The 260,000-nt window shown below is 39.0% G+C and overlaps 1 protein-coding gene, 1 long non-coding RNA gene and 1 pseudogene across 2 annotated transcripts; all 3 read right to left on the minus strand.

The window, feature by feature from the left end:
• Positions 1-54,201: 54,201 nt before the first annotated feature.
• LOC136119523 (small nucleolar RNA SNORA62/SNORA6 family) lies at positions 54,202-54,327 on the minus strand (annotated as a pseudogene).
• Positions 54,328-91,082: 36,755 nt separating this feature from the next.
• Positions 91,083-104,772, minus strand: LOC136119332 (uncharacterized). The gene is made up of 5 exons (XR_010655466.1): positions 104,496-104,772; positions 103,253-103,369; positions 94,348-94,463; positions 92,134-94,234; positions 91,083-91,799 (listed from the first exon to the last, which is right to left on the minus strand). It is a non-coding gene; the product is annotated as an uncharacterized lncRNA (long non-coding RNA).
• A 17,622-nt stretch (positions 104,773-122,394) lies between these two features.
• SYT16 (synaptotagmin 16) lies at positions 122,395-236,829 on the minus strand. Its single transcript, XM_065871570.1, has 6 exons — positions 236,310-236,829; positions 157,687-157,899; positions 152,181-152,437; positions 146,177-146,617; positions 143,091-143,280; positions 122,395-122,708 (listed from the first exon to the last, which is right to left on the minus strand). The coding sequence occupies exons 1-6, from the start codon at positions 236,827-236,829 to the stop codon at positions 122,395-122,397; spliced, it is 1,935 nt and encodes a 644-aa protein (XP_065727642.1).
• Positions 236,830-260,000: the final 23,171 nt, after the last annotated feature.

The following is a 260,000-nucleotide window of genomic DNA, read 5'->3' on the forward strand; positions in this document are numbered from 1 at the left end:
GATCTTTCAGCAGAAACTCTGCAAGCCAGAAGGGACTGGTAGGACATATTTAAAGTGATGAAGGAGAGAAATCTACAACCAAGATTACACTACCCAGCAAGGATTTCATTCAGATTTGATGGAGAAATTAAAACCTTTATAGAGAAGCAAAAGCTGAGAGAGTTCAGCACCACCAAACCAGCTTTACAACAAATGCTAAAGGAACTTCTGTAGGCAAGAAACACAAAAGAAGGAAAAGACCCACAATAACACACCCAAAACAATTAAGAAAATGGGAATAGATGCACACGTATCGATAATTACCTTTATGTAAATGGATTAAATGCTCCCACCAAAAGACACAGTATGGCTGAATGGATACAAAAACAAGACCCATATATATGCTGTCTACAAGAGACCCACTTCAGACCTAGAGACACATACAGACTGAAAGTGAGGGAATGGAAAAAGATATTCCATGCAAATGGAAACCAAAATAAAGTTGGAGTAGCAATTCTCATATCAGACAAAATAGGCTTTAAAATAAAGACTATTAGAAGAATCAAAGAAGGACACTACATAATGATCAATGGATCAATCCAAGAAGAAGATATAACAATTGTAAATATTTATGCACCCAACATAGGAGCACCTCAATACATAAGGCAAATACTATCAGCCATAAAAGGGGAGATCAACAGTAACACATTCATAGTAGGGGACTTTAACACCCCAGTTTCACCAATGGACAGATCATCAAAAATGAAAATAAATAAGGAAACACAAGCTTTAAATGATACATTAAACAAGATGGACTTAATTGATATTTATATGACATTCCATCCCAAAACAACAGAATACACATTTTTATCAAGTGCTCATGGAACACTCTCCAGGATACATCATATATTGGGTCACAAACCAAGCTTGGTAAATTTAAGAAAATTGAAATTGTATCAAGTATCTTTTCCGTCCACAACTCTATGAGACTAGATATCAATTACAGGAAAAGATCTGTAAAAATTACAAACACATGGAGGCTAAACGATGCACTACTTAATAACGAAGTGGTCATGGAAGAAATCAAAGAGGAAATTAAAAAATACCTAGAAACAAATGAAAATGGAGACACAATGACCGAAAACCTATGTGATGCAGCAAAAGCAGTTCTAAGAGGGAAGTTTATAACAATACAATCCTACCTTAAGAAACAGGAAACATCTCGAATAAACAACCTAACCTTGCACCTAAAGCAATTAGAGAAAGAAGAACAAAAAAACCCCAAGTTAGCAGAAGGAAAGAAATCAAAAAACAGATCAGAAATAAATGAAAAAGAAATGAAGGAAACAATAGCAAAGATCAATAAAACTAAAAGCTGGTTCTTTGAGAAGATAAACAAAATTGATAAACCATTAGCCAGACTCATCAAGAAAAGAAAGTAGAAGATTCAAATCAATAGAATTAGAAATGTAAAAGGAGAAGTAACAATTGACACTGCAGAAATACAAAAGATCATTAGAGATTACTACAAGCAACTCTATGCCAATAAAATGGACAACCTGGAAGAAATGGACAAATTCTTCAAAATGCACAAACTACCAGGACAGAATCAGGAAGAAATAGAAAATATGAACAAACCAATCACAAGCACTGAAATTGAAACTGTGATTAAAAATTTTCCAACAAACAAAAGCCCAGGACCAGACGGCTTCACAGGCAAATTCTATCAAACATTTAGAGAAGACTTAACACCTATCCTTCTCAAAACTCTTCCAAAATATAGCAGAGGGAGGAACATTCCAAAGTCATTCTACGAGCACACCATCACCCTGATACGAAAACCAGAAAAAGATGTCACAATGAAAGAAAACTACAGGCCAGTATCACGGATGAACATAGATGCAAAAATCCTCAACAAAATACTAGCAAACAGAATCCAACAGCATGTTAAGAGGATCATACACCGTGATCAGGTGGGGTTTATTCCAGGACTGCAAGCATTCTTCAATATACGCAAATCAATCAACGTGATACACCATATTAACAAACTGAAGGAGAAAAACAATATGATCATCTCAATAGATGCAGAGAAAGCTTTCAACAAAATTCAACACCCATTTATGATATAAATCCTCCAGAAAGTAGGCCTAGAGGGAATTTTCCTCAACATAATAAAGGGCATATATGACAAACCCACAGCCAACATCGTCATCAATGGTGAAAAACTGAAAGCATTTTCACTACAATCAGGAACAAGACAAGGTTGCCCACTCTCACCACTCTTATTCAACATAGTTTTGGAAGTTTTAGCCACAGCAATCAGAGAAGAAAAGAAAATAAAAGGAATCCAAATCGGAAAAGAAGAAATAAAGCTGTCACTGTTTGCAGATGACATGATACTATACATAGAGAATCTTAAACATGCTACTAGAAAACTACTACAGCTAATCAATGAATTCGATAAAGTAGCAGGATACAAAATTAATGCACAGAAATCTCTGGCATTCCTTTACATTAATGATGAAAAATATGAAACTGAAATCAAGAAAACACTTTCATTTACCATTACAACAAAAAGAATTAAATATCTAGGAATAAACCTACCTAAGGAGACAAAAGACCTGTATTCAGAAAATTATAAGACACTGATGAAAGAAATAAATATGATACAAATAGATGGAGAGGTATACCATGTTCTTGGATAGGAAGAATCAACATTGTGAAAATGACTCTACTACCCAAAGCAATCTACAGATTCAATGCAATCCCTATCAAACCACCACTGACATTTTTCACAGAACTAGAACAAAAAATTTCACAACCTGTATGGAAACACAAAAGACCCCAAATAGCCAAAGCAATCTTGAGAACGAAAAACGGAGCTGGAGGAATCAGGCTCCCTGACTTGAGACTATACTACAAAGGTACAGTAATCAAGACAGTGTGGTACTGGCACAAAAACAGAAATATAGATCAATGGAACAGGATAGAAAGCCCAGAGATAAACCCACACACATATGGTCACCTTATCTTTGATAAAGGAGGCGGGAATGTACAGTGGAGAAAGGACAGCCTCTTCAATAAATGGTGCTAGGAAAACTGGACAGGTACATGTAAAAGTATGAGATTAGAACACTCCCTAACACCATACACTAAAAGAAGCTGTAAATGGATTAAAGACCCAAATGTAAGGCCGGAAACTATCAAACTCTTAGAAGAAAACACACACAGAACACTCTATGACATAAATCACAGCAAGATCCTTTTTGACCTACCTCCTAGAGAAATGGCAATAAAAATAAACAAATGGGACCTAATGAAACTTCAAAGTTTTTGCACAGCAAAGGAAACCATAACCAAGACTGAAAGGCAACCCTCAGAATGGGAGAAAATATTTGCAAATGAAGCAACTGACAAAGGATTAATCTTCAAAATTTATAAGCAGCTCATGTGGCTCAATAACAAAAAAAAAAAAAAAAAATCCAAAAACGGGCAGAAGACCTAAATTGACATTTCTCCAAAGAAGATATACAGAGTGCCAACAAACACATGAAAGAATGCTCAGCATCATTAATCATTAGAGAAATGCAAATGAAAAGTACAATGAGATATCATCTCACACCAGTCAGAATGGCCATCATCAAAAAAATCTAGAAACAATAAATGCTGGAGAGGGTGTGGAGAAAAGGGAACACTCTTGCACTGCTGGTGGGAATGTGAATTGGTACAGCCACTATGGAGAACAGTATGGAGGTTCCTTAAAAAACTATAAATAGAATGACCATATGACCCAGCAATCCCACTACTGGGCATATACCCTGAGAAAACCATAATTCAAAAGGAGTCATGTACCAAAATGTTCACTACAGCTCTACTTACAATAGCCAGGACATGGAAACAACCTAAGTGTCCATCATCGGATGAATGGATAAAGAAGATGTGGCACGTACATACAATGGAATATTACTCAGTCATAAAAAGAAACGAAATTGAGTTATTTGTAGTGAGGTGGATGGACCTAGAGTGTCATACAGAGTGAAGTAAGTCAGAAAGAGAAAGATAAATACCGTATGCTAACACATATATATGGAATCTAAAAAAAAAATGTCATGAAGAACCTAGGGGTAAGATGGGAATAAAGACACAGACCTACTAGAGAATGGACTTGACAATATGGCAAGGGGGGAGGGTAAGCTGTGACAAAGTGAGAGAGTGGCATGGACATATATACACTACCAAACGTAAAATAGATAGCTAGTGGGAAGCAGCCGCATAGCACAGGGAGATCAGCTCGGTGCTCTGTGACCACCTGGATGGGTGGGATAGGGAGGGTGGGAGGGAGGGAGATGCAAGAGGGAAGAGATATGGGAACATATGTATATGTATAACTGATTCACTTTGTTATAAAGCAGAAACTAACACACCATTGTAAAGCAATTATACTCCAATAAAGATGTAAAAAAAAAAAGAAGAGATTAGGGCTTCCCTGGTGGCGCAGTGGTTGGGAGTCTGCCTGCCGATGCGGGTGACGTGGGTTCATGTCCCGGTCCGGGGGGATCCCACATGCCACGGAGTGAGTAGCCCATGAGCCATGGCCGCTGGGCCTGTGCGTCCGGAGCCTGTGCTCCGCAGCAGGAGAGGCCACAGCAGTGAGAGGCCCGTGTACTGCCAAAAAAAAAAAAATTTAATAAAGCTTTTATAGATTAAAATAAACCAATGGGACCTAATGAAACATAAAATCTTTTGCACAGCAAAGGAAACCATGAAGAAAATGAAAAGACAACCCTCAGAATGGGAGAAAATATTTGCAAATGAAGCAACTGACAAAGGATTAATCTCCAAAATTTATAAGCAGCTCATGCAGCTCAATATCAAAAAATAAACCCAATCCAAAAATAGGCAGATTACCTAAATAGACATTTCTCCAAAGAAGATATACAGATTGTCAACAAATATTTGAAAGAATGCTTAACATCATTAATCATTTGAGAAATGCAAATCAAAACTACAATGAGGTATCACCTCACACCGGTCAGAACGGCCACCATCAAAAAATCTACAAGCAATAAATGCTGGAGAGGGTATGGAGAAAAGGGAACCCTCATACACTGTTGGTGGGAATATCAATTGATACAGGCACTATGGAGAACAGTATAGAGGTTCCTTTAAAAACTAAAATTAGAACCACCATACGTCCCAGCAATCTCACTACTGGGCATATACCCTGAGAAAACCATCATTCAAAAAGAGTCATGTACCGCAATGTTCATTGCAGCTCTATTTACAATAGCCAGGACATGGAAGCAACCTAAGTGTCCATCAACAGATGAATGGATAAAGATGTGGCCTATATATACAATGAAATATTATTCAGCCATAAAAAGAAATGAAATTGAGTTATTTGTAGTCAGGTGGATGTACCTAGAGTCTGTCATACAGAGTGAAGTAAGTCAGAAAGAGAAAAACACACACTGTATGCTAACACATATGTATGGAATCTAAAAAACAAAGCGTAAAATGGTCATGAAGAACCTAGGGGCAAGACGGGAATAAAGACGCAGACCTACTAGAGAATGGACTTGAAATACGGGGAGGGGGAAGGGTAAGCTGGGACAAAGTGAGAGAGTGGACATATATACACTACCAAATGTAAAATAGCTAGTGGGAAGAAACCGCATAGCACAGGGAGATAAGCTCGGTGCTTTCTGACCATCTAGAGGGGTGGGATAGGGAGTGTGGGAGTGAGGAAGAAGCAAGAGGGAAGAGATATGGGTATATGTGTATATGTATAACTGATTCACTTTGTTATAAAGCAGAAACTAACACACCATTGTAAAGCAATTATACTCCAATAAAGGTGTTAAAAAATAAACAAATAAATAAAATTTTAAAATGAGAGGAATCCAGGGTTTAGACATTTAAGTATGGCAGGTAAAGAAACAGAGGGTGGTCTGTCAATGGGAGTCAAGCAGCAGGAGGGGCACAATGAGCAGGCCCTGAGCTTCCCAGGGTAGGGAAGTCTCCAAGGATGGAGACCAGACTGACATGAATGAGAACTCAGAATGGCTCATAAGTGTAAACTCTGGGTTTGCTCCTGAGGGCCTATGTATTTTTTTTTTCCTGGAATAAGGATGCTAAAATGAATAATGGCAGATTTTTCACAGGAACACTGTGTCACTTAGGCAGCTTATCTTGAAATTAATCTGGCAAGCCCGTAGTATTAGTATTTATAAAACCCTAGTCCCCGGGGACTGGGTAACAGAAACTGGAGGCATGTTTGTGGTAACTGATTGTTTTTCCCTCTGTGCACAAACTCATCCCACCAAGCATCACAATCATTCCAAATCACCCAGGTGTTATGGGAGAAATGCTGCTCAGTATACAGATTTCCTGCTAGAATTCTCTCAGAGAAAGAAAGAGACTTTGAGAGACAATTGCTTACTGCAATGTTCAGTTAGCTAGGATCCAAAGTCCAAGCTTACTTCCAGGGAGACCCAACCCTGAGTCAACCAAATATTATTAAAAATGTGATAGAAGGTTCTATGAGTGAGAGTTAATAATAGCATGTTCCATTTCTGCCTCACTCCAAAATTCACCTGTGAAGCCATTAGCTGCACAGCCCACCACTCACCTCCTTTTTTAAATTAAGTATTTGTGTAGAAGCATTAACTACCTATCAATTTTACATCAGAAAACTGAACAGAGTAAAGGTTTGAAGAACCTTACTCGTGTGCAGCCAAATGAAGAGACTCAAGGGAGGAAGCTTACCAGTTAGTCACTGCTCAGCTCAAGGTAATAACAAAAATTGTAAACTTCAATATAATGCCTGAATGCCATATTAGGAGCTGAAATGAGAATCTGACCACTATTGGAGATTTTGGTTCTATAGCTAAGCACAAAACAGCCAACTGCTGGAAAGCTGTCCTCTAGTGATAGAATGACTACCAATAATGCTCATGTATAAAGTACAGACCAACATGGAGCAGGACAAATTAACATGGTCCATCCAAATATTTTATCAGTAATAGGAGACCCTGTAGGGTAAGCTGCTTTCCAGCCTGAGCCCAGCTGACAAGTGTCATCCTGAATGTGAATATAACTACTCCAGACTCCTCTAAGTCACCATAGGAGAAAACCTAGATGACCTTGGGTAGGGCAATGAATTTTAGATATAACACCAAGACACAATCCATAAAATAAATAACTAAAAAAATTATTTCATTCAAATTAAAAACTTTTGTCCTGTAAATGAAAATGAGAAAACAGAATGAAAACACAAGCCATAGAGTGGAAAAAAATATTTGCAAAAGATTCATCTGATAAAGAATGGCTATCCAAAATATACTAAGAACTCTAAAAATTCAAGAATAAGAAAAACAATCCACTTTTTAAAAATGAGCCAAAGACCTAACAGACGCCTCATCAGAGAAGATATTCAGATGGTAAATAAGCATATGGGGAGATACTCTACATCATCTATCACCAGGGAAGTGCAAATTAAAACAATGAGATACCACTACATACCTATTAGAATGGCCAAAATCCAGGCACTAACACCACCAAAAGCTGACAAGAATGTGGATAAAAGGAACTATCACACATTACTGGTGGGAATACAAAACGATACTGCTACTTTAGAAGACGGTTGGTGTCTTACAAAATTAACATACTCTTATGACACAATCCAGCAATCACTTGCCTTAGAACTTACCCAATGGAGCTGAAACTTCTGTCCACACAAAAACTTGCACAAGGATGTTTATAGCAATTTTATTCATAACTGCCAAAACTTGGAAGCAACCAAAATGTCCTTCAGTAGGTAAGCTGAAAAATAATCTGTGGTACATCTGTGCTGGAATATTACGCAGTACTAAAAAGAAATGAGCTATCAAGCCATGAATAGATATGAAAGAAACTCAAATGCAAATTACTAAGTGAAAGAAGCCAATCTGAAAAGCCTATACACTGTATGATACCAAGTACAGTTGACCCTTGAACGTGGAGGTTAGGGGCACCAACCCTCCATGCAGTTGAAAATCCACATGTAACTGTAGTCAGTCCACAGTATCCATGGTTCCTCCACCATATCCATAGATTCAGCCAACTTTGGATCATGTAGTACTGTGGTATTTACTATTGAAAGAAATCTACATATAAGTGGACCCATGCAGTGCAAACTTGTGTTGTTCAAGGGTCAAATGACATTCTGGAAAAGGCAAATCTATGAAGATAGTAAAAAAAAACAAAAAAGGAAATTAGTGATTGTCAGGGGTTTGGGTGTGGGGAGGGATGAACAGGTTGAGCACAGTGGATCTTTAGGACAGTGAAAATACTTTATATTATACCATAGCAATGGATTATGTTACATAAATTTGTTGAAATCCATAGAATGTACACATTAGGAGTGAACCCTAAAGGAAACTATGGATTTTGGGAATTATGATTCCCAATTATGATGTGTCAATGTAGGCTCATCAATTGTAACAAATGTGTCACTTTGGTAAGTGATGCTGATAATGGAGGAAGATATGCATTTGTGGGAGCCGAGGATATATAGGAAATCTCTGTACTTTCCTCTCCATTTTGTGGTTAACCTAAACTTCTCTGAAAAAAACAAAGTCTTTAAAAGAAAAAAATAGTAGCAGGTAGATTGGAACAGAACACCAAAATTTAAAGCACTAATGAAGTGACAGTGAGTTTACTAATTTTCCCCCCAGGATGCCTCAGTCTGGATTTAAAGCAGCCCAAATCCCAAAAGTGACCATGGGCACAGATAGAAACAGCTCCTGAGGAAGCCCTCTAGTTCTGTCTACAAGAATGGGAAAGGGGCTTCCTAATTCTCAGAGGGAGTGTAAGAGATATCTGGGGTGTTCCTTCCTTCATCTTCTTACCCGCCAGTGCCAGGACAGTCCCATGTGGGTAGCAGCATTGACAGTGGCAGAAACAGAGGCAAGCAGGTGCCTAAAATGCAGGGGAATATTCCAGTTTGATCCGAGGATCTGTGGCCCCAAGAGTGTGTAGTAAATCCCTATTGTCTCTTTTTCTTTCTCCATTTTCCCAAGGGAAGTATGTGGTAGACCATGGTAAATAAAGGCCCAGCTTTCTGTCCAGGAAACTCAAAGGATTGTGACAGGCAGAAAGTACCAGAGAGATCATGGAGAGGGAAGAGATCGGAACAATGACCCCATAAAATTATCTGTTAATTTTCTGCACACTCCTGAGAAGTACATGTGTGGATCTGATCCTTTAAAGCTCACCAAAGACTTTAAGAAGTGAACTAAGTGATAAACCACCTCCTGAGTCTAAGACTGGTCACTGGGTGGCACCCACATGGGACAGATCAGAATAACATGGCAAAGAATTTGAAAACAAAACTTCCATTGAAATCACAAGCTACAGAAGATTTGTCTGAAATCAACTGGGTGGTGAAACAAAAATAAACATTTTCCATGGGACTTAAATAAGACCCAGAGTCTCATCACAGAATACCCAAAATGGCCTGGATACAATCCAAACTTATTTGGCAGATGGAGAACCAGGAAAACCTCAACTCACATGGGAAAAGAAAATCCACAAATACCCAGTGAGATGACAAAGGTGTTGTAAGTGTCCAACTGACTGTAACACAGCAATTATAAAAAATATTCTCCAAAATAAGGGCAAAACTCTTAAGATGGATGGAAATATAGAGAGTCTTAGCAAAGAAATAAAATGTATAAATAAGAACCAAATGGAAATTTGAAAATTGAAAACAATACAATAGTAAAAATTTTTAAGGCACTGGATGGTTTTAATAGCAGGATGATGATAAATAGAGGAAAGAGTCCATGAACTTGATGACAGGACAATAGAATCTATCCTATCTGAAAAGCATAAAAAAGATTGAAAATAATTAACAAGGTTTAAGTGATCTGGGAGACAATACCAAAAGGATTAACACTCAGCAAACCCCCAAAAAGATACCCAAAGAAATCTCCACCCAGACACATAATAAACTGCTGAAAACTAAAGACAAAGAAAAATAGTGAAAGTCAAGGAAAATGATACATTACCTGTAGAGAAACAATGAATTAAATGGCTGATATTTCTCACCAAAAATAATGGAGGTCAGAAAGAAGTAGAACATTGTTATAGTGCTTAAAGAAAATAAATGTCAACCCAGAATTATATATCCAGCAAAAGTATCCTTCAGAAATTAAGGTGAAATAAAGAGCTCCTCCAATGGAGGAACATGAAGTAATTGGTTGCCAGCAGATCTATTCCAATAGAACTGTTAAAGGAAATTCCTCAAACACAAGTGAAATGATAGGAGGAAGAAAAGTGGAGCCTAAGAAATGAAAAGGAGCAACAGAAGTCGTAAATATAATAGACTATTCTCTTCTTGAAGTCTGTAAAATATGTTTGATGGTTGAACGGAAAAATTAAAACACTGTCCTGCGTTGTCATTGTTTATAGATATAACTCATTAAAAAAACTATTGATATGACATAAAGTGGGAAGGTTAAATAGCTCTAAATGATGATGGCAAGCTTTTTACATTCTACTTGAAGTGGTAAAATATTAATTCTAAGTATATCATGTAAAGTCAAGTATCTATCTGTAGATCAAATTGTATGTGTTATCTAAAACACAACAGAAAAATTAAAATGAAATGATAAAACAACGTTCAATTAATCCAAAATAAAGCAGAAAAGGGGACTGGGAACAAAAAACAGAATAGAAAAAAACATCAAATACTAGACCTAAATCCAAACATGCCAAGAATTATATTAAACATAAATTAGCTAAACACACCAGTTGAAAGGCAGAGACAGCCAGAACATTTTTTAAAAATACAACTACATACTGTCTACAAGAAACACACTTTAAATATAATGATAAAGACGAAAAGGATGGAAAAACATATAAAAAGTAAGCACTAATCAAAAGAAAATTGGAGTAGTTATTTTAATAACGGACAAAACAGATTTCAGAGACCAGGGATTAAAAAGAGATATCACATGATAAAGGGTCACTTCACCAGGAAGATATAAGAGTCCAAAATGGGCATGTACCTAACAACAAGACTGCAAAACACATGAATTAGAAATTGACAGAAACTGAAAGAGACAAATCCATAATTATAGCTGGAGATTACAACCTCCCTGTCTCAGTAATAGACAGAATTAGTAGATAGAAAATCAGCAAGGTTACTTAAGAACCGAACACCACCAACAGCCAAGTGAATTTAATTGACATGTGCAAAACACTCCCCCAACAAGAGAAAAATATACATTTTTTAAAGTGCACTTAGACAATTACCAATATTAGGAATAAAAGAAAATATCATTACAGATTCCATAGACATAAAAGGATAATAAGGGAGTATACAATTTACAATTCTTTAAGAACAAGAGACTATCAGCCAGAAACTCACTTAAAATTAAATATAATCTGAAAAGTCCTACAACTATTAAAGAAATTCAATACATAATTTAAAAGCTCCCAAAAGAGTAATCTCCAGGACGATATTATTTTAATGGAGAATTCTGCCTGACATTTAAGGAAGAATTAACACCAATTCTATACAAACTCTTCCAGAAAATACTGAGTCAGCCAAAAAGTTCATTTGGTTTTTTCTGTAATATCTTACAGAAAAACCTGAACGAACTTTTTGGCCAACCCAATATAAGAAGAGGCAATACTTCCCAACTCCTATTATGAGGCCAGATATCCCTAATACAAAAACCAGACAAAAGCAGTATGAGCAAACTATAGACCAATATCCCTCATAAACATAGATGTAAAAGTCCTCCAAAAAATAGCAAATCTAGCAATATATAAAGAAAATACATTATGACCAATTGTGGTTTATTCTGGAATACACAGCCGATTCAATATATAAGTCAGTCAATAGAATCCATTACATTAAAATCTAGAGAAGAAAACCCAGATAATCCCATTAATTGATACAGAAAAAGCATTTGACAAAATTCAATGTCTACTTATGCTAAAAAAAAAAAAGAAGAAAGAAAACAGAAAAGAAAAGCTCAGCAAAAAAAAGGGCATCTATAAAAACCTATAGCTAACATTATGCTTAAGGGTGAAAAAACAAATGTTTTCCCCCTGATATCAACAACAGGACAATAATGTCAATTCTCACAACTTCTATTCAACACTCAAGATTCTAGCCAAAGGAAAAAGATGTAGAAGGGCAGAAGGGATCATCCAGATTGAAAAGAAAGAAATAAAGCTCTCCCCATTCATAGATGATATGATTGTCTGTGTATAAAACAAGAAAGAAAGAAAAGAAAAGAAAAAAATGAAGGTGGGAGGGAGGAAAGGAGGGAGAGAGGAAGGAAGGAAGGAAACAAAGGAAATGAAGAAAGAAGGGAGGGAGGGAGAGAAGAAAAAGAAAGAACTACAACTAATAAATGTGTTTGTGTTTAGCAAGGTCACAAAGTCAACACAAAATATCAGCCAAATTTCTATATACTAGTATACTAGCTGTGCTAAGCAGAATAAAGGTCTTCAAAAGATGTCCATGGCATAATCTTTGGAACCTGCAAATGTTATTTTACACAGAAAAAAAGACATTACAGATGTGATTAAGGTTAAAGATTTTGAGATAGGGAGGTTATCCTGGATTATCCAGGTGGACCCAATATAATCACATGAGCACTTAAAGTTGGAGAACATTTTCCAGCTAAGGTCAGAAAGAGATGAAAGGAAAGATGCAAGGTCAGAAGACTTGACCTGTCATTGCTGGTTTTGAAGATGGAGGAAGGGGGGCATGACCAAGGAATGTGGTTGACCTCTAGAATCTGGAGAAGGCAAAGATTGTTTTCTAGGGCCTTCAATAAGAAATGCAGCCCTCCTGATACCTTGGATTTTAGTCCAATGAGACCTGTGTTGGACTTCTGACCTATAGCATTGTAAGATAATAAATTTTCATCATTTAAAGCCATTAAGTGCATGGTAATTTGACAATTAATATACTAACCATGAATACCTGGAAAGAGATGAAAAATAATCCTACTTACAATAGCTCCAAAAATATGTCATACCTTGGAATAAATCTAACAAAACATGGACAGGATCTATGTGCTAAAAGCTATAGGGACATCCCTTGTGGCACAGTGGTTAGGAATCCGTCTGCCAATGCAGGGGACTCGGGTTTGATCCCTGGCCTGGGAAGACGCCACATGCTGTGGTGCAACTAAGCCCATGCACCACAACTACTGAGCCTGTGTGCCACAACTACTGAAGCCCACGCACCTAGAGCCCATGCTCCACAGCAAGAAAAGCCACCACAATGAGAAGCCCGTACACTGCAACGACGAGTGGCTCCCACTTGCACAACTAGAGAAAGCCCACATGCAGCAACAAAGACCCAAAACAACCAAAAATAAATAAATTTTTAATTTAAAAAATTAAAAATAAAAACTATAAAACACTGATGAAAAATTCAAAGACCTAAGTAGAGAAACACATTTTGTTCATAGACTGGAAGGCTCATCATAGCAAAGATCTCAATTTTCTCTCCCCATATTGATCTATAGATTTAATGTAATTCCAATAAAATCCCTAGCAGAAATTTTGGTAGAATTAGCCAAGCTGATTTAAAAATTTATATGGAAAGGAAAGGGAAGCAGAATAGCCACAACAATTTTGAAAAGAAAGAATAAAGTTGGAGGAATCACACTACCCATTATTGAGTATGAAATAAAGCTATAGTAATTAAGACAGTGTGATACTGGTGAAAGGACAGACAGATCAATGGTATAGACTAGAGTCTGGAAGTAAACTCCCAGAAAAATAGCCAATTGATTTTTAATAGGTGCAAAGGAAATTCAATGGAGAAAGGATAGTCTTTTCGAACAATCGGTTGATAATCCATGCATAAAAAATAAAATGAATTTTGACCTAAATATTACCCCTTGAACAAAAATTAAGTCAAAATGATCAGAGATGTAAATATAAAACTCACAACTCTAAAACTTTTAGAAGAAAATATGGGGAAAATCTTCATGACCTGAGTTAGGAAAAGAGATTACAGACATGACACCAAAAAGTACAATCAGAGAAGAAAAAAATTGATATATTAGACTTCTTCAAATTTAAAGTTTTTTGTTCTTAAAATGACAGTAAAGAAAGTAAAAAGACAAGACACAGACCAGTGAAATTTTTTGGAAATTACATATACAACAAAGGCTCTGTAACTTTATATATATATATATATATAACCTCTCAAAGCTCAATGGTAAGAAAACAAACAACCCAATTTAAAAATAGACAAAAGACTTCACAAAAGATCACATACAGAAGGCAAATAAACCCATAAAAGGATGTTTAATATTACTAGCCATTAGCCAGGGAATTCTGGGAAATCAAATTAAAACCAGGATGAGATACCACTCTATACTAATTAGAATGGCTAAAATGGAAAATACTAACAACACCAGGTGCTGACAAGAATACAGAGCAACTGGAACCCTCATGCATTGCCTGAGAAAATGCAGAATATTACAAGCTGGACAACAGTTTGGTAGTTTCTTATAAACATACATGTACATATGACCCAGCAGTTCACTCTTAGGTATTTACCCTAGAGAAATCAAAACTTAACGTTGACACCAAAACCTACATGTGAGTGTTTATAACAATTCTGTTCACCGTCACCAAAAAATAAACAAATGTCTTTCAACACTTGAATGGATAAACACACTGTATTATGCCCATACAATGCAATACTACTCAGCAAGAAAAAAAAATGAACTATTGATACACGCAATGATACAGATGAATCTTAAAGGCATTAGGCTGAATGAAAAAAGCCAGTTTCTAAAAGTTGCATATTGTATAATTCTAGGTATATAACATTCTGGAAAAAGAACAACTTTATATAGAGAGAACAGATTACTGGTTGCCAGGGGCTATAGGTGAGAGGGGAACTTGACTACAAAGGAGCAGCATGAGAGAGTTTTGGAGATGGAACTTTTCTGAATCATGATTGTAGTGACAGTTATTTAAATCTATATATGCATTAAAATTCATAGAACTGTACACCCCAAGTCAATTTTACTGCATGTTAACTTAAAAAATAAAATTTAAAAAATAAAGACTGTTCTTCAAGGAACTGAGAGTCTAATGGAGTGAGGAAGACAATAAATCACACACACAAACACACACACACACACACACACAGTCTGATGGCAGAGACTCAACACCCCTCAACCTCTGGAGTGGGGAGCATGTCTTGCTTATCTTTGTATTACCCATCTCAGGCTCTGACATTGTTCTCAGTAAATATTAATGGGACTGAATAACTCATAAATGCTGCATGTGGCAGCCAGGTTCACTGGCACAGAATCTACTCCATGGTGCCTTATCAGTAGTGGACAGTCAGTGTTAAGAAAGAGAAAGTAAAATCTGTATCTCCCTTCATGCAATCAAAGATCACTGTGAGGGCTTCCCTGGTGATGCAGTGGCTGAGAGTCTGCCTGCCAATGCAGGGGACACGGGTTTGTGCCCTGGTCCAGGAGGATCCCATATGCCGCGGAGCCGCTGGGCCCGTGAGCCATGGCCGCTGAGCCTGCGCATCCGGAGCCTGTGCTCTGCAACGGGAGAGGCCACAACAGTGAGAGGCCTGCATACCACAAAAAAAAAAAAAAAAAATCACTGTGAATGTGACATAGTCCCAAACAAGAGTACACCATGTCCACTGAGGGATGAGATAGGAGTGAACAAGAGATTGCACTTTGTGAATCCTCAAAACCTACATATTGGATGAATTCAGGATCTCCCACCAATACTAGCTAAGGAAGAGAAGTGGCCCACTGGCCCTGTAGTATAATCTTGTCTCTGAACACAGTCCATTCTTTCAAAAGCAAGAATGGTTCCAAGATCTCAAGAATACACTTCAACTATAATGCTTTCAGTTTGATTACTAAAGACGCTACTTCCCTTTCTAATAGCAATTTGCTAGAATAATTTAGCTTTCTGAATTCTTCAGTTTTGTTGTCAGAAACACAGTGGAATAAAACACAAAGTTTTGCTCCGTGGGAAAACAAAACTCTAGTGACCTTATTTTGCAGCTGTGTGCTGGTGAGACCTGGAACATAGAGGTTACAAAAAAGAAAATGAATAAGGCAAATACCCTGCCTTAAGGGCTTAGCAAGAGACAAAAAAATACTCTAGACAGCGTATAATTAGATGACTGAGAGAGGTATGAATTGCTACAGAAGAGGTACATCCGGAGGAGATGGGTGGGGTAAGGTGGGAATCCGAAAAGCTTTATTGAAGATAATCTCTTTTAGTCTTTCTTTTGTTCTAACAATTGCCACTTGCATAGTATAGTATTATAGAAGTCTTTCCTACACATAGCAGATGAGGACTTACAGTGTCCATTCGAAAGGCATTTTCATCTTCCAGAAGATAACACTGCTTACGGTTTGTTCAACTACTTTTTTTCCAGGGGTAGCAAAAACAACTTTCCTTTCCAGACAGTGATATCTCTTAGAAGAAAGATGGATGTTTGGGATTAAAGCTGGTGGTAAAGTCATCTCAGGCTAAGCACTTCTAACACAGTTTTAAGACATTGTGTGAATCAGAGAAAAGACAGGTGACTACCCACTGTCTGAATTATTGCTAACTCTGTTTTTTTCTATCTCCTAAATTCAGTCACACTATTTTCCTTACACAAATGCATAGAGAAGCTATTTTTTATCACAGCCTAAGAAAGGTCATTTCAAATTGAAGTTTTCATTTTGTAATGACAACAATTAAAAAGAAAATCACATGCTATGATAAATGCTACCCCCAAATCCCCAGGAGGAATTCTGCAATTTCCTCTTTGTATCAGCCACCGGCACAGGAAATTTTGGAGACTGTCCTGGTGCTGAGTTCTTTTGAGATCTGACACCATTGCTTTTTCTACTTTTCTCCAAATATATATTCTTACATATGAATTTGATAACTTCTTATAACTGACTATCCCCATATCAAAGTTATTAACTCAATTGTTCTTCATCACTTGCATCTTTTATTTAATAGTTAAAATCACAGCCACATTGGGTTGCACTCCCACTAAGTACCAGGCATTGGGTTATAATCCCTGCAACAGCCCTTCCAGGTAATTATAATTTTTCCCATTTTACAAATAAGGAAAAAAAGCCCCAAAGAGATGAAGTCACCTGCCCAAGTTAGTATACAGTAGAGCTCAGGTAGGAACTCATGTTTATCTGACCTCAAAGGTACTGTTGATGAAAAATTAATCAGTCGATCTAAGAATTGGAAATTTTTATTTGAGCCAAATTTGAGGCTTATAACCCGGGAAAAGGATCTCAGAAAGCTCTGAGAACTGTTCTGCCCACTAGAAGTCAAGACACACTTTATGTAAGTTTTTTGAGACAGAGGGCTGTACATTACATGACATATTATTGACAGGTTACTTAATCCAGATTTAAGCAATATAGTGGTGGGTCATGTGACTCTTTACAAAATCAAGAAAGAACGTTATCATTTAAGGAGTTGTCTTGTTAATGCTAGGAGAATGTTGCTGTTTATGGTTAAGCAGATACTCCTGCTGATGGGGGAGGTTGGGTCAATGCATAAGGCGGACACACAATGCACAGTCGGGGGAGAGGAAGCCAAAGGGCAGAGAAGAATTTTTATGTTTACGTTTTTTTCTTGTCTTGCCATGAATATGAATTTTATTTCACAGTACTTACTAAACGTCATATGTGAATGAAATTTTCTTATTGTCTAATAATTTTGCTAAAGACCCAATAATGAAAGTAATAGTCAGTAAGGACATTCTAAAGAACAGCAGCTAAACACATTTTTGCAGAACTAATAAATGTCTGCTGAGAGCATCCCCTCATTACCCACCTCCAACTGATAGAAGGATAAATACTAGAAAGGAAAATTACTGTGCAGGTACCACCAGAGGTAGAAGTGGAAACAGGGCAAGGGACAGGGACACAGGTAATGTCAGCCAGAATATGTATCACCCATGTCAGAGAGCTCTGGTGTAGGGGCCCCAATTATGCAGCTGACAAAGAAGTAGCATTTGGACACATACCATAGAGGGCTTCATTTAGCCAGTATTTATCAAGCAAGAACCTTAATGATAGTACTAGATAAGAAAAAAAGATTTTGGAGCTTCCCTGGTGGCACAGTGGTTGAGAATCCACCTGCCAATGCAGGGGACACAGGTTCGAGACCTGGTCCAGGAAGATCCCACATGCCACAGAGCAACTAAGCCTGCACCACAACTACTGAGCCTGCACTCTAGAGTCCACGAGCCACAACTACTGAAGTCCGCGCACCTAGAGCCTGTGCTCTGCAGCAAGAGAAGCCACCATAGTGAGAAGCCTGCGCACCACAAAAAAGAGTAGCCCCTGCTCGCAGCAACTAGAGAAAAAGGCCACACGCAGCAATGAAGACCCAATGCAGCCAAAAATAAATAAATTAATTAAAAAAGAAAAAAAGATTTTGCCTCTTTCATCTAATCTCTTCTCCCCTCCAAATACTGAAATGGAGGTAGAGGAAATAGAGAAATTGAAGGCTATGACAATGTCATTTCCCCTCTGTAGGTCCCAGCTGTGTGTGTGGCCCAAGACTGGAAGGGAGCAAAAAAGCTAGGAATCATATGTGATTCTCAAGTTTTTATTTAGACTTGGTAAGAATTTTAATCATTGAAATCAAGTCATAGAGGCCAAAAGGAGACCATTCTTTAAATTAAAAGGGTCAAAACTACAGGATTTCCCCCAAGATATCAGAAAAGAGAGGCTACAGAGCATGTTAAAAGACAGGGGTTGGGTGGGGCGAAGTCAGGATATATCCAATTTGCCAGCCCCCCAAAAGAAGTACACTTAAAATATGAAGCAATATTTGAGAAAATGATACTGCTTAGGGCTGAAGAAAACCATCTAAAGTAGTAGTAAGTTTTAAAAAAAAGATCCAAAGTAATGTAATAAGGGTTTTATTTTTTTTTAAGATACATGAGAAACAATAGTGCTTATTTGTGGACAGTGGCTTGTGATCAGTGAGGGAGAATTACTTTCCATTTTATACTCTTGAACACTGTTCGAATTTTCACCATGTGTATATGTTACATTTATAGTTAAAATGTCAATTAAAAGCAATGATTCCAATATACAACCAAGATGGCGGAGTAGAGGGACGTGCTCTCACTCCTTCTTGTGAGAACACCAGAATCACAACTAACTGCTGAACAATCATCAATAGGAAGACACTGGAACTCACCAAAAAAGATACTCCACAACCAAAGACAAAGGAAAAGCCACAATGAGACGGTAGGAAGGGCGCAATCACAATAATATCAAATCCCAAAACTGCTGGGTGAGTGACTCACAAACTGGAGAACAACTATATCACAGAAGTCCACCCACTGGACTGAAGGTTCTGAGTCCCACGTCAGGCTCCCCAACCTGGGGGTCCGTCAAGGGGATGAGGAATTCCTAGAGTATCAGATTTTGAAGGCTAGTGGGATTTGATTGTAGGACTCTGACAGGACTAGGGGAAACAGAGACTCCACTCTTGGAGGGCACACACAAAGTAGTGTGTGCATCAGGACCCAAGGGAAGGAGCAGTGACCCCTGGGGAGACTGAACCAGACCTACCTGCTAGTGTTGGATGGTCTCCTGCAGAGGCGGAGGTGTGGGGACAAGGACACTGGCAGAAGTTCTGAGAAGTACTCCTTGGTGTGAGCCCTTCCAGAGTCAGCCATTAGCCCCACCAAAGAGCCAGGTAGGCTCTAGTGTTGAGGTGCCTCAGGCCAAACAACTAGCAGGGAGGAAACCCAGCCCCACCCATCAGCAGACAAGCAGATTAAAGTTTTACTGAGATCTGCCCACCAGAGCAACAGCCAGCTCTACCCACCACCAGTCCCTCCCATCAGGAAACTTGCTCAAGTCTCTTAGATGGCCTCATCCACCAGAGAGCAGACAGCAGAAGCAAGAAGACCCACAATCCTGCAGCCTGAGGAACAAAAAGCACATTCACAGAAAAATAGACAAGATGAAAAGGCAGAGGGCTGTGTACCAGATGAAGGAACAAGATAAAACCCCAGAAAAACAACTAAATGAAGTGGAGATAGGTAAACTTCCAGAAAAAGAATTCAGAATAATGATAGTGAAGATGATCCAGGAGCTAGGAAAAGAATGGAGGCAAAGATTGAGAAGACGCAAGAAATGTTTAACAAAGCCCTAGAAGAATTAAAGCAAAAACAAACAGAGACAAGCAGTACAACAACGGAAATTAAAACTACACTAGAAGAAATCAATAGCAGAATAACTGAGGCAGAAGAACGGATAAGTGACCTGGAAGACAGAATGGTGGAATTCACTGCTGCAGAACAGAATAAAGAAAAAAGAATGAAAAGAAATGAAGACAGCCTAAGAGACCTCTGGGAAAACATTAAACGCAACAACATTCGCATTATAGGGGTCCCAGAAGGAGAAGAGAGAAAAGACCCAAGAAAATATTTGAAGAGATTATAGTCGAAAACTTCCCTAACATGGGAAAGGAAATAGCCACCAAAGTTCAGGAAGCAAGAGAGTCCCATACAGGATAAAGCCAAGGAGAAACACACTGAGACATATAGTAACCAAATTGGCAAAAATTAAAGACAGAAAAATTATTGAAAGCAGCAAGGGAAAACTGACATGTAACATACAAGGGAACTCACGTAAGGTTAACAGCTGATTTCTCAGCAGAAACACTACAAGCCAGAAGGGAGTGGCATGATATACTTAAAGTGATGAAAGGGAAGAACCTACAACCAAGATTACTCTACCCAGCAAGGATCTGATTCAGATTGATGGAGAAAACAAAAGCTTTACAGGCAAGCAAAAGCTAAGAGGATTTAGCACCACCAAACCAGCTCTACAACTAATGCTAAAGGAACTTCTCTAAGTGGGAAACACAAGAGAAGAAAAGGACATACAAAAACAAACCCAAAACAATTAGGAAAATGGTAATAAGAACATACATATCGATAATTACCTTAATCATGAATGGATTAAATGCTCCAACCAAAAGAAACAGGCTTGCTGAATGGATACAAAAACAAGACCCATCTATATGCTGTCTACAAGAGACCCACTTCAGACCTAGAGACACATACAGACTGAAAGTGAGGGGATGGAAAAAGATATTCCATGCAAATGGTAATCAAAAGAAAGCTAGAGTAGCAATACTCATACCAGATAAAATAGACTTTAAAATAAAGAATGTTACAAGAGACAAGGAAGGACACTACATAATGATCAAGGGATTAATCCAAGAAGAAGATACAACAATTGTAAATATTTATGCACCCAACATAGGGGCACCTCAACACATAAGGCAACTCCTAACAGCTATAAAAGAGGAAATCGACAGTAACACAATAATAGTGGGGGATTTTAACACCTCATTTACACCAATAGACAGATCTTCCAAACAGAAAATTAATAAGGAAACACAAGATTTAATGACACAATAGACCACATATATTTAATTGATATTTATAGGACATTCCATCCAAAAAGAGCAGATTACACTTTCTTCTCAATTGTGCATGGAACATTCTGCAGGATAGATCACATCTTGGGTCACAAATCAAGCCTCAGTAAAGTTAAGAAAACTGAAATATCAAGCATCTTTTCTGACCACAACACTATGAGATTACAAATCAATTATGGGAAAAAAAACGTAAGAAACACAAACACATGGAGGCTAAACAATACGTTACTAAATAACCAAGAGATCACTGAAGAAATCAAAGAGGAAATCAAAAAATACCTTGAGACAAATGACAATGAAAACACGACAATCCAAAACCTATGGGATGCGGCAAAAGCAGTTCTAAGAGGGAAGTTTATAGCTATACAAGCCTACCTCAAGAAACAAGAAAAATCTCAAATAAAAAATCTAACCATACACCTAAAGTAACTACAGAAAGAAGAATAAAGAAAACCCAAAGTTAGCAAATGGAAAGAAATCACAAAGATCAGAGCAGAAATAAATGAAATAGGAACAAAGAAAACAATAGCAAAGATCAATAAAACTAAAAGCTGGTTCTTTGAGATGATCAACAAAATTGATAAACCATTAGCCAGACTGATCAAGAAAAAGGACAGGACTCAAATCAATAAAATTAGAAATGAAAAAGGAGAAGTCACAACAGACACCGCAGAAATACAAAGCATCCTAAGAGACTACTACCAGCAACTCCATGCCAATAAAATGGACAAACTGGAAGAAATGGACAAATTCTTAGAAAAGTATAACCTTCCAAGACTGAACCAGGAAGAAATAGAAAATATGAACAGACCAATCACAAGTAATGAAATTGAAACTGTCAATAAAAATCTTCCAACAACAAAAGTCCAGGACCAGATGGCCTCACAGGTGAATTCTGTCAAACATTTAGAGAAGAGCTAACACCCATCCTTCTCAAACTCTTCCAAAAAATTGCAGGGGAAGGAACACTCCCAAACTCATTCTATGAGGCCACCATCACCCTGATACCAAGACCAGACAAAGATACTACAAAAAAAGAAAATTACAGACCAATATCACTGATGAATATAGATGCAAAAATCCTCAACAAAATACTAGCAACCAGAATCCAATGACACATTAAAAGGATCATACACCATGATCAACTGGGATTTATCCCAGGGATGCAAGGATTCTTCAATATACACAAATCAATCAATGTGATACACCATATCAACATATTGAAGAATAAAAACCATATGATCATCTCAATAGATGCAGAAAAAGCTTTTGACAAAAGTCAACACCGATTTATGATAAAAACTCTCCAGAAAGTGGGCACAGAGGGAATCTACCTCAACATAATAAAGGCCATATGTGACAAACCCACAGGAAACATCAGTCTCAATGGTGAAAAACTGAAAGCATTTCCTCTAAGATCAGGAATGAGACAAGGATGTCCACTCTCACCAGTATTATGCAACATAGTTTTGGAAGTCCTAGCCACGGCAGTCAGAGAGGAAAAAGGAATACAAATTGGAAAAGAAGAAGTAAAACTGTCACTGTAGATGACATGATACCATACATAGAAAATCCTAAAGAGGCCACCAGAAAACTACTAGAGCTAATCAATGAATTTGGGTAAAGTTGCAGGATACAAAATTAATGCACAGAAATCTCTTGCATTCCTACACAGTAATGATGAAAAATCTGAAAGAGAAATTAAGGAAACACTCCCATTTACCATTGGAACAAAAAGAATAAAATACCTAGGAATAAACCTACTTAGCGAGACAAAAGACCTGTATGCAGAAAACTATAAGACACTGATGAAAGAAATTAAAGATGATACCAACAGATGGAGGAAAATACCATGTTCTTGGATTGGAAGAATACTGTGAAAATGACTATACTACCCAAAGCAATCTACAGATTCAATCCAATCCCTATCAAATTACCAAGGGCATTTTTTACGGAACTAGAACAAAAAATCTTAAAATTTGTATAGAGTCACAAAAGACCCTGAATAGCCAAAACAGTCTTGAGGGGAAAAAAACGGAGCTGGAGTAATCAGGCTTCCAGATTTCAGACTATACTACAAAGCTACAGTAATCAAGACAATATGGTACTGGCACAAAAATAGAAACATAAATCAACAGAACAAGATAGAGAGCCCAGAGATAAACCCACGCACCTATGGTCAACTAACCTATGACAAAGAAGGCAACGATATACACACAATGGTGAAAAGACAGTCTCTTCAATAATTGGTGCTGGGAAAACTGGACAGCTACATGTAAAAGAACGAAATTAGAACACTCCCTAACACCATACACAAAAATAAACTCAAAATGGATTCGAGACCTAAATGTAAGACTAGACACTATAAAACTCTTAGAGGAAAACACAGGAAGAACACTCTGACATAAATCACAGCAAGATATTTTTGATCCACCTCCTAGAGTAATGGAAATAAAAACAAAAATAAACAAATGGGACCTAATGAAACTTCAAAGCTTTTGCACAGCAAAGGAAACCATAAACAAGACGAAAAGACAATCCTCAGAATGGGAGGAAATATGTGCAAAGGAATCAACGGAGAAAAGATTAATGCACAAAATTTACAAGCAGCTCATGCAGCTCAATATCAAAAAACAAACAACCCAATCCAAAAATGGGCAGAAGACCTTAATAGACATTTCTCCAAAGAAGACATACAGATGGCCAAGAAGCACATGAAAAGCTGCTCAACATCACTAATTATTAGAGAAATGCAAACCAAAACTACAGTGAGGTATCACCTCACAGCAGTTAGAATGGGCATCATCAGAAAATCTACAACAACAAATGCTGGAGATGGTGTGGAGAAAAGGGAACCCTCTTGCACTGTTGGTGGGAATGTAAATTGATACACCCACTATGGAGAACAGTATGGAGGTTCCTTAAAACCTCAAAATAGAATTACCATATGATCCAGCAATCCCACTACTGGGCATATATCCAGAGAAAACCATAATTCAAAAAGACACATGCACCCCACTGTTCATTGCAGCACTATTTACAATAGCCAGGTCATGGAAGTAACCTAAGTGCCCATCGACAGACGAATGGATAAAAAAGATGTGTTACCTATATACAATGGACTATTACTCAGCCATAAAAAGAACAAAATTGGCTCATTTGTTGAGATGTGGATGGATCTAGAGACTGTCATACAGAGTGTAGTCAGTCAGAAACAGAAAAACAAGTATCGTATATTAATGCATGTATGTGGAACCTAGAAAAATGGTACACATGAACTGGTTTGCAGGGCAGAAATTGAGATACAGATGTAGAGAACAAATGTATGGACACCAAAGGGGGAAAATGGCGGGGTGGGGGTGGTGTGCTGAATTGGGTGATTGGGATTGACATGTATACACTGATGTGTATAAAATTGATGACATTATAATAAGAAGCTGCTGTATTAAAAAAAGAAAAAAATAAGCAATGATTCCCTATGTTTCTAGATATAATAGGAAGCCATCTTTTGGAAAATAAAAAAAAATATTTCAGATAAGTCCCCAGTTACTTTACATACTTCTGAAGAATCAGGACAAATATAATTGATACTGTTTTCACAAAGCAATTGCATATTCTTCTTTTCATCCATCAGTAAGTAGTTAAGTGGAAAGAAACCAGCATGGTCTGTTTATGACAATTCTCCTCTGCTCTGGATTGTGTCTGATATTTTTAACTCTACAATTTAGGCAGGGTTCTGAAGCAGCCAGAACTGTGGGCTTTTAGCCTTGTGCTATGCCATGCTTGAGATGAGGGCTGCAGGAAGCAAATTGATTGGTAAGTGTGCAGAAAGATCCCATTTGCTGACAAGGGAGTTCCAGAGTAATGCCAACACTGTCACTGAAACTTACAACACAGATCCTCAAACTTCAATTATTACTCATTTTCTCCACCTTCTTATCACTTGTGTTTGTCAGCCGTTCAGTGACAATGAAAGAAAGGTTTTCCATCTCCAGGTATTATGCTGGTTGGCCAGATTAACCTCTGGAAAGATTTAATTATCTTTGAGAAGGCAGTCCCTCTGACAACATCCCTTTATCCATCTTGTCCAAACTGGTATTTGCTTCAGTGATTCTCATCCTGAGATTTAACTCCCCTGTCACCTCACACTGTGAGTGGGTGTCATCAAACACCAGAGGCTGAGCCTCTTTTCAAGAAACATTAATTCTGTGGCTGCCTATTTCCAGCTGTATCTTGATACACAGAAATGTGCTTGAGGTTGTCCATCAGGATAAGCATTAAAATTAGGTCACAGGAAAAACAGGTTACAAAACGGTCTGTTTGGTATGATCCCCTCAAATGGAGTATACGTGTGCATAGCAATGTAGTCTAGAGAAATGCAGGGTACTACCAGTGATTATCTCTGTATGGTGGGATTACTGGTTATCTTTATTTGCTTTATGCTGATGTGCTTTCTGATTTTTCCGCCTACACCTATTTCCCCTTTAATCACACAAAATAAGAAAGCTATTTTAAATATTTAAATGTTACTTCAGAGTTGGGGAATTTTAGAAAGATGATTGGGTGTGTCCCCTAACTTGAAAAAGAGCTCTAAAACGGCCATATTTTGGAAGTGGCAGATACTCTACTTTTTTCCAATTCTGATTCATTTGATTGTTGGAGCTGTTTATTTGAAATAAGCTCACTTCGTAGCTTTCAGATTGAATTTCCAAGCAGAAGGGAATGGGAGACTGTGTGGCATCAATAACTGAACAGCAGTGACAACTAGGCTGGATGTCAGTTCTCTGTAGACAAACTGTTCATGTACTTGTGGCCGTGTGTGCATGGGCATGTGTGTGTTCGTGCACATGCGTGTATGCATGTGTAAAACCTTCTCTAAAAGGTCCAGTGGGCAAGGGTTACAATCAAAGCAAGTCAACTTCCCTGGGAGCCCTCAGCTGAAGACAGTAACAAACGCAAGACAGGGGTTTCTCCAGTACTCTCCCAACTGCCTTTTTGCATCCTACTACGTCTGCTGGTGGTAGACCATTAGGTGAGCCTAAAGCTTTCAAAGCAGGAATCCCTTCTCAGCATGTTGGTGGCCTGTGAAGCTGCCCAGAAGCACAGGAGTGGGAGAAATAATCACAGCTGTCTCTGGTTGATCCTCTAATGCTGGCATTTGGGGCCTCTGGGGTGTCCTTCTGTAGCCAACATGAAAAAGATTACTGCTCCTCTGAAAGGTAGCAGTTTATGTTTAGGGTTTATGGAGATCCAAGCAATAGTAAGCCTTCTCCTTGCCTGAGTTTAAGATCTACAGTGACTTAGAAGCTGAAAAGATGAAAATTAAAATGTCAGCTTTATTTTTGATAAAACTATTGGAGAACATTCTCTAGGTGCGGCAATATTGAGCTGACACTGAACCCCAAAATTAGACAGCTCTGTCCTAGGCAGTCAGACATAGGCAGTTCTGAAATCGCAGGCCTGTGTGTTGGAGGCACCCCAATAAATCTGTAGCATGGAGGAGCACCTTAGATTGCTTGCGTGCCACCTGCAGGGCAATCCCTGCTAGAGATCAAAAGAGGGAGAGACGGCAACTTGAAGACACATAGCTCCCTTTCTCAGCTTACCCAACTGATAATAGAAGCATGTGAAAGCAGGTAGAGAGGCCAGGAGTGGATAGAAAATCCTCTTGATGGAAGCAGAGTAGGGGGAATAAGCTGCTTGCCCACTGTGTTGGGTCTTACCTGCATTCTAGTCCTACCTCTGTAAATTTGGCAAAGAGGGGACCACTTACTGAGGAAACTGGATCTAGTTTCCTCATCTTTACGATGGCGTGTTGGTCCAAATTAGTGATAACCCAATAAAGCTGATCTGTTCTAATCATCAGGGAAGGCTTTTGCCCACATTCAAACGGCTTGAGGACCACAGAATTCAATCACCTCTGGTCTCTTCCAGGCCTGAAACTTTTCTATGTTTGTCACTTACCCCAAGTTATCACCACTCACTACATATGTTAAGCAACCTTGAAGTTAAAACAAAAAGTACGTGAATAGGATGAAAAATGGGCCAAAACATTTTAGAGCAATTTAGTGTCATTATTAATCCAAGAAAAGAATCTGAAAAGCTAAATGCTAAATAATTTGTAAAAGTTGATTAATTAAACATTCAAGTAAGAGCAACATTAAGCCGTGATTTATAATTCTCTTCTCTATGAAAACACAGTGGACTAGAAGATAGCTTAGCAATTTTATTCATATCATGCAATTTGCTCATATCTATTACTCTAATGGATTATTCATTTTGAAACTTGAGTCACCTGGGACAGAATATAAATAAACAAGACCCAGATGAGCTGCCAAATTTGGAGCCCAAGTCTGGATGTGAGCCAAGCAGAGGTAGTGGTTAAGCGTGGATATTACCTACCGTAAGGCTTGAATCTGCCAAAAGAATGTATTCTTATTACTATGGTCTGAATGTGCGTATCCCCCTGAAAATTCATATGCTGGAATCTTAACGCCCAGTGTGACAGCGTTAGGAGGTGGGGACATGGGGAGGTGATTAGGCTGTAAGGGTGGACCCCTCATGAATGTGATCATGGCTTTATAAAAGTGGCTCCATCGAGATCCCTAGACCCCTCCACCATGTGAGGATACAATGAGAGATCTGCAGCTCAGAAGAGGGCCTCCACCCGACCGTGCTGGCACCTTGATCTCAAACTTTCAGCCTCCAGTACTGTAAGGAAAAAATGTTGTTTATAAGCTACCTAGTCTGTGGTATTTTGTTTTAGCAGCCCAAACTGACTTAGATACTCGTTAACACAGATACAGCATGGCCTTCAACCAAAGGGGAAATTTATTTCTTCTTAATCTGCTTTGTTTGCCCGTATTGAAATGATCCCATAGGATAACCAGAGAAAAACTGAAGCATTAAGTCACAAACTGGCCAAACAGCCATGACTTAGGAAAAAAATAGGCAGGCTTAATCCTTCATTCCCTCATTTATCCAACAAGAATTATTTAAGTACCTACTATATGCCAGGCACTCACTGTGTTAAGAATTAGGGGTTATGGTAATAAATAAGATGGAGTTTTTATTTTGGATTTTCTCCCCAAACTGACTTAAACAAAGCAGGACCATGGTAAAGAAGGCATGATGGAGTAGAGTATTCCAAACAGAATAATTTGGTCGACTACTGATTCCTGACAAATTCTCCCAGGCCACAGCAAAATGAAAAAGAATCAGATGTATGTGAATGTGGTGTGGAGAGTTGGGTAAGGTGGCCTCCTTGGAAGAATTATTCTTTATTCTAATCTTAGTTCATCCAACATTTTTGGTGTTAAAAAAGGTTTTTATGAAGTGTAGTATTAGTAAATGGTTGGTTTTCCTTTCGATGTCGTCATTTTGCAAACTAAAAGGCTAGAAATCCTATGTCAGTCCCCAAATTGTTTTGGAAATTTTACTTGCCCTTGATTACTAAAGGTTTGGGAATTCTACGCTAAAAAGAATGAGGAAGATGTACAGGCTGAGTTGGCAGATGTAATACACCTTGGAAGAAAAGGAGAGTTGTTAAATCTCAAATTAGTAGAGGTTGAAACAGTAGGAAAAGCAGGTTGACATGCAGTAAGGGCAAAATTGCTGAGTCAGCTCTTCCTACTCTGTTGGTTGATTCCCAAGTCCAGGTTAAGACTTGATTGTATCACAGCTAGTTGACATATAGGACATATTTTTCTTCAGGAGCTCAGAATACTCTAATCAGTAGTGGTCAGTTCTTACTGTCCAGTCTCCACATACATTTGAAAAAAGACTACGGAAAAAAAGAAGCTGGCAAAGTTCTCAATAGAACATAAATAAAGCTTTCTCTGAACAGAATAAACCCCACTTTCACTATTCCTGAATAAGGCAAAATAAAATAAATTATAAGAAGCTAGATATGGACTATAAACAGCAGGAGTCTAGAGATCCTGTTTGGAAGGTCCATATGACTTTGGGGGGATTTCATACAATGTACCCTGGAGAGGTAAGCTGTTTCCTGGACTACATGCAGCCCTGGCCCTGATAATCTTCTCTATTGAATCTGAGAGGAGGGTGGGAGGAAGAGAGAAGACTAGCAGTAAGTTTGAGGCAGCTGAGGAAACCAATAGCAGTACAGCACTGATGAGTCACAGAGGTCTCACACCAAAGACCTTATATGCTTAATATCCTCTCCCCAAACACTCACTTTATGACCCTATGTTCAAGTTCATAATTAATTCCTATTTTTCAGGAGCAGCTCTGTCATTTTTTGTTTAGTCCCTTTCCTTCCTTCCCCACCTCAAAGTATACTAGTTGCCATGGGAACCATGATGCTAATTCTAGGGGTGGAGCCCAGAGAGATGGACAAACAGAAGAAGAAAGATTCAGTGTCAGGGTTTGAAATACAGACCCCGAGTTGGAAAATTGCACAAGTTGAATAAACCACATGTGACTTCAACCTCACAAGTACATCCTGCTTGGACCAGTTCACTCTTGAGCCAATTAATAAAATTCTAACAGAAAAATCAAGCATGCACAGCGGTTTCTGTGCTATTCTTCACTGGAGCTTCCATATAAACCAAACCATCAAGGAAAGTGCTTCCCATATAAGCATCTGACTGAGGATTTATGTTTCCATATCTCTCAGGTGACAGCCAGAACCAAGCTCTTACAAACCACCATCATCTTTTCTCTGTGTACCAATATTATACATTACCTTCTCCTAAATGTTATTAGAGCCCTCAAGTCTTTCAAACTTTCTCACTCCCCAAGAGAAGACTTCTCCAAAGAACTTATCAAAACCAGTGAGGTCTGGAGTACTTAGGTCACTGTCCTCCCAGTGGTAGACCACTGTCATATCTCTCTCTCCAAACTTTCTCCTGGCCATGAGCACCAGAACACCACCACTATTCCAACCCAGACATTTTATTCCTGGCCCTTTCATCCAATGGGCACTGAATGTATTAATACAACAAACCTGATGTTCAGAAGTTCCTTTACAACCCAGGGTATTCTGAGAGTAATAAAACTTGTGTTCACCCCAATTCATTTAGTTCCTCTTTTACATTTTGGGTTTTTACACTGGAAAGAACAGTATTTAGCCATCTAGTAAATCTGTGACTTGGTCTTCAAGTAGTGTTCTCCATATCCTATGGAGCTGGATTCTGAAAGGGCTGAATCTGAACCTTGAGATTATAGGGTCCAGTTAAAATGTTCCAGTTACTTCCCATCGGTAAGTAGGTAGGAAAGCATCAACCTTATCAATGTGTACCAGCTCCCTCATTAGAGGGAGCTGAAGGGCATTCAGTAAAGATGTGTCAAAAGTTAAGGGAACAAGCAGGGGACAGCACCTAGAACTAGCAACAGTGAGGAGTCCTTTAGATATGAAGCAGCCATTGGAACATAGCAATAAACTATAGGAGAAGAGCTACTTGAGAGGAGACGTGGCATTTAGTAGAGGAAGGCAGCCCCTTCCTGAGCACAGTCCAGCTGAAAGGGAGGGGAATAGGGTCTGGGGAAGTTGGGGAGGAGGTACAAATACTGTAATCTCTCTCTCATCCTGCTGCCTTCTGACTGTCTCCTTGTCTTTCCCTTGGCTGAACCTAACCAGAAGAGAGAAGACATGGGAGCTAGGAGATCCATGGAGGTCAGCCTTCTGGGGCAAAAATTGGGTGGAGAAGGATTAAGGGAAATCTGGAGGGGCAAACAAAGCTTTCGGCATGCAATACATTCTGTGTGTAGACCTGCAAAAGAGACAGTGCCCATCAAGGGATGGGAAGCTCCTTGCATATAATTATACAAGTCTTGGGAGTTTGAAGCATCTACTTTGTTGTGGAAAGAGAAAATATACACAAACCAACTAGAAGACACTAATGAGCATACTATGGACCTACCACCAAGACAGGTGACTCCAACGTACATCTAGGAAACTAAATGTCATGCCACATCTTGGAGGAGTGAGTTTTCCTAAGTCTTTCCTTTTCACAGATAAGAACTCCGATTCTGGGAGAAATCATCATCATCACAATTGTAATAGCTAACATTCAATGGCACGCCATGTGCTGGACTCCAAAGCGTATAACCCAAAGTAATGCATTTAATTCTAACCACTCAGTAATGAACATTATCATCCCCATTTTCTGATGAAGGAAAGTTCAATGACTGAGAAATAGAGAAGTTACGTATCAAGTCAATGGCGATACCAGGATCTGAACCCAGGCAGCCTGACTCCAGAGCCTACACTCTTAAACCCTACACTTAACTGCCTCCCAATTTATTTTCAATACACTTACACTACTAGCCATTATTTTCATGTTACTGGCATCTAAAATCATACCCAAACAGGTGTGAAAGTAACTACACAGAGTTACAGAATTTCAGGGCAGAAATCGTAACAACTCACTTATTAGGAGGGAAATACACACAGATGGATACATGGTATAATTTACCTGAGGTGAGAATGCTTTGTAGTGCCAATGCCAATATTAGAACTCATCTTCCGATCGCTCATCCACGGCTCTTTCAACTTCATCATGGCTTCCGCTGTTTGCAAAGAAATTGTACCAGGCTCTACAAAGGACCAAATAAAGTCAGGCAAGAACCTGCCTTCCAGAAGTGACCAGAGTGAACTGAGCAGAGAAAAGATAGATGTTGCCACTAGAATCTAAGTGGTCTTGCTGACAATTATGATTCTCTATAAAATGATAGAGTTCAAAGGAGCAACTGTTTTCCAGAGGAGCATCTGGTAGGGTTCGGTAGAGGAGATGACCTCTAGACTTTCAGAATAGCTAATAAATAAGGAATAATTTCTAGCCCATGGATTTGTCCAGGGCCACCACACACCCAATTGAGAGGCAAAATTGCTGCTCTCTAGAAACCTGGAAAACTTGAAGTTTGTGCGTTTGTAGATACTAACACACCAAGAATGCCTCACCTTCATCTTACCATTCAAGATTTTTCACCCCAATCACCCACATGGGTACCATCATCCAGGAGTTCTTCCCTTAAGAATTAGCAGTGGAATAGAAATCAGGGTTTGAAATAATGGAATGAATTAGGACCATCACTGAGAAGAGCAATTGCAGAATGCTGGTGGGTGCATTTCTCATTCCTGGAGTCAGATTGTGGGTTTTGGTGCTCAGTGGAATAGGGAAATGTGCTAACTCTATAACTTAACAGACTTTGAGAGAGGGCAGAGGTAGCTTCTTCACCTGGAAGAATGTGCTCCAGCGTTTGTGATTCACACAAAGGCCCCAAGTGGAATGCAAAGCCCACTTTGTTCTTGCTCTATAGGGCAGGCGAGCCAGGTAAAGGGTGTTCAAGTTGTAAGCATTCCTACTTTTTCTCCTATTGTCTCTAGACAGTAAGCACACTCACCACTCCTGTTACCTTCTCTCACTGTCTCCAAAATCCTCTTTTGAAATTTAAACGAGTTACTTGGAAGATAAATGAGTCCCCCATGAACACTTCTTTTTCTTGGTGGGGGTGGGGGGGCGCACATTGCAACATGGGGGAACTCAGTTCCCCCACCAGGGATGAAACCCGCGTCCCCTGCATTGGGAGTGCGGAGTCTTAACCATTGGACCACCAGGGAAGTCCCCAACCCTTCTTTCTAAGATTGTTTCCACATCTACAAATTCCGGACCACTGCAGCCTGAACTCTTCCAAACTCCACTGACCCTCCCCTTCCCTTCCCATGCCATCTGCTCCATGGTATTTGGATGGCTCTCACTCCACATACAACTATTCCATAAGCCTCATGGGGGCACGTACAGGACATTCTTTTCCAGTATATCCCATAATGCATCCTCATAGCCAGTGCAGATTAAAGGTCTATTAATTTAATACGATTTAATTGCATGGCTGGGAAAAGAGAACAGAGGACTCATAAAAGGCCTGCCAATGTTGTTTTGTTTTGTTTTTCCTGTGAAACTCCTGGTTTAGTAACTCCCACTTTGTTCTGAAGAAAAAACACTTGGCTGTCTCCAGAGGTACTCCGTGTTGAGTGAACCAGTTTTCTGCTCAGGTGTAACAAATCTCATTGTTTCTGCACTTTCCCTGAAGAGCTAGGGCAAACCCTGTTTCTAATTGCTGTGAAGATTCCTTCAGACAGAGGGCGCTCTTCCTGGAACTAATACTCACTGATCTCATCTAACCTACTTGGCAGCCCATCCAGCAGGCTCTGACACACTTTCCATGTGCCCAGTGACTTAGTGACCTCTGCAGGTATCCAACACCAAAATTTGTACCAGGTCCCAGTTTCCTCAGACACTTTCACCCTCACAACTCCATTCAGGCTCATAGAAACTACCAGCTCACCTGCAGAGCAATGATTTAAGCACAGTTTGGGGTGACCTCCTTTAGGGCTCAAACGTACACACATTAATGAGAATACCTAATGGTAATGGAATATTGCTAGGTTGTCAAGGTTTTATCCAAGGTCTCAGCCTCTGGGTAGACATGGAGGAGAATTTTTATCATTAACACTTGGAAGAATTAGATCCTCCACTAAGAGCATGAAAAAACAAAAATCCAAGAGCTTATAGCATACAGCCAATGACAGGAAGCAGACAGAATAGTACCAGATTCAGAGGATGGAGGGGGAGGAGAATTTTTATCATTAACACTTGGAAGAATTAGATCCTCCACTAAGAGCATGAAAAAACAAAAATCCAAGAGCTTATAGCATACAGCCAATGACAGGAAGCAGACAGAATAGTACCAGATTCAGAGGATGGAGGGGGCTCAATGCTGGCCTTTGGAGGATAGGTAGAATTCTGTGCTCAGAAGGGAAAGCAAGAAGCCAGTCAAAGTGAATAGGATGGCCAGGAAATAACAGAATGAGGATCAGATAAAATATGCCTTGTAGCTGGAGAAAAAGTAGGAGACGTGGCTGAAAATGCAGGTTAGGCCCAGATTATGGAGCACATTGAGAATCAGGCTGCAAAGTTTGAAATTTAATGACACAGAGCTCTCAAAAACTTAGCTATCAACAGTAGAACGGACTTCCAATGCAATGTCCCTACATCGTTACAGGTATGTCAGCTAACACTAGATCTGTTAGAGGCGAGCAATTGGAGTTTTTCTGCCCTGTGTTACGGAACGCAGGACTGGATGATCCAACAGAGACAGTGATACAGAGGAGTTTAGAATGTGGATGGAGTCAAAGACCTGGACCTGAGAGGAGCTGCCTCTTACCGCTTTTGTCACCTTGTGATTATCATCACGAGCCTCATTTCATCAACTGTAAAATAAGCAGAATATGACCTGCCTCACAGGGTGACTGGACATTCAAATTACATGCAATGTGGGAATCTACTTTGTAAAAGTATAATACATTATAGTTAGTTTTAATGAATGTTAACCAACTCCATTCCGACTTTCAATTTCTTGGTTATATCCTGGAAGTGTTATGGTCCAGAAAAGTGTGTCATGCTGAAAATTGTGTTGTAATAAAAATGGAATATTTATAAGTCAAATAGGTTTGGAAAGAAGAGAAAGTAGAGATGGGGAGAGATTTCTTAATAGCCTAGGATGCAGTCATGGGGTGGGGAAAGCCTGAACTAAGATGGGAGCAGTGGAGAAGAGAGGGTGTGGGATAGTAATTTAAAAAAAACTGTGATGGAAGAATTTTTAAGAAGAATGTTTAGGAATTAAATGTGACTCTGAATTACAGGAGAAAGAGCTTATTTGAAACATCTCAGATCCAGTACATCCAGAATAAGAGAAAAATCGTCTAGCGCTTCCGTATACAATACAGTAGCCACTGGCCACATGTGGCTGTTGAGCATTTGAAATGCAGCTCATCCAAACTGAAGCGTCCTGTAAGTGTAAATGACACACCAGATTTCAAAGATCTAATGTGAAAAAAAGAATGTCAAGTATCTCAGTAATTCTTATATTGCTTACATGTTGAAATGACATTATTTGGGGTACGTTGAGTTAAATGAAAATATTTTTAAGTTAATTTCACCTGTCTCACTTTAATTTTTTCAGTAGCCACATTAAAAAGTAAGATAACGATGTGGCTTGTATTATATTTCTACTGAACTGCGCTGGTCCCACGTATAATTCTCAGTAGAAACTCACTGGAGCTTTTCCCATCTCGACATTTCAGAGTTCTCTCCCGGGCTACTTGAATCAGCAGAACCTGGGAGAGACTTTTTTTTTTTTTAAGAAGCTCCCAATGATCACGAGGACCACATAATTTCTGCTTTAGAACATTCAACGTGTGTTAAGCTTTATTTTAGTTTATATAATCGTCACCGGAGGAGCTCTTTAAGAGACAGATTCTAGCCCCAGATATGTTGATGAGTTAGATCTAGACTTCTGGTTTGAAGTCCCGAGGAACCTGCATTCATCATGTGAGCCAACTACCACGTTTGGAGAAATGCCACTCTTGGGAGGAAAGTGCTGTGTTACCAAATAGGCAGATTAGGAATAACTACCCAGCAGTGTACCAGCAGAACGGGGGCAAAAGTGGGGCGGGGAGGATGAGGATAAAAATCAAAGATGTATTTTTGACATTCAAAAAAATTATCAAAATAGTCTGATAGGAAATCTTTTTTTTTTTTTTTTTTTCCGGTACACAGGCCTCTCACTGCTGTGGCCTCTCCCGTTGCAGAGCACAGGCTCCGGCCACGCGGGCTCAGCGGCCACGGCTCACAGGCCCAGCCGCTCCGAGGCATGTGGGACCCTCCCGGACCAGGGCACGAACCCGTGTCCCCTGCATCAGCAGGCAGACTCTCAACCACTGCGCCACCAGGGAAGCCCTGATAGGAAATCTTAACTGTTTGTCTTGCTTAACTTTCTTGCATTTTGGTTTAGAATTTTCCTCCATCATTACAAATTACACGACAGGGGTGGGTACTATCATCTTTTCAGAGCTTGGGGACTCTAAAAACCTCATTCTGGCCTTAGGTAAGAATACAATTATTACCCCCAAACATGGAGGCTGCTCCATCTTCCTCTGGAATGAGAAGGTTTTGCACACACACCAACCTTTTGGTTCATTAATCTTGAAGGCAGAAAGTCTTACCTTTTTGTCTCGATGTACTGCTTTTTGGCAAGTCATATTTTCCTTGTTAAAGGGGAAAAACAAACTACTATATTCAGAGGAAGATGGATCTTCTAGTAGGAAATAGCGTCTGGCAGAAGGCCTTCGGCTCATTAAATACCCTAGTTAGGTTTCCCTTGCAGGCCCTCCAGGGCTGGCTGGTCAAGAGCACAGCACAAGAATCAATACCTCTGGCAACCAATTTCCTGTCTACAGAAAGTAGCTGTTCAAAGACTGATTCTACTGCTAATTAAAAGCCCGCCCACCTTGAACTCCTGGGAGCCCAGGTCCAGGCCCATATGCACCATCTCTGCATTCTCAGAACATGTAAATCACACCATGAGCTGGAGCCCCCTTTTATTATATTTTAAAACAGATTTCCCAAGTGCTCAGAAATCTTATCTCTGATATGCTTCACTTCTTCTAACTTGCAAATTTCTTGCCCTTACTGAAAGAATTGTTTTGAGCCAATTCAGAATCCTAAGATTTAATCAAATTCCTACACCACTTAGTTTAGCAGATTACTAAGAAGCTGACAGTGATCAACAGGCAGTGACCACCATGGTAAGTGGTCCCTGGAAGATGGCACTGCCCTTTTCACGCCTGGGAGATTTGATGGGCTAAATAGTAAGCAGTAGGTGATCCCCTTTTTCCATCTTTCTGTCCTTCTCTAGAAGTCAGGGTGGCATAGCTGGACACCCCATACTTCCAGAAGTGCTTTGCTTTGTGCTTGTCAAACATATGGCTGAGGTCTGACCATCTTGAAATAGGAAATTTTGAAAATTTACCTTGAAAAAGGAAACTAACCCAGCCACACGGGAATCAAGACTATGACCTCAGCATCTCCAACTCCAGGCTCTTATAACTTCAACCAGCCAGCCACTCAGGGGGCAGAGCACCCCCCTGGCTCCGTGTGAAGGCATCTCATGGGAAACACGGGCTGTTAGTGCCAAAAGGTACAGAAGCAACTGTCAGACCCTACACTTCTCTGCAGGTAAAGGACTGAAGCCTGGAGGAGTTCAAGGACCTGGAAAAGGGGATGTAACTAGTTAATGGCAGAGGCAGGACCAATGCCCAAGTTGCAGCTCCTAGGTTTTAAACTCTTACTAATTATGGAAGTAATTAAGAATGATATGTGATATGACTTCAGCAAAAATTAAAATATTATAAATACATGTAAAGAGCCTTCTGATATCACACACATGCAAAAATAGTTTAAAAATTCACAAAATTAATTACAGTTTTCCTATGGAATCAGCTGTATAACAGCAACTACAATTTATTGAATATTTACCTCACGTAAAGCACTGTGGTAAGAATATGGACATTGTTAACCCCATTTTAGAAATCAAGGCTGAGGAAAAACTGAATAACTGTATAACTGAGTAACTGAACACGGGTAAGTCACTAAAGAGTTCATTAACTAGTAGGAGGCAGAGTCTGAATCTAGGTCACTCTGTTTTCAAAGTGGACCCTCTTAGTCACAATGCTATACCTCCTCTTTGAACCACATCACCCTTCATGGATGGCTGGATTTCTTTAGGGTCCCGCAGCAAGCTCAGGTTCCTGCCAAAAGTAGATCCCCTATCCTTGTGACCCACCTCCAATCCCCCCCAACACACACACACCCACACACTGCTGCCCAACTTCAGATCTCCGGGATTCATTATCAGTTTACCAGGGGAAGGGTCTACACACCTTCTAACCAGGGTCAGCAACGCCCTTTCCTAAAGGTCACCTGATGGCTAGATCGTCCTCATTGGAGAGCACTTTCCTATAGACTTCAAGTGTAGATACCTAAGATGTCTTCAGGGGAAGGAAGCAGGAAGCAGAGTGACATACTGGAGGACAGGACAAACGTACCACCTCCCTCGCAACTCTGCACAAACAAGTCCAGCTTTGAAGACAAGGGAAAAGAGCAGTTTCCTCAAGCCCCAAGTTCTCCTCTCTTGAGGAATCTCACCTTCATACCCCAACCTCTCCTCATCCTCCTCTCAAGTAATCTTGAGACCTTTACAAGTAATCTTGTAAAGTCCTAGAGTCTGACCCCCTTCTCTTAGCGGATGACCTAGCTGAAGACCACTCACGACTGTAAAGTTTATCATCCCAACAAGGACACTTTGATAAGTGTAAGGGAGCATTATTAATAAATATGTTGGGACATTCAGACATAAGACAAACTGTCCTCGGCCACCTCGATGAATAGTCACCTTGTAATATCTCCCTGTTGCCTTCTAGGCAAGACAACATTTTAATGGGCAGGGGAGGAAAACGGTCCATCTGCAGGGACAGCACTTTCCCAGTGGGGGCTCTTGTCCAGAGTGTCCACGCCCACGGCATCTCCCCAGGTGGCCACCATCCCTGACAGGTAGAACCTACAAGGGCAACAATTGGCAAAGCTGGTTGGCTCGTCTTAATTCAGATTTCTTTCCTTCTTCCGACATCTAATTTCTTCAGAAGGGGGTGCTGGTTGAGGATAGCGTGTATGGAGATGAATTTCTTAGCAAACTAAGGCATCAAAGAGAAAATGTGCGACACTTGTGAGCCTTCAAACTTGGCTGAGACTCACTCCGGAGGGGAGCAAAAGCAATGGTTTGCTGCCCCCTGCTGGTGAAGATGAGTCTCTACCAAGGAGAGGACAGCAGCTGGGCTCAAGGCATTTGAGCGTTTCACGACGTCTTCAGGAACCCAGACGCTTCAACTTATACCAGTACTGAACCACAGAACTACCAGTTCAAGCATTCATTCAACAAGCACTTACTGTGAACCAGCTGCACCCTAAGCCATTGGGGAGACAGTAGGATGATTAAGATAAGACTCTTGCCCTTGGTTTGATTGGTTTAAATCTATTTCACGAGAGGACAGATGACAGAGATATCGTGTAATACACCTTTGTATCTTACACACACACACACAAGAGCCTATCCCTTGATATGTTGAAATGCTTAGGAGTTTCCCAAGGACGATGCATGTTCTAGTAATTTCTCTCAGTTCATTTTGATCAGGAAATAATGAATGTGCCACACAGAAACTAATCCTAGGGGTTACCTTTATTCCTACTTCACGCTTCTACTTTCCTTATGACCTCTACCTTTTGTCCTATTACCATAATACATAGGTACCCAACTGTCTCAGATTAAGATGGGGAAGTAATCTTGTAAAATTATTTCTAAAGTGTAATATTAAATCCTTTCCAAGTATGTTAGCAGTAAAGGGCTTGGAGTAGGAGGGAGAAGCAGGAAAAGCAGAACAGGGCAGGCATAATACTTATTAACTGGTTAAAGAGCAAAATGCCATGAGATTTCAAATAGGTTTTGGGTTTTGCTTTGTTTCTGTTTTGTTACCTTAACTGCTGATTTGGGACTGAATTGAGAGGGTTTCCCAAATTGGATTGTATAGATTATCGGTATAGTCTTTAAGGCATGAACTTCAACTTGACTGCCTAGGAATTATGTAGCCTTAGGCAAATTACTTAACTTTCTGTGTCTGTTTCATTGCTTCTAAAATAATGGTAACAATATAACCTACCTCAGAGGTGAGGACACTTTGAAAGTGCAAGGGGGAAGTACTAATAATTATTGTTATTATTCTGATGGAAATAATCAGAGTATTAGAGGAATTAAAATATGTCAAGCAGTTAGAACAATGTCTGGAACATAGTAAACACAAATTGTTTGTGCTTGTACATGTCTGTATTTTTTGTGTATGTCCCTTAGGCCCATTCTGTCAGGTACCTACAATCAGGGAATGAACCAAAATTTCTATTGAGAGTTCAGTGATTTCTTCATATTAACCAATGGTCAAGTGGATGCTGGAATCTGCAGTACAGTCATTACAGCACAGTCTGTAGCCTAGAATAACCTCCACACCATTGTTTACCACTTGCCTCTTAAGAGGTCTCTATCTTGAGAGTTTGTGAATCACAAGCAGAGGATACATGAACTGGTTAAGCTGCAAAACCCCATGAAGTGGCAACTGGGTCATTTCAACCGCTGATGTCAGTTAGGGAAACCGATAGAGCGAAAAAGAAATAAACTCGTGTCAGGCTTTCAGCAGCGGGAGAGATCATTTTAGATGTACTCTGGCTGAAAGTCATTCCCTTCTCCTCCAAAAACAACAGCTTATAAAGCCTTTCCACCTCTGCAGCATACATATTTTGTCAGCAGTAGCTACAATAAGCATTTTATAGAGTCAGAGAGGAGCTGCCTTGAAATCCCCGGCTTTATGTCCCAATACAGAGAAAGACGTTGGTAAAAACTCAATTTAAAGTTTAAGCTTTGAACAATTGCAGACAGCGAAACTGAGGATGCTCTAGAATTGGTAAACTGATCCTGGCAGTTGAATGTGAGCGATCTCAGACCAGAAGGCAAAGCAGAAGAGAATCAGAGTAGGAACACATTGGCCCTGACAAAGGAAGGAGATGCACAGAGAACCAGGAATGAGACATTTCCTCTGGGTGAAGCCTCTTCCCAGATTTTAGTGAGGAAGGAACATATTGTAGATGTAGTTATAGCTGTGTGTTATTTATAATGTGTTTTCTGGGTGTATTTAAACGTGTTTAGGAAAATGAACATAAGTCTTTCCAAGGTCTCTTTCCATTTCATCACTTATGTGGTCTTCATAAAATCCCAAGTTTAAAATAATACCTTTAAATTTAAAAAGATGCCTAAAACAAGTCCATTCCTGCTTGGGTATGTGCTACATTACACTTGTCTTTCATTGGCTATGTTCTTATGCCCCCAATGCAATTCTTAAGTCATCAGACTGATAAACAAACCTCAGTGACCCAGTAGGAAACAATAGATTTCTGACCCAGTGAGTGTCATAGAAACTGGTCATCAACATGACATGAAAACAAGTAAAAATTAGTGCCTAAAGAACATCAACTCCTTAGCTTCAGACTCTACATTAATGACTTGACAATTTGTCCCAACGTTGTTTTTTTATACCAAATAAAGGAATAAACCCCTTCTCAGTTCACTTGAAGGTTGACAAATTCCCAATTCTACTGAGGCTACCCACATAATAATTCTCAGAATCACCTACCACTTTATTACCTTCACCCTGAATCCTAATATATTTTTATGTTAAATTTTATATTAGAATATTTAGCATGGCCCTAGCAATGTTTCTAATGAAGGCAGTTACTGGAAATGGAGGGAAATGCCCGACTCGTGAGTCCTCATTTTCATCATAAAGAAGAGCTGATGTGGCATTTCGAGAACAGGTCACCCTGCTTCATGTTCACTTAAAATAATGCAGGAAACAGAAAAATCAGCTATTGATTTAGACTGAGCAAGAATTTCCAATTTGAGCGTGTGAGGTCGAAAGCATCCGCTAATGAATTGCTCAATCAAACTTAACCGGTGCATCCTCTTGACCTGTGACAGAACTGAGGAAATCTCAGGCTAGTGCTTCTTTCCTGACCTGAATAGACTCTAGTTAATCACCTGAATAACTGTCCTGCACATCAGAGATGGACCGCTCAGAACCTGCCTTTCGGCACCTACACATCAGAGCCGAGACACCACATGTCACGATGCGGTGGTTTGAGGTTAAGACAAAGGGAGACTCGGACTCTCTGATCCAACGTTGTCTCTCTCAGAGAACACAGAATAAAGATGCTGAGGGGAAAAAAATATTTCAGTGGAAGAAAACGAAAAGTTTTACTAACCTTTCTCTCCATCTCATTAATTAGCATAGCCACTAACGCATCATCTCCTGGCAGAATACCAACTGTGCTGCCGCATGGATTGTGAGAGGGATGTAATTCCATTAGGTCTCTGGAGTTTTCCTCCTTTAAAGTCCACTTTTTAAAGATTCTTTCCGATGTCCTGTTCTTTCTCAGCTCCCAGTTATTGCCTCTTCTTTACAGAAAAATTTCTAACGTAGGGGTAATCTAATCACACGAGGAACTAGAAAAGGGGTGTGGTACTGACTCCTCCTAATGGGTATGTGCTTAAGGAAGAAGGTAGAAGGAAGAAAAGAGGCAAACAGCTACTAAAGGCCTGACAGAGCCTAAAAGTGGAAGAATATACTCAGTAAAATATTTAAAGAGTCACGAGAAAGAAATGTTCTGAAATGTCTTTAACAGTTGGCGGTAAATGATTTCTACAAAGAGATGGCATTTATAAGTTCACAGTGACACTCAGTCCACCAAATGACAAGTCATTGATGAGAGTTAAACTAGCTGTTTGGCATCTTGTACCTGATGCATATGAGCTACCAGAGAAAAGAGATTCCTATTCCAATCCAGAGAAGCAAGTATCAGAAGGCTGCAAGCAGTCCTTCCTGGGATAAAGAACGAAGTTTTTGATGGCACACCCATTTTTGTGCACTAATAACTAAGCCACTTTTACACTTTTATCCCCTGAGACGGCTATTTTTGCCTAAATATCCCTTCAGTCCTAGCATTCTCTGAGCTTTGACCTATTCTTGCATTTACTCATTTAGCCAACAGTTGGGTAAGATACTCTACAAAATGCTAGAAAGGATTAAAAGATCCAGAACACACCCTGAAGTGTCTCATAATCTAATAGAAAGCTCTACAAATAATTCCCTTTTAGAAAGGCAATCATTCCTATCATATACATATATAAACACACACATATATACACAATATACGTACACACAGAGGGAGGAGGAGAGAGGGGGCGAACAAATGCACTAAGAGCATAGACCAGAGTCTCTGTCAGCCTAGGAAATTCAGGACGTGTCACAGAAATGCGAAGGAATGTTTGAACCAAAACTTAAAGGGTGGGAAGATTTTGTCAGGTCAGCAATGGAGGGGACAAGGCAAGCCACGTTCAGCTAAAGGAATACCATGTGCAAAGCTCCAAAGACAAGATAGCAGAGCTGTTCAGGGAACTAAAATCCTGTAACTACCCTCAACATTTTCCTATTTCCTCTTTGGTTGGCTCTTGATGGACAACAATCAGCTTCATAGAACGATCCAAATGCATTCACCTCATGTAAGAGTAAAAGCACTGGCTCTTTTCATGACCATGATCAGTGGTGGCTGATCGACGAATTCAGTAAGCTTACGTGGTGAAGGACAGTGGCCCTCAAGACTAGCCACTGGAAGGGGACACGGGGCAGAGGTTAGGAATGTGGGCTTTGGAATCAAGATACCTGTGAGCATTATGCAGGATAATGACACTAGGAGGTATTTAGCACAAGGTCTGGCACAAAATCAGTGCAATTGTTGAAACTTTTACAGCTGATGAACAAGAACTGGTGGAATGATATGCACTAGCTAACTTTGAGGAGAAACAGAAACTAAGGACAGTGAAATAGGGTGGCTGTTGCTAGCTGTTGATACTCTGGATGAAGACAACAAAAAGCTGAGATGGACAAATTGGCAGTTAAAAGCTAAGTTTAAGGGCTTCCCTGGTGGTGCAGTGGTTGAGAGTTCGCCTGCCGATGCAGGGGACACGGGTTCGTGACCCGGTCCGGGAAGATCCCACATGCCGCGGAGCGGCTGGGCCCGTGAGCCATGGCCGCTGAGCCTGTGCGTCCGGAGCCTGTGCTCCGCAACGGAAGAGGCCACAACAGTGAGAGGCCCGCGTACCGCAAAAAAAAAAAAAAAAAAGGCAGAGTACTTCCTTGGTCTTGAATGAAGTGGTTCTTATCTCCTCAGCAGGAGAGAAGAAAAAGCTATGGACCTCACCTAGGAACAGTCAAGTTTCATAGAATAAACTCCCAACTAAGGCAGATCAGCTGTGCCACAGTCAGGACCCTGATTTCAAAGAAATGAGATGCTGACTCATGGGATGAGGACATTATGCTGATGGGCTCAAAAATCTTGAATCACTGCTGTAAACTCTCCAAGCCTGCAAAAGTGGCCCAGTCCTCCCAGTGAAGGGTTAGCCCTCTTCTTTCGCTTGAAAGTCACGCAGAGGTCTCACCCATGCCAAAACACATGTGCGGCTCAGAACCTGGCCCCACTCTCCCTCCTGCCCACTTGACCAATAGCTCTAGTAAAATCACAACGCAACTCAGTTGGAGACATACTAGAAGGAGGGAGGCAACACCCCAGAGTAACTGCCTGGTTCAGCAGCCAGAAAAAGTATAAATAGCACTGGATTCTGAGTGTGCTGGACCAAGATGGGTAAAACATAAATGGGAATCAAAGTACTGATATTGGAGTAATCCTTCAGATACAACAATTAATCTGACAAGAACCCTTGGAAATAATGCAAACACAGCTAGGATGGCCTCTAGAAGCATGAGAAAGGTAATGGCTCAAACTAAGTGAGATAGAAATAGCAGCATTACTGTGCCAGACAATGGAGAAGGGATTAAAAGATGCAGAGAAGTGGTTATGTCCACATGGACGTACTACGTAAGACCAGAAAATGCGCCAGACCACATTGTTTCACAGGAGAGCTAGAGGGTATACCATTTACCAAAGCAACAAGGAATGACTGGTGAGAGCGGCAAGGACATCACTAGAAGTTTGGTGGTAGCTCCCCCACGAAGGCCAGGAGATGCAGAGGTGGGCTCACATCTGATAACAATGAGCCCGCTAGCTCTCAGAAGCAAGCAAGCCCCTATGTCAGCACTTAAGCAATAGAAGCCAGGTGGATGCAAGTATTGTGATGAGTGGCAAGGTCAACGTGGCAGTGCACGGAGGGCTGACCAGCTGAGGGATATGAAGATCCTTAATAGAGAGGCGTTTCGTTAGGGGTGAACTAGATGGGCAGTCAACAAGGGTGCTTTTCAATCTGTATAATTAAAAGAAATCCAAGATGGCTAATCAGGAATCTGAAGGCAGTCACCCCAATACAATATCATGATTCCTTTATCAGTTTCTAAATCTGAGCCAGGTTTCAGAATCAGAACCCACCGATTGAAGGAGATGCTGGGTCTCCAGGAGGAAGAACCCAGCAACACCGTGGCAGGTATCAAGAAATGATTCCCCCGATCTTTTCCCAGAGACACAGACAATGGATTCAGGGAACTGTACACTTGAGAAAGCAAAATCCAAACATTTTAAGGACTTTTGACAAAGGGTCTGAGTTGACAGTGACACTTGGATACTCAGAGAGTCTGCATCCAGTGACTGGTCAACACAGTTAAAACACGACCAGGCCTCTTACCAGAAACTCAGGGGGATTCTGGAGGGTCATCCAGGCCCAGAGCTCCCCATGTGTTTGGCTGAGGCCTTCTTTGGGACTACTTTGCAATTCATCTCTTTCTGCCCAATTCTTCCTCCTTCTCTTCCACCTGTGGGTATTGATTGCAAAAACACTTCACACTGAATCCTGCAAGCTAGTCCCCGCTTCTTTCTGTTTGTTCTCTGGACTGTGTCATCTAAGCCCCTTTTGCCCACTGGCTTCTCAAGGGAAACTAACAGGAGATTGACAGGTGGGAGAAGAAAGCAAAGCCTCCCTCACGGTCTTGCCACAGGTTGGGTCATGACTGCAATCCTCTACTGAAGACCTTAGCTCCAGAGGGTGGCCTTCTCCTATGTCTAGAGCTACAGCTCTCCCCAGTTTCCCCTAATTGTCCCCCACATCCTCACTTATACCTTTGGATCTAGGAGTATAAATGACTCTTTATTGCTAGCCCTGGGAGCTTCATTTAACTTTTTTGAGGGGTTTCCCTTAATCCTGATCACACCTTTGTAAAGGGCATACTTAATAAACTCTGCTAAATACCCTACTTGACTATGCAATGCTTCCTGCTGTCCCCTCAAAAATACAGACCAGCTAGAGCCTACTGTTCAGGAGATTAGAAATCAAGCAGATCTGGATTCAAATGTCTAGACCCATGACCTGAAACAAGTGATTTTACCTCTTCTATGAGCCTTAGTTTCCTTATCTAGTACCGGAGAGCAATGATACCTGCCTATAAGATGCATTCAGCTCTAAGAAACAGAAAATCTGAACCAAATTGACCAGAATTATCATCATGTTTACCTGGTATAGCAGGAAATTCAGAGGTCATGTGGACTGAGTGAAGTACAACCAGAGCTCCAGCACCATTTCTCTGCAATTCTCTTGCTTTAGCTTTGCCCTCCTTTGTGTGTAGGTTTTGTCTTGCAGCCAACACCCTTCACTATTGAAAGAAGATCACGAGCAGCAACGATGGCAACATGATTTCTGGTTCCCTTCCAGTAGAAGAGAGTGAACAGCTTTCACCTGAACCATGAAATAAAGCCTTTCCTTCATTCTGATTGGATCAACTTAGTTTGCTTTGCCCTACCCTTTCCCAGTGAAAATTGCTCTGATTGGCCAAGGCCTAGATACTGAACCAATCACTGGCAAGGAGAATGATATTACCATGATTCATTTAATATAATTAGGATCCATCCCCTTGAGTTGGCGTTTCATAGGCTGCCTGGAAGAAAAAGAGGTGTCTTTTGGGTGAGGGGCTCAGTTAAACACTGTCTTGTGGCAAGCAGGCTTGGGCTGGCATAGCTGTATGCAGGGTACAGCTGTGCTCTAAGGGAAGACTATCATTCCGTGTCATTCTCCCTTTCTCTGATCTGAAACAATTGAATTTGGTCATCAACTTGTCTGAGTTGAGCCAAGTCCTTGTGATTTGTCCTCTTTTCTATACGTATGCTAAAATACATACAATCTTAAAAACTCAACTTCACATTCTCCATCAACTACCACCCATCTTTCACGTGCTGTTCGAAGCCAAGCTTATCATCTTCCACTCATTCCTTAAGCCACACTCATCGGGCTACTTGCCCCGTGATTCCCTCATAATCGGTCCAGCTACCATCACCAATGACATTCATGCTGTGAAGCCAATGGATTTCTTTCACTCCTAGTTTTATACGACTTCTGGGAAGCAGTCCACCCATTTCACCTCTCCCTTGTTTGGCTTCTACAACTCCATACTTTTCCAGTGTTCCTGCCACAACTCTTGTCATTCCTTAGATCCTTTCCTTACCCTCCTCTACAAAACTACTAAATGTTGCAGCTATATTCTAGTAGTTCTCAAACTCTAGCATGAATCAGAATCACCTGGGAGTTTTGTTAAAACACTGAGTTCTGGGCTCCACCCCCAGAGTTTCTGATTCACTAGGTCTGAAATGGAGCCCAAGAATTTGCATTTCTAATAAGTTCCCAGGTGATGCTACTGCTCTAGGAATCATACTTGAGGATCACTATCCTACCCGACTCTCTTCTGGACTCCAGACCTGGATACGTCCCAGGCATTGCAGACGCTACTTGTCTAAAGCTGATGTCATAATCTAGTGCCCACATCTGTTTCTCTTCCAGGTATCTATGACTTAATCAACTCAACTACTTGCTGAAGCCTGATGCTGGGATGATTACTCCCTTCTCCCCATTCCCCATATAATCAATTACTAACCCCTGAGTCATCCACCTCTTACATATCTCTCAAATCCATCACCTTTATCCCCACCATCACCAAAACCTTTTGCCTGGAAGATTGCATAGCTTCCCACCTAGTCTCCTATTATTCATACACTGAGCTATTCTCCACAAAGCTGCCAATGATCTTCTCTAAACCTAATTTGATCCCATTATTTTCTTATTGTTTTCTTATTTTAAACCTTCACATAGCTCTCGGATAAATTGAAAAGTCCATAGTATGGCCGACAGGCGGCAGGGATTCCCCCCGCCCCCCGTCCCGCCCCCCGCCAGTCACATCTCATGTCATTCTCCACTGGGCACCAGCCATCCTGGACCCACTCTCAGTTCCCTCCCTCCTGGGGTCCTGTGCCCTGCCTTCCTCCATGCCTGGCTCCCTCACCCTGTTCTTTCACCAAACTAACTCCTAGTCTCTCTTGGCTTCCCAAACTAGATTGTTTTAACTTCTGTAAGAATTTATTTGTAAATCTTGTAAGAAAATTGTCCTTTATGAAATTTTTCCAAAATATCATTAGTAATCAAGGGGCATTTCATTTACTACAGAGCTCTGAAAAGCAGAATCCATGTGTGTCTCGTTTTTGTGAACCCCAAAAGTAGTTAGCACTCACTAAATGTTTTTGAAGGAAGAATGCATGAATGTGTTTGGGAGCACAAAGGAGGTAGCTAACTATCTCTGGATCTAGAGGGACCAAGAGAAGCTGTGTAGAGGATGAGCTATTTGAGTTGAGCGGTCTTGAAAGATGCACAGTAATTTACTAGTTGATTGTCTCAGAGTGATTTTCCCCAAAGAGTGACAAGGTTCTTACCCATTTCTCCTATCTAAAGGATTAAAGAAGTCTCAGGCTATGCTGAAAGGTGGCCATCCATCCAGAAATTTTCATATTAAAATTCAATTTCTGCTCTGTTCATGTAGGAGAGAGGCTACCACAAAGAGAGAAGCAGGTGAGTGATTCACAGGGCACACCACCAGTCCTGTCCTCAGAGAAGTGAAGATTCTCATACCTGCAGATCAGGAAGAACCCGGAGACAGAAGATGCCCTGGAGAGCTGTAGTTGGGCATAAGGAGGAAAAGTGAGATGGTGCACTGCCAGGTTGCCCTGAGCATAGAGAGGAAATGTGGTAGGGTTACATATTAAAACAACTTTGTGGATGGGAGCATATTTCCATCTTTTCAAGCTGCAGGATCTGCATCCTCATTGTACCCATGTAAATATTTACCCCCTTCCCCAGAGGCATGTCACAAAGAGCTAATGCCAAGATAGCATTTGTGGAGTCTTGGCCTTAAATAAATGCTTTAGAGACAAAGTTTATGTGACCACTTCCCCACTGTTGTCTCTCTTCTGTTTTAGCCGATCCACATACAATTGCGAAAACTGTCCTTATCCCTTCTGTGTAGTGACAGAGCAGGATTTTAACATGATGAAACATTGCCATCTACAGGAGAAGAGCATGCACTGCAGCATGTCGCCCGAAAGAGAATCTGACCACAGAATCCTAGAATCACAATACATAACCCTGCAAAGAGCAAAGTGGCCATATGGAGTAATGTGAAAAGCCTTGTCTCTTGGATCCCCTTTAAGGTGGAAAAGGCCCCTTTCAGGAGCCTTTCTGGAATTTATTCAAAGGAACTTATTCACAAGCTGAGGTCAAAAAACCACCAGAAATCATTAGAGACCTTACAGGCCTGTAAACTCTAAAGTTTGTGAAATGATCTTAAAAACTAATCAATGGTTGCATGCAAAGATTTATACATTTCTTATCAGAGAGATATTTTTGACACCAAAAGAACTGAAAGAATAGCAATGTCCAACAATAGAGGTTTTTTCAAATTGTGGAACACTTTAGAATCACTAAAAATAATATGAAAAATATTGAATGACTTTAAAACATTTTAATAAAATATAGTGTATGTATATGCAAGTGTGTGTGTGTGTGTAAAAGTAAGGTTTAAATAAAAAACGGGGGCTTCCCTGGTGGTGCAGTGGTTGAGAGTCCGCCTGCCGATGCAGGGGACACCGGTTCGTGCCCCGGTCCAGGAAGATCCCACGTGCCTCGGAGCGGCTGGGCCCGTGAGCCACGGCCACTGAGCCTGCGCGTCCGGAGCCTGTGCTCCGCAACGGGAGAGGCCACAACAGTGAGAGGCCCGCGTACGGCAAAAAAAACCAATAAAAAACGGTATGTCCAGTATTATCCTACCCTTGGGAGGGAAGGAAAGAGAAAGAGAAGGAGAGAGACAGAGGAGGAGGAAGAGAATGATCTATATGAAAATTCAGAGAGTGGTTATCTCTGAATGGTGAATTAAAAGTGATTTTTATTAAATTCTTTTTCCTTACCTATATTTTTCAGGTTTTCTACAATAAACATCAATGTTTTCACTGAGTTGTTTATGTTTTTCTAATGGAAAAAAGCATTAATCTGACAAAGTGTTTATGAGCACAAACAAGTTCCCTGCAACTCTGAGCTCCTATCTAGACTCAAAATGATACTACAGGGGAAAGAATTCAATCTCAGTCATCAGTGGGAACACACACACAGTTGTACCAAAGTAATTCTGGGTCTGCATAGTGACAAGACACAGGGACGCCCACTCTGGTTACAGCAGAGATGAGCACTGTCTCAGCCTGCGTAACCTCTTCAGATCCAGCTGTTTCAGGATGTGGAAACATCTGGCATAGACAGAGCTCCCCATGACTGCAGTCCTGGCTCCCACCTTTACCCAAGCAGTGCACCCCTGCCTGCTCTTTTCTGGTTACATAGACCTTTATTTGCCTTCCAAGTCTGAGGGAAATCTCCCCTCTCCACAGTTTTCTGAAAACTTGTTCACTATTTTATCCTAATTGAATATCTGGAATGGAGATATTTTTTCCCCCTATACTTATATACCAGGTATATCGGCCAGTCACTGTACAAATGAAGCTTTGTGCTTGGTGACTCCTGAGACGTGATCCTTACATGTAACGGGGCAGCCATTCCAACTGGGAAGGAGCTGGCTCATGAGGAAGAGCCCAGGTCCCTCCCAGCACTATGGTAACATTGTCAGTGCCAGCAGGGGAACATCAAAGAGACCGATAAGATGGCCTACGAAGATAAAGGGATCGCTTAGATTATATCAGGCTTCGAATTCTGGAGGAAAATGTACAAATTTGCCTAAATTCTTTTTCCTTTTGTTCCTATCATTGGTGCTTGTTGCCCTTTTTGATGATGCCATTATAATTTTTAACACCATATTCGGTGACGTTGCATATTCCCTTTTTGTTAGAAAGGCTGCTAGTCTTCTTTTTGTTGACTTTGGAATTATCTAACTTCCCATGCTCACCATATAGGCTCTATGGAGACTTAACATTTGCTTTGTCCACGGGTGTTGCACGTAAGGAAGCTTACCTGCAGCTCTGAGCAGTGTCCGCAGCATCTACAATGCTGAAGGAGGCTGCCAAGTGCTCCTTGACTGTGATGTTATCCATGCCTAGAGCCCAGAAGAAAATAAAATCTCTCAGGGTTGGCTTCCCAAGTACAAACAGCGCCAAAGGAGGGAAATTTGCATTTATAGGATGCAACACAGATCAAGTTAGCAGTGGAGTAACCAGGTTGTACACGGGGAAATAAAAAGAGCCCTTTGTAAGACCTTTAATAATTCACAGAGATGATTTGAAAATGTCATAGATTCTACCACTGCCACAATTTCATACTTACCAAAAATAGCAGGGAATTAAATTCAGAGGTATTGATCAACTGGTCCCATTAATTCGTTCAACAGATATTTATTGAGTGCTTACCATGCACAAGCTTGTGGCTTGGCAATGAAGAACAAGACAGACATTTTCCCTAGGATCAGGGGTCTAATAGTTTACTGGGGAAACTGATGTTTAGAATGCAGCGCTCTACGAGTTATCATATCCATGGTCTCCAGGCACACCACTTTGGTGTCCTGACTTTTTATCTGGTATCTATTCCACCTCACTTTCTGTCTGAGGGTAGGACATGTGACCTAAAGCCAACACTATCAGCTCATTTTGCTCCTCTCTGTTTAGGGATAGGTTCTGGATTGGGTTCATAATCCAGGGAAAGCCAATAAGAACTAATAAGGAACAATTCCCAAACTTTGGTTTGAGCTATCAGAGCGGAGAGTGCTCTTTTCCGGCTGGACTGTGGCAGCCACCTTACCACCACCAGGGGGAGATGTTGGCGAGCAGGGGCAGCACAGGGAAGCCTGCAGGGCAGCGACACCCATGTCTGAGAAGTTGTCTAAGCCCCCCACAGTTCCCCGCCCCCCCGCAAGCCAGCTATAATTCCAGCACTTGTGTATCATTTAAGCCAATATTTTCCATGTTTGGATTGTGTGAAAATATCCAAATGGATAGGTGAAGCTCAACACGCCATGGAGATTAACAGTCACCAGAAAAGGTTTCCCTGAAGTTTCTAGAAGTTCCCCAGACTGAGTAGGAGGGGGGAAATTGCTCCCAGAAGAGGGAACAGCAAACACAGGACTAAAGGTCAACAGAGCAGGGAGCCTGGGCTACCATTTGTCACCCAGTACACACTGCCTGCAACTGTTTCAACTATATATCTATTAGGAAATGAGCCTTGTGTGCATTCCTCACTTTCAAATGAAAAAAGAAATGCTTTGAAGCCCCTGAATAACCCCATCGTTCTTAATGAGAGTGAAAGTGTGAGAAGTCTGTAAAAGAAGGAAAACAAAAAAAGATACAAAAACATCAGAAGCAAGTCACAAAGAAAACTCATATATACCAGACTCCCACCGAAGGACTCCTTTCCCAGAATGAATGACAGACACACTCTCACCACACTTATGCATATGTATACATATTCCAGTGATGCTTCATGCTTTAATAGTGGTCACTTAGGGCTTCCCTGGTGGCGCAGTGGTTGAGAGTCCGCCTGCCGATGCAGGGGACACGGGTTCGTGCCCCGGTTGGGGAAGATCCCACATGCCGCGTAGCGGCTGGGCCCGTGAGCCATGGCCGCTGAGCCTGCGTGTCCGGAGCCTCTGCTCCACAGCGGGAGAGGCCACAACAGTGAGAGGCCCGTGTACCGGAAAAAAAAAAAAAAAAAATAGTTGTCACTTATTTTGCCATCTTTCAATGAAAGATAATAAAAATAGTACTACTAAGGTGTGGTGATACAAGCACTTTCAGATGCTACAATACAACCATTCTGAAAAATAATTTGAGAATACATATCAAGAGTCATAAATAATAACTTAATTTGACATAGTAATTCTGCTCCTAGAAATCTGTGATAAGAAAGTTGAAAAAGCTTTAGGTATGATATAGATACCATCACCATTTGTAATATCAAAAAATTAAAGTAACTTAAATATCCAACGAAAAGGTAACATTACTGAACCTCTAATTGAATAAATATTTTATACCAAAGGATGTTTATCAAAAGTTAATAAAACAGAAGAATACATTTTTCTACAATAAGTGAAAAGCTAAATAAAATTTGCATGTACAGCACAATCTTGATTCTGGGAAAACAAGATACATTCATTTCAATCTTTTTGTTGATTCATCTTTTAATTTTTAGGAATAAGTGAGAAATGGATTAAATATATTTCCCAGTGAGACTAACCTTAGCTTTTCAGGTGTGACCAAAGTAGTCAGCTCAATTCTCCCCTCAGTTATCTGGATGTTCAATGTGGTCAGCTCCCTTAGGTGGGTTTTTTTTTTAGAAACTGTTTATTTTCCATCAACCTATTTCCATTTTAAGAGTTTGTGGAAGAACAGTTTAAGACCACTCAGTGGTTGTTCCTACCCACTCGGTGGCCTGAGCAGTGGGAGCTGCAGACCAGTCTTCAGTGGCAGGTTGAGCACTCCAGTCTTCAGTGGGGAACTGCTGAATAAGCACAGAGGGCACCTGCACAGCTTCGGACGAGTCCGCCACCTCAGGCTGAGCAGCAGTGAACTCAGGAGCTGGAGCGGTCCACTCACCCTGAAATTCCTCCTTGGTCACAGCCTTCTCAGCTGCCGCCTGCTCTTCCTTTTCAATCTCTTCAGGATCTCTGTAGAAGTAGAGATCAGGCATGACCTCCCATGGGTGTTCACGGGAGATGGTGCCACGCACGCGCAGAACTTCCCGGGCAAGCATCCACCACATCAGACCCACTGAGTGCGCTCCCTTTTTAGGATCTTACATCAGGATACATCAAGTTAGTCTGAAAACAGGCCAAGTAATGCCTGAGAGGTCCAGGAGTAAGAAATAATGGAGAAAAGCAGAAGAAAACACAGGCCATTTTAAAAATGTTTTTTCATCTCTCCTTAAAGCTTTCATGTATTAAAATCATACGTTTGTAGCAAGTATTACTATCAAACTCCACTCATTGGGCCAGAGACCCTTGTGATGTTAGCGAAAAACTTGCCCCTCATGTAGCACACTACCTACACTTCCTTAGGTGGTTTTATTTATGGCAGGAGCCCCCTGATAGCTCAGTACTAAACAGCTGACAGCAATACCAGTCCGGGCTGGGCTGCCGGCTTGTGAGCTGAGTAGTTGTTGATAATCGACACAACTTCTGTTAACAGTGTGATCATGTGCACTGCTTAGTGCTTTAAAAATAGTTTGTAGTTTATATCCTCATTTCTTCCCTTAAGTGTGCATCATCGATATGTGTGGCCAAGAAACTCCATTATTTACACAGGCAGAAGTTACAATAACCTTAATTAAAAATACGTTTTCTTTCTTCCAGGATGTGAAAAAATAATTCCCCTGGCATATAGCCCAACTATCTGGTCCCTACATTAAAAACTAGGCAGTTGGCTGTTAAGAGAAGACAACAAGAGACAGGCAATTCAGTTCCCTGACGTACAAGGAGCCATTAGTGAAAGACATTTCCTTATGTCACTTTGGAGGATGTTATGTTACACCCTGGAAAGTGGGAGGGAACAATCAAGTTGAGAGTACATTTCACAAACATAATAGTTTTCATTTGATGGAGAGCAAAAATAGCATTGGCTTCTACTATGACTGGTTTTTAAAAAATCACACAGAAAATGCCTTAAAAGCTTAAAAATCTCCCATAGCTGCCTGAGTACAATCCCCAAAAGCCTACATCCGAATATCAGTGAGGTGACACTGATGTTGAGGGGAGCAATTGCAAAGCACATACATCCTCCCTTGGCTGAGTGGTTCTTTTATTTCTCACACACCACGCATAGCCAGTTACCACAAAACCCAGAGAGTACGGAGTCTATTCATTAAGTCGGTCCCAGCCAACCTGAAGGGCCCCAGGGCTGCTGGGATCTCAATGGTGCGGAGATTCACAGGATCTCAGATCTGTTGTATTTTTATACCACAAAATACAACACTTTTGGAGACGTTTAGTATTTTTCCACTTATCTACAAGGTATTTCTACTTCAGTGTCTCCTCTCTCGTGTCAAACTCGTGGACTCAAGGTGTCCTAGGGCTGGAAGAAACCCTAGAGGATTCTACCCCATTCACGAGGTGAAGGATGGGGAGACAGTAGGTAGCAAAGTCAGGGATACTTACAAAGGCAGGGGAGTGCTTGGCTAGAGGGAGCATTCATTCCAACTGATAACCTGTGGTTTGTGTCGAACTAGTTGCCCTCACGACCACCTGCTCTTCCTCAAAAGTTAGGGTCTCTCACTAATTCAGCCCCCTGCCTCTCACCTGGGAGGAGTGAACAGCTCAGCAGAAGATCCTTCAGCTGAGCCCACAGATCCAGTTGGCCATCATCTAATAGAGACAATGCATTTTCTTTCTTATTTATAACTAATTCTGTATTTTGATGGAGTTTCTTTTTTTTTTTTTGGATCTCCTGTGAACCTTTTGTTTTTTTATACATCTTTATTGGAGTATAATTGCTTTACAATGGTGTGTTAGATTCTGCTTTATAACAAAGTGACTCAGCTGTACATATACATATATCCCCATATCTCTGGAGTTTCTCTTTCAGTAAAGTTCCTATATGTGGTCCAAGCACAGCAGGAACTCTTCTTCAAAACTCACCCTATTACTTTTGCCTTCCCAGCCTCATCTCTTCCGGGTAATGGAAACTTCTCTGCATTTTGAAAAACCGCATCTCCTCCATTTTCCATCTGTATGATTTGGCTCAACTTTCCTTCCCAAACACCTCCAATTCACTTAATAAAAATCTACCCTTCTTCTGATCTCATAGCAATTTTGGAACTATTCTAGATTATCTCTCTTCTCCAAATCCAATCAATCTGTTGCTTATCCAACAGTTGCTTCCTCTGCAAAGGCTCCTCCCTCGTGCCTCTTGCTCTCTTCAGCACTTGACTCGACTCTGGGATTGCTAAGCAATGCCCTGGTGGTTCCCCTTACCATCACTTTTCTTCAGCTCAGTGCATGTTGCACACTACTGTCAGACTAAGCAACCTTTAAAAATCATTGTCATCACATCTAGAAACAATAAATGCTGGAGAGGGTGTGGAGAAAAGGGAACACTCTTGCACTGTTGGTGGGAATGCAAATTGATACAGCCACTATGGAGAACTGTATGGAGGTTCCTTAAAAAACTACTAATAGAACTACCATATGACCCAGTAATCCCACTTGTGGGCATATACCCAGAGAAAACCATAATTCAGAAAGAGTCATGTACCACAATGTTCATTGCAGCACTATTTACAATAGCCCGGAGATGGAAACAGCCTAAGTGTCCATCAACAGATGAATGGATAAAGAAGATGTGGCACATATATACAATGGAATATTACTCAGCCATAAAAAGAAATGAAATTGTGTTATTTGTAGTGAGGTGGATGGACCTAGAGTCTGTCAAACAGAGTGAAGTAAGTCAGAAAGAGAAAAACAAATACCGTATGCTAACACATATATATGGAATCTAAGAAAAAAAAAAGTCATGAAGAACCTAGGGGTAAGACAGGAATAAAGACACAGACCTACTAGAGAACGGACTTGAGGATATGGGGGGGGGGAAGGATGAGCTGTGACAAAGCGAGAGAGTGACATGGACATATATACACTACCAAACGTAAAATAGATAGCTAGTGGGAAGCAGCTGCATAGCACAGGGAGATCAGCTCGGTGCTTTGTGACCACCTAGAGGGGTGGGATAGGGAGGGTGGGAGGGAGATGCAAGAGGGAGGAGATATGGGGGCATATGTATATGTATAGCTGATTCACTTTGTTATACAGCAGAAACTAACACACCATTGTAAAGCAATTATACTCCAATAAAGATGTTAAAAAGAAAAATCATTGTCATCTTGCTCACCCCTTGCTTCAGAAGCTCCAGTGACTCTCTGTCATCTGTCACATCAAACATAAACTCCTCTCCTTTGTTTTGCCTTTAAGCACCTCAAAAAAATCTGTCCAAGTTTATTTTCTATGGCTCCTTGCAACAATGAACTTTTCCCTGTTCTTGAACTCACTGTGCTCTGTGACAACCACTGTGTATATGCAATGCCCTCTCTTGTTGAAATGATCTCCTTCCCCTGTCTCCCAGCACTTTTGTCTTCGGGTCATACCACAAGACCCAGCTCACAGGTCACCTCCAAAACAGTAGTCATTGGGCTCACACAGAATGCTAACACTATAGCATTCTTTACGCGGAATTGAAAGCATCCATCTTCTCCCACTAGATTGTTAGACCCTTAAGGACTACATATCCATAACTTCCATACCTGTCCCATAAAAAGGGCTTAATAATAGTTAACAACAATGATGATGATGAACATTATTAACTAATATTTATATAGAACTCACTATTCACCAGGCATTTTCTAAGGGAAAAAATATATATACACACACAAACATATATAATCATGCTCACCTCACACATAAGGAAACTGAAGCTCAAGGTGCTTGAGTAACTTCCACATTTTATCATTAATAAATAGCAGAGCAGAGATTTAAGCCAGAGGTTTTTGAGACTATACTGATGGATGTATTAATGAGCAATGAAGAAACAAATTCTAATCCCTAATACCTACTCTTCTATGCCTCAGTTTCTGCTCTGACTAGATTGTCTACCACTTATTATTTCCAAGCCCCGGGCTGCGGTTCTGAATTCTGATACCTCCTCTCCCTGCCTATGGAGTAACTCTCCTGCTTAGAACTGGGTAACTCTCAACACTTGCATCTGTGCTAACACCTCAGACTCTGTACTCACCTTCTTGGTCTGGGTCTTTCTGAAAGGGCATGCCCTTCCCTGCGGTGACACATCTCATCATTGCCTCCGCCTTTGTCTTTTCTTTTTTTTCCTTTCAGCTACCATTTATTGTATATTGTGCTATGCCTTTAATATGATTTATCGAGTAACACTTCATTTGTGAAACCACCTTTATTATTTGTGTGTGTACATATATGATAATATCATATATATAATATATAAACAATATATATAATAGATAAAAAACAAATATATTTGATTACTTAGAGTTGTATGTTAGATATCATCACTTGGTGCCTGTAGCCTCCTATTTTTAATTATTATGGCTTTATAATAATATTCACTGTCTGGATCAGCAAGTATTTTCTCCATGTTCCCTCTTCAAACTTTGATTATCCATCCCCATATTTTTGTTCATTGAGAAAGATGTTGGAACCGTATTGCTGAAAGTTTTTTTTGAGTAGGTTTTGGGTTCCTGTGCAAGATGGCAGTGTAAGAAGATCTTGAACTCACCTCCTCCCACAAACAATCCAAATCTACAGCTACATATGGAACAACTTTTTCTGGAAAATGAAAACAAAACCAAAAAACCTAAAAACTGGCTGAGTGACTCCTATGTATCACCTCAGGTGAATGATAGAAGGTCCACATCAAACAGATAGGAGAGTCTAGAACACTGTCTCACCAGAAGCCTCACCCCTGGTGCAGAGACGCCAAGTTGGGAGAGTCCTCAAAACCCAGAGCCTCCCTCTGAGTATTCAAGGGTTTGAACCCCACATCAGTCACCCCAACTTTTAAGACCTGTACCCCCAAAACATCTAGCTTTGAAAGCCAACTGTGCTCACATCTACCACACCCACAAGGCTGTAGCGATCTGAGAAATGGCTATTGAAAGGCTTACATGCTCAGACACACCTGTCCTAGGGCCCAGAATGGAAGGAAGCAACCAATGGAAGGGTGCCCAGACTTTTGTAAGACAGGTTCATTTTCTTGTCTTGGAGCCTCAGCCCAAGGGGCAGGCATCTCATTTGATGCATACCTGGAGGCCTGCTGGGGTGCTCTATGGGGACGGAGACTGGAGGGCACCATCTTTGTACTCTACCGCACTCCAGCCAGTGGGCATCATCTTTCTTTTTTTTTTTCTTTTGCTTTCTTTTTTCATTTTCTTTTTTCTTTCCCAGTGGGCACCATCTCTACACTCTTCCTCTGTCTCTGCCCCCTCCAGCTGGTGGGCACCATCTTTGTGCTTTCCCCCAGCCACACTCCAGGGTGCCAGCATCTCCTAGAGGGAAGCTTCTACACACATCTGGTGCCCCAGTTTTTACATCTGGTGCCCCAATTTTTGCTGCTGCCAGGGGGTGGCAGTTGAATTTTGACAACGGTAAAAAGTTTATTCAGTGAAAAGGATAGTCTTTGCAACCAGTGGTGCTGGAAACATTGGTATCCATACACAGAAAAGAAAAAGAACTTTGATCCACATCTCACACTATATAAAAATTAACTTAGAGCTTCCCTGGTGGCGCAGTGGTTGAGAGTCCGCCTGCCGATGCAGGGGACGCGGGTGCGTGCCCCAGTCCGGGAAGATCCGACATGCTGCGGAACGGCTAGGCCCGTGAGCCATGGCCGCTGAGCCTGCGCGTCCGGAGCCTGTGCTCCGCAACGGGAGAGGCCACAACAGTGAGAGGCCCGCGTACCGCAAAAAAAAAAAAAAAAAAAAAATTAACTTAAAATGAATCATAGATATAAATATAATACTAAAAACAATAAATCTCCTAGATGAAAAAATAGAATGTGAATTTGGGATTGGGCAGATGCCTCCTATATAAGACACTAAAAGCTGATTCATAAATTCAAAAGTTAATTAATAACCTGGATTTTATTAAAATTTTTAAAAAATTTTGTAACTATATGTGGTGATGGGTTTTAACTAGTTTAGTCTAGTTAGAAATGTGGTGATCATTTCACATATATATACAAAAATTGAATCATTACATTGTACACCTGAAACGAATATAATGTTATAATAATAATATAAGGTTAATATAATATAAGGTGTCAAGTATGCCTCAGTTTTAAAAGAATTAACTATAATTAAATTAAGCTGGTTTTCTGAAGTCCAAGCTATTGATTGGATATGGGGGCTATTTTGTCTCTATTAATGCTTAAGATACTCTGCTCTTAAGAGTATAAGCTCATCTTCTCTGTGGAAATAAACAGCAAAAAGAAGAGGTTCTACGGTGTCTCCAGTATGATGGGCTTATAAGATAGGCAGTAGTAATTGTTATTAGGTTCAGTGTACTCAGAGTCTCCAATAATCTGGCAAATGTGAATGAAAAAAATTTTTTCCTATGAGTCTGAAAAAAAGTTTGTTTTTGAAAATATAAAACAAAAAAGTCATTTTTTATTAAATTTTGTTAAACATAAATTAATTTGGGAAAAACTGATATGTTTATAGCTTTCAGGAACTCCCATTCAAAAACATGGTTCCGCTCTCTCACATATCTTTTTAATATTATGGTAACTCCATTACATAGGATACACTCAATAACTAATTATTATTATCTTAGATATTTGTGCTTTTATTGCTATTCTGAATGGTAGTTTTATTACATTGTTTTCTTTTTCTAGCTGAGAGTTACTAGTTAATCAGAAAGCTATTTTTTAAGTTACTTAAATGTTTTCTTTACTGATAATGGCTTTTTATCTTGTATCTGTAGAAAAAAATACCATCTAAAAATAATAATGTCTGTTTTTGCCTGTACCCATACCTAGAACATTAGGGCGACATTAAATAGAAGTGGCCAATAGTAGACATTCTTAGCTCACTTCTGATTCTAATGAAAGTGCTTCTGGGATTTCATTAAGTACAAGACATAGATATTCATTATCATCTTTTAAAAAGTTCTTACACTTCTAATTTATTCAGAGATTCATTTTTATCAGAAACTTAAAATAGTCCATTGTCTTCCTTTATTAATATAATATGCTTTATGACTAGTTTTTTAATCAAATCATCCATATATCCCCAAAATAAAACTAATTTGGTCTTGGTAAATTATTCTCCTAATTTACTGCTGAATTTTGTGTTTAGAACAAAGTGAGTTTGTTCTGTTTTTCTTCTCTGTGTTATATTTTACTGGATTTGTTAGGGTTTTCCTAGGTTTAAGAGTGAATTGTATAGCACAGGGAACTATACTCAATATCTTGTAATAACCTATAATGGAAAATAATCTTTAAAATTATATATATATATATATATCTGAATTGCTTTGCTGTACACCTGAAACTAACACATTGTAAATCAACTATATTTCAATAAAAAATTTTTTTAAAACGTGAATTGAAGAGCTCTTCATTTTTTTCTATATTGTATAACAGTTGATATGTGTCTTCAAAGTTTGGAATAATTCAAGTTGGTAAGAACATCTGAACCCACATCTTTTTTGTTGTTGTCACTTGTTTGATAATTAAAATTTTTTTTTCCTTAGATATTTATACCTTCAACTTATCAATTCCATGTTATTCAGTTTTGGTTATTTACAATTTTTCAGAAAATTATCCATTTTAATTAGAAAGCTGTACATACCTCATAATTTTTAAAGTTGCCCATTTATGGTGTTATAGCGCTCTTTTTACTTCTGACATTTTGTCTATTTTTCTTAATCCAACTGGCAGTGATGTCTCTATTTTCTGGTTTTGTTTTTCTGAGAACTAACTCTTGAATTTGCTTACTCATAACTTTATATATATTGTATATACTGGCCTCTTTATTTTAAAATAATCTGTACTTTTTCCTCTAATACAATCATTTGCTTTTATTATGTCAAGTTCATATTGGTCAGTTCAGCCATAAAGTACCATGCTTTCACATTTTATGTTTTCTTCCTTATTTTATAATGTGTATTGTCTAAGTGGAGTGTGTTTCCTTTGCTTTTACCTTCTTCAGGGTAATATTCCAAAGTCACCATAATCCTGATACCAAAACAGAAGAAAAAAGAACCATTTCATTATAAACAGAGAAACAAAATTCTTAAACAAGACCTCAACAAATCAAATTCAAGAGAGTTAAAAGACTAGGACTTTACAACTGACTAGCATTTATCTTACAAATGTTAAGAATTGTTCATCTTTAGGAAATCTATTAAATAGAAAGGTGAAACCATTCAAAGCATCTTGTCAACAGATACCAAAAATAATTTCAATAAAATTTTACACACTTCCTAATGAAAAGCAAACTGAAGAAAACTAACTTAATTTAACAAGAAAACTAAAGGAAATTATAGCCTTAGTTGTGTAATATTAAAAGTGTCTCTACAAGGAACAAGACAAGGAAGCCCATTAGAACTATTATTAGTCAACACTACATAGCAGGTCCAAGAAAAAAATCTATAATTAAAACTTAAAATGACCAGAAAAAAAGTGATGAAACTACAATCTTCAAAGATAATCTTTTACCTAGGTAAGTGAGGTAAATCAAGTAGAAAACTATTAGAGTCAGTAAAATGGCCAGATAAGATCAACAACAACAAAAATAAACAGATTTCCTATAACCCAACAATGATAGCTGAGCAAATTTAACTTTTAAAAAAGATCCAATTCTCTATAACAACAAAGCCCATGAACTAATTAGGAATAAAGCTAACACGGATGTGCAAAGCCTTGGGTAATGAACTGTAAAACCCCACTGGATAACACAACATTGTAAATCAACTATACTTCAGTTAAAAAAAAAAAACCACTGGAGGATATAAAAGAAAACTTGAATAAACAGAAAGACATAGTGTATCTGTCGGTTCACAGTTGGCCCCCATACATGGAGGGCAAGGGGAGACCCTTTTGGATTGGTAGGTGGCTGGTTTAAGAAGCAGGGGAAATTATTTACATGTGAGGCTTGTCCTGGGCGGCCACAGATGAGTAGATCTCCACACCCGCCTGCCAGAATCTTGAGTTTATACAGAGGCCTTAACTGGGTTCAGTCATGTATTCAGACCAGGTGGTCTCCACAACACTTGACTGTCTCAAGGCTGTGTCCTTGGAACAGCTCCTAGTGTGGGCATGGTGGGCAGAATGTACCTTCCAAGAACAGGGGAGAGGGTAAGGACCCTATATTTGCCCAAGTACAGCTCACTGGTCAAGTGGCGCTCACGTCCTCTAGATCTGCGGTCCCCGACCTTTTTGGCACCAGGGACCGGTTTCGTGGAAGACAATTTTTCCACGGATGGTGGGGAGGTGGTTCAGGCGGTATCTTGAGCAATGGGGAGCGGCAGATGAAGCTTTGCTCAGTTGCCCACCGCTCACCTCCTGCTGTGTGGCCGGGTTCCTAACAGGCCAAGGAACGGTACCTTGGGATTCCTGCTCTAGATGACCTCCCCCAACAGTGTCCCTGTATGGACAGATTTACTGTTGTAAAAATATAACTTCGCTCCAATTCGTCTACATTGATCACTGAACTTGTCAGCTGATTCCCAACATTATAAGCAAGAACGCTTAGAACATTTTTTAATGTGAAAAACAACGTAAGTGGTGACTTACACTACAGGATATCAAAGTTTTCATCAAAGCGATCATAAAATGGTGGAGTGATGGCACAAGAAAGCAGAAGCATATCAGTGGAACAGAGTAGAGATTTCAAGAACAGACCCTCATATACATGGGAATTTAATTCAAGGTAAAAATTGTATTTCAAATGATAGGACAGAATGCCTTGGCGGACTTCTGGTGAAGATTACAGAGTAAGCAGATGAAGGAAAATTCGCCACTACTACACACCTGACTCTCAACAATTAGAATCGCCAGATGTTTTGGTTTTTTTTTTTTCGTTTTCTGCATAGCTTAGCTTAAAAGCAGAAGAGGAAATCTTCCAGTGCCTGAAATAAAGAAACTACTTTATTGAGTAGGAGGTGAAGCTATATGGCCCAGAGAAATAATTGGATTTGATACATGCTTAGGGATTTATACTTTAATATCTATACCTGCATTATGTTAAGAACCAGGAAAGGGTGGTCCTGCCAGGAAAATATTGCCTGACAACAAAAGAGTGCAGCCGCAAAGCCTCATGGTTATTGGTGGAAACAGAGGGGCCGCAGAAGCCCTTCCAATCTGTAGCTTCTCATCACTGGCAAGGAAGACATAGCAGAGACTAGGCCTGTGGACACTATACTCCTGGCAATAAAATCACTGATGCCATTTTTGATAGGGTTCAATAACTCCTACCAGGGTACAGGTCTGCAAGCTTCTTGGTTTTCCAGTTTGATGAATAGGTCTCATTCTGATATTAGTGATGATATCCATAATGATAAGAAGTCATAGTAGGAATTCTCGATTCCCTAGTCCCTCAGGTTCCCATAGAAGTAGTCAAGCCCTATCACTCCATCATTATCACCACCCTACAGCCTCTGATTCTGCCATTGCAGTGAATCAGACGGTTATCTGTGAGATCAACTGAAACCTCAGTATTGAGCGCCCACATGACACTAACCCTCACTGCATGAATGGGCTAAAAACCTTGCAGGCACTCTTCAGATTCCTTTGTTTCATTTCTTCCAATGGTGCTGCCTGCCTTCCTGAGTTTACCCATGACATATGGTCTCTCTATTTCTGGACTCAGTTGTAATGAGATGTCACAGATACGGTAACTTAGATTCCCAAGTATTTACCTACAGGATAGTGAAGCACAGATGAGCCTTGGCCAATGGGAAACAGGGAATGTGAGGGAGCTGAGCAGATAAATTTTCTCTCCCTTCTCCCCTCCATGAACTATTCAAAGTGCATCTCCTCTTTTCTGACCTTTCAGGCAATACCTGCATACAAGTAAATGCTGCTGTTCCATGCCAAGTCTCCTCTTACTCTCCGTGAAGCTATTAACCGCTGCTTCATTTTGCCTCTTTCCTTGCTTCACTTCACTTTTTTTCCTTAATCTCACTATCCTTGGCTTGTGTTTCCCAAATACATGTCATTTTGCACATGACATGTGTCTCCCCCTAGCTTTTATACTCCATTGTCTTGAATGAGTCTTATTTCTGTTGCCTATCCGCAGTGATCCATGAAAATTTTGTTTCTAAAACAATTTTAAAAGAATAATATAGAGCTTGAGTCTTTAAAAGTATATACTTTCTCTTTAAGAATGATTTTTCTATCTTATCCAGTTTCGTAGCCATATTTCTGACCTTCATTTATTCTTACTTTTGTATTTAATGGATTTCAATGTTCACTGACAGTTTTTATACCACTTTCTCCATTCTTGATTTCTTAAGTGTGTATCAGCATTTCTTCAAGTAATTTTCTGTTAAGAATATGTTGAATTGATTGCAAAAATGTCCTCAGCTTTTCACGCCCTCCCTGTATCCACATCTCCTGCAATTTTACAGGTCTTCCCATTAAGAGGTAGAGTCTATCTTCCTACTCTTGTGGCCTTGAGACTTGCTCTGACCATATCTGTATGGTGCAAATGATGTTGTGTCCGTCTGAGCCTAGGCCTCAGAAGATCTTGTGTACTTCCACCATTGGAACCCTAAAACCACCAGCTGAATAAGCCGGGGTAGCCTGCTGAATGATGAAATATATGTAGCTCCCTCACCACAATGGTCTTACCTGATAGCCAGACAATTGTCAGCCAGCTAGCCATCCTAGCCCTCAGCCAATGCATTAGCTGACTGCAGATGCATGAGCGAGCCTAACCAATCAGCTAAGACAAGCCCAGCTCCACAGAAGTGCCCAGCTGAACTGTAGAGTTATAAGGAAAAATTAACATTTGAGGATTTAAGGAACTAAATTTTAGGATGATTTATTGAACAGCAATCCCTGATACAAAAGTTAATTGGGTGGCATTTTCTAAGACTATGCACACCTAAGAATAATATATTTATGCCTCTTTATTACTTGACCATCAACCTCACATTTCAAATTGATGTAAAAATTCTTTCCTCAAAACTCTGTATATATTGCTCTATTATTTTCTGGCACTATATTTTGCTATTTGTAGTCCTTCGTACGTGCTTGTACTTAATGTCTGATTCCTTTTATATTTTTATTTATCTTCGTAATTGAAACATATTTCCATGATCTGGCATTTTGTCAACCTTTCCTCAAACATAGGAAATTGATACAGAAGTGACATTAAACGATATCACTGAAGAAGACACTTATCTGTATGATAAGTGTCTTCTTCAGTGATATCGTTTAATGTCACTTCTGTAACAATTGTTTATTCCCCATAAATATCTGTGTCTTAAAGTTTTTCCCTCTGTTGTATGTCCTCTATAAGTGCACTTTTTCATAATATTACAACTGTTGCCTCTGCATTATGGGAGAAGTCATTAAATTTGCCTTTGTATTACTAAACCCATTATTAATGTTATATTGACATTCTGCTACGTTTTCAATATTGATTTTAATATGCTTCATATTTTTAATTACTATGTAATCTTTTCTAACCCCACTCAACTCCATCTTCACTTTTAACTATAGTTCATCTGATCATCTTTTCTTTGCAACTTGTTCTCTTGTTATAGCTTTCTCTCCCTGTTTTATAGATGCCACATCATTACCTATGTCACTGTCGACACTAATTTTTTCCTAAATGTTTTTCTTATTTCAGGGATTACTCATTTAAAGAGATTTCTATTTCTCTGAGTTATAAAACTTATGTAATATTTCTTTTATTCTGAAATAGTTTTACATGTTGAGCAACACGCCAGCTGTTGTTAAAGTCTGTTCTTGTTTTTCAGTTTACTCCTCATGGAATAAGGAAAAAACAGCCTAGACTCAATGTTTGCCAACACACAGAGATTGTGGCTTAGTTTTGGTACAGTGCGTTGCAATTGGAAGGCATAGTGAAATACACAGCATCTAGATCAATCTCCAGGGCTTGGAGATAGTCCTCTGTTATGGCTTTGCTGGATTTCAGTGAAATAGTTAATCAGCCCCTCTTCCTGCCATTTGACTCTCTGATATTGTGAAACATTGGAGAATTAGGGCTATTCTTGTTTTTGCCCACACCAACAGCCTTTTAACATTTTGGAACTGTATCTCCAATAATACAAAGCAAAACTCTTTGCTACCTCTCCACCCAAATGCCCTTTTTTTTTGTCCCGTGGTTTTGTGGAAGTTTCAGTGCCCAAATTAATATATAAAAACAAGTACTAATGAGGCACGTGGACATAAGAGGGGAGAGGAACAGTACTCAGATAGGAGAATAAAGTTCCAGTCAGAAAGCAACAGTGAGAGGGGGATGATGATGGTTTCATGGAGTTTCACGTGGCAAAATAGATGTCAACAATCATTTCAGCTCCATTTGTCTTAGACAATAGAAAATATGACCAGAAGCTGGAAGCAGATAAGCTGCAGCTTAGTTTTAAAGGTATTTTCAGTTCTTGGTCTTGGTGCACGTGGCCAGGTTGAGGGGATTATAGGGAGAGGGTGCCTTTAGAGTGGACATTGTAGTGGAAAGTAGGAACTACGTCAAGGAATTCTGGACATGTACACTTCAACCCTGAAGTTTTTATCCCCACACCATTTCCTCAAAATTCAGTTTTATTATTCATATAGGCTTGTGTAAATCTGTTAAGAAATTGTTGAGATGACCCATTATCTAAAAACTCCTGAAGTTGACAATTGCTTGATGTACCCAAAGCGAGAATACAGATACATTCAACCTCAGCTGGTATCAGGTGGAAGAGGATGAAATGAGATTCAGTGTTTTAAACACACTTAAATACCATTAACTTATGTTGAAGTTACTGACACTACTCATATTTTATGAATAATATTAACCACTGCTAGTAGAACATTCCTGTTTCACCTGAGCTTACAAATATCAGGAGAAACCCAAGTCTGTCACAAATCAGTGTAATAAGATAATAGTTCTGAAATATTACCAGATGTGGTTTTTCATCTTCAGAAATTCTTGCACCACACACTGAAGCTGAGGCATCCAGTGCTTCAGAAGAAAGATAGACACATCCAAGAACAACAAAGGAATTATCCAACATTGACTTTCAGAGCACACTTTTTAAAAGAGTGCAAGTACAAACAATAATCTTTAGTTGCCAGAATGAGGCATTGGAGAGAGGAGTTCTCTGAATCCAAGTGTCTCTTTAAATACCCAGAATTAGTCCTGGCTGATGCTTTCCCCCTCTGGCCTCAACTAGTTGGGTTTCCTTCCCATGAGACAAAAGGAATCCTTACCAATATATTGCTTTTTTAAACATGCTAAACTCTAGCCTCAATAGCCAAGTGTACAATATCAGAGTCTACCTGTAAGGGCAGTGAGCTGAGCCCTGGGTTTGAAATTAAGAACCCCAAATTGTATATTTACTTACGACTGACTTTCAACGTAAGGTTGAGCAACCAATAATTTGCTGCTTCCAAGGAAGCACCTAAAACTTTTAATGGCTTGCATCTAAAACCCCATCTTTTTTTTCTGAAGCCTTTCTAGGCTCTGGATAAATCATAGTCTTTTTTTTTTTTTAACATCTTTATTGGAGTGTAATTGCTTTACAATTGTGTGTTAGTTTCTACTGTATAACAAAGTGAATCAGCTATACATATACATATATCCCCATATCTCCTCCCTCTTGTGTCTCCCTCCCACCCTCCCTATCCCACCCCTCTAGGTGGTCACAAAGCACGGAGCTTATCTCCCTGTGCTACGTGGCTGCTTCCCACTAGCTATCTATTTTACACTTGGCAGTGTATATATGTCCAAAAAGCATAGTCTTAATCCTTATCTTTCCATCTATTAATATGATCTTTTGCAATGTATTTAAAAATTAATATATAATACACTTACCTCCTTTACTCATTTAATTTTGGCGTGCTTTTATTTGCCTGTTTGAAGATATTCTGTTTGACCACAGTGCCACCAGCTGTTCTCCATGATGATGCCTACAGAGATTAGGAATTAGATCTGTTTACCTTGCCCTGAAAGCACCTTCCCTAGCAGCACATCCATTTGTCATCGTGTTCTACTTTAGCATCCACATTTATTTAGCACATCTTTTACTTGGTAGTTTCATTTGTTTGTTAGGTCTTCATTTGCAATATTGATTCTCCTGGACTGTAAACATCTAGTGAATAGGAATTGTGTGTTTTGCTCCAGGGACCTACTTTCACTATCAGAGCAAAAGACACTCTGTCTCTTGGGGACCTCAAAGTATAGAGAAGGAGACAGGCAAAAATCACTGATTACACAAATCATGCTTAATATGGAAGATAAACTCTTAAATTCTCTAGCACTTGTTAATAATAATGTTAACTGCATACTAAAATAAGGCTAGAGAAAAAACTCTTCTACTAGTTCAAACTGTAACCTCTCAATAATGTACTTTTAAACAAACAGCTTTGAAGTTCCAATTCTCTGCCAATTTACCTAGCTGTGTTTATCTCCTCTCAAGATGAACAATGGGAGTGGGAATTAAAAATTGGACACATCATTGGTCACCATACCACGTTGCTGTGAATTAGACCAATAGCCATCTGGCTCGTGAGTGTGTTTGCATACACGGCCAAGCTTGGGGAAGGGCTGTTACTCAGGCTTCTGACCACAAGAATTGAGTCAGATTCTCTGGCTGATTAGAGCCCTTTGTTGGGACAAGCCTTTGTGCTTGGGAAGCCCGTAGTTGTGGTTGTGTTGTTGTGGACATGACTTAGCTCAGAAGAACATGGCCTGGAAAATACCCAGTGGGGAAGGTTGTAGTCACGCTTTACTCTTTGCCCCTGGCATCAGTTGCCCTCGTGTCATCTGTGGTGTGTATGAGTATATATACCTTAGGTTTCTCCAGCATGTGTTTGGCAGGAAGGAAGGCCTCCTCTTATTTTGAAGCCCCCCATGCAGAGATAATTAATACACACATTGGAGTAAAACAAAGCATATTTTCTAGAGAAAAATACCTCATGCTTTGAGAACTTTCCTGAGAAGTGTCAGAATTATTTTTGGGGAACCATGTTATACCAGGCCCTTTTGGAGGGGAACCCAGGATAACTGGAAAACTAAAGATTTATTATTATTTCTGAATTAGTAACAGAAGTTTACTTAATTGTGTTAATGGATTGGCATTTTTCTTGCATGGTTGTTTATTTTACATGGCTAAAACTTTTTGAGTATAGAGCTTAAGTTGGGCATGGTAATAAACGTTGCACATGCATTAACTCATGTGATTTACATAATAAACCTCAGAGGTAAGTGAAATCATTTCCCCTACTCTAGAGATAAGAAAACCAAAGTTTAAAGAAGCTTACAGAGGAACTCCAGGAAGTCCTACAGCTTTAGGTTGTGGAACTAAGACTTGAAATTGTGTCTGTCTGGCTCTGAAACTTATTTTCCTAAGAACTACCATATCTACCATACAACTACTGTCTCTCACATTGAAGTATCTGGAGTGAGACCACAGGGATTCCAACTCTGGCTCCACCACTGATCAGCTACATAGCACTGGATAAGATTCTTCAATCCTCTGTGCCTCCGTTTCCTCATCTACAAAATTGGGAAATAATAAAGTGTAACCTATATGGTTGGTAAGAAGTATAAATATGTACAAAGCACTTAGTTCAGTGTCTGGAATCAGTAAATGCTCAACAAATGATAGCTATCTTAATTTTTATTCATTCAGCACTGCACTTGTTGAATGAAAGCAAATTGAGCACTTCAGGGAAGATAAATATGTGATGTCTGTATTCAGGGACAATTAGTCTAGGGGTAAAGAGAGAGATGTAATTAAAAATTCAGTACAAGGCAGACAATGATTTAAAGTTGAAAGAGAGGGAGAGAATCTCGAAAAAAGAGAGTACATGCAGTGGGAGTAATCCAAGATACTTTAACGAAAGAAAAAACATTGGATCAAAAATGTGTGGACCAGCTTCAATTGCTGGGTATAGTTCGAGATACTGAAATCAAAGGAGAAAAATCTCACAGTCTCGTGGTGTTTTATATCCACCAATCAGATTATAAGATCATGAAGAGCTTCTTTGTTTCCTCCCAAAACATATGCGGAGGGTTTTCTTAGTGTTAATACTCAGATTACCAAAACAAATTAATTTGGTCACAGATGTGGCAGCACCCTGCACCCTTGCCTCCCACTCCATCCCAAGCCTCCAGCACCTCATTAGTCAATTGCATCTATGCGTATTTGAAACTAAAGAGAAGTTTGTAAGGATAAAGGCCCACATGGAAGATCAAAGAGATCCATATATTTGATATTGATTCTTAAGAGGTATGCCAGCAAAATGATTTGTCATACAAATATTTGTCATAAAATAAGATATTTTTGAGTCATTATCAGTAGTTCTGGAAGATTTAACAGCTGTCTTTATTACTACTTCTCCCATTCAGCCCTCTCTTAATTCCAGATTTATGTTTTCAGGTGGTTCACAGTTCACTTTGATATTTCACTCTAAGCTAAAGTGTTAAAATCTGAGTTGGTGATTTCTCTCCCTCAACTAGTTCCTGCTCCTCCTTTCTATGTCCATTAATGGTCAACAATTGTCCTCATTCTTTAGAGTCTAAACAACACTGCCAAAGAAATACAATGTGAGCCATACATGTAACAAAGTTTTCTAGTAGCCATTTTTTTAATTTTTAAAGAAACACGTTAAATTACTTTTTAAACATCATGTATAATCCAATACATTAAATATACTATCATTTAACAGGTAAGCAATATAAAAATTAATGATATTTGCATTCTTTGATGAAAACGTCTTAGAAATCCAGTATATTTTACACTTAGAGTACACCTCAATTTAGACCAGCCACGGTTCAAGTGCTTAAAGCTACATGTGGCCCGTGGCTACTATATTGGATAATGCAGGTCTAGACCTCAGAGTTACCTTTCACTCTTTCTCTCTCACACTCCATATCCAAACATTTGGCATGTCTCTGCAATGTCTCTTATAACTATCTTGCCATTTCCATTACCATATTATTTCCTTATCTACTAAGCACCTTAAATAACACACAGGTCCCTGATCTATTGTGTTTTCTTGTTCTAATCCATCAGATACACTACTGTGAGGCTAACTTTCCCAGTGTGCTACCAAGAAACCATCAATGGCTCCCAATATCCTACCAAATGGCATTCAAATACCTCACCCTGGTGTTCAACACCCTCTACAAGATGTCCCTTAATCATTTCAGAGCCTCCTTTTTCATGGCTCCCCTCCAAAACTCTGTCCTTCAGAATCCAGACTACAGGTTGTTCCTCACTTACTCCTACATTCCCAACTCTCCCTTTGCTCACTGACCACCCTTTCTGCCTATTAAAATCTTACCCTTTCTTCAAAGTCGTTGTGGAACGCTACTTCTTCATTAACTCTTGACTGTTCTTCCTAACTAGATAGAATCTCTTCATCCTTTCATAGCACAGTCCTGTATTTCTCATGCAATTTAAGCAAATCTATTTCAGTTTTTAAAATTTTATATTATTTTTTACAGCAGGTTCTTATTAGTTATCTATTTTATACATATTAGTGTATATAAGTCAGTCCCAATCTCCCAGTTCATCACACCACCACCATCCTCGTCCCCTGCTTTCCCCCCTTGATGTCCAAACATTTGTTCCCTACATCTGTGTCTCTATTTCTGCCTTGCAAACCGGTTCATCTATACCATGTTTCTAGATTCCACATATATGCATTAATATATGATATGTTTCACTTTCTTACTTACTTCACTCTGTATGACAGTCTCTAGGTCCATCCAGGACTCCACAAATGACCCAATTTCGTTCCTTTTTATGGCTGAGTAATATTCCATTATATATATGTGCCACATCTTCTTTATCCATTCATCTGTTGATGGACATTTAGGTTGCTTCCATGACCTAGCTGTTGTAAATAGTGCTGCAATGAACGTTGGGGTGCATGTGTCCTTTCAAATTATTGTTTTCTCTGGGTATATGCCCAGTAGTGAGATTGCTGGGTCATGTGGTAATTCTATTTTTAGTTTTTTAAGGAACCTCCATACAGTTCTCCATAGTGGCTGTATCAATTTACATTCCTACCAACAGTGCAAGAGAGTTCCCTTTTCTCCACATCCTCTCCAGCATTTGTTGTTTGTGGATTTTCTGATGATGCCCATTCTAACTGGTGTGAGGTGATACCTCGTTGTAGTTTTGATTTGCGTTTCTCTAACAATTAATGATGTTGAGCATCTTTACATGTTGTTTGTTAGCAATCAGTATATCTTCTTTGGAGAAATGTCTATTTAGGTGTTCTGCCCATTTTTGGATTGGGTTGTTTGTTTTTTTAATATTGAGCTGCATGAGCAGTTTATATATTTTGGAGATTAATCTTTTCTCCATTGATTCATCTGAAAATATCTTCTCCCATTCTGAGGGTTGGATTTTCATCTTGTTTATAGTTTCCTTTGCTGGGCAAAAGCTTTTAAGTTTTATTAGGTCCCATTTGTTTATTTTTGTTTTTATTTCCATTACTCTAGGAGGTGGGTCATAAAAGACCTTCCTGTGATTTATGTCCAAGAGTGTTCTTCCCATATTTTCCTCTAAGAGTTTTATAGTGTCCAGTCTTATCTTTAGGTCTTTAATCCATTTTGAGTTTATTTTTGTGTATGATGTTAGGGAGTGTTCTAATTTCATTCTTTTACATGTAACTGTCCAGTTGCCCCAGCACCACTTATTGAAGAGACTGTCTTTTCCCCATTGTATACCTTTGCCTCCTTTGTCATAGATTAGTTGACCATAGGTGCGTGGGTTTATCTCTGGGCTTTCTATCCTGTTCCATTGATCTATATTTCTGTTTTTGTTCCAGGACCATATTGTCTTGATTACTGTAGCTTTGTAGTATAGTCTGAAGTCAGGAAGTCTGATTCGTCCAGCTCTGTTTTTTTCCCTCCAGATTGCTTTGACTATTTGGGGGGTTTGTGTCTCCATACAAATTTTAAGATTTTTTGTTCTACTTCTATAAAAATGCCATTGGTAATTTGACAGTGATTGGATTGAATCTGTAGATTGCTTTGGGTAGTATAGTCATTTTCACAATATTGATTCTTCCAATCCAAGAACATGGTATATCTCTCCATTTGTTTGTGCCCTCTTTGATTTCTTTCATTGTGTCTTATAGTTTTCTGAGTACAGGTATTTTACCTCCTTAGGTAGGTTTATTCCTAGGTATTTTATTCTTTTTGTTGCAATGATGCATGGGATTGTTTCCTTAATTCCTCTTTCTAATATTTCATTGTTAGTGTATAGGAATGCAAGAGAATTCTGTGCATTAATTCTGTATCCTACAACTTTACCAGATTCACTGATTAGCTCTAGTAGTTTCCTGGTGGCATCTTTAGGATTATCTATATATAGAATCATGTCATCTGGAAACAGTGACAGTTTTATTTCTTCTTTTCCAGTTTGTATTCCTTTTATTTCTTTTTCTTCTGTGATTGTTGTGGCTAGGACTTCCAAAACTATGTTGAATAAGAGTGGTGAGAGTGGACATCCTTGTCTTGTTCCTGATCTTAGAGGAAGTGCTTTCAGTTTTTCATCATTGAAAATGTTGGTTGTGGGTTTGTCATATATGGCCTTTATTATGTTGAGGTAGTTTCCCTCTATGCCCACTTTCTGGAGAGTTTTTATCATAAACGGGTGTTGAATTCTTTCAAAAGCTTTTTCTGCATCTATTGAGATGATCATATGGTTTTTATTCTTCAATTTGTTAATATGGTGTATCACATTGATTGATCTGCGTATATTGAAGAATCCTTGCATCCCTGGGATAAATCCCACTTGATCATGGTGTATGATCCTTTTAATGTGTTGTTGGATTCTGGTTGCTAGTATTTTCTTGAGGATTTTTGCATCTATATTCATCAGTGATATTGGTCTGTAATTTTCTTTTTCTGTAGTATCTTTGTCTGCTTTTGGTATCAGGGTGATGGTGGCCTCGTAAAATGAGTTTGGGAGTGTTCCTTCCTCTGAAATTTTTTGGGAGAGTTTTAGAAGGATAGGTGTTAGCTCTTCTCTAAATGTTTGATAGAATTCACCTGTGAAGCTGTCTGATCCTGAACTTCTGTTTGTTGGAAGATTTTTATTCACAGTTTCAATTTCATTACTTGTGATTGGTCTGTTCATATTTTCTGTTTCTTCCTGGTTCAGTCTTGGAAGGTTATACCTTTCTAAGAATTTGTCCATTTCTTCTAGGTTGTCCATTTTATTGACATAGAGTTGCTTGTAGTAGTCTTTTAGGATGCTTTGTATTTCTGCCGTGTCACATGTAACTTCTCCTTTTTCATTTCTAATTTTATTGAGTCCTCTCCCTCTTTTTCTTAGTGAGTCTGGCTAAAGGTTTATCAATTTTGTTTATCTTCTCAAAGAACCAGATTTTAGTTTTATTGATTTTTGCTATTGTTTGTTTCTATTTCATTTATTTCTGCTCTGATATTTATGATTTCTTTCCTTCTACTAACTTTGGGTTTTGTTTGTTCTTCTTTCTCTAGTTCCTTTAGGTGTAAGGTTAGATTGTTTATTTGAGATGTTTCTTGTTTCTTGAGGTAGGATTGTATTGCTATAAACTTCCCTCTTAGAACTGCTTTTGTTGCATCACATAGGTTTTGGATCCTTGTATTTTCAGTTCCATTTGTCTCTAGCAATTTTTTGATTTCCTCTTTGATTTCTTCAGTAATCTCTTGGTTATTTATTAATGTATTGTTTAGCTTCCATGTGTTTGTGGTTTTTATGTATTTCCCCCTGTAGTTTATTTCTAATCTCATAGCATTGTGGTCAGAAAAGATGCTTGATACGATTTCAGTTTTCTTAAATTTACTGAGGCTTGATTTGTGACCCAAGATGTGATCTATCCTGGAGAATGTTCTGTCTGCACTTGAAAAGAAATTGTAATCTGCTGTTTTTGGATGGAATGTCCTATAAATATCAATTAAATCTATCTGGTCTATTGTGTCATTTAAAGCTTCTATTTCCTTATTAATTTTCTGTCTGGATGATTTGTCCATTGTGTAAGTGAGGTGTTAAAGTCCCCCACTGTTATTGTGTCACTGTCGATTTCCTCTTTTATACTGTTAGCATTTGCGTTATGTATTGCGGTGCGCCTACATTGGGTGCATATATATTTACAATTGTTATATCTTCTTCTTGGATTGATCCCTTGATCATTATGTGGTGTCCTTCCTTTGTCTTGTTACATTATTTTAAAGTCTATTTGATATGAGTATTGCTACTCCAGCTTTCTTTTCATTTCCATTTGTATGGAATATCTTTTTCCATCCCCTCACTTTCAGTCTGTATGTGTCCCTAGGTCTGAAGTGGGTCTCTTGTGGACAGCATATATATGGATCTTGTTCTTGTATCCATTCCTCTAGCCTGTGTCTTTTCGTTGGAGCATTTAATCCATTCACATTTAAGGTAATTATTGATATATATGTTTTTATTACCATTTTCTTAATTGTTTTGGGGTTTGTTTTTGTAGGTCCTTTTCTTCTCTTGTGTTTCCCACTTAAAGAAGTTCCTTTAGCATTTTTTGTAGAGCTGGTTTGGTGGTGCTGAATTTTCTTAGCTTTTGCTTGTCTGTAAAGCTTTTGATTTCTCCATCGAATCTGAATGAGATCCTTGCCATGTAGGGTAATCTTGGTTGTAGGTACTTCCCTTACATCACTTTAAATATATCATGCCACTCCCTTCTGGCTTGTAGAGTTTCTGGTGAGAAATCAGCTGTTAACCTTATGGGAGTTCCCTTGTATGTTATTTGTCATTTTTCCCTTGTTGCTTTTAATAATTTTTGTCTTTAATTTTTGTCAGCTTGATTACTATGTGTCTCAGTGTGTTTATTCTTGAGATTATCCTGCCTGTGACTCTGCACTTCCTGGACTTTGGTGGCTATTTCCTTTGCCACATTAGGGAAGTTTTCAACTATAATCTCTTCAAATATTTTCTCGGGTCCTTTCTCTCTCTCTTCTCTCTCTTCTCCTTCTGGGACCCCTATAATGCAAATGTTGGTATGTTTAATGTTGTCCCAGAGGTCTCTTAGGCTGTCTTCATTTCTTTTCATTCTTTTTTCTTTATTCTGTTCCACATCAGTGAATTCCACCATTGTTTCTCCCAGGTCACATATCTGTTCTTCTGCCTCAGTTATCCTGCTATTGATTCCATCTAGCATATTTTTCATTTCAGTTATTGTATTGTTCATTTCTGTTTGTTTGTTCTTTAATTCTTCTAGGTGTTTGTTAAACATTTCTTGCATCTTCTCGATCTTTGCCTCCATTTTTTTCCAAAGGTTCTGGATCATCTTCCCTATCATTATTCTGAATTCTTTTCCTGGAAGGTTGCCTATCTCCATTTCATTTAGTTGTTTTTCTGGGGTTTTATCTTGTTCCTTCATCTGGTACATAGGCCTCTGCCTTTTCATTTTGTCTATCGTTCTGTGAATGTGGTTTTTGTTCCACAGGCTGCAGGATTGTCGTTCTTGCTTCTGCTCTCTGCCCTCCACAAATCTATTTCAATTTAGAATCTTATTATATTTTTCTCTGTGTCTGGTATTTTTGCCTTAAGAATCTTTGCCATAGACATCTTTGCCAGAAGCCCTTTAACCACAAATATTTTCTCTGCACAACTAATTGGTTCTAAGGTAATTTTGTCATAAAAGATTAAAAGTAAAAAATGAAAGCGGGACATTAAAAAGAACGTAATGAAAAATGAGAAGTGAATAACAAAATTAAAAAGACCTTATTGAGAAATACAAAATATTGGAATATGTTTTAAATGTCTATAAACTCATGGAAATACCATATAAATAACTGATTTTATTTTGTGGATTTTACCCAAACACTTGTCTTCCAAGTCTTTCCTTCATAGTATTTTATACTTTTATTTATTCATTTTTAATATTTGTGTATTTATTTATGTATTTATTTATTTACTTGGATTATTGATTTGTCTCCTTGTTGGTATCACATTTTTACTTTTTTGCTAAAATTTCTTCCTTCATTAAGAGAGGTATCAATTTCCAAATACTATGATGCATATTTGTAAACTAAATTTTGGACTGCATTGTGAAAGTCTTCTCACTCTTGTTTGTTCTTAATATACTGTAACATGCCCATTGACAGAAATTCCATAGTTCAATGGGAAATATATGTTCAACTCTGAGCCTTCAAGGCCCCCAGCATCAGCCTCTTTCTCCACCAATGTAGTGTGTTTCAAAATAAGAAATGAACTCCTGGGGCAAATCATCATCATCTGTCATGATTTTGTATATGTCAAAACAAACTTCTAACCAGTTATTTTGTCTTGTATGGCAAAATTGCCTTATGGACAATTACTTATGCAGAGAAAATTTATGTTGCAAAAATGCTGCAGCAAAGATGTCTATGGCAAAGAAGCTTACAGTGAAAGTAACTAGAACCATTTTTTCTTATCCTTCCTATAGTGAAGCCTGTGGACCAGGATAGTATCTTTAAAATCCCACCATCCCAGGCAGCATTCAACTGGTTCCATGAACCTATAAATAGACAGCTAAAAGAAGCAAATCTCTGAGATCCATGGTGGGAGTAAGCAAAAGTGTGGGAAACAAAGTATTTTATTGAACTATAGTTGATTTACATTATTAGTTTCAGGTGTACAACATAGTGATTCAATACTGATTTTTGTAAATTATATTCCATTTAAAGTTATTATAAATTATTGGTGATATGCCTTGTGCTCTACAATACATCTTTGTAGTAGTTTATTTTATACATAGTAGCTTTTACCTCTTAATACCATACCCCTATCTTGCCTCATACTTCTTCCCACTCTCTGCTGGTAACTAATAGTTTGATCTCTATACCTGTGAGTCTCTTTCTACTTTGTTATATTCACTCATTTGTTTTATTTTTTAAATTCCACATATAAGTGATTACATACAATATTTGTCTTTCTTGTCTTACTTATTTCCCTAAGACTGATACCCTCTAGGTCCATCATGTTGCTGCAAATGGCAAAATTTTGTTCTTTTTTATGGCTGAGTAGTATTCCATTGTATGTATATGTATGTATATATGTGTGTGTGTATGTGTGTGTGTGTGTATAAAAGAAGTGGTGAATATATATATATTCACCACTTCTTTATCCATTCATGTGTTGATGGACACTAAGGTTGCATCCATATCTTAGCTGTTGTAAATAATGCTGCTATGGATATTGGTGTGCATGTATTTTTTTGAATTTGTGTTTTTGTTTTCTTCAGACATATGCCCAAGAATGGAATTGCTGGATCATATGGTAGTTCTATTTTTAGTTTTCTATAGAAAACAGTATGGAAACTCCATACTGTTTTCTATAGTGGCTGCAACAATTTACATTCCCACAATAGTCTACAAGGGTTCCCTTTTCTCCATATACTCACCAACATTGGTTATTTGTGGCCTTTTTGATGATAGTCATTCTGACGGGTGTGAGGTGGTATCTCGTTGTGGTTTTGATTTGCAGTTCTCTACTAATGAGCATCTTTTCATTTGCCTGTTGGCTATCTGTATATCTTCCTGGGGAAAAAATGTCTATTCTGGTCTTCTGTCCATTTTTAAATCAGGTTGTTTGTTTTTTGATATTGAGTTGTATGAGCTGTTTATATAGTGTGGGTATTAACCCCTTATCAGTCATTTCATTTGCAAGTATTTTCTCCCATTCAGTAGGTTGTCTTTACATTGTTTTGTCAATGGTTTCCTTTGCTGTGAAAAAGCTTTTAAGTTTTATTAGGTCCCATTTGTTTAATTTTACTTTTGTTTCCTTTGCCTTAGGAGACAGATCCTAAAAAAATATTGCTACAATTTATGTCAGAGTGTTTTGCCTAAGTTTTCTTCTAGGAGTTTTATGGTTTCCAGTCTTACATTTAGGTCCTTAATCCATTTTGAGTTTATTTTTGTATATGGTGTGAGAAATTTTTCTAATTTCATTCTTTACATGTAGAGCTGTTCAGTTTACCCAGCAACACTTATTGAAGAGACTGTCTTTTCCCCACTGATTATTCTTGCATCCTTTATCGTAGATTGATTGACCATAAGTGCATGGGTTTATTTCTAGGCTCTCTATTCTGCTCCATTGATCTATGTGCCTGTTTCTGTGCCAGTACCATACAATTTTGATGAATGTAGCCTTTTTATATAGTCTGAAGTGAAGGACCATGATACCTCCAGCTCTGTTCTTCTTTCTCAAGATTGCGTTGGCTATTCGGGATCTTTTGTGATTCCATACAAATTTTATAATTATTTCTTTTAGATCTGTGAAAAATGTCATGGATGTTTTGATAGGAATTGCATAAAATTTGCAGATTGCTTTAAGTAGTATAGGCTTTTTTTTTCATGTCATAAAATGTGATATATTTATTTCTCAAACAGTTAGACAGTGATAAGGGACAAGGACGATAGAGTTCATTTGTAACTGCTGCTTTGTTTACAGTGGGAGAAAAAAAAAATTCTTCCAAAAGCAAGCTCAGTACTTTTTAAAACACATACATTTAAATCTGTTTTTTAACCAATATATTACTTGAGAGCATCATCAATATAAAGCAGATATTGGACCTATATGAGAATCACTGAGAAAGAGGCTTGCTTTAAAATATTAAATATTACTATTGGAACTTTGCTGAATCTCATGGACAATTATAAAGGTGCCATTAAATTGAAAAGGAAAGTAAACGTATATCTTACAACAGTAAGATATACAATAAAGTCCCAATGTTAGTTTTTATTAAGGTTAAAACATTCTTCCCACGAAATAGAAGATTGTTAAGAAGATTTTTAGGTAAGAAGTATAGACATTTTAACACTATTAATTCTTCTAATCCATGAACATGGGCTAGCTTTCCATTTATTTGTACCCTATTCAGTTTCCTTCATGAATGTCTTACAGGTTTCAGAGTACAAGTCTTTCACCCACTTGGTTAAATTTATTCCTAGGTATTTTATTCTATTTGATGCAATTGTATATGGGATTGTTCCCTTGAATTCTCTTTCTGATAGTTCATTATTAGTGTACAGAAAAGCATGAGATTTCTGTATATTAATCTTGTATCCTGCAACTTTATTGAATTATTTGTTAGTTCTAATTGTTTTTTGGTGGAGACTTTAGGGTTTTCTATATTTAGTATCATCATCTGCAAATAGTTACAGTTTTAATACTTCCCCTCCAATTTGGATGCCTTTCATTTTTTTTTTCTTGTCTGATTACTGTAGCTAGGACTTCCAATAGTATGTTAAGCAGAACTTTCAAGAATGAGCATTCTTATCTTGTTCCTGATTTTAGAGGAAGAGCTTTCAGCTTTTCATTGTTGAGTATGATGTTAGCAAGTTTGTCATAAATGGCCTTTATTATTTTGAGATATGTTCCCTCTATACAAAGTTTGATGAGAGTTTTTATCATGAATGGATCTTGAATTTTGTCAAATGCTTTTCTGCATCTATTGAAATGATCGTGTGATTTTTCTCCTTCCTTTTGTTAATGTGGTATATCACATTGATTGATTTGTGGATATTGAACCATTCTTGTATCCGTGGAATAAATCCCACTTGGTAATGGTGTATGACCCTCTTAACGTATTGTTGGATTCGCTTTGCTAGTATTTTATTTTGGATTTTTGCATCTATGTTCATCAGAGATATTGGCTTATAATTTTCTTTTTTTATGAAATCTTTGTCTGGCATGGGAATCAGGGTAATGGTGCCCTTGTAGGATGAATCTGCTAATGTTCCCTTCTCTTCAATTTTGGAAGGACAGTTTGAGAAGGATAGATATTAGCTCTTCTTTATATGTTTGGTAGAATTTTCCTGTTAATCCATCTGGTCGTGGATTTTTCTTTGCTGAAAGTTTTTTTTGGTTTTGCTTTTTTTTTTGCTTTTTACAAATTCAATTTCACTACTAGTGATTGGTCTGTTCAGTTTGTCTAGTTCTTCCTGCTTGAGTCTTGGAAGATTGCATCTTTCTAGAAATTTATCCATTTCTTCTAGGTTGTCCAATCTGTTGGCATAAAACTGTAACATTCTCTTATGATTTTTTAAATCTTTGCAATATTGATTGTTATTTCTCCTCTTTCATTTCTTATTTTGTTTATTGGATCCTCTCTCTTTTTTTCTTGTTGAGCCTGGTTAAAACTTTGGTTTATCTTTTGAAAAAAACAGCCCTTTGTTTTATTGATCTTTTTACTATTATTTCTTTGGTCTCTATTTTATTTATTTTCTCTCTGATCTTTATTATTTCCTTCCTTCTGCTGACTTTGGGCTTTGTTTGTTCTTCTTTTTCTGATTTCTTTAGATGGTAAGTTAGGTTGTTTATTTGAGATTTTTCTTGTTTCTTGAGGTAGAACTGTATTGCTATAAACTTCCTTCTTTGAACTGCTTTTGCTGCATCCCAAAATTGTTTTGGGGAAAATTGTTTTTATTTTCATTTGTATCATGGTATTTTCTGATTTCCTCTTTTATTTCTTCACTGACTCATTGGTTTTTTAATAATATGTTGTCTAGTCTCCATGTGTTTGTGTTTTTCCCATTGTTCTTCCTGCAATTGATTTCTAATTTCATATTGTTGCATTTGGAAAAAATGCTTGATATAATTTCTATCCTCTTAAATTTGTTGAGACTTGTTTTGTGGCCTAGCATGTAATCTATTCTGGAGAACATTCCATTTGCACTTGAAAAGAATGTGTGTCTGCTGTATTTGGAGGGAATATCCTGTTGATATCTATTAAGTTCAACTGGTTTAATATGTTACTTAAGATCACTGTTTCCGTACTGATTTTCTGTCTGGATGATCTGTCCATTGATGTAAGTGGGGTGTTAACATCTCTTATAATTATATGTAATGTCAATTTCTCCTTTTATGTCCATTAAAATTTGCTTTATATATCTAGATGCTCCTATATTAGGTACATATATGTTAACAGTGTTATATCCTTTTCTTGTATTTATCCCTTTATCACTATATAATGCCCTTCTCTGTCTTTTGTTATAGACTTTGTTTTAAAGACTATTTTATCTGAATGAGTATCGCTACCTCTCAGCTTTCTTGTCATTTCTTTTTGCATAAAATATCTTTTTCCATCCCATCACTTTCAGTGTGTGTATGTTTTTAGATTGAAGTGTCTTGTAAGCACCATATAGCTAGGTCTTTTTTTTAATCCAATCACCCTGTATATTTTGACTGGAGCATTCCATTCATTGATATTTAAAGTGATTATTGATAGCTATGTATTGATACTTATTGCCATTTTGTTACTTGTTTTCTGGTTGGTTTTGTAGTTCCCTGTTTTTTTCTTCTTCTTTCAGTCACTTCCCCTGTTGTTTGATGATTTTCTTTAGTGGTATGCTCATGTTCCTTTTTCTCTAGTTTTTGTGTATCTATTGTAGGTTTTGATTTGTGGTTACCATGGGGCCCATATATGTTGACCTATAACTATATATTCTTGTTTTGAACTAATAATAATTTAACTTCAAACACATTCTAAAAGATCTACACTTGTTTACTCCCTTATCCCATGTTTTGTGTTTTTGATGTCATGTTTTACTTCTTCACATTTATCCCTTCACTGCTTATTATAGTTATAGTTGATTTTACAATTTTTTTGTCTTTTAATCTTTGCACTAGCTTATTTAAGTGGTTGAGCCACAGTCTTTACTATATACTTGCCTTTACTAGTGGGATTTTTCCTTTCCTATGGATTCTTACTTCTTCTTGTAGCCTTTTCTTTTCTACTTAGAAAAGATCATTTAACATTTCTTTGAGGGCAGGTTTAGCATTGATGGACTTGTTTATTTTTTTGCTTGTCTAAGAAGTACTTTAACTCTCCTTCAAGTCTAAATGAAGAGCTTGGCCAAGATGGCAGAGTAGGAAGGCCCTGAGCTTAACTCCTCTCATGGGCAAGCCAAAATTACAACTATTTACAGAGCAACTATTGATCAAAAAGACCAGAATGTAGCAGAAAAGACCTTCTACAATTAAAGACTTAAAGAAGGAACCACAGTGAGACAGATAGGAGGGACAGAGTTGTGGTATAGTCAAGACCCATATCCCCAGGTACATGATCAACAAACAGAAGAATAATTACAACTGCAGAGGCTTTCCACAAGGAGCAATGGGTTTGAGCCACACTCTGGACTCCCTGGCCTGGGGGTCCTACACCAAGAAGATGGGCCCCAGAACATTTGGCTTTGAGGTCCAGTGAGGCTTACTTTCAGGAGACCCAGAGGGCTGTGGGAAATAGAGATTCCATTCTTAAAGGGAGCACACAAAATCTCACAGACTCTGGGACCAAGGGCAGAGGTAGTAATTTGAAAGGAACCTAGGTCAAACCTACCTGCTAATCTTGGAGAGTATCCTGGAGATGCAAGAAGCAACTGGAGCTCACCCTGGGGACATAAGACACTGAGAGCAATCATTTTGGTGAGCTCATCCTACCACATGAACACCAGTTCTGGCAAATGCCATTTTGGAATCTTCCCTCTAGCTCTTTAGCACGGGACCTGACATCACCAACCAGCTTGTCGGCACCAGTACTGGGATGCCTCAGGCCAAGCAACTAGCCAGGCAGAGTCGAAGCCCCACCCACCAGCAGGTAGGCTGCCTTAAGACCTCCTGATCTCGCAGCCACCCCAGGACAGGGCCCTGTTCACCAGAGGGCCCAAGATCTGGCCCCACAGACCAGTACACAGGCACTAGCCCCAGGACTCCCAGAACCCTGCAGCCAGAGCCTCCAGTACACAAGTCTGCCCTCCAGTGGGCAGGTACCAGCCTCAAGAGCCCCCTGAGGTCCTGAGGGGGGCCCACCAGCCAACCCACACACCAACTCTGGGACTCCCAGGTCCCTGCAGCCAGAGACCCTGGGACCTGGCTCCACCCACCAGTGAGCCAGAAGTATTTCCAGGAAAAAGACTATAACAAGAGGCAAAGAAGGATATTACCTAATGATCAAGGGATCGATCCAAGAAGAAGATATGCATGGGTCAGGGCATGGACTGTGGCAGACCCAGCCCCAGTCAGAGTTCCAGACCACTTTGAAGGTACCAGCAAGGAAAGCAACTTTCTAAGAATAGCTTTTCATTCTTCAGGCAACAAGAAATACCCAAAAGGCAAAATATGCAATGTGATAAGTTTTTCCAGTAAATTTTAACTGGGAAGTCAAGATTTAAAGTCAACACTTAGCCTACAAACTTTCTTTTGAGGATGTGTGTTATAGGCAGAGTTGTCTTGAAAAGTACTGGATATTAGAGAAAGGGCTGTAACCATTACTGAAGTGTTGTCATACTATAATTCAGATATAAAATGTAAGCTTCTTCACCATGTCTGAGAGGATTTTTCCAATACTGTAATTGATTATGGCTGAGGATATCACCTGCATTCTCCCAGGTAATGTCAAACTCTTACGGACCATTACTGAGTCTTTGTTCCAGAGTAATAGGACTCAAGTTTATAAAGCAGTGGGCCAGTAGTATGCAAAGAAATCTATGAGTTTCTTTAGATGAAACCCAACCAGTGAAAATAAATTAATTGTGAAGTATAGAAGTGAGAGTAGCAATCAGTCCAGCCATCTGTCTCATTCCCACAAAGCAAATTCAAAGAAGGAAAAACAACAACTCTAAGTCTTGGACCCATGCCCAGGGCCCTTTTCCTCTAAATATGGAAGTAGGTATTTAAGTCCCTGGTGCATTTGTACCCGTGGTCCAGGTTGTTTCTGTGGTTCTGCCTCCCACATGTGCCTGCTTCTTATGCCCAGGCAGAAAGCTCTCTCTGTACTGACTGCATCGATTGAATTCCATTCACTTAGGCAGGGATCCAGGAAAGTGGAAGTAATGCAAACCAGAGACAATGAACTACTTAGTGTTGGAGACTTTTCCCAGTTCCTAATAGCCTATCAACTATAACAGAATGAAGAGTTTTTAGAGTAGGCTTATTTTGAAAGCTAAATAGAGACAACAGTCACTGGTTTATTTAGATCTCCTGATTAATATCAACAGTGAAAACTTCCTTGGAGAGTTTGACATGAGAAGGTGTTTAGCCTACATGTGTTTTTTAAAAAATAGGGCAATCAGGATAAGGTTCCATTGTAAGGAGACATTTCCCTGTTCACAGTAATCACAAGCAGTAAGGCCTAGCCCTGGCTGGTACCAGTTTCCATGGTGACACCTCAAGATTGACACTTGAGCCGCTGCTGTCTCTGATGGCAAGATGATCTGCCTTAAGGGGTCCTCCGTTCTCATCTTGGGCTGAAGCTGGCTAGTGACCCGTGGAAATGGCTCTCTGAAACACCTTGGAAAAGGCTTTCCCAGAAGAAAGACTGGACTTCCTGCCAATGAGGTCAAGTGAGGGTGAAGTCGTTTTAATTTGATAATTAAAAAATGGTGACCTAGTTTGCATCACAGATTGATTTTTAAAAAATGAGTATGAGACATTCTGATAAAACTTCTGTGTTTGGCTCCCTCATAAACTATAGAAATGCTGTGATCATAATCAGTCAAAGTGGAGCTATATTCTACTTGTACATATGAACTAATCGTTTATTTGATAGATCTTCTTTTATCTTGAGAGGAGTAATGGTAATTCAACATAACTTGTGTTTACACAGCACTGTTTACAAACATTTCTAATTATAAAATCCATGAGGCAACGGCAAAAATACCTTCCAGAGCAGTGAATGTTTGGGGGTGGCCCTCACACTGTGGAACATATTTAATTCAGCAGACTCATATCAAACAATTTTAAGGACACTGCTGCAGTATGAAGGAATGACTGTGATGATTTAACCAAGGCTTTATAAAGATTTGTCCTGGTAGAACTTGCCATGACTATTAATTAATTTCACTGATAGCAATCAGGTCGCAAATAGAGGGCCTGGCCAGTGCTGGAGTGGAGTGAGGTGGGGAAGTAATGTCAGGGAAATGGGAACAAGGAAAAAATGATCATCAAATCCTTTTGTGTGTGTGTGTGCGCGTGTGCGTGTGTGTGTGTGTGTTCCTTAAACCTTCGAATAGGAGAGAAAATTATAAACACCTGCTTTTGGGCTCAAAAATAGAGCACAAATGGAAAAAATGCATTTATTTACAAAAAGAAAAACTAAGAGTCACTTGGACAACAAGATTTATTACCACAAAATACATACTAGGCAGTGTCCAAGGCACTTATATAACATATAAGGTTAATTTTTGTTTTTTGTTTTACTTCCAGAGACCAATTGGCTCTTTATTTTACCATCTTAGGTGTGTTCATCCATATGTGTTTAAGTTTCCACTAACACATACATGAAAGTCTCTGTAATTTATATGGGTTAGTTGTTCCTGGATTACTCAAGTAACTGTAAAATTAATCAAGATTTTGTTTTGCTGGATACACACAGAAAAATGTTGTTTATTTGGAAATACCTTATACTTGGGTATTGACATCCCACACAAGTCAATGGATTATAGGGGGTTTCATAATCACTGGCTTGCAAAATTGATAATAAACACCATTTTGTACTAGAAAGAGAAGGAATCTATTTTCCTGGTGTGAGCCACCTGCCCTTTGCCTAACAAATCTATGAAGGACCATTGAGTACATCTGCTGTTCTATGGGTAGAGAAATTATCTTTGACTCTGAGATTTATGATCTTATATTTGAACAAGACCTAAATTGAGTGAGTTCTGTCAAGTGTTCTCATGACTCATGCTACCTCAAAAACATTTCAGGGTCAATTTTAGTGAAAAAAAAAAAAATCCACCTAGAGATTGGAAATGTCTTCAAAATACTTCAGCAAAATTTGTGTTGAAAATAAACTATTGAAAGAAATAAAACCATACGCCTTTAAAATGAGACCTCTGGAAGTGAGGGACATAAAGCAAATGCCGAAGTTCATGATCCCCCCGCCCCTACTTAATAAAGGCACCTATATTTCACCAGAAATAAAATTTTATTATTAACATGTCAAATGTGTTTTAAAATACAGTGACCTTTCTTCTTCCTCTCAGCTTAAAAAACAATCCAATAAAAACTCTAAATCATGACCCAAATATTTTTAAATGTGAAAAAGACACATTTTAGATTATATAACACATACACATTTTCCCAAATAAATGTTGTAGAACACTATCTGCTTGGTATTTGGGTACGTTCCCACAAAACTAAATTCCTGCTTTTCTCCTTTCGTTAATGGTTTGTGACAAATTTATGACACTATATTTCACAATAGCTATACCAATAATTTATGACCAAAGGAGAGCCTGACAAAAATCACTTGGCATGCTCAAATCGACAGTTTATCTGACTTCCTCATTTACACCAATCCTCCACCCCTCACTCAGACACCGACAACTAAAGAGAAACAGAAAGTCCATAGCAAGGGAAGGATCTCTCATGGAACAAAGCTCAAGAAAGAGTTCAGGCAAGAAGACGAAATTCTAAGTACCATTTTTCAGCTCAGGTTTACCAAATTCTTCAGCCCATGCAGACACCCATAAGTCTGAATTTAACATAGAAGGTTTTTATAAGACTCTCTCAAATTTAGTCAAGCAAGAAATTGCCAAATTCATGTTAACTGTGAACAAAATTTCACCTTTAATGTTACCAAATGAAGCTCCCTTATCTGGGTATAATCAAGGGGGACAAAATCAGGAGAAGAAATTTACCATGTGTCGCTTCCCGACTGATTAAGAATGGTACATGACTACATCCTTGATCCCTTTCTGCACTTGATGTAGATAAAATTAATAAATCATTTTCTAGATATTTTACTTTATAAAATATTGTAATATTTGTGACCAATTTGGAAAACCAGCTTATGATACTTACTTTTTGCTTTTCATTTCTTTAAAGAAAAAAATTGCTATGGAAAACAGACATGAATGCATATGCTTTGAACCAGTGGAAGAGCAACACCCATATCACCTAGGAAACTTGAGAAATGCAGACTCTCAGACCCCACCCCAGAACTACTAAAAAGGGTTTGTATTCTAACTTGATATCCAGTGACTTATATGCAAAAGAAGGTTTAAGAAGTGCTAATGTAGAGGAATGTTCTTTATCTACCCAACTATAGAATAATCCTTGTGGAAAGTTAGAAACTTTAATAGGGAAATATCATCCAAAGGGTTCAACCATGAATGTAACAACAACTTTCAGAAATGATCCATTTAATAAGGAAATAAAAATTCGGAGACATGCCACATTGCTGATGTATAGTAATGAAGTTTGAGAATGGGAAAAAAGAACATAAATTTAAATTCCAAATATTATATAAATACTCATGAACTGCTTGAATTAATTACACATGATCTTCCATTGTTTCCAACCTAAGGTATTTTCTTTAGCAAAACATGTAGAACTGATAACCTTTCACTGAACTCTAGAAACATAAAGATTACCTTAGTAGACAATTATTTAATGACGATGTAGAGTCATTTTTAAAAGAATTGTATCAAGAAACTGAGATGAATTCTAGTTTGATACACTCTGGAAACCTTTCCCAAGGGAGTTCAACCAGTACTGCAAATTGTTGCTTTTTTCCAGGTACAATATTTTTGAGCAAATCAGTATCAATGACGGAAGAAAGGAAAGGCAATAAAGAATTAGAACCATAACCTCCACTTTCAGCAAACTGCAAAGACAGGGGCTGTGATTCAGAGGAAGCCAGTGGAGAGAAGGAGCATGGCGCCAGTAGCTGATGTTAAGAAATCCAGAGGTTCATTTTAGCAATTGAGCAACACAAGGCAAATTAAAGGAAGCTGCCCTTCTAACCTTGAGCACACTATATACAGCTCTCAGGCTGTGATCTCCTGATTTTGCTTCTCCTTCAAGGATCTCCTTGACATTGATATTAACCTGATTTGCCCTGTAAAAGAACGTCACAGCTAGAGAGGTTGGGGAGGAGAAATTGTTCTGTACTTGCACTTGTCTCCCTACCTCCTCCTATGCCCCAGGTGAAGCTAAGGCCAGCGACACTTCCCTTCTGCGGCACTGGTTTTCCATCATGCTTCCAAATATAAAATACACTGCAAAGCAGAATGTACTCTCCTTCTGCTCTAAAATCTAGGTCAGTAGACATTCTCTTCCCCTGTGCATCTTCTTAGCTGCAAACACCTTTGGAGATACACGTCTGATAACCATCACACAGTTTGGAAAAGAGAAATTCAGGTGCTACTCCCAGTAAAGAATTCATACATTAAAAAAAAAACCCAAACATCTCCGAGTTCCTCCCTTATCAATGAACTGCTTGGACAAAAGAACTGTGCATCATTCACCTATGTATCCCCAACCCTGGCACAGTGCCCGGCTCATAGCAGTTGCTCAATAAACAGTGGGGAATGGCACTTATTTCCAAGTCCTCTAGCACTGAGTTTATTAAATCTTGGGATGTACACTGAAATCTGATCATGTGTTTGAACTTAACCACATGTACACAGGCTCACAATTTAGTTTTTCTTCCAACTTAATTTCTATTTTTTCTTTTCTCCTCTACCCAAGAAGTTCCATTTCAGGGATATTTCACAGTAGTACCACATTTCAAATAATACATATGCTGAATAGAATCTAGTCTTATGCATCATTGGTGAATGTAAGAAAACATCAATACATTGTGCAAATTTGGATTTGGGATCTACAGCAGACACAGGAAAGAACAATTGAGTACAGCAAGCAACCACCCACCCCCGACAGGAAACAACTTTTGCTTTCACTTACTAATTCTTTTCCTTATTTCCCTATCCCCTCCTGTTTTCTTCCTTTTACCCTCATTTTTCCTCTCTGTTTCATTTTCTTATTCTTTATCAGGTCTTTAGGCTGTCTGGGCACCCAGAAGATTGATCAACATTACCAAAGGCACTCAGATTTCCTATTCTATCTTTCTTACATTAAGCATGGCTCTTGTCACCAAAGAAAGGATGTCAAGGTTCTAAAAAAGTTGTCACTGTTCTCTTACCTTTGCATCTCCCATAATAGATCATGCAGGATGGAGTCAGCAGAGCAGGTCTGAATAGGGTCTCCCTGTATATCAGGTTGCCATGGTAAAATGACAGTAATCTTATTGGTTAACTCAGACAAGTTAACACAGTTTAAATACAAATTAGTACTTTTTTAATAAGTCAAGATGACATTAGTCAACTCCTTGTCTATGAATTGTTTATTGGAAAAGAAATTAAATGTTCTAAAAGATATTTTCTAAATAACCTGTTTTGAAATCAACACATATTTCTTAAAAAAAAAAGCATATTCACAAATACCACTGGTTTCTAAGACAGTTCCTTCTCTACATATGAATGTAAGATTCAGAGAGTTCAGTTAATGATGTCACCAAATAAAACAGACTTTATGTCTGTTATGGGTTCATTGTCCAAGAGTTCCTGCTTTAACATTTCTGACATACAGTAAATATTACAATTTTACACTTTCTTGGAAACTTTTTCTCTCCCTCTCTTTTCTCTCCCAAAGTATACACATTCCTGTCCTCAAACAATTTCAATATGTGGTATATGTGTAAGTCATACCTATTAGCACTGGCATGTTTTCTTGTAGACACTGTCCTAAACCAGCCAAACGTTCCTTTTGGTAAAAAGTTTTAAGCTATTAGAGAGCTAACTCTATCTTTCAAAGTACATAATAATTATCCTCTCAAATATGGAGTATATTCAATTAATATTCCCATTGTTTAAGAAATCTACATTTTAATAAACATATTCTGAGGAATAAGGTGTGATATAAGCAGTGAAATAAAGTTTTTGAACTTAGGTGACAAATTTTGCCCTTAAATTATTTTTAAAATATTTATATTTGTACGACAAAGCTATCTCACCATTCACACTAAATTGCCTTAAAAACTAGCCTCGACTTCCCTGGTGGCGCAGTGGTTAAGAATCCGCCTGCCAATACAGGGGATACGGGTTTGAGCCCTGGTCCGGGAAGATCCCACATGCCGCGGAGCAACTAAGCCCGTGCGCCACAACTACTGAGCCTGCGCTCTACGGCCTGCGAGCCACAACTACCGAAGCCCACGTGCCTAGAACCCGTGCTCCGCAACAAGAGAAGCCACTACAATGAGAAGCCTGCGCACCGCAACGAAGAATAGTCCCCGCTCCCCGCAACTAGAGAAAGCCCGCGTGCACCAACAAAGACTCAACGCAGCCAAAAATAAATAAATGTATATTAAAAAAAATTACCCTCAATTATAATTTTCCAATTTGTTCTAAAGCAATTTTTCCTAATTCTGATTGAGCAATTAAATAGAAACCCAATACTTTTATCAATTATATATCTATGTGGTCTTTAACAATGCATGCTAATTAGGGCACCAATATTCTTTATACCGAAAGCAGCCATGTTAATCACCCCGATGATTCATTAGAGGGAGCAAGTAGTGAATCAAAACTAAAAACAAAATTCTCTTTAAGAGATAAAGACCTTCTTGTTTACAAGATGGCATCCAATGAGGGAAGATACAATGTTGACAAGTCACCATATTTAGATTTGCAAAAATATATGATCACTGAAGGCCCAAGCCGTGCCCTTGACTATCATTATTATGTATGTATAGAGTGCTTTGAAAGCACATTAGTAAGCAAATCATTCCAAATCCCTTTAACACTGTTCTTCTATGCCCTGCACAATCCTTATTTTAGATTCTTATCTTCATTATCATAGCCTCTCTAACACTCATCTTCGGGTCTTTGGTATTTTCTTGAATATAGCTTTGGCACCTAGTTTTCCAATCTGTTTTATCAGTTAATGACAATTCTTTAAATGATGTTTGCGCCATGGAACGTACGTCTGGACATTGAAATCAGACATCTCACTCAAACCTCAGAGAACATCACGAACCATTTCAAACAATTTCAGGAATCTATGAAACTTGTTAAATAATTACCTTTCAAATTGCAAAATATAGGAACTTATCTAAACTTCACCACCAAAGGCATTCTGAAACATTTTGTCAAATAGTGAATGGTCGACTGTTATACAAAAATCAGTGCAAAGTTTCATCCGGACAGCCTTAAATGAACTCTTAGATGAAGAAATAACATCATGTAGAATTTTTGTTGTTCTCACCAGTTTTTGCAGGTAAGATTTTTTAAATTACCTGCCTATTAAAATCAAATATTACCTGCCTACCCTTTTCCTGAGCTTCACAGCCTATAAAAATGACATCATAAATAAATTTAAACTCAACTAAAAGCCCACCACAAATTTTAACTGACCCCTAGAACTTAGACAAAAGCCCATCTGCAAGGCTATTTTATTAAATTTCACTTTGAAAGAGAAAACTCTATGAAGTCAAAACAATAATAATGTAAAATGGATCGATGTGGAGTGTTCTGGTTGTTACATTCAGCAGTTAAATTGCAGTAGGTTTGCCACATCTTGAATTGCCACTAATGGTAAAAGGAGAATGGTGTCAATTATTTGGCACAATGCTTGACAAGCCAAAGCATTTCAGAAAGGATCTACCCTTCCTCTCATCATTTACAGAAAATTTAATTCGTTCCACCTTTAATCCTCGGGGACAAGACATTATTTGTTTAATCTAAATCTGTTACTTTTTGTTACTTTCCATTAAGAGTAGTAGAATTTGGAAATAGGGGGCTTGAAATGTTTTAATCTGTGTAAGAACTTAATATAGGTCCCTTCCTACACACCTTACCTTAAAAAAAAAAAAAACTTTGCTTCTAAAGCACTTACTCTCCGCTTTATAATATGTGGACATATTTTCAATTTGGCTGGCTGATAGTAAGGACTGCTGAATAATAACCAGGGTTCTCTCCAATCAGTTCAGCATGCATCTCATCTTTGATCTCAAGGGCACCGATAATTAGTGCCTTATGTTAACATCTTCACTATAAACAGTTCAGGCATTTAGAAACAAGGTATCAATGGACTTTAACAGTTACTTTAATTCATTTTATAAATAAGCAACTGAGAATTTTGCTCCAAGTGGCTGCTAGTGTAGCCCATTCCATAAATGGCATTCTCCGAAGCATAAGGCACAATATGATATGAATGCAGCTCTTCATAATAGAGAGACTGAGAACAGCATTCCTGTACCATAAACTTCAGCCGTTTTCTTGTATCAGAATAAGCAGTCTTATAACAGGGAGCTTCTTTAAAGTATTCATAGCTCTCTTTCTCCGTCTCTAGATGGATCTTCCTCAGCAAATTGTTAATTAACACAGACCTTCTTAAGTAGGTTTCTGGGTCTTCAAGAAATCTGAGCTTCTCTAGAGAAAGTTTGAGAATGCAAGTCCTGTCCTCAGGCAGTATCAGGTGCTGGAAAGCAAATACATCATTCAATCTACATTTTAGAAAAATGAGAACAAGAGCCTTTGTTATCGACAAGACTCATAAAAATTTTTTAAAAAAAATAATAAATAAACCCTTACTTTTGGAAAATACCCATGGTAATCTTGATGTAAATCTTCTTCTTCTGCATATTTTCTCTTAAAGTAGGCTACTTTCGACGTTGTTAACGTATGTGTTAATACTTTTGCTGGATAAGCTATAGAAAATAAAATAATTGGAGAAAAATTAGATATTACTGTAGCAAAAGAGTATTTTATAACATAAGTTCTACTTGTGAAAAGAAACTGGTGACCCCAGAAATTAATATTCTCTCTTCATTTCCCGAGCAACGCAGTGAAGCAGTCAGTGGCAATTGTCCTGTGGCTGAGAAGCCTGTTTGCAGGCACATGCCACTATTCAGACCCAAATTAGATGCTCTAGGTTGGAGAATTATATTTATTTCCTTATGCAGCCCCTCTGAAATAAAGTACATACTTACCAATCCTCTGTTTGATTTCATGCCATTTAGTGTCAAAACATACCCACATTTGAAGTCGATGCACAAAAATGCAATGGAAAGAGATGTTACCTTTCATCATTCTTTTAGTAAAACTGCCTCATTTACAGAAGGAATTTAATGTTGCTAGGTTAACCAAATTTGTGTAAAATGGTTGGTGACCCCATTACACTTTAAAGAAATAACTGCATGTCTATAGACAAACCCTATGATATGGTCATGGTATAACCATCCTCATAACACCTGGCTTAACAGAGGTAAACCATAAGTAAATAAAAGTTTAAATAGCACACTGACTTGAAAACTTGACCTTGGTATGATTTCTGAAAGTGAAAATTTTGTTCTCTCCTTTAACATACTATTGTTGAGAATTCTGACTTGTTTAAAAAAGGACAGTGTTCTGAAGGCAGATTTTCAGAAAGAGATGGTTTGGTTTAAAGGGAGTTTTTAGTATGTACGCTAGGTGGTGCTGATATCACGGAAAAGAGGCAAGTACAGCCTTGAAAGCTGAAGATACATAAGGAGCTTCCTAGTGAAAGCCTTGAATGAATTTAGAATACTACAAATTGTGTCCTGTTCAGTACTCATTCAACCTCAGTGGACCAGATCAGAGAAAAAGTTTACACGTAAGCATCAACAATTTTACCCTTAAACACACGCCTGAATATTTTTAAGTGTTGACACCATTTGATTCACAAAATGAGTAGTTTATTAATGTGTTGGTTAAATAAGTTCATAGTCAAGACATTTGATGTTTTCCTCTAACATCTTAAATGTTTTAAATATTAAAAATGTGCTCTTTAAGAACATGCCTCTTCTAAGTTTTTCCTCCATTTGGTGGCATCTGTATAACATTTCCTGCAGCTTTTTGTAGCTGGGTGGTTTTCCTTAACAAGTAGGAAAAGCTACAAAAAATCACACCTAAAGCTTTCCAATTTTTCACTGGCACCACTGTGGATTATAAACCCAAGAGAGCCTTAAATTAGAGTTGGCATGTTTTGTAAGGGAAATAAGAATGTTAAACCACTGGTGTGCCTGACCTAAAAAGAGACAAATGTGTAATAATCATTCACAATTGGAACAAAGTCGGTATACAATTTCTGAATTCAGTGAGCATATTTCAGTTTATATGGAGTTTTCACAGATTTCAGAAGTTAGAAAAAAGGAAAACAAAATTGTTTATAATGAAAACAAAGGAAGCATCACTGAACCCAGTTTTCTCAGGGGTTGTTTTTTAGTAAATATTTTCTTAGGTGTATTTTTAAAGGAGTGAATCAAATAATTAGGTGAAGCTTTGGGTTGTTCTATGATGACAATTAATTATTGTTACTGATTTCTTTTTAAACTACTTAACTAGCTGATGCCACCATGGTTCTCAAAAGTTAGTGAACATTAGAATCATCATCTCTCCAGAATCATCTCTCCTAAAAACACAAACTGCTATTTGTCCCACCCCCAGAGGTTTTAATTCAGTAGATCTGGGCTAGGAGCAGAGAATTTCTATTTCTCACAAATTTCCAGGTGATGCTGATAAGGCAGGTCTGAGAGTCTCTATGTCATAGCATTAGGCAAATGTAGTAGAAGCACTACAAAAGCAATTTGAAAAACAGAACACTCAGCCAATCAACTGATTGCTTAATCATGAGAATGCCAAGCAATCGGCTTGATGGATTTTTGTCATTGTTGTCATTGTTACTGTGACATTGGCTACATTGGCTTAGATGTTTTAGCTTTATGAGCAAAGACAGACTCCACTTTAACTAACAGTGAAGAAAGAATCAAGTCACTTTTCAACATAAATTCCTGGGTTCACATTGAGAAGTATCAACGACTGACGGTTATCAGCATTATAGCTGGACAGGTCACTGTTTGTTTTTTTTTTTTTAAACAAGGCTCAGTGAATTACTGTAGTGCAGGAAAGTATGAGGAAAGATTTGGAAATAGATATGTGTATATATATTCATATATATATTTGGAGGTGTATAGATATATTCATTTTATTTTATAAAGTAACACAATGTCTACAGCATTTATGACCAATTAAAAACTTTTTAACGAATGACACAAGGGAGGGCAGGTGGCAGCTTGGAGAACCAAATATCAAATAAGGCAAGTGATGACCTAGTAGAAGATTTTTTATTTAACATCAAGACCAAAAAATTATAGCAATGGCTCCGAGGTTCATAAAGATTCTGTCTGCTGTATTCAGGCAGTTATCCTAAGATAGAGAATGTATTAGACCCCGGAAACACAGTAATTTCTCAGGGGTCTAGATTTGTGTCTCAGCTCCATGGGCAACACGCTTAGCCACTTAGTTTATTGTTCTTAAGAAACACCCCCATGGGTTGTTGAAATGCTGAAAAGTTTTCACAGCTGCTATCTGTTTGACAATTACTTCCTTGCATGCTGTTTAGCCATTTGCAATGTTTTCAGCATCAAATTTTGGAGGATGCTTTTAGCCACTTTGAGGCTAAAATATATGGCAAACATAAGTTCCTACACCTATTTTCCCGGCTGCATGAGAACTCAAAAAATTCAAAGCTGGAAACTATTTATTGATCACATGGTTCAGCCTACAAGATTTACAGATGAGGAAACTGAGGCCCAGAAAGGTTCAATGATTTCCAATTTGGTTTGTGGCTAAGAGTTTGGGTTTTGAAGTCAGATGCAAGTGGCCCAGCTCTACCACTTCTTAGCTGTGTGACTTTGAGAAAATTACATAAACTCTTTACATATTTCATTTGTAAAGTGGGGATAGAAATAATACTGTCTCAAAGGATCACTGACATAATTCGTGGAAAGTGACTGGCATTATGCCCAGCATATAGTAAGCACTCAATCAAATCCTAGCTCTTATTAGTGCCAATAAGCACAGATCTATCCCAGAAGCAAATCCCAACCTGGCCTCCTAGCTCTGGCCCTAAGATTCTTTCCACCGCTCTGCCTCCCACAGATATTCAATTATAATTAGAGAGTTAAAAGACTGCAAAAGAATATTTCAAATGGTCAAGTTGAAAATAGCACAAGTACTATAAAAGCTCCAGAAAAATGTTTCTGGATATATTGTCATTGGTCATACATTTGGAGTGAAGGAAATGCAACTGTTTTAAAAATATCCAGATAGTCATTTAGAGAATTAATTAAAGTTAGTCTGAAGTTCCAAATGTTTGCCTGTATGATCCAATAAACATATGTAAATCTATTTATATAATTCTCCCATAATGAAAAAGCCCAACTCAACCCAGCCTGTTATTCAAATAAAGCTGATGAAATAGACAAGGAAAAGTAAAATGATCTTATGTCTTCATAGCCCATGTCCTGAGCTCTGAGAACAGTATATAAATTATAAAACGAATGAGGTTGAACCTAAATTTATCTCTAAAAGTAAAATAGCTAATGCTGGCTTGAATATTCAAATTGTTTTTAATGTTCTAACCTCTGGGCACATAAAATATCTGTGCCAGCCTCAACGCTTCAATGTATTTCCTAGTCTAAAACTTCAATACAGCAAGTTAAGAGTCACAGAACACAATGGCCATCCCTGTCATTAGAGTTCTGACAGTACAATGTATACATATTTCTTTAAATAAACATTTCAAATGTAATTACAAATGATTGCTCAAATGCTCTCCCTTATTCTTCTGCTTCTGCCTCCAGACAACTGAAATCCTATTATTGTACAAAAGTGATTTCATTTGGTGCACGGCCCACAGGCAGTACATTAAAGAAAGATCATCAGCAAATTAATTTACAAACACTTTGAGAGTACAGACGATCATAAAAGAACGACTCCTGTCATAGCAAACCATTCTTTATCCAAGACCGTGAAAAGCCTGAGAGATGGTAAGGAAGCAATGAGTATAATGTATCTTAATTTTGGTAAGGTTTTCATTTTCTGCCTCACAACACTTTAATCAACACACTGCAAAAACAGAGTTCAGACCATCCTATTGGCCATGGGCATCTGTAGCCAAAGACAAAGGAAGAGTTTGATCAATGGGGAAAATAAGGTGCTTCTAGTCTCAGATCAACAACTGACCCGTGATGTGGACAAACCACGTGCCTCAGCTTCCAGTCTCTCAGTGATTTCTCTTTGTATAGTGTTAGCCTGGCATGAGCCTTTAAAAGCACATATCCCTACCTATCTAAATAATGCTTTGCTGGTGGCAAAGCTACCAAAATCCTTCCTTAAGGGCCATGGGCACTTTTGTTTCAAGAGCTGCTCTACCTGTCACTGTTAGTTACATTCTGCAGTCTCACTGCATGGCTTCAAACACTTCAGCACGACCTGCTGGGGCTATCCTACAGCACTGGTTCCAATCCCAGTTCCTCATTTTATTTTCTTAGTGATGTTGGACAAAGCCTTTAATCTCAAAGAGCCTGAGTTTCCTCATCGATTAAGTGAGGCCAAATATCAAACTCATTGAGTTATGTGTGGATTAAATGAGATGTTTAAAAAGCACGGACTTCGTGCCTGTCATATATCCACATATTTTCTGCTCACTAAATATTAGGTATTATTACTGTAGTGGCCTCATTTTTGAAGTCACATATATATGTATATAAGTATGCTACTCAGAAGCACTGTGTTGTGTGGAGGACATCTGTCCTCTCTTCTTAAGCAGAGGGTGCATGAAACATCCATGAGTGTATGCGGGAAGGCAGGCAGGTGCAACATTCAAAGCTATAATGCTGCACCTTCTATAGACCTTTAGCTTTGTTGATGTTTAGCAATATGCCATCAGTCTTCTCCCTCATAACCTCTCGTCTGGCACCCTTCTGGATAATATGCTCTAGAGGAGCAGAACTCAGTGCCAGTTTTTAGCTCTGAATCAATGAAGCAATCTGTCCCTTCAGATTCATCATCCGCCCTAAGCACATGATTGCCTCTACTGGCAGTTTAGAATTACCGACAAGTTGCAGCTCCTGGAAAACCTTCTTAGGAACTTCCAGGGGTACTGACAGCCAGAGAGTTAGAAATGTTTTTCAAGAAACCAGGAGCATTGTGGATAGCCCCAAGCACAGATGTGGAATATTAAATAAAAGACCACTAGTTCCACACACCTACCTTGTTCCATTGGTGATGGTCTCTGAACCAAAGACAACATCATTAAATGGGATATGACCAGCCACGTAATCATGAAGTTGCCTTAGATGCTGCACTGAAGCTTACCTAACTTCTACCATGAGCTGGCCCTATTAATGAGACAGACCAAGTGCAACAGGTTCCTCGGGGAAACTCTGTGATTTACCACCCCTCAGAAGTGCATCCCTTGTTTTGGAGGCTGAGGCTCCCTTTCACTCTACCTTTTACCTTGGAAAGTGGAAATGTATCAGAAAGAAAACTGGCAAAGCAATAACACTGACAGATGGAGGTTCCAAGAAATATCTTATGTCTACGGAGATGCTCTAACTTCCTGAGGTACCCCAGTCTGTGGCTCAGAGAGAAGGGTTTTTAACCCCTGACATGTGCACGGCAGTGGTGTTTTGAAAAGTACCCCATCTGTATCACCCTCACTGTCTTCCACTTGGATACTAACATCAAGTTTGGGTATATCACCAAAAACACTTAGCTAGATATCCCAGAAGGGTTGAGGAAAAACATAAAACGGAACTAACCATTAACTTCACTCACTAATAATACACAGTCGTCCCTCAGTATCAGGGCATTGGTTCCAGGGCCCCCACGGATACCCAAATCTGCAGATGCTCAAGTCCCTTATGTAAACTGGTGTAGTACAGTCGACTCTCCATATCCGTGGGTTCCACATCCGTGAAAATCGAGGACCAACTGTATGAGAATTTGCTCTGGAGTTGGCTAATTCTCTGCCCTCACTCATATGGTGCCTGCTTTGTGTCGCCACCTGGAGTTGCTCTAGTGATGAAATGTCCTTCATTCACAGGGCACCTTTATTCTAAAGAGTGATAGGTGCTTCATTAAATTATTGTATTGTGTTCAACTCAAGCATGCCACTTAGTAGATGGGCTTATCCCCCATGTTAGACATGGAGAAACTGAGCCATAAAGTAGTACAACAGGTAGCAGATGGAGACAGAATTGAGACTCCAGGCTCCTGAGTCCTGGTTCTCTCTGCAACATCCCCAATTTTTCTTGATGTATTACCACACACCCCCTTTTAATAAGCATTTAAAAAATAACACAAACTCTGCTACACCCCTGCGGAGGGGGTTTCCCAGCTTCACACCTCTCCCTCCACCCCTTTTGATCATCACTGATATTTAGAAGACTCTTGTATCTCTACCTCCCAAGAAGATTTTTGTGTTGCATTTTACTTTCTATAATTTATAACATGAGAAAAGGTTTAAATTTTTTCTAAATATACTTATATTACAATACTGAACATAACACTAGCAAACCCTTAGTACTTTTTAATATCCTCCTACCACCCCACTGAGAATTATTGCAGCAAACTAGATGACTCTGTTTTTAGCCTGTTAAATTTAATCAGGAAAAATTAAAAAATAATTGGTTAGGTTAAAAGGGGGAAACATTAAAGCAACGTACCAAGACTATTTAGACAGACCTTATTAAAAATAAGATGGAGGGTGGGGAGGGTTGACAAGGATTACTTCCTCCCAATATCTAAAGGTGTACTTCTTCCTCGGTTTTAGTACTACACAGTTATAGTCAATTTGCCACCCTGCTTCTGAAATCGCTATTTTATTTCAGCTTTTTCTGGGTTTCTGAAACATATTGCTTTTACAGATACAACAATCTGAACTGGTTGCGCCTTGGCTTTAGAGCTATTGTTGGGATGTTGGTGTTTTGACAGCTAAAGCCAGCTGGCATGAGTTCGCAGTGGACAGCCCAGATGTAGAGGTAAGGGCCCCAGCATCTTAATCAAACCTTTCAACATTTCTCCATGTTTCAAAGCATCTTCTAAATCCCATGAAAGTAACGTGACATAAAACTGAACATGGAATGTTCATAAACACCTAAAAGCTTCCAGATAGAGTATTTGATGAAAAACTGAAATTAGACTTGATTTCAGTTTTAACTTGCTTAAACTCAGCCTTATCTAAGTCTTACAGACCTAAGTACACCCCTTTTTATAATCCATGGTATGTACAAGTACAGCTGGTGTTCCCATTGATAAGAGTGACTAGATCCTTCATTACAGATTGGTGGAATATTTTTCATGCTCTAACTTAGGATCTACCAATGTCTCTAGGATTAAATGTTTACACTATAGTGATTTATGTGATTTATTTTTATGTATTTAAACTAAGGACCATGATAATATTTTCTGATGAATGACTTTAAACAGATATGGACATTAAAATCGCACAGTAAATATTCTGCACATTATACATTCATGATAGAATCAAAATTAAGATTTAAGAGCCCCTTTTACTTGACCTTTTGATTGTGACAGTGATCTCAATGAAAGGGCAGACTCATTCACATAACTTAAAGGGCACTGAATGATTTTAAACTTCTATGCATATTACACAGAGATAGGATGTGTATAAATTACTAATGCACAAGACTAATGCATATACATGAGCAAATACTTGTGGCTGCTTTATTCAAACTTTCCTCAGATTGATAGCATGACTAGAAATTTATATGCATCTCATGACAGATGACAGTAAATCCTACTGGTCTCTTTGGATTTGTTTCTCACCATAAAATGTAGTAATTATAATGGAGGAAGGGAAAAGGGTGGGTGGTGCTAAAGGCTAATGAAACCAACATTTTTGATGGCTCAAACAATCATCTTTAATGCTTAAATTTATTAAACTACAGATATTTTACTAAGTGACTACATAGACCAGTACTTTTAAAATCTCATGATATCCATAAAAACTATACAACCGGAACAGAGTAAATTTTCAAATAGGTTTCTGAATAAAATTGTTCAATTATTTATTTTTACAAAGGGAAGAAAGGAAAGGGAAGAAATGTGGCATGGTATACTTTCATGAATTTGATTGTAATTTGCTAGGTTGGTTACCTCTAGGAACTGCATATGGATAGCTCAGTACATGTGAAAGTTATACAATGCTGGAGGGCTGAACCCTCATTAAAATTTTTATACATAAAAAATAGGACTGTATTATATTCTGAAAATGGAGTTTAAAATGCTTACCACTCATGGGTTTCTATCACCATGATCTTAATGCAAATTAAATTTTAAAAATCACTACAATCTCTTTTTGCAGAGAGAGCTCTCTTCATTGCCTTCATTTCGGACATGCACCAATGTGCTCACAGGGTTTCCGCTTGGTATGTTCCCCAAGCCAAGCTACCTAATTTGACCTCACCCTATTCACATGGGTCTTAGAGAGGAAAATCTGCCAGCCCACAAATGTCCTTTCTACAGAGAACCTCTATTGACTTCTACCCAGCAACCACCTATATAAACAATCCCTTATATTGATCTTGTAAGTTATGGTAATGCTACATTAGCATTTATTTCCCTGGATACATATTTAAACAGTAATTTCTTTTAAGCTAGTGATTACCTGGTAATGCTGAATCAATCTGAAAAGTGTATCTCTAGGACAGCTTCAGAAAATCTGGTGAGAGTTCCCCTTTGCACAGCGAGCATTTCTCAAAGCCTCGGGCTCATGAATGGCTACCTGAGATTTTGAAACAAGGAGCAAGACACAAATAACATTGGAAGAGTCAGAACTGCACTGACTTGAACTAGTTACCAAGTCAGGAGAAGGCATGCAGTAGGAGGACACTAAGATGTTTGAGGTGGAGTTGATCTGAACCAGAGAGATAAACCTTCAAACATACACAATTACTTCAATGTTCTCCAGATTTAACTGTGAACATGAGGAATCTTAACTACCCTAAGAAATGTGAAAATAAGTGAATCACAGATCTCACCAACTATTTACTAGGAGATTATTTGGGGGACATTATCAGTACACTGATTTTTTTTTTTTAAAAAATCAGAGTCAGATATACTTGTTTTTAAATGCCAGATTTTGTATAATTTCAAGAAATATTCTCTCTAAAGTAACAATTCAGCAGTTAACTCAAAACAGACTAACTCAATCGTTCACTGGGATACACACTATTTCTCACAAGATTTGAAATAGCCAAATAGTACTTTTTCTTTGAAGACAGTTTTTCTTTAAAGGGCCATATTTAACTGCACTTTTTTTTTTTTTTTAACATGGATGTATGCTTACAGATCTCATCATCTTCTATATTTAGAGAGATGAGCTTTCCAAAGGAAGATAGGCAGCCAATGAGGAGGATCCCATCAAAAGAGAGGTGAGTTACTATGGTTACTTTTCAGGAGATTGAGTAACAGTGAACTGGCTGCTCCCGGCCAAATGGACCCTTTCCAGAGCAGGACCTAAAAAGAATGTTGCTCTCCGTACGTGTTGATTCAATTAGTCGAGACTACACTATCCTTTTCGCCTTAACCATAGGTTTTCTATGCGAGCTCACTGCTTCCAGCCCTCCTAGCTGCACGCAGTCAGCGAAGTCAAAGGGAAAACAGGGAGGACTGAAAACTTCCGAGCCCAAACCTAACAGCGACGGGCAGGAGAATCTGCAAGAACAACCCCAAGATTAAAAAAAAAAAAAAAAAAAATCAAATCATGTTCTTTGGGACCACCAGCTAGCCACTTTTCAATGGCTGGGGGCGGGGTAGGATCCCAGAATACGTCCCTATCCACACCCTCAATGAAAGAGTCTTTTCTGAGTCTCAGAGGAGGGCACCTGGCTGGATGAGTCCAGACGTACCTTGCGATCTGGGTCCACTCACCAGGAGACAGGTGCACGCACCTGTTTCATAAAGGCGCGGGATCCGGTGCTCCCTCCCGTTTTGAGGCGCTGTCCCTCTTCAGACGGGCGCTGACAGCGACAGCGACGGCGGCGGCGGCGCGACAGTGGCAGCAGAGGCAACTGCAGCTCGGCGGGCTGCCCTGGCTCCTGCAGGTCCGTCCCTCCAGTCTCTGAAGCTCCTCTCGCTCAGGGTTCGCGACGCGAGGCGGGCGCGCAGCTGTTCTCAGCTCGCATTGGACCAGAGGGAGCAGATGTTACCGGTTGCTAGGAGCGTTGCTAGGAGGCGATGACTCCCCTCCACAGCTAGAGAGCAACTTTCCTGCGGTTCGTGTGCGCTGGCGGCGGCTGCTGGGTGGAAGGTTTGGGAGCAGGAACCAGGAGGGAGGCGAACAAATAACCCCAAACAGGGGCTCCTGTGCTCGCCTGAGTTGGGTCCTGGAGAGCGGCCTGGGGAGCTGCGGTTGGCTGAGCGCGCGGGGCTTCAGGCCCTGCTCCGCCGGCTTGGGCAGGTGACGGGGGCCGCGCCTCCCACGGCAGGGTCACTCGCTGTAGACCCTAGCTGGGTGTCCCGTGGAAGGATCGGGCTTGGGGACGCGAGTGGGTTGGCACTTCCAGCGGCTGTGAAGCAGGACTCGGTCAGTGCCTTGAGACCAGCTGGGATGGCCTTGGGGTAGGTCCCCAGCAAGGGGAGAGAGAGAGGAGTGTGTGACATGAGGTGAGGCACGTGGGATGAGTAGGGGATCTTCCACCCTCTGGGACTCTTCTCCCCAATGTTCCTGTTTGTGTATGCAGGTTTGAACAGTTGATAGATTTTGAAGAGGGTAAAAATAACTAATACATGAAAATCAGTCCAGAGTCTAATTCCTTTTGGCAGTGTCCGTGGCTGCCTGCTGGTGCCAAAGGTTTCAGAAAAAAATGATCCTGTGGTCTAAAATACTTTATGCAGTTAGAAGGACTTCACTTTGATTCAGTGGCTAATTAAAACCTCAGGCTAATAGGAAAACTTCTTTAAAATAAAAATATGCAAGAGAATGTACTTTTCACAAGGGAGACTGGAGAAGATATGCATGTTTCAGTCATTTACACTTTAGTATAAATTCACCCAAAGGCTTGTATTGTCTCTGTATTGGATCACTCAGGCTATGTTTTTATTTTTTATCATTGCTTCTTCTTGTTGTTGTTCAATGCAGTTATTGTTCTTGGGTGAAGGGGGATGTTGAGAATGTCAAAGTGGGCAAATTTGGGTAGCCAATGGACGATATTAAAGAAGGGAAGATGACAAACGTAGCAGAGAAATTTTGCCCATGCTATTCTCAGAAAGGGAATCTCATTGAAGAAGCAGATACACAACTTCCCTACAGCTTCAGGCCAGGGCCTGGAAGGAAGAAGGCAGCACTGGGAATCAACTTAAAAGAAAAGCTGCAGTCTTTGGAGCCAGGGCAGAGCTGCTGTACAGTGTCATGTTGACTCCTGTAATAGCAGACATTCTGCAAGGTTGAAAGGGCTACGGAAAGTGGCCCTACAAATCTCAGGGGCCCCTGCCCCCTCAGGCACCCAGTACCAACTCAACACCTATGACAAAACGTAGAGTTAAGAGTTTGTTAGCCCTAAGATTTAAAAGCTGATAACTTTGTGTTTATTATTAATCTCGTGTTAATAATAAACTCAGTTTTAGACATCCATTCACAATGTATATTAAATCATTATGTTGTATGCTTTAAATATCCTACAGTTTTGTCCGTTATACCTCAGTAAAGCTGGAGAAAAAAGCTGGTAACCTAACATCTAGCTGTCTGGAAGAAGTAATAAGTGGGTTGAAGATCTGATGATCACATTTCAGCTATAAGGTATGAAAGAGGGCTTTGAGACCAGCACACCTCAAATCTGGGCAATAGCCACAGCCAGAATTGCACCACTGCTAATTCTTTCTTTTTCACTATCAAGGAAGAAAGGAGCTGATATCTCAGTCAGCCTTGCCTTCTTGGCTAGCCCATCTCAGGAGGCGCTCTCCTTTACTGTTCACAGTCCATTTTTTTCAGTTTCCTTGAATACGGAAGGTTCTCATTTGTCTCAGGTATTTTGCACATGTTTCTCCTTCCTTAATGTGCCTCCCTTTCACCTGGCTTACTCCTACTCAGCCTTCAAGTCTCAGCTGAACTACCACTTCTTCATAGTGGCTTTCCCTCGGAGCCTCCCACCAACTAGATTAGGCTCCTAATTACATTCCCAAATCATCCTACTGATCCCACTTCACAACAGTCATCACGCCAGGTTTCCAGCTTGTTCCGCCTTAACACTGTATTCCCAGCTCCTAGCACACAGTGCCTGGTACATCAAAGGGAATCACAAGCACATGTGAATGGATGCACCCACCCTGCCTGGTTCAAGGCTTCTGTTTTCACCTTAGCTATGCAGCTATCAGTGAGCTTACATAAGCCATGAGGGCAGCCACTAGTTGCTGTACTTTTTGTTAAGTGAAGGAGAGGAAAAAAGCCTCTCACATAGAAAACTGTTTTCTTCCCTTAGTGAGATGTTGCACTGATATAGTAACTTCTTTTCCTTCTCAAACCATTTTATAAAGTTCACTATCTGTACACCTGAAACTAACACAACATTGTAAATCAACTATACTCCAATATAAAATAAAAATTAAAAAAAAAGAACACTCTGGCTGAGTTTGGTTGGAAAAAAACACAAAACATGAACTGATTTCTACAACAAAAAAAAGTCACTATCTGAATTTTAATGGCATTGGAAAATAACCTAAAAGTCCTTTATCTGTTTTCCTAATTCTCTTCTTTCTGTGTCCTCCAAAGTAGGTGTGAGACCTCTGAGTTGAACTGTTTCATCTTTCCTTAAAATTCTCCTCTACCTCAGGTGAAACGTAGCCTCCGTCATCACATGCTGCATCTCTATGGAGCGAAAAAAAAAATCTGTTTAGAAGCAGCTAGCTAACTTGACCAAAACGAACCGCAACTTTAGTATACCTTATTAGAATGGACCAGGAAATTGCCTTTCCTGCTGTCAATGTAACTCACCAAATAATTGCCAAATTCCCTCTTCATCTTGAGGGACCACCTCAAGAAAAATAACAGATTTTTGAAGACATGAAGGAAAAGGTCAAGGTAACCTCAAGATTGCAGAATTGCTTGGTGGCAAAGCCAGAAATAGAACATGGGTATAAGAGTTTAATCTTTACTAGACCCACTGTGTCTGCAGATATAATTTTATAAATTCTTCAATTCTTCTGGTGATTAGAGCAAACCCTTCACTAAACAATTTTGGATTTAAAAATTAAATAAATACCATACTAACCACCTTAGAATTCATCTAAATTCTAATCTTTTCACCACTGAATCTTGTCCCTCCTTGAGACAACCACAGAAGTAATGCTAATCCTGTCTCCTACTCCTTATCTGTCTGCTGAAAAGGATGAGATGTTGTATAATGTAGTAGAATGCACATTAAAATTCATCAGAGCTCTGAATTGTCACCCAAGTCCTCTTGAGCCATGTCTCTGAATCTCCCTGGAGAAACCCTAGAGAAACTGTAAAGAGACTATGAGGTTTACAAGACATATAATGTGATTTGATTCATCAATAAAATGTTATTCAAGATGATTACGATTTTTTAATTGCTACAAAAGACTTTAAGAATCAGAGTCATAGATGGCTGTCTCAATTATTTTAACATTTAAGGATGTTTAAGTCTCTGTTGAAGGAATGTCAGAAGACAGCAATCAAATTTGTCAAGTTTTTCGTTCTGCAGATGAGTTACTTTAAAAATCTGTTCCCTCAGCAATTTTCTGCTTTTGCTACAATTTTATATATTTTCTGTTTTTTTTTTTAAATATCACATATGTATCAATATGTAGTGCCCAGACACATGTAGAAATGCTCAACTGTATCAGTCTGAGTGCTCAAACTCTGCCCTGTGGCTTTAGAAATGTGACCTCAAATGATCTTTACTTGCAACCCCCCACAACCGCTCTAAACAGTGTTAAGATGCTCTAAGATGACTAGCGTGAACAAGTAGAATTCTTAATCAGCGTGTAATGTTCTACTGTCACCACAGGTTAGGAAGAACTTCAGCAACATAAGAAATGAGCTTGCAATTAGCAAGCCTTCCTTAAATAATCACCACTACCACAACATTTGAGATAATTTTTTTAAAGAGAAGAAAAAAAATGTGTGCCAAATTCTGCCTAGAAGATTCTCACTAAACTGATTCATTTTTCCGTATGCACAAATAAACAACAATTCCCAGCCTTCTTAAACGTAAGGGGAACCAAGTGACTAGCTCTGGCCAATGGACACACAGAAGGAGAGGTTGCCACCTCTTAGCCTGGCTCCTTAAAGCGATTCGATTCTCATGCCTTTTCTTCCCCCTCTATTTGTATGACCAACTAAATATTCCTTTAGAGGCCCTAAGGATTCTGAGATGGGCTTCAATTCCTGAGATGCTAAGAAAGCAAGCTGTATGAGGAAGAACATCTTAGTGAAAATAAACCTTTCTTATACTAACTCACTGACATTTAGGCTTGTTATAACACGTAGCATTAATTCCCTCAACTAATACAGTATGCAAAATGGTAAAAATAAATTTTCCCTGAAACATCTATAGTTTTTTTCTTCCATTTTCTTTTTTTTTTGTTTTGGGGATATTAGTTGTGTTTTTACTGCTGTGGAGGTGGCTGTTCATAATAGCTCTGCTCACTCTACTTCTAGCTTGCCGCATCGGAGCCTTGAAAACTTATCAGAACTGTCTATACGTGGAAGGGAGAGACCTCTGGACGAGAGCCTCTTGGATGAGTAATTACCCACACATTTGTACAGGAATGCCTATATATTGCCTTCTCAGAATGCTCCTCAGATGAAATTAAGTTATTTCAGGTGATCTTTACATTTATAGAGCTCCTTACTTACCCAATATTCTTTTTCTTTTTTTTATACAGCAGGTTCTTATTAGCCATCCATTTTATACACATCAGTGTATACATGTCAATCCCAATCACCCAATTCAGCACACCACCATCCCCACCCCCCCACGGCTTTCCCCCCTTGGTGTCCATACGTTTGTTCTCTACATCTGTGTCTCAACTTCTGCCCTGAAAACCGGTTCATCTGTACCATTTTTCTAGGTTCCACATACATGCGTTAATATATGATATTTGTTTTTCTCTTTCTGACTTACTGCACTCTGTGTGACAGTCTCTAGATCCATCCACATCTCAACAAACGACCCAATTTTACACAATATTCTTAATTTAAATTCAACACTTTAAGCTAGCTTTTGAGCTGATATACATTGATGTGTATCTGTGTTCCACATAAAAGCCTACAGCACCCTAAAATCAAAATAAATTATATGGGTCATAAATGTCATACTTATAGTTCTAATATATCTGTGTCTGCAGTTGGTATGGTTTGAGAGTTAACGGTTTTTGTATATAATGAAATAAGTAATATCACTCAGGCCCATAAAATTTGCATGTTGATGCTGCAAAACTATCTTTTTTGACATACAAAAATTTCACATGTATACGTATAAGCCATCTGCTTAGACTTTATTGATAAAACCAGTAGCAGCAGTTTTACAAAACTGGAATGATTTTCAGTTGTGAACTAACGTGAGTTCAGTTGCAGCAGACATTTTGTACAAACTGGGGCTAATGCTTCTTCTATGTTTCTGTTTTAAACAAAAAGCAATTAGAACTTATCCTCATGCATTTAAATATCTAATACAGAAATAGTTTTTAGGCTGCATAAAATATGCTTCCAACATCATTGTGAGACTGAACAGCTGCTTTAAGGATTATTTGTACAAGAAAAACAGTATAATTCTTCCAATCACAAACTTATTCTTTATCACAGGTAAACAATTTTGTATTTTCTAACGTATTTTCAAAGGGTGTTTCTAACACAAGAGTATTAACATTGAATTGAGTATCGACATTGAATATTTCACTAGCTTGCCCAGTTAAAACACAAGACATAACAGTGCAAGAGTGATACATTAAAACCATTGTTGTTGAAATCTTGAACATTACAAAAATAGAAAGGTATTCTAGTTTTTAAGTTGACCAGTTTAAAAAATTCCAAACTGTTTTCTATACACTATTCACTGATAGAATTTAGTAATTTTAGAAATGGGGTGGGTCATTACATTCTATAGCTGTTTGTTCTGGTAACAGCTAGAGATACATTCATGCTTCTTAAATAGGAGACACCATAAGTCAATAAGTCATACTGTGAGAAACAGGTGGACACCTATTTGGAATGTTCTGAAGATTTTCAGAAGTTTCTAAAAGAGAGTTAAACCCTTTGGAAGAAAAAAGTACTTTTCGTTTTTCTCTTAAACCTCTGGGCCACCCAGAGATTGACTCTCTGCTAGAAAATCTGAGAAAATATGACAGCAGCTGGGTCTGAAAAGGCCCATGAAGCAATGGGAGAAGTTTGGACAGCTTCTACCTTACAACCAGCAAGTCTGGCCCTGCACGATGAATTTGCCCAGGAACGCCTGCTTGTGACAGAAATCTAAAGGAAGACCACCTTTTATATTAAACCATGTCATACTAAACTATCCCCGTAAGTGAAATCCATAAAACTAATGACCAGCCTTCACAATCACCAAAAAGTCAGGGCAGTCTAGTACATATAAATAACTCGTTAAAGTAAACAAGGGAAAGAAAAGGTACAGGTTTACAATATTAATACATCTCCAGCATCCAGCTGTGAATAGAACAGAAATACAAAGCACACTCCCTGCTAAGGACAGTGTGCTCCATGTAGGGGAGCACAGTCTCCCCAAAATAGTTAAATATGTTCAAAATGAATGAATCATTCATATTTATATTTTTTTCATGCAAGTTCCTCAAGGACACCCATCAAAAGTTGAGATATAAAGGAAAACCAATAAAATATTTTAAAACAACAGAGTTGCACACAGTATGCATATGGTAAAACATAAATGTGTGAATGTGAACAACTGTTTCAGATGCCATATGAAGACCGAAAAAAAAAAAAATCAAGAGTCAGATTTATCTTGCATTGTGAATACAAAATATTGCTATGAAATCTTGGATGTACCTTGAAAATATTTCTTTTAATCTTTACTTTTTTCTGGGAGATAATAAATGCTATTTAGGAAGAAAATGATTACGTGGGTGAGGACAGTCACTTGAGAGCAGAGAGGTGGAGGAGACTGATTCTTCAAAAGAAAAATAATAATGTAGATTGAAGGACCTTTTTTTGGTGGGGGAAGCATCTTTCCAAATACTGTATTTAAAATCCCATTTTGTAAAAAAAAATGCTATTCAATTTAATACTTTCCTTGTGCTTGAAGTTAAAATGTTCTTAAAAAATGGTCTGTGTTCAACTCAAAGATTGGCAAGCCTACTGAAAAGATGGATTTGTAATTTGTTCTGTGGTCAGGGTGTCTGAGTAAAAGAATTAGAAGATAATACTTTATTTTTATCTTCTCAGAGGGGGAATGGCTAAAGACCATTCCAACTTTAACTTTTAGTCAAATTACTGACATTCTATGACTATATAGCTCAATGACTGGCAGAGATTTAAAAGTGTCAATTACTAGGATATAAGTAAGAATTGATTTACCTTAAAATAAAAATAATGAAACATCTCACAGTCTTCAGAAACTCTTAATTCTGCAAAATATTTTTTCATCTGTTACTTAGGCCTACGGCCCTGGTACACAGTGGGGACCCAGAGTGTTTGTTATATTAATGAAGGGATGAATGAAACTTTTTCTTACAACAACCTGGCTAGTAAAAAAAATTTACTAATTTTTTTACAAAAATAAGTAAAATGAGTATTACCCTTCCCATGTGACAGATGCAAAAACGAAGGCTTAGAGAACTTGTGATCTGACATTCATTTTAGAGCTCATTAGGGGAAGATTTGGTACCAGAACAGAGGCCTCATTCATCTAATCCAGTATTCTTTCTACAACCACACCTTCATCCCTGCAATAATCAATAATGCCCAGTTACACAAGTTGCTGCAGCTACAAAGCAAAGGGGAATCAGTACACGTATAAATAATGTCAAAATGTTCACCAGATATCGATCGTCAGTCAAGCCTCCTCCTTTGCCCAGTGTGATTATCAGTGTTATCACTCCATCACCCACCACTTGCTCAGTCAGCCTATGCATTATCAGGGCTCATCCTTCCATTCAGAATTCAGAGCTCCTGTATGATCCAGATGCTTACATACCACCTTTGGCTAATCTGTACAATTGACTATGACAGGGCACGATCACAAAGCTTCCTTTCTCTTGGCAGCAGTGATAAATGTAAAATCCTATAAACTAGTAACAGAGGTGGTTTTCGGTCATGAGTCAGTAATAATTAGTACTTTTTATCAATGTATATTTAAATCACCGCTCAACAACAAAAACGCCACAGAGTATCTAAATTTGGGGATCACGTCCTCAGAGCCTTCAAAACTTTCCCTGCCTAGATTCTAAAGGAAGGGGAAAGGGCTTAGATATGTTAACATAAATGATAAAATTATGTGATTATTTTCATGAATCTTCTCCTCAAATGTAAAATAAGCTCAATATCACATAGGTAAAATTGATTCCAGATTGGCGGTTGCTACGTTTTATTTGATGAACCATATGAATTAATCCATCTACTTCCCTTGAGATCAGGCACATTAACAAAATGTAACATAGTAATTAAAACTGCAAATAAAATTAAACAGATAATAAACAAACCAGTACATCCAGACTGGTATATTATTACTCAGAGTTAAAAAGCAATGAGCTATCAAGACTTGAAAAGACACAGAGGAACCTATAATGCATGTTACTAATGAAAGAAGCCAGTCTGAAAAGACCACACACTGTATGATTCCAACCATATGACATTCTGGAAAAGGCAAAACTATGGAGACAGTAAAAAGATCACCAGTTGCCAAGAGTCAGCAGAGAGGGACGACTAAGCAAAACACAAAAGATTTTTAGGGTAGTGAAACACCTAGGAGTGAACCCTAATGTAAACTACGGACTTTGGATGGCAAGAATGTGTCATTGTAGGTTCATCAATAGTACCGAATGTACCTACCCTGGTGCGGGATGTTGATAGTGGGGCGGGATGGGGGCGGGGGGAGGTGTAAGTGTAGGGGAAGGGAGTTACTTGCACTTTCTGCTCAATTCAGCTGTGAACTTAAAATTGCTAAAAAATTGTTTATAAATTTTTTTTAAAAGTAAATAGATCACAAGGACCATCATGTTTTATTTCCCAAAAATAGAGGTCAAATCTTATTCCAACAGATATTTTTACAGAAATTTCTCAGTCACAATAAAATATGCAAATACTAACTTCTCATTCATAAACTTAAAATAATAGAATCTTCAATAAAATTAAATTAAAAATTCTGGGAAAGACTTTGCGTTTCATAACACTAAAGTTTAACTTGTGGCTGCATTAGTATGGCATAATAAAAGACTGCATTATATTTGGGGATAGTTGTAAATTAATAAACATTATCATGGTCCACAAGGAAATGTGGCAAAATTAGTAAGCCTTGCTGAAGGTGCCAACTATAAAGAACTTGACAGACGCTTGAGAGACACACAGCCCTAGAAAGTGAATGTATTATACGGAATAACTTACATGGAAATGTTCTTTTAGTGTACATGTTCTTCACCAATCAGAGTTTTCATTGGCAGCCTTCTGATATCTTTTCCCAAACACCAAGGTCTTTAGCAAATTAGAGATGTGAACTTTTTGTTATGGATTTTATTATGGACCATCAATTGGGCGACACTAAAAAACTGTCTTCAGTAAGAATTTTTAGGCCACCAAACTTTTTTTTTTTTAACATCTTTATAGGGGTATAATTGCTTTACAATGGTGTGTTAGTTTCTGCTGTATAACAAAGTGAATCAGCTATACATATACATACATCCTCATATCTCCTCCCTCTTGCATCTCCCTCCCTCCCACCCCGCCTATCCCACCGCTCTAGGGGTCACAAAGCACTGAGCTGATCTCCCTGTGCTATGCGGCTGCTTCCCACTAGCTATCTATTTTACATTTGGTAGTATGTATAAGTCCATGCCACTCTCTCACTTCGTCCCAGCTTACCCCTTCTCCCTCCCCGTGTCCTCAAGTGCATTCTCTACATCTGCGTCTTTATTCCTGTCCTGCCCCTAGGTTCCTCAGAACCATTTTTTTTTTTAGATTCCCTATATATGTGTTAGCATATGGTATTTGTTTTTCTCTTTCTGACTTACTTCACTCTGTATGACAGACCCTAGGTCCATCCACCTCACTACAAATAACTCAATTTCTTTTCTTTTTATGGCTAATATTCCATTGTATATATGTGCCACATCTTCTTTATCCATTCATCTGTTGATGGACACTTAGGTTGCTTCCATGTCCTGGCTATTGTAAATACAGCTGCAGTGAACATTGGGGTACATGACTCTTTTTGAATTATGGTTTTCTCTGGGTATATGCCCAGTAGTGGGATTGCTGGGTCGTATGGTAGTTCTATTTTTAGTTTTTTAAGGAACCCCCATACTGTTCTCCATAGTGGCTATATCAATTTGCATTCCCACCAACAGTGCAAGAGTGTTCCCTTTTCTCCACACCCTCTCCAGCGTTTATTGTTTGTAGATTTTTTGATGATGTAGGCCACCAAACATTCTGACTTAACTTACGTGGATTGCGACATGTTTAGTATATATTTGAGATAAATTTTTATGACATTAAGAATTACAAGCAATAAATCCACTGGAAAAATTCCTAGTTTTGCCTTCTGTTATAAAATTGAAAGCATTAAGAGTTAGATTCACACTGATTTTAAATTCTTTGAGACTAGAAAATAATTATTGGTCCATCTGCCAAGATAGGGACACCCTCAATGTTGACATTTACCCATTTCATAGGATGCCCCAAATGTGCTTAGTATATAACGTCTAAGACAATTTTAATCAAAAGAAGCAGAGGAGCAAGCAGGTATCTTTGTTCACAGTGTCACCCCTTTATCTGGCAGCCTCTGTCCAGTTCACTTTTTTCAAAAAGTACAAGGTAGCCGTGCCTTTCAACTATTAAATCACTGAGCTCATAAGAACTGTGTCACATTTGTTTGTATAGACCTAGTGTTCCAGGGTCTAACTTACTGCCTTGCAAAGAGCATTCAATATTCAATTCTAAAAATAAATATATTAAATAAATATTTAGAAACAAAAATGATTATTCGGCTCAAGCTGTTTTCCTCACCTGCTATTCTCCAGCCCCTAGCCCAGAGTCTGGGATATAATGTACTTAATATCTTTTGCATGAATAAATTTTATATAAACTAAAACAATAAAATAGAGCAAGTAGATACTTTAAGGGGAAAATGAAGTAAACAAAAATACTGCGTAAGTATGGTGATACCAATGGGAAGACAGTCTTCTCACCGTCTTCAAAGTACAATTGATAACACCGTCGTTTGAAGGCATAAAACCCCCATGGAGACACCCGAAGGCAGCCTTAGTGAGCTGTGGAGAGCAGGTAGCATTGTTTTATTCTATGAGTGTCCCTAGGCCTCCATGCCTGCCTCTGAATTTGTTCTGTTAAGGCTCAAGCTGTTTTACAGGTCTCACAGTGGCTATAAATATAGCTGATTATTGTCTGTGTGTCTAGGATACTGCTTTGTGACCTGAGGGAAACAAAAACATAGTATGGTAGGAAAGGAAACTCACCTGGAGCCTGCAGGCATCCCCAAAGTCACCTAAACAAAGCCTGAGCAGGCACTCCCTGGCAAAAGCCTTCTATGATGCAGAGAAAAATCAATGTGGAAAAATGTCCAAAGGGGAAGAGGGCAGGCCTGGAGTACTGTTATTGTTGATCCTGTTTGGAGGTTACATATAAAAATATTAGGCTCAGAAGGAACTTTAGAAAGGCTGTCTTCCTGGGTGCCCTGCTGTTCCCCTTTAGTCGGAACCCACAGCTCATGCAGATGTTTCTTTTCTTTTCTTTTCTTTTCTTTTTTATGTTTCTATTTTAAAAGACTTCCAAAGGGATGATTCTGTGATCTCCCTTGGTGATCCCCCTGCAATGTGACCAAGGCCTACTCCAAGTCCTGGGTTTCCTAGAGGATTTTTCCAATACATTGAATTGATACATTTCACCTGTTTCCAATAACTCAAAACAAGAAACTTGACTTTTCATGGTACATGATTAGACTAATTGAACAATTGTAGGTTGGTAAGCATTGCTGTTTTTATTGTGACATTGCTTCAAAGTGTAGTCACCGCATTCCAAAAAGATTTTTAAGTCCCGTGCTATCTCAAAGAGACAAGGAAATCCAAAGAATACATTGTTCATTAGCGCAAAACCCTCTTCATATCATTCTCCTTATATCTCAGTTAAACTCTCTTGACTTGCTTTAGGTGGAAGCTCTGACTCTGTCCACATGTTAAGAAGACAGGGGGTGAGTCATCCTCTTGGTAAGAGCTCTTTACATTCTAGATAACTGTTCCTAGAAATCACTCCTCAGCTTTCTCAATACCTGTCCAACCCCTTTAACTTCCCTACGTGCTAAATTATTCCCAACTAAAATCCCTAAGCGATCCTTCTCCAATTTCTTCATGTTTCTCCTTAACTGAGAATCGTAGGACTTGAGTTAACACTTTGGCAATTTGGCAACTTTGGGAATGTGGCCTCACACTTCCCCATCCCAGAACCCTGCTCAGTTTAAAACCGCCGTATGCGTGACTGGTTCATGGCACCTGGTTACGCCCAACATGAGGAGGTTTGCTGCTGACCACCTTTTCAGATCAAATGTCCACAAAGGCTCTTCTAAGTTCTCAGGAAACTCTCCTCTTTACTTAAGGTTTGAACACCAGAGGACAACTGAACACATTCTCTATTACATCAACAAGCCACTCTTAAAAACCATTCTAAAAAAGAGTATCAACCCTGATAGAATTCCTTTGAATTATGACTTCTGAAGGGAAACAGATAAATAATTGGTCCTATTACTCGCCAGTTGAACAGTTAGGTAAGTTTGAATAGCTGCATTATTAGATCTTTAAAATTTTTTACCTATGCGTATATAATATGGATATGTAACATAAGCCCAAAAAAAGAATGTTGCCCATTTTGAAAAGAGTGTCAGTATAGTGCCACATTATTTATTTTATTTTTCGGATCGAAGTTGAAATAGGTACTCAAGTTGCCATCTTTACCAGCTCTTTTGATGGGAACAAGGTGCTCTGTCCACACATGAACAGTAGAGAAGAGCTGGGTGTGAGGAGACGCCATGAGTGTGATTTACCAAGATGTGCACAAAAGCACCAGGGTGGATAAAAGATTTGGTCATTATACCTCACTGGGGGTTTATTAAGACTCAGTTTCCTCCATACACCAGGCTTATCCCGGTTGAGGTTGCCCCAAATTCAGACTAGCTTCGTGTAGTGTCAGTGGTACGGTGGTGAGAAGAGCTACCTTCCAGACTAGCTTCATGTGTCTACCCTTTTTAAAGTATCTGAAAATTGTTATTAGTTTTTCTCTAGCATTACTATTACTTTCACTAGAAAGAGAAACAAATCTTAAATGCATTTTTTTAAAGCATGATTGTGAGAGGGCAACACTGAATGGTTACCATATGCCCGTCTCTATGCTGTTATTTCATTATTGAAAAAAAAAACCACAAGATCTTATGAGGTAGGAATTATCTCCATTTTCCAGTTGAATAAACAGGGTCACAGGCTGGCTAAGTAATTTTCTTAAGGCCACACAGTAGGCAAAGTTCATCCAAACCCAGGCTAAGACCACAGCCTGTGCCGACTTCTCTGAGTTGCGTTAGACCAATTTCATTCTCCCCATCTTAAAGTATTTTCCAGAATTCCACAAGTTGTGAAAAATGATACTTAATCTAAAATGGCTTTTGGTTTACATTTGTTTACTCTTCTTGCATATATGCAATAGACGCTGGCAGTACCTAGCATATTTATTTATTCTTTAATTCTTCCATACTCATGCTATATAATTTGTTTGTTTTATAGTTTTGCCTAACTTTTCTCTTTGGAACACACAAATGATTTTTAATACAGTAAAAAATACTTCTGCCATTTCAGGATTATCTATCATTTGCTTTCATTGTGGATCAAACAGAATGGAATGCTCTTTAGTCACAGTTTACTCAAAGGTAAGAGGAGGGACCACATGTAATTTCTAGCCCTGTTTCTTCACCATTAAAGGATATGCCTGCATTTGGTTTTAAGTCGTCTACGAATAATCTTTTCCTACTCACTTTTTTGATCTTCATGTACTAAGCCCTCTGCTGCAAAAGGACAGCCAGGCTTTTCAGAAACCCCCAGTTCCATGGTCCACACTGAACCATGAATTTGATCAATTCAATGGCTATCAGAGAAGGATTTTCACGTAACCTGATGGGAGTTTCAACTTAAACAATGCATTACTTGAAAAGAAAAGAGTTTTGGTTGTCAGCTAAGACCATGTGGTACAGCCAGGATGTAAAACACAGCGACTGACCGAGACTTGTTAACAATTTATAAAATATTGTGGGTGCTACATGTTGCAAAGGCAGAGGCTGTGTTTCAGGCTCGCTGTAGCACCTAGCACTACGGAGAATACCAACATTTGAGGTCAATACGTCACTGTCATGGAAGGAGTTGCAGAGTGAACAGTGCCTAAAGTGAGCGACAATGCAGTACGATGCTCTCTTTTTCTCTTCCCATCATGGCGGGGATTCTTTCTCAAACTTTGCACAGGTGGAATGCCAGGTCTATTACTTCCAAAGGCATTACAAGCTCTTTTTCTGTTAAGAAAGGCAAGACCTCCCCCCTCATAGTTATGCAACAGGAGCAAAAAGAGGTTCCAAAACAACTGTACATCACACTGGGAGCCAGTGAAGGAGAGAAGTGAGAGCAGGTGCTCGGCTGCCTGGTGAATGGCCCATTTAAAAATTCAACAATAGAGGGGCGCAGAGAACGCAAGAGTCACCACCGTGTTTGGGGAAACGGGCACTTCTCGATTCGGTGTAAACTCATTCCCTGAAAGAAGGCACGCTGTAAACCAGCTTTCCATAAACCTAGTGCATCATTTACCCTCCACAATAGTATTTTAAAAGCATTCTCTTCGGGAAAAACTCATGGAAAGAACTACTCAAGCAACAAATATTAGTGCTTCTTCGATTTCGTATGTCCCTGTGAGATATTAATTATTAGCTAGATGAAATAGGCAAAAGCAGCTTTAACACAGCAGAAGCAACTAATTATCTTTCATAACTCCTTTGAAAAGCAAATGCAGATATAAAAGCTCAAGTGAAAAACATGTTAAGTGCATTGTGTCTAGACTCTGCCAAGAAAATAAGGAAATTTAAGTGCACAAAAAGAAAAGATTTTACTAAACCAGAATTTCAAGTCTATGTAAAAAAATTCACCTCATATTTTGATGTATCTTGTCATTAGCATTTTATATTTATACAATCAGCTTTAGGGTGAACGTTGCTAGATATTCAAGATGTACATGCATCCTACGTGGTAAACAGCACCAACATAGTAAAATTATACAAATGAAAAATGCTTTTCAGGCATTCTTCCCTTAAAATTTCTGTAAACTGTATCATAAGCAGACTATTAGAAAGCAGATCAAACACACAAGGATATTTTCACTACACCGGCAGAAAACCTTAGAAATGGTGAGGCAAGGCAGCAGTAAATGAAGTATAGGTGATTATTGGGCTCTATGAGACAAGGGATGCGGCAAAACATTGAGCAGGAAAATATGAGGAGAAAAAATCCAGGCCTGTCTGTACAATAGATGCAGATTTTTTCAAATGTAAATTTTAAAGTGAATGCTGCTTTTATGTCACTGCAGAAAGGAAAGCATAACAAGGCTGCTCTGCTTCCCTTTAAGCACAGGCGCATAAAGAGAGTAAGGGATGTGAAGAGCCAATTCTTTGTGCTGCTACTTAATCAATTGCATTCAGTTCTGCTCGATGACACAGCCGCACTGCAAAGACCACTCAGCAGTTAATGGATATGATGTTGGAAAAGCACTTTGAGGTCTTTCAAAGCAAAGTAGGGGAAAACCCCAAAGGAGCATGGTTTTACTACTTATTCCCAATAACTGAGCAGCATTATATCCGAAACTCCCATGCCCTGAAAAGAAATTAAGATATTCATTTATTTTTCTAATTCCGATTCTTCCATATGAAATCACTTCTTTCAAAAGCTTCAAATCAGAGTCGAGTTATCCTGTGTCTTAGTCTGGGCTTGTCAGGATAACCGTTACATGCTGTAAGGAATAAATATGTGCTTCAAGTGTTACAGCCTACGTTTACAATCTGTCAAAATGTAGAGCTGAGGAGGAGTTATGTGTTTTTAACTGTATACATCCATCACTAGCTATCACTCTTCCCACAGACAGCAAAAAGTCAACAATGAAACATAAAAGCTAAAAATAAGTGACAGCAATTGCTCAGAAGAGCTGCACATGGGGCTCAGTGTTACATGTACACACATTCCTTCCCTTTTCTTATTACTGCCAATTTAAAGTAATTGAAATTAAGGGCTCAGATCTAAGAAAATAAACATGCACTGCATAAAAATGTAAAAGTCAGTTAGAAGTAAAATTTCATGCTCATAACCATACATGATCAATGTTCTAAATGGCACGTGCCCAAAATGCAAGTAGTGACTAATATATGTTGCTGCAAATACCACGAAAAAAATGACAATTATAGGCACTTCAAATGCTCAAAGAATAATTAGGGTCGTTGCTTACAAACTGAAAATATTCTTCATTCACAGGTGTTATAGCATGTTCATTTCTAAGTCAATCAAATCAACATTTATTAAAGATCCATTGTATATAATTTACTATGCTCTGATGATGGAAAATATGGCACTAAAAAGTATGGTTTACATGCAAACACAGAATCAAAATATATGTATGAGTGAGTATATTGTACTGAATATAGAAAAAGCATAATCTAGAAGGAGAACACTAGATTCAGAAAAATCAATACCTCCATGACTTAATAGGTTTTTCGGTTTTCTTCTCATTCTGTAAGAATTTATTAGGTGAGAAAAACAGCATAAAAACCTAGAAAGTTTTAATTTTGAAATCTTACACACTCAAAAGGAGACAGGTTGTCTTACAACAGTAGTTTTCAAATTCTTTTTTAGTTTCAAAATGGGTCACCTAACCAAATCTCATAGGAAACCACAATATATAAGTGAGATAAACAAAGAGTATTTAATTCATACAAATTTGCTTTATAAGTGTAAGTTTTTAACACTTATTTGTTAGGCAAATAAATGAAGGTTTTTTTAATAAAGAGAAAAACATGAAATAGGGGATTATGGATGACAGCTACATTCTTCTATGAACCTCGGCGTCAGGTTCATTTCTGTATTTTGGAGTATTTTGCCCCATACTAAGAAAATTCTGATTCCTACACACAAGTGGTTACAAACGGTAACTTTTAACATCTCCCTTGCAATCGAAGGGAGCAGAGACGGCCAGAGAAGCTTCATTCCATAGCCTGAACCAAAATTTAATAACCTATTAACAGAAATTAAATCAACATCATTCATCTCAACTACAATAACATTTCCAATAAAGTATACTCGACAGTGCATGTGGGCTTTTTAAAAAAATTACAGTATTTAAATCCAAATCAAACCTTTGAGAAACCCAAAGATCCCTCCACCCCCAGAATGTCCTAGGGTCTTATAGAATCCAATCCCTACTTAAAGCCTGTCTTTAAAAGAAGCCTGCCAGCAAGCACTGAGTTGGTATCAGTACTCAAAACACGGGTCACCAGGGTAGGTATGGCCCACAAACACCTCTTGGCAAACCTAGGATTCGAGTAAAGTGTGCCACCTGCAGACCTGCTGCCCTTTGGTTTCCTTCATTTCCTCCCAATGGTCTTGCTCCTCCCCTCCACTACTGTTTTGACCCAGAGCAATCCAACCAATCATCTCTTTACGCTTCATGGTACGCCTGTTATACACAGAAATCACCAACGTAACGTCAGAGAGCTGAAAGAGGGCCACCTGGAAAACAAAGGTCTCCTTATAGACAGGATTGGGCTGACCACGTCGGATGGAGGTCTTGCAGCGGGATATCTCTTGACCCACAGAACTGAGAAGAAAGAGCTTTCCATATGTATCTGAGGAAACAATGGAAATGAGAAAACATCAGTGCCTTCCGTTTTGCTAGTTTAATTGCAATATCCACACGGGCTGTACATTTTTCCTTTTTAACATACTGAGCAGCATCTTTAGGCCTGGAACTTGCTGTAGGACTAACACATCTTACATGAGCTCTTCAGGAAAGGGATTATTACCTTTATGCTTAATGTTTCATGCGGCCCACCATGGGGCACCTTGCTGATGTTCATTAGAAGCTCTGTATGTGCAAGGGTATGTACATGCATGGGCACGTGTGCAACGGTATTTGTGGACATGCACAGTTCTTCATCCACATTTTATTTATGTAACTATAAATATACATTTTGCTCTATGTGTCTTTCTTTTCATTGTCAAAGGGCTGTTTATGCCTAAAGAGTCTCTTCTCTTCTCATTCTCTACATATTCTTTGGACCATGTTATCCACTCAGTGACAACTACCAGATCTGTATCTCTGGCCTAGACTTCCCTCCCAAGCTCAAGATCTAACTGAATATCATACTTCTTCTTGTGGAAATCCCATCTCACACTCGTCACGTCTCCAACCCTTAAAAACTTGCTGTTTTAGTATTCTCCAGCCCTGTGAATGGTAGCATCATCTGCTCAAGTACCCAAGTCAGAATTCAGGACGGCATTTTTGACTAGACTGGCTTCCTTACCCCTAGTCCAGTCAATCAACCACCAAGTTCTGTTGATTCTACCTCCTCAATAGCTCCCAAATCCACCCACTTCCTTGCATCTCAATGCCACTGAACTCTCAGTGTACACCATCAGCTCAGGTCACCAGCATTTCCCACTTGCATTACTGCAAGTTTCTTCACTGATCTCCACTCACTGAATTGTCAGAGGGGTCTTTGTAAAATGCACATCTGGTTGTGTCACTCTCCCTAATAAACAAAGACTAAACCTTCAATACATCCCACTAGTCTCAGGATAAAAGCTAAATTTCTCGGTATAGACCACATACCCTGACACTTTTATCTTCGAGTTTCATTATGCACCACCATTGCCTTTATACACTGCATCCCCACTACACTGAATACCTTATCCTTCCAACCCACTCTGCTGTCTTTTCCTTTCACTTCTGCATAAGCTATACATGCCCGGATATCCCGAATGATATCTACCTTCACGTGACTTCTATTCATTAGTTTAGTTTGGATGTCATCTTATTCTGGAATCTTTGCTGACCACTTGCCCCCATGCTGACCATCTGTGGGCTCCACCAAAATCTAGTTTAGCCTCTCTCAGCACTTATTACCCAGTATTTCCATTGCCTGCTTACTTGTCTGCAAAACTGTCAGTTCCCAGATGGGAGAAAGAGAGACTGCCCTGTTTACCACTGTACCCCCGTGCCTGGGGTAATGCCTAACATGTGGTAGACACTCAGTAAATATTAAATATTTTGTAATGAATGTCTATGACCAGCCAGGAGGCTCAACTTTCTTTTTTCTTTTGGACTTAAGTTTTCAAACTTGCAAAATGGAGCTAAACCCCTCATTTTATAACCCCTGCACTAGAATGCCATGAGATGGTGACTAGTATCATAGGTTTAGTCATTTATAGAAAGTAAGTACTAACATAGTCTATTACTTTTACTAAAATTCCTGAATGGATAATTACAAAGAAAATTATATCCTAAGAAAATTCTATTTTTATTAAAATCATTTATCAATTTCTTGACTTACTCTTAACTACAGATGTTACCACTAATTTATGTGTCCTATCCTTTAAAGAAAAATCTACAAGTTCCGGTGTCTCCCGAATTTTATCATTCTGTACATTCTGTTCAATGCAGGCTAAATGCTGATTAGTGTTTACTGCTCACTTTCCCACCTAACAACCAGTCAAACTTTTTAAAGTGTAAACCCAGAGCTCTGTAATTTACTGTTCTCCACAAGGGCATTGTAAGATAGGAAACAAATTACAACCTGCAGTTTTCTTTCTTTGTTGATCTTTTTCTATTCTCGTTTGATATGTTATTTTATGCAGTTATCTGCTGAGAAACACAAGGTGTGAAATTACACTTCAGGTGTGAAAAACACTCCTCTGTCTCAAAAACAGGGCTCTCCACTCTTCAAACTACTCTATGGAAAAAGCTGTCAGAAAACCAACAATGGGGGAGTGAACTTGTGTTTCTGCAGCTGGACAGCTACACAATTCCTGTAGGAAAAGTTCAGTCCAGTCACCAAACTGGTCTGGCAATTCTGCTACCAGTTATGGCAGTGAAAATTGAATCAATCTTTCAGACAAAGACCTGCTCATTTCACAAAGAGAGCAATTTCCAGCTTTATCCTGTCAGAAGATCATTTTCTAATTATGAGAAAGGCTACTTACTCCCAAACCACCATCAATGAAGCTGAATTGTACCTGTACGACAAAAGGGGGAAATAATAATTTTATAAACAATCCAGTCTGAGGACACCTGACCAGAAGAAGAGAAATGTTGCTGATCATTCCAGCTCAAAAGGGAACCTTTTATTGGCTGTAATAATGTGCTTAATTCTTAGTGACCCAGGGCTGTGCCCAGAAAATTCTACTTGTGAGGAATAGTGGGGAGTAAGGCTGGGGTCTTTGGGGGTTCAATGACTTAATCTGATGAGCACCAGTCAGAATGGAAGAGAAAGAGTCAAGTAAATATGCAACTTAAGTGAGCTCTGTTTTAATTCTTAGGAATTGATAATACTTGCTGCAGAGCACCACCGAGTAATATTTTTTTTATTAAAACAGAAAGTCATAAAAATTATAATCATCCTCATCAGTTCACTCAGTCCCATGTAATTTATTTTTCATCTTGATCTTTTGTTAGCACTTTTATGAATTCATCAGTTTTCCATTAGAGTTCTGAAAATGCTTATTGATTCAGTTCACCAGTATAGTCAGTTACCAGAAACCTGTACTTGTCAGAGTCTTTTCCATGAATTCGTTGAAGATGAAACCCTTTTATAGGAACATTTTTGCAAAAGCATCACAGTACACCCAGAACTGTCTGTAAATGACAAAAGACTTAAAAACGACCATGGTTAAAGATTTGATGAAAGTTCATAATAATGCAATTGACAAGGAAATATAGTTATTTCTGAATTATACATTTTAAAGTATTAACTAGAATTATGATTTATAACATTATACCAGAACATATAAGATTTTCAGAAATTTCATGTAATATCTGAAACATTTATATTAGCATATTTCCACAAATATCTCAAAGATAGCATTAGTTGTTTTTTGTTTGTTAGTTTTTTTATACTGCAGGTTCTTATTAGTCATCAATTTTATACACATCAGTGTATACATGTCAATCCCAATCGCCCAATTCAGCACACCACCATCCCCACCCCACCACAGTTTTCCCCCCTTGGTGTCCATATGTTTGTTCTCTACATCTGTGTCTCAACTTCTGCCCTGCAAACCGGTTCATCTGTACCATTTTTCTAGGTTCCACATATATGCGTTAATATACGATATTTGTTTTTCTCTTTCTGACTTACTTCATTCTGTATGACAGTCTCTACATCCATCCATGTCTCAACAAATGACTCAATTTCGTTCCTTTTTATGGTTAATATTTCATTGTATATATGTACAACTTCTTTATCCATTCATCTGTCGATGGGCATTTAGGTTGCTTCCATGACCTGGCTATTGTAAATAGTGCTGCAATGAACATTGGGGTGCACGTGTCTTTTTGAACTATGGTTTTCTCCGGGTATATGCCCGGTAGTGGGATTGCTGGATCATATGGTAATTCTATTTTTAGTTTTTTAAGGAACCTCCATACTGTTCTCCATAGTGGTTGTATCAATTTACATTCCCACCAACAGTGCAAGAGGGTTCCCTTTTCTCCACACCCTCTCCAGCATTTGTTGTTTATAGATTTTCTGTTGAAGCCCATTCTAACTGGTGTGAGGTGATACCTCATTGTAGTTTTGACTTGCGTTTCTCTAGTAATTAGTGATGTTGAACAGCTTTTCATGTGCTTCACGGCTATCTGTATGTCTTCTTGGAGAAATGTCTATTTGGGTCTTCTGCCAGTCTTTGGATTGGGTTCTTTGTTTTTTTAATATTGAGCTGCATGAGCTGTTTATATATTTTGGAGATTAATCCTGTGTCCACTGATTCGTTTGCAAATATTTTCTCCCATTCTGAGGGTTGTCCTTTCATCTTGTTTATGGTTTCCCTTGCTGTGCAAAAGCTTTGAGTTTTCATTAGGTCCCATTTATTTATTTTTCTTTTTATTTCCATTACTCTAGGAGGTGGGTCATAAAAGATCTTCCTGTGATTATGTCAAACAGTGTTCTTCCTATGCTTTCCTCTAAGAGTTTTATAGTGTCCAGTCTTACATTTAGGTCTCGAATCCATTTTGAGTTTATTTTTGTGTATGGTGTTAGGGAGTGTTCTAATTTCATTCTTTTACATGTAGCTATCCAGTTTTCCCAGCACCACTTATTGAAGAGACTGTCTTTTCACCATTGTATATCTTTGCCTCCTTTGTCATAGATTAGTGGACCATAGGTGTGTGGGTTTATCTCTGGGCTTTCTATCTTGTTCCATTAATCTATGTTTCTGTTTTTGTGCCAGTACCATATTGTTTGATTACTGTAGCTTTGTAGTATAGTCTGAAGTCAGGGAGTCTGATTCCTCCAGCTCCGCTTCTTTCCCTCAAGACTGCTTTGGCTATTCGGGGTCTTTTATGTCTCCATACAAATTTTAAGACTTTTTGTTCTAGTTCCATAAAAACTGCCATTGGTAATTTGATAGGGATTGCATTGAATCTGTAGATTCCTTTGGGTAGTAGAGTCATTTTCACAATACTGATTCTTCCAATCCAAGAACATGGTATATCTCTCCATCTGTTGGTATCATCTTTAATTTCTTTTATCAGTGTTTTATAGTTTTCCGCATACAGGTCTTTTGTCTCACTAGGTAGGTTTATTCCTAGGTATTTTATTCTTTTTGTTGCAATGGTAAATGGGAGTGTTACCATAATTTCTGTTTCAGATTTTTCATCATTAAAGTATAGGAATGCAGGAGATTTCAGTGCATTAATTTTGTATCCTGCAACTTTACCAAATTCATTGATTAGCTCTAGTAGTTTTCTGGTGGCATTTTTAGGATTCTCTATGTATAGTATCATGTCATCTGCAAACAGTGACAGTTTTACTTCTTCTTTTCCAATTTGTATTCCTTTCATTGCTTTTTATTCTCTGATTGCCATGGCTAGGACTTCCAAAACTATGCTGAATAATAGTGGTGAGAGCAGACATCCTTGTCTCGTTCCTGACCTTAGAGGAAACGCTATCAGTTTTTCACCATTGAGAAGGATGTTTTCTGTGGGTTTGTTATATATGGCCTTTATTATGTTGAGGTAGGTTCCCTCTATGCCCACTTTCTGGATAGTTTTTATCAAGAATGGGTGTCGAATTTTGTCAAAAGCTTTTTCTGCATCTATTGAGATGATCATATGGTTTTTATTCTTCAATTTGTTAATATGGTGTATCACATTGATTGATTTGCATATATTGAAGAATCCTTGCATCCCTGGGATAAATCCCACTTGACCGTGGTCTATGATCCTTTTAATGTGTGTTGGATTCTGTTTGCTAGTATTTTGTTGAGGATTTTTGCATCTATATTCATCAGTGATATTGGTCTGTAATTTTCTTTTTTTGTAGAATCTTTGTCTAGTCTTGGTATCAGGGTGATGGTGGCCTCATAGAATGAGTTTGGGAGTGTTCCTTCCCCTGCAATTTTTTGGAAGAGTTTGAGAAGGATGGGTGTTAGCTCTTCTCTAAAGGTTTGACAGAATTCACCTGTGAGGCCATCTGGTCCCGGACTTTTGTTGTTGGAAGATTTTTATCCACAGTTTCATTACTTGTGATTGGTCTGTTCATATTTTCTGTTTCTTCATGGTTCAGTCTTGGAAGGTTATACCTTTCTAAGAATTTGTCCATTTCTTCCAGGTTGTCCATTTTATTGGCATAGAGTTCTGCGGTGTCTGTTTTAACCTCTCCTTTTGCATTTCTAATTTTATTGATTTGAGTCCTCTCCCTATTTTTCTTGATCAGTCTGGCTAATGGTTTATCAATTTTGTTGATCTTCTCAAAGAACCAGCTTTTAGTTTTATTGATCTTTGCTGTTGTTTTCTTTGTTCCTATTTCATTTATTTCTGCTCTGACCTTTATGATTTCTTTCCTTCTGCTAATTTTGGGTTTTGTTTGCTCTTCTTTCTCTAGTTCCTCTAGGTGTAAGGTTAGATTGTTTACTTGAGATTTTTCTTGTTTTCTTGAGGTAGGCTTGTATAGCTATAAACTTCCCTCTTAGAACTGCTTTTGCTGCATCCGATAGGTTTTGGATTGTTGTGTTTTCATTGTCATTTGTCTCTAGGTATTGATTTCCTCTTTGATTTCTTCAGTGATCTCTTGGTTATTTAGTAACGTATTGTTTAGCCTCCATGTGTTTACGTTGTTTTCCCTGTAATTCATTTCTAATCTCATAGCGTTGTGGTCAGAAAAGATGCTTGAAATGATTTCAATTTTCTTAAATTTACTGAGGCTTGATTTGTTACCCAAGATGACATCTATCCTGGAGAATGTTCCGTGCGCACTTGAGAAGAAAGTGTAATCTGTTTTTGGATGGAATGTCCTATAAATATTAATTAAATCTATCTGGTCTATTGTGTCATTTAAAGCTTCTGTTTCCTTATTTATTTTCATTTTGGATGATCTGTCCACTGGTGTAAGTGAGGTGTTAAAGTCCTCCACTATTATTGTATTGCTGTCGATTTCCTCTTTTATAGCCAGTAGCAGTTGCCTTATGTACTGAGATGCTCCTATGTTGGGTGCATATATATTTATAATTGTTATGTCTCCTTCTTGGATTGATTCCTTTATCATTATGTAGTGTCCTTCCTTGTCTCTTGTAACATTCTTTATTTTAAAGTCTATTTTATCTGATATGAGTATAGCTACTCCAGCTTTCTTTTGATTTCCATTTGCATGGAATATCTTTTTCCATCCCCACTTTCAGTCTGTATGTGTCCCTAGGTCTGAAGTGGGTCTCTTGTAGACAGCATATAGATGGGTCTTGTTTTTGTATCCATTCAGCAAGTCTGTGTCTTTTGGTTGGAGCATTTAATCCATTCACATTTAAGGTAATTATTGATATGTATGTTCCTATGACCATTTTCTTAATTGTTTTGGGTTTGTTTTTGTAGGTCCTTTTCTTCTCTTGTGTTTCCCACTTAGAGAAGTTCCTTTAGCATTTGTTGTAGAGCTGGCTTGGTGGTGATGAATTCTCTTAGCTTTTGCTTGTCTGTAAAGCTTTTGATTTCTCCATGGAATCTGAATGTGATCCTTGCTGGGTAGAGTAATCTTGGTTGTAAATTCTTCCCTTTCATCATTTTAAGTATATCATGCCACTCCCTTCTGGCTTGTAGAGTTTCTGGTGAGAAATCAGCTGTTAACCTTATGGGAGTTCCCTTGTATGTTATTTGTCATTTTCCCCTTGCTGTTTTCAGTAATTTTTCTTTGTCTTTAATTTTTGCCAATTTGATTACTGTGTGTCTCGGCGTGTTTCTCCTTGGGTTTATCCTTTATGGGATTCTCTGTGCTTCTTGGACTTAGGTGGCTATTTCCTTTCCCTTGTTAGGGAAGTTTTTGACTATAATCTCTTCAAATATTTTCTCTGGTCCTTTTTCTCTCTCTTCTCCTTCTGGGACCCCTATAATGCGGATGTTGTTGCATTTAATGTTGTCTCAGAAGTCTCTTAGGCTGTCTTCAGTTGTTTTCATTCTTTTTTCTTTAGTCTGTTACACAGCAGTGAACTCCACCATTCTGTCTTCCAGGTCACTTTTCTGTTCTTCTGACTCAGTTATTCTGCTATTGATTCCTTCTAGTGTAGTTTTCATTTCAGTTATTGTATTGTTCATTTCTGTTTGTTTGTTCTTTAATTCTTCTAGGGCTTCGTTAAACATTTCTTGCATCTTCTCGATCTTTGCCTCCAGTCTTTTTCCGAGGTCCTGGATCATCTCCACTATCATCATTCTGAATTCCTTTTCTGGAAGGTTGCCCATCTCCACTTCATTTAGTTGTTTTTCTGGGGGTTTATCTTGTTCTTTCCTCTGGTACATAGCCGTCTGCCTTTTCATTTTGTCTATCTTTCTGTGAATGTGTTTTTTGTTCCACAGGCTGCAGGATTGTAGTTCTTGCTTCTGCTGTCTGCTCTCTGGTGGATGAGGCTATCTAAGAGGCATGATGGGAGGGACTGGTGGTGGGTAGAGCTGACTGTTGCTTTGGTGGGCAGAGCTCAGTAAAACTCTAATCCACTTGACTGTTGATGGGTGGGTCTGGGTTCCCTCCCTGTTGCTTGTTTAGCCTGAGGCAACCCAACACTGGAGCCTACCTGGGCTCTTTGGTGGGGTTAATGACAGACTCTAGGAGGGCTCATGCCAAGGAATACTTCCCAGAACTTCTACTGCCAGTGTCCTTGTCCCTACGGTGAGCCACAGCCCACCCCCTGGCCTCTGCAGGAGACCCTCAAACACTAGCAGGTAGGTCTGGTTCAGTCTCCCCTGGGGTCACTGCTCCTTCCCCTGGGTCCCGATACACACACTACTTTGTGTGTGTCCTCGAAGAGTGGAGTCTCTGTTTCTCCCAGTCCTGTCGAAGTCCTGCAATCAATTCCCACTAGGCTTCCAAGTCTGATTCTCTAGGAATTCCTCCTCCCATTGCCGGACCCCCAGGTTGCGAAGTCTGACATGGAGCTCAGAACTCTCACTCCAGTGGGTGGACTTCCGTGGTATGTGTTCTCCAGTCTGTGAGTCACCCACCCACCAGTTATGGGATTTGATTTTACTGTGATTGCTCCCCTCCTACCATCTCATTGTGGCTTCTCCTTTGTCTTTGGATGTGGGGTATCTTTTCCGGTGAGTTCCAGTGTCTTCCTGTCAATGATTTTCCAGCAGCTAGTTGTGATTCTGGTGTTCTCGCAAGAGGGAGTGAGAGCATGGCCTTCTACTCTGCCATCTTGGTTCCTCCTCCCACCGAGCAGTATTTATCTTCTGCTGATGATTCAGACACCTATTGGTGTCAAAACCATCAACAACAGGCTGAATGGGTCCCAATCCCTAGATCGTCCTGGATGCTGTTCTTCTGACCCAGCCTGCCAACTGCTCTATGGGTCACTTGTCTCCTTCTCCATAAAGGAAGATACCACATGCACCAAAAAAATTATGACAGTAAAATATCTCCAATATATCATGGCACAAAATTACGTCATTTGGGACTCAGAAGTCATTTTTCCAAAGGAACAATATAATACCTAACTATTTAACTAACCACAATAGTTAGTTAAATAGCTCATACAAGACACCTGCCAGTGGGCAGCATGACGGTCTACCAATTGTAATAGACTCAGCCTCGGGGAGGGGGTGGGAGTGTGGCACCATGATTCTCTGGGTAAGGGAAAGAATTTGGTCATTTAACCTCCCCTTAGCTTCTACTGTATTCACAATTATAAAATATTTTCAACATACATAAGAGAGAATAATAGTACACATACCCAAGTATGCAGACTTGTGATATTTAGCATTTGTTGTATTTACTATGGACTTTTTTGCTTTTTGTTTGATTTTTAGGAAATAAAGTGTTATAATTGAAGATCCTTGAGTATCCCTCCTAGATCCTGTTTGGTTTGCTCTATCACTAGAGTAATTCCTCTCCTGGATTTGCAGCTCATCATCTTCATGTATGTTTTTAGCCTTTCACTATATAAATAGCTGTAAATAAAGATACCCAAAATACACTTAACAGTATTTTGCACATTTAAGAAGTATTTAATGTTTTACTGTATGTCCTCCCAAAACTTGCCTTTTTTGCATTCAGCATTAAATTTTTTATTACCTATATTATATATACACCTGTGATTCAAGTACCGTATAATGTTCCAGTATATTAATAAACCACAATTTATTCATAATCTTAATTAATGGACATTTTAATTGCTTATAATAACCAAGAAGTGAAAAGATTTCAGTGAACATTTTTCTATATTTTACATTGTACCAATATTTGAGAATTTCTCTAATACATACCTAGAAGTAGATTACTGGCTCTTTACAAATTCTAGAGACAAAATCTTGTTATTTTTATTGCTAATATCTTCTCCCTGCCTGTAACTTATCCTTTTCCTCTGTGTAGTAACTTCTGTAGTATAAATGCTTTAAGTTTTTGTGGAGTCATATTTATCAATGTTTTCTTTTTCAGTTGACATATTTTTAAAAATTGTTTAAGAAATCCTACCCAAACCCAACAGTCTTCCACATTTCTCCTATGAGTCTTAAGAGTTTGTTTTCCACATCTGATCTTTAATCCACCTTAAACTGATCTTTGTGTGTGTTATAAAGTAGGGATCTAATTATTTTTTCCTATATGGGAAGCATTATTCATTTAATAGCCCATTATCTCCCAGCTGATTTGTAATATAATGTTGATCAGATATCGTGTTCAGCTTTAGTGTCCTTCCCCTAACTTGATAATATTTATCATTTTAGAATATATTTTGATCTGCTCAGTAGAATCCTTCTATCATCTTTTTAAAAGCTATTTTAGTTATTTTAAGCTCTTACTTCATTTAATTGGCTCTTGCATATGAATTTGAGAATCAGTTTGTCAAACTCTTTTTTTAAAAAGAAAAAAAAAATACACCAAAAAAAATCTGTGGGGATTTTGATTGGGATCATACTGGGTATATAGATTAATTTGGGGAAAGCTGTTATTTTCACAATATAGATTATACTAAACAATGAACATGGTTAATCTATTTAGTTTTCTTTTGTGTCTTTCAAACAGTGTTGTGATTTTAAAAATAATTTTCTTACTCATCTTTTATTAATGTTATCCTTTGGTACTATAGGTACTGTTACTTTTGTAAATATCCATGTGTTAAAACTCCACTTTCTAACTGTCCTTGACGTATAAGAAAACAAGTTTGTATTTAAAAGAATGTTATTAGTTTAAAATTATAGGTTTTTTTGTATTTTTAATGTAGACAATCATATTTTCTACAAATAATGGCAGTTTTGTTTCCTCCTCTCAAGCTTTAATTTTTATTTCTTTTTCTTATTCTACTGAATTGCCTTGAGTTTCCAGTCTAATGCTGAGTGAGAGTGATGCCAGTGGGAACCCTTACTTCATTCTTGACTTTAAGGGGATTGCAGGATTAAGAATGATGGCTAGTGTCTATTTTCTTAAAACACCCACTATCAAGGTTAAGCAAGTTCCCTTCCGTTACACAAACTAGTTGTTGATATTTAATACCATTTCTACCTTTCTAAGCTCTTTCCCTTATGAAACATAAAATTACATTCCCCTGAATCTCTTGCAGTAAGATCCCAGTTAGAGTCCACTAATGAAAGCAACTTGTATGAGACTGGAAAGTAGAAGGAAAGCGTTGCCACAGCCCTCTAGTCCCAGTTGCAGGCATGTGTACAGGCATTAGCAAGCAGATGACAAATTAGGGTTTTCCCCCATGGTGTTCAAACATCCTTATGAGAATCATCCCTTTCATATGTACACAGCTCAGACTGTACTGGCATCTTTCCTGTGATACCTATACTTCTGGATTTCCTGGAGAGCTTTCTTGACATTTATCACAAGCCTTCCCATGCTTAAAACCTGTAAGAAACAACTTCTGACTCAAAATACCTATTTTGTATTTTCCTGACAAAATGTGACTGATATAGTAACTAGTAATCTGAACTGGAATGCTACCAAAATAAAAACACAAGAATGACCACTGGCCTAGAAGTTGGGTGCCAGGTGATGAAGAAACTAATTATCAGAGGCTAGAACAATGGAGATCCATAATCCATATTATGTGATAGTAAAACCACCATCTACTATAACTTGGAAGGAAGAGCACATGCCTAATGTTTATACAACTAAGGAAACAGACTGAAAAACAGAACGTTAGAAATGTGTATTTGTACTACTAGCTTTATTTGGGGGGTGAGGGTGAAAAGTAAGCTTGGGAAAGAACTGACCAATGTGCAAGGAAAAAGAGAATCCTGAAATTCAGACCTTTCTGTGGTTGGAAAAGTTCCTTGCTTCCAGACCTCCAAACAGTAAGAGACGGATTTTAAAAGGCTTCAAACAACAAAGGCCCAGTAAACCTTCTTAGGGGAATAATGTGATAGTGACTCAGGTTAAGTATCAAATTAAGGATGTAGGCTTCACACCAGATTTTAGTTGACTGAGCCATGTGACTGAGGTTTGAATAATAGAATATGAGAAGTGGTAAATATCACCTTCAATCACAGCTATAGGCAACCACTCCCCCGTCTCTTCCCCTTCCATGACAACAAAGCAGGTCACATTTTGAATATAATATTATCACCTCATTAAATGGAAAGAACCTGTATGCCTTAGTCACAGCTTAGAGGAGAGGCACCTGCTTTACTTTGGACTGTGATGCAAGGGAGAAAGAAACCTTTGCTGTTAAGCCACGAACTCTGCAGAATTTGTCGTTGCATCATAGCCTAGTCTATATGAATACACCTTCTATTATTCCTCTGCTTTGAGTTATTTTTATCAATAATGGATAGTGCATTTTATCAAGAGCTTCTTTTGCAACTATTGACATGATCAGGTTTTCTCATAAATCAATTGGTATGTGAACTGCAGTAGATTTTCCTAATATTAAGTCATTCTTGCATTCCTGAACTAAACCCAATTTGTTGGTAATTAGTATTTCTTTTTCTTATACATTGTGAGGCTATGTGGGCGCAATATAAATTGCAGTATATGTGAGAGGATGTGAGGAGGGGGACAGGGAAAGATTGGGAGGAAGAGAAATATTAATCTAATGTTATATCTACCTTTTACATAGCAGTCTTAGTCCCTTTACATTTATTATGATCACTGATATATTTTGATTTATTTTTATTGTTTTGGTTTGTGCTATCTATTCTGCATTTTCTAGGTTTTTAAATATCTCTTTCTGCTTTCTATTGGATTAACTGAATTTTCTTTATTCTAATTTAGCCTCCCAACTGGTTTGAAAGTTGGAAATTTTAACATGTACACTTGACTTAATGTCTAAAATGAATCAATATTTCTACCCTCTTTTTAAGCAACATAAGTACCTTAGAATTCTTTGATTTCTATCTCCCCTTCGTATCCTTCATGTTATTCCTGCCCGGAATTTCATTTCCACGTTGTTGTTGTAGTTCCAACATTAGGCATGTTTCCTACTATTGCTGTTTCTGCTTTATGCAGTTTATACATGCTTACCTTTACCTACATGTTGATCTTTTTGTTCTTGTTGTTCATTTTCCTTTCTTGCACTTCACTACTTCCTTCTAAGTTCGATTTCTTTCTCCCTGAAATAACATCAGTTAGTAGCTCTTCCACTGATAAACCCTTTCAAACTTTGTGAAAAAGATCTTTATTCTTCCTTCACTCGAAAAGAATAGTAAGTTGAGAGTACTTTTTTCTCTTTGATGATATTCCCCCCCTTGTCCTCAGCTTTCTATCGTTGCTGTTAATAAGCCTGTCCTTAGTCTGTCATTCTTGTGCAGAAAGCTGTTGTTTTTTTTTAAAAGCAGCTTTATTGAGATATAACTCACATACCATGGTAACTGTATTTTCTCCCCTGTTGCTTTTCAGATTTTCTAACTTTGATATTGTTGTGAGAATTAAATGAGATGATGTAAGTATAGGAATATCCCATATGCAATCAATAAGTTATTGCCACATACAAATCTTCATATGAATTGGCCCTAATTCTAAGCACATAATGGCTATTAGTAAGTACTCGCTATACTTAGCTTTAAAAGAAGGTGCTTTGTCCTATATCTGTTCGTTTCCATGTAGTCCATTTTTCCCCTGCCTTCCATCTGTAGAGTGTACCCCCCTGCATCCCACTTGTTCTTCACACTAAACACGAGCCAGCTTGATTTGCTTTTTTGTTTTTCCTTCCTCTAGTCTCTGCTATTGTGAGTACCTAACAAGGTTAATGAGCTGCTGCTGTAAGTATTATCATTTAGGACGTAATTATCACATGTGGCTAATCATGCACATGCTGAGAGGCTGGGGAACTTGTTGTTTTTAACTGGAGGGGACATCTTAATGATAGTTTTTGACAAGGACCATTATATGGGTGTATATATACACAGTGCAGTAATGCATTGTAGAAGGACGGAGAAAGAGAACCTGCCAACAGAACAGCTAATACTTTTTTAAAAAAACGTAGACTTGTATCAGTAATATTATCTAGTTAACCTTATTTAATAGGGAAAGAAATTAAATTCAGAGATGTTAAATCAAATGTGGAGGCCATGCAGTAACTGGGTGGCAAGTCCAGGAAAAGAACAGAACAGAGCTGCTAAACTGTTAGTGAATTGCTTTCCCATGAAGCCAAATTCAGAAGATAACCAAATATTTCTAATTCTCAATGGTAACTTTTTCAAAAGCTTCTGTAAATGTGTATCAGCAATGGAATATTACTCAGTCATAAAAAGGAACTAAACTGAGTTATTTGTAGTGAGTTGGATGGACATAGAGACTGTCATACAGAGTGAAGTAAGTCAGAAAGAGAAAAACAAATACCGTATGCTAACACATATATATGGAATCTAAAAAAGGAAAAAAAAGAAAAAGAAAATGGTCAGAAGAAGCTAGGGGCAAGACGGGAATAAAGATGCAGACCTACTAGAGAATGGATTTGAGGATACAGGGAAGGGGAAGGGTAAGCTGGGACAAAGTGAGAGAGTGGCATAGACATATATATACTACCAAATGTAAAACAGATAGCTAGTGGGAAGCAGCCACATAGCACAGGGAGATCAGCTCAGTGCTTTGTGACCACCTAGAGGGGTGAGATAGGGAGGGTGGGAGGGAGGGAGATGCAAGAGGGAAGAGATATGGGGACATATGTATATGTATAACTGATTCACTTTGTTATAAAGGAGAAATTGACACACCATTGTAAAGCAATTATACTCTAATAAAGATGTTAAAAACTAAGAAAATTAAAAATAATAAAAAAATAAAAAATACATCATAAAGATCAGAAATAAATGAAAAAAAGAAAGTCTATTAGGATTTCGGATGTCTAGAAGGCACAATAAGAGGCTTTTTCACCTGGACCATCTGCCATGTACAGATGTGGAAACTATCCCTTGCCATCGGATTTGTAGACTAGCCTGTACCACCTTAACAGCAAAAATGATAACACTGACCACATGTACTAAGTGAGATTTTACCTTGAAAGTGCCTGGAATGGTTCTTGGCACACTGTTACCTGACCTGAGCTAAGATTAGTTCATTTTGTTAACTTGCTTATATATTGTTTCTGAATAGGTTCTATGGAATAGTTTCAGTAATTTTCAAATAGCCTATTTTATCTTCCCTAGCCCACCTAGGATTTGAAATATATATATACATATTTAAATTTTTATAATACGGGCATTTTCACCAGAATGAAAGGAATGAAGGAAGGAAGAAAGGGAGGGAGGGAGGGAGGTATAAAAACCTGCCTACCTTTCTATCTGTCTGATGAATAGAGAAAAGGTTAAAGTTAGAAATAAAGAAATGCCCAACTACATACTTTGTCTTGGGATGGATGTGGTTTATGGAGGATGCTACAGAAGATGCCTGCAGGTTCATTTGCTTGGTACCCTGTCTATTCCAACCAAAACTGAGTCAAAGGAATAAGGTCGGAACTTGAGATGTCATCATAATTAAAAAAAAAAAATGTAATGCCCACCACAGTAGCCCCTATCAATGGCTAGACTCTTGTTTTATTTTTATCTACCTGGCCCAGCTGAACTATCCCAGACCAGACCAGATTTTCATGCACAATATTTTATAACAAATTTTCAAATATGCTGAAAATTCAAAATAATTATACAGTGGATACCCATATACCCATCACCTAGATTCTTCAATTGTTATATTTTTCTCCATTTATGCTATGGACTGAATGTATGTATCCCAAAATTCATATGTTGAAGTCCTAATCCCCGATGTGATGCTATTTGAATGTGGGATCTTTGGGAGATAATTAGGTCATGAGGGTGGAGCCCTCATGAATGGGATTAGTGCCCTTATAAGAACAGACATGAGAGAGATGTTGTCTCCACCATGTGAAGATACAGCAAGAAGATATCTGTCTACAAACCAGGAAGAGGGTTCTCATCAGGAACCAAATCACCTGATACCTTGATTTTGAACTTCCCAGCCTCCAGAACTGTGAGAAGTAAATTTCTGTTGTCTAAGCCACCCAACCTATGGTATTTCTGTTATGGTAGCCTGAGCTAACAGCATTTGCTTTTTCACATATCTATGCATCTATCTATCCATCAATCCATCACAGCTGTAGCCATCATTGTTCTTTACCCCTAAACATTTCAGCATGTGTTTCATTAACTAGAGTTCAATAATTTATGGCTTTTTTCTATTATAAGGTAAAATTTACATGCAGTGAAATGCACAAAGCCTAGTACAATTCAGTAAGTTTTAACAAATGCAAACATCCATTTAACCCACACCCCTGTCAAAATGTAGAATATGTCCATCACCCCAGAATATTCCCTCATGTTCATGCCCAGTCCATCTTGATGCCAATACCAATCCCGAAGCAACCACTCCTCTTCTGCTTTTCTTCACTATATGTAAATAAGTTTTGCCTGTTTTAGAATGTCATATAAATGGAATCATACACTAGGTACTCAGTGTGATTTTGAGATTCCTCCATGTTGTTGAATGCCTCAGTTAATTTCATTCCTTTTATATTGCTGAATAGTATTCCACTATGGAAATATATCTTAATTTGTTTATTCATCCATGAGGACATAAGGGCTCTTTGCAATTTTTCCATACTATGAGTAAAGCTGCTACAAACATTCTTGTTCCTGTTTTTTTTTTTAAACTTATGGGTAAATGCCTAAGAATGGAACTGCTGGATTTTCAGTGCATGTTTACCTATATAAGAAACTACCAAGCCTCTTCACAAAGCTGTTATTCCATTTTACACAATCACTAAGAATGTATTCTCCACAGCCTCACCAATACTTGAGGGAATCTGTCTTTTAAGTTTTAACCATTCTGGGGTGGGGGGCGGGGTGGGGGCGGGGCAGGGTGTGGTAGAGACTCATCTCTAGGAATGCTCCCACCAGCTCCTGCCCATTGGAGCAAAACCTGCCTTTCACTGAGCCTTCTCCCCCAAGGATTTGCCTCAAAAATCTTGAGTGGGGAGCTTACATCTCATTGGTTTATTTCTTCTAAGACCCTAAAAGAGAAGAGGAACTCCATCTATTATTTGTCCACCTCTCCTCTATCTTGCTTAGAAAGAAAAGTTTAAAATACCAGAATAGTCATCTAGCTGGATCAAGTTGGCAAGTTCACAGTTATCTTTTGGTTCATGATATATTTTGATGCAAAAGATTCTCTCTTCTAAATCCTAGCCTTTGTCTCTTTCCATCAAGATTTAGCACCTTCAATATTCTAGAGAGGAGAAGTCCCCACTCCACAGGCTCAACCTCTTTTCCTTTGGGCTTCCCTAAGAACCATTCTTCACATTATAATAGCCAGCCTGCAAGGCAGGATTGATGTCCCCTTTCTGCAGAGGTCACCACCTCTGAGATGAGGGTCTCAAGCACAGGATTTGTGACCCTCACACACGTTTCTACCGGTGACTTTCCCCTGGCAGGCAGCTCCCTTGGGGTGCACTCTGACACAGGGCTCTGAGGCTAAGCCTGCCCTCCTTCCACCTTCACCAGGGAGATGAGTGCACTTCGCCGCCTCCCTCCTCCACTCCCCACTCCAGGCCTATTCATCTTCCAGCTTGCATCCTCTCCCCTTCACACCCTCTTTCTTCCAACGATGCTCAGTTACCTCATAAAACTATTGTTCCCTCATCCTCTCTCTCTCGTATTCTGTTCCATATGGGAACTAAAATTGTATCCTAAGCTTGCGTGATGACTGCCAAAGTCCTGTTAGTGGTGTAAGGAAGTGAGACATAATGAAGGACCAATGTCGTCAACATCTCAAGCCCTTGAAAGTACCAAGAGGTCCCTTTCAGAATCTCCACAAAAGAAACTTCTACTTTCTCAACCCCCCCTAATTAAACTGGCTTTTCCTCAAGTACCAGCATTCTATGTAAACAAAAAACTTTTGTCTTCACTATTGGGTTTCTGCTTTAATTAATAGCATCACAGCAACACTGTCTTCTATTACTTTGGTCACAAAGATACAGCATGTCAGTTACATTTGTCAGTTAAACTGTAGCACTATTCTATGAAAAATCATGTAAATGCCAAACTGACTTAAACTTCTGGAATGAAATTAGTTTCAAAATGAGGACTTGCCTTTTTTCCTACTCAGTTTTAAATATTTGTTATAAGAGTTTCCTCTATGGCATATTTTCTTTTATATAGAAATGCATGAAGTTTCACGAGCACCATTCTCAACATCACAGCTTTATATGTAGTATCCCTACCTAGAAAGTATATATTATTATGATCCCATTTTACAGATGAGGAAACTGAGAGTCGAAAAAGTTTAGTAACTCACACCTACTAAGTGACAAAAACCTTAGATTGGCACACTCCAGTTGATGCTTTCTTAGCCACCATGCTGTCCTTCTCCCCTGTATTGCCTGGGATGACCCAGCATGCAAATTAAAGCTTCCCAGCACAGACTGGAATAGGCCATGATTGTGTGATCCACCTCCACATCATTCTCTGCAGCTGCACCATGTTCTTCCCTGAAAAATTTTCAGATCTCACCAAATCTCAGGAAGACAGGGAAAGAGATCAGAAAAGGCTCTGCAGGGAAAGCAGTAAATCCAGATCTTTAGTAAATCCAGAGCTTTTTTTTTTTTTAAAAAAAAAAAAAAAAAAAAAAGCTGTATCTGGAAAAAAGAGTCTAGCCATGCAATTAATAATCAACACCTACTATGGATTTTAAATAGCTCTTACCTGGTTCTGAGAGTCGATACAGAATATGGCCTATGCCTCTGGTCTCTTCTGTTCTCCAAAGTGCTGGGCTTTCCTTACTAACTTGCTCTAATGCCTTTAACACAGACTGACTAACAAGATACTATTGAACAGAGACATTGTGGGTGGCAGCACAGTTAAAGATTAAAAGGAGTGAGAGCCCAGATTTGGTTGTAGGAGCTGACCTTTTTCTACCAGCTCAGCTGGCTCTTCATGGGATGCTGACATGTGAGGCTGGAGTCCATTGCCCCTTGCAGCCTATCAAGGCTGACTTCGTCCTTATTTCAGCAAGTTTTGGCTGCCTGGGGTGGACACCCTCACTTATGCTCCACTCTACCCAATTCTATTTTACTTTCTCAGACTCAAAAGGCTGGAATTTCAACAGCATTTTCCAGACTCTCTTGCAGCTAGAATTCTAGATATAAATTAGATTCCTCAAATTAGATATGGTTGCATGAGAGCCAGAAGGCAGAAGTGAGGCAGAAACCATCTTCCCACCCTTTCTTAAGCTGTTTTTGCTGATAAGCAAGATCATTAAAGATGAGCTGATTTTTTTAGCAGCATTATTCCAAGGTTCAATCTCTAGCTTCTTGGGTATTGAGAGGCAATTTGGCGGCAGCAGCCACAGCATCTTTATTCTGGCTTCCTGAGCCCTGGACGGCAGCTGCGCGAGTATGTCTTGAGCTGCTCTTTCCAGGTGTGATCTCAGAAGCTGCCCTGGTGAGTCAGGCCTGGATTGCCCCACATCTTCCTGTTCCACCTCCTCCACCATCAACCACATAACCACTCACATTTCTTGAACGCTCACTATGTGTCAGGCACTGAATGTTCTACATAAATCATTTTATTTAAACCCCAAAACCACCCATGAGAAAGGTACTATTAATATTCCTTTGTTCCAGATGAGTCTGCTGAGATTCAGAAAAGAGAGGTAAATTGTATAGGATCAGAGCAAAGCTAGCAGGTGAATGAGTAGAGCTGGAATTAGATCCCCAAACTGCCTGGCTCCAAAGACTGAGCTCTGTCTCTTTAAACGTATTTGAGGACCTGGGACCTAATAGCAGATTTGAATTGTTCATATGTGTTATGTTGCTGAAAAGACATCATTCTTTTTCCCCTTTAACGATCTACACGTAGAAGCCAGCCTATTTTGTATCAAGATGCATCCAGATATCGAAGGAGGCTTCAATCTAATTAAACAGAAAGGCATTTGAAAAATCCAGAGGTATCACTTGGTAAAAACGTGTCTAAGTCACACCAAGATCATTTTTATTGTAAAAGTTAGAGAACTGAGATGAAGGCAGACACAGCCTTCTTCCTGCCTCTGGGAAGACCAGAGCTGGGGGTACAGGCATGAACTTACCAGGCACTCTGTTAACCGCGAGGTTTCGGAAATGGCTGCCTTTGATCATCTCCACGGATAATCGCCCCGTTGTGGCATTGTATGATAGCCCCACCAGCAGCTCTGGCGCCCCTCCATGTGACAGCGACTGCGTGGATGAAGCACTGTCACTGTGAGAAACTGCAGATGGGCTGAGCGGAGACTCTCCACTCTGGAGGAGAAGAACAACAAAGGATCCATTGGCCCCACTGCACTCCTCTCCCTTACAGAAAGCCAATATTATGTTTGGTGAAATTGTGGCCCAGTCTCCACTGCTGCCAAAGATTACTAATGGCGCACTCGGTGTGAATGATAATAGGGCCTGGGGAACGCAGCTTTGGATGGGATCCTCTGCATTATTAGCAGACATATTTGTTTCAAGAACTGTCTCCATTCACTCTTTCCTCTCTAAAGACAAAACGGACAAAGATGTTATTACTAGTGTAAATCAAACCCTGGAAGATACATGGAGAGCTAACAGGACACTTAATATAGACCCAAATTTCAATGAGTCTATATTAGACCCATATGGAACCCATCCACTCCAGGCATGAGTTCTATGGAACCTGTCCACTCCAGGCATGAGTTCTGCTTCTGTTCTCTGCAGCCTCTTCAGGAATGTAGCAATACAGGAGGCATTTTGTCTTCACCAGAAAAGAAATGACCACTGGCCATCTACCACCCCATAGAACATTTGGCCCCTGGTTCTGCTTTTTCATGTTGTCAGGAAGATGGCAGATGCTACATTTTTTCTTCCTAAGGAGATGCATTATATTGAATGTGAACACTTTTACAACTGTTTAGTGAGGAAGCTGACACATGGACTGTGCATCTTAGAGACCTTGCAGGTACCAGGGGACTCCACACTTTGTGTCATGTATTCATGCATGTGCTTCTCTAAAGCACCCACCTCTATACACCACACTGGGAAGAGGAAAGCAAAGTAGATCGGACACTGACTCTCACTCAAGGAGCATGAGTGGGAGTGGACCCTGAGGGGCAGGCCAGCCAGCCTCCCGGACCCACAACTGCTCCAACGTTTCTTCTCAACATCTGCAATCATTTCCTAAAACTTCTTATCAGGAACCCCAATAAATACATGCATTGAAAGAAATTAAATATTCTTCACATCCCTGTTTACCAAGCCATGGACATCCCTGTAGAGCCCATGGAGGCTTTCATGGAACACAGTTTGTAAACTACAGGGCTAGGTGGTTTTGATAGATGCCTTATAGCCCCTGCTGTCTGGATGATGATAACCCAACAATGAAATATTTGCCTAGTTTGGGGTGAGGGCCACCCCCTCCCCTGGGCTTGTGCAGATGTGTCCACTGTGGCACCTGTCACTGCACAGCTTGCCTCTCGCATCAAATTCTCAACCTTATAAATCCCCCAGTCCACAGGGCATGGCCCAGTGTGTAGCTTATAATCATGCTCAACAAATAACTGGTGAATGGGGGAATTTTTACCTTCAAGGTTCTTTCACACTGGCTCATTTCCCCCACTCAACTCTGTGTCCCCAGCACAGGGCCCAGGGCCCGGCACAGAGAAACAGGGGTGTAATAATACCTATCCTTATGCTTTATGGTGCAGGATTCCTCTGACCTCCTGTGGCTTCTGTTTCCCAGGATTTCAGAAACACTCTACTCAGAGCTTAAGAAAACAGAGGGATTTGAACAGAGATCAGACATGATCTGGCTTATGTTTTAAAAGGCTCTTTCTGGCCCCAGTGTTGGGAATAGTCTATAGAGGGCAAAGGCGGAAGCAGGGAGATGACTAGGAGGCCATTTCAGTAATCCAGCCGAGAGTCAGGCTCTGGTTAGATTTTCAAGATAGAGCCAGTGGAATTTCAGGTGGAAAGGAGAGAAGTCACAAGTGACTTTTAAGATTTTTGACCTGAGCAATTAAATGAACGAGATTGCCTTTAACCAAGATGGAAAGACTGCAGGTAAAATAGATTTAGTGAGGCAAGAATCAGGATTTTGAGTCTGGAGATATGAATTTTGAGACATCTATTAAAAATGTAAGTGGCTGGATCTCCCATCAGCGCACGCTGGCCTTTCTGGCTCCTTTCCCCTTCCTCAGACAAGTCAAGCTCTTTCCCACCTCCTGATGTCTGCATATGCCAGCCCCTCTGTCTGGAATCCCCGTCCTCCACATGGCATCCAGTCTGGCTCCCTCGATTCCTCGAGTTCTCTCGTATCACCACCTGAAAGATACTTTCTCTGACCTTCTAAAGCAGCAGCAGCCTCTGCCTCTCTCTCTTTGCCTACCCCAGTTTGTCTTTTGTCACCTTCCTCCACCAGACTGTACGCTCTGTGAGGGCATCACCTGTTTTGTTCTTTCCTGCATCCCCTCTGCCTATACGGCACCTGACATATAATTGGTACTCAGCAAACATTTTGGAATGGATGACTGATTTGTCCAATAGCCTAAGATAGTTACCCGATCTTTTATGTGATTTTTAAAAGGAGATCCTCACACTGGATGACATATAACCCACGGGAAGAGAGGGTTACCCATCTTGTAGACATAAAAGCTGTGCTGTATTATTTTGCAATCTGAGGGACACAGAGGACGGAGCATGTGGGAGAAGCCCAGTCATATAAATGGAAGGTTTTAGAAGTGGCTGGAGTTCAGGGCTTCCTATGCAGCCTATGTAGGCATACCTGTTAAGGACCTCACCTTGAAAGTCCCATCATCTCTGAGATGCATCATGATGCATGCTGGGGTCAGGGCAGGGGGATGGGTGGTAGGACCACTTATCAACTAACGAGAAGGCCAAAAAACCTCTCGCAGTTTCCCCGTGCCCTCCTTCACCATGCTGCTGTCATTTCCTAAAATGGACAGGGAACACATCCATCAGGTTACAGCGACTATGGGCACACACAAAAAAAGAAAACCCATTGTACCGTGAAGTGCAGATCATGTCTCAGAAGGATGAGGAGAGCCAAATGGAAAATTAAATTAAGGTGTTTGAATTCACGGGCTGAATGTACTAAATCAAGGGCTGACAATTCCAGATCCTCACGTAGCGCATCATTAGCAGCACCATTTAACATACTCACAATGATATTACTTCTTGGCTCCAGAACCAGAGTCACTTTCATTTCCCCTTCTTGGTGCAGGTGGCTGAGATAGAAGAGCCTCTCGCCCATCATTCTCTCCCAGGTCATCTTGCGGGTGGCGTACAGGCGGAAGCGGACAGCACAAGCAGCCACATCTCTGGGCTCCAGCTTGGCGAAGGTGACTTTCTCCTTGAAGATGGGGTTGGGCCCTCTCTGTATGTTCGTCCTGCCCCTCTGTTTCTTACTGGGCAGCAGCACGACATGCACTTGCCAGGAGTTGATGCCACTTCGGTCCTTATCTGGGAGGCCCTGTGCTCTTATGATGGTCACTGTGAGCTTCTGGCTGGCAGCTCTATATTCAAAGATGACATCCAGGCCACCACATTTTGCGATGGGCTCCGGGACCCCAGATGGCACTTGAAAATTGGTTGCATCCTGTTCCTGTTGCAGACAGAGGGAAAGATTAGGAATGGAACAAGGCCTAATACATCGTGGAAAGATGGTGCCCCTCTGTGCTTCTTCAGAACCTCATTCTTTTGGACTGTTACCATATATCCCTAAACATTAGAAAGGTCTGTTTCCTGGTCTCTCTCTCCACTGGACTGTCAATTCTTTGAGGGTACAGCACTGGGCACATGGTAAGCCTTCATGAATGCTTTTGGAATGAATGAACAAAGCTTTTATATTTTGCAAAGTGCTTTCCTCTACACTGCCTCTCAAAAAAAGCACAATTGACCACTATCATTGAAACCAACTGAGATACTAAGTCTAAAACTAGTCAATTATGCAAGTGCCAAAAGGTAACTTCCTCAAGTGCCAGGAGAAATGGTTCAGCCTGGGCCTGTGCTCTCTGAGCCAGGACCTCCTGCCGATAAGGATCCTAACGGGGGTCACAGACAGGTGATCCTTCAGTAGATTTTCAATCTACGTGGCAGAAAATGTTCGGGGCAGAGCTTCTCAAACATCCGAGTGGACTTGAATCATCTGGGAATTCTGATTCAGTAGGACTGGGGTCAGGCCTGAGATTCTGCATTTCTCAGGCCACAAGGATGTCTCAGCTGGACTCAAATCACTCTTGGAGTAGCAAGTGTTTAAACCCTGGAGACAGAACACCTGGGTTGAAATCATAACTCTACTATTGACTAGCTTTTTGGCCATGGCCAAACAGTCCAGTCGCTCTGTACTCCAGCTGAAAAATGAGCATCAAGGTACCTGCTTGATAGAGTGTTGTTGTGAGGTTTTAATAGACGTGGGGAAATACCTGGCTCAGACCAGCCTCCACAGATATCTATTCCCATCGCTGGACTGATACTACTTATTTTCAAACACGGCCCCTCATTATGAAATACACTTTTAGACAGCAGTTCACCTCAGCCAGTCAGATCCGATGACCTCCCTGAGAAAACTGAGCTGAACTACATTTACTTTACTATAATGAACCACCCTCTAACAAACTATTACTAATGTCAACATAATTTGATTTTTTTCCTCTGAAGGCATGCCTCTTACTCATAACTAAACTTTGGTTTGATTCTTATTGTAAATCAGAAGCAGTTCTTCTTTATGCAATTGAACACCAACTTTGCTAATTCAAAGAACTCTTTATTTTTAAAAATATGATACACTTCAAAAATGCATGTTCATCAATGAAACTTTCCCATAGATCTAGGTGAAAGTGCATGGTTCTCTGGAATGAGACGTGCTTAGGAATCCCAGGTCCATCACTTACAACCTTTAGGACATTGCACAAATTATTTAATCTTTCTCACTTTCTGTTTTCCTCAACAGCAAAAGGGGGATGATACCTACTTTATAAGCTTGCTGTGAAAATTAAAGGACTTGACACATAGTAGACATCTAATAATTGCCCTCTCTTTTAAGATTCACATTAATCTACCAAGAAAATTTAGGCTTCTTGCAAAATAAGGGAAGCTTTTTACATCCTTTCCTCTGAGCATGCATTCATGTGTGAGTGTTTCTATTCAGAGGTACTTAGTTTCAAGTGATAAAAGTGGTTGCTATAGAGACTTCTGAATACAACTGACTAGTGTAGATATAATATTAGAAGCAAGTCTCCAAGGAGTTAGGCTAACTCAAAAACCAAGTCACAGTCTTCCGTTCAAACTCCCATCTATTTTAGCCTACCTTTGGTCATCTCCATATTGCTTGCTGGACCATAAGTAGCAACAGCTAACATCCACTAAGCCCTCCCTTATGCCAGGTACCACACTAAACCCTTTATGGACTGTAAAAGCCCACTCTTATGCACTTTGGAACTTCTTGGCCTCCCCCTCTGTTCCATTTTCCCCTATAGGCTGTCTGGGCTCTAAGTGGCTTCTCCCTGGCACAATCCAACAAAGTCTTGCCTCCCTCCCATGCAAGGTAACTCTCAGCTCCCACCACAGGCCTCTCCGTTGATGTCAAGGCTTGGAAATGTACAGAATCCTGCTTGGCACTCATGTATATAAAGTCCAGAGTCGGGGGGCGGGGTGGGTGGTGTTAATGCCCCATGCAATAAATTTTTCTCCCCTTGGACAGATGTCCTGAGACTAGTTTATACAGCTTCTTAGGGTATGGTTTCACAAGAGCAAGCCATGAGTCACAATTAGTGGTAGCCAACTCCATTAGACATTCTCATACCGGCTCTCCCTTCCCTGCCTCACCCTCCTCGTCCTTCACTCTTGTCGCCGGGAATTGCATGTCCTAACAAAGTAGGCTCTGCTTTTGGGAAATCCAGCTAAGAAACATCTTTTTTTTTTTTCTGTGGTACGCAGGCTTCTCACTGCCGTGGCCTCTCCCGTTGTGGAGCACAGGCTCCGGACGCGCAGGCTCAGCAGCCATGGCTCACGGGCCCAGCCGCTCCGTGGCATGTGGGATCTTCCCGGACCGGGGCATGAACCCGTGTCCCCTGCATCGGCAGGCGGACTCTCAACCACTGCCCCACCAGGGAAGCCCCAGAAACATCTTTTAGACATTCATATTAACCTAATGAGGTAGGTATTTCAATATCTTCATTTTATGGGAGAGGAAACTAAGGCTTAGAATGGCTAAATAACTTAAATCCTTGCCCCCAGTATCATATGCCCAGCCAGAATTATCCAAGATTTGCCAGTATTAATGCTCAAAGTCCCAAGCTTTACGGGGAACCATGATGTCTACCTTCTTCCCCCACAAACCTTTCACCCTAGCTATTTATAAGTATAGTAAGTGTGTGAGATGAAGAGGGGATAAGATGGACACATCTTATTGGAAGTTGGAAACTTCCAACTTATTGGAAGTTGGGAGCTGGAAACACACACTACTTTGAATTTCATATCCTTTTAGGCCCCTGCTCTTGATATTAACTAACAGTTCCTAGTTTTGTCATCAACTTCAATGCCAAGGTTAAAATATCCTAGTTAATGAGCATCTTCCCACTTATCTATCAGGCTCTCTGTTCAGATAAATGCTCACTCCATCTGCAGGTTTGTGGTGAAGTCCTGGGGAAAGGGTCTGAAATAACTGTCCTATGAAACTTGAATCTGACGCCACTCCAGGCAATGGCCAGGCTCTGGATGGGGACAATCCAAGCTGTGGTCCGTGAAAACTGGGCTTTGTGGCCCCTTCCTGGGCTGATCTGAGACCAAGATTTGTGAAGGCTGATATTTTTATAGCAATTAATTATTTCAACACACTCTACCTATCAGCAGGCAACTAAAGGCGCTCCTCTTGTGGGTACTGTTAATACCACTAATCCATCTGACCTTCCTGCGAGGCAAAAATCTCTTCATTTTTATCCCCATTTGGCAGATTTTAATTAACTTCTCAAGGCCAATCAGTTAATCAGTGGAAAGCGGAGATGAAAAGTGGGACAGCTGCCTCTCTGTGCACTCAAAATCACCAGCCACCCTCCCATCGTCTTCCCTGCCAAGCCTTAGGTCTGCAGGAAAAAGTCGACAGCCTTTTCCGGCAGAGAAGAGCAGTGATTGCAAACCCATCAGCCTAACAGGTAGTCACACTGCATGACCAGTTCCCTTCTGAGGCAAAATAAATGATTCCTTTAGCTCTCGTATCCTGGGTTTTTCTTTACGATGGGAATACTTGTGTCACATTGTCAAAACCCATGAAGATATAAAGATTTTCTATCAAACCGAAAGGCTTTCTGTTTTAGCAAGATAGTGTTAATGTCATCTGTGTGGCCCAAAGTAAACAGACCCACAGTGTGTTCCCGATGCCAGATACGCAGGGGAAGACAGGCTTCTTAATACAGCTAAGAGGCAAATAAATCAATTCTTAAAAGGCGAGCTAAGCCTGCAACGCAGGCATTTACGGGAACTGCCTCCGAGCTGCATCTGAGGTTCTACTGTAGGAGCACCAAATTACAGTTTTTGCCTCAAAATAGATAGGAGGTTGAATGGAGCACACAGAGATGTCTGGGTATTTTTGAAGTCTGAGAACATTTAGTGCCCTCAACATCAAATCTACTAAAGCTCCATGAGGCAGGTAAATGGGGGGCTATCTGGAGAAAGCAATTCCAAGGCTAATGGTACAGTTATCAAGGGGAGAGACTGTCAATAGGCAGGTAAACAGTTCCGTTTTGTTGTTGTGGCGAGAGAGCCAAAAAGCATAGTATTTTTAAACATTAAATGTTACTGTGTGGGATGTGATATGACTCTTGGCAGTAAACTGGTAGGGAAGCACAATTTATTTTACAAAACGTATAAGGTTGATAGCTTTGAGGGTCTCTGTATGAAGGTTTGCTTTTAACCAGCCACAAGCCACCTATCTGTGTGGCCACTTCTGGTCCTCAGCAGTAACACAACACCCAGGCACACCTGCACCTGTGCCATCTCCTTATGCGCTCTCTACATGCCCCAGTGCCTTAGCAGTCAGGCTTTGAAACATAACTATCTGTGATTATTTTTCTTCTCCTTGATTTGGAAAAGCATTTGAGCATTTGGTGTTTATGACAGTCCAGGTCCTAGTAAGAGATGCGTCCTGTTTCTTTTCTCAGTCAGACTGATACTAACAAAATCCATCCACCCTTCTCCTTCCTCTATTTGCACAAATTAAAAGTTTCATATAGTTACGTGACTTATTTCATCAAAATTAATTTCAAAGTAGGTACTAGACACCACTATTTAATATGTCTTAATGTCACAGAATCATAATCAGAGGGGTCTAGCTAATAAAGAATAACCATAAGTGCCTGTAAGGTAAAACAATGTTTGTAAATTCTTATCACGGTGCCTGACACATAGTAATTGCTCAAAAATGGTAGTCTCTATCATCGTCACCTCCAGTCATACTTCTGGGTGTTTAGGCATATTCGAGAGTAAGTTTCAATTGAAAAAGAAATTTAGACGACGCGTCTTTTATCAGAGATTCATCCAAAAAGCAAAGTCAATGGCCAGAGGATCATGATAGACTAATGCCATCGCCTAGATCTTCAATTCAGTTCGGAGCTAACAAATATGCTCATACTGTAAGATCTTCCTCATGATATCTTGTATAATCTCATTTGCAGGGGCATTGTATTTTAGTTTCATTTTCGAATAATTCTCACATGCAAAGAATCATAACTCAAGATTTGGTGTAAATAAAAATAAACTCCATTTAATTGAAACCATGAAGGAAATAATCCAGTCTCCCTAAAGAACTAAAAACCCGTTATAGATTAAAAAAAAGAAGCCTGATGGTTGCTGGGTTCATTCTGCCACCATGCTTCTTTTTATTTTTCCGTTTTGCTAGATTCCACTTATATATGATTCTTTTATTGGTACACATCAGGGCTGGGCCTTGGTCATCTGAACAAAAAATATATTTCCATTAAAGGCTCTTAAGGTGTTTGTTCTTCAAAGCAATGCTTCCTTCTTTTGGAGAAATTTTTTCTTGAGGGATGGAGGAGGGGAGAAAGAAGTGGGGGGAAGGAAAAGGGGGAAGGGAGAGGGGAGGGGAAGGAGAACGACCAACCAGAGAGCACACAATACTCGAGCAAGAAAAAAATGGAAAACAAACAACTTGCCTCTGGACTCCACACGGAGGAGCTGTCAGTGGCATACGAATCTTCAAATCTCCGGTTATTAAAAGCTGTCTCCATCTCCAAGCTGCCCTGTGTGGACTGCCGGCTGAGGCTGCGGACCACGCTGGTCTCTTGGGGAGATGTGCCATGCTGCCTGGTGTCCCCCACCTCACAAGGGGACTGTGTGTGGGCAGAGATGGGGTCATCTTCACCATAAGACAGATTCTCAGAATAAGTCAGTTGGCTGGCTCCATCCAAACCTAAATTTGCAAAAGGGAAACTCTCTCAAATATATTATCATGTTTCACCTTTTTATCTAGAGAAAATAAGCAGTAGCAACTACACCAATCAAGTCTGCAAAAACAAACTCACTAAACAACACCTGCAGAAACATACTTTCATCTATATGGTAGATAAATTTGGTCCATAAAATCGAAACCCATTAGTTCATTATGTAGGGTACAAGAAGGTTTAATGCTTTATAATAATATGAGTATAAAGGATGAGCATTATGTGGATAAAATAAACACATTAGCATTTGGTTGGAGCTAATGACCACAAGACCTTCGGGATGAATCTAGAAAGCAAGAATAGTGATCAGCTATAGAGATCATATGTTTTCCTGGCTTTACCATTCTTCCGTCTCTCTTCCACGTTCGCCATATCACCCTCTGCTCAAAAGGCTTCAGTGGTTCTCTCAAGCAAAAAGTTCTCTACTTAATCCACGGAAAGAACACTGGACCTGGATTCATATGATCTGAGTTTAAATCCTAGCTCTGCATTAAGAACCTGAACAACATTTGAACTGCCTTAACCTTTGTTTTCTTACCTATAAAATGATGATAAAAGCCATCAGAGAGTCATTGTGGACACATGAAATAATATCTGCCTGGCAACCACCAGCCCTCCCATAAATTTTAGCCTTGCTGACCTGTCTGGCCTCAACCAACCCAGCAAATCCCATTTGCTATACTACCTCCCAACTCACAGACACCTGTGGTTTCACAGGTCCATGAAAATGTTAGCTGTGTATTTTGGTTCACAGCGGTCCTCAAGCCCTCCCTCCTGTCCTTTCCTTCCTGTCCATCCAAAGCCCCGACAACTCCTGAATCTTCCCTGACTCCTTCAGGCTCAGTGTCTTTCTCAGGCCTCGTGTCATCCTATTCTCTTTCTCTTCATCCCCTTCCTCTTCCTCAGTGTCCAGGTTACCCTCAGATAATAAGGAAAAACTGACAGGGTCTCCCTAAGCAACAGCTTTCACCCTAACTTGCTTCCACATCCAGAAAGTAGACAACGATGTCGTATCTCTTGGGCCTCTACTCTTCTCCAGTGGGCCCCATCCCAGGATGATAGAAAATTAGAGATATAGACAGGATTAGTGAGGATGACAAAGTATATATGGTAAATTCAGCTCTTATTTACACACTGTATGATAGCAATTGCTCCCACAGTTGGTCTTAAAATCCGAGCTAAAACATAACGTCCTTGAAAGCGCTAAGCCACATCTGTATACTGCATAGTCTTTATCTACCACTGGGTTTTACTAAATCTCAAATAACTTTAAATGCTAGGCAGATAAAAAATATTTGAAACAGTCAGGTGTGTAGCAATATCGAGTGGTGGTGACAGTGGTTTAGCAGACAATATATGACCCACATACAATAAACACCCAAATTTTAAAATACGTTATCACCCTATGCAGACCATATAAAAACATCTTTGGGAAGACTTGGTTTTCAGGGCACAACTTCAGACTCCTGATTTGGGATTTTGCCAAACCATGGCAAGCCATTGAGATGTTCCCCATCTGCCCTGTTATTCTTAATAATTCACTTCAGGCCTCTTAGAAGCTCTGTCATAAGGCACCTAACACCTTTACATTCACATTTTCCGTTATTTGGCAAACGCCCTTAAAAATGGCCACAGAAAATGACAGAACGAGGGATATTCCATATGCAAAGACCCCATAACACAAAGCAGAATTTTCTTCTCAGGCTCTAATTAGCCCATCCATTCCTCACATACACGAACACTAAAATGTCCTATTAAACAGTGGGTCATCCATCAACGTGTGTAGCACCCAGCAGGATCTCAGCACAAAATCTAACTTTGCCAAGAAATTACCCCCATAAAATTGTCTCATGACTTCAACTCCTACGGTGATAATACTTAGATCAGTAATAATGGAATTTTCAAAAGCTACATTAAAGCCTTGAAAAGCTATTCATAACTGAAAAACATAAGAACTATATTAATGTAACAAACCATTTTCCTTGACAGACAAGCAAGGAATGAATTAGAAAGGCAAATCTGGGGGACAAGTCAAGTTGCAAGGAGGGGTAAGGGGAAAGGTGATTCCCTGTTACATAAAGCAGTCTTCCTGTGCTTTAAGTTAAAGAAGGTCATGTCACCTTAAATACATATGGAAAAGTAATTGCCTGTTGTCGAGAAATGTATCCTGGCTTCTTAGAAATTACAGGGCATAAGTATGTCACATCAACCATATTTATTTTAGTAGAGGAACATTTTTAGTTCATATCCCATTTTGATGGAGTGTAAACCTATTATCCAATTACTTTCTTTCTACTCCCAGACCCCTCCCTCCATCACCCATATACCAATACTTTTGCTAACCATCTGTGATGGTCAGTTTTACGTGTCAACTTGGCTATAGGCCTCAATTATTCAATCAAACAGTAATTTAGGAGTTACTGTGAAGGCATGTCATAGGTGTAATTAAAGCCCTTAAGCAACTGACTTTCAGTAGAGGGGATTATACTACATAATCAGTCCATTGAAAGGCCTTAAGAGGAGAACTGAGGCATCCCTGGAGGAGAAGCAATTTCATCTATGGACTGAAGTTTCATCTCCTTCCTGAGAGTTTCAGCCTATCCTTCCCAGCAGCCTGTCCTGTGGATTTCAGAGCTGCGTATTCCAGTGGCCTACACAGCCCCTACAATCGCATAAGTCACTTCTTTGCAATAAATCTCTTGAAATATAATATATATATATATATATATATATATATATATATATATCTCACCCTGAAATCCCCTTCATATCTGATTGATACAATCTTGCCTGATACACCATAAACTCTTGCTTGATACACCATCCTAAACAAAAGTGAGCACAGATTCTGGGGATGATTGACCTGTTTTAAATGACACCAGGAAGGTAATGACTAGCTTCTATGAAACACCCTAAGAACTAAATATTTCACAAGCAAAAATAAGGCTTTGCTCAAAACAAACAAACAAAAAGCCCAATAAGTGGGCTATCATTCTGCAGCCCACCTTTCGTGCGTAAAGACCTCATGCACAACTTCTGATTCAGATCACCTGGCTCAAACCCTCTTTGACATTATCAGGAATACAGGGACAATTAATGCACAATAACACTAAATCAGATATGTGAGACAGGAGAGAACTTGCCTGGAATATGAAGATTTTTTACGTGGGTTTGGGCCTTGAATTTCACTGGTCCAACATTTTGAATGCATTTTTTAAGTGAAACAATTGTCGACAATTAAATTTGATCTTAGAAAATTGTGTTTAAGGTAGAGGGAAAAATAGCTAAATAGATAGAGAACAGGCACCAAAAAACAGATCCTCTCTGGGGTTCATGCTTAATCTTTTCCTTATTCTTTACTGCGGATGCAAATTCATTGATCTAAAGATGAACCAAAAAAAAAGGAACACAGAAAAAAAAAATCATGCAATAAAAATTACATTAACATTTCCATGGCATTTGATAACCTAAAATTTAGCACACAGTTAATCATTCCTATGAAAATCCTGATGATTTTCTTCCAAATCTACAGGTAATTCATTTAATGTAGTGGACATTTTCCTCCGTCCGACAGAGAAAAATTTAGCCTTTCTATCACCATCTGTCAAAAACTTCAGAATTGCACAAGTTATGACAAAAGTTGTTGCTAATTCCAGGAAGGGTGAGGGCTAGAGTGTTTGTGAGAACTCTCAGAACAGCAGCCATTTGTATAAATCAAAATCTAGACACTTGGGCTTCTGGGAAATGGGGCCATTAGCTTTAGAATTAAACAAGCTACTGTAGGGGATCAGCTGCTATTAACTTTCATTAGCTAACATTTGCCGTCTCAGTGGAGAGAGAGGAATGCTGTGATGTAACAGCAGAGAAAGAGAAAACAGGAGAGGGGGTGAGGAGATGACAGAGGGCCATTAGCTACTGCTACTATGCTTTGGTTACATCGGGAGTTTATCTCCTGGCTTACCTGGGGCTAAAAAGGAGAGCAGTAAAATGTTACGTAGGCCCATGCCAATAAGTAAAATTACATGATGGTCAGCAAATTATTATATTCCTGCTGAAAAATAGGGTTCTTTTTATTAATTTTCCTTTTTTCCCCCTGCCTCATCCACATCACCAAATCAGAAATTTCTTCTCTGTTAACTTCTCTCAATTCTGTGCTCTCCTTTTTGTCTTTCTGCTACTAAGTGTTGAAAAACAAGGAAGATCAACTATGCCCCCACTGGTTGGACGGACCACAGGCCCAATGGAAAGAAGAGATTAGAGAACCCAGGTCATTTAGACCAGGTCACTACAGTGGACAGTATGACATTTTCTCTGGCTTTTTACCAAATACACTCCACAGATCCTCCCCTGTTCCAATGTCCTGTGCCTATTCAGGGTTCTGGACATAAAGGAGTTGGAGAGATGCCTGACCTTCGCTGGGGAAAGCACTAAGAAATATCATACTGTTCTTTTCCTAGGTTCTTCTGTGTGCACGGTGGGGAGGGAGAAGGACCCTTGACAAGGCCCACCAGCAGTCACAGGCTGTGCTCACCCTACCTCTGAGTGTCCTCCTCTCCCTTTGTGAAAGGTAAACTTACGATGAAGATGGAGGCTGGCGTAAAACCTGCTCTGACCCATGAATTCTCACACGGGCTGGGGTCCAGAAACTACAGGGAATGAGGGAGGGTGTGCCGGGCATGTGTTGTTTGAAAAAGGTTATTTAATATTATTATAACACATATTTTAATTTGGAAGATAAAACACACCTACTGTTTAAATATTACAAACTATCGAAAGTAAGGCTTCAAAAATCTGAGGTTACATAGATATATGGAAAATAGACTCTACGTTTCCAAATGGGAGGAAAGGCACAGAAGTGCAATGTCAGCAGACAGCTATGTAAAATTTTTGTCCTCGTCAGAAGGCAACAAGATTTTACAAAGCTTGGTAAATACCGTTATAGTCGTTAGTGTTCAAAATGTACAAAGCAGTAACCTACAAGAAAGGAAGGGATCCCACAAGTGGGGGTCAAGACTTTGGCACGTCTGATCCTTTCTCTCTGCAACAAGGCTGCTTGTGAGGTTTGAAGCAGCCCTTTTGCCCTGTCCCAGCCTCTGGGTCCTGCCCTATTTTTCTTTTTCCTCTCTGGACTCTTAGATGCAAGTGCAGTGACTCAAAAACACTCTTACCATTAGACATCCCTGGTCTAGATAAAGGAAAGGTTTGATGCAAAGAATACCTTCGCAGGCAGACACTTCTGTGCTGGCCTCTTCGTGGGTGGAAAGCCAGCGGCTGGGTTTTGGTTTATGCTCCAGTCCTGTCTGCTTTCCTTTCTCAGATGCTCCCGAGCGGAAACCCTGGGACCGGGGCACAGAAATCTCAAATTGTTTGATAACCTCCTCTTCGCTGTCAGAAGATGTGGGCAGCTTCTCATCAACTCCAAAGGTGTTAACTGGAAGCAAACAAGAGCAATGAGTCTCCTGCGGGGCCCATGAGAAAACAGAGATAGATAATCCGGAGAGATAGAAGAACATGGCCAATCAGTCTGGATCAAAGCAGACTGAACCTGGGTAGAAAGAATTCAAAGCACTTTTTTTTTGCGATACGCGGGCCTCTCACTGTTGTGGCCTCTCCCGTTGCGGAGCACAGGCTCCGGATGCGCAGGCTCAGCAGCCATGGCTCACGGGCCCAGCCGCTCCGCGGCATGTGGGATCTTCCCGGACCGGGGCACGAACCCATGTCCCCTGCATCGGCAGGCAGACTCTCAACCACTGCGCCACCAGGGAAGCCCTCAAAGCACTTTTGAAACACAAATTTGAGTCCACAGGAATGAAACAGGAAAAGAAAGCTCAGGAAGGTAATTAGAAGTACACGGCTAGAACCAAGAGAAACCTCTGGGACACCCCTGACTAACATAATGAGCCCTCTTGCTGAGCTGGGTATCCTGCTGATTTGTTATGTTGCTGGCATGTGCTCATGACTGTGAACAGGACAGCAATCTGCACCTGTGCCTTATGTGTAGTTCTCGTCAATGATGACGGAAAATACTCTCTTCGTCTCACCTCAGTTATTAAAACATACAGAGCCAAGCCCCACTTCAGAGAAGAGATATCAGCAACTGAGATCTTCCCCAAACTTCCAGTTTTGACAAGTGACACCACATTGTATGGGTTTAAAAAGTTAATAAATAACTAGTTTATACTAGAAATGCCTTTCTCAGCACCAATGACTCAACCCAAACACCCTTTAAATTATTCGTACCACTTTTCCCACCCCAGCACCCTGCTCTGTCCTCTTTGTTTCTCCAGCAGGCCATGATCATGATCAGTTCTGCCCTCGCCTGTGCTGCTCCTTCCACCTGAAACTCCCCCTCCCGCAGGTGTTGACCTGGCTGGCTCTTCTCACCATGGAGGTCTCAGCTTGACTGTCACTTCAACCTAAACACTTCTCTGACCATCCTCCTACCTGAAGCAGCTCTGTTCCCATACCTACCACCTTTCTTTCTTTCTTTCTTTCTTTCTTTCTTTCTTTCTTTCTTTCTTTCTTTCTTTTCTTTCTTTTCTTTCTTTCTTTCTTTCTTTCTTTCTCTTTCTTTCTTCCTTCCTTCCTTCCTTCCTTCCTTCCTTCCTTTCTTCCTTTCTTTCTTTCTTTCTTTCTTTCTTTCTTTTCTTTCTTTCTTCTCCCCCATAACTTCCATGAAAATAAAGACATCACCTGTTTTGTTACCTGATGTCTCTGTAGTATGTAAAGCAATGCCTGCTGCATAGTAAGTACTTAATAAACACTTGTTAAATGTTGAATAGATTGGTGAATAGCCAGTATTTTCTCCCAAAACCCTGAGTGCTCCTTCCCCCTCCCCAACAACACTCACACATGCTTTCCTGTGCCTGGAATATGCTTTTCCAGCCCCGTCTAGACTCGTCCAGAATCTAGCTCACCATTCAGGTCCCAGCATAGACATCATTTCCTCCAGAGAGTCCTTCCTTGACCCCTTAAATCAAGTTTAGGGATTTAAGGCTCCTTCCACATGCTGTGAAATCACTCCCTGTCCTGTCCTGTCAGTGCTCCCTCCAGCTCTGTGGCAGAATTACCTATTTAATTGCCACCCATTCCACCTAACCTGTACACACCCTGAAGGTAAGGGGCACGTCAGACTGCCCACCTTTGCATCCCTCCAGGCATTATCTCTGTGCTAGGCGCGTGGCAGGCTACTCTGTAAACATTTGCTGAGTGAGATTTGGAAACGATAAATAATAGGGAATTATTTTTTAAAGATTTACTCTTTCCATCCAAAAGTCACACAGTGGCTCCTGGGAAGGATATGGGTGTTAATTCACAGATGGGTCCTGAAGATCACTTCTGAATCAGAGGCTAAGAAGAAATTAAAAAGCAATATTTTAAGTGACAGAAAATACTTTAAACACCAGCCTGGCCAAAACATTTATTCTCTGGCTTAAGAGTTGATTTTCCTGAGGCTCTTTGGAAATTATAACAGACTGAATGCTTTTCACGTGCCAGGGGCTGTCCTAAGCGCCTTACACATATCTCACACAAAACCCCTATTACTGTTCCCATTTTCCAAGTATGAAAATTGAGGTAGAGAAAAGTCTACAACTGGCTGAAGATCGTACTGCCAGGAAGGGGAAGAATCAAGATTTGAATCAAGTCAGCCTGTCTCTAGAGACCACGTTTCTAATCACTCTGCCAGAGAATGGGAGAGAGATGGCAGAAAGAACTCTTATTCTCTGTGCTCACATTAGCTAGCTGAGTCTATGTGGTCAAGTCTCTTAACCTCTCTGACCCTGTTTCTTCATTTGTGGAAGAAATATCTTCACTTTTAAGGTCTGGATAATTTCCCAGGTCTTTTCTAGATCTAAATTCTCCGACTCCAAACATTCTACCTGACAGGCACCAACATTCAATCTGTTTCTCTCTTTTACGGAGCAGCTAATCCATGAACATAAGAGCATAATATTGTTTTCAGCTCACTCAATTCTACTGTTGGCTGTGACCAGCTCCATGGTAGGACCTGAAAAGCTAAGTGTTAGAAAAGATTCCATTGCTGTCTCAACAGAATGCCATTACAAAGGACAGTCTCCTCACGTCTCAACGTGCTGGGCATAGTGCTCTGGCATGGGATGGACCATCACATATGGAAGATACCCAGAGACGAACGGGACCAAAACTAAACTCTCTCCACCTTTAGAGTATAGGACCGGCTAAGCACCTGGGAGATAGTCAGGGAGATACATGCATTGGTGAAGTGGCTGAATTAGACCTCCACTGGCACTTTTTCCAACTCTGATATTCCATTCCATTTGTATTACTAGGCCAGTTTTAAAAAATGTAAATAGTCAAAAGTCCTCAATTCTAAATTAAGTGAGTTAATCCATGGGTATTTCCTCATGTATAAAATCAAGAACTAGGGCTTCCCTGGTGGCGCAGTGGTTGAGAGTCCGCCTGCCGATGCAGGGGACATGGGTTCGTGCCCCGGTCCGGGAAGATCCCACATGCCGCGGAGCGGCTGGGCCCGTGAGCCATGGCCGCTGAGCCTGCGCGTCCGGAGTCTGTGCTCCGCAGCGGGAGAGGCCACAACAGTGAGAGGCCCACGTACCGCAAAAAAAAAAACAAAAACAAAAATAAAATCAGGAACTCGAATTCATTAATTTACCAGTATGTAGTCCTTGATTGTTTTTCAGTGAGTCACTGATCATCCACAGATTCTCCTCACTCAATATAAGAATCATAACAGTAACTATAATACTTCCCATTTACTAAATATATACTATATGCCAGGCACCTTCTGGGCACTTTGCATATATTATCCCATTTAATCATCACAGCAACACCATGAAGTAGGGATGATTATTATTATTATTCCCATTTTAGAGACAGGAAACAGAGGTATAGAGAGGTTAAGTGACTTGCCCTAGGCAACAAAGTTAACAAAGTAACAAAGCTGGGACTTGAACATAGAACCTCTGTTCTTAGTCACTGCACATATCATCAAACATCATTGCATCAGGACACTAGAGCCATATCTAGCTCAGAATGAGGTGAGAGAGGGTTCTACCATTTCCACCCTGAAATCTGCCAGGAGGTTGCTTCCTTTGTGAGAAGAGAAGAGCAGTGGGAAGAAGAGTCAGTCCATGTGAGAGTGAACACACTCAGGCTGCAGTATAACTGGCCCATTGCTCCTCGTGGGATTATAAATGCAACTGCACATGCTATGCTAAGCCTGAGTCCCCAAGGATCTCAGGGAATTCTCTGTTTAAAAAGGAAACCTACCATCTCTCCTAAAAACCACTGAGCAGCAACAGAAATCAATAGTGGTGCTATTATAACAATAAAAGCAATCCCATATAAAGCATTTATCATGTTCCAGGCACTGTTCTAGAATCTTACATATGATAACTTATTTACTCCTTACAATAACCCAGTGAAGTCAATACTTTATTGTCCCCATTCTGTGGATGGGGAAACTGAGGCACCATGAGGTTAGTAATTTGCCACAGTCATAACAGTTAATAAATAGTGGAACCAAGATTCAAACCCAGGTGGTCTTGCTCCAAAGTCAATATTATTAATGACTACATTATGCTCCCGCTACCATCTGCTTCTTCAAGGAAAAAAATCCAGGTTAAAATCTATACAACTGTGTTTGGTCACTAAGACGATAAAATCCCATAAGTTGGGCTAGAAAGGATTTTCATGAGCATCTATGTGTTCCCTCATTTTCACGAAAAGAAACCAAAGCCCAAAGAGGCAAACTGATTTGCCCATGGTTATACCAAGCCAGGACCAAACGGAGGTCTCCAGGTTTCCAGGTCAATGGTTTTGCCTCATTATTTTCCAAGCTCTCTCACTGGTCGGTTATTTTCTCAAATTTAAATTTTGACTCCTACCTTTTTGAAAGATCCCAGCTGCTACTTGCCTTGTAAGAGTCTGTGTCAACAACTAAATAGCTGATCTGGATTTCATTCAACATAAATCTTTGAAAATCACAAAGTCTCATCTAAGTTGTAGCACTTATTTCAGACATAAGATAGTACTTTCTGAAACACTGTATAAATACCAAGTTCAAACCCCTTTCAAGATATGCACTTGGGAAAGAGCATGATGGAAATTTGTAATAGAATCTTCACCTCTGGGCTTCCCTGGTGGCGCAGTGGTTGAGAGTCCGCCTGCTGATGCAGGGGACATGGGTTTGTGCCCCGGTCCGGGAAGATCCCACATGCCGCGGAACGGCTGGGCCCGTGAGCCATGGCCGCTGAGCCTCCGCGTCCGGAGCCTGTGCTCCGCAACGGGAGAGGCCACAACAGTGAGAGGCCCACGTACCCGAAAAAACAAAACAAAACAAAACAAAACACTTAATCTCTTTATCTAATTATCTTGCTAAAACAACAGAGAAAAAGTTGCACAAATGTCATGGATGTGAATACATCTTGAAGTTGAGATTGTCCATTTCACTCAATCACGGAATGCAGGAGATCTTAGACACCCCCTCAGTAGCTACCACCAAAGAGAAGTCAGACTCTTCTGCAATCTTTCTGATGCATAGCCATCCAGCTCCATCCCTCTGTTCACACACTGCTGAGTTGCCACTGTGGGCTTCTTGCACTGGCAGGAAGTTCATGACTTTGACAGAAAAAGAGAGTTATCTGTAGACCCAACAATATCAAGTCTCTACAGCAGTGCCATCAGAACATGCCTCCCTCTGATTTTTAGTGATTTTTTTTTTCTGGTAAAGAGGGGCAGAGGAAATGCCATCTTCATCTTCCACAATTAAGAGACAGGAAGGCGGGACCCCAGTGCCACAGAAACTGCCTGTCAGTCTAACATCAGTGAAGGCTAGGGTGGTTAAGAGTGCAGAATCTGGAGTCAAGCTACCTCAGTTTGAATCTGGGATCGTCTATTCGCTAGTCTGAGATCTAAGCAAGTTCCTTAATCTTTCTGAACTTCAGGGTCCTTATTTTGATATTCCTTATTTCTTAAAGTTGTTGAGAGGACTAAATGGGATAAACCATGTAAAGGTACTTAGTATATGCCTGACATATGATCTGCTAAATATGTTAACGATTATCATTATGCCTCATCATGGCAGTGCCCTATGTGGAAACCCTTCTAGGAAGCCTCGCATTTACATGCAAAGGGAAGAATGCCTGTTCTCGCAGGGTCTGACTTGCAAACTCATCATTAGAGCTGCTGTAGGGAAAGGATGAAAGAAACAAGGGCTGGAATAGGAGAAAATTAAGCTGAAAATGTGGGTTGTATCACCTTCCTTCCCTCACTATACATTTTTCCAAGCCTAGAGGTGGAGCACTCTGTGAGAGTTGGCAATGCTGTCTGGATGTGGGCAGTGCTCAACACCTGCTCATTTTGTTGCTTCTTTTAAGGCAACAAAACCACCAACTGGTGATGCAAAGAGAGGATTTCTTAAGCCTGACTGCTGCTATTTTACAGATGGAGAAAGACTTTATACACGATCAGTGAAGATCCAAGCTTATTAATTCCTTCCCACCCACACAGGAGCAATTAGGTGCAGGGAAGTACTGCTCATATCTTATAGATGGGTTGTAGAGACAGGCGGGGGTGGGTTGTGCTCCGTGGTACGGTACCTGGGTGCCACTTTTAGCTACAATTGCAGGAATCCCTAATATACCAGATTTCTCAAATACCCACGGCAAATGTCTGCCTAGGGTGGTTGGATAAGGATAGAAATAAGAACAAGAAGTTGGTTAGGGTGAGATAGGGAGGGTGGGAGGGAGAAGCAAGAGGGAGGAGATATGGGGAGATATGTATATGTATAGCTGATTCACTTTGTTATACAGCAGGAACTAACACACCATTGTAAAGCAATAAAGATGTTAAAAAAAAAAAGTTGGTTAAAGTGAAAAAGCAGAAGGGAGGGTCAAAGGTTGACAACTGCCCCTGTCAGATCCTAAAAAAAATGGTCACATTTTTAGATGCATAATCCAACCATTCTTGGACTCAGGCAGGATAGGAAAAGATTTTTATAAATCATCAGCCTTGATTTTTTTCAGACTATGCTTTGTGGAGGTCTGGGTTTCCACAAAGGAGCTTCAATGCCACCCACAGTAAAAGTGGAGATGTGGGTAGTTGCACTGAGCAGGTTGAGCTATACACCCTGTACAATCAGGGCTGTTTTGCTTTAAAACAGCTTATATTTTTATAAGATTCTGTTGGGAAAAAAATAAGAGTCCTGACTTTTTTTTTTTAAGTTTGAAAAACATTGATCTAACCCAACTCTCTCATTCTACAGAATAGAAACTAAGGCTGAGACTACTTAAGGCACATAACTATATGCCAAGTAGCTAGTTAGTGGCAGAGGAAGGATTACAATCTGGTTCTCCGATGCACACTTGTTTTGTCATCCTACACCTTGTATGAGATGTTTTGACAACTTTATTTCATATATGAACAAAGAGACAGCACTTGTAATACTTAAATATGAGTTAGTCAGATAGAAAATATTTTACTAAAATTAGTAACATAAAGATCACTACACTAGGGAAAAGTAAGTTACAATATTGAGGATTCCAGTTATGATAACAGCAGAGTAAGAGACTTGAACTAACCTAATAACACTTATGAATTCATGAAAAAAATTTAAACCAACTATTTGAAGGCATAGGGAGTGAGCAGGAGCAGGCAGAAACTGGAGGGGATCGATTTTTTTTTTTTTTGCAGTACGCGGGCCTCTCACTGCCGTGGCCTCTCCGTTGCGGAGCACAGGCTCCAGACACGCAGGCTCAGCGGCCATGGCTCACGGGCTCAGCCGCTCCGCGGCATGTGGGATCTTCCCGGACTGGGGCACGAACCCGCGTCCCCTGCATCGGCAGGCGGACTCTCAACCACTGCGCCACCAGGGAAGCCCCGAGTATTTTTAAAGAAGGAAATTTCACTGGATGAGATCCATGGTTATACTACTTTTCTGCTGAAAGCATTCCTAAGTCTATGAGGCACAGGGCATCAAGGACTCAGGCAGAAATCACAAGCCTTATTGACTCGAGGTGTCAGAGGACAGAATTCAAGGCAATCCAGAGAAGCTGGAAATGGAGAAGGAAACCCCAGAAAAGAGGAAACCACAGAGAGGGAGCCCCAAAATCTGCATATGAACTTAGCTCAAACACTTGGCTAAAACCTGAACTATGGAAGCATGGGGGAAGAGTCCAAGAAACCTAGAAAAAGTAACAGCTAGTGGGCTAAAAATTTGATTAGACATTTTGGTTTAAGCCTACCTCAGTAGGGACTGAGTTACAAGACTCAATCTGGCCAAGGTAGAGGGGCTTGGAAGACACCCCAGGTTTTCCATTAAAACTTTAGAAGGGTCAACATTAGAAATAAGACTAAAACTGAAATAAGCCCAGCATAACAAACTATGAAACCAATATAGTCAAAGGAATCAACTAGTAATTTCACTGTGGGCTAAAACAAAAAGCAATATTCTTTATAGGAAGATGAAAGAATCTATTACCTTTACAACATTTCATCCATAATGTCCAGTGCACAGTCAAAAGTCACTAGACATACAAAGTAACAAGAAAAATGTGAATCATCAAGGAAAAAAAGCATTCAATTGAAACTAGCCCCATGATGACTCAGATGTTGGATGCAAAAGACAACATCTTTAAAGTACCTATTATAAATAAGTTCAAATAATCAAAGGAAAAGGTGATTGTAATGAATATAAATAAGGATAATTTCAGTAGAGAAATGAAAATAATATTTAAAAAACTAAATAAACTTAGAATTGAAAATAAAATCTTCGAAGTTAAAAAATTCAGCTAATTGGTTTTGTAGCAGATTGGAGATGGCCATGAACTTCGAAGGAGCTCAGTAAAAAGTAATCAATCTGAAGAACATAAAACCTTTGGAAAGAAAATAAACAAAACCTCAGTGAACAAGGATAACACATCAAGTTGTCTGAAATATGTGTAAGTGGAGTCCAAGGAGGAAAGAACAAAAGGACTTCTCCCCCATGCTTTCATAGTTCAGGTTTTAGCCAAGTGTTTGAGCTAAGTTCATGTGGAAGAAAAATATTTGAAAAATAATGGCTGAGAATCTCCCAAATTTGGTGAAAAATCAGCATACAGATTCAAACAGTTTAGTAATCTAGTTCAAAAGTTCTACAACTAGGCACATCACCATCAGCTAGCTGGAAATCAAAGATTAAACAAAATACCTGAAAGTAAGAAGAGAAGGAAAAATGCATTGCATACAGGAAAATAATAATACAAAGAAAACTGTCTTCTCTCAGAGACATTGGAAGCCAGAACACAATAGAATGACATGTTTAAGTACTGAAAGAAAAAACAAAACTGTCAACGCTGAATTCTATATCCAGAGAAATCATCCTTCAGAAAGGAACATAAAATAACCACAATTTTATATAAATGCAAAGAGAACTCATCAGACCTGCATTTCAAGAAATGTTAAAGGAAGTTCTTCAAATGAAAGGGAACTGGCAACAAACTGAATCTCAGATCTAAGGGAAGGAATGAAAAGCAATAATAGCAAAGGTAAATATGTGAGTAAATACAAAAAATATTTGATGTTTTCTTCTTTTACTTCTTCTGAAAGATAACTGAAGAAAGTATCTATATACTATTGCATGGGGGCAGGAGATGGATAAAGTGTGGAAAAGTAGAACATGAGATATGAATAACACAAAAGAGAGGGGAAGTAAGTGATTTATACTGTTGCAAAGTGGTGTTACTGCTGTGACATAAAGCAAAGAGTAAATCTGAAGTGGTACAATACTAACTCAAAGCGGACTATGATAAACTAAGGATGTATATGTAATTCCTAGAACAGCTATGAAAAAAGAAAATCCAAATATGTATAGCTAAAAATTTAATAGAGGAATTTAAATTGAATAGTAAAATAATAGGTGATTAACACAAAAGTAAAGCAGTAAGAGCAACAGAAGATGAAAATCAGAGGCAACAAATATCAACAGAAAACAGCAAAATGACATACTTAAACCCAATAATTTCCATACATTAAATGCAAATGAAATATCACATTTGAAAGTAAAGACTGTCAAACTGAATAAACAAGCAAGACCCAATTATGTGGTGACCATAAGAGACACACTTTAAATATAAATACACAGACAGGTTAAAAGTAAAAGGATTAAAAAGATAAGTTATGCAAACTGTAAGCACAAAGAAGCTGATGCAGTTGTATTAATACCAAAGTAGACTTCAAGACAAGAGTTTTACCAGAGATGGAGGATATTTTATAATGATAAAGTGATCAACTCATCAAGACATAAAAATTATAAGTGTGTATGAACCTATTAGCAGGGCTTCAAAATACGTGATGGAAAAACTAGTGGAACTTAAAGGAGAAACAGACAAATTCAAAGTAAAGCTGAAGATTTTAACACCCTCTTCTCTGCAGTTAGTGGATAGAGCAACTAAGAAAAAAATCAGTAAGTATATAGATTTATATTATAACTCAACATATAGTTCACTGTGATAATGTGAACTTGAAAAGAAAGAGCATTCTGCAGTTTTGGGGTACAGAGTTCTATGAATGTCAAATAATACCAATATCTACATAACTCTTACAGAAAGTAGAGGAAGAGAGAACATTTCTCAACTCATTTTATGAGGCCAGCATAATCCTAATAAAAACACCTGACAATGACATCACAAAAATAGAAAATTTTACACCTATATCCCATATATCATAGTTACAAAAAATCCTTAGCAAAACATTAACAAATGAAATCCAGTAATGTATTAAAAGGATCATACATTATGGCCACAAAAGGTTTATCCTAGAAATGCAAAGTCGGTTTAAAATACTAAAATCAACTGATATAATTCATCAAATTAACACAATAAAAAAACCCAATCATTTCAACAGGCACACAAAAAGTAACAATATCCAACATCAATTTCTGATTAAAATAAAACAAAAAAATCTCAGCTTACTAGGGATATTCAACAATCTGAAAAGAGGGGGAATCTACTAAAACTCTATAGCTAACATCAATGATGAGACTACTTAATGAATTTTGTAAAGTCATTATATAAAAATCAATTACACTTCTATATTCTGATGACAAATGGAAATTTTTAAAAATTTTAATTCTGTTCTCAAAAGACGAAAATACATTAATACTTAAGAGTTAGTTTAACAAGAGGCATTCAAACCTACCACACTAAAAGCAGTATTTCTGAGAAAAAATAGAAGTCTCAGTATTGTTAAGATATTAATTTCCCCATATTAGTCTATTGTTTTAATGCAATCTAAATCAATACCCAAGCAGATAATTTGTAAAATTTGACAATCAGACTCCAAAATGTATAAGGAAATAAAGGACTTATTGTATTCAAAACAGGGACTTCCCTGGTGGCGCAGCAGTTGGGAATCTGACTGCCAATGCAGGGGACGTGGGTTCAAGCCCTGTTCTGGGAGGATCCCACGTGCTGTGGAGCAGCTAAGCCTGCACACCAAAACTGCTGGGCCTGCGCTCCGGAGCCTGTGAGCCACAACTACTGAAGCCTGTGCACCTGGAGCCCATGCTCTGCAACAAGAGAAGCCACCACAATGAGAAGCCTGTGCACCGTGGCGAGGAGTGGCCCCCACTCATTGCAACTAGAAGGAGCCCACATGCAGCAATGAAGACCCAATGCAGCCAAAAATAAACAAATAAATAAATAAATTTTAAAAAAAGAATGTTCAAAATAATTTTTAAAAAGAACAAAGTGGGAGTACCAACCTACCTGCTCTAAAGACTTATAATACAGGTACGCTAACCAGGACAATTTGCTATTGGCAAAAAGGTAAACTAATAAATCAGTAGAATAGAAGTGAGTCCAGAAATAGCACCACATAAATATGGTCCATTTTTTATACAAAAGTGGCAAAGCAATTCAACGGGGAAATTAAAATCTTTTAAAAAAGGATGCTTGAGCAAAATTGATATTAATATGGAACATCAACCCTTACCTTTTGTGTGTGGGTGTAAAAATTAATCATAGATCAAATTGTAAAACTTTATAAAACTCCTGGGGAAAAAACATAGGAGAAATTTTTGCAACCTTAAGATATATAAGAGCATGAACCATAAAAGAAAAAAAGCTGCTGAATTAAACATCAAAATTTAAAACTTTTCCTCATCGAAGATATTAAAAATGAAAAGGCAAGACACAGACTGAGGGCAAGTTTTTACACACATGTCAGATAAAAGACTTGTATCCAGGCACCAGGAACTCTGTTCTGAAGTGCCTGGTGCCAGGCCTCTGCACTCAGTACCCTTGAGCAAGTAACACTAGACTAAGCACAAAGGAAGAGAAAAAGGCCTCAGCAGGTGATGAGAAAGGCATGAGAATAGGCTGGAAGGAGAATGAGGCAGCAAGAGGCCCCAGCTGAAAGAAATAAAGACTTCCAGTACATCACCCTGACAGTAAAGAGTGAGGGAAAGGGGAAGTCTGAGAACTGCAATCTGTTCCACTTGAACAAAGGGAAGTTGGGTTGTGATAATATAATTCTGGATTCCACAGAATGTTGTGGCTCAGATAGGCAAGAGATAAAAGACAGAGAAACAATATAATGCCATGTGGCTGATAAGGTCTTGGTGCTCCGGCCGGGTGTCAGGCCTGTGCCTCTGAGGTGGGAGAGCCAAGTTCAAGACGTTGGTCCACCAGAGACCTCCCAGCTCCAAGTAATATCAAATGGCAAAAGCTCTCCCAGAGATCTCCATCTCAATGCTAAGACCGAGCTCCCCTCAAAAACCAGCAAGCTACAGTGCTGGACACCCTATGCCAAACAACTAGCAAGACGGGAACACAACCCAACACATCAGCAGAGAGGCTGCCTAAAATCATAATAAGGTCACAGAACCCCAAAACACACCACCGGACATGGTCCTGCCCACCAGAAAGACAAGATCCAGCCTCAACCATCAGAACACAGGTACTAGTTCCCTCCACCAGGAAGCCTACACAACCCACTGGACCAACCTTAGCCACTGGGAGCAGACACCAAAAACAATGGGAACTACGAACCTGCAGCCTGCAAAAAGGAGACCCAAAACACAGTAAGTTAAGCAAAATGAGAAGATAGAGAAACACACAGCAGATGAAAGAGCAACGTAAAAACCCACCAGACCAAACAAATGAAGAGGAAATAGGTAGTCTACCTGAAAAAGAATTCAGAGTAATAATAGGAAAGATGATCCAAAATCTTAGAAATACAATGGAGAAAATACTAGAAACGTTTAACAAGGACCTAGAAGAACTAAAGAGCAAACAAACACTGATGAACAACACAATAAATGAAATAAAAAATTCTCTAGAAGGAATCAATAGCAGAATAACTGAGGCAGAAGAATGGATAAGTGACCTGGAAGATAAAATAGTGGAAATAACTACCGCAGAGCAGAAGAAAGAAAAAAGAATGAAAAGAATTGAGTACAGTCTTAGAGACCTTTGGGACAACATTAAATGTAACAACATTCGAATTATAGGGGTCCCAGAAGAAGAAGAGAAAAAGAAAGGGACTGAGAAGATATCTGAAGAGATAATAGTTGAAAACTTCCCTAATATGGGAAAGGAAACAGTCAATCAAGTCCAGGAAGTACAGAGAGTCCCATACAGGATAAGTCCAAGGAGACACATGCCAGGACACATATTAATCAAGCTATCAAAAATTAAATAAAAAGAAAAAATATTAAAAGCAGTAAGGGAAAAACAACAAATAACATACAAGGGAATCCCCATAAGGTTAAGAGCAGATCTTTCAGCAGAAACACTGCAAGCCAGAAGGGAGTGGCAGGACATATTTAAACTGCTGAAGGGGAAAAACCTACAACCAAGATTACTCTACCCAGCAAGGATCTCATTCAGATTCGACGGAGAAATTAAAACCTTTACAGACAAGCAAAAGCTAAGAGAATTCAGCACCACCAAGCCAGCTTTACAACAAATGCTAAAGGAACTTCTCTAGACAGGAAGCACAAGAGAAGGAAAAGACCTATAATAACAAAACCAAAACAATTATGAAAACGGTAATAGGAACATACCTATCGATAATTACCTTATACATAAATGTATTAAATGCTCCAACCAAAAGACATAGACCGGCTGAATGGATACAAAAACAAGACCCGTATATATGCTGGCTACAAGAGACCCACTTCAGACCTAGGGACACACACACATTGAAAGTGAGGGGAGGGAAAAAGATATTCCATGCAAATGGAAATCAAAAGAAAGCTGGAGTAGCAATTCTCATATCAGACAAAGTAGACTTTAAAATAAAGACTATTACAAGAGACAGAGAAGGACACTACATAATGATCAAGGGATCAATCCAAGAATAAATTGTAAATATTTATACACCCAACATAGGAGCACCTCAATTCATAAGGCAAATGCTAACAGCCATAAAAGGGGAAATCAACAGTAACACAACCATAGTAGGGGACTTTAACACCCCACTTTCACCAATGGACAGATCATCCAAAATGAAAATAAATAAGGAAACACAAGCTTTAAATGATACATTAAACAATATGGACTTAATTGATATTTATAGGACATTCTATCCAAAAACAAAGGCATACACTTTCTTCTCAAGTGCTCATGGAACATCCTCCATATCTTGGGCTGGTAAATTTAAGAAAACTGAAGTCATACCAAGTATCTTTCCCAACCACAATGCTCTGAGACTAGATATCAATTACAGGAAAAAATCTGTAAAAAATACAAACACATGGAGGCTAAATAATACACCACTTAATAACCAAGAGGTCACTGAAGAAATCAAAGAGGAAATCAAAAAATACCTAGAAACAAATGACAATGAAAACATCATGACCCAAAACCTATGGGATGCAGCAAAGGCAGTTCTAAGAGGGAAGTTTATAGCAATACAATCCTACCTCAAGAAACAAGAAACATCTCAAATAAACAACCTAACCTTACACCTAAAGCAATTAGAGAAAGAAGAACCCAAAACTCCAAAGTTAGCAGAAGGAAAGAAATCATTAAGATCAAATCAGAAATAAATGAAAAAGAAATGAAGGAAAAAATAGTAAAGATAAATAAAACTAAAGCTGGTTCTTTGAGAAGATAAACAAAATTGATAAACCATTAGCCAGACTCATCAAGAAAAAAAGGGAGAAGACTCATATCAATAGAATTAGAAATCAAAACGGAGAAGTAACAATTGACACTGCAGAAATACAAAGGGTCATGAGAGATTACTACAAGCAACTATATGCCAATAAAATGGACAACCTGGAAGAAATGGACAAATTCTTAGAAAAGCACAACCTTCCAAGACTGAACCAGGAAGAAATAGAAAATATAAACAGACCAATTGCAAGCATGGGAATTGAGACTGTGATTAAAAATCTTCCAACAAACAAAAGCCCAGGACCAGATGGCTTCACAGGGGAATTCTATCAAACATTTAGAGAAGAGTTAACACCTATTTTTCTCAAACTCTTCCAAATTATAGCAGAGGGAGGAACACTCCCAGACTCATTCTACAAGGCCACCATCACCCTGATACCAAAAACAGACAAAGATGCCACAAAGAAAGAAAATTACAGGCCAATATCACTGATGAACATAGATGCAAAAATCCTCAACAAAATACTAGCAAGCAGAATCCAACAGCACATTAAAAGGATCATAAACCATGATCAAGTGGGGTTTATCCCAGGAATGCAAGGATTCTACAATATGCACAAATCAATCATTGTGATAAACCATACTAACAAACTGAAGTTGAAAAACCATATGATCATCTCAATAGATGCAGAAAAAACTTTCAACAAAATTCGACACCCATTTATGATAAAAACCCTCCAGAAAGTAGGCACAGAGGGAACTTACCTCAACATAATAAAGGCCATATATGACAAACCCACAACCAACATCATTCTCAATGGTGTAAAATTGAAACCATTTCCTCCAAGATCAGGACAAGACAAGGTTGCCCACTCTCACCACTATTATTCAACATAGTTTTGAAGTTTTAGCCACAGCAATCAGAGAAGAAAAAGAAATAAAAGGAATCCAAATCATAAAAGAAGAAGTAAAGGTGTCACTGTTTGCAGATGACATGATACTATACATAGAGGATCCTAAAGATGCTACCAGAAAACTACTAGAGCTAATCAATGAATGTGGTAAAGTAGCAGGATACAAAATTAATGCACAGAAATCTCTTGCATTCCTATACACTAATGATGAAAAATGTGAAAGAGAAATTAAGGAAACACTCCCATTTACCACTGCAACAGAAAGAATAAAATACCTAGGAATAAACCCACCTATGGAGACAAAAGACCTGTATGCAGAAAACAATAAGACACTGATGCAAGAAATTAAAGATGATACAAACAGATGGAGAGATACACCATGTTCTTGGATTAGAAGAATAAACATTGTGAAAATGACTATGCTACCCAAAGCAATCTACAGATTGAATGCAATCCCTATCAAACTACCAATGGCATTTTTCACAGAAGTAGAACAAAACATTTCACAATTTGTAAGGAAACACAAAAGACCCCGAATAGACAAAGCAATCTTGAGAAAGAAAAACGGAGCTGGAGGAATCAGGCTCCCTGACTTCAGACTATACTACAAAGCTACAGTTATCAGGACAGTATGGTACTGGCACAAAAACAAAAATATAGACCAATGGAACAGGATAGAAAGCCCAGAAACCCACGCACATATGGTCACCTTATTTTTGATAAAGGAGGCAAGAATATACAATGGAGAAAAGACAACCTCTTCAATAAGTGGTGCTGGGAAAACTGGACAGCTACATGTAAAAGAATGAAATTAGAACACTTCCTAACACCATACACAAAAATAAACTCAAAATTGATTAAAGACCTAAATATTAGGCCAGACTCTATAAAACTCTTAGTTGAAAACATAGGCAGAACACTCTATGACATAAATCACAGCAAGATCCTTTTTGATCCACCTCCTAGAGAAATAGAAATAAAAGCAAAAATAAACAAATGGGACCTAATGAACTTAGAAGCTTTTGCACAGCAAAGGAAAACATAAACAAGACGAAAAGACAACCCTAAGAATGGGAGAAAATATTTGCAAATGAAGCAACTGACAAAGGATTAATCTCCAAAATTTACATGCAGCTCAATATCAAAAAAAGAAACAACCCAATCCAAACATGGGCAGAAGACCTAAATAGACATTTCTCCAAGGAAGATATATAGATTGCCAACAAACACATGAAAGGATGCTCAACATCACTAATCATTATAGAAATGCAAATCAAAACTACCATGAGATATCACCTCACACCAGTGAGAATTGGACCATCAAAAAATCTACAAACAATAAATGCTGGAGAGGGTGTGGAGAAAACAGAGCCCTCTTGCACTGCTGGTGGGAATGTGAATTGATACAGCCACTATGGAGAACAGTATGGAGGTTCCTTAAAAAACTAAAAATAGAACTACCATATGACCCAGCAATCCCACTACTGGGCATATACCCTGAGACAACCATAATTCAAAAAGCGTCATTTACCACAATGTTCACTGCAGCTCTATTTACAATAGCCAGGACATGGAAGCAACCTAAGCGTCCACTGACAGATGAATGGATAAAGAAGATGTGACATATATATACAATGGAATATTACTCAGCCATAAAGGAAATTAAATTGAGTTATTTGTAGTGAGGTGGATGGACCTAGAGTCTGTCATACAGAGTGAAGTAAGTCAGAAAGAGAAAAATAAATACTGTATGCTAACACATATATATGGAATCTAAAAAAGGTTCTGAAGAAGCTAGGGGCAGGTTAGGAATAAAGACACAGATGTAGAAAATGGACTTGAGGACATGGGGAGGGGGAAGGGTAAGCTGGGATGAAGTGGGAGAGTGGCATGGACTTCTATATAGTACCAAATGTAAAATAGATAGCTAGCGGGGAAATAGGTGCATAGCACAGGGAGACCAGCTTGGCGCTTTGTGACTATCTAGAGGGTGGGATAGGGATGGTGGGAGGGAGATGCAAGAGGGAGGAGATATGGGGATATATGTATAGCTGATTCACTTTGTTATAAAGCAGAAACTAACACACCATTGTAAAGCAATTATACTGCAATAAAGATGTTAAAAAAAAGACTTGTATCCAGAATACAGAAAGATCTTTTACAACTTGATAATAATATAAGTCAATACAAAGAACCCAATAAAAAATTTCAAGCACATGCTTCACAAACTAATATGTACAAACAAATGGCTTATAAGCAAATGAAAAGATACTCAACATCAGTAATCATCAGAGGAATACAAATTAAAACCAAAATATTATACCAATAAAATTTTTCAAAACTGACTGCAAGGAAGTAAAGCATCTGGAGCTCTTGTACACTCCTGGTAGGAATACAATGGTAAAACTGCTTTGCTGGTTTCTTAAAAATTTAAGCAGACATTTGATCATTTAACCCAGCCACTCCACTGCTAGATATTTTTCCCAAGAGGGGGAAAAAAAACACATGTCCACCCAAAGACTTTTACACAAGTGTTCCTATAGGCTGATATTTTAATAGCCAGAATCTGAAACCAAGCCAAAAGTGTGGCAACAGGTAAATGGATAAACAAATAATGGTATATCAATACGATAGAATACTAGTCAGCAGTCAAGAGGACTGAACTATTTATACCTCCAACAACATGGACGAATCTCAAAAGCATTAAGCTGAGTAGGGGGAAAAAGCAGTCAAAAAAGAGTACACATTATATAATTCCATTTATATAATATTCTAGAAAACTTAAAATAATATATTGCGACAGAAAATAGATCAGTGGTTGCCTGCAGGGGCGAGGGGAGGTTAGAGAGAAGGACGGATTACAAAGGGTCGTGAGGAAACTTTTAGAATGACGTAGATGTTTGTTTTCTTGCTTGTGATGATGGTTTCACAAGTATAATACGTCAAAGTCGCCAAACTGTATACTGCATGTGTGTGCGGTTTGCTGTATGCCACTCTGCCACAATAACGCTTTTAAAAAGTGGATTGAAGTAAAGCTGGTTCCCACGACAGCCTTCTCTCTCTCCCTCACTGCAACGCACTGAAGTTCTCTCCTCCCCTTATTGATTCAAATATTCCCAGCCTTGAGCCATTTCTGTGCAGTTGAGAAGACTGAAAACCAAGGAAGTCTAGAACTCGTCCTCCTGCTCTAGCCAGAGAAAAGAAGTCTGAGGACCAGAGTGCCCACCAAACGGAGTTGTCCCTCTGATCCCCACTGTGTGCACCTGGGAAGTTTCTCCTGGCTTTCTGATTTATATTCTGAGCTCCTAGATAAACCTTGAATGTCACCCACAATTTAGCTCTGGTCTGACACCTCTGTGCCTCTAGTTACTATACTCGATTCCCAACAGCCACCAGCCACAAACTGAAGTTAAACCTAAATAGCCCTGAAGACAGACAGTACTGACACAGCCTGGACTCCCCTGCTGCCACACTCAGCCCACCATTTTTATCTCCATGAGCCAAGTGTTTGCTAAATCAGCCCCAAATTTTCCTGGCTTCTCTGGACAGAAATCTGTATAGCTAATCACCTAAGTGAACAGTCCTGTAACAAGGGCTACTTTAGCCACTTTGAAGCTTATTTCTCTTCTCTACCAGGCCAAACTCATCCAGGATACGAAAAGAGGCATCATGAAAGCATTGAGGGGTACAGTGATTAGGTCTGACTATGGAGATCACAAAAAGCCTTCACTATAGGTAGCATTCTGAGCAAGACCTGTATCTGTACTCATCGGGCCTTCATTTCTCACTGTTTGGACTCTCTCAAATACAAATGTTTTCTGAACACTTGGCTTTGACAATTACTCTAAGCTGTTTGATCACTCCAACAAGGCTTACCTGAACAAGAGCAGTACTAAACCATTTACTTACCTGACTATTTTAAGCTCTGTTCATTTGTATGCCTCCTACAAGGACATCTCCTTTTTTTTTTTTTTTTAACATCTTTATTGGAGTATAATTGCTTTACAATGGTGTGTTAGTTTCTGCTTTATAACAAAGTGAATCAGCTATACATATACATATACCCCCATATCTCCTCCCTCTTGCGTCTCCCTCCCACCTTCCCTATCTCACCCCTCTATGTGGTCACAAAGCACCGAGCTGATCTCCCAGTGCTATGCAGTTGCTTCCCACTAGCTATTTTACATTTGGTAGTGTATATATGTCCATGCCACTCTCTCACTTCGTCCCAGCTTACCCTTCCCACTCCGTGTCTTCAAGTCCATTCTCTACATCTGCATCTTTATTCCTGTCCTGCCCCTAGGTTCTTCAGAACCATTTTTTTTTTTTAGATTCCATATATATGTTAGCATACAGTATCTGTTTTTCTCTTTCTGACTTACTTCACTCTGTATGACAGACTCTAGGTCCATCCAACTCACTACAAATAACTCAATTTCATTTCTTTTTATGGCTGACTAATATTCCATTGTACATATGTGCCACACCTTTATCCATTCATCTGTCAATGCACACTTAGGCTGCTTCCATGTCCTGGCTATTGTAAATAGAGCTGCAATGAACATTGTGGTACATGTCTCTTTTTGAATTATGGCTTTCTCGGGGTATATGTCCAGTAGTGGGATTGCTGGGTCATATGGTAGCTCTATTTTTAGTTTTTTAAGGAATCTCCATACTGTTCTCAATAGTGGCTGTATCAATTTACATTCCCACCAACATTGCAAGAGAGTTCCTTCAAGGGCATCTCTTGATAGGACTCAAGTGTTGTGTTGTTTTCCTACAACAGTGGCATTTACATACAAATTAATGACCAAGACTGTAATTTACTCTGCTGAGAATGAGGTGACCTGATAATTAAATTTCTGCACATGTACAGAAAACATAAAACCCGAATGCTTGTTCTTTCTTTCTTTTCTCCAACCTCCAATAGTTCTCTGTCACCCGCAATGAATCCTTACAAGCAAATGTGAATCAACATAATTTACAAATGTTCTGATTAGGAAGACAAAAGAAAAAAAATCCCATTGCCATGGATACTAAAATGAAGGGACTGGGATATGTAACCAAGGCTAAGAAAGACAGTGAACAGATCTTGTGATTTGCAGGTGTTGTGAGTTTCTGGATTTCTAGTTGTTCAGTCCATTCCCTCATCTTCCAACTCCACGCTGCAAATCATCCTCAAGGCAATTTCCAAAGTTGTTTTATCTTGAGATAAAACTCAACTGTAGCCCAGTCAAGCTACACAGATAATTTCCATACAACAGTTTCAAAGTTTCTTCAGCACCAAATTCACAGTAAATATATCCAAATGTATCATGACAACAGAAAAGAAATAGACTGAAAATATTCACTTAGCTAAGTAACAGCTTTTTCAGAAAAAAAATAATAAAAGCATAGAATCCATATTCCAAAAAAACTCACACAATTTGTACATCAGCTATTCAGTGGTGGTATGCATATATCAGAAAAGTAGATCCCAATAATGTCCCTGAAAATCAGGTAATAAATAACTTTTCTCCATTTGCAGAAAAATTAATGGGAAATTTGCTAAATGTTCCATTTTTCCCATACAGTTTCTATGCTTTGGATGCCTGTTATCACTGCAAGCACAAACAGGCAATAACACAAATGAATATTAACAAAGAAATATGGGCATTGCTAATCATGCTTCTTTCCTCAGCCTGTTTTGTCATGGACATGCATACTCATGGCTGTGACTATTATATGGCTTATACAATCTAGCTATATTTTCCACTGGTAAAATGATTCCTGATTCACGATGAAAATAAATACATTAAAATTTCATGGGGTGCCACAAAAAAACACCTCAATTTTAGGCATTGAACCAACTGAACAAGCCTGGCACCACTGAATAAGAAATACTGCCCTGGGTATAATAATGTCCCTTGTTCCATCCATATCCTTAACTGCCATGCAGTTTACCTTTTAACACTTTGCTAACTTACATTTTCTAAATGGGTTTATGCAGCTGTGACTTCTCTAACATCTTCAAAAAATGTGTAGTCTTAACTCATTCTTCTCTAGTCTGTCCCCTTAGTGTCTAACATACTATTAGAAATAAAACAAATGCTTCAATAATTAATAAAAATATAAATTTAAAATTAGTATAATAGTGTGTTAGTCAGAGTTCTCTAGAGTAACAGAACCAATAGGAGAAAAAAAAAATATATATATATATATATATAATTGGCTCCCATGAGATTAGGGAAGCTGAGAAGTCCAAAACTCTCCAGTTGGCAAGCTTGAGACCCAGGAGAGCCAGTGTGTTGTTCCAGCCTAACTGCAGGCCTGAGAACCAGGAGAGCCAATGGTGTAAGTTCCAGCCCAAGGGCAGGAGAAGATCAATGTTCCAGCTCAAGGAATCAAGCAGGCAGAGTTCCCTCTTGCTCAGCTTTTTTGTTCCTTTCAGGCCTTCAGTTGATTGGGTGAGGCCCACCCACATTAGGGAGGGCAATCTGCTTTACTCTGTTGAACTCAAATGTTAACCTAATCCACAAACATCTGCCCAGACACACCCAGAATATCTGACCAACTTTATCTTGGCACCTCCATGGCCCAGTCAAGTTGACACATAAAATTAACTATCACAAATACCATATAAAAGCCAAATGCAAGGGAGGAAGAACATCAATAAGAAGCAAATCAAGGGCTTCCCTGGTGGCACAGTGGTTAAGAATCTGCCTGCCAATGCAGGGAACATGGGTTCGAGCCCTGATCCACGAAGATCCCACATGCCGCGGAGCAGCTAAGCCTGTGCACCACAACTACTGAGCCTGTGCTCTAGAGCCCACGAGCCACAACTAGTGAGCCCATGAGCCACAACTACTGAAGCCCGCCCACCTAGAGCCCATGCTCCACAAAAAGAGAAGCCACCGCAATGAGAAGCCCGCACACTGCAACAAAGAGTAGCCCCCGCTCGCTGCAACTGGAGAAAGCTCACACGCAGCAACGAAGGCCTAATGCAGCCAAGAATAAATTAATTAATTAAATAAAATTTTTAAAAAAGAATCAAATCATATACAGGTTTTAATCCCAGCTCTTACACTTCCCAAGTGAGTACCCTTGGGTCATCAATAAACTTCAGTTTATTCATCTTTAAAAATTAGACCAGCTTTTGGTTCCTGCTATACAGAAGCCTGAGGCCATATAGAACCCCTCCTACTACAAACTCACAAAAATGCTGATAAAATTAGAAAGACGCCTGGTATTAGCCCAGAGTGGTAGTTAACTTGTTTGCAGGTCCCATAGGCTAATATCTCAGATACGAATAGCCTTGGGTTCATACAAGGCTGGATTCAGTACCCTAGCATAAGACTACTACTCTTTTTGAAATCCTGTCCTTTCTTTGAAAAGGGGACTAGTAAAATTCCATCTAGTAGTTTGTACTTAGAGAAGTGGGAAGGAAGCTTGCTATTTGCTTGGGGCTGTGAATGGGAAAAAAATTATCCTGTGAGAAATAAAAACATCAAGTCTTCACAGAAATATAATATCAACACAGGGCAGACATCTGAAGGCAATAAATTAATAAGAAAAATGATCAAGCACCTATGAAATCCAGGAGACCTAACAGAAGTTAAGTACAAAATTGTTCTATAGGGACACTTCTATAACCCAAGGTATACGGGATTATACCCATCACCATGTACAAAAACACCCCTTCTGAAGATGAGCTCACCCACCAACACACAGAAGATAATACACAAGAGGGATTAAACTAGCACAAGGTGGGATGCAAAACAATCTAAGAATACACAGTAATTTTAAGCACATGTGGAAGAGTTATAAAAATCAGCCATGTATCAGGTCACAAAGGAAGCTTCAAAAATACAGTTAGACCACATTTTAATTTCAGTACAGTTAGAAATAAAACAAGACTTTTAACAAATTATAAAAATGCTTTTGGAAACCAGAAACCACAGTTTTAAATAATTGATGGGTCAGAAAAAGAAACCCTAATTGGAATAATAAAATATTAATAACTGAAAAATAATGAACACATTACATATCACACACTTGTAGGATATAAAGTGGTACTTAAAGAAAATTTATGGATTAATTTAGAGTATGTATTAGGAATCAAGAAAAAGATGAAAAAATTAATATGATAGATGGTCAATTCAAGATGTTATCAATCAACTGTTTAAACCAAAGCAAAATAAAAGGAAGAAATGGAAAAGATAAAAGCAAATATTAATAAAAAATATCAATATAAAGAAAATATTAAAAATAGAGAAGATAAAAACTATCTTTTAAAGATAAACCATTGACAAGGTTGATTCATACAAATATAACTACAGAGTGGACATTTAAAACTCACAAGAGAAAAAAAAAGGTTTAAACAATTTTTTTAAAAGAGAAAATAGAAAACATATAGGCCAGTAACCAGTAAAAAAATAAAACGTAGAAAAATTTCAAAAGGACATATCACATCCAGATGGTTTTATATGACTTTTTCTAACCTTCAAAGAACAGGTAACTTGCTCTTTTATATAAGTTGTTCTAGAAGGAAAAACTTCCCGTATCAGTTTATGAACTCAAAGAAGGTAATTTATAGAGTAGCTCAATCTCTGATGATCCTAGTTACAAATATCCTAAACAGCAGCAAACAAAATTTAAATGTATTAAAAACAAATACATCAAAAATAAAAATTCACAGCATACATGCAAAGATGTTTAAATACTAGGAAAGTATCTTAAGTGTAAATAACCACATTAATAGGTTACAGATGAAAAACATATAATCATCTCAATAGATGTATAAAATCATTAAATAAACTTCAGCACCCATTTATGATAAAATACTCTTAGAAAACTAGGAATAGAAGGAAACTTTCTCAACCTGAAAAAAGATAATCTACCATCCATCACACTTGAAGGTAAACTTTAACATTCCTTAGAGACTCTACAAGACTTGGAAAGCAAGAAATAAAATTCCAAAAGATCAAACTATGTTAAAAAAAAATCCAAGGTCAATTTTAAATTATTAAGAGTGCATTAAGGGGATTTCTGCCTCTGATCAAGGTGACAAAACAAATACTAAATCTGCTCTCACACATGAAACAACTAAAAACCTGGACATAACACATGGCTCTGAAGATATTAAACATTAGGCAACAAAAAACAGCAATTCCTAAGAGATGAGAAACAAGCAAGTCAGTCCTATGATTGTCTAAGCTGACTACCTGGAGAAAGTTTTGAAGCCATTGTACAGGGAAGGGGAACCCAGGCAAGTTTGGTGGTCTCCCTGATTTGAGGTGATAAAGCTAGGAGGCCAGGGAGGCCAAGGCTGTGAGAGCTCACTAAACAGTATTAAAGAGGAGAGCTAAAAACAGAGAGAACTCTATAAGTCTGCTGTATTTGAGTTTTCAGCTGAATACTGATAAGTGCATGCATGTGAGGAAAGTACCTGCAGCCATGGAAAGAACCTCTGAAAATGATGAAGTAACAGTTCCTTGAACTCACACAGAGCCAAGAACATTGTCTGGTCCAGCTACCTAGAGTAGAAAACCTCATAATTGATGTGGCATTGAGTAAACTACTATGAAGGGTTTTGCCTCAGTGGGGAAGAAAAATTAAACCTCGATAAAACATTATTTTGGTCCTACCTAAAAAGGCTTGAAACCAAGACCAGAAAGGATCAAACTGTTTCCGAATTATTTAACCACAACTCAGAGCAGAGCTCAAGAATATTTCTATATCCAACATGCAACAAGGTAAAATTCATGATGTATGACATCCAATCAAAAATGTCTAGGCATGCAGAGAAGCAGGAAAATATCATGCATGAGGGAAAACGTCCATCAATTGAAATGGAGTAAGAAATGACACAGATAACAGAGTTTGTAGACGAGAACATTAAAAATGTAAATATCACTGTATCCTATATATTCAAGAAGCTTGAAGAAACGCAGTAAGTAGAGAAAGAGTCAAAATTTTTAGAGCTGAAAGCTACACTAAGATAAAACAATAACACTGATTGGGATTAATCACACAATTGGACAATGCAAAAGAAAAGAGAGCTTGAAAACAGCAGTAGAAACCAATTCAAAATGAAACACAGAGAAATATAATCACTGTAAAAACACGAACAAAGCACCAGTGAGCAGTGGGACCATTTGAGGCAGCACAAAATACATGTAATTGAAGACCCTGACGGAGGGAGGGGAGCAGAAAAGATATGTGAAGAAATCATGGCCAAACTCTTCCATATTTGATGCAAGTTACAAACCCACCAATTCAAGAAGCTCAAAACATCCTAAGTCCAAGAAATATGGTGAAACTACACCAAGGCACATCATAATCGAATCGCTGAAAACCAGTTAGAGACGGTCAGGAACAAAACAACAGAGTGAACCCTAATGTAAACTATGAACTAGTTAACAATAATGTATCAATATTGCTTCATCAATTAGAACAAATATACCACACCAATCTAAGATGAATAACAGAAAAAAGAGGGCAGGGGGAGATTATATGTGAACTCTCCACACTTTTTGCCCAATTTTTCTGTAAACCTAAAACTTCTCTGGCAAAGTAGTCTACTAAATTTTTTTTAAGTAGAGGGAAAAAAGACACTATGAAAAGAGGAATGTAGACAAGGATGGCAGGCGATTTCTCATTGTGAAATCTCACAGTGCAAAAATATTTTTAAAGTGCTGAAAGAAAAAAAAGCTGATATTATTCTATACCTAGAGAAAATATCTTTCAAAATCAAAAGCAAAATAAAGACTTTCAGAAAGAATTCATGACTGACAAAACAAAAAATGTTAAAAGTCCTTCAAACAGAAGAAAAATGATACCAGATATAAATCTGCATCTACACAAAGAAATGAAGAACCCCTGAGATCACTATGTGGGTAAATACATAAAGACTTAGGTCCTTATTAAATTTTTAAAAAAATGTCCCAGGTTTTACACATGTGTTGCAGTACACAGATGTTAATTTTGACCTTCCAGAATCTTTCTCTCTCTTTCGGTAATGACATCTGATTTTCTTTAAGGAAACCATGCCTCTCCAAATCTCAATCCATGAGGTTTGGGTGAAGCTGACTGACTCCACATTCCTTCATTTTAGGGTAGGCAAAAACCTCAGATATGGGCAACAACAGTCAGCCTCAGAACTTTGCTGGAAATATTGAAAAAGCACCCCTACGCCTGCAGCTGGGGCTGATAAGGTAGTAGGATATAAGCCTGTATCTGCTGTCACCTGGAGCCTGCCTGAGAAAAAAGCAGAACCAAGAATTATGGATTCCTGATACTAAGACCCACTGCGAAGTGGAGCCAATCATTGCTGTCTCAAAGCACAACCCACTGGGCTTTTCACTTCTGTGAGCTAAAAAACTCTAGTGTGTGTGTGTGTACATGTAAACACACACTTAAGCCCCTTTTGATTGAATTTCTGTCACTTGCACCCAGGATACTGACTGGTGTAGTAAAGTGCAGAGAGTAGTATAGGTGAGAGTAAAAAGATCTCCATTCTAGATCTGTCTCTGTCAACACATTATTATAAAATCTTGGGCAAGAAGCTTTATTTCGCTCTCTTCTCTAAATTCCTACAATAAATGCTGTCTGCATAATTCATTAATAAGTATGTACTGCGTCGTGATGTCTACTAGCTTGACTAGCTATTTTAATCTTTATTAACATTTTATTTCACTTATGTCTTATTTCCCCAACTGAATTATATCCTTGATTCCTCCCACACAGCTGGCGCATCCCCTGAACCCAAACACGTACACAGCACAACTAATATGAGAAAGCTGATCTCTTAGGGTCCTCTCAGTTTAAAACAAATTTATGATTCTATAAGAATACTGTGGCCCCAAATACCATGTCTGCTCTCTGATTCCACAGCATTTCATTCATATTGACGGAGCTGCCCCATGTCTTGTCCCTGAAATACCATTATTCCCTGGAAGCAGAGTCTGCCCTAGGCCTTTACAGTCCCAAGATGCAGCACAGTGCCCTTGCCACTGTCAGCATACTGAAAGCATTGGCTGAATTGAACTCAATTCTATCCAAATTTCCCTTTATGTTCAGAAATATTGTCCTTCACAGATGAAGAGAAGTAAAAGGCAAATAACTTAGAATCAAAAGACCCAAGTTTTAGCCTTGATTCTGCCCACCTGTTAGCTGTGTGACTTGCCATTTGTTAGTTGACTTTTCTGAGCCTTTAATTCTTCATATACATATGAAAATAATGATCCCTGCCTTCCCTTTTAAAGTTGTCATGAGGGACAAAAGCAATCATTCGTAGGCAAAGGACTCTAGGCAACACTTACTAAACATTACAATGTACCCATTATATTATGTATAATATCCCATTTAAAACTTATCCTCAGGGGTAGCTATCATATTTTCACGTGACAGGTGCAGTTACTGAGGCCCACAAAAATTAAGTAACATGTAGGCTCTGTCTGACTCCAAAGTCCATATTCCTTCCATCACACTATTCTACTAGGTAAACACAAATAACAGGTGTTTCATTCCCCAGGTGCCAGGGAACCATGAAGGACAACAGGCTGGGCCTCAAATGACAAAGGACAGCAAGATCAAAGTGGGACCCAAAGAGTTTCTGCTTCTCCACAGTAGCTGGTATTGCACACGTGCCACTACAACTTTTCCCTCCTATACCCAAAGCAGAGTTTACTAACTGGTAATGGCACTCTTTCCCGATAAGGCTCAGAACCTGTAAATGCACTTAAAAAAGCAAAATCCACTGATCAGAACTGCCTACAGGATGGAGCTGATGGCCAAACTTGTGCCCAGTAAAGACTCTCCTTACATCTTGTTTAGAGACTGCAGAGCAGAGCTATAGCCAAGCCTGGAATCAGGAGAGGAAAAGGGAAGACAATGTTAGGAAATTCACTTACTTAAAAGCCCATCTGCTTAATAAACAGCTTTGACCCTATCAGATGCCAGGTCCAAGGCCCGAAGCCAGGCACAATCGATGAGCAAAAATGGACCCAGCCTGGCAATTATAATGCCACCAACTCTCTCTTGCATTATACCAAAAGCCTGTGAAGGGCCATGAAGCAGGCAGGAAAAGTGGGCTCATTTAAGAAAGCAGAAATAGCCTAGATGGGTCAAGTAACTTCAAAGACTGCCAAGTCTGCTGCTGGAATGCTGGACGCTAGATATGTTTCAGAATTCAGGTTCTCTTGGATTTTAAAAAGGAAAAAATGGTGCACATACCATAATTTATTTAACACCTCAGTGGGGTCTGGGGCAACACGTTGTAATAAGACATACTAATAATTAAAACATGCAAATGTTTACTCTAAGAGAGATAAGTAAAGGCTCTAAATAACCTCATCTCAGTTCAAGTCATCCCAGACCTTTTGAAAAAATTCCAGTTTTCAATGTCTTGGATTTTGGAATTCCTGATAAGGGTCTGTACCTTTGTATCAAGAATGACATTGCAAATATCAATTTAAAAGTTAATTTTATGTGTCTGATTTCTAGAAGAGATATCCCAAACCATATGTTGGTGTTTAACCAAGGCATGCAAACCTTTTCCCCACAAGATTTATTAAGAAATATTTTTTAAGATGTAGGAATCTCGAATATTCTAAAAATTTTTGTTTGAAGATATTAAAGAAGTCCATTTGCAGAATAAAACTTAATTCTAGGGGTTGGAGTAGGTGAAGAAATTATAAAAATACAAGGTAAACACGAGAAAACTAAAAGGACCTTGTAAACAGGGCTCCTGCCATATTTAAGTTGAAGGGGCAAAAAGCCCACGTTCCTGAAAGTCACTTAATATGGGGAGCAGGCTTCTCAGGGCACCTGAGACTACTCTTGCAGCTCAGAGGCAAAGGCGTCTAAATGCAATGACTTGTCCCTTGATGCTACACTCAGAGGATGCTGCTTTTGAGTGCTACGTACTGATCCGCTCATGAAATATGACACTGAGGACGTTCCTCCCCTGATCTTCCACAGCAAGGCAGCCTCATGTTTCCCTCTGTCCTCCCTGCTCATCTCTTGGCACCAGTGTTCCTTAGGGTTCTACCCTGAGCACTTTGCTCGGTCCATATGCTGCACCTGCTAAAATCTCAAACTACCCACAGCTTCAACTGCCAAGTCCAGAACAGCGACCAGCAAAGCAGCTCCTCCATCCTCTCCTGATCTCTTCACTCATGCATTCAACACCTGCCTCTAGCCTGGATCTCTCTACAGCCCCACCATGCCCATCCTGTGGCCATCTACTCCCAACCTACATGCTGCCACCTTTTTCCTTTACTCCCATCCTCATGTCTCTGTGCCCAGAATGACCTCTGCTCCCCTGAGTCCCATTCTCATACTTTTTTATTGAAGTACAGTTGATTTACAATGTTGTATTAGTTTCAGGTGTACAGCAAAGTGATTCAGTATATATATATATACATATATATATGTATATATATACATATATATATATACACATATATATAACTATATATATAGTTATAATTATAGTTATCTTTTTCATATTCTTTTCTCTTATAGGTTATTACAAAATATTGAGTAGAGTTCCCTGTCCTTGTTGGTTATCTATTTTATATATAGTAGTGTGTATATGTTAATCCCAAACTCCTAAGTTTAACCTCGTTCTTCACCTTTTTCCATCTTCAGCTTTTTCAGGATCTGTTCCCCCCTCCCCCTCCCAAAACACAAACCTGAGCTGGGGTTCCTTCCCCTTATTCTTGCTCCCCCTTCTGTCAGTGCTTACCCCTGTGGGAGCACTTACCAAAACAATTTAAAACTCTCCGTTTACTTGTATGTGCCCCCTCTAGACAGGCAGCTCCTTGAAAGTGGGAGCAGAGTCCCTCTGTCTGCAATCTCAGAGCCAAGCCAGAGAAGTGTCCAGCCCACAGCAGCTGCTCGATAAATATTTATTAAATGAAAGCAGTAATTAATTAGCCGTATCTAACTATAGTGGAAAGAGATGGACCCCTCAAAGCATCAAACACAGAAGAGCACCTATCACCATAATCAGGCACAGAGTGGGTGTTCAACACAAATGTGTTAAATGCATCAGTTAGATATTTCATTAGCATCTATACAACCCGTCATCTTGTATTTCTGATACACACAGATTAAATGGGCTTTTGTGGTCTGGACGTCAGCCCCAACTCTTAATAGGAAAAAGCCTTTCACGTTCCAAATAGCTTACGAAGAAACCCTTGGAAGAGAACCTGCTGGCAAACAGGGGCTGAGTGTACAACAGTGAAACACTGTTTATCAAATTTAGCTTCTGTTAGTCTACTTTAATTTCTTTTTGCTAAACCCGTAAGTGGATATCTACTTGTCTCTTTAATAAAATTACAAATATTTTCCCTCATTATTTTCTTCATGTATTCTATCCTTCTTTTCTTTATTTTCATTTTTTCTCTTAACTAAATGGATTCACTGTTTTAAGAGCTATTATAATACAATAAAGAGATGAACAGAATCATTGACCAAATAATTAGGACAACGTAAAAATCAAAACAGTATATAGCATAAATAGAAACAATTCATATTTTTAAAATAAGATCCTAAACAATTGGGCTCTGTGCCCTTGGAACTACTTCATGTTGAGTTCTAGAACATACACTAAAAGTGATCATGATGCAAGTTGGATTTAAGGGGGCTACCATTCCCAGCAACATGTTAAATAACCTGCATGTGAGAATCTGACCCTCACAGCACCCTAAGGGCAGCATTTGACTCTCCATACTCAAAAATTACCCACCTAAAGCACCAGGAATACAGACAGGCATATGCAAACACTTAAGGTCACTTCAGAGACACTGCATCTGTCATAGCCAAAAAAGCCAAAAGACAAACTAAGAAAACTGTGGTCTGCAGGTATAATGTTCAGTCAAGTCCATCCTCAACAATAAAGCTTTTGTCACTTTCTGGAAGATGACTATGTAGGACAGTTTTTGTTTCGGGGGGGAGAGTTTTGAGGGTTTTCTTAAACAGCTTTGTAGAGATATAATTCACCAATTTTAAGGGTGCAATCCAATGGTTTACAGAGCTATACAGCCATCACCACAATTTTAGATCATCCCCCAATTTCTCCACATCCTCAGTAACACTTGTTATTACCCATCTTTTTTTTATTATAGCCATCCTAGTGGATGTGAGGTGCTATCTTATGGTTTTAATTTGCATTTCCCTGATGGCTAATGATGTTGAGCATCTTATGTGTTTATTGGCCATTTGTATATCTTCTTTGGAGAAATGTCTATTCAAGTCCTTTGCCAATTTTCTAATTGCCTTTTTATTATTGAGTTGGAAGAGTTCTTTATATATTCTAGATACAAGTCCCTTATTAGATACATTATTTGCAAGTACTGTTTCCTATTCTTTAGGTTGTCTCTTCACTTTGTTGGTGGTACCATTTGGAGCACAAAAGTCTTTTAATTTTTACAAAGGTCTAATTTATGTAGGTTTTTGTGGGGTTTTTAGTCACCTGTTAATAAGGCTTTGGCCAAACCAAGGTCATAAAGATGTACCCCTGGGTTTGTTTCTAAAAGCTTTATAGCTTTGGCTCTCACAGTTAACATCTAGGGCCCATTTTGCGTTAATCTTTGTGTATGCTGTAAGGAGGTTTTGTTTTTTAGTTGGATGTTAGCTATAATTCATAAATCAACATATCTCTACATCTTTCATTTTCCTGCAGGGCACTAACTTTTTCCTCTCCACCCTGCTCATGCTCTCATACCCTCTCCCTTTCTTCATGTTGGCCTGTGAACTTCTTCTTGTCAGATGATTCAGTTTATCTATGATTGTTAAGTTTCTTCCATAATATGTGTCCCTGTTTTGAAAATAAAAACTACTAGTTTCTATGCTTTATGCCTTCAGGTAGGAGAGGAGAGATATCCCTGGTTTGATAACCAGAGTTTATACTTAGTACGTTGATTTGTCATAAGGTGCATCATTTTATTTCCACATTTGAGCTACAGGGGGAAAACATTAAGCTTATTTCATCACTAACAAAATCTAAAGATACATTTTTATCCTTGATTTTAAATGTCTATAGCACTCACTTTCAACTGTCCTATGGTTTTTGAGATGTAATTCTGCCTTAATATTTTAAAATCAAATAAAAAATTTAGCTTCCTCTGTGTTTTTTCTGAGATATTATATTTTCCGAAATATTTACAGAGAAATATATTTTCCTTAAGTTTATTATGTTAACAGCAGAGATACTTTAAATTTCATGAAATGTCTTTTAAAGGTTGCTGACATTGTAATTTATTATCTGATAATTAGCTGTACATTCAATAGTTTGTGTATTTCTAAAACCACAGAATTAAAAATAAACCAAACCTGACAGGTACACTAAAAATAATTAGGGGTAAAAATTTCTTTCATACATTGTAATGACACTTTCATTAGGTAAATGCGCTGGAAAAAAATTCTGTTTACCAAAATACTCTATTCCTGAAAAAAAAACACTAACCACTCCTACTTTAACCCCTCCTCAATTTGTTTCTAAAAATTTTGTTACATTTACCTTAATGATTTTTTTTACTAAGTTTAGAAGCTCCCCAATCTACCAATGTTATGTTTAATCAGATTTTTGAGACTTTTGTTCGCAAAACTAACCAGGCATTTAGAGCTAAAAGATCATTGTCATTATTCAGTATCATTACCCTATGTGGATCCATTTTTATAAACTCAAATAAATAATATATTTATAAACTCACATAAGAATGTGTTGTGTATTAGGTAAACAAAAGTATCCTAAGCTAATGGATACTACAAAATAATAGAATTGAAATTGTCACTATTTGGAGAAATTTTTAAGTAAATGATCCTTCCTTCTAAATGTCATAAAGTAACAGACTTTTAGGCTAATATGCTATTTTAATTCTTATCGTACAGGGAAAGAAATTAAAACCCAGAAATATTAAGTGGTTTTTCCATAGTGAAGAAAATGATAAAAATTATCTTAATAGAATCTTGCATTTCCATGAAATTTTAAATTTTATATTCAGTTGCTGACAATAATGTCAACATTCACCTTCTTTATTTTTAGGCTTCTACCATCTTTCTTTTATAACTTGACTTTCCTTCCACTTCCCATGCTTACCTTTTCTTCAACTTACTGGGTCATCTATCTCATCATTCCCGTTTTGTTCATCTAAGCCAGTGAATTCCCTCCTAATCTCTCTAGCCACTGTCAAGGTAATTCACCTGCTATTCTGCACTCCATTAAATGCCCTTCCGATTTTATAGTCTGAAAACTGTGCTGCTGCATTTTTTAGTATCTTCAGTTTCTTGCTTTTAGGGTTCAGGTTATAAAGTCCATCTTTCCTGGTCAGGCCCTTTCTCATGTCCCAACAGCCTTTTCAGTACCAGATAAGCTAAAGCCTTCCTCTTTGGCCAAACTCTGACACAGACACCACCCACTCTTATCTTCAGTACAGGGCCTGGTTCCTTGGAGTCAAGGGTCACTGAGTTAGCGTCACCACTTGATCCAGATTTCCTAATTTACCCAGGGAGGTGAGTTAGAAATCAAGCCACTGCATGAGTCATGATGCATATCCCCCATCACCACCTATTCGTGTGATTTAGAGCAAGTCCACCATATCCCCCAGGTCTCTGTTTCCTGGACTGTAACATAAGGGAACTCTTCTGATTTCTAAATTACTTTCAGCCCTAAAACACCATCATTTATCTCACTTCCAGGCTCACATTTGCCTTTCTTGTTTTCCCGATTAGTAGAACTGAAAAGATGTCCCACAGTTCAACTAGCTGCTCACGAAGATTAGTAACTATTTGCTTTTCAAATAAGGTTGAACTATTTTTTTCCACCTTTGAAATATACTGTGAACATCATCTCCATTTCTGAACAGCTTCACGGTGTTCTTCTAACTATAGTGTTTGTGCTAAATGGGAATAGACCTGCAAATTAATGCAGTTTAGCTCCCTAGAAACCCAGATTGTAAGTCTTCTCTGAACTCAACCAAACAGGAGTCAGTTTTGAGGACGTGGTTATATTTAATATCGACAGGTTTGTAGTTATTTGCACATTGTGACCTTTTATCTTTTAACATGTTGCATATATTTTCAAAGAAACTTTAACGCCAACATTCAAAATATTAAACTAAGTAGATTTTAATAGTTCAAGAAAATGTATTCTGTGCAGCTTATGTGCTTTTCAGTATCTCACATAATCCTCACAACAATGCTATGAGACAGATACTACTATTTCTCCCCATTTTATAGATAAGGAAACTGAGGCACAGAGGATGTAAGTTAACATGCCCAAAGTCACCTAGGCTTTAATCGCAGAGAGTTTGGTTCCAAAGTACATGTTCTTCAACTTGAAACTAAATGATACATTTGTTTATTAATAAACATCTCTGATGTTTATTAATAAACATTTGCAACAGATAAGTCATGACCTTGATTTTCTTTCTTTGCAGCTTTTCATTTTATGAATACAAAAGGCCACTGTCTGGAAATCCATTTTATTTCATCTATGGTTGGCCTCAATCAATGATAACACACTCTTTTCACTAACTGAGAAAAAGGTTAAAACCACCTTTGAATCTGATTAACAAATAGCAAATGAAAACCTCTATAATCATGCTGCAAACTGATGAAAGCTACATTCCACTCCTGGCAAGGGAGTGAAACAGGTAGTTCAACTCTGTGTGAAAGAGAAAGTGAGAGTAATACACAAAATTTACAGCACAAAACTAGATGGGATTTGGTCTGGTGTGGGGATGGCCTCCACGGATCTTGTATTTTTCAACCAATTAAGGTAGATCAAGGCCACACTTGTCTCAGCACAAGTGGTCATTCAGACGTTTCAAAATGATTTCTACACAAGGGATTCATCACTTTTTGGTTGAATTTTCAATATTCCATTCAGCAAGTTCTGTTTATAACACTTTTAGGACTAACTTTTCTCCCCCTAGCAGCACAATAAAAGTGGACAAAGGTACCATTCTACTGAAAAGGAACTGATGAAGAAAAGGAGTCAGAGAAAGACTTGCAAAAACGGCTTTCATCTAAGCAGAAAGACACATTTCAATTTGGTTTTGTATTGAATCTTTTCAATAATGGTCAGACTTCCCTACTATCCAAACCTCCCTCACAGAGCTAAGCATCCCCTAGTTTTTCGGCACTATCTGTTGATGCCCAGCCGAGGAAGAGGGTGGGAGGAACGGGTGGTGGAGGGTGGTCACCTACCAGCTGCTGTTAAAATCTGTCAACTGGCAAATGAAGCCTCCTGATTTGTGAGCAATTTCCAAAACAAACAAAAATAAAAATCAGAACTACCATCTGGGAAGTGGGAAGAAGATACCACTTGGCAAAAATGTTTCAGAAAACATAGGAAAACACAGAAACACACACAAATACTCCGATGTGTACACACACATACACGCACAGAAAGGCAAGGCCCTCAAACTGATAAAACCGGCAAACTCCCCCTACTACTGAGACTTTTTTTCCCCCAATTACCTAACATTAAAAGAGAGCTGGGAGACCTCCTCCAGAGAGTCAGCAGGTGACAGAAAAACTGGATTCTGTTGGTAGTCCCACTGCTGACTCACTACCTGACTTCAAGCAAACCACCTGTTATGAATTTAGGGCATAGTTTATCAATTTGCAAAGCAGGTGTGGGCATTCTCACCTTCCACGAATCATGAAGTGTATTTAAATGAGGATTTCAAAGAACTATGCTATTCTGGGAATAGAATTCCCAAAAGGAAGTTTAGAGTCCCACGTGATCTCCATACCAGAAGCAAGAAGTTTCACACTCAAGATCAAAGCACCAGTGGCCATCGCTTCTGGTCCACACAGGTGCAGGAGAAAAGCCTGACGTCTCTTCCCAGTGTGAAGTGTGGCCGCAGCCAATCTGGGGGAAGGTGATGGATGCTCTTTATATCTCCTTTTACCTCACATTCACCCAAGATGTTTCTCCAAAAGGGCCACGTCATTCCTAATTGTGATGTTTAGGCTGGACCTTCGGGAACCACTCGGATGAAAGGTAATTGTGTAAAGCATCACACACTGCATTAAACGCTGGCCCCTGAATGAATTTTCCTCTGGGGAATAGACATAGCTACTTTTGCTTTAAAGAAATAGCTCCCAGAACACTGAAATGTTCTATATTTGTTTTTTATTTTACTTAATAAATTCCACTAAGTTTTTCCTACTTCTTTTTCTTGATTACACTTCATGGTACTTGTCTATATTCTTCGTACTTTCAAGTTTGCATTTATAAATTAATTTTCAAGTTCCCTTTTTATATTGTCTTCTAAGCCCATTCCAAAATTGTTGTGTACGTACTTTACTAAAATATATATCTATCCTGGTTATAATAATAAGACTTTAGCCTTTCAGATGTTTACATTTTGGTGACTTTTCCCATTCAACTATAAAACCTGTTCTCCTTAATCAGTCCTTTCATATAATTCTTTGTGTGTGTGTGTGTGTGTGTGTGTGTGTGTGTGTGCGCGCGGTACGCAGGCCTCTCACTGTTGTGGCCTCTCCCGTTGCGGAGCACAGGCTCCGGACGCGCAGGCTCAGCGGCCATGGCTCACGGGCCCAGCCGCTCCACGGCATGTGGGATCTTCTCGGACTGGGGCACAAACCCACGTCCCCTGCATCGGCAGGCAGACTCTCAACCACTGCGCCACCAGGGAAGCCCTCATATAATTCTTAATTCTATTTTGACAACTATAATTCACATGAAAATTCATATAAAATATTCTGCAACTTACCTAAAAGTTTAAGCAAACAGAGGGATGCTATGGGTTAATTATTTTTAAAAGCAGAATAACATTGTGGTCAAGAGCCAGACTGCCTGTGTTCAAATCCCGCTCTGCCACATACTAGTATGTCCTCTGTGCCTCAGTTTCCTCTTTTGTAAAATAGAGTCAATATAGTACTTCTAGGCTTGTACGTAGAAAGCACTTAGAATTGTGCATATAAAGCAGTTAGAACTGCTTGGCACCTAGTTAGCTTTCAAGAAATGACACCAGTTATAATAACCATCACCACCACTACCACTACACTTTTCAATATAACCCAGTAAGTGCACAACCCACTTATTTGAGGCTCAGATCAAACAGTTGCAGGAGAACCAACTGAAGGCAGCGGCCAAACATAAGTGACTATTGTGTGGTGACACAACCCAGTTGAGCAAATTCTGTCAGCCAAAGCCCAGCCAGGCCAGGAACAGCACGGTCATGGCCCCTGAACACAGAGCTGCTCAGGTGGGACATCAAAACCTTCAGGGACACAGAGGATAAGGATAACAACTCTTATGGGTATATAAAACTCAGAGGCTTCTCTTTCCTAAGGAATCATATCCCACGTTTGACACAACCGCCAGCAGTCCAAAGCTCTGCAATAAAAATCAACAACTTGTCAGAGATGCACTGACTGCACAAGGCACAAAATTCCCTCTGAAATACAAAGGCTCTCCTCAAGCAGTTCGGGGAAGTCAACAGAAGGAACAGAAGACTCATTAAACGTGGCTGTTTTGAGACTTCTCAGTTGGGTTTTCAATCAGGTACCCAAGCCTGATTTAGTGGGAAGGTTAAGGAGAGTGAGACTCCTAACATAACATCAAACATGCAATGTCAGGACACTGAGGGAACCAAAGGATAGTGATCAGTGAAATGTCACCTCTGAGTATTACTGCCATGCACATAAGGCTGGATTGAAATACAAGAGCTGGCAAACTCATACTTCAATCTAAAAATCAGAATAACGTAATGACAGGAGGATGATATTAAACATTTTTAACAGCCCATGAGACACTGGCACCAACCAATCACAACAGCCTCTGGATGTAAAAGCTCTTATATCCATTCCTGCCACACCCTTAGAGAAACCCAGGTCTAGGGCCACCAACCCATAAACAAGGTATCTCTCCAGTTCAGACCACAGCCCCCCTTTCCTGGGCTCTGCCTTTGAGGTGCTAGAGCCATTTCTCTTTCCTGGTCCCATATACCATTAAGTCTACATTCATTCTGGAAAGTACTGCTATCAGAGATGCAAAACGGCCAAGGCTGAACTGGGATATGAAACCAGATCCTGAATCTTATGGATAAAGTCACAGATGCCAGGGAAGGAAACAGAAAAAGTAAAACCCTCAACATGTTCTCAGGGAACTTCTCTCCATTTTTTCCACAGATTTTTTGATAAAACAACTTACAGGTTAATTTCAGGAAAAGATGAATTTAAGGCAAAGAGCATTAAGTAGACAGAGAAAGTTAGTTTTGAAAATGATAAAAGAGAAACTTCATCATGAAGACATCACTATCATGAACAATTCTGTGACGAACACAGCATCCAATTGTGTAAAAATATTTTAACATATACCTGAAGAAATATTTTTCAATCTCTGACAGATCAACTAAACAAAAAGTAGTTGAAAATATGAATATAATTAATACATTACAAGCATTGCCCCCCCTTAAAAGTAGAGAAGACATCTTATTTTCATCTGTCAATAAAGCACTTATAATAGGTCATATGCTCGGTCCTGAAGGAAAACCTAATAGATTATTAGAAGGAAAACATATTATTCATTTATTCAACAAGTTTCATCTGAGCACCTACTTACATCCAGGCTGTGTACTGGTTCTAGTACTACAGTAGTAAACAAGACTGATAGGATGCCTGCCTCCATAAAGCTTATAAGCTAGTGAAAGAAAAAAAAAGAATAGGTTATTACAGTTTGAAACATACTTTATTATGGGAAAAACATAAGTCGGGGAGACTCCTCCTCTCGCACTATGTGAGATTAAAGAAGAGGGGAATTTCTCTAATTAAACAAAAGGACAAGGACAAAGAGAAAATTTGGAAGTGTCTAACAAAACTAAACATACTATTACCATGTGATCCAGTAATCATCCTCCTTGGTATTTACCAAAAGTTTTTGAAAACTGAGGCTCACACAAAAAGCTGCACTGATTATTTATAGCAGCTTTATTCATAATTGCAACAACTTGGAAGCAAACATATGTCCTTTGGTAAGTGAATGGATAAATAACTTGTGTTACATCCAGATAATGGAACATTATACAGCACTAAAAATGAGCTATCAAGCCATGAAAAGACCTGGGGAAAACTTAAATGCATAGCATTAGCAAAAGAAGCCAATATGAAAAAGCTGCATGATGTATGATTCCAAGTTTATGGCAGTCTACAAAGGCAAAACGATGGGCAAAGTAAAATGACCAGTGGTTGCCAGGGTTTATAGGGGGAGAAAGGGATGAATAGGCAGAGCACAGAGGATTTTTAGGGCAGTGAAACTGTTCTATAAGCTACTATAATGACAGATACACGTGGTTATGTACAGGTTTGTCAAAACCCATGGACTGTATTTACACCAGAAGTGAACCCTAATGTAAACCACGACTTTGGGTGATAATAACGTGTCAGTGTAGGTTCATCAATTATAACAAATGTACCATTCTGGGCGGGGGGCAGAGGAATGTTGATAGTGGAGCAGGCCATGCATGGCGGGGAGTGCAAGGGGTATAAGGGAACTCTGTACTCTGTGCTTAACTTTACTGTGAACTTAAAAGTGGCCTAAAAAATAAAGTCTAATAAATAACAAGCCACCTCATTTTATGTAAGTTTTACTCTAAGGATAATACATATGCAACACTTTTCTTAAATCAAATAGTAGTAATGGATAATAATGAAAAATAGCAGTCCTTGGTCCCACCTCTCTATTCTTCTCCTCAGAGACAAATACTTTAAACTCTTTGAATTCATTCTTCCGGAATTTACTTCCAATTTTAAAAGTATATTTACACTGCTATTTTTGACTTATCAAGTTTAGACTGTCTACAGAATTACTGTCATAGTAGATGAAGATTTGGCTATTTTATACTACTACTCCCATCTTCTTCCTCTTTTGTCCAAATATTATATACAATAGTTTTTGTTAAATCTTAAGTTGGTGTTTATATTATTATGACCATAAAATTACCGTTCATATTTCAGCTACTTCAGTGATATTTATTAAAGGGCATCAGGAAATAATGGGAAAACATTCCACAATCATAAATGGAAAGGCATGTTATAAAGATATCATAATCTGATTTATAATCTGATTTATATACAGAACTAACACAATAAGATTTTTATTAGAATTTGATAAAATTTTTCCCATATGAACTTTCGAATCAAACAGGCAAGATTAACACATTTGAAAATTCATACCAACATTTGGTTGAAAACAGGATAGTTGAAACGTGCTTTATGAGGTAGCAAAATAATACAATTAAAAATCTAAGGACGGAGTAATATTCTGATAAAGAATAACCATCCGACAAAACCATTTATAAAAGCTGAACAAAAATAAATTTAAAACAACTGTTTGAACAAATGTTGAATCTATTCAGGAACAACCAACATAGGCAGTGCTTAGGGTCTATGATGTTGAGAAATAGGAAGCACTGAAGGTGAACTACACACTCACCTCCACTATCTCCCTGAGGGCAGTTTTCAAAATCCCAGGATGGGGAACTAGAAAAAACATCAGAGTTTAGAGCAGCCAAAAGCAGCTGAGGCTCTGAGGTAAAATCCCAGTGAGGAAGTAGCCTCAGAAAAATCTGAGTAAAAATTCCCCTCAAGGTGTTGGCCAATTCCTAAGCTGTACATGAACTTTAAAAAGCTAACAGCTCAGAGGCTAAAAACGTAAACATAGATTTTATCAATTTCATGTTTTGAGAGAGACAGAGGTTGGAGGTCAAATTCCATGAAGGTAGAAGAAACTTAATAAACACTCTTTCAGGGGAGACCTCAGAGGCACTACATGTTCGGAATAAGAGATATCTCAGGGAGTAAAGTTAAGAATAAAATAAGCCTGCCTCCAAAAGCCCAGAAATAAATCCTTAAAAGTATCCCAGTGATCCTGGTACTGCTACTCCAGCTGCCTGCCAGCAGAAAAATTAGGCTCTTTTGGAAGAAAACAAAATCATCCAGAGTCTCTACAATTTTTGATCCATAATGTCTGGAATTCAGTTGATGAGCTCAATAGCAGATTAGACAAAGCAAAGTGGAAGAAGAGTGATCTGAAAATACCCATGTTGAAGCACATGGAAAAATAGATTACAAATATGGAAAAAGAGCCCAAATAACTTATGAAATCACGTGTATGTGTAACTGAAATTTTAGAAGAAAAAGAAAGTGGCAGAAGCAGTATGTGAAGAAATAATGGCCAAAATCCTCCCAAATGGATGGAAGACATCAAACCACATATTCAAGAAGTCCTATGAAAATAAATAAAAAGCAAACTACCACTAAACACATCATGGTAAACTGCAAATAAATAAGACAAACTCATAAAAGCAGTCAGAGCAAAGCACATTAGCTTCAAAGGAGCAACAATTGAAGTCTAAATACTCAACAGAAAAAAAAAAGATGAAACTTGAAGAGAATGGAATAACATATTTAAAATACTGAAATAAAAATAACTACCAATTTAGAATTTTATATCCAGTAAAAATTAACTTCAAAAATAAAGAAAAATACATTTCAAACATGTAAATACTGAGAAATTCATAAGCAGCAAACTGGCACTACAAGAATACTAAATGGAATTCTTAAAACTAAAGGGAAATTATCCAATGTGGAATTATGGAAATGTACAAGGGATGAAAAACAAAGGAATGCATCAATGTAATTTGAACTCTTTAACAATAACTATAGTATGCTTCCCACAATAGATTACCTTCCACCCCTACAAAAAAAAATTTGCAATACTACAACTTTTCTTGAACCCATTAGAGACAGCTTACCTTTCAGGGCAACCAAGTAACTGACAAATCTAAGGAAAGACAGGAGCCTCCAAAAAGATACAAGATACTAAAGCCTGCTTACCTGGACCCAAGTCAAGCCATTATGAATAATTTAGCTAAAACTTTTAATAAACTGCTGAAATCCAAGTATGAGCTAGCATGAACATAAAACCTCTAGGAGCTGCGGACACAGAAATTTATACCCACTCACAGACTCTCCTCAACCATCTTCATTGGGTACTAATAAGAAAAACTGGAGTGAAAGACAAGAGAAAGCCTCCCTCTTGGTTCAGTCTTGCTGAAAGGAAACAGCAGCCACTGTGGAAAATGGTCCACACAGATTCTTCTCCCCTCTCTCTCCTAAGGCATAGGAGACATAACCTGCTAAAGATAGAAAATTCTGTTGGCTTTAGGGCACAGTTGAACACCTCTGCAGCTAGAGAAAAGGAATGGAAAAAAGTCTCTTAATTCTACCAGCAGAGAGTGGCAGAAACACATCCTGGATCCAGATCATTAGCTGTCCTGTACCTCTGGCCAAGAGATAGGATTACCAAGAATGCCACAACCACAAGACTCAGGGACATACCCCTCCCCAGAGACCAATCTATATCAGATAACAGAGAACACCATCCCACTCTGCCCACCAGGCTAGCAAGTATCATAACGAGAAACAGCAATCTCCTGCTGGGGGTGTGTCAAGAACGTGGAGACAGACCTTCCGTGATGTGGAGGCCAAAGGGAACAATTAAACCTAAGGGTGGAGCAAACATTAAGAAAAAACTCTCTGGTAAACCTGCCCCTACCCTAAACACCAAGGTAACACTAGAAGAATTTGAAGTCTATGGTGCACAGAAGGTAACAATAACTAAACCTAAACCCAGTTCAAATCTTGGCTATTTTGACTCAACTCCTCATATTAAAGGTGTAGTAAAAGATAAGGTATGCGTATTTCCAATCATACATGCTATTCATCTCAGTTCTCAATCTATATACCTTACACAAGATGTCTAGATTTCAGAAACAAATTATGAGACACACAAAAAAGCAAGGAAAAACAAGACACCATTGAGACGAAGCAATCCAGAGAACCAGACTCAGATGTGACACAGATGCTAGAACTATGAGAGAGAAAAATTAAAACAACAATGAGAAATATGTTAAAGACTAACAGAAAAGGTAGATAACATGCGCTATCAGAGGAAGCATTTCAGAGATGGAAACTGTTAAAAAAAAGAAAGTAAAAAAGATCCAGATGGAAATGTTAGAAAAGAAAAGCACTGTAAGGGATGAAGAATTCCTTTAATGGAATCACATTAGACTTAACATAGTAAAGGGAAAGAAATTATAAACTTAAAAATAAGTCAACAGTAATTATCCCAACTGAAACACAAATATAAAAAAGAACAGAACATCCAAGAACTGTGGTCAATATCTAAAGGTATAACATATGAGATATTGGAATCCTACTAGAAGAGAGAGAACAGAGAAAAAGAAGGTTTAAAGAGATAACAGACAAGAATCCCCCCCAAATTAATAAACATCAAACCATTGATTTAAGAAGATTAAAAAACATAAATCCAGATAAGTTAAACACACACACACCATATTCAAACTGTTGAAAAACAATGTTTAAAAAAAAAACCTTGAAGGAGTCAGGGGAAAGAAAGGACACATTACATGAGAGAACAGAGATAAGAATTACGGCAGATTCTTTATCATTTATTTGCAGCACACCTATACTACAAGACCTAGTTCTTCAGAGTGAAGAACCATAATACTGACAGAAACTTGAAACTACATAACAAAATAAAGAGTGCTAGAAATGACGTAAATGAAGGTAAAATTTTAAATTATTTTCTTATCTCTAATTTTTCTGAAAGATAATTGTCTAAAGCAAAAATAATAGCAATATACTGGGAATTTAGAGCATAAGTTAAAGTATATGTATGACAACAAAGGTAAGAATTAGGAATATACTGTTGTAAGGTCCTCACACTACCCAGGAAGTGGTAAAATATTTAAATTATACCTTAATAAAAAACAAAAGTTAATTACAACTCCCTGGGGATTTAAGATACTTGTGTAAATAAAAGATATGACCACAGAAATACAAAAGTATAGAGGTAGGTATATAAAATTAGAATGTTATAAAGTTTTTGCATTGCTCAGGAAGTATCTGATAAAAATACTAATTTAGAGTAGACTTTAAAAAGTCAATAATGAATATTATAATCTCTAGAGTAACCACCTAAAGAATAAAAGAATACATAATTAAAAATTTAAGAAAAAAGTCAAATAATACAAATATCTGATTAATCCAAAAGGCAAGAAAGAAAATAATGGAACAAAGAGCAGACAGGATGAGTATAGAAAATAAACAGTAAGATACCTTAAACCCAATTATGTCAGTAACTATATTAAATGTAAATTGATGGAAATAACCCACTTAAAATATAAATACTGTTACACTAGATAAAAGTAAAAAAAAAAAAATCCAACTACAGTTGACCCTTGAACAACACGGGTTTGAACTGCATGGGTTCCCTTATACATGGATATTTTTCAAAAGTAAATACTATAGTGCTACACAATCCAAGGAAATCTTCTGGATGCGGAACTGCAGATATGGCTGAGTATAAAATATACACAGATACTAGACTACCCGGAGGGTTGGTGCCCCTAATAGCCTGTTGTTCAAGGGTCAACTGTGTAACTATTTATGAGATCACTTTAAATTTGATACAACTGGAAAGGAAAAAGATCTAACATGCAAACAGTAACCAAAAGTAATATGGTACAGTTATATAATATCAGAATAAACTTTAAGGCAGGAAGTATTATTCAAAATAAGAAAGGATGCTTCATAATGATAAAATATCAGCTTAATAGGAAGACATAACAACCCTAAATAACTTCAAGTTATATAAAGAAAAAAAGAACAATTTGTCATATTTCAAGGTTTTAACACTCCTCTCTCCAAAACTGATGTAAAAAAAAAAGAAAAGAGGGGCTTCCCTGGTGGCGCAGTGGTTGAGAGTCCGCCTGCCGATGCAGAGGACACGGGTTCGTGCCCCGGTCCGGGAGGATCCCACATGCCGCAGAGCGGCTGGGCCTGTGAACCATGGCCGCTGAGCCTGCACATCCGGAGCCTGTGCTCTACAACGGGAGAGGCCACAGCAGTGAAAGGCCCGCGTACCGCAAAAAAAAAAAAAAAGAAATCAGATTACATAAAAATTGAATATGATTAGCCAAATTACCATAATACAGAGAATGTATATAACACACACCTTCATGATACGCATTCTTTTCAAGTTTACATGGGCTATTTATCAAAAATGATCTATATGCTGTGCCATAATGAAACCATCACAAATTTCAAAATCCAAAGAATTGAAATCATGGTATATTCTCTGACTACAGGTCAGTTAAACTAGAAATCAATAAAAGAAAGATAACCAGAAAAACACCTGGAAAAATATAGAAAATACGTTGAGCTTACTTACAATGAAAATATATTAAACTTGTGGGTGGCAGATAAAGCAGTGTTTTTAAGGAAACATAACTTTACATGTATACTTTAGAAAAAAGTCATGTATTAGAAAAGACCCAACAGAAGAAGAAAATCTGAAAGGTCCACTATATATTAAATAAATTTAATCAATTATTTGATTTGTTTTCACCAAGAAAACGCCAATCCCAAATCTGCTGACTTTAAAAGAAGAAAAAATATCAAACTTACATACTAAGAGAGCAGAAAAAGAAGTAAACATTGTTCATACATTGTGATGGGGCAACCATAGCCTTGGTACTAAAACCTGAAAGGGACATTAAACGAAAAGACAATGACAGGCCAATATCATTCATGAACAAGATATAAGAAACCATAACCAAGATATTTGAAATTCAAATCCGTTGATATATAAGAAGAATAACATGTCATAACCAGGTGGGATTTACTCTGAAAATGCAAAGTTGGTTTAACATTTGAAAATCAACCAATATAATCTACCCAGTAACAGAATAAAGAAGGGAAAAAATCTTGTGGTTACTCCAATAGATGCAGAATAAGTGTATAATAAAATGTATCTCCCCATTCTATTCCTAAACAAACTAGGAATAGAAAGAAATGTCCTTAATCTATGGTGATAGAAGTGAGAACAGTGGTTATCTTACAGAGCCGGCATGAGGGGGCGGTCTGAGATTTCTAACTTGATGTGGGTGGTAATTACAAGAGCAGAAAGATAAACATTCTTCAAGCCGCACAGTTAAGACTCTGCACTTCTTTGGATATAAGTAATACTTCAATAAAAGAGTAAATAAAAAGAAAAAAAAAACCCTAAGTACTAGAACAAGAATTGACCAACAGCTAATTGACTAGAGAAGGCATCCTGGAAGCAGATAACAGAAAGCGATAAATGATAAATGAAGCTTTACAGCTTTACAAAAATCAATGGGGAAGGAAGAAATTGTTCCAAAAAATGGTACTTTGAAAAATATGACCCATCAGGAAAACTCCAATTTAGAATTTCACCTTATATCATATCCAGAATGAGCTCCTAAAGGGTGAAAGTGTTCATCGTAAAACCACCCCCTTCCCACCCCTTCTGTCCCCAAGGGCAAAAAAGCTAAAAGAAAATGTAGCTGTATGTTCAACTGACAGAAATTCGCATGGTTAATGTTCATGGAGAATTTACTACAGGCCAGGCACTACCATACACACTTTGCATATAGCACAACTAAACATTCACAATTAAGAGATAACATAGATGGGAAAACTGAGGCCCAGGGACTCCAAGTAACTTGCCCAAGGCTCACACAGGAAATAAATGGTTAGACCAGAGCTCAAATCCAGATTTCTCTTGCTCATTCCACGGCATCTTGCGGCTTCATACTGATATCTCAGAAAATGGGACTTTATATAAAATTGATTTCAGGTTTTATTCTTGTCTCCTGGAGTGATTCTGAACCAAAAACAACAACAACGGATCAATCACCTCCCCCAAAATGACCAATTGACACTAGATCAAAGTGTATTTGGAAAAACATTTGCAAAACATGACAAAAGCTTACTAGCTATACAAGAAGAGTTCTTAAGTAGGGATGGATTAGGAAAAGAATCCACAACAATGAATAAAACCACGAGAAGGGCACCTACACTGAATGTCCATACACACGTTTTTAAAAATCACAAATAGTTCACACTCCAACGAAGAATAAAATGTCGCCTCTCACGAGTGTGAACCCTCACAACTTTTCTTTTTCTCAAACCACCTGCACCCTCAGAACTCAGGACTCAAGTTTCCAACGAAGACCCACGCTGGTCGCGGGCGCGTGAATTTCCTTGCTGGCGGTCACCGCCAAGGGGCGCAAGCGGCGCGCACCAGCGCTAGGGAGCTCGGGTTCCCAGATCAGCGCGCTGGCCGTGCTCACCGCTAAGCCTGTCAGGACCAAATTCCCAGCTCACTCAGTGATGTCCAGTTTGATCCTGCGAGGTTCCTGGTACCGGATGGGAATTTTAGCTAAGTTTCACTTGAACAAAGACGCGACCAGGGTGGACAGAGCCCACCGAAGGTGAGGGCCGGGTCCACAGTTTCTGCTGAGAATCAGGAATGCTGGTTGGTGAAAACAATTGTGGAGCGGGGAGTGAAAACTTGGAGGCTTTTTGGGAGATGAAGGGAACTCTTCATTAGCTCCTGCCCACCTCTTCCCTAGGAAAATATGGAAAATTCGGAATTGAACCCTCCAAATTCAATTCAACATTTCCTTGGCAAATTTATAGGTAAACTTAGTGACTTTCCAAAGATCCGTAAAAGAATAAAGTTTTTTTTGTTGTTTGTTTATTTGTTTTAAGAGAGAGGTGCTAGGTTTGTAGCTACTCTCCTCAAAAAGAAATAAGGTGATAGGGATATAAAGAAAAAGATTATATAAACTTGTGGCAAACTTGAGTGAGATCATATGCTAATTTACTTTTACCTACCTACTATAGAGGGAGGAAAAAACTTCTTTAAAATGAAATTAGTGACAGTCTTAAAGGTTTTAAAATCTCTAAAGTTCTTTACAACCCACTAAAATAAAGAATCACAAAATAAACTTTCAGAATTCAACATAACCCCAAGATTGTCAGGCCAATTTCTTCATGAACTGTTAAATATGATATATGAAATAACCCAGATAAAAATCAACTGCCTTTCCTAATCCAGGTGTATCTCTAACTAATAAGTTGGGGAGAGGGGGGCGGGAAGTGAAAGGATTTCTTTATTGAAAAAAGAATTCCCTTCACTAATTCCCACTGCGGCCCATTTCCGAGGTTTCAAACACTGCAATAATAGTCTCTGGTGGGATTGATCAGGTCACCATTTAGACTAGGGTGTTGGATCAGCATTTTTAAAGGATGCAGAGGGCAGCTCATCTTTATCAGGGGTCCTGGGAAAGAAGGCTGGTGCCCCATCCACTAGGCACTCTCCTCCCAGAAGGGAACTGGAGAACTTTCCCACAACTTCAGCTCTACCCCAGCTACTGCCTGATCACACAGCAAAAACAATTCCCTGTGTTTGCAAAGGTATCACATGAAGAAACACCCGGAAGCCTGGAGCATCTCCTCCAAATCTAAGCCAATCTTCAATCTGCAAAAGACCATAAAGACCAAAAAGAAGAGTAGGAATATCTAAGAAAAAAATAATACATCTGTTACATGCTTAACATGTTTTGTGTAGGTTCTCACATTTAACTAGATATTGTTATCCACATGCTATAGATGAGGAAAGAGAGGCCTCTTTAGGTTATGTAATTTGCCCATGCTTACATAAGTAGCAGTGTTGACATATGAACCCAGGTGGCTCTAAAGACCAGAGTCTTCACACGCATGGTTCACATGATAATTCAGAACATGGAACTAATTCGTTCCACAAGGAAAAAAAGGCATAAAATATCTTCATTTGTGTACTTTCTTCATTTGTGTGTTCTCTCCAAGTTCTTTTAAGAAATAAGCACATTCTAATTCTGTTTCATCATCTGTTGAAAGCTAAGCCTCGAAAGTCTTTTGTATTACTACAGTGTTATTTCTTCTATTAAAGCCTTAGCCTTCTTCTTTCTAATATACTGTGAAGAGTGAAGAAAAGCTACAGTTCTTACATTTCAATAGCTTATTGTTCCTCTTATTACAAATCTAAAAGCATCGCATGGCAAATTCAGCCACTTAATTTGTGAATGCTGTCAGAATAAACTATTTGAAAACAGGATATACCAAATACAAAAAAAAAAGTATTCATTAATTTATTCAACAAATATTTATTTCTTACCACTATAAGGCAAGCACTTCTAGATGCGGGGGATACACCCATGAAAGAAGTGGATGGAAATGTCTCCTGCCCTCACGGAGACAGATAAATAAGTAAAACAGGCCAAATAGTGAAAAGTTCTCTAGAGTAAAAAATGGCATAGAAATAGATGGGTACAGCTTAAATTTGTGTGATCGGGGAGGCCTCTGATAAGGGCCATTTGAGTATAGACGTGAGGGAGCAACCCTGGAGATGTCTGGAGGATGGGCATTCCAGGCAGGGGAAACAGTTCATGCAAAAGCCCCGAAGCAGCAGCACAACTGGTGTTTTAGAAGAAGAGCTAAGGGGGCCAGAGTTGCTAAAGCGAACAGGGGGAAAAGAGTGGAATGAGGTCAGAGCAACGGCATGGAGCTAGATTACTAAAGACCTTATAGCCACTGAAAGGGCTCTGGCTTTTACTCTAAATGCGATGGAAGCTACTGACAACAAAGGAATGACACGCTCTATCTTGAGTTTTAAAAGGAACACTGAGTGCTGTGTTGAAAACAGACCACCTGAGAGGAAAAGTGGATACAGAGAAATCAGGGGGTAAATTCAATAACACAGGGGCAAGATGATGATTGCTTAAAGCACGATGGTAGCAGTGACGGTAGGAAGAAACAGCCTAATTCTAGATATATTTTTATAGTAGAGCCAACAGGATTTGCTGATGGATTATATGCAGGGAAAAAAAGAGAGAGGTGTGAATGACGACTCCAAGATTTTTGGCTGAGAAACTGGAAGGATGAAATTGCTATTTAGAGCTAGGCAAGACTGTGGGAAGTGCAAGATTTTGAGCGGAGATCAGAAATTCTGACTTGGACAGATTAGACATGAGCTTTCCATTAAACATCCAAGTAGAGTAGCAAGCAAGCACTTGGACACATCAAGAGTAGCCTGTAGACTCATTAGCATATGAATATTATCTAAAACCTTGAGATGTGATGAGATAAGGGAGAGAGGCAAGTCCAACCCTGAATCCTGATATTTGGAGCTCAGGGAGATGCTGAAGATCAAATAAAGGAAAACCAAGAGAAACTGGCCAATCAAGTAGGAGGAAGCATTTATATTCCGACACCAACAATTTGATCTTTCAAAAATTATTAATAAAACAAGTATTTGATAAATATTAGTTTTCCACAAATTTCCATCTTAAAAATCCCCACATTTCAAAAATTCCTGAATAACAAGGCAGGCCGAAAGAGTAAGCCACCAAGAATTCTTCTGACGTGTCCCCTAGGGTCTTCGATTTTGCCTGACAGAGCTGTGTCAGATCCTGAGCAAAGTTTAAGGTTCCCACTAACTTAATTTATGAAATATTGATTATGAATCTAGCATATGCTAGTCACAGTGCTACAGATAGTGGTGAAGGGATACAGGGATGATTAATATGTGGTACCTGTCCTAAGAAGTTGATAGTCTAGCAGGGAAGATCAAACACGTACATCAGAAATAATGATACAAAGTTAATGTAGATAAAATCATAATAGTTTCAAAAACATATTTGGGGGGCACTTCCCTGGTGGTGCAGTGGTTAAGAATCTGCCTGCCAATGCAGGGGACACGGGTTCGAGCCCTGGTCCGGGAAGATCCCACATGCCACTGAGCAACTAAGCCCATGCGCCACAACTACAGAGTCTGCGCTCTAGGGCCCGCAAGCCACAAATACTGAAGCCCACATGCCTAGAGACCGTGCTCCGCAACAAGAGAAGCCACCGCAATGAGAAGCCCGCGCACCGCAACGAAGAGTAGTCCCTGTTCACCGCAACTAGAGAAAGCCCGCAAGCAGCAACAAAGACCCAATACAACCAAAAAAAACCACATATTTTGGGGTCAAATTCTTATAGTTTAACAAGCATTCCATTATAATCAATGCTGTAACTCTAAACCAAAACTACAATTGAAATATTTCAAAGACTCCGTTGATCACCAGCAAAATAAATATTCTTCTGCACTAACACTGAACGGTAGTACCTCTCTAGTACCTAGAACATCTTGCCCATCTTAGCTAAGCATCTTCTGACAAGGAGACACCTCTTATGAGAATGACTTGGAGCTGTGCCACTGAGAACTGAAATATCATGACTTCATTCCTAAAGCTGGAGTGCCAAAGAAGAGTTATTGCTCCCTTGATCTTTTGTCCCCGGTGCATACTCAGGAGATGTTGCCAGAGCATATCAATTGGCTCTACACTGTAATGGTTTTACCCCTGCCAAGTTGTCTGAGACGGTCCCATCCACAGCTGCTCTGCATGGTGATGTCACAGTAGCCTCACCTGTGCACCTGGAGCTCCCTACATCAATTGCAGAGGCAGGACTCACAGGTCTTGCCTTATATCTCAGAGAAAGAACAAACTACAAGTGAAGGCTGACAGTAACATTCACAGCTCATTTTCACTTGTAAGTCCTCATTAATGCTGGATGGAGAAGGTCGAAGCAAGTCCTACCACACTTTTTGCCTATGTCTTCCAACACAGTGTCAAAAGTGTTAAGAAACCTGGAGAGTGTCATTGACTAGATTCTTCCAACAGTCTGTAATCTACAGTTACTTGTAGGATATTTACAGGCTGTCCATTTTCTTGAAAGTAATGAGATATGATGGTGCCAGCTGAGATAAGGTTCATATTCATTCATTAAGTCATTTTTTTCATTCATGTTACTGATGTTGTACTAAATCCTAGGACTGTAAAGAAAAAAGCACAAACCCCTGCCACCAAGGAGCCTACAGACTTGGGTGTGTACAATTTTTTTAAAGTTATATACAATACAAAACCTATATTACTGAGAAATGTAATATGCTATTAGAACACAGAAGAGGAAGCAGCTAACTGCCAGAAGAAGGCCAGGGGCATGGGGGTGGGGGTAGGGAGGGCCAGTGTGGGGAATATGACAGGATATTATGAACTGTCATGAACTAAATTCTTGTGTCTCCCCAGAATTGCTATGGTGAAATCCCAACCCCTCAATGTGATGGTATTAGGTGGTAGGGCCTTTGGGAGGTGATTAGTTCATGGGGTAGAGAGCTCAGAACAGGATTCCTGCCTTTATAAAAGAGACTCCCAAAAGCTCTCTTCTCCTTTTCCACCATGTGAGGACAAAACAAGACGACAGCTGTCTATGAACCAGGAGGTGAGTTCATGGAGATAGAGAATCTGCTGGTGCTGGAAACTTGGATTCCCCATTATCTAGAACTGTGAGAAATCAGTAATTCTTTTTGTTTTTTTTAATAAACAATAATTTATGAGATTACAAAACAATGTGTGTTTCTTTTGGGGTTTTTTGGGTTTTTTTTTTTTAATTTTGGAATTTTATTTTACTTTTTTATACAGCAGGTTCTTCTTAGTCATCTATTTTATACACATCAGTGTATACATGTCAATCCCGATTGCCCAATTCATCACATCACCACCACTACCCACCATGGCTTTCCCGCCTTGGTGTCCATACGTTTGTTCTCTACATCTGTGTTTCAATTTCTGTCCTGCAAACCGGTTCATCTGTACAATTCTGCAAGTGTTCCACATATATGCGTTAATATACGATAATGGTTTTTCTCTGACTTACTTCACTCTGTATGACAGTCGCTAGATGCATCCATGTCTCAATAAATGACCCAATTTCGTTCCTTTTTAAGGCTGAGTAATATTCCATTGTATATATGTACCACATCTTCTTTATCCATTCGTCTGTCAATGGGCATTTAGGTTGCTTCCATGACCTGGCTATTGTAAACAGTGCTGCAATGAACACTGGGGTGCATGTGTCTTTCTGAATTGTGGTTTTCTCTGGGTATATGCCCAGTAGTGGGATTGCTAGATCATATCGTAATTCTATTTTTAGTTTTTTAAGGAACCTCCATACTGTTCTCCATAGTGGCTGTATCAATTTACATTCCTACCAGCAGTGCAAGAGGGTTCCCTTTTCTCCACACCCTCTCCAGCATTTGTTCTTTATAGATTTTCTGATGAAGCCCATTCTAACTGGTGTGAGGTGATACCTCACTGTAGTTTTGAGTTGCATTTCTCTAATAATTAGTGATGTTGAGCAGTTTTTCATGTGCTTCTTGGCCATCTGTATGTCTTCTTTGGAAAATGTCTACTTAGGTCTTCTGCGCATTTTTGGATTCGGTTGTTTGTTTTTTTAATATTGAGCTGCATGAGCTGTTTATATATTTTGGAGATTAATCCTTTGTCCATTGATTCCTTTGTAAATATTTTCTCCCATTCTGAAGGTTGTCTTTTCGTCTTGTTTATGGTTTCCTTTGCTGTGCAAAAGCTTTGAAGTTTCATTAGGTCCCATTTGTTTATTTTTGTTTTTATTTCCATTACTCTAGGAGGTCGATCAAAAAACATCTTGCTGTGAATTATGTCAGAGTGTTTTTCCTATGTTTTCCTCTAAGAGTTTTACAGTGTCCAGTAATTTAGGTCTCTAATCCAGTTTGAGTTTATTTTTGTGTATGGTGTTAGGGAGTGTTCTAATTTCATTCTTTTACATGTAGCTGTCCAGTTTTCCCAGCACCACTTATTGAAGAGACTGCCTTTTCTCCATTGTACATCCTTGCCTCCTTTGTCATAGATCAGTTGACCATAGGTGCGTGGGTTTAGCTCTGGGTTTTCTATCCTGTTCCATTGATCTATATTTCTGTTTTTGTGTCAGTACCATACTGTCTTGATTACTGCAGCTTTGTAGCAGAGTCTGAAGACAGGGAGACTGATTCCTCCAGCTCCGTTTTTTTCCCTCAAGACTGTTTTGGCGATTCGGGGTCTTTTGTGTCTCCACACAAATTTTAAGATTTTTTGTTCTAGTTCCATAAAAAATGCCATTGGTAATTTGATAGGGATTGCATTGAACCTGTAGATTGCTTTGGGTAATATAATCATTTTCACAATGTTGATTCTTCCAATCCAAGAACGTGGTATATCTCTCCATCTGTTGGTATCATCTTTCATTTCTTTCATCAGTGTCTTATAGTTTTCTGCATACAGGTCTTTTGCCTCCCCAGGTAGGTTTATTCCTAGGTATTTTATTCTTTTTGTTGCAATGGTAAATGGGAGTGTTTCCTTAATTTCTCTTTCAGATTTTTCATCATTAGTGTATAGGAATGCAGGAGATTTCTGTGCATTAATTTTGTATCCTGCAACTTTACCAAATTCATTGATTAGCTCTAGTAGTTTTCTGGTAGCATCTTTAGGATTCTCTATGTATAGTATGATGTCATCTGCAAACAGTGACAGTTTTACTTCTTATTTTCCAATTTGTATTCCTTTTCTTTCTTTTTCTTCTCTGATTGCCATGGCTAGGACTTCCAAAACTATGTTGAATTACAGTGGTGAGAGTGGACATCCTTGTCTTGTTCCTGATCTTAGAGGAAATGCTTTCAGTTTTTCACCATTGAGAATGATGTTTTCTGTGGGTTTGTCATATAACGGCCTTTATCATGTTGAGGTAGGTTCCCTCTACGCCGAGTTTCTGGAGAGTTTTTAACAAGAATGGGTGTTGAATTTTGTCAAAAGCTTTTTCTGCATCTATTGAGATGATCATATGGTTTTTATTCTTCAATTTGTTAATATGGTGTATCTCACTGATTGATTTGCATATATTGAAGAATCCTTGCAGCCCTGGGATAAATGCCACTTGATGGTGGTGTATGATCCTTTTAATGTGTTGTTGGATTCTGTTTGCTAGTATTTTGTTGAGAATTTTTGCATCTATATTCATCAGTGATATTGGTCTGTAATTTTCTTTTTTTGTAGTATTTTTGTCTGGTTTGGGTATCAGGGTGTTGGTGGCCTCATAGAATGAGTTTGCGAGTGTTCCTTCCTCTGCAATTTTTTGGAAAAGTTTGAGAAGGATGGGTGTTAGCTCTTCTCTAAATGTTGGATAGAATTCACCTGTGAAGCCATCTGGTCCTTGACTTTTGTTTGTTGGAAGATTTTTAATCACAGTTTCAAGTTCATTACTTGTGATTGGTCTGTTCATATTTTCTATTTCTTCCTGGTTCAGTCTTGGAACGTTATACCTTTCTAAGAATTTGTCCATTTCTTCCAGGTTGTCCATTTTATTCACATAGAGTTGCTGGTAGTAGTCTCTTAGGATGCTTTGTATTTCTGCGGTGTCTGTTGTAACTTCTCCTTTGGCATTTCTAATTTTATTGATTTGAGTCCTCTCCCTCTTTTTCTTCGTAAGTCTTGCAATGGTTTATCAATTTAGTTTTTCTTCTCAAAGAACCTGCTTTTAGTTTTATTGATCTTTGCTATTGTTTTCTTTGTTTATATCTCATTTATTTCTGCTCTGATCTTTATAATTTGTTTCCTTCTGCTAACTTTGGGTTTTGTTTGTTCTTATTTCTCTAGTTCCTTTAGGTGTAAGGTTAGATTGTTTATTTGAGATTTTTCTTGTTTCTTGTGGTAGGATTGTATAGCTATAAACTTCCCTCTTGGAACTGCTTTTGCTGCATCCCATACGTTTTGGACTGTCGTGTTTTCATTGTCATTTGTCTCTAGGTATTTTTTGATTTCCTCTTTGATTTCTTCAGTGATCTCTTCGTTATTTAGTAACGTAGTGTTTAGCCTCCATGTGTTTGTGTTTTTTACATTTTTTCCCCTGTAATTCATTTCTAATCTCATAGCATTGTGGTCAGCAAAGATGCTTGGTATGATTTCAATTTTCTTAAATTTACTGAGGCTCGACTTGCGACCCAAGATGTGATCTGTCCTGGAGAATGCTCCGTGCGCACTTGAGAAGAAAGTGTAATCTGCTGTTTCTGGATGGAATGTCCTATAAATATCAATTAAATCTATCTGGTCTATTGTGTCATTTAAAGCTTCTGTTTCCTTATTTATTTTCATTTGGAAGATTTGTCCATTGGTGTATGTGAGGTGTTAAAGTGCCCCACTATTACTGTGTTACTGTCGATTTCCTCTTTTATAGCCATTAGCAGTTGCCTTATGTATTGAGATGCTCCTATGTTGGGTGCATATATGTTTATAATTGTTACATCTTCTTCTTGGATTGATCCCTTGATCATTATGTAGTGTCCTTCCTTGTCTCTTGTAACAGTCTTTATCTTAAAGTCTATTTTATCTGGTATGAGTATTGCTACTCCAGTTTTCTTTTGATTTCCATTTTCATGGAATATCTTTTTCCATCCCCTCACTTTGTCTGTATGTGTCCCTAGGTCTGAAGTGGGTCTCTTGCAGACAGCATATATTTGGGTCTTGTTTTTGTATCCATTCAGCAAGCCTGGGTCTTTTGGTTAGGGCATTTAATCCATTCACGTTTAAGGTAATTATCGATATGTATGTTCCTGTGACCATTTTCTTAATTGTTTCGGGTTGGTTTTGTAGGTCCTTTTCTTCTCTGGTGTTTCCCACTTAGAGAAGTTCCTTTAACATTTGTTGTAGAGCTGCTTTGGTGGTGATGAATTCTATTAGCTTTTGCTTGTCTGTAAAGCTTTTGATTTCTCCATCAAATCTGAATGAGATCCTTGCCAGGTAGAGTAACCTTGGTTGTAGGTTCTTCCCTTTCATCACTTTAAGTATATCATGCCACTCCCTTCTGGCCTGTAGAGGTTCTGGTGAGAAATCAGCTGTTAACCTTATGGGGGTTCCCTTGTATGTTATTCGTTGTTTTTCCCTTGCTGCCTTCAATAATTTTTCTTTGTCTTTAATTTTTGCCAATTTGATTACTATGTGTCTCGGTGTGTTTCTCCTTGGGTTTGTCCTGTATGGGACTCGCTGCACTTCCTGGACGTGGGTGGCTATATCCTTTCCCATGTTAGAGAAGTTTTCGACTATAATCTCAGCAAATATTTTCTCTGGTCCTTTCTCTCTCTCTTCTCCTTCTGGGACCCCTATAACACGAATGTTGTTGCATTTAATGTTGTCCCAGAGGTCTCTTAGGCTGTCTTCATTTCTTTTCATTCTTTTTTCTTTATTCTGTTCTGTGGCAGTGAATTCCACCATTCTGTCTTCCAGGTCACTTATCCGTTCCTCTGCCTCAGTTATTCTGCTATTGATTCCTTCTGGTGTAGTTTTCTTTTCAATTATTGTATTGTTCATCTCTGTTTGTTTGTTCTTTAATTCTTCTAGGGCTTTCTTAAACATTTCTTGCATCTTCTTAATCTTTTCCTCCAGTCTTTTTCCGAGGTCCTGGATCATCTCCACTATCATCATTCTGAGTTCTTTTTCTGGAAGGTTGCCTATCTCCACTTCATTTAGTTGTTTTTCTGGGGTTTTATCTTGTTCCTTCCTCTGGTACATAGCCCTCTGCCTTTTCATCTTCTCTATCTTTCTGTGAATGTGGTCTTTGTTCCACAGGCTGCAGGATTGTAGTTCTTCTTGCTTCTGCTGTCTGCCCTCTGGTGGATGAGGCTATCTAAGAGGCTTGTGCAGGTTTCCTGATGGGAGGGACTGGTGGTGGGTAGAGCTGACTTTTGCTCTGGTGGGCAGAGCTCAGTAAAACTTTAATCCACCTGACTGCTGATGGGTGGGGCTGGTTTCCCTCCCTGTTGGTTGTTTGGCCTGAAGCAACCCAACACTGGAGCCTACCTGGGCTCTATTGTGGGGCTAATGGCAGACTCTGGGAGGGCTCAGGCCAAGGAGTACTTCCCAGAACTTCTGCTGCTAGTGTCCTTGTCCCCACGGTGAGCCACAGCCACCCACCGCCTCTGCAGGAGGCCCTCTAACACTAGCAGGTAGGTCTGCTTCAGTCTCCCCTGGGGTCACTGCTCCTTCCCCTGGGTCCTGATGTGCACACTACTCTGTGTGTGCCCTCCAAGAGTGGAGTCTCTGTTTTCCCCAGTCCTGTCGAAGTCCTGCAATCAAATCCTGCTGGCCTTCAAAGTCTGGTTCTCTAGGAATTCCTCCTCCCATTGCCGGACCCCCAGGTTGGGAAGCCTGATGTGGGGCTCAGAACCTTCATTCCAGTGGGTGGACTTCTGTGGTATAAGTGTTTTCCAGTCTGTGAGTCACCCACCCACCAGTTATGGGATTTGATTTTACTGTGATTGCTCCCCTCCTACTGTCTCATTGTGGCTTCTCCTTTGTCTTTGGATGTGGGGTATCTCTTCTTTGGCGAGTTCCAGTGTCTTCCTGTCAATGATTTTCCAGCAGCTAGTTGTGTTTCTGGTGTTCTCACAAGAGGGAGTGAGAGCACGTCCTTCTACTCTGCCCTCTTGGTTCAGGCTCCTCGAAATCAGCAGAAGATTTTATATATATATATATGAGTTAAGGTAGAGGGGACAGAGAGAAGTTGTACTGATACAAGAGAAATTGCAGAGACAGAATCAATATAATTTGGTACATACTGAAAAAACAGAGGCAGGTTAGGATTGCTGTGAGGGATAAGGAACTGAGAAAGATTAATCTCTTACTTTGATGACTAGCTTTCCATAAATAAGAATAAAAGATGATTTTGTTTTTAAACATGTTGAATTTGAGATGTGTGATACCACCCAAGTGAAGGCAACTCGGATATATGAGCCCAGAGCTCAGGAGAGAGGTCCAAACTAGAGATGCAGATATTTAGCGGAAGTCACAGAAGAGTGTGTAAGAGGGAAACCAATGTTTAAGGAATTGGCAGAGGAAGGTGAATGAAAAAGACGTGGCAAGGAGAAAACCAGGAACAAGTGGAGTCCAGAACCCAGGGGAGGAATGAGTTTCAAAGGAGGAATATTCAACACTGTCACTCTTAAATAAGTAAAATGGGCGAGGGGGAACTAGTCATATAATTCAGTGCATGTTCATTAGAGTAGAAGACTAGAGGTCAAACAATAGTGAGGAAAGAAGTAGGGGCTAGGGAAATGGAGACTGCAAATGCAGCCTATCTTCCCATTAATCCCTTAAACTAGACTTACGAAGGTTTAAATCCACCAGTCAGAAGCTGTAATGCCCAGTAATTTGTTGCCAGTAACTGCTGTTGAACTGGACTTCTTGTAGCAGAGGTACAGAGGTGTGGGATGGAAGTGCGAGCACTTGAATCCACTTTGGGACAGCGGCTACATGGAGGAGCAGCTTGATGTGTTTTTTAAAAACTAAATCTATTTATATTATTTATTTATTTTTGGCTGCATTGGGTCTTTGTTGTTGTGCACGGGCTTTCTCTAGTTGTGGTGAGCAGGGGTTACTCTTCCTTGCGGTGCATGGGCTTCTCACCGCAGTGGCTTCTCTTGTTGCAAAGCATGGGCTCTAGGCACGTGGGCTTCAGTAGTTGTGGCTTGCGGGCTCTAGAGCGCAGGCTCTGTAGTTGTGGCGCATGGGCTTAGTTCCTCCGCGACATGTGGGATCTTCCCGGTCCAGGGCTCGAACCCATGTTCCCTGCACTGGCAGGAGGTTTCTTAACCACTGCGCCACCAGGGAAGCCCCCCACCCCTGGATGTTTTGAGTCAGACGCATGTGGTTTGGAGTCCCAGCTACTTTACCAGCTAGAGACATGGAAAGAGTTACTGAACCTCCCCAGAATATTTGTCTTTTCTTTAAAAATAGGAATAATAATCCACCCACCTACTCGTGGACACACCTCACAAAATTATGGTTATTAAATAATATAATTTAATTAAAATATTTAACACAAAGGTAAGGTTACACTTTGTTGATTGCCTATGGGTGTTATATTTATTATTACTGATATTAACAATCAAGAAGTTCTTCACCTGGAGTGTTCTACAAAATCAGTAAGGACTCTTGGCAAAGTCTCTTGGGCACTTGCAGTGAGATAGCACATGCCAGTGGTGAGTTTTCCTGTGAAGTCTGCATTCCCTTGATACTCTACCATCTGCAAACTGATTCAGGTCTATAGATTTAGCTTCTAACCAAAATCTTTTTATGAACAATTCCTGCATGAATCATTCGCAGAGCAGCCAAGAGAAAGGAGTAGTTGCCTTTTAAGACAGAAATAAAATTTTCTCATTTAAAAAAATCTGTAGGAATAAATAACTCACATGAAGGTATTTAAGTAGCTTCTACCTTTTGTGCAATTTCTCTACTTTATTTAAATAGCCAGTCTAGGATCCCATGGTAGGCAGACTCTAAGGTGGTCATCCTTACCCCCATCCCTCCCGCCTAGTGTCCATACCTTTGTGTGATCTCCTCCCCTTCAATGTGGGCGGGACTTGTGATGTTCTTCTAAGTAGCAGAGTATGACAGAAGTGATGGAATGTCATGCCCATGATTTCATTATGTAATTTAAGATTCCTTTTGCCAGTAGCCTCCCCTCGCTAGCTTGATGTAGTAAGCAACCACGCTGCCCATGTGACAAGGAACCGTGGGCAGCCTCTAGGGACTGCAGGCAGCCTCCAGGAGTGAAGGGCAGCCTCCAATCAACAGCCAGCATGAATCTGGGGCCCTTAGGCCTACTTCTGCAAGGAAATCCATTCTGCCCATGACCTGAGAAGGCTTGGAATGTCCACATGAGAAGGCAGCCCAGCTGATCCTTTCACTGCAGCTTTGTGAGACCCTGAGCAGAGGACCCAGCTAACTCATTTCTGGATTCCTAACCCAAGTAAACTGAATAATAAATACATATCATTTTAAGCCACTAAGTTTGTGGTAATTTGTTATGTGGCAATAGATAACTAATTCAGACACCATTCAGTTAATTGTGCAGTTAAACCAATCTAAAAGGGTGAGTTAGAGAGATTTTCTAATATCCAAATTATCAAGTGAAATATTGCTTTTCCTGACTTGTAAGAGATGTGCATTCATAAGCACTGAGAAGCAGGTGTTCGTGGCACCTGTGATGACAATATGCCATATGTGGTGACACAAGGGGTCCAGGTCCATCCTTGGAACAGGCTTCTGATCAGTGCACGATGTAAAGGCAGTGGGGACACCCATGAAAGGCACTGGCTCCTCCAACAGAGCTTTTGTTTCTTTGCCACCGGATTATCTATTCTTTCAACTTCTGGAATCCTGATTTTTTTCTGGTAAGCCACCTGTTCTCTATGCTCACACCATGTTTCTGGTAAAGGTCTCTCTCCACCAACCCCAGGAATGACATGTGACTTAGGCCTGGCCAATCAGTGCTCCACATTTCCCTGATCTCAGGGATTGCTAAGGTTTGCCACATAATTCAAGCAAAGCAGAGAGAATCAAGCCAATGAGTGCTAACCCCAGAATTGTTCTTTAAGTTGCCAGAAAGTGGCATTTCTTTCTCCACTAGATTATAACCTAAGAGGATATAAATCTGGAGCTTCTGACGACCATCTCACTACACATGGAGCCAGAGAATGGAACCAGCTCAGATGGATGCAGAAATAAGAGATTGAGGGAGAGAGAGAAACCAAATTCCAAAGACAACATTTGAACTCCTGGATATACCTTCTCATGGAACGAGATTTACCCCCCCCCCATTTGTCAATTACTTGAGCTCAACCACTCTTCTCCTTTGCTTATAAGGAATTGAGAAATTCCCTATATAATTTGAGTTCAATTGTATAAATAGCATGGTTTTTGGTACATAAAAAAATATTGCCTCAATGCCATTTTACAGCTAAGAAGTCCAACCTTGCAAAGGGAAGTATCACGAGTAAAACTGATCTAGCACAGACTCAAATGAAAGTAACTGCTTGTCATTATAGGTCTAAATGCAGGAGAGCAATTTTCAAACTTTCCATACAAGCAGTGGCTGCTTTTTGCAGGATCAAAACAGGATAAAAACTAGGCAGTCCCAGAAAAACTCTTATTTTGGTTTTGAAATAGACTTTGATATCACAGCTTAAGAAGATAATGCTTGAAGTTCCAACTTCATACTGGTTTCTCTTCCCCCAAAGGAACTGATTTTTGAAATGATATAAAAGTTCTTCAAGTCCTTCTGTGTCATGAACAAGAAAGTCTCCTGTGATAATCCTGTACCTGGCATCCATAAGCAAAAGATTTATGAAACATCAGAAAAATCTCAAGAACAACAGAAACTCCAGAGTAATAACTGGACAGTATTACTGATGACCAGATGCTGATAAGCTTCAGCAAAGCCACATTTTACAATCATTCCACCAAACACAGTCTTCATCCTACCCCATGGCTTGTCCGTTTACTGTTCGCTCTACTAGGAATGCTCTTTCCTTCAGATCGCTGCATAACTGTTGTCTTCCCAGACAGGTTATTCTGTAAGAAGTATAGGAGGAAGGACAACCCTATATAAAATAGCACTCATCCAATTAATTTTTATCCCCTTATCCTGTTTTATTTTTCTACATGGCATCTATAACCTATGTCATATTAATTTGTTTACCTGGTGAACATCAGAATGGGTAAGACTTAGATGTCCATTGTGCCAGTTACCTATCATCTCCAGAAAGTCCCAGTTCACCTGCAAATTGTAGCTCTTGCACAATTAACATAGACTATTTCAAAATCTACACAACTGCTTGAACAACACTTTAATTACTACACTGGTCAAGGTCCAGTCAGAAAACAAAACCCACAATAGGTATTTCAACAGAGGGAAGTTAATATAGGGAACTGGTTCCACAGGTATTGGGTATTGGATAAATAGAAGGAGGAACAGAAATAGCCCAGAGATTGTAACTGCAGGAAGCAGCTACCACCCCTCTGGCTGGGAAAGCAAAGGGAAGAGGTCAAGGTTATTATAAACTAGGAGTTCAGAGGTGAGGTGCTATGGATATGCAGCTCAGATGTCTAAGGAGGGGAAACTGCCTGGTCAGTGCTGTCACCTCTGAGTGGAGTACAACGAGCCTGGATCTGGAATGCTCAAAGAAGCTGGAGACTAGAACCCACACTGCTGACAGCACTGTGAAGGGCAGTGCTGAGATGCCGACAACAGGAACAGTGAGCAAAGACAGGAAAAAGTAAGCTCTTTCTCCTTACCTCCCATCTTCCGATATCCCTCTACTGCTCCTCTTGCATAGATCAGAGAATACCCCCAAGCAAAGGCAAACAGGAGTTTGCAAAATTCCAGCCCCAACATCCGAAGCAGTATATGGAAGAATGGATTTGAGCTGAGAGACAATAGTTTAAAAACCAGCACATATCCTAATGCATTTCTCCAATTTTATTTTCATAAGAAAAAAGCCAAACTTCAAATGAAATGGTACAATGCTTGACTTCTGACTGTATTATCACTAGCTCTTTCTTGTAAACCTTGTCAATTTTAATCCAGAGTACCATAGATGAACTTTGGGTGGTGCAGAAACCCATGAAATTTCATTGCTAAAAACGTTTGATATGTTATGTATGTATCTTCCTGCATAAGTAGGTTCATAACTTTCATTAAAGTTTCAAAGAAGCCTATAACACCCCTTAAAATTTGGTATCACTGTCCCATGTTCTCACTCATTATTTAAACTTGTTGTGGAAAACACAGACAACTTGTAGATTCCTTTAATGCCTTAACACACACTGTTGGTTATGACTGTTCGTTATAGGGAAAAGGAACCAATTTGAACCATCACAAGAAAAAGTGGGGCTAGAGCAAGAGTATCAATTCGAGGGACCTCAACGAGGGAAGAAACTACCATGTTTACAAAAGGGGCTCAAAATAGGACTGTCTCTTTCATATATCCCATCTAAATACACTAGTATATGTGCTCAGAGATATACTTACATTGCAGAATTATCTGTTACGGTAGTGAAAATTGGGAAATAAATTAGATGCTCATATGAATGGATAAATTAGATCAACAGAAGAATGAATCAATTAAATGGAATGTTAATACAGTGGATTACTATATAGCAGTTAATATAAACCATATGGACATGTATCTGAACAATGTAAAAGTGTAACATTGAGTGGAAGCAAAAACAAGTTGCAGAATAAAATACGTTCAATATTATATCGTTTGTATAAAGCTTTAAAACATGCAAAATTATGTTGCACAAAATTTACAAATACCTGCAGCAAAAGAATAAAAACACAATAGGAATCATAATGCCCAAATTTAGGTTTGTTTTACTCCTAGTAGGGAGAGAAGGGGAAGAAACAAAGAGGGGTCCTCAGGGGACTCCAACGACCTCCATCCTGGATGGCTTCTTTAAAATAAATCTGAATTAAATATGGGAAAATGTTAAGACTTGGCAAAGTTAAGTGGTGGGTGTTTGCTGTATGATGCTATATTTTTCTATGTTTTTGAAATGTCTCATAAATTTAAAAACTAGGAAGTGTGAAGGGCACTAAAAGCTCCATTAGCAATGGCCTAGACCACCCCTTAGCATAATTATCAAGAGCTCAAAGAGAAGAGGAACTTATAATCACACCTCAGCAACTCTTTCCATTGCAAGGCTCCTTTTCAGAAACACTCTTCACAAGGGTGGACACTGGAAAAGAGTACCAGGGAAGGAGAAAGGGGACTTACCAAACAAAGGAAAAGATAAGTGGGGAAGAAGAGAAGAGGATAAACACTCCATGTTATTTTAAAAGATAAGCAACACACCGAACAATACAGGTAAGAATCTCCCTCAGCAAGAAGAAACAGGCACATAAGTGAAAAAAGTTCTTATTAAGCTGTAGTTCCTACCTGGCTCTGGATTCTTCCCTGTTGAGCTAGATAATTGCAAAAAATAATACACCTGCCTCAATTACGGTGTGTGCCTCTGGGCAAGGAAGACCCCTGAGCTTTTACTATCAAGTAATTCCATTATTAAGGAAAAATTTCTGATGCCTTGGGAATTGTGAACATGGAATTTAAGCTTATTTGTAGCACAATTTACCTCTAATCCATTCCTAAAATCCATTTCCTCTTTCCTTTTAAGAAGAGGAAAATAGAAAACGGGCTTTCTCATTTTAAACCTGTCCTTAAAAATGTCCTACTGTGTATTATAGTATCCAGAAAGTAAGGCAAAAATTGAATCTCTATTTGACCATTTATATAAGTTACGTGTTCTAACTTCTGTCCATATCAAATTGTGTTACATGTCTGAAGTTTCCTTTTAAAATGACACAAAGTTGCAAAACAAGTAACAATGGCAATAACAACCTCCTTGCCTTAAATATCAAAGCTCCGAAAGCTGGACATCAGCTCCTGACATGTTCATTAATACCCAGCTTTTCTAAAACACGCAAGTCAACATAGCAAGAAAATTAACTTCATAAAGCTTTTAGAAAACAAATTCTGAAGCTTTTCAGAATACTCAAAACTTTTTCATGGAGAATTCTGGATAACCAATGACATGGTGGCAAATGTTATCAAATGAAGTACTAACAAATGAAGATAAGTTTAACTAGGGATGGGTTTACTTTCAAGAAATCACTTGGGCAATGAAAAAGCAAAGTTCCAGTATTGCAGTTAAAGGAAAGGCAGGATGCAGCATTTCACGTTCAGTAATACATCCTATAGAGAAGAAATGAAGCCTGTGTAGTTTATAAATCAACTGCATGCTCTTGCCTGATACCACTTACTCTCAATTGCCACAAGCAATCCCCAAAACATCGACAGAAAAAAATACCTTCAACCCATAAAAGCTTGAGACCAACCAGTAACTAAGAACTGGTTGGGACAGGATTTTCCCATGTTACATTAGCCTTGTCGAATAATCTGATTGAAAAGTCAAATTATATCACCATGATTTCAAAGCCTGCTGTTCTGTTTTTTAAATACACTCCATCTAGTCAAAGAGTGTTTCTGAAGTTCTACATGCCAATGTACTCGGAACACATTAATTCTATTAGCAGGCTATTTCAGGAAACAGTGAGCATATTTCTTGGAAACAAATATATGTGGTTGAAAAACAGCCTTAAAAAAGTATGAGGTGAAAAACTGAAAACAAAGATGATTTTAAAATGCAATAGAACTCCTTCCCATCACATATTAAAGGTGTCATAATTGCTTCTCGACTGAGAAGTTGCTGTTTGGGATTTGGGTCTTTAAACCAAAAAGCGTATCTTGAGATGGCACTATAAGGACTCTATCTGCCTCTTAATCATAGGCAACTGCTAAATGAAGTGTATCTATTTTCTCTGTTACATTACTATTGGCAACCAGGTCCCCAGTAACTGCCCAGAAATGTTTCCATGGTTACAAAAAGCATTCAGCATCCCTCTTGTTTTGGGCCAATTTATCTTAAAATCTATTGTGGAGAAAAATATGGCACATTAAGGAGCATAAAATCAAGATACAACGTTATGAAAAGAATTCAAGGTTAAATGGGAAAAGCAGGCTTGACAAGGCTTTTTAAAAAGTGCATATAAATCACTGATTAAAATGCTGCCTTTTCTTAGCGTATCTCCAAATACATCTCTCTAATAGACTGCAAAGCAGCCCATGCACTGAGGCTGATGTGATCTCCAGTATAAAGGGAAAAATGAGCAAGTGAGGATAATTTAAGAGTGTTAACCAGCAGGTAACCCACCCCCCCCCACAAAAAAACAAGGGTTTTAATATTCTTGCAGCTGAGAGTCCAGTCCCATATTCTAGTTTCAGAGGGTCCTTAGGGCATTTAAATATTTTGACGAAAGAGAGGAATAAGAGCTTTTGTTCATTGTCTATAAGGCATCTGAAGTAAATCAGTGGACTCCATCTCCTCAGGGCGAGGGAGAAAGAGGGAAGTTCTCTAGAGACAACTCAGTAAAGCTCCTCCGTCTATAAAATCATGAGTGATTTGGGCTAACGGGGCTGTCTCATTCTAGGTCTCTGCTGCATTCCCAACTCCCACTGCCACCAAAGAGCCAGGGCATTAAAAACATTTTTGCATCTTCTGGAACATGTTAAACAAACCGTACAAGTATTTCAATCATCTGAAGGAGAGGTCCACGGCTTATGCTTGTGTAGATTTGTCCATTCCCTCCAATGCTTTGTACGTGGTAGGCATTCAATAAATACTTGGTTAACTGAGGAAGGACATCATACAAGACATCTCTTTACAGAGGAATGTTTCTCCCCATACTACCTATACATACATGCCACCCTGTATCATTTCTCTATTCCTCTTATTTTCACTGTGAAATGGAGAGAAGTGGGTGGGATTTAAAGTCATAATGCTATTAAGGACTAATTTGAAGAATTTCACTTCCAAGGAAGACAGAACAGAAATACTTTTCCCTATTCTTCCCCCCAAGTACAACTCAAAACTCTAGACATTGTATATAAAACAAAGATGAGAAGACTGAAAGATGCCAAGAAGAAGGCAGACCAGCTAGTGACCATGAGACTCAAGGAACAACATGGAGGTGAGTTTTCTGGGTTCTTTTGCCTTATATATCTCAGACTTGAAGCTGAGGAAGCTGGCAACCCAGAAATGCCAATGAGCACAGACCAAAAAACTCAAGAGATGCCAGTTCTCTCTGTGCAAAGGGCCAGGAAATGGACAGACTACCCAAAGAGAAAAGTTTTAGACAGTAAGTGTCTAAATCCAGCCAAATAGCACAAAAAAAACTGTGTCCCCCACTCTCACTCATGCCAGCAAAGGCTAGAGAGACAGCCTAGACTTCCATACTCACCAAGCTTTAACGAGGGACCCCAATATCCCCACTAGGGAGTGCCAGAGAAGGCTGAGTAGGAATCCAGAACTTTCATCCTTGATGGCCAGTAATGAGCATCCTGTACCCCCACAGTATCAGTGAAGGGCACATGGGGAGCCTGCACCCCACCTGAAGTAACAAGGCACCCCTGCCCCACTCTACTTGGGTGGTGTCAGAGGAAGTCTAGTGGAAACTCAGGATTTTCACCATCAGTGCGGCTACCTTCACCTCCATGTCAATGGAGACCACATGGAGAGATGGACCTGCCATCCAACCCAGCATTAGTGAGGAGCACTCCTTCAAGGGTTAAGGAGGCCAAGAGGGAAACCTGGACTTCTGCCTCCACCTAGCAATAATAAGGTGGTACCCCACTGCCCCGCCAGAGCCTGTCAAAGACTCCCTTTAGTTGAGAGGCCTTTTAGGGGGAGTAATGTCAAAATAAGGACAACTATTTCTCTTTATGTGTTCGTATCGGCTTACACACTGTTTCTTCTTGCCAGTTACTACAATAGCTCCCTAACATATATCCTTTCCTCCAGCGTAGCCTGCAAACTGATGCCACAGTTATCCTTCTAAAATGGAGTTCTGTTGGTATCACACTTGATTAAGAGCTCTTTGAGATTCCCAGCTGCTTACGAGACAAAACCTAATCCTTAACACCAAAAACAAAGACCTTCCCAATTGCAGCCTATGCTGCTAGCCCCATCCCTGAAAATGTCAGTCTTGTCCACGTGTCTGTGTTCATGCCATTCCTTCAAATGGTATGCCTTTCTCTCTCCACTCGCCTCTTAAATTATAATTCATTCTTAGGGTTTGTAGTCCTATATCATCTGCTCTGTGGAACCTTCTCTGATCACCACTGGCAAAACCACCTCAAAAGTTACCACATAGATAACTGTTCTAATTTTCCACAAACTTTTAAAAATGGGACTACTTACATGTAACTATCTCTTAGGCATTAGAAAATTCCTTAAGACCAATATTTTATTTGTACATTTATCTCCAAGCCCAAACATGCCACCCAAATTAATGAGAATGTCCAACTTAATTTCAGAGTTTAGTGTTAAGTGTGCAAAGCTCTATGTTCTAGCTTCCACTTAGGATGTAGAAAAACTGGAAATAATGCTCTCACTCTTTAAATAAAAATTAAATCTGCATAATATGTCAAATTACACATTTTAAAACCATCAGAGAGCTGAGATCGTAAAGCAACCAACTAATCCAAAAGTTACAAAAAGAAAACTTCTTTCCATGGGAGAAAGGACAGAAGCGTTTGCTTGCCAGGGGCAGATGCTGGATTCATACAAGCTGGCAAGAAAAATTAAGCTAATATTTTCAAAGAACTTCTAAAGACTAAGTGTGTACTAGCACAAGAGTAGAGAACCCATGGGAGCCACAAACCCCAGGGAAATTGAAACCCACTTAGAAGCCTGGCCCCACAGAACTCACCTGGTACTCATAAGAAAGACAGAGCGGAGCGGGGCAGGGCAGGAGTGGAGAAAGGTCCTCTCATGGTACAGTCCTGGAGTAGGGGAAAGAGCAGCTGCTATAGACAAAATCAGAAGTCTCACCAGGATTCCTCGCTCATCTTTCCACTACGGAATAAAAGCCACAAGCCACTTAGGAAAGGGCAGCAAATCCCATCACCCTCAGACCATAGGCAGAGACACATTAAGGTGAGTGAAAAGAACAGAATAAAAACTACCACCACTGGGGAAGAGGTAGAAAGAAGTCCTAGAGTCATACCAGTAGAAATCCCCTAACTCTGAGGGAGGGGCAAGATTACCAAGAAGGCCCTAACCCAAGACACAGGAACATATCACCTGCCTAAGACAGAGGCCGTTCCAGAAAAGCAGAAAACAGAAACTTCCAACACAACAACACCATATGAGCAAACACCAAGTAATGAATAACATCAGGCTCCTTCTGGGAAAGGGCCAACAGCCTGAAAACAGAGACCCTCTCTGAGGTACGGGCAACGAGAAGAGACTTGAAGCTGAAGATGGAGCAGATTTTGACAAAGCTCTGTAGCAAACAAGCCCCTACCCTAAACACAATGTAATAATAGAGGGTTTTGAAGGCTATACTACAAGGAGATAACAATAACAACAACAAAACCGAAACCCAGCTCATATTCCGACTAAATTGACTCAACCCCTTCACACTAAAGGCCCAGCACTAGAAAAGGCTCACCTACTTCCAGGCAGACATACTATTTACTTCCCCTACATATGATGTTCAATTTTCAGTCTAAAATACAAGAAAAGCAAAAAAGCAGAAAGGAAAAATACACTGTCAAGACACAAAGCAATCAAGAAAGCCAAACTCAGATATGACTCAAGTGTTAGAACTATCACACAAGGAATTTTAAAATACTATGATTAATATGCTAAAAACATATTACTAGTGGAAAAAGGGAGAAACATGCATGAATTGATGAAGAATTTCAGCAGAGAAACTGAAATAAATTTTTAACCAAATTAAAATGCTAGAAATGAAAAACAACGTAACCAAGATGAAGAATACTTTTGATGGCCTAATCACCAGACTTCACACAACCAAAGAAAATATTAGTCAACTTGAAGACTATGTCATTAGATACGACTACCCAAACTGAAATACAAAGAGAAAAAAAATAAAGAATGAAGGGAAGAAAAAGAACATTCAAGAGCTGTGGGATGATATCAAATGGGCTAGTATTTGTACAATTGGAATACCAGAAGAAGGAGCAAGAGAAAATGGATTAGAAGAAATATTTGAAAAGATGATGGCACAGAATTTTCCAAAAGTAATGAAACTTACTAACTCACAGACACAAGAAGGACAGAGAACACCAATAAAAACGAATACCAGAACACACACATACACATATGCAGTACAAATATAAACGTGCACACACACACACACACACACCTAGATATATGCTGCTGAAAACCAAAGATAAAGACAAAATCTTTAAGGCATCCACTGGGAAAAAAAGACACATTATATGCAGAGGAACAAAAGTAAGAAAGACAACATGCTTCTCATAGGAAAACTATACAAACCACAAGACAGTGAAATGGAAACCTTAAAGTGCTAAAAGAAAAATAACTGTCAACTCAGAACTCTATACGTATCTAAAATATATTTCAACACTAAATAAATATTTTTCAGACAAACAATAACTAAGATAATTCATTAGCTGCATATATGCACAAGAAAAGTTAAAGAGTGCTTCAAATGACATAAATGATGTAAATATAGAATTCTTTTTTTCTTATTTTAATCACTCTAGGAGATAACCAACCAACTAAAGCAAATATCAAATATCAGCATATTGAGTATTTATTAAATATATAGCAACAGAAAAATAAAGGATGGGAAGGAAGAATTGGGAGTACATTGTTGTAACGTCATCTAACTATACCTGAAGCAGTACAATATTATTTCAAGATAGACTGCGATTAACTAAAGATATATGTTGTAAAATCTTAGGATGATCACTAAACTTTTTTTAAAAGAGATAAAAATAATGAGCCCATAGTGGAGATGAAATGGAATCACAAAAAGATTCAATTCAAAAGAATGCAGAAAAAAATAGGATAAAAGAAACAAAGAATAGATGAAACAAATAGGAAAAAATCTAACAAAATGACAGATTTTAATCCATTATCAATAATTACATTAAATACAAACAGTTTAAACATACCAATTAAAAGTAAAAGATTGTCAATTTGGATAAAAAAGCAGGACCCAATTATATGCCACGTACAAGAATCCCACTATAAAGATAAAGATAGATTTAAAGTTAAAGAGTAGAAAAGAACATGTCATGCCAACAGTAATCAAAAGAAAGCTGGAGTAGCCATATTAATATCAAAGTAGACTTTAGGTCAAGAAATACTACCAGGGATACAAAAAGGTACATTATATAATGACCAAGAGGTCAATTCATCAAGAAGACGTATATTTCTAAAATGTGTATGTATTTAACAACAGAGCTTCAAACTACATGAAGCAAAAACTGAAAGAACAGAAAAGAGGAAAATAGCCAAATCCACAAATAGAGTAACCAACAGAACAAAATAAGTAAACAAAATCAGTATAAAAATAAATATACAGGAAAACAGCCTCAAACAACTTGAAGTAATTTATAGAACACTGTATCCAATAACAGCAAAATACACAGTCTTTTTAAGTACACATGAAACATTCAACAAGTTAGAACATGTTCAGGATCATAAAATAAACTTTAATATTTTTAAACTAAAGTAATACAGAGTATGTCCTCAGACCACAACTGAATTAAACCAGAAATTGGTAACAGAAAGTTATCCAGAATATTCCCAACATTTGGAACCTAACCTATACACTTTTAAATAAACAATGCATCAAAAAGGAAGTCAAAGGGAAATTAGGAAATATTTTAATATAATGAAAATAAAAACAACATATTAATATTTTTGGATGTAGACAAAGCAGCGTTTAGAAAAATGCATCCATTAAATGATTATATTAGAAAAAAAGAACAAATTATATCCAAAGCAAGCAGAAGGAAGAAAATAATAAATAACAGAATTCAATAAAATTAGGAACAGAAAAACAATAGGGAAAAATTAATGAAACCAAAAACTAGTTCTTCGAAAAACATATAGACATATAGATAGTCCTCTACTCAGACCCCACACCCCTGGAAAAAATAAGATAAAAATTACCAATATCAGGAAACAATGGAGACTACTATATATCCTACAAACACTAAAAGGATAAAAAGAAAATACTATGTCCATAAACTTAACAACATAGATGAAATGAAAAAAAACAATCCTTGAGAAACACAAACCACCAAAAGTCACTCAAGAAAGACAGACATCTTGAATAATCCTATACACACTAAAGAAACTGAATTTTTATTTCAAAATCTTCCAACAACAACAAAATTCCAAACTCAGCTGACTTCAATGGAAAATTCTAGCAAACATTTAAGAAATAAATACTGATTTAACACAAATTTGTCCAGACTATAAAAAAGGAGAAACATTACACAACTCATGTTATGAGTCCAGCATTACCCAGATACCAAAACTAGACAAAGATATTGCGAGAAAACAAAACTATAGACTAATATCCCTAATGTAAATTGATAAAAATTCCTCAACAAAATATTAGCAAGTCAAATCCAGCAATATATGAAAAGAATAGTACATCACGACCAAGCAGATTTTACCCAGGTATGCAAGACAGGTTCGACACTCAAAACTTAATCAGTATAATTCATTTCAACAGATTAAAAAAAAATCATATGATCAGCTCAACAGATGCAAAACTGCACTTGACAGAATTCAACATCCGTTTTGATTAAAAACTCTCAACAAATTGGAATAGAAAGAAATTTCTTCTATTTAATAAAGAGCATCTACAGAAAGCTACATCTAACTACTAAGTAACAGTGAAAGACAAAGATTTTCCACTAAGCCCAGGATCAAGGCAAATATACCCACTTTCACCATTCTTATTCAACATGATAATATAGTGTAATCAGTCTGGAAAAAGAAATAATAGACATGGGTATTGAAACGGAATAAATAAAACTGTCATTTGTGTGATTATATTATTATCTACGCAGAAAATCCCAAAATAGCTATAAAAAAGCAATTAGAGGTGGGGCTTCCCTGGTGGCGCAGTGGTTGAGAGTCCTCCTGCCAATGTAAGGGGACATGGGTTCAAGATCTAGTCCGGGAAGATCCCATGTGCTGTGGAGCAACTAAGCCTGTGCGCCACAACTACTGAGGCTGTATTCTAGAGCCCGCGAGCCACAACTACTGAAGCCCACGCCCTGAAACGGGAGAGGCCACCGCAATGAGAGTCCCGCGCACCACAACGAAGAGTAGCCCCCACTCACTGCAACTAGAGAAAGCCCGCGCACAGCAACGAAGACCAAGTGCAGCCAAAAATAAATAAATACATAAATAAAATTTTTTAAAAAAAAGCAATTAGAACTCATCACTGAGTTTAGGGAGGTTGCAAAATACAAGATTATATACAAACATCAATGGCATTTCTATATACTAGCAAGTAGCAGTTGGAAATTTAAAGTTATAGATATACTATTTACAATTAAATCCAAGAAAAGGGAAATACTTAGGTATAAATCTAACAAAATATGTATGAGACCTGTATGCTGGAAACTACAAAACAGGTGAAAAAAATTAAGAACTAAATAAATGACGTGGTATACCATGTTCGTAGATTTAAAGACACATTATTATTTTTTAACATCTTTATTGGAGTATAATTGCTTTACAATGGTGTGTTAGTTTCTGCTTTATAACAAAGTGAATCAGTTATACATAAACATATGTCCCCATATCTCTTCCCTCTTGCATAAAGACACACTATTATTAGCATGTCATTCTCTCCAAACTGATCTATGGATTCAACAAAATTCCAATAAAATTCTCAACAGATTTTTTTGTAAAAATCAGTAAGTCTAATCTAAAAACTATATGGAAACAACTAGAATGGTCAAAACAATTTTTAAAATATAAAATTGAGGGCTCACCTGATTTCAAGACCATAACACTATAGTCATCAAGACAGTGTGTTGTTAGAGAAAGAATACAAATGGGAAAATATAGAGTCCAGAAATAGACCCACACGTACATAGATAATAGATTTCTGACAAAGATATCAAAGCAAACAACGGAGAAAGTACAGTCATTTCAACAAATGGTATAGGAATTATTAGTCACCTACATGGTGGGGGGAGGGCTTAATCCACACCTTGCATCATATAAAAAATACCTCAAAATAGATCATAGCTCTAAATGCAAAATCCATAACTTTAAAATTTCTAGAATAAAACACAGGAGAAAAAATCTTTCTGACCCTAGGTTATAGAAAGATTTCTTAGATATGATACCAAAAGCACAATTCATAAAAGAAATACTTGATAAGGTGGATTTCATTTAATTAAGAATCTCTGTTCTTTGAGGGACATTGTTAAGAGAATGAAAATTCAAGCCACAAAACTGGGAGAAAATATTTTTAAAGTACATTCCTCATATTCAGAATATAAACATAGTTCCCAAATCTCAAAAATAAGAAAACAAACAATTCAATGAAAGTGCGCAAAAGATTTGAAGACCCTACAAAGAAGTCATACAGATTACAACTACATGAAAATATGCTCAGTGTCACTAGTTATTAGGGACATGCAAATTAAAGCCAAACGGGATGTTAAAACCTGTGAAGGGTCTACGATTTTATCCTACTTGCATCTAACAAGTTTGCCTGCTACTGTTTTACAGATGGCAGAGATGCAAGACTTCTGGGTTAGAGACAAAGGACAATTTACTACTCACAGTACCTCCAAGTACCATGGGGGTAATGCAGAGGCTGACCCAGATAGATTCCGTGCGTGCAATGGGTTTATGTTGCCAGGGAACACCAAGCTTGGAAAACCTCTACCATTTGCAAGCAAATTTGCCTAAGCTTTGCCCTGAAGAGAGACATTAACTTTATTAGATTGGACAGCAAACAAATATCCCCTGTGCTCTGGAGGGACACTATCTTCCAAGGCTGTCATACAAACACCCTTGAAAAGATAATCCAAAACAAAAGGCGTTTGTGGCTCTGCCCTGCTCATAGGACATGCAAGACACCGATGGAGAATTATCTCCCAACATGAGTTATCACCACACACCTATGAGAATGGCTAAAAAAAAATAATAATAATACCACAAAGTGTTGGTGAGGATATGAGTGACTGGAAATCTCATACATAACTTTTGAGAATGCAAAATTGTACTCTGGAAAACAGTGGATTTTTTTTTTATAAAGTTAAACATATACTTTCCATATGACCCAGCAATCCCACTCATAGGTATTCACCTAATTGAAAACACATTCACACGAAAACCTGTTTTGCAAGTGTTTATAGTAGCTTTATTCATAATGCTAAAAACTGGAAACAACCCAAATATCCCTCAACTGCTGAATGGATCAACAAACTGGGTCCTTCCTGCAATGGAATACTATTTAGCAATAATAATTAAAAAAAAAAGCAAACCAGTGGAACACGTGACAACACAGATAAATCTCAAGGGTGTTACAATAAGGGCATTATGAAAATAGCCAGCCTCAAAAGGCTACAAACTGCATGATTCCATTTATATAACATGCTGGAAAAGGCAAACAAGAGAAAGAGAAAACATATCAGCAATTTCCAGGAGCTGGAGGTAGGGAAAAGGACTGGCCCCAGAGGGACTTGAGTGATAGAACTATTTCATACCTGGATGGTGGTGGTGGTTAGAAGACCACGTGTGTCTGTCAAAACTCACAGAACTGTGCACTACAGAAGGATGAATTTCACTATATGTAAATTATAACTTTAAAAAGGGTGGGGGTGGGAGAGTTATATGTGTAAACTCTAGAATCAGACTACCTGAGCTCTGCCTCTTTCTAAATGTCAGTCTTGGATAGAGTCCCAAATTCTAATCATCAATTTTCTCAACTGTGAAGTGAGAATAATAATGGTATTTACCTCGTAGAGCTGTTAGCTTTCCTTGTTGTTCCATCAGTAATTATTATTTGATGTCCTGTTATATACCTAACATTGTGTTTGATAGACAGAAATGAATCTGCGACACGGCTGCTGGCTTCCAGAAGGCTACAATCTAGTGAATCAACATTTCCCGAATGAACAAATGAACACAACTGTTTAATTGCCATTAGATTATTACAACAATTACAAAAATTAACAGAAGCCAGTGTTAAGCATCTATTGAGCCAAATTCATGTTAATAATTTTAAATATAGCTCAACTTTAGCAAGAATTTTCTAAAATAGGAATAGAAATTCCAAGTCAAATCTAAGAAATCCTATTAGTAGTCCAGACATTTCTAGGATTATCTCTATAGATAATTTTAAAAAGCTTGCAATTGCATTTATTTATAGTTTATCAGATTCAGAAAGAATATTAGGCTACGCTGGTTCACCAATTCATTCTAGCATTTGATACTTTAATTTGAGTAAGAGTATCAAGAAAGCATTATACATATATGTGGAATCTAGAAAAGCGGTACAGATAAACCGGTTTGCAAGGCAGAAATAGAGACACAGATGTAGAGAGCGGACATGTGGACACCAAGGGGGGGAAGGGGGAGTGGGATGAATTGGGAGATTGGGATTGACATGTAAACAACAGCATATATCAAATGGATAACTAATGAGGACCTGCTGTATAGCACAGGGAACTCCACTTCACTATACATTAGAAACTAACACAACATTGTAAAACAACTATGCCCCAATAAAAAAAAAATTTTTTAAGAAAGCATTATAAAAAGAATATGAAATTATATTTCTTCATTTACTAAGACTGTATGTGCCTGGATAAAACATTCCTCTAAAAAGATAAAGCTAAGAGGAATCACTGAAAATGGATGAAGACACTAAGAAAGTATTCCAGAGAAGTCTGCTCCCTCCAACGAGAAGAGAATTAATGCGTTCACCTTTTACATTAAAAGATCTGAAAACCTGCATAAGCTATGTGTGCATTACAAACACACATCCTATATACACACCCAACACCTTTCTCTGCCTATCATGTATCTCTCTGTCTCTCAATAAAATGGAATGTCCTTACTTCAGGCTTAGAGTAACAGAAGCGTGAGAAATTTATGCCAGAACATACTACAGCTACTTTTATAGAGTTAATTACATTTTTACCATATTCATTATGCATTTATTGAAGGCCCATTATATGCTCAGTTCTGACAGGATGAAGCTCTATAGGCAGTTTGTTTTTAATGTGTCCTTTCCATTCAAGGCTAGAAGAAAAGCGAGCTATTCTTATTCCAAAGATTTCCTATCTACTGTCATCTCACATCACGTCTCAGTACAACACTGTAAGAAGTGTTCTTGGAGTGTTATCAACTAAAAATTTTGCAACAAGTATGGCTTTTTGCACAGGATTTCACACTGAATAATATAGTAACATCTAGAGATTCCTAACCTAGTTTAAAAAAGAGAGAATATTTTAAAAGATGTTTTAAACAGTATGACATATGCACTAGGGGCTTCTCAAACAGAACCCACAGACTCGTTTTCACCATTTCACTTGCTCAGAACTACTGTTTTGGAATATGGAGCCCACCAATGTGGATCTTCCAAAGTTTTATATATTGAAAATATTCCTAAGGATTACAACTCGCATTAAGAAGCCAGTATGTGGAAAGGTATAAGAGACAAAAATAAAATTCAAATGATAACTAAAATAAAATAAGTAGAAATATCCTTTGGACAAACCCATAGAAAATGATTACTGGCTAGCTTACCTTGCATTTTTCCATTAACGTTTTCTAAAATACCAGAAAGGTGGCTGTCAAAGCCCTGTTGAAGGCCACTCCTTTGCTTTTCAAGGTGATGTTCTTCCTCGGCAACAGAAGAAAGCACATGTGGTGGCTTTTGGTCATCAAGGGTCTGACTGGGCCACTGGGTCACTATGGAACAGGCGTCCTTTGCATGCTGGCTAAGTCTGGGGCTTGAACTTTGGGCAGAGTCCTGCAAATCACTGTTACAACAGGAGAAATGATCCACTTCAAGAAACAAGGAATTTATGTCCTCTTGACTCCAATTGCTTTGTTCTTCATCTTCAAAGTAAGTTTCCTGAATCTGAATATCATCTAAGTCCTGGTCTAGCTTGTCACTCAATTTAGAGTCTTGTTTGTTGAAGTTAACCAGCAAAGCAGATAACGTATCTCCTGCTTGCTGGAGAGCTTCATAAACCCGATATATCCAGGAAGAGAGAGGCTGGAAGAGGTTCTGAGCATCCTGAGACGCCATTGTCAACAGCATGGCCAACTATCTGATGTCTACAAGTCCACCTGTTCCGTTCCTTCAATACTCTGGACTTAATGTGAACTACAGAACAAGCATGATGAGAAATTAAATTGGAGGTCTCTCAATGGCTGTGAATATTTCACTCTCAAAACTTCTCAGCTGAAACAGAGGAAAGAAATACTTACACCTGTTAAAGTTACAACCTCAGGCCCATCACCAGATTCCTACAATCAACGTCAAACACTATATGGGGACAAAAAGGGGTCATCATTGAAATCCTTAAGGCAGCTAAATAAAAATGACTGTAAAAGTCTAAAGGTATCAATAAATTATTTCAATGCCTGTTCACTTCTGCAGACATGTGCAAAACTTCCATTAGCACTAATGGGCTCTATTCCTGTGGACTGAGAGAAGTCTATCCCCACAGACCGTACTTAACAGTGTAAAAAGGATAAATGAATCTTCATTAAGAGGCAGCCGGACATGACATTTCAAAATACAAGAAAGGTTGGATGCTTCATCTATGAATCTGCAGATCACAGAAAGCAGGCTAATAAGCATCTCTGCTTCATGACACGAAGATTTATCCTTTCAAAGGAAATGTGTGCCTGGAATTAAAAAGCTTTTAACAAATCTTAGAGCCGGATTTTACATTTTTATGCAATTTCTAGAAATTACACCTATTCTTGGGAAACAACCAACCTCTGAAAGACTGAGGGTGGCAAGTAGATTACACAGCTTATTGGAGACATGTTCAGAGCGTTCTGTTGCTTCTGTCTGTGTTCCAACTGCCCAAAGACAGCCCTCTACAACCTGTGAGACTCCTGGGAGACACCCTTTCCCACGAGATTCATAACCTGAAGGAGGCTCAGCTACAGATGTCGACAGAGCAACAGGGCACAATGAACACTCCAGGGCTAAAGATCTATACTTTCACGGATATGCATGAATACACACAGATATACAAACATGTACACATATACCTGTGTATACATAACCATATGTTATGTGCATTATGTGTGTACACACTTATTGCCTGCCTTTACACTGCTCATCAACAGCTCAGGATGAATGTTATACATGACAGCAGAGCCTAAATTCCTGCTTGCACTTAATCACCCCATCTCTTTTATAGTAATAGCTTCCTTCTGACCAAATCTATCAGCAATCCTATAAATTTCAGCCACCTTGACCTCAGGCTGCTACATGTGACATGACTGCCTACATCCTCCTAAAAACTTCTCTTTAGATTCTGTGCGAGCCACACATTGATTCATTCAATAAACAAATATTGATTAAATGCCTATTAAGTGCTGGGCACAATGCCAGGTATAAGGTAACCCTGAGGTTTCTATCCCCATGGAGCCCACATTCCAGTTAAAGGGAAACTGAGCTCTCTGCACTTTCCTGACGCTGAATAATTCATGTGTCTTTCAGGCTCTTCCTGGTCTAAACACCAACTACATATATGCAATCACTCATTGTCCTGCAGTTTCCCCTCTTCCCCCTTAATACTCATCAGCTGGGAAAGTTGACCCATCCATAAGTCTCAATTAACACTTTTTTAAAACTCTAAAATATACATCTCCAGCCCTTAACTCAATCCCTCTTTCCAGACTTGTGTCTGGTTATCTAAGCTAGTGGTTCTCAAACTCTGCTGTGTCAGAATCACCTGGCGAGCTAATAAAAACCACAGAGGCCCAGGCTAGTTGAAGGAAAAAGGCTCTGGACCTTTGCATTTTTGTCAGGTTCCCCAGGTGATTCTGACAACCACCAACGTTTGAGAAATGCTGATCTAAGGAAATAGCTACACTGGGACAACTCACCAAAATCTCAACTTCAGCTCATCAAAACCTAGCACATCACTTTTGCTACAACAAATGTTCGACACTCTAGACTCACACTTTAGTGGTTGTGAATTTCTCCCTTCAACCCTCCCCCTTTCCATTCCTTCCATCCCAAGTTCTGCTAATTTGAGGTCTATGAAGACTCACTTCCATTACACTTTGTATAGTTATCACCTTTCCCCACACTCGAATTTCCTCAGAAATTACATACCTAATTGGTTTCAGTCTCTAATCTTCCCTGGCCTCAATCCATCCTCTAGGTTTGCTCACCAAACCTGATATTGCATCCGGTTTATTGCCTGTCTCCTCCCCTAGAATGGAAATTCCATGAAGGCAGGGATTGTCTGTTTTGTTCTCTAGTTTGTTCCCAGTGCCTGCAAGTATGCTGAGCACATAGTAAATTCTCAATAAATGAATTAACAAATCCTATTTAAAAGTGTCTAAAAACAGTGTCTAGCGTATAGTATGCACTCAAATGTGTTAAACTGATTAATAAAACCTACTCAGAACGGTTGAACACACCGTAATGTTACCATACAAATCCCCTGCTTGGTTACACTGAAGAGTCCTTTCAATATTTGTTCCACCACATTTCACCACCCACAGGGTTTTTTTGTTTGTTTGCTTTTCCTCCACAAATATTTTGCTTAAATTAATATGCTTTGGGGCATCCCAGACCTACAAAGTTCCCTGGAAAAAACACTGTATCACTGTGCCTTAGGTACAAGAAATTTTTAAAGATAGAAATGACATATTTTCCTTAATAATCCAATCATCTTTTTTATTGTTCTTTTATACAGAGAAAACGTTTTTTCATATACAACCCGAAATATTTGAATCTACGCCAGCATTTGTGTGTGTGTGTGTGTGTGTGTGTGGTACGCAGGCCTCTCACTGTTGTGGCCTCTCCCGTTGCGGAGTACAGGTTCCGGACGCACAGGCTCAGCGGCCATGGCTCACGGGACCAGCCGCTCCGCGGCATATGGGATCTTCCTGGACCCGGGCACGAACCTGTGTCCCCTGCATCGGCAGGCGGACTCTCAACCACTGCACCACCAGGGAAGCCCTACGCCAGCATTTTCTTATCCAATCTTGGAACTAGTAACAACCCATGCTTTCGGTCTTGTGTCTCCATGTCTTCTGAAATCTCTATCAAACCCTCATGGCAATATTTTTTAAAATAAATCTTGTATAACTCCCCTAGTTTAAAAACAAACCAGAACACTCCAGGAAAGGCTGAAAGCTCGTGAGGGAAAAGCTGTGGCCCTGGGGTCCGGACCCGAGAGGAGCTAACCCACCACGTCCAGAGGCAGCGGGGAAACAGCCGGGAAGCCGGGAGTTCCAGGAGCCCAGAGGGGTACAAGACAGTAATCAATTGGAGAGTGAAGAAGGAATTCTGGAAACAGCACTGCATATGCTTTAAGGATGAAGAAACTGAAGTAGAAAGAGGTGAAAAGTCGGCAGGAAGATGGCGGAAGAGTAAGACGTGGAGATCGCCTTCCTCCTCACGGATACACCAGAAATACATCTACACGTGGAACAACTCCTACAGAACACCTACTGAAGGCTGGCAGAAGACCTCAGAGCTCCCAAAAGGCAAGAAACTCCCCACGTACCTGGGTAGGGCAAAAGAAAAAAGAAAAAACAGAGACAAAAGAATAAGGACGGCACCTGCACCAGTGGGAGGGAGCTGTGAAGGAGGAAAAGTTTCCACACACTAGGAAGCCCCTCCGCGGGCGGAGACTGCGGGAGGCGGAGGGGGGAGCTTCGGGACCGCGGAGTGGTGCACAGCGACGGGTGTGGAGGGCAAAGCGGGGAGATTCCTGCACAGACGATCGGTGCCGACCAGCACTCACCAACCCGAGAGGCTTGCTGCTCACCCGCCGGGGCGGGCGGGGCTGCGAGCTGAGGCTCGGGTTTCGGTTTTGGACGGAGCTCAGGGAGAGGACTGGGGTTGGCGGCTTGAGCATAGCCTGAAGGGGTTGGTGCGCCACGACTAGCCGGGAGGGAGTTCGGGAAAAGCCTGCACCGGCCGAAGAGGCAAGAGACTTCTTCTTCCCTCTTTGTTTCCTGGTGCGCGAGGAGAGGGGTTTAAGAGCGCTGCTTAAAGGAACTCCAGAGACGGGCGCGAGCCGCGGCTGAGGGCGCGAGCCGCGGCGGGAAGCGCGAGCCCCAGAGACGGGCGCGAGCCGCGGCTGAAACCGCGGACCCCAGAGACGGGTGGGAGATGCTGGGGCTGCTGCTGCCGCCACCAGGGGGGCTGTGTGCGAGCACAGGTCACTCTCCGCGCCCCTCAGAGCCTGTGCAGGCCGCCACTGCCGGGTTCCCGGGATCCGGGGACAGCTTCCCCGGGAGTACGCACGGCGGGTCTCAGGCTGGTGCAGCGTCACGCCGGCCTCTGCCGCAGCGTCACGCCGCCTCTGCCGCCGCAGGCCCGCCCCGCACGCAGTGCCCCTCCTTCCCCCATCCCCCAACCCCCGGCCTGAGTGAGCCTGAGCTCCCGAATCAGCGGCTCCTTTAACCCCGTCCTGTCTGAGCAAAAAAACAGACGCCCTCCAGCGATCTGCGCGCAGGGGCAGGGCCGGGTACAAAGCTGAGCTCCTGTGAGCTGTGAGCAGGGAGGAGAGGGGGAGGTCTCTCCCGGCAGCCGCGGAGGCGGCGGATTGAAGCTCCACAATCAACTTGATGTGCCCTGCATTGTGGAATACCTGAATAGACAGGGAGTGAGCCCAAATTGAAGAGGGGGAATTTAGGAGCGAGATCTGTGATTTTTTTCCCTTTTCCTCTTTTTGTGAATGTGTGCATGTATGCTTCTCTGTGAGATCTTGTCTGTATACTCTTGCTTCCACCATTTGTCCTAGGGCTCTATCCGTCCATGGTTTTTTTTTTAAAAAAAAAAAAAAAATTTTTTTTTAATAATTAATTTTAATTGTAATAACTTTATTGTACTTTACCTTCGTTCTTTCTTTCTTTCTTTCCTTCCTTCCTTCCCTCCTTTAGACAGCGAATCACCCCAGGTTGAGGAGGTGGTCTCTGGGAGCAGGATTTATGATTTTTCCCCCTTTGCCTCTCTTTGTGAACGTGTATGTGTATGCTTCTGTGTAAGATTTTCTCTGTATAGCTTTGCTTCCAACATTTGTCCTAGGGCTCTATCCGTCCATGGTTTTTTTTAAAAAAATTTTTTTTTTCTTAATAATTAATTTTAATTGTAATAACTTTATTGTACTTTACCTTCGTTCTTTCTTTCTTTCCTTCCTTCCTTCCCTCCTTTAGACAGCGAATCACCCCAGGTTGAGGAGGTGGTCTCTGGGAGCAGGATTTATGATTTTTCCCCCTTTGCCTCTCTTTGTGAACACATATGTGTATGCTTCTGTGTAAGATTTTCTCTGTATAGCTTTGTTTCCAACATTTGTCCTAGGGTTCTATCTGTTCTTTTTTTTTTTTTTTTTTTTCTTTTCTTTCTTTCTAAATATTTTTTAGTACAATAACTATATTATACTTTATTTTATTTCTACTGTATCTTCTTTCTTTCTTTTTTCCTTCTTTCCCTCCTTCCTTCCTCCCTTCCTCCCTCCCTCCCTCCCTCCTTTCTTTCCTTCTTTGCTTCTTTCTTCCTTCCTTCCTTTCCTCCTTTCCTTCTTTCTTTCCTCAAACTTCTACTAATTCTCTCTACATTTTCTCCTTCTTTCCCTCCTACCTTCCTTCCTTCCTCCCTCCCTCCCTCCTTGCTTTCCTTCTTTGCCCCTTTCTTCCTTCCTTCCTTTCCTCCTTTCCTTCTCTCTTTCCTCAAACTTCTACTAATTCTCTCTACATTTTCTCCTTCTTTCCCTCCTTCTTTCCTTCCTTCCTCCCTCCCTCCCTCCCTCCTTTCTTTCCTTCTTTCTTCCTTCCTTCCTTTCCTCCTTTCCCTCTTTCTTTCCTCATACTTCTACTAATTCTCTCTACATTTTCTCCTTCTTTCCCTCCTTCCTTCCTTCCTCCCTCCCTCCCTCCTTTCTTTCCTTCTTTGCCTCTTTCTTCCTTCCTTCCTTTCCTCCTTTCCTTCTTTCTTTCCTCATACTTCTAATAATTCTCTCTACTTTTCCTCCCTTTTATTCTGAGCCGTGTGGATGAAAGGCTCTTGGTGCTCCAGCCCAGGAGGCAGGGCTCTGCCTCTGAGGTAGGAGAGCCAACTTCAGGACACTGATCAACAAGAGACCTCCCAGCTCCACATAATATTAAACGGTGGAAATCTCCCAGAGACCTCCATCTTAACACCAGCACCCAGCTTCACTCAACGACCAGCAAGCCACAGTGCTGGACAACCTATGCCAAACAACTAGCAAAACAGGAACACAACCCCACCCATTAGCAGAGAGGCTGCCTAAAATCATAACAAGGCCACAGACACCCCAAAACACACCACCAGACGTGAACCTGCCCACTAGAGAGACAAGATCCAGCCTCATCCAGCACAACACAGGCACTAGTCCCCTCCACCAGGAAGCCTACACAACCCGCTGAAACAACCTTAGCCACTGGAGACAGACATCAAAAACAACGGGAACTACGAACGTGCAGCCTGCAAAAAGGAGACCCCAAACACAGTAAGATAAGCAAAATGAGAAGACAGAAAAACACACAGCAGATGAAGGAGCAAGATAAAAACCCACCAGACCTAACAAATGAAGAGGAAATAGGCAATCTACCTGAAAAAGAATTCAGAATAATGATAGTAAGGATGATCCGAAATCTTGGAAGTAGAATGGACAAAATGCAAGAAACAGTTAACAAGGACCTACAAGAACTAAAGATGAAACAAGCAACGATGAACAAGGCAATAAATGAAATTAAAAGTACTCTAGATAGGATCAATAGCAGAATAACTGAGGCAGAAGAACGGATAAGTGACCTGGAAGATAAAGTAGTGGAAATAACTACTGCAGAGCAGAATAAAGAAAAAAGAATGAAAAGAACTGAGGACAGTCTCAGAGAGCTCTGGGACAACATTAAACGCACCAACATTCGAATTATAGGGGTTCCAGAAGAAGAAGAAAAAAAGAAAGGGACTGAGAAAATATTTGAAGAGATTATAGTTGAAAACTTCCCTAATATGGGAAAGGAAATAGTTAATCAAGTCCAGGAAGCACAGAGAGTCCCATACAGGATAAATACAAGGAGAAATACGCCAAGACACATATTAATCAAACTATCAAAAATTAAATACAAAGAAAGCATATTAAAAGCAGCAAGGGAAAAACAACAAATAACACACAAGGGAATCCCCATAAGGTTAACAGCTGATCTCTCAGCAGAAACTCTACAAGCCAGAAGGGAGTGGCAGGACATACTGAAAGTGATGAAGGAGAAGAACCTGCAACCAAGACTACTCTACCCAGCAAGGATCTCATTCACATTTGATGGAGAAATTAAAACCTTTACAGACAAGCAAAAGCTGAGAGAGTTCAGCACCACCAAACCAGCTTTACAACAAATGCTAAAGGAACTTCTCTAGATAAGAAATGCAAAAGAAGGAAACGACCTATAATAACGAACCCAAAACAATACAGAAAATGGGAATAGGAACATACATATCGATAATTACCTTAAATGTAAATGGACTAAATGCTCCCACCAAAAGACACAGATTGGCTGAATGGATACAAAAACAAGACCCTTATATATGCTGTCTACAAGAGACCCACCTCAGACCTAGAGACACATACAGACTGAAAGTAAGGGGATGGAAAAAGATATTCCATGCAAATGGAAACCAAAAGAAAGCTGGAGTAGCAATTCTCATATCAGACAAAATAGACTTTAAAATAAGGACTATTAAAAGGGATAAAGAAGGACACTACATAATGATCAAGGGATCGATCCAAGAAGAAGATATAACAATTGTAAATATTTATGCACCCAACATAGGAGCACCTCAATACGTAAGGCAAATACTAACAGCCATAAAAGGGGAGATCGACAGTAACACATTCATAGTAGTGGACTTTAACACCCCACTTTCACCCATGGACAGATCATCCAAAATGAAAATAAATAAGGAAACACAAGCTTTAAATGATACATTAAACAAGATGGACTTAATTGATATTTATAGGACACTCCATCCAAAAACAACAGAATACACATTTTTCTCAAGTGCTCATGGAACATTCTCCAGGATAGATCATATCTTGGGTCACAAATCAAGCCTTGGTAAATTTAAGAAAATTGAAATTGTATCAAGTATCTTTTCTGACCACAACGCCATGAGACTAGATATCAATTACAGGAAAATATCTGTAAAATATACAAACACATGGAGGCTAAACAATACACTACTTAATAATGAAGTGATCACTGAAGAAATCAAAGAGGAAATAAAAAAATACCTAGAAACAAATGACAATGGAGACACAACGACCCAAAACCTATGGGATGCAGCAAAAGCAGTTCTAAGGGGGAAGTTTATAGCAATACAAGCCCACCTTAAGAAGCAGGAAACATCTCGAATAAACAACCTAACCTTGCACCTCAAGCAATTAGAGAAAGAAGAACAAAAAAGCCCCAAAGCTAGCAGAAGGAAAGAAATCATAAAAATCAGATCAGAAATAAATGAAAAAGAAATGAAGGAAATGATAGCAAAGATCAATAAAACTAAAAGCTGGTTCTTTGAGAAGATAAACAAAATAGATAAACCACTAGCCAGACTCATCAAGAAAAAAAGGGAGAAGACTCAAATCAATAGAATTAGAAATGAGAAAGGAGAAATAACAACTGACACTGCAGAAATAAAAAAAATCATGAGAGATTACTACAAGCAACTCTATGCCAATAAAATGGACAATCTGGAAGAAATGGACAAATTCTTAGAAATGCACAACCTGCCAAGACTGAATCAGGAAGAAATAGAAAATATGAACAGACCAATCACAAGCACTGAAATTGAAACTGTGATTAAAAATCTTCCAACAAACAAAAGCCCAGGACCAGATGGCTTCACAGGTGAATTCTATCAAACGTTTAGAGAAGAGCTAACACCTATCCTTCTCGAACTCTTCCAAAATATAGCAGAGGGAGGAACACTCCCAAATTCCTTCTACGAGGCCACCATCACCTTGATACCAAAACCAGACAAGGATGTCACAAAGAAAGAAAACTACAGGCCAATATCACTGATGAACATAGATGCAAAAATCCTCAACAAAATACTAGCAAACAGAATCCAACAGCACATTAAAAGGATCATACACCATGATCAAGTGGGGTTTATTCCAGGAATGCAAGGATTCTTCAATATACGCAAATCTATCAATGTGATAAACCATATTAACAAATTGAAGGAGAAAAACCATATGATCATCTCAATAGATGCAGAGAAAGCTTTTGACAAAATTCAACACCCATTTATGATAAAAACCCTCCAGAAAGTGGGCATAGAGGGAACTTTCCTCAACATAATAAAGGCCATATATGACAAGCCCACAGCAAACATCATCCTCAATGGTGAAAAACTGAAAGCATTTCCACTAAGATCAGGAACAAGACAAGGTTGCCCACTGTCACCACTCTTATTCAACATAGTTTTGGAAGTTTTAGCCACAGCAATCAGAGAAGAAAAGGAAATAAAAGGAATCCACATCGGAAAAGAAGAAGTAAAGCTGTCACTGTTTGCAGATGACATGATACTATACATAGAGAATCCTAAAGATGCTACCAGAAAACTACTAGAGCTAATCAATGAATTTGGTAAAGTAGCAGGATACAAAATTAATGCACAGAAATCTCTGGCATTCCTATATACTAATGATGAAAAATCTGAAAGTGAAATCAAGAAAACACTCCCATTTACCATTGCAACAAAAAGAATAAAATATCTAGGAATAAACCTACCTAAGGAGACGAAAGACCTGTATGCAGAAAATTATAAGACACTGATGAAAGAAATTAAAGATGATACAAATGGATGGAGAGATATACCATGTTCTTGGATGGGAAGAATCAACATTGTGAAAATGACTCTACTACCCAAAGCAATCTACAGATTCAATGCAATCCCTATCAAACTACCACTGGCATTTTTCACAGAACTAGAACAAAAAATTTCGCAATTTGTTTGGAAACACAAAAGACCCCGAATAGCCAAAGCAATCTTGAGAACGAAAAAAGGAGCTGTCGGAATCAGGCTCCCTGACTTCAGACTATACTACAAAGCAACAGTAATCAAGACAGTATGGTACTGGCACAAAAACAGAAAGATAGATCAGTGGAACAGGATAGAAAGCCCAGAGATAAACCCACGCACATATGGACACCTTATCTTTGATAAAGGAGGCAGGAATGTACAGTGGAGAAAGGACAGCCTCTTCAATAAATGGTGCTGGGAAAACTGGACAGGTACATGTAAAAGTATGAGATTAGATCACTCCCTAACACCATACACAAAAATAAGCTCAAAATGGATTAAAGACCTAAATGTAAGGCCAGAAACTATCAAACTCTTAGAGGAAAACATAGGAAGAACACTCTATGACATAAATCACAGCAAGATCCTTTCTGACCCACCTCCTAGAGTAATGGAAATAAAAACAAAAATAAACAAATGGGACCTAATGAAACTTCAAAGCTTTTGCACAGCAAAGGAAACCATAATCAAGACCAAAAGACAACGCTCAGAATGGGAGAAAACATTTGCAAATGAAGCAACTGACAAAGGATTAATCTCCAAAATTTACAAGCAGCTCATGCAGCTCAATAAGAAAAAAACAAACAACCCCATCCAAAAATGGGCAGAAGACCTAAACAGACATTTCTCCAAAGAAGATATACAGAATGCCAACAAACACATGAAAGAATGCTCAACATCATTAATCATTAGAGAAATGCAAATCAAAACTACAATGAGATATCATCTCACACCAGTCAGAATGGCCATCATCAAAAAATCTAGAAACAATAAATGCTGGAGAGGGTGTGGAGAAAAGGGGACACTCTTGCACTGCTGGTGGGAATGTGAATTGGTTCAGCCACTATGGAGAACAGTATGGAGGTTCCTTAAAAAACTACAAATAGAATTACCATATGACCCAGCAATCCCACTACTGGGCATATACCCTGAGAAAACCAAAATTCAAAAAGAGTCATGTACCAAAATGTTCATTGCAGCTCTATTTACAATAGCCCGGAGATGGAAAGAACCTAAGCGCCCATCATCGGACGAATGGATAAAGAAGATGTGGCACATATACACAATGGAATATTACTCAGCCTTAAAAAGAAATGAAATTGAGATATTTGTAATGAGATGGATAGACCTAGAGTCTGTCATACAGAGTGAAGTAAGTCAGAAAGGCAAAGACAAATACCGTATGCTAACACATATATATGGAATTTAAGGGGAAAAAATGTCATGAAGAACCTAGGGATAAGACAGGAATAGAGGCGCAGACCTACTGGAGAACGGACTTGAGGATATGGGGAGGGGGAAGGGTGAGTTTTGACAGGGCGAGAGAGAGTCATGGACATATACACGCTAACAAACGTAGTAAGGTAGATAGCTAGGGGGAAGCAGCCGCAAGGCACAGGGATATTAGCTCGGGGCTTTGGGACAGCCTGGAGGGGTGGGAGGGGGAGAGTGGGAGGGAGGGAGACGCAAGAGGGAAGACACATGGGAGCACATGTATATGTATAGCTGATTCACTTTGTTATAAATCAGAAACTAACACACCATTGTAAAGCAATTATACCCCAATAAAGATGTTAAAAAAAAAAAAAAAAAAAAAAACCAACCACACACAAAAAAAAAACCCTACTGTGGCTTCCTATTTCTTCTACTGCAAAATTTGAGCAATAGCAAACGTTAATTCATATTTGTTCACACAGAATTTTTAAAAAATTAATTTGAATGCCTCCAATTCACTACAGTCCTCACCTCTTCCTGCTGTTTATACCCATTTGCTTCACTCATTTCTGTGTAGCCTGCCTGACCCCTGGAGGCATTTAGTTTTCCAGTTCTACCCTGTAGGATAAAGTTTACATTCTTTACCATGGCAAACAAGAGGAGAGATGCTCAAAAAAATTAACAACCAGCATTGTCTTACTGCCCTTACTGCTGGTGGGGGGGGGGGGGGGCGGGGGGGGGTGGTCCCTAAAGGCCCCCAGCTGGGTGTCAACTCTTTAGTACTAGCTGTGAGGAGGTCTGGGAGGTAAAACAGGACAGTGGGAGGGGTCTCAGATCAATGGCTATTTATCAACCAGCTTGGAACTATTTCAATATTTGAACAACTCACAGGGCCCTACCTTTTGTCCTCACTGAATGTCCAGCTGTGTGTGAGCTGTTCCCACTAATACCACCCCACAGTGGGAACTCAGCCGTTCCCCACCACTCCTCACTCTGAAGTCCTATTTACCCATAACACTAACACACTAAGCATTTTCCAAAGTGACTGTGCTCTTTCCTGACCTCTGTTTGCTCTGCCCAAGGTGCCTTCTCTTCCTACCCTGCCTGGTAAAGACTTACCTATTCTTTAAAATGAAACTATTATGTTAACTCTTTATCTATAATCAAAGGTGTGGCCTCCGAGTGCTTTGAATGTGCCTTTATAAGGTTTTACTTGTTGTGATAATTATTGGTCAATCTTTTTCTTCCAATGGACTCTGAGACCGTAAGTGCTGGGACTGTGTTTATACTTTATAGCTCCAGAACCCACACAGGGTAGGGACACTGTAAAAGTTTGCTGAATGAATGAATGAAAATTACTAATGAAAACTTTTAATGCTAAGTAGCCCTAATTCCTTTGTTTTTCTTCATCTGTAAAGTAGATGACCTCTTACAGTTCCTTTCCACTTTAAAACCCAAGAATTTACCAGTGTGGGGCAAAACGCATTTTAATACTGAGGCTGGATGTAGTATTCGGCAGTAAGTCACCTTTTCAGGGACTGGTTCTTTACTTTTGCCAATAACCATTGTCAGGTGATCTCAGAGTGATTGGAAAGAGACCAAATCTCAGTCTATATATGAAAGGCTGTCCAGCTGTTATATTCCAAAATAGTAAGACAAAAGGGCACCTCAACTAGAATCTGAAAAATTACCAAGCTAGCAACTCTAGAGAACTTTCATTTTATATTAAAGCAGTCTGAAGCCAAAAGGGCTAAGAGCTGGCAGAGTAACTATGGAGATACCTTTGCTACATAGGTAAATTTCAACTTAATTGGTGGAACATGCCAAGTGTAATACCAGTTATATACCTGGTATCCTTGTTTTCTAAGTGGTAAGAAAGCCCCCAAAACTAAGTTGATTCTGGTGCTCTAATAAAATTTTTTTAATAAAAAATAAAATAAAACCACATGAGAAATAAAGAAGAAAAGATGGTCTAGGTCCCTGGATTAGAAGAGAAAATACATATACAGTCTGTGGTAGCTGAGAGGGCTCATTATTTGAATTAACATAGTTGATGAATTTTCATTAGTATGAGAAGTATAAAACAAAACAACAAAAAATGTGTATATGTGTGTTTAACATACAAGCTCCTACCACAAACATGACCAGGGCCTCTCAAAATACTTAGAATAAACGCAATCTAATAAAGAATTAGTAACAACTGATAAATAGATGAAAGGAAAGCCACTGATAAATTCCTAGGGGCTATATTTCTTTAAATTTCGTTTTAATTAGAATTACATTTTAATTATAAAAGTGTTCAATTAAGGTCATTTCAAACACAGGAAATGACTAAACAGTAAACATTAAAGAGTTTTGCTTATGCATGGGGAAAAACTATCAAATTCCTGAGCCATATGTTTTCTCACATATTTTGATCATCCTGACCAAGGGTAATTGTGAACAGAGAAGAAGTGTGCCATGCCCAGAATAATAGTGCCCATGGTCTTTTAAAGGCTGTTAGGTAGTCTTTCTGAACTCACTTCCTATCTGATGACAGATGCTTGGCTGGAAGAAGAGAGTGTTGACCTAAGAAGGAAACCAGCTTCTAGGAGCTATGCCTTAAAAATCTATGCTATTTTGTGAAATCTCAAGTGGAAGCCTGTAAGCATGTGTGGTTTTTAAAGGATTATCAGCTCCTGGAGAGAGTCAGATACATTCTGAGAGAAAAGAAAATCTCTCCAATGATATGGCCCCCAGGTAACCAAACCCCAAATCAAAATCTTATACAAGTTCATCTACTGAAGTGTGTTAATGTTTAGCATTTTTCAAAGAAGAAATCACTTTGGAAAATCTACTCTTCTTATTCTCTACCAAGAACTGTAGGGCAATCATAAGTAAAAGTCAAGAATACTGGGCTTATGTAAAGTGCCTTCTCGCAGCCATTATTTAACTTCCTTGTGTCATCTATTAGATGTGGGTTATTTATTAGGGTTCCCTGGAGTAGTGATGGGGCTAATTAAGTCTATAATTTTTATGACAATTATCATGCCTTTAGGAGAAAGGCATTTTGCATTACCTAGCATGAACAAGAAGGCTTAGAAAGATGAATAATACATAGAGTCAAAATAAGAACTATAAAACGGGCTGCAAGCCATCTTTAACATGATTTCAAAGAGTCTACAGGTGTTTTCTGTTAAGAGCAAATTTGTTATGTGGGTAGGAAAATGTGCCATTGAGATGAAATACCTTTCGTAGCATTTGTCCAAAATGTGTTCTAAATGCTGGAATCTTAACAAATATAAAAATGGACTACTCAAGACTCTTGATGTTAGCAATATGGATATAATACAGCCATATTGTCAATGCTGAGGAATGGGCAATCCAATAGACCCTTCACCACTGGGTTTCAGAGGGATAATTAGCATAAAGCAAAATATGAAACTGCCCTCTAATTGAAATATACTTTGGTCAGTAGACACTGAGAAAAATGACTCAGTGTGAAAAAAATTAGCAATGGCTTTGGAATCACACAAAACAAGGCTTAGTGTTGGATCTTCCCTCAATGATGGCACAGCACGGGGCCAATCCCGTTACCTGGGTGCACCTAAATGTCTTGATCTGTAACATGGAGAACACTACCCCCTGCCTTGCAATTCACTATGGAAATTAGATTGCACAATGTTTCTAAAGCACTTGGAACAGAGCCCAGTACATAACAGGCGCTCAATCTCATTTATTCATTACTAAACTCAAATTTGTGACATTTTAAAAGGTAAAAGTATATTAAACTTACAATCTTTTCCCTGATGCGGTAAGACCTCAGAAAAAAGATACTATAATTATAACTAACATTTGCCAAACACTTCGCAGTATGCAATGCTTTCTGACAACTTATATGAATTAAAAACTCTTTGTGAAGAATATTAGCCTTCCTATTTCGCAGTTGAAAAAACTGAGGCTCAGAAAGAGTAAGTGACTTGCCCCAAGGGGCATACCTATAATCAAGGGTGGGGCTGATATTCCAACTCTCCTTTGTTGAATTCCAAATTCTTGCTTTAACTGCTATTCCACATCTTCACAAAATGCCAACAAGACAGTGAAGACACTAGAAATAAAAAATGTGGCACCCCTAAGATCATAGAAGCACTATTTACAATAGCCAAGACATGGAAACAACCTAAATGTCCATAGAGACAACCTAAATGTCCATCTACAGATGAATGGATAAAGAAGATGTGGTACATATATAAAATGAATACTACTCAGCCATAAAGAAAAATGAAATAATGCCATTTGCAGCAACATGGATGGAGCTAGCGATTATCATACTAAGTGAAGTAAGTCAGAAGAGAAAGACAAATACCATATGATATCACTCATGTGTGGAATCTAAAATATGACACAAATGAACTTACCTATGAAACAGAAACAGACTCGCAGACAGAGACAGACTTGTGGTTGCCAAGGGGATGGAGGCTGGGGGAGGGAAGGATTGGAGTTTGGGGTTAGTAGATGCAAACTATTATATACAGAATGGATGAACAACAAGATCCTACTGTATAGCACAGGATATATTCAATATCCTGTAATAAACCATAATGTCAGCCACACAGCACAGGGAGATCAGCTCGGTGCTTTGTGTCCACCTAGAGGAGGCTGATAGGGAGGGTGGGAGGGAGATGCAAGAGGGAGGGGATATGGGGATATGTGTATATGTATAGCTGATTCACTTTGTTATACAGCAGAAACTAACACACCATTGTAAAGCAATTATACTCCAATAAAGATGTTAAAAAAACGAATATGAAAAAGAATGTATGCATATGTATGACTGACTGAATCACTTTGCTATACACCAGAAACTAACACAACGTTGTAAATCAACTATGCTTCAATAAAATAAAAATTTTTAAATGTAACGTATTTTCCTAATAAGTAGTCAATGTGGTGTTCAAATCCAGGTTTGCAGGACTCCAGGGTCTATTCTCATCCTGTTTCCACTCCACCTTGGCTACCTATTCCACTAATGAAACTCTCCTAAATATAAAAACTTTTGCAATATTCCAAAATAAGTATGATAAAATTTTTAAAAATTACACTTTTCCAAAGTAAGTGTAAAAGTAAAGTAAAAAAATATTCTAAACTACTACCTAAGTCAAGGAACACTTAATCTTTTTTTTTTTTTATGGCTGTGTTGGGTCTTCGCTGCTGCACATGGGCTTTCTCTAGTTGCAGCGAATGGGGGCTACTTTTCGTTGCGGTGCATGGGCTTCTCATTGCGGTGACTTCCCCTGTTGGAGAGCACGGGCTCTAGGCACACAGGCTTCAGTAGTTGTGGCTCGTGGGCTCTAGAGCATAGGCTCAGTAGTTGTGGCACACACGCTTAGTTGCTCAGCATGTGGAATCTTCCCCGACCAGGGCTCGAACCCGTGTGCCCTGCATTGGCAGGCGGATTCTTAACCACTGCGCCACCAGGCAAGTCGCCGGAAGACATTTTAAAATCTATTTTTCAAACTCCATGCAACAGAAAGCTTTGTATATGAACATGATGATCTCAAAAAGATTTGAGTTGACCCAACAAGGATTTTTAATTGCTCAAGGTTTTTGCCACTGTAGCAATAACATCCTTTAAATATTCTCCAGGGGCTTCCCTGGTGGCGCAGTGGATGGGAATCCGCCTGCCAATGCAGGGCACACAGGTTCAAGCCCTGGTCTGGGAAGATCCCACATGCCGCGGAGCAATTAAGCCCATGTGCCACAACTACCGAGCCTGTGCTCTAGAGCCCGCGAGCCACAACTATTGAGCTCAGGTGCTGCAACTACTGAAGCCCGCGCATCTAGAGCCTGTGCTCCGCAACAAAAGAAGCCACCGCAACGAGAAGCCCATGCACCACAACGAAGAGCAGCCCCCGCTCCCCGCAACTAGAGAAAGCCTGCACGCAGCAACGAAGACCCAACACAGCCAAAAATAAATAAATAAAATAAAATTTTTAAAAAGAGAAATGCCTTTATTAAAAAAATAATAAATATTCTCCAAATTTCATAAGCCCATTGAGTATTTTGGAGTATCTATTATATCCAAGGCAGAGATGTAAATATGCTTCACAAATACTCAGTGGTTATATAAACACATAAGTTCTTCAGCATTTCCAGAGGGACTATTTAATGTGGCTTTAATAATACAATTTTCTTAATAGATTGTCACTGCTCTTGCCCAGAAACCCATTTTCAGACACACATATAATATTTTTATTGAGAATTTAAGAATGAATTATATTTGATTAATATTTACCTTTCTAAAGACCCAACCATAATGAGGAAGAATCTCATTTTGCATTATCCTAGCTAACGTGATCACAATTTAACTCCCAACAAGAATGTACCTGCGTTCCAAAGCCACTGGCACAGATCAACTGGCCCCAAGTAAAGGAGATTCTGAAATCTCAAATAACATACACAGTACAAAGGAATGTAATTAGAAGGTAACGTAATGAAATTGAGGAAGGCAAAATGCAGGCACAACTAACAGAAATTACTCTCAGACTATGAGATTTATCAGATTGTTGATTTTTGTCCCAAGAGATAGAAACATCATTCGTATCTCTTGGAAACGCACTAGGCTCAAAGATAAGGGAAAATTATGGAACCGACGTAATTGCAGCCCTCTAGAGATAAATTAAGCAATACTGTAAATGTCAGCAATCATTTAGCATTTGTTAAATTTTTTCATTAATTATAGAATATCAGCTTTATGAAAATTTGTTTTAAAAAAGAGGGGAAGATAATGTATAAACCCTCCACCTTAACCCAACTCTCATTATTTTTGCATATTTCTTCTGTAATTTTTCTTTGTAATTTACATAGAATGGTAATCATATTACATAGGAACCTAACAGTTCTCTTTTCTCCTATTTTTCATCTAGACCTCATCACCAAGGCCTACCCATTCTTTCATCTCTTGAATCTACCTGCCTTCTCCCACCTTCACAGGTAATACCCAAATCCAAGTCACCATTATTTCCCAGCTGAACCACTTCAACAGCCTCTTAAGTGACTCCTTGCATTCTCTCCTACCTGCCCCCCACCAAAGCCCCCACAGGACTTAGAAGGCTATATGCATGGTTTGACTTCTTGTCTGTAACCACTCTCTATTTGCTATTTTTAAGCATCTCACCACCTCCTTTCAGCATCTGACTTCACCAGGCTCCTCCCACTGGCTGAGAAAGCTCTCCTCCCTCTAGGCTTCCCTCCCCTCTCCCCTAAAGCCCATTCATCTCCTTTCAGGACTTAGTTTACACTTTGCTTTTCAGAATGCTTTGCTTGACAACCAACCCCCATAATCCAGACTCAATTTTATGTCTGGATTCTCTTCTAGTACTTCTTCTTCCTTCTTCTTATTAATACATTGTAATTGTAGCTAATTAATAACTTATGTAATTATTTCTTTTAACAGCTGCCTTCCTCATTAAACTAGAAGCTACATGAAATCAGGTAGTGTGTTCATTTTTTCTTTGCCCTGTTGTCTGCATCCAGCCAAGTGACTACCATAGAATAGGTAGTTTCGAATCAATAGTTTAGAATATCTAAATACACACACAAGACAGTATTATATCCTACTTCTTTCATTTAACATTTTAAGGCATTTTGCACCTTTTTACAGGGTTTGTGTTTGCCATTTTTAATGATTTAACATTTTTAAAACTAAATTTTCCATTAAAACCTGAATACCTTTTCCCAAATTCAAACCTATGAAAGTACTTATTTTTATAACAATATGCAATCTTTTACACCTCAAGAAAAAAATATCCAGTATTCTCCATTAGAATGAGAATACAGTTAAATTATATTAATTCAGACATCATAAATTTGACATTTATAAAAGCTCTGACAGGAGCTAGGGTAAAGCTTACTTCTGTATTTTCTATTAAAGTAAAAGTAAACTGGCTAAACAAAATCACCATCATCGTCACCCTCATCATCAAAATATTTCAGGGGACTATTTACCTTACAGTTTGTCTTATTGTTTTCATTAAGGGGTTAGGAGAAGGGCCTAACGGTTTTCTTTTCTAATCACGTCCCAGGTAATCCTCATGCTGTTGGTCCACTGACACACATCGAACAGCAAGGTTTTATTGAGGTATGATTTACAGGTCATAAAATTCACCTTTTCTGAACATAATTCTAATCAAACTGTGCAACCACCATTATAACCCAGTGTCAGAACATTTTCATTACCCCAGTAAGATCTCTAATGACTATATACAGTTAATCCCCATTCCCACCTCCAGCCCCAGGCAACCACAAATCCACTTTCTGTCTTTATAATTTGCCTTTCCTGGGCATTCCATATAAATGGAATCATACAAGAAAGAAAAAGATTATGAGAGACAGTAGAAGTGACACTAAAATAGATATGAGACACCATCAGCCAGTTCCACTTCTGCAACTATCTATGATCTTGGGAAAGATGTTTAATTCCCTAGACTCCCATCTCCTCACATGCAAAATGATAGAATTGGACTTGGAAAGTTGTCAGTATTCCTTGCAGATAACATTCTAAATCAGCATCCTGGGGAACTCCCCTTTGCCACCCTCCTTTCGACTTCCTACTACTGATGTCATCCAACACACATGAAATTCATTTTGCTTCAAACATAACTATGACAGACATCACAAATTCAACCACATCAAGCATATATTACAGAAGGCACTCGAGAAGTATTCATTGAATTAAGCTGAACTGAATTTGGTTGGCCTCCACTAATTAAGTTTGCTTAATCCTATAAAATCTAGGAATGGTTTTTATAAGTTTCAAACTATTTGCAAAATGTTGGATGAATAAGCTTTTTCCTGGAGACGATGTTCCTATCTTTTTCAGAATCTCAAAAGGGCCCCTTTATCCCCACTGTCATTTCTATAAATAGCACAGATTGGTGAGATTAGTCTGTCTCTGAAAGATACCCTGCCACCAACAATTAGGGGGGTCGAAAGGAGGGTGGCAAAGGGGAGCTCGCCAGGATGATTTAGAATGTTATCTGCAAGTTTTCATCTGGTTCCCACTATGTTTGTGATGAGGGAAATAGGAATCTTTCATCTAATGAGATTTTCATTTATAGCCAGAAAACCATTCCAGCACAAATTATTAATCCATTGCACATGTTTCTGCTAGGTCCTGGGACATGGCCTCACGTTCTTACTTATATTGGCCCCCTTCTGTCTATGAATGAACACATCAATACTCTTAAGTTGGAACTCTCAACCTAGATCAATGCTAACAAAGGTTCAATATTTTTCCTTATGTTTTCATTTGTTTACACAAGCTACAAACTAAGCAGGCAGTAATACTGTTCATTACTAGAACGACAACTGCTGCACATTTTATCTCCTTCGTTAGTGGTTAGCAAAACAAGGTCTCCCGGGGTCCTTGATAACTGGGCTCTTAGAATAGTAATGCTGATAACATGAGAATGTCAGTACTTCTGTGTCTGGCAAACATTAATAATCAGACCCCCCTGGGAACCCATCAAAAGCAGCAGCCGTAATGGCATCTTTGTGGCTGCAAACATAAGTAGGTTAGGTGGGTGGTGCATGATGTCTCTCAGGTCTGCCCAGCCAAAGTGGCCCCAATCAAAGAACACTTGAAAACATTCCTTTTACATTTCCCTTACCACTGGCAGGGAATTTCACATAAGAAATGGGAACACTGTTTTCTAAGCATAATAATGGATTCAAACATTCTTAACTAATTCTACATACATCGTATGTGACCTATTTTATAACATTATATATAGTTATACAGACTGTATCTATTTAGTTAAACCAAAATACTAGTTATATTTCTATAGTTATACAGACTGTATCTATTTAGTTAAACCAAAATACTAGTTATATTTCTAGTTTAAGCCAAAAATGCCTGTCTTTTCCTTTTTCCTTCTCTTTCTTTTTTAATCCTTCCAATTTCTCACTAAAAGATGTGAAAGTTTGCTTGCTGAGGAATAACAAATACCTCTGCGGTCTTCTGTTAGCACAGCTCAGTTCAACTAGGATTTACTACCATCACCCATAATGAATGGGATACTACTTTCTAGTAGCAAAGTACTAACATTTCATTCCAAAAAGCATACTAGTATAAATATGAGTCCTGCAATAGAGCAGTTAATGGAAAGGAAAACCCTCCAACTGATGGAGAAAATGATGTTTCACACTGGTGTCCCATTTCTAAATAGTCCCAAACAAAATACACATTTGGGGTTAGTTTCAGATTTGGGGGTGGGGGGATTCTAAATGGAACTCTTGCCCTAAAATGTTTTAAAACTAATACCAGTTAGGTCTTTGACTATAAAGCCTACCCATGGGAAAAACAAAAATTTGAAAGGACTCTGACATCTTTCCAACATAGAATGATGAGCTACGAAGTACATCTTTAATAAGCATTACTTGTTAAGGGACAGAAGAGTGATGGAGAGATTTGGGAAGATCAAAGACCAACTTAACAACAACAACAACAAAAGAAGCTTTCTGCTTAAGAGCCCCAGTAAGACACTGAGAGCTTCATCACACTTTCCATAATGTGCCTTATAATGCCATGATTTGTATTTTGCTTCAAGATAAGTTAAAAAGAAACATTCAAAGAGTTAATGCCCTAACGGTAAGGTTTTCTCCATCACTCTCTCTCTCATCAAGTGGCCCACATTTTTATAGAATGACAACTATAAATTACCACTCTGTGGTCAATGCTCCCTAAAGAAAAGTGAAAAAGAAAATCAGTTTTTAAGCAGATGGCAATTTCATTCTATAAAACTGACATTAATTTGTCCTAAGTATTAAGAACTGTTTTGAGAATCCAGAGTATAGAAACTAAGATTCAAAATGTTTTTGGAATTCCTAAGTTCACACATTTCAAATAGTACCTGTCACCTTATCATTAAACCTCAATCATAAAGCCTCAATAATATAAGCTTGCAATTATTATGAGAGATTTTGTGAATAAGGTATTTGCTCCTTTGAGTTTTAGAGGAATACATTTTTTTTTTTTTTTTTTTTTTTTTTTGCGGTACGCGGGCCTCTCCCGTTGCGGAGCACAGGCTCAGCGGCCATGGCTCACGGGCCCAGCCGCTCCGCGGCACGTGGGATCCTCCCGCACCGGGGCACGAACCCACGTCCCCTGCGTCGGCAGGCGGACTCCCAACCACTGCGCCACCAGGGAAGCCCTAGAGGAATACATTTTAATGGAACTGTAGAACCACAGACATGCCCTTTCTTTTACCTTAATCTGACAGACTAAGAAAAATGAGATTTTTAAACCTGTTACTCCAGTAACTAGTTTAGAGCTGATTACTCAAATAGCTAGTTAAGCACGCACTCGTAGACACCCATTTCAATGCAGAAACAGTGACCTGTGTTACTACTGTACACAAACAACAATCCTTTTCCTTGCTGCCCACTCATCAGCTGATTTTTTTTTTTAAGTTAAGGCATGTGTCTCTTTAAAGTATAATGAACCTTGTTGACAAGAGAAGCACAAAAACCCAGTATCCTCTGATAAATCTAACTCATAGCACTATGTATCTCTGGAAGATCACAGGGAGATCAACTGTTGTTACGATACCATTCTTTAGCATGTGCAGACCAACGTATGAGCTTTGAACTTACAAGTAATTTCCTCATCCATGAGTGAAAATGACATGTTCATCTCCAATACATCAAAGTCCCTCAAAGCTACCCATAAAGTTGATGAGATAGTTTCACTAGCTCCAGCAAAAGGACGTGTGATTAACACCTCCTCAGATCATCCTGGGGACCCATGCTGAAGGAGTGAAGAAAGAATTTCAATCCACCAAGCAATCAACACTTAGTCGGTGCTTCTACATAGACTATTAAGGTTTACTGAGGTCTACCCAGAACTCAGTCCTAAGATTCCATAATATGGTGATTCCAAATACAAAAGGCTCAGAGTTTCTGCCAAAAATTGACTCCATACT

Source organism: Phocoena phocoena, chromosome 2 (genome assembly GCF_963924675.1).
Source record: "Phocoena phocoena chromosome 2, mPhoPho1.1, whole genome shotgun sequence".
Taxonomy (NCBI): domain Eukaryota; kingdom Metazoa; phylum Chordata; class Mammalia; order Artiodactyla; family Phocoenidae; genus Phocoena; species Phocoena phocoena.

What these genes read in the sequence shown, in the direction of transcription:
- SYT16 (XM_065871570.1), bottom strand. Translation starts at nt 236,829, where the DNA reads ATGCTGTTGACAATGGCGTCTCAGGATGCTCAGAACCTCTTCCAGCCT. An exon ending in AGAAGTGTCTGCCTGCGAAG is followed by an intron (nt 152,438 to 157,686) that starts GTATTCTTTGCA and finishes TTGCAAATTTAG; the next exon opens with GTTTGGATGGAGCCAGCCAA. An exon ending in CCTCCGTGTGGAGTCCAGAG is followed by an intron (nt 146,618 to 152,180) that starts GCAAGTTGTTTG and finishes TGTCTGCAACAG; the next exon opens with GAACAGGATGCAACCAATTT.